This window comes from Stegostoma tigrinum, chromosome 1 (genome assembly GCF_030684315.1).
Source record: "Stegostoma tigrinum isolate sSteTig4 chromosome 1, sSteTig4.hap1, whole genome shotgun sequence".
Taxonomy (NCBI): Eukaryota; Metazoa; Chordata; class Chondrichthyes; order Orectolobiformes; family Stegostomatidae; genus Stegostoma; species Stegostoma tigrinum.
Genome location: NC_081354.1, coordinates 151,318,292 through 151,523,991, shown reverse-complemented (window position 1 = coordinate 151,523,991; position 205,700 = coordinate 151,318,292). Strand labels below are relative to the sequence as shown.

Sequence of the window (205,700 nt, the reverse complement as noted above, 5' to 3'; positions counted from 1 at the left end):
GGCCTTCATATTTCTGCATGGGTATCAGTTCAATGTCCTCATCTTTTAACTCTGGATTACATTTGGCCTTTGCGAAAACAACATTTTGTTAGATAGACCAGTAGATGTTTCAGAAGACAGATCTGTTTCTAAAAAGCGTAGATGATTCCAATGCTAATTAAGTAGTTGAACTCATATCTATTTTTAGGGTGAAGTTTGATTTTTTTAAATCGAAGTGAGTGAGCGTCAATCCACATGAATGTGGCATGATTCGTGACTAGGTTAAACTGTGACCACTGCACAAGTCCCAGGAGACACTGGGAGTATGTTACAACGATTGTGAGACTGCTTACAGTGCTGGATTTGAGCACACAGTTTGGCCACATTTGGGAGTCACTGCTTTATTTATTACTTTACTCTTAGACTACAATCAGGATATAATTGGTTCAAGTGCAAGTCACATGGTGAGAATTAATTTCCCTCATGCTGGCAGTCTGTGAGGATACCTAAACAGGTCCTGCAATGCTATCAGCCATGATGACATGCACACAGCACTCTGCGGTGACTGCCCAGAAGTCTTTGCAGTTCATTTGTGCTGCTCGTTTCACTGTGTTGTGTTGTTTAACTGTTTGAGTACTGAATTTCCTTTTTAGAGTGCACTGATCATTTGAACCATTACATGGATAGAGCTGATTCCTTGGTAAGTTTCTAACATAAAGCTGGACAAGTTCTTAAATTTTCACTGCCTACTGGATGTAAAACAGTTGCTTTGTCAAGTTGCCCCTGTTGTTCGGTCTTGCATTTACCTCACTTGGCTCATTGCTGTTTGTGACTGGCTGTGCTAAAATACCTTACTATGGACAGTGAGAGGACTAGTCGCCTTTGCAGCTCCAGACAGGGCCAGCAGGCAGCCTGTCAGATCTCTGCTAGTGCTCCACTCTGCCCTGAATTCCTGAGGAAATCCTGCACTGCTCCTGACAGTGGCTGGGTTCTGGAGCATCATTCTGGTTTCCATTGTCACCCCTCACTCCCCTCCCTTGTTGAGTTTTAAAACATGCACCAAAGGTGCCCACAGGTACAAAGAAATGTGGCCACCACCCATCAAAAAAGATTAGAAAATGGGCTCAGCCCACCCCCTGTCGAGATTAAGAAAACCAACAGATCATTTAGGCCAACGCACAGGGGCAGCATGACACAGTGGCTCAACGGTTAGCACTGCTACCTCACAGCAGTAGGGACCCGGGTTTGATTCCACCCTCAGGCGACTGTGTAGAGTTTGCCCATTCTCCTTCTGTCCGTGTGGGTTCCCTCTGGGGGCTCTGGTTTTCTCCCACCGTCTAAGGATGTGCGCGTTAGGTGAATTGTGCCATGCTAAATTGCCCAGTGTCCAGGGATGTGCAGGCTGGGTGGATTAGCCATGGCAAATGCAGGGTTATCGGGTGAGATACTCTTTAAAGGGTCGATGATGGCCCAAATGGCCTACTTTCACGCTGTAAGGATTCTATGATCCAAATCACTCAGCTTCAGGACAAAACACTTTCTCATTGATACATGAGAAGGGTGTTTAACAACAGTAATTCTTTAAGAATTGAAGAAATAGAAGTGACGATAGAAGTATGTAAGAGGAAAGCACTTGGCTTAAAGTGTGCAATAGCCATTCCAGCTCTTACCTGGATGCCAGTATTCATCAATTTGTGTGCCATGACATTTCAACATGACAGATTGTGACCAACTCAGCACCTTTGTTCCGAGGTTGTTAATGTAGTTTTCAGTTGAGAAGGCTGATGTTATTGATATTGTGAAGCTATAGTCCTGGACCTTGTGCGTTAAACTCGTACTTAGAGTGAAGAGGTCTTGATGGACTACTTAACGTTTTGCACACTATCCAAGCTAGTCATTGTTTGCTTTGGGAGTAGCAGATGGAGGTAGGGTGGCAAAGAAGATATCGGGGATTTCCAAACTCTTGCTTTATCATCTTGATTTTAAAGACCAATATCTTTCTCTCATCTTTAATTAGAGTTTTACAGTAAGGCTGTACTCTGGGCAGGATTTTAGTTGTGGGGTTAGAAACAAAGTTGGAACAATTTCTCGAATGTGCCCCAAGAGAAACAAAGTGTGTTCTTATTTTCACAGTGTGAAAATGAATTGTGAGGGTTTGATAGCTGAATAATGGTCACAGGGTGGGGCTGCCCATATGTTGCTGCAATTTAAAATGATCAGTGGCTGCTATTTGGGTAGATCTTGGAACATTTGATTTGTACAATGTCTAAGCAGAGCAAAAAACTTCACTGTGCTGAGGCGGGTTCTCAATCATGATAACAACATTCCCTGCTCCAGACTATCCCCAGAGTCAGAAGGTTGAAATGCCCTGCATTACGTGTGCACTTTTGTGGAGAAGGAGAGTCATGTTTTCCCATTTGGGAGAGTCTAGAACTAGAGGGCAAATTCTGAGAATAAGGGTTGTACACTTAAAACAGAGATGAAGGCGAATTTCTTCTCCCAGAGGATAGTGAACTGGAATTCTTTGTGGAAGGCTGTTAATTGTATTCAAGGCTGAGACAAATTTTTACTCAGTAAGGTAATCAAGGATTATAGGGAAAAGGCAAGAAAGTGGACTTAAAGATGATCAGATCAGCCCTGATCTAATTAAAAGTTAGAGCAGACTTTACGGGCTGAAGAGCCTCATTTTGCTTCTAAGACGATCTAAAACACAACCCATGAAATTGCCTGCCTCAGGTTGTTGTTGCGACCCTCAGAAACTGGCCAAGGTGTGAATATGTTGTCATGATCCTATCTTGGAGTTAAATATGGCACTAACATTTGCACCATCTGATGCAGCCTTGGACTGTGGCCAAAGGGAAAGCTGAAGGTCAATTTGTCACAAATGTTAAATCTGTTTCTTTCCAAAGAAGCTGCCTGATCTGCTAGGTGTTTCCAGCACTCTTCAGTTTTGTTTCAGAGTCCAATGCCATCAGACCTCACCTTTGTATCTCTTCTAAGTGCCTCCAGGACTGTCCTACGTAGACCTGTTAAAATGGCATAAGACATGAAGATATGATATGGAAGAGCAGGAAGAGCTGGGATTATAAACTTCCACTCCCTCCACAGGCTCAGTTCTCAAGTTAAATGAATTGTAAAATCTGGACTTGCAGGTTTTATATGAAAGAATATATTCAAGTTTTATTTTTATTGAGAAAGCCAGATAGAGCAGTAAAATCTATAGCGTTAAGAACCACTATCATTACTAGGGTGAAGATGATCACTACCTGAAAACTTGTCACCTTCAACCAACTTATTTAATGTTATCTACTTTAGTCTCTGTTGTCCACATGCATTAACTCTGAATGATCCAAATGCAATGGATCTCCTTTACTGCATTTTGCACTTCTCACATACGCTGAACATCGGGAACCAATCATTCAACACAATAGACCAAATCCTTGCCTTCGAATCCTGTAAACTTCAAACTACCTTTTGTTCTCAGATAATGTCCTCTTCTGCATCTCATTGTTCCCAATTATTGGCTCTTTTGCCATTGACAAACCACTCCCCACATAGTTTCTTCAAACACTGGTGGGTGAGTAATTTGTGCCTTAGTCCTGTTGTCCAATCTCCCTTCCTAAACTCCTTGCCTTTGTTCCTATTTTATTACAGTGACCACACTTCAAAGTGCTTTTGCATTCCTAATGTCATGTATGAACAGAAATCTGTCTCTTTCTTTCACATGCTGCATTACTGAAAAATTTCTAACAACTCAACTCTTTGACTTAACCCTTCAGTCACATCGACAAATATTGTCCTGTATCTCAGAATCTGTTTCCTTATCCTGTGTAAAGTAGCTCAGGTTGCTTTTGACATTAAGGTTGCTATGATGAAATTTTTGTTGAGTTAGATCCAGACTTAATAACTAAGCTTTGAAGAAGGGTCGCAGAACTATAATCGTGAACTCAGCTTTTTTCAGGATCAGTTGGACATTATCATAACAAATTATAAAGTGCTACAGAGAGTGAAAGAGCAAAGAGATTTATTTTTAAGGTGAGACGGGAAAGATTTAAAAGGGATCTAAGGGATAATTTTCTCACGCAGAGGGTGGTGCATGTATGGGATGAGCTGCCAGAGGAAGTGGTGGAGGCTGGTACAATTACAGCATCTAAAAGGCGTCTGGGTGGGTATATGAATAGGAAGGGTTTAGAAGGATATGGGTGAAATGCTGGCAAATGAGACTAGATTTATGTAGTATATTTGATCAGCATGGGCGAGGTGGACCAAAGGGTCTGTTTCCATGCTGTATGTCTCTATGACTGTATAAATGTAATTTTTCTAGATTCTGCCAGACGTTCTGACTTTCTTCAGCAATTTCTGCTTTTGTTTATTGCATAATGACTAAGTAATGCTGAATTTGGCTTTGAGGGCTTGAGGACTATACAGTTGAATATGATGCCCTAATCTTTAACTTCTTTTGAATGACGGAAACTTGGTATGGCAGTTACATTATCCACAAGTCATTGACTAATGAAATATGATGTTGTACTGGTCTTTCTTAATCTTCAATTCAGCTCTGTTTGTATGAAAAAAAAGGATTTAGCCTGAGTCACAAAACATAGAATAACTTTTTGCATATCCTGAAAATTATCAGAGCTATTTACTTTGCATTGCTCTGTTGTATTCCAAGATTCTCCAATCTGCCACATTCCCAGTGGATTTTCAAACAGTAATTAAACTCCAGAGGGAAATTTAGATTTCAGTTCCTGAAATGATCAATTTTCATTCAACAAATAGAAAAACAATTATGCAATACGTATAAATACCAACATGGGAAATCTAATTGCTGTGCTTAGAGTTAATATCTTGTTCAATAGAAGCCTCAGGAAAGACGGCATGTTGCATCTTGCCAAATGATTACACAGGATGCCTGCATTTCCCTATAAAAATTCTGTTCTAATTGATTTGGGGACAGTATTCACTGGCCTAATGTAAACATTATATGGAATAGCAACAATCAAATGACAAAAGTTCTGTTGATTTTCGATGATATAGGATATTGGTTCGGCCATTTTTCGAATACTGTGTTTAATTCTGGTCTCCCTGCTATAGAAAAGATGTTGTGAAACTTGAACAGGCTCAGAAAAGATTTACAAGTATGGTACCAGGATTGGAGTGTTTGAGCTATACGGAGAGGGTGAAGAGGCTGGGGCTATTTTCACTTGTGCTTTGGAGGCTGAAGGATGGCCTCAGTGGCTTATACAATCATGAGGGGCATGGATAGGGGAAATAGCTGATGTTTTTGCCCCAAGGTAGGGGAGTCCAAAACTAGAGGGCATAGATTTAAAGTGAGAGGGGAAAGATTTAAAAGGGACCTAAGTGGCAATTTTTTCATGCAGAGGGTGGTGCATTTATGCCAGAGGAAGTGATGGAGGCTGGTACAATTGTAACATTTAATTGGCATCTGGATGGGTACATGAATAGGAAGGGTTTAGAGGGATATGGGCCAAATGCTGGCAAATGTGACTGGATTAATTTAAGATATCTGGTCAGCATGGATGAGTTGGCTGAAGAGTCTGTATCCATGCTGTACAACTCTATGACTCTATGATGAGTAATTTTCATTTCAACAATGGTATCTTGAGTATGTTGGTTTGGAGGAGAATGGATAAAATTTGGTAGATATTATCATAACAAATTATAATGTGCTACAGAGACTGAAAGAGCAAAGAGATTTGTAATCAGGAACAAACAGGTTCAAGGTAGTAAGAGTGAATGTAGCAGGTGTTGAGAATTGAAGGAAGTTATTTGAAAATGAATAGACAAGCACAGGACAGAAACATAGAAAAGACCATGATCCAATGACCTATATTTGTGAAGAGTGTGCATGATGACCTTGGATAACTTTTTTTAAATGATTAAACATAAGCACATCTGTCACCCTATACCAATGTACTTTATAATGTTTAGCAACCTACTTCATATCCTCAGAGTCATGCTCACTTTATTTCCCCAGCCTGATTTCTTCCTTACTGAATGAGCTTGCATGGTAATAGGCTGCAGCAATTATAAACTGTTAGAGAGAAAAGGATGCAAAGCAGAGGTCTGAGGAATGTAACTTTTCATGATATAATTTTAGCTTATGATAGGAAAATGCTATTGAACGTAAAAATCAATATTGCCAAAGGGGTGCTGGAACAAAATACATTTCACAAAATTATTACATGATTGAATAGTTTATTATTATCTCCGAAGCTTTATCACCAAATCCGTTAATACCACAGTGAATCTGGCAGAAGGGGACATTTACTGGCTGCTGACTTCCACAGAGAATTGGATTTTTTTTTAGATATTCAAACGATGTGGGCATCGTTGGCTAGGCCAGCATTTATTACGCATCCCTATTTCCCCAGAGAGCAGTTAGGAGTCAACCACATGTTTCATTGAGGGCGGAAGGGCCTGTACTGTGCCTGGAGTCACATGTCGCCCAGGCTAGGTAAGGATGGTGGTATCCTTCCCTAAAGGACATTAGTCAACCAGTTGGGTTTTTCTAACAGTTGACAATGGATGCATGGTCACCATTAGACTCCTAATTCTGCATTTTTATTAAATTCAATTTCCACCATCTGCTGCAGTGGGACTCAAACCTGGGTCCCCGGAACAATACCTGGGTTCTCCACATTACCAATCCAGTAATAATACCACTTTATTTACTTGAAAGGGAAACATTTGTGGGTCTTTGGCAGCAGAATGGGGAGGTGGGAGAACTCTCTCAAGGAGTCAGTTCAGCCACAAAGAGCTAAATGTTTCCATTTGTGCTGTAAGATTCAGACACGAGACTTGAACTAAAATATCCTGCTGTAGTTTAAAATAGCTGGCATGGAATCCTGTTGTTGTGCAATGGTTTATGCACAGTGTTGATGAAACAAAGCTTAAAAAAAACTGCAATCATTCAAACTCAAAAAGAATTGTAATACTGGCATAACATTTGCACGTATTTGTGGTGAACAGAAAGTATGAAGTTTTGAAGATTAGCAGTATCTTGATTTGTATTTTGAGCAGACTGCTGTGTTTTCCTCAGTTTGTTATCTGTTTGGAGGCAATGTGAAATTGTGCTCTTTGTTCTGTGTTCCCAGGAACGCTGTCTCCATGTATCTGCCATTTGGGTACCAATGAAGTGCTGCTCAAGTACAGCAATCCATTTTGAGTCTCCAATCTATGTACAGATGTGTCGCAATCATTGTCCAATATGCCCCATGTGAAGAACTGGACAGATTAGGTAATCAATTTTAAAATAGAGGAAGCACTGAAGGTGACAAGAGCACACAATGTCCGTCACCAAGAGTGGCCATAGCACCTTGATTGTCCATGCTGGTTGACATCTTAAAGAAATTGCAGCTAGACTGGTCTACAGCAAGTGGTGAAGGACCAGAGAAAAACATAGCTGAGTGGCATCTCTCATAGTGTCTGCAGGAGTGATGGTCATTGTGGGGAAGATGTTCTGCTTTCATAATTAGGGAAACCACCATTGTGTGGTTCTACCACTGTGTAAGTGGGGCAGACTTTGAACAGGTCTAGCAACTGGGTATCTGTGAGGTAATGTGGGTTCTCAGTAGCATTTTTCAACCACAACATGTAACCTCATGGCCCAGATTTTTTTCCACTGTATTATTGCCGTCAGACCTGGAAATTAACCCTGATTCAATGACAACAACAAAAGACATGCCAGGAGTAGCACTGGACATACCTAAAAATGAGGTACAACACAAGGCTGCTTGCATACCAAACAACAGATGCAACATACAATAGACAGGGCTAAAACATTCCACAACAACGGATCAGATCTAAGTTTTGCAGTCTGGCCACATCCATTTGTGACTGATTACAGACAATTAAACAACTAACTCATGGAGCAGGATCTGCAAATATCCCCATCCTCTATGATGGAGGAGCCCAACACATCAATGCAAAAGGCAAGACTGATGCATTTGAAAAGTTAGTCAGTCAGAAGTTCACTCAGAGGGTGGTGATTGTACGGATTGAGCTGCCAGATGAAGTGATGGAGGCGAGTACATTTACAACATTTTAAAAGGCATCTGGACGAATGTACGAACAAGAGGGTTTAGAGGGATATGGGGCAAATGCTGGCAAATGGGGCTAGTTAAGATTGGGTTGCCTGGAGGGTGGCGTTTTGGACTGGAGGCCTGTGACTATCAGTGTTCCATGGGGATCAGTGCTGGGTCCACTATTATTTGTACTTTATATAAATGATTGGATGATCTGGATAAGAATTTAGGAGGCATAGTTAATAAGTTTATGGAATTCACCAAGCTTGGTAGCATAGCCAACAGTGAAAAAGATTAACAAAGTGTGAGGCTGGATGAACACAGCAGGCCAAGCAGCATCTTAGGAGCACAAAAGCTGACGTTTTGGGCCCAGACCCTTCATCAGAAAAAGAAAAATGCTTTTTCTGATGAAGGGTTTAGGCCTGAAACGTCAGCTTTTGTGCTCCTGAGATGCTGCTTGGCCTACTGTGTTCTTCCAGCCCCACACTTTGTTATCTTGGATTCTCCAGCATCTGCAGTTCCCATTATCTCTGAGTGAAAAAGGTTATCCAAGATTACAAAGGGCTCTTGGTTAATTGGGCCAGTTGGCTGAGAAGTGGCAGATAGAGTTTAATTAGGATAAGGGAGAGGTGTTGCATTTTGGTAAGATGAACAGGAACAGGTCTTGCACAATTAATAGTAGTGCCTTGAGTAGTGTTGGTGAACAGAAAGGCCTAGGGGTCCAGGTACATAGTTCTTTAAAAATTGCACCACAGCTGGGAAGAGTGGTTTAAGAACGTGTTTAGCACACTTGCCTTCATTGGCCAGGCCATTGAGTGTAGAAGTTGGGTTGTTATGTTGAAGTTGTACAGGAGGTTGGTGATGTCACTTTTGGAGTACTGTGTACAGTTCTGGTCACCCCGTTATTCATAGGATGTTACTAAATTGGAGAGGGTTCAGTAAAGATTAACCAGTGTGTTGCCAGGACTCCAGGATTTGAGTTGAGGATGGATAGGCTGGGACATCTTTCACTAGAGTGTAGAAGATTGATGGTGACCTTATAGAGGCTCATAAAAGGGGCACAGATAATGTGAATAGCAAAGGTCTGTTCCTTCAGGTGGGGGACTTCAAAACTAGGGAGCATATTTTTAAGGTGAGAGAAGAAAGATTTAACAGGGACTTGAGAGGCAACTTTTTCTACACGTGGGTTGATTCTTTTGTGGAATGAACCTGCCAGTGGTGGATTCATCTACAGCTGCTTCAGCAATGACCTCCCCTCTATCATAATGTGAAAAGTGGGGACTTTTGCTGAGGCTCACACAATGGTCAGCACCATTTGCAAATCCTCTGATATGGAAGGTGTCCATGCCCGTGTCTTGCTACATATAGACAATCACCAGATCTGGACCGGTAAGTGTCAAGTAATATTCATACTACACAAATGCTAGGCAATGACCATCTCCAACAGGAGAAAATCTAACCATCATTTCTTACTGATCATTTGTACTGGCATCACTAAATCCTCCGCCGTCAACTATTTGTGTGATACCATTGACCAGAAACTTTGGAGCAACCATATAAATTCTGTGGCTATGAAAGCACGGGTCATTAGCTAGAAATCCTGTAGCGTGTAAAGGGGAGGCTTGGTGGCTCAGTGGTTAACTGAGCTGCCTCACAGCACCAGCGACTTGGGTTCAATGCCACCCTCGGGCAACTGTCTGTGGAGTTTGCACATTCTCCCCGTGTCTGTGTGGGTTTCCTCCGGGTGCTCCAGTTTCCTCCCACAGTCCAAAGGTGTGCAGGCTAGGTGGATTGGCCATGCTAAATTGCCTGTAGTGTTCAGGGATGTGTAGACTAGGTGGGTTATAGGTGGATGGGTCTGAGTGGGATGCTTTGAGGGTCAGTATGGACTTGTTGGGCCAAATTGCCTATTTTCACACTGTAGGGATTCTATGAAGTAACTTGCCTCCTGATTCCCCAAAGCATGTCCACTATTTAAAAGACACAATTCAGGAGTGTGATTGGAAAACTCTTCACTTACCTCAATGGATATAACTACAAAAACACTCCAGGAGCTTCATATCATTCAGGACAAAGCAGTCCACTTGATTGCCACGCCATCCACTCCTTGCAGAGTTCACTCCATCTGCAAGATGTACTACATTTATTCATCCACATTCCCACTGCAGTGCCTTCCAAAACCGTGATCTCTAACTTCTAGAAGGACAAAGGCAGCAGATACTTGAGAACACCATCACCTGCATTTTCCCTTGCAAGCCAAAAACTATCTGCCTTAGAAATATATTGCCATTCTTTCATTTGTCACTGATTCAGACTCCTGGAATACCCTGCCGAATACTGTGGGTGGCCCTACATTCAAATATTTGCAGTGATTCAAGAAAGTGCCTTCTCCAGAGCATTTAAGGATGTGCCACATGGCATGAATGAATCAAAAACCGAGATATTGTAACATACATGTTATAGTTGAAATATAGTTTAATCCTTTGTATAGTCCCCTAATGGTACATTTCCTTTTAGAAATAAAAGTGGTACCTTTTATATTCATATCACCGTTGAAAGTTGTGTTTGCTTGAGATTACAAATAGTTTGACATTAAATGGATACTTCAAACATAGCATACAGGCAGTGTAGAGATTTATGTAGTTTTTTGGAAGCAAAATCTACCTGGTTTCAAGGAATGTCTCTTTTTACTGCCCTTTTTATGCACCATGTATAGGTGCACTCTGTCATGTCATGTGTCATGCATGACCGGGGTCAGAATACATTTTGCATATACATTTTAAAGGCAAAACTGTGTTTGTTTTTTTTTACAAGTGCTGATACAGCCAAAAATAGCTACAGATCTAAGTGGCTGTCTGGAGAGAGACAGATCCATGGAATATTGCACCTGGTTACAGAAAGTGAATTTCAAAGAACAACCGAACAAAGAAGTAAAGGCAAGTCAAAAACAGATTGGTGTAGAATCTCTTGTGACTAAAATGAAAATGAGGAGGTGAGGGCCCACTGTTCAACTGCAAGCACCCACTGCAGTTTATGTCCCAAACTGTAGAAATGTTATATGTTTTTTTTCTTTTGAAGAATACAAAAGATTTGGGTAAAAAGTCACTTTTAATTCTACTGGAGGGGTCTAGTGAGACTGAGGTTCTTTCTTGTGTTTCAAAGTTACTGATGTCTACTGGATCCAAATGATGACGTGTTGCGAAGGTCACAGTCAAAGAACTGGTGCCTCGTCACCCCTTCTTGCTTATCAAAGGGGCCTTCTCATGCTGAATGCTAAAGACCAGTTAGCTAGCATGCCAGACAACAGAAGGACTCTCTTCCACCCTGAATGCTGGAATTCAGTCATGGTCGAAATAAATCAGAGCGACAGAATCTCAATCAACCTGCAAAACTAACAGTCTTTGACATTTGATAGTTAAACTGTCACTTTCAAGTTACCACTACAATGACCGCAATGTTCAGCTACCCACTCTGAGGACAACTGTGACACTGATCTGTATTTATTTTTAGAGATAACAAGGTGTAGAGCTGGATGTACACAGCAGGCCAAGCAGCATCAGAGGAGCAGGAAAGCTGACGTTTTAGGTCTGGACCCTTCTGAAGAGCTAATTACTAATTCTTCTCCTGTTTAGTACTAAATGAGCTCTCCTTTTTTTTTGTTAACTCAAGAAAGCCTGGTTAAATTGGCTCCCTCAAAAACATACATGTGTTGGGATTTTGGGAGGAAGGTATCTAGAAGGGTTTGTTTTACTTTAACCTTGTTGCAACCAGGCAAAGGGGCAGGTGAACTAGGAAGCTTGTTCATTCCTCCTCCGCAGTCCTAATGATCTCGGATATCCTGTCTGGAACTGTGACAAATTGAGGAGTATTGTTTGGAGCCTAGTAATAAAAAAAAATTCAGGCTATGCCAAGGTTTAACCTCTGGGTGAAACTAGAATTGCAAAAGATTTTTTTTGCATTAGCACATTAGATGTTACAGAATAGAAATGGCTGCATTCAGTGCCAGCATGTTCTTTGCAAAATTAGAGGAAATTAAGTTTGGTCATTTAAAAGTTCTGTCCCACAATCAATTAGAAGATTTAGCAAGACATTTGGCATTAGAATTTCACCAAAAACTAGAAAACCTATTACTTTAACAAGTGTAGTCACAATGAAATGTATCGAGTAGTAGGAGAGAGATTAAAATTGGAGCTGTGGAAATGAGAATTTTGAGGAAGAAGTAAAGTAACAAGAGGGAAAGAAGTGGAAACAGCAAGGAGAGAAAAGAGGTAATTTCAGGAAAGGGAGTTTGAACTGTGGCAGTTCAATCTGAGAAGGAGGGATCCTAATGTGTCCCATCAAGGCACCTGTGGCTTAGACTAGACAAAGGAAACTACTCCGATAGTTCAATTAATTCCTAAATTTGAAGAGGCTGAGGTAGAAGCTTTCCTTACCTGTTTCGAACAGGTAACACATCAGCCTAGGGACCATTGATCCTTTCCTTTTACTGCAGATTACGACATAATTCACGACTCCTTGTGTACTGAATCAGTCCATATCAACATTTGTGGGGCTGACAAATAGCAAGTAACATTTGCACCCGTGGTAGAAGCAGACACGATATAGCAACGTTTAAAAGACACACCAAACAGCTAGAGAATAGAGGGAAAGTACCATTGGCACAGTGGGCTGAAGGTGTTCCAGTGCTATATTGTTCTATGCTTAAACAAATAGGGTAGGACTTATACAAGTAATGATAGGGTCTTGGATAGTTTTGTAGAACAGGGGCACCTAGGGTTTCAGGTGCATAATTATTTGAAGTTTGTGTCACATATAGACAGGGTGGTTAAAAAGGCATTCAGCCTGCTTGCCTTCATTGCTCAGTCCTTCGAGTATAGGAATTGCGACGTTTTGTTGAGGTTGTACAGGACATTGGTGAGGTCTCTTCTGGAATAGTGTCAGTTCTTGTTGCCCAGTTATAGGAAGGGCATTATTAAGGTGGAGGGGGTTCAGAAGAAATTTACCAGGATGTTGCCGTGTATGGAAGGTTTGAGTTATAAAGAAATGCTGGATCGGCTGCTTTTGACTCTGGAGCATTGAGGTTGAGAGCCAACCTTATGGAAATTTATAGAAAAATGAAAGGTACAGAAGGAATTAGTGGTTATTGTCTTTTTGCCTAGGATGGGGAATTTCAAGACAAGGGGTCACATTTTTAGGGTGAGAGGAGAGAGATTTAAAAAAAAAATGACATGAGGGGTAAATTTTTTAGAGTCTGGTTCACTTGTGGAATGATGAACTTCCAGAGGAAGTGGTCGATGTGGTAGAATTACAACACTTAAAAGACATTTGGATAAGTGCATGTGTAGGAAAGGTTTGAAGGGATATGGGTTAGGAGCAGACAGGTGAGACTAGTTTAGATTGGCATTATGTTCAGCATGGACTGGTTGGACTCTGTTTCTGAGATAATAAAATGTGAGGCTGGATGAACATAGCAGGCCCAGCAGCATCTCAGGAGCACAAAAGCTGACGTATCGGGCCTAGAACCTTCATCAGAGAGGGGGATGGGGTGAGGGCTCTGGAATAAATAGGGAGAGAGGGGGAGGCGGACCGAAGATGGAGAGAAAAGAAGATAGGTGGAGAGGAGAGTATAGGTGGGGAGGTAGGGAGGGGATAGGTCAGTTCAGCGAAGACGGACAGGTCAAGGAGGTGGGATGAGGTTAGTAGGTAGGAGATGGAGGTGCAGCTTGGGGTGGGAGGAAGGGATGGGTGAGAGGAAGAACAGGTTAGGGAGGCAGAGACAGGTTGGACTGGTTTTGGGATGCAGTGGGTGGAGGAGAAAAGCTGGGCTGGCTGTGTGGTGCAGTGGGGGGAGGGGACGAACTGGGCTGGTTTGGGGATGCGGTGGGGGAAGGGGAGATTTTGAAGCTTGTGAAGTCCACATTGATACCATTGGGCTGCAGGGTTCCCAAGCTGAATATGAGTTGCTGTTCCTGCAACCTTCGGGTGGCATCATTGTGGCATTGCAGGAGGCCCATGATGGACATGTCATCTAAAGAATGGGAGGGGGAGTGGAAATGGTTTGCGACTGGGAGGTGCAGTTGTTTATTGCGAACCGAACTTCCTACAGACAAAGGGGGTGGCCATGGGCACCCGCATGGGCCCCAGCTATGCCTGCCTCTTTGTAGGTTACGTGGAACAGTCCCTCTTCCGCACCTACACAGGCCCCAAACCCCACCTCTTCCTCCGTTACACTGATGACTGTATCGGCGCCGCCTCTTGCTCCTAGAGGAGCTCGAACAGTTCAAACACTTCACCAACACCTTCCACCTCAATCTTCAGTTCACCTGGGCCATCTCCAGCACATCCCTCACCTTCCTGGACCTCTCAGTCTCCATCTCAGGCAACCAGCTTGTAACTGATGTCCATTTCAAGCCCGCCGACTCCCACAGCTACCCAGAATACACCTCTTCCCACCCACCCTCCTGCAAAAATTCCATCCCCTATTCCCAATTCCTCCGCCTCCACCACATCTGCTCCCAGGATGAAGCATTCCACTCCCGCACATTCCAGATGTCCAAGTTCTTCAAGGACCGCAACTTTCCCCCCACAGTGGTCGAGAACACCCTTGACCGCATCTCCCGCATTTCCCGCAACACATCCCTCACACCCCGCCCCCGCCACAACCGCTCAAAGACGATTCCCCTCATTCTCACACGCCAACCCACCAACCTCCGGATACAACGCATCATCCTCCGACACTTCCGCCATCTACAATCCGACCCCACCACCCAAGACATTTTTCCATCCCCACCCTTGTCTGCTTTCCGGAGAGACCACTCTCTCCGTGACTCCCTTGTTCACTCCACACTGCCCCCCCAACCCCACCACACCCGGCACCTTCCCCTGCAACCGCAGGAAATGCTACACTTGCTCCCACACCTCCTCCCTTACCCCCATCCCAGGCCCCAAGATGACTTTCCATATTAAGCAGAGGTTCACCTGCACATCTGCAAATGTGGTATATTGTATCCATTGTACCCGGTGTGGCTTCCTCTACATTTGGGGAAACCAAGCGGAGGCTTGGGGACCGCTTTGCAGAACACCTCTGCTCGGTTCGCAATAAACAACTGCACCTCCCAGTCGCGCACCATTTCCACTCCCCCTCCCATTCTTTAGATGACATGTCCATCATGGGCCTCCTGCAGTGCCACAATGATGCCACCCGAAGGTTGCAGGAACAGCAACTCATATTCCGCTTGGGAACCCTGCAGCCCAATGGTATCAATGTAGACTTCACAAGCTTCAAAATCTCCCCTTCCCCCATCGCATCCCAAACCAGCCCAGCTCGTCCCCTCCCCCCCACTGCACCACACAACCAGCCCAGCTCTTCCCCTCCACCCACTGCATCCCAAAACCAGTCCAACCTGTCTCTGCCTCCCTAACCTGTTCTTCCTCTCACCCATCCCTTCCTCTCACCCCAAGCTGCACCTCCATCTCCTACCTACTAACCTCATCCCACCTCCTTGACCTGTCCGTCTTCCCTGAACTGACCTATCCCCTCCCTACCTCCCCACCTATACTCTCCTCTCCACCTATCTTCTTTTCTCTCCATCTTCGGTCCGCCTCCCCCTCTCTCCCTATTTATTCCAGAACCCTCTCCCCATCCCCCTCTCTGATGAAGGGTCTAGGCCCGAAACGTCAGCTTTTGTGCTCCTGAGATGCTGCTGGGCCTGCTGTGTTCAGCCAGCCTCACATTTTATTATCTTGGATTCTCCAGCATCTGCAGTTCCCATTATCACGGACTCTGTTTCTGTACTGTTTGACTCTATGACTATGACTAAGTGCCAGGCAATGACCATCTCCAATAAGAGAGATTCTAAGCATCATCCCTTGACATCTAATGGCATGACCATCACTGAACCCTCCACAATCTACATCCTTAGGGCTATCATTTACCAGAAACTCAACTGGACTAGCCATATGAGTTCAGTGGCTACAAGAGCAGGTTAGAGGCTAGGAATCCTGCAGTCAATACCTTGCCTCCTGACTTCCTAAAACCTGTATGCCATCTACAAAGCACAGAACACAAGTGTAATGGAATACTCCTCACTTACCTCAATGGATATTGTTCCAACAGCCCTGAAGAAGCTTGCCACCATCCAGAACTAAGCAGCTTGCCTAATTGACACCACATCCACAACATTCACTGTGTTCTCCACTAACCTCATAAACAGCTGTATGTGTTGTCAGCTAGATGCATTGCAGATGATCGCCAAATATCCTCCAACAGCACTTTCCAAGCCTTCAAGCATAACATTTGGAAGAATAGAGCAGCAAAGACATGGGAACACCACCACCTCCAATTCCCTTCCAAGCCAGTCACCATCCAAACTTGAAAATAGTTCTCCTTGACTTTAATATCGCTGGGTCAGCCCAGGAATTCCTTAACAACATTCTGTGTCTACCTACACTAAATGGATTGTAGTGGTTCATGAATGGTGCACATCATCACCTTCTCATGGGCAGCCGGGGATGGGCTATGAATGCTGGCCCAGCTAACAATGCCCATATCCCACTGATGTATGGAAAAAAAAGAGCCTTATGCCAACTTTCAGCAAGCAGTTAGTAAATTGTGAGGCCCCAGCCCAAAATGAATGGGACTACCAGTATGTCCTGACGTAATTTGATGTGTTTTTATTTGTCAGAGGTTGTTTCTGTGAGAACCATATCTGCCAAAAAAACCGGTGAGAGACCTGAGCTAATTCTTCATCCAGTGTGCCCATTGAGATCTAGTCAGATCAAGGCTCAAAGTTCATATCCATAACATTTTTTTCCAGGAAGTCATTGGTACATGGGTAATGCTGGAACCAGATCCTAAAGACTACAGTCAGGGTATATATATATGTACCCCATGAATGTCCATTAATGGATGAGATCATCTTCTTCTGTTCACCACCCGGGACTAACCCAATGACTCCACTGGCTTTATTCCATTTAAGTTTACGAGCACCAAGTGTGAGGGCTCTAAGTCAGATAAACATGCCAGGTCCCAAAACTTACAACCAGAAGACTGCATTAGTGCTGCAACCAATGCCAGGTAAAATGCCTGGCTCAAGTCCTGTATGGAGCAACAAAGGAGCTTGAGGAAGTGAATTATTTAAATGAGACTACAGGCTGAGGGGTGAAACAATAAAGGAAGTGTCAAGTCAACATGATAAAGTAATACCACCACAAAGAAAGAGGACAATAATAAGAACAAAATCAGAAATTGCTGGAAAAATAGAGGTCTGGCCGCATTTGTGGAAAGAAATCAGAGTTAACTTTTCAGGTCTAGTTAGCCTTCTTCAGAACCCATAATAGGCAATGGTCTGTCCCATTGCCACAAATCTAGAGGATAAGGAAAGCAGCGGGGAGGAATGGTGGGGGCCGGGGGTGGGGGCAGGGAATGTGGGTAAGGCCCACATTGAATCCCCTACTACCTGTTCATCAATCGAGGAAAAATTAGGAACCTTGGGCATTTTGCTCTTTGTGCAGAGCAACAAGCCAATTTAATGAGGTTGCATTCAGGATTACATGCAGAGACAAGCTAGGCTTCCTAACTCTACATAATGTGGATGTAGGAGGGGCACCACCATATGGCAACATCCCTATTGGCTAGGCCCCAAAAAGCTGATCCAGCTTCAGGAGAAAATTAACTATGTGCTTTAGCATCAACATGTAGAAGCTAGCTGCAGCAACTAGAGCACCCGACTTGTGCATGTGTTCAAGCTGTATGGCTCCACCAGCTTCTGCACTGGTCAGAGAAAATTTACCTAGTACCCTGGTTGGATAGGATAGGTAATATAGCCTGTTTCTCCAAGATAAATATAATTCAGGGATACTGGCAAGTTCCCTTGATTGTCAATGCAAGGAAAGCGTCTACCTTTGTAACTCAACATTGTTTATTACCCGTATCAAGGCATGCCATTCAGATTCCAGAATGTCCCAGCTACCTTTTTTTAAAGGCTGATGAATCAGACAGCAGCAGATTTATCTAACTGTACAGCACAGCTAGGCAACGTCCGAGTGTTGAGTGCCACATGTAAAATATTTAGAGCAACTTGATGCCCTCTTCTGGAAAATAATGAGCTGGCCTAGTGATTAATCTCACAAATGCAAAATCACAAATCGAGGACACGTAATGGCGAAGGTTGAGTACTGCCCAAGGCTGAGAAGTTTGAAGCAATGTGCCGTATAGTTTCCCATTCCCACAACTAAACAGGAAATTGTGTGGATTTCATCCTTTACATTGGTGAGACCAAATGCAGGCTCAGTGACTACTTTCTGGAACACATCTGTTCTGTTCATAACCATGATCCCAACCTTCCATTTGTGAACAATGCTAAAATTTCCATCCTTGGCCCCCTACAGTGTTCCAATAAAGCTTGATGCAGGCTGGAGGCAAAACATTCATTTTCTGCCTACTTTACTGCCCCTAGTCAATACTAAATTCTACAACCTCACAACATCTCTCTGCCTTCCATTTATAGAACAGACAATAATACAGCGTAGGACCTCCAAGCCTGCACTGACACATTGTGCCCTTCCACACTAAAACTGTCTTCACCTACAGGATCTTTAGCCCTCTATTCCTTTCCTATTCATGTATTTGTCAAGACGCTTCTTGAACGTTACTGTTGTGTCTGCTTCCACCACCACCTCTGGCAGCACATTCCAGACAGTCACCATTCTTGATGCGAAAAATGTACCTCACACATATCTTTTAAACATCTCCCCTCTCATCTTGAGCCTGTGTTCCCTAGTCATTGACCCCTCCACCCTGGGATAAAGCCTCATGCTTTCCACTCTATCCATGCCATTCATAATCTTTTAAATTTCTATCATATTGCCCCTTAATCGCGTTCCAATGAAAACAAACCCAGTTTATCCAACATTTCTTCATAGCTAAAAATACTCCAGGCCACGCAACAGCCTGGTAAAACTTTTCTGTACCCTCTCCAAAGTATCCCCATCTCTCTGGTAGTATGGTGACCAGAACTGTAAGCAATATTCCAAGTGTGGCTTAACTAAAGTCTATAAAGCTGCAGCATAATTTGTCTTTTCTTATACTCAGGGCCCCTTCCAATTAAGGCAAGTGTGCCATAAGCCTTTTTTCCTACTTTATCTACCTGTGCTGCCAATTTCAGTGATCTGTGCACCTGCACACTCTGATCACTCTGCATATCAATACTCCTAAAGGTTCTGCCATTCACTATATAATTTCCACCTGTACTTGACCTTCCAAAATGCATCGCCTCACATTTGTCCAGATTAAACTCCATCTGCCGTCATGCTGCCCGTGTCTCCAACTGATCTATATCTTGTACCCTCTGACAATCCTCCTCATTAGCCGTAACTCCACCAATCTTTGTGTTGTATGCAAACTTAGATCAGCTACATTTTCCTCCAAACCCTTTATGTAGACCACAAACAGCGGAGGTCCCAGCACCGATCCGTATGGAATGCCACTAGTCACAAACCTCCAAACAAAAAAGGATCCTTCAGCCACTACCCTCTGTCTCCTATGAATAAACCAATTCTGTATCCATCTTGTCAGCTCGCCCCTGATTCCTTGTGACTTTACTTTTTTGTACCAGTCTGCCATGAAGGACATTGTCAAAGGCTTTACTAAAGTCCATGTAGACCACATCAAGTGCTTTTCCGCATCAATCATCTTCGTCACCTCCACATAATACCGGTTCAAATTAATGAAGCACTTTTTTCTTCTCTAGCAGTGTCTTATTTCTCTAGTTCACTTTGTTGTCAGCAGACTTGACCCATTTTCTCCTTTTCACATCCATCATTTTATAACTATTTTACATCTCTTTCCATCTTTATCACTGTTAGCATTCCTGTTGTCTTTTGCTTTGGGCACCCATGCAATCTGTTATGCTAGTTCCTCCTCTCCACCTGTCAATGATATGGAAGAAAACCCACTATTTTCCAAACCCTTTCAGTTTTGAAGAAATCTCTGATACGATTCAAGATGCCAACTCTGCTTCTCTCTTCACAGATGCTGCCAGTCTTGTTGGGTTTCTTTTTGGCACTTTGTGTTGTTCTTTCAGATTTCCAGTATCTGCAGTATTTTGCTTTCATTTGAGAGTTCTATGGAAATTTTGTCCCAAATGCACATACACTAGCTGCAGCAGCTCAAGCGTACTGCAGAAAAAAAACAAGGAATGACAAAACTGCTTTTCAAAAGCAAACGGCTGTTTTCACAAATAAACCTGTGTTTAAATCTACAAACTTCAACCAAGACTTCCAAGTAATCTTTATCGAACAGCATCAGATAGGGACTGTTCTCCTTTGGGAAGATGAATTCAGAGAGTCTAATTGAGTATTTCTCCAAAACCATAAATAAACATCGAAGATGGTAATGAGCAGTAAAGAAAGAGACCCTCTGTTTATTATTGGGTCTCAAACTGGCTCTCAAACACCTTTTAAATGTTTGAAATGGTGACAGAGAAGACAGTTTTGTACTAACCATGACTCTTTAACTTTTGTAGAAACATTTAATGTCCAGCTTTCCATGTTATTTGCTTGGAATTTATTCCTTCAACAGTACTGCCTGAAAATTTGTGCATGTTACCAGGAAATCAAACGTGATTGCAGACACCCTGAGTAGAATTTAGGAAGATACAGTTAGAACTGGAAAACCGACATTGAGTGAAACTAAGAGAATGAATATGCAAGTGTGTTTTGTTGTTTTCCCTTTGAATAGAAATGACATTGAATTTCATTTTATCCATTATTTCACGCAGTGTCGTGAGCATGAATCAGACTCTCAAAATAGAGCGGATGTTGTAAATTTATAATTGAAAAGTGCACCTTTTACGTGGACTCAGCCAAGGGTGGCAGCAGATGTTATTAGGTGCAGTTTTGGGAAAGAAAGGGACCTATGGAATGTCCCACCTGATGATACAAAGGGTACTTCAAACGTCAACCTTCAAAAAGGGAAGAAGCAAGTTGAAACAGATTGGACTGTGATCCTTTGCAACTAAAAATCTAATGAGACCACTTCCTGTGGATTATGTCCTGACGTGAAGGCACATTGTGTTTTTCTCTTTGAACAGTACGCAAGGAGAGGGGTTAAAAACCAATTTCAGTTCAACAGGAAGGCAATAGATGTTCTTGTGTGTTAGTGGACTGAGGAGATCTGCATGTGCAGTTGCAGGTATAGGGCAGCTGAGTGCTAGACACCAACTAGTTAGCGAGCCAGACAAAAGAAAACAGGACAACAGAATGACTTTCTCTCAATCTGATTGTTGAAATTCAGTTACACTTGAAAGGAATCAGAGCAACGGAATCACCAACTGTTCTGCAAAACTAAGAATTTAAAATTAACTTTAGATCAACTGTTTAATTATCAATGGCAACACTACTGGCAACCTCTATTGCAATGGTTGCAAAGTTAAACTATTTGCTTCTTGTGTGGACAATTCAGCAACTTATGGATCAACAATTGATTGGTATATATTTTTAGCTTTTATTTTTTAGAACTTGCCTGTTATTTCTAAATTGTCTATACCTGTGTTGTGTAACTAATTCTTTTTGTGTTTTGTAATTTTGTAATTGATCCAATTTTAAATTTAACTTTGTTGTGACAAATTGAGGGGGAATGGGTAAATAATGAAGGGGAACCAGTTCATCCTTCCTTACGCAGGAGTTCAGCGAAATGGGGCATCCAGTCTGCAACTATAATAAATTGGGAAGTCTTGCTCAGGATCTGGGCGTTTGATATCCACCAGATGTGTGTCACAGCCCATGGCAACTCTCCCAGAAACTTTTAGCAGCTGACGGCTAAATATCTGCCATCTGTTCAGTGCCATTCTTAAAACAAGATGACTCAGGTTGGCATATTAAGGGTTGCAGGGATACATCCTGTAAGTGCTATATCTTCCTATCCAATCTGTTTACTTTGTTGATGTAAGTGAGTCAGGGTAAATTGAAATGCTTAGAGCTGACCAAATTTGGGAGCCAGAGCAGAAATTTTGTTCCCCCAGCAAGCTGGATGTGCCTTTTTACAGGTGAAAAGAATGAGGTTATTAAAAGGAGCTTTAAAATTTATGGGCTGTGTGAATAAAACTGTATGATTAGAGTAGTAATGACAAAAGTCATTGCACCTGGTTACATTATAAAATGTATTTTTTAACAGCATTGTGTATATAGACTTGTTTACAAAAATGCTGGGATAAAATGTAGTTAACATACTATATTGACCTACTTTGGAGATATTCATGAGCTTGTGTCTGCATCAAAAAGAAATATTGTGGACCTATTATTGGAAAGTTTATAATCCTTTCCTTCTGGCTGTCAGCAGCAAGAGTTAAAGGAAAAAGCCACAGAACAATCAGTTTACTTCATGTTTGAAAAGGAATGCTGTGAGAATAGCCCATGACATGGGAGAAAAAAGCGAAGCACTTACCTGCAGTACCCACATTCTGAAACAAATCTTATAAAGAAAGCAGTAGTTTTGTAATTCGGCATCAATGTTGCAAGATCCTGAGGTTCTTGCATTCAGAATGCCCACGTTGAATTTTGGATTTTTCCCTGGAGGTAGAGAACACAAGCTCCTGAGGTGGTTTGTTCCTTCCAGCTGGAAGCATATTGTCACAGTCAAAAACTGTTAACACACTTGACTATTATAGTCCATCTAAACCTACTGTTTCAGAAGGCTCCCAGTCAGAAGTGGATTGTTCTCAAGATGATCTTTGAGTAACTGTGCATAAGTGTTTTTTTTGTATGCAGTCAGTTTCTAAATTCACTGTGCAGCATGAACAAGGAGAATTAAACAAAGAGTTGAATAAGTACCTGGAGAATGATTTGGTAAAGTAGCATTATGAGTATTGTGTTATCTGATTTTTCCTAGCGACTCAGACTGACTGGATGGATTCCAACCAGGCTTCTTTTCAGTCCTCTGTACTTCTCCACTACAGGGTACTGTTTAATTGTAAAGGAATATGATAGATTTCCATGTGCTTCTGTACTACTAGAAATATAGTGGTTATGACATATTTATAGACTAGACCTCAGTAATTAAATGGAATATTAGATAAGAGTTTGATGGTGCAAGTAATGACTGACTGACATTAATTTGCCTGTGTCTTAATGTGTCAAGATTGCCACATGACATTTTTTTTGTCCCTAATCAAGATAACAACTGACTCAAATGAATCCTTTGGATGGACATTCCTCATTAATTGATATTGTGTAAGCAAATTTGTTTATGATATTTATCCTAATTTACATTGGAAGTCAGCAGAGTAAATAAAAGTTGTACTGTCGGTGCTGCAGGTGGGTAGATACATCAAAACAAAATACCAAACAGATACTTCAGGATGTTGTAAGCCGCAGTAAGGGCTGAGTGTTCAAATTAGCTTCCTCATACCATTTGTTTGCCTGATAGGTACTCTTTGTGCCTTGGCAGGATCTTCTGTGAGGAGAGGACTAGAAACAAAAGTGTAGCTTCAGGCCAGAGTGAGCTACATTTATGGATGTGGATGCTGGAATTTATTTCTTGAGGCTCATTTTGGACAGTAACAGCCAGAAGGTCTTGAAACTTTACAGGAATCAGTTCACAGTGGAGGGAGTAGGAGTTGAAAAGAAAAATTAAAAATAGACTTGCCTGCTCTATTTTCAGTGTGGTCCCAGGATTCCTGGGGCCCCTCAGGTTCATAAGTCCTAGGGCAAAGCTCGGGCATGCTCAATGGGTCAGCACACAGGCTCTGAGTTTACAACCATTGACACAAGTCACATGACCAGGAAATTTGGGGGAAAAAAGGGGAAATGGTGTCTAACTAACTTGTTGGAGTTTTGGAAGAGGTTAATAAAGGGAAAGATGTGGATGTGGTATACATGGACCTCCAGAAGGTATTTGATGCAGTGGCACCAGCAGACTTGTGAAGAAAGTTATAGGTCATTAAATAAAAGGAATAGTAATTAGATTGGATACAGAAAATGGCTGAGGGCTAGGAAGTAAAGAATAATGGATAATAGGTATTTTTGAGGCTAAAAGAAGATTTGTAGTGGCGTTACCCAGTGGTCAAAGTTAGGATCCTTACTTTTCCTATATATGTATAACCTAGGTTCTGGTGCATAGGGAACAATTTCAACATTTGCAGACAACACAAAATTTAGAAGCATTTTAAATTGCGAGGAGGAACATGTGGAATGGTGGCAGATGTAGTTCCGTGTGAGTGAATTATGAGATGATGCATTTTGATACAAAGAAAATAGATCGACAGCATAAAACACAGTGTACTATTCTAATGAGTGTGCAGGAGCAGAGAGACCTAGGTGTTTATGTACATTAGTCATAATGTGAGGCAGAAAATGTAGAGAGTTGTAAATAAGGTATACAATATTGCTAGGCTCCATAAATAGTCGTGATGTGGAGGTGCCGCTGTTGGACTGGACTGGACAAAGTCAGACGTCACACAACACCAGGTTACAGTCCAATAGGTTTATTTGAATTACACAAGCTTTTGGAGTGCAGTCCCTTCATCACTGGATCCAGTGTTTGTGACTTCTGACTTGTATTCTATGCTCCTGTTTATAGACCATCAGCAGGAAGGTTATTATGAACTTAAATAAGTAATCAGTGAGATTCCAGTTGGAGTATTGAGTAGAGTTCTGAGTAGCATACTGTAAAACGAATGCAAATCCATTGGAGAACATGCAGAAGAGTTATGAGAATGACTTCAGGGATGAGACACTAAGGCAGCAGAAAAGATTTACCAAGATGTTACAGCAACTGGAGGGTTTGAGTTATAAGAGAGGCTGGATAGGCTGGGACTTCTTTTCCCTGAAGTGTAGGAGGTTGAGGGGTGACCTTATAAGGATTTGTAAAATCATGAGGGGCATGGATAAGGTGAATAACCAAGGGCTTTTCCCTAGGGTGGGGGAGTTCAAAACTTGAGGGCATAATTTTTAAGGTGTGAGGAGAAAGGTTTAAAAAGTACTTGAGGGGCAACTTTTTCACACAGAGAATTTCCAGAGGAAGTGAGAGATGCGGGTACAGTTACAACATTTAGAGGACATTTGGACCGGTACATGGATAGGAAAGGTTTAAAGGGATATGTGTCAAATGTGGGAAAATGGGGCTAGTTTGGCTTGGGAAGCCTGTTTGACATGGTCAAATTGGACTGAAGGGTCTGTTTCCATGCTGGAAAACTCTCTGACTCCGGAACTGTTTGCCTTGGGGAGGAGAAGACCTGGAGAAGTGTTGTCGGAAGTTTTGGAAACCATAAGGAGTCTGGACGGAGCGCAAGGAGAGGAATTGTTCCTACTTTTAGATGAGCCAAGATCACATGCACGATTTAAAAGTGTTTTGCAAAAGAAGCAAACGCAATGTGAACAAACAAACTTCTCCATATGGTGAATTAGAAACGGGAGAAGTGCGTATGCTGTAAATCAGGGACAAAAACAGAAAAGCTCAGCAGGTCTGGCAGCATCTGTGAAGGGAAAAACATTGTTAACCCTTTGGGTCCAGTTCAGGTTCTGAGGAAGGGTCACCGGACCCAAAATGTTAACTCTGTTCTTTTTCCTTCTCAGATGCTGCCAGACCTGCTGAGCTTTATCAGCAACTTTGTTTTTGTTCTTCGCATGGTGATTAGTTAGAGTTTGAAGTACAATGCCTGGAATTCTGCTGGAGACAAGCTTAGCTGAGGCATTTGATGGCATTCGATGATGATTTAAATAGATCAATATTTAGGGTTATGGCCAAATGACACCAAGTTAATGGTCAGAGAGCTGATGCAGACACAATGGACCGAATGGTTACTCTCTGCACTGTAAGAATTTCTGTGATTCTGAGATAGAAGGCACTGTGTAAACACAAGTATTCTATTTTTTCTTTAACTTGATTGCTTACATTTTCCTTTTTGGAAATGTGGATCGTAGTTTCTTTAGAAGCAACATAAACCATGGTCTGTAATTTCCACGGGATGTCATCTTTTTCCACCAGTCCCTGAAAGGGGAGTCAACAGGCAGCGAACACACAAGAAAGATGCTAGTCGTACAGCCATAACGCACTGTGGGTGGACCCAGCTAGGTAAAAGTGCTACATGTGCCCGGTGGATATCCTGCCCTTGAGAGCTGCTGGTCAACTAAATTGGATGGCAGCTCTAGCAAGGCCTGCAGTAACACAGCACAGCAGTGCTGCTGCTGGGGTTGTAAAGAGGAGCAGAATGAGGAGCAATGTCTGTCCGAACCAGTTATGTCCTGGGCATTTACATCAGGAGGAATCTGAGAGCCTGGGAAGAGAGGTGTTGAGGGCCAGGTATTTGGAAGGCAAACAAGAAGGAACAAATTGTTGGGTGACAACATGATGGAAGTACAGGTGTCCCTGATATGCTTATGGCATTCCTCGAATGATCCATCTTCCCTCCCCGACCTTTATAAAACCAACTTCAAAAATCTCAATATAACAAAGTGTGGAGATAATGGGAACTGCAGATGCTGGAGAATTCCAAGATAATAAAATGTGAGGCTGGATGAACACAGCAGGCCAAGCAGCATCTCAGGAGCACAAAAGCTGACGTTTCGGGCCTGGACCCTTCATCAGAGATTTCGGGTCTAGGCCCGAAACGTCAGCTTTTGCGCTCCTGAAATGCTGCTTGGCCTGCTGTGTTCATCCAGCTCCACACTTTGTTATCTTGGATTCTCCAGCATCTGCAGTTCCCATTATCTCAAAAATCTCAATGCTTACTCATGATGACAGACTTCCCAAGCCACAATACTATTATCCCACTCCATTTACAGGCAGACCGTTGAATTCAAAATTCACATACCTACTATATCATTTGGGGAGCTCAGGATCGGTGCGTAGGTGGTAAGTGTGAACCCCACCCCCCCTGACTGAAAATACCAAGGATTGTGGGGTGGTCCTAAAATCCAGACCCATATGTGTTCTTACTAACTGTGGCAGCTAATACCTTTTGTGTCTTTGGACTGTAGTGGAAACTGAAGTCACCAGCCAAATGGAAGCAGATCACAACAAAAGGAGAATATTTGCTTTAGATTCTTCTTTCCTCAATAATACTTGCTTTAATAAAAAATGCTGTTGCTCTACTCTTGCCCTTGCGTTATACAATCTTTCCTCTGAGAATATTGCATAAGAATAGTTTATTTTTGGAAAGTATGCAGCAGAAGGAAATTGATGCATGTGTCTGTATGTGTTTATTACACAAAGCTAGAACCCAGCCAACGGGCTTTAAACCTCTTTTTCTATGTAGCTACAATTCAGAATTTGTATTTGATAGTTTAATATGATAAGAAAGTGGACTTACGTGTTCTTTGTCTATTTTCCTCCTCCCGAAGGTACCAAGTCTTGCTTGTTTTCAATTCTACAGAAGTGGTTCAACTTGCAGGATCACCACATTCTTCATGTATATGCCAAACCAGTAAGTGTCCATTCTTCATGTAAGAGCCCTAATACTGGCTGTCAGTGGGCAGTTACCCATGGAAGGCAACATAGGCCTAAATTCTTTCTTACCTGGTGATCAAAACATGCCAATCCAGCAGATATCACCATATGGCTCTAACAGCAATAAAGAATGGAAACCAGCTCTTTTTATTCTTGTCCCTCGTCTCCCCTCGCTAAGTTGTAGAGTTCTACAGCACAGGAAAGGGTCCTTTGGCCATTGTGTTTACACTAGTCAAAACAACCACAAAAATATTTTAATTGCATTTTCCAGGATTCGGCCCGTTGTCTTGTATGCCTTGGAAATGCAAGTGCACATTTAAATACTTCCAAGATGTTATGCTGGTTTCCGCCTCTACCACCCATACAGGAAGTGAGTTCTGGATTCCCACCACTGTCTGGGTGAAAAGGTTTTCCTTCTCATCTCCTGTAAACCTTGTGACCTTACCATAAATGCATGCCCTTGGCCATTGATCCCTCCATCATGTGGACACATCTCCCCAGTCAACTGTACCAAGGCCCTCATAATTTTATACATATTCCAGGATGTACTAATTTAGTTAAACTGAGTCAGATATGGTTGGCCTACTGAACATGTAAGCTTTGCATGTTCCATAATGTGGTAACTATTAGGGGCACGTGACTCTTTTTTAGAAGACGCCACTGCCTTGCATTTTAAATATGGAAAAGCTGCAACATGGGGGGCACTTGTGCATAAAACACAAAGCTAGCACACAGGTGCAACAGGTAATCAGGAAGGTTAATGGATTTTGGCCCTTATTTCAAGGGGGTTGGCATTTAAGAATAGGGAAATCTCACTACAACTGTATAAGACGCTGGTGAGACCACATTTTGAGTCTGTGATCAGTTTTGGTACCCTCATTTCATTGCAGGCAGTTCAGAGAATGTTTAGTAGGATGATCCCTGGTATGGAGGGATTGTCTTATGTGCAAAAGCTAAACAGGTTGGGATTCTAGTCACTGGAAGTTAAATGAATAAGTGGTGATCTCATTGAAACATATCAGATTCTTAGGAGGCTTGACAGGGTAAATGCTGAGAAGATATTTCCCCTCATGGGAGAGTTGAGAATCAGAAGACCTAGAGTCAGAATAAAAGGGCACCAATTTAAGACCGAGATGAAGAGGAATTTATCCTCTGTGGTTGAGAGTCTTTGGAACGCCTTGCCACAGGGAGCTCAGGGAAAGAGAAATGGCAGAGTTTTTGTGACTATTGAAGGCTGAGATAGATTCTTGATCAGCAGAGAAATCAAGGGTAATGGGGAAAAGACATGAAAGTGGATAAGAGGAATGTCAGATCAGCCATAATCCTATTGAATGGCAAAGAGTATTGAAATGCTGAATGGCCAACTCCTTTTCCTGTTTCTTATGGTGTAATGGTCTTGTAATTTGGAAATTTGCCTTCAGGTGAAAATCCAGAAATGGTTGTTGTGATCCCAGCTGAGTATTATTGGCCAAGTTAGATCCCAGAATGAAACCTGGCTTAATAGAACATGTTTGTTTGTTTGTTAGTTAGTTAATGTGTTGATTAGTCACTGAAACATATTCATATGAGACTGCAGGTGTTCTTTAACAACACAATGTAAGTTTATTACATGAGAGAACAGAAACATGGCTATATAGATTTAGAAGCTGGTTTAGAGAGATTGTAACATGAAGAACAAAACAGCATTTCAACCTATTTTCCAGTGTTATTAGTTACAGAGACTCAAGTCCAGAGAAATTACACCCCATCTCAATTCTTTAAGTGTCTATTTAACTGACACTTTCAGATTCTTTTACATAAACTTCCAAGATCATTTTATTATCTCTAAGTCTGAGGCATGAATCTTTTATAAGTCTGATGGCTTAAACTTTTTCCAATTCTAACAACCTTAAGATTTCTATCCCAAATTCTCCTGACTTAAAATTTCATAGACTAGAAAAAAGAAAAATCGAGAACTGTTGCAAATAATGGTTACTCTGAACTGAATAGATATGAATTAAAACCCCTATGCTGAAATTGTCCTTATTTTCAGTTGAACTCTGCCAAGAGAGAAACTAAAATTTGTTCCTCAGTTCAACACTTAATTCATCTCAATTAAACCTTGGATTTTTCTAAACTGAAATGAAAATAAAACTGTATCAGAGGTGATAGGAACTGCAGATGCTGGAGAATGCGAGATAACGAAGTGTAGAGCTGGATGAACTTAGCAGGCCAAGCAGCATCTTAGGAGCAGAAAAGCTGACATTTCAGGCCTAGACCCTTCATTAATATGAAACTAATGATTTAATATCACTATGTATCCTAGTTTAAAAGCTAAAAAAGAACTGCAGATGCTATAAATCAGGAACAAAAACAGAAGTTGCTGGAAAAGCTCAGTGGGTCTGGCAACATCTGTGAAGAAAAAAATCCGAGTTACCCTTCCTCAAGACCCATCCTCAGCCATAAACTTCCTAGTCTATTAATACTCCAGGGGTTCACACAAGTCTTTGATGACAGTCACATGTCTTCTTGGAACAGACACATTTCGGTCACTGTTCCAGAATGACATTCTGACCATTTTAAAAAAGAAAATCCCCCATAGCAATAACTTATACTTGTTTGCCTAACCCTTTAAAATAATCCAAATATGATAGCAATATATTTTCCACTTATTTTATCACACTGCAAATTAACTCAGAAAATTTCAATTCTTTTTGGGTCTAAATTAAAATAAATAGTTAAGACATTTATAAATTAATAATTGTCATAAATGGAAGAAACAAAATTGCTAAAGGAAATCGATAGAAAAGATATTAACCTTTTCAACAATGCTGATTTCATTTTCTCTTTGTAGTTCCAGCTGTGATTTTTTTGGTCTTCCTTTAGTTGGTTCTTCACAGTTATTAAAATGGGATAACAGGCCCGTACAAATGAATTCATCAAGATTAGGAGCTTAAGCTTGAGGTTTCAACTGGATGCAGAGCTACTTTGTACCTGAGACAGTTTGTTGTGGTAATGTACAGTGCAGTATGTATAAGATCCACCTTTTTTTTTGCCATTTTCGGTAGGGGAACATTACTACTCAGTAGGGCTGTCTCTTCTGAAACAAACATGTACCCTTGAATTTTGTTTGCCAAAAATTTGAATTTCACACGTTCCTATAAACCAAACCTGTCGATCATATTGGTATAGAGCTGGGTGAACATAGCAGGCTGAGCAGGAAAGCTGACGTTTCGGGCCTAGACCCTTCATCAGAAATTATGATGATTTCTGATGAAGGGTCTAGGCCCGAAATGTCAGCCTTCCTGCTCCTAAGATGCTGCTTGGCCTGCTGTGTTCATCCAGCTCCACACCTTGTTGACTCGGATTCTCCAGCATCTGCAGTTCCTATTATCTCTATAGATCATATTGGATGGGAGAAGTATGATTTATGAAGTTAGTAATGATTGTATTCCACACTATAGCCAGTGGTAAGCACGAAGCATCAATGATCTGGTTGGAATATTGTACAAATGTGTGTTCCAGCAGGATTACATTATTTTAAAATATAGCGTGATCAAATTGTACACTTTCTACTAATTACAGTTCTAGGCACTTGCCATTGTTTTGCAGCAGTCTTAACCAATTTCCCTCTTTAGTGTTTAAAATTCCTGAAAAATTATTTAATGTTAAATGTCAGCAAAGATCTTTTCAACAGTGATCAGAAAAATAACAAGCTCTGATGTTAGAGCCTTTTGGGAATTTTGTTTTTGCAAATTTAGGAAATAACCATACTCGTAACTTCACTGGTTAGACTCCAAATGTTGCAGGCCAAACCTCCACGTTTCTGCTGTCAGGGCCAAACGCTAGAATATATTGTTGGGGCTGTAGCAGAATTCTTCTGTTAAATTTTGTTTTAATACTGATTAGTATACCATCATGCAACATTCATTTTGTTAACTGCGGAGTTCTAAAGGCAGGAATGAGATGGTTAGCAAACTTAATTGTCTTGCAGCTGTTCACATGAAGGATGAATATTGGCTAGGTGGGTCAGGAAATCTCCTGCAAAACTTTGAAGAGTGGAAGCGTGTACACCTTTAACAGGGGCCTTAATGGTTTAACACAGCAGCTGAAAATAAAATGGAGGAAGGTGGGTGGGGAGAAATGGACATCCCATTCAATGTCATCAATTTCCCTGCCAGACATGTTAGGCAATCCCATATAAAGCATGGCGTTTAACTTGGAATATCAGTTCTTTATTTTAAGCTGATTACAATCCATGATGCTGTTCAGCAGTTTTGCCTAATAGTAAATGTCACAAATCCAACTTTATATATTGGGAATGTTTTAAAAAAGGTAGTAGATCTGATGTATGATGTGTGCTCTGTAGATCACCTACCGTTTCTTTGTCTGATTTTAAATGTGACAGTGTTTGACTGAAAGTGAAACTGAAGCAGCTGTCGGTGGTTTGTGGCATTTTCATCCTGCTGTGCTTTCTCATGAGATTCTTTCACCATGCTTCTGTGAATAAATGATTCTGTTTCAAGATGTATCTTCATGAGGGCTGGCAGGCAGGGCTACCGTGGCTGTGGTGTGCAATGTAACCAGGGCTGTGACGTGCATTAATGCTATCATGGCTGAAAGCTATTTAGCTGGCCTCAGATTGCCTGAGTGCAACCTTTCAAATAAAATAAGAGTTATATGCGTGGTATTGCACTGCTGTTTCTTACTGTCTGACACTACAAAGATGTACTGCACAACAGTATCTAATTATTTCCCAAAATATCATCGTTTTCCTTTCAGATGAGTGCCCCTCCCCCAACCAGAACAACTGCTTACATAACAAAGGAGTCAACTTTCTTACTGAACTAGAAAGTATTAAGGCAAATTTATCTTTTGGATGCTTTACTTTCAATTCAAGGAGGGGGTAAGGAGAAATTATGCTTGGTATTTATGGTATTTGTTGGTGTTTAAGGTTAATTTTGCTGACACTTGGAGATTATTTGTTCTGTGCTGTGCGTTAGGTGCATTCATGCATTAACCCTTTGAGAACCACTGTAGTTCAGTACCAGAATTGTATTTTAAACAACAAACTCTCTAATTTTTGATAAGATTGAAAGTGTATTCATTTTTGGGGGGGGTGGCGGTGCAGAAAAGTGGAATTGTACAGGCTAGCAGGAGCTGGGCCCAGTCTCTTTCAACTTACTTTCATTTGTCTCACTGAATCTCAACTCACTGAGTATCCTGTTTAACACTGAGCTGTTCTTCTCACACTGTAGTTTCTTCATCACCAAGACTATTCCTGAAGTGTAAGCAGAGTCCATTTAGCTTTATCCCGTCTACTGCTGAAACCTTTAACTATGCCGGCCAGTAACCTTGACTATGCTGTCCTGGCTGGTCAGCCTGTACGTTTTGTCTTCTGTAGACTTATCCGAAACTCTGTCTGCATCTAAATTCACACAAAGTCCCTCTTCTCCCATCGCCCTGTGCCCTGTCAGTGAACCAGAATGTTGATTTTTAAATCCCCTCACCATTTTTTAAACTCTTTACCACTCTTTCTGCCTCATTGGTTTCTTCCAACCTCACAGCTGATGACTTTTTGACACTCATCTGATTATATCTTCTTTATTATCTCTGATTTTCTTTCCTTCATCATCGACATTTTCAGCTAGCTGGGATTCCTTCCCTAATCCTCTGCACGTCTGTCTACTTGAGGACACTCTGGAAAATCTGCCTGTTGAATCAAACTTTTATATCACATATAACAAAATCTCTTTCAGTGGCTGAGTTTGTCAAAATTGGTCCAATAATGCCCCTGTGAAACACCTTGGGATGTTTTGGTATTCTGAAGAGGCTATATAAATGTAAGTTGTTGTTGTTCATGAAAGCTGCCAGTCCAGAGTAAAGTCCACAATTTCTAAATTTAGAGTGGAGTATATCCAGCTTTGGGACTTGGTTTATTTTGGGACTTTCACGAGGCAGAGCTGTATAAATGGGAGTTTGATTAGTCTCCACTTTCCAGTACTTCCAAGCATGTTCCAGCTCCCTCCTGTGAACCCTGATTGTGGGCCCCTAACAGAATTAAAATGTATGTACACTGCAGTACTTTGAAGACTTGATCTGAGTTGCAGTTCTGCAGGAAGGTGTTATAGGAACCGCAGGCTTCGAACTGAGAATGATCAGGTTCCACCCTCCCATTCTCTAGGAGCCCAGTTTATATGCCCACCGACATCTGAATTTCAGGCTAGCGAGTTTTGAGAAAATTTGTAGCTCAGTTTGAGGTTCTGGATGTAAGTTTGCTCGCTGAGCTGGAAGGTTCGTTTTCAGACGTTTCGTTACCATTCTAGGTAACATTTCAGGCTGTTTTCCAAGAAGGTGTCTCAATCAGCGGTGTCACCAGCAAAAACCTATAGGTGGGAAATTTAGGATTTATTTCAGTGCTTTTTAATCTCACCCTCTTTCCTATATTATCACAAGTTATATTTTCTAGTCAATGTATTCAGAGATGCAGCACTGGTGGGACTTGAATCCAGGTCTCCACACTCAAAGGTGGGGACATTACCACTGTGCCGTAATAGTCCTCAATTATTATTCTGGTCTCCCTTCTATAAGAAGGATGTTGTGAAAGTAGAAAGGGTTCGGAAAAGACTTATGAGGATGTTGCCAGGGTTGGAGGGTCTGAGCTTTCAGGAGAGGCCGAATAGGCTGGGGCTATTTCCCCGAGACCATCAGAGGTTGAGGGGTAACCTTTATAGAGATTTATAGAGTCATGAGGGACACGGATAAGGTAAGCAGGGTCAAGGTCTTTTCCCTCAGGTTCGGGAGTCCAATACTAGAGGGCGTGGATTTAAGGTGAGAAGGGAAAGATGTGAAAGAGACCGAAGAGGCAACTTTTTCACACAGAGTGATGTGTACGTGGAATGAGCTGCCAGAGGAAGTGGTGGTGGCTGGTAGAATTACAACTTTAAAAGGCATCTGTATGGATATATGAATAGGAAGAGTTTAGAAGGATATGGGCCAAATTCAAGCAAATGGGACCAGGATATCCAGATGGCATGGATGAGTTGGACAGAAGTGTCTGTTTCCATGCTGTATATCTCGCTGACTGTATGACACCATTCTGAATGACATAAGTTGACACTAGTTTACATGGATTGCAATGACACATAGACACGCAACATCATGCACTTGATTCACAGTTGCCCTTCTTAATGAGGATGTCGCCGTCAGGTGTGGCTCAGTGTTACCACTCATTAGAAGTTTGGGTTCATTTCCCCAACAGGGACTTGAGCACATCATCAACATTAACAATTTAGCATAATGTTGAAGGAGAGCTGCCCTACAGAGGTGCATTCTTTTGGATGAGATGTTACAGCAAGGTCCTATTTGTTCTTTTAGGTGGATGTAATTGTTTGTTTTATTCACTCATGGTAAATGGTTGCTGCTGGCTCAGCCAAGAATAATTGCCCATCTCTAAATACTGTTCAGGAGTTGGTAAATGAGCTGCTTTTTTGAACTGCCATAGTTCATTTGGTGTGGGTCGACCCACAATGCTGTTAGAGAGGAATTTTCAGGATTTTGACCCAGCAACACTGAAGGAACAGCAATGTATTTCCCAGTCAAGATAGTATGTGGCTTGGAGAGGAACATCTAGCAAGTGGTGTTTCTATGTATCTACTGTCCTTGTTCTTGATGGTAGTGGTTTGGAAGGCACTGTCTGAGGAGCTTTGGTGAATTTCTGCAGTGCATTTTGTAGCTGGTACATCTGCTGACAGACCATCAATCGTGGAGGAAGTGGATGGTTGTGCGTATGATGCCATTCAAAATGTTCTATTCTGTCCTGGATGGTGTCAAGCTTCCCGAGTACTGTTGGAGCTGCATCCATCCAGCCAAGTGGGGGGAGTATTCCATCACATCCTGACTTGAACCTTGTAGATGACGGACAGGCTTTGGGGATTCAAGAAGTGTGTTACTCATTGCAAAATTCCTAGATCATGTACTTGAACAAAAGCAGGGTTGTTCTCCCCAGTATCCTGATCAATATCTATTCCTCAATCAACTCGTGTAACAAGCGATCTCCTCTTTGATTTAACCGTCTTTGTTGTGCAAATTGACAGGTGGAATTCCTATTTTGTGACAGTGATAGGATGCCAGAAGTATTTAGTAGGTTGTAAAGTGCTTCAGGATATTAGGAGTTTGTGAGGAGTGCCTTGTAAATGAAAGTCTGTCTGCCAGTATGAAACAAACCAAACTTCAGTGACACATTACTTAAAGTGTAAACTTGGATACATGTAGGTGTAAGGTAGCTTACATAAGGTGGAGGAAGCTAGGGTCAAGTTCAGCTAGAGAGGATTACATGCAGGCAAGGAAGGAGCTCAAAAATGGTCTGAGGAGAGCCAGGAGGGGGCACGAGAAAGGCTTGGCAGAAGGAATCCGGGAAAACACAAAGGCATTTTACACTTACGTGAGGAATAAGAGAATGGTCAAAGAAAGAGTAGGGCCGATCAGGGATAGCATAGGGAACTTGTGTGTGGAGCCTGAGGAGGTAGGGGAAGCCCTAAATGAGTTTTTTGCTTCTGTCTTTACGAAAGAAACGACCTGTGTAGTGAATGAAACCTTTGAAGAGCAGGTGTGCATGCTGGAATGGATAGAGATAGAGGAAGCTGATGTACTGAAAATTTTGTCAAACATTAAGATTGACAAGTCGCCAGGCCCGGATCAGATTTGTCCTCGGCTGCTTTGGGAAGCGAGAAATGCAATTGCTTCGCCACTTGCGAAGATCTTTGCATCCTCGCTCTCCACTGGAGTCGTACCTGAGGACTGGAGAGAGGCAAATGTAATTCCTCTCTTCAAGAAAGGAAATAGGGAAATCCCCGGCAATTATAGACCGGTAAGTCTCACGTCTGTCGTCTGCAAGGTGTTAGAAAGGATTCTGAGGGATAAGATTTATGACCATCTGGAAGAGCATGGCTTGATCAAATACAGTCAACACGGCTTTGTGAGGGGTAGGTCATGCCTTACAAACCTTATCGAGTTTTTTGAGGATGTGACTAGTAAGGTTGATGAGGGTCAAGCTGTGGATGTGGTGTATATGGACTTCAGTAAGGCATTTGATAAGGTTCCCCATGGAAGGCTCATTCAGAAGGTCAGGAGGAATGGGATACAGGGGAACTTAGCTGCTTGGATACAGAATTGGCTGGCCAACAGAAGACAGCGAGTGGTAGTAGAAGGAAAATATTCTGCCTGGAAGTCAGTGGTGAGTGGGGTTCCACAGGGCTCTGTCCTTGGGCCTCTACTGTTTGTAATTTTTATTAATGACTTGGACGAGGGAATTGAAGGATGGGTCAGCAAGTTTGCAGACGACACAAAGGTCGGAGGTGTCGTTGACAGTGTAGAGGGCTGTTGTAGGCTGCAGCGGGACATTGACAGGATGCAGAGATGGGCTGAGAGGTGGCAGATGGAGTTCAACCTGGATAAATGCGAGGTGATGCATTTTGGAAGGTCGAATTTGAAAACTGAGTACAGGATTAAGGATAGGATTCTTGGCAGCGTGGAGGAACAGAGGGATCTTGGTGTGCAGATACATAGATCCCTTAAAATGGCCACCCAAGTGGACAGGGTTGTTAAGAAAGCATATGGTGTTTTGGCTTTCATTAACAGGGGGATTGAGTTTAAGAGTCGTGAGATCTTGTTGCAGCTCTATAAAACTTTGGTTAGACCGCACTTGGAATACTGCGTCCAGTTCTGGGCGCCCTATTATAGGAAAGATGTGGATGCTTTGGAGAGGGTTCAGAGGAGGTTTACCAGGATGCTGCCTGGACTGGAGGGCTTATCTTATGAAGAGAGGTTGACTGAGCTCGGTCTCTTTTCATTGGAGAAAAGGAGGAGGAGAGGGGACCTAATTGAGGTATACAAGATAATGAGAGGCATAGATAGAGTCGATAGCCAGAGACTATTTCCCAGGGCAGAAATGGCTAGCACGAGGGGTCATAGTTTTAAGCTGGTTGGTGGAAAGTATAGAGGGGATGTCAGAGGCAGGTTCTTTACGCAGAGAGTTGTGAGAGCATGGAATGCGTTGCCAGCAGCAGTTGTGGAAGCAAGGTCATTGGGGTCATTTAAGAGACTGCTGGACATGCATATGGTCACAGAAATTTGAGGGTGCATCCATGAGGATCAATGGTCGGCACAACATTGTGGGCTGAAGGGCCTGTTCTGTGCTGTACTGTTCTATGTTCTATGTTCTATGTTCTATGTAATTTGTGAGTAAAATTGATGTCTAATTAACTACTTTTGCTGCCACTACACCAGTTCCTGTAAGATGTGCCTGTACATTTTCTTTGCTGTCTGGTATGCCCAAATTGTGGATTTTAACAAATAAGGAAAGGGTACCATTATTTGTATTGTTATCAAAACATTTAAATCAAGTTAACATAAAAAAAGTTTAGGATAATAAAATGTGAGGCTGGATGAACACAGCAGGCGAAGCAGCATCTCAGGAGCACAAAAGCTGACGTTTCGGGCCTAGACCCTTCATCAGAGCTCTCTGAAGGGTCTAGGCCTGAAACGTCAGCTTTTGTGCTCCTGAGATGCTGCTTGGCCTGCTGTGTTCATCCAGCCTCACATTTTATTATCCTGGATTCTCCAGCATCTGCAGTTCCCATTATCTCTGATTAAAAAAAGTTTACTTTAGTGGTTTTGTCCCAGTGTTAATGAGACTGATATCTCTTTTAGCTGTAATAAGTTCTGTTCCAGAAATCCAGGTATTGAAGCAGAGATCTGGAGCCAATCATCACACATGTTTATTCAAATTTATTTTGAGACGCACATTACAAATAGATATCTCCTAACCCAAAGGATACAACTTTGGGCCTGTGCCTATTTTTAGGTGCACAAATGAATGTCCAGTTGATACTCATCATCTGTGTACAATTAAATACAACTTCTGTTCAACTATTGGCATTGACCTTACTAATATACTGCTGAAAGGAAAACTGTAATTGACAACTGGCAGCTATACCAACACAAGTTCAATTCCTTGCCCTAATTTTATCTTCCAGTCTTGGCATTAAAATAATATCTTTTAAGCTAGTAAAAGTTTCTGTTGCTCAGGGTGTATGTTATATATAGAGTAGCCAAGGGTAGGTGATGGCCTAGTGGTATTATTGCTGAACTGTTAATCCACAGACCCAGATAATGTTCTGGGGAGGGAGAGAGGCAACCAGCCCAGCTCTTCCCCTCCACCCACTGCATCCCAAAACCAGTCCAACCTGTCTCTGCCTCCCTAACCTGTTCTTCCTCTCACCCATCCCTTCCTCCAACCCCAAGCCGCACCTCCATCTCCTACCTCCTAACCTCATCCCACCTCCTTGACCTGTCCATCTTCCCTGGACTGACCTATCCCCTCCCTACCTCCCCACCTTTACTCTCTCCACCTATCTTCTTTACTCTCCATCTTCGGTCTGCCTCCCCCTCTCTCCCTATTTATTCCAGAACCCTCACCCCATCCCCCTCTCTGATGAAGGGTCTAGGCCCGAAACGTCAGCTTTTGTGCTCCTGAGATGCTGCTTGGCCTGCTGTGTTCATCCAGCCTCACATTTTATTATCTAATGTTCTGGGGACCCAGGTTCCAGTCCCTCTATGGCAGATGGTGGAACTTGAATTCAGTAAATACGTGGAATTAAGAATCTGACTGTGAATCAATGTTGGAAAAGTCCATCTGGTTCATAATGCCCTTTAGGGAAGGAAACTGCCATCCCTACCTGGTCCGGCCTACATGTCACTCCAGACCCACAACAATGTGATTGACTTTGACTCTGGACTGCCCTCTGGGCAGTTAGGAATGAGTAATAAGTGCTGCCTAGCCAGTGACACCCTCATCCTGTTGATGAATAAAGGGGGGAAAGCCCAAACGTTTGAAATGAACATCCAGATACAGTGGTGAAAGTCATTCCTGAATTTAATTAACAATTGAAATGCTGGTGTGGAAACCTTTTGGATCATTCTACATGGATGATTGTTATTTATTTTAGTGACAAATGTATTATTTCCACATGTAGAATAATTGCAAGTCACTGACCCCATGACAGTTTTCATAGTCCTTTATAAATTGTGTTTTGGTTTTGCTCCCTAGATACACAGATTAAGGAAATCTAAATATAATTGTCCCTTCAGCTTTTTGTTTCTATTAATTGTGTCTGTTTGCATTTGAATATTTATATCTCCCTTTCTCTCTTTTGCTGTCTCTCTCTACCTTTCTTTCCGTTAGCCCATCTCTATATCTGTCTTGCTTCACTGTTTGGCCTCTAAACTAGACATAGAGAATTGCAAGGCATCAGGCAGCTGACTCAATACTCAGGATATTATCTACTGGCTGACACTTTGGGTGAAATTTTCTGCTGTTTTGTGTGGTATGGGCAATGGTGAAAGAGGGGAAAAAAGGTGCAGCGATAATGGAAAAATCAAATTCTCAGCATCAAGAAGAAAGGATTCCAAGGTTTCCCTTGGGGTTTAAACTGCATGTTCTGAATCTCACTAATGATTAGTGACTACTTTATTTCCATGCATTTGCATCTCATTACCAGCTAACCTTGCGTCATTGCAATGCAGCACCCAGTCTCCAGCCTTTCCCTGGGAAACTAGATGCACCAATTCCTGAAGCAGAGATCAGAGTTCTTATCTTTTCATATTCATTCATGGGATTTGGATATCGCTGGCTGAGCCAACATTTACTGCCCATGCCTAATTTCCCTGGAGAAGGACATGGTGAGCTTCCTTCAGGAGCCACTGCAGTCTTTTGGTGATAATGGAAACTGCAGATGCTAGAGAATCCAAGATAACAAAGTGTGGAGCTGAATGAACACAGCAGGCCAAGCAGCATCTCAGGAGCACAAAAGCTGACGCTTTGGGCCTAGACCCTTCAACAGAGAGGGGAATGGGGAGAGGGAGCTGGAATAAATAGGGAGAGAGGGGGAGGCGGACTGAAGATGGAGAGAAAACAAGATAGGTAGAGAGGAGAGTATAGGTGAGGAGGTAGGGAGGGGATAAATCAGTCCAGGGAAGATGGACAGGTCAAGGAGGCGGGATGAGGTGGTAGGTAGGAAATGGAGGTACGGCTTGAGGTGGGAGGAAGGGATGGGTGAGAGGAAGAACGGGTTAGGGAAGCAGAGACAGGCTGGGCTGGTTTTGGGATGCAGTGGGAGGAGGGAACGAGCTGGGCTGGTTTTGGGATGCAGTGGGGGGAGGGGAAGAACTGGGCTGGTTTTAGGATGCAGTGGTGGAAAGGGAGATTTTGAAGCTGGTGAAGTCCACATTGATACCATTGAGTGCAGGGTTCCCAAGCAGAATACGAGTTGCTGTTCCTGCAACCTTCGGGTGGCATCATTGTGGCACTGCAGGAGGCCCATGATGGACACGTCGTCTGAGGAATGGGAGGGGGAGTTGAAATGGTTCGCGACTGGGAGGTGCAGTTGTTTGTTGCGAACCGAGCGGAGGTGTTCTGCAAAGCGGTCCCCAAGCCTCCGCTTGGTTTCCCCAATGTAGAGGAAGCCACACTTGGTGCAATGGATACAATATACCACATTGGCAGATGTGCAGGTGAACATCTGCTTGATATGGAAGGTCATCTTGGGGCCTGGGATGGGGGTGAGGGAGGGGGTGTGGGGGCAAGTGTAGCACTTCCTGCGGTTGCAGGGGAAAGTGCCGGGTGTGGTGGTGTTGGAGGGGAGTGTGGAGCGGACAAGGGAGTCTCGGAGAGAGTGGTCTCTCCGGAGAGACGACGCTCTCCGTGACTCCCTTGTCCACTCCACACTCCCCTTCAACCCCGCCACACCCGGCACCTTCCCCTGCAACCGCAGGAAGTGCTACACTTGCCCCCACACCTCCTCCCTCACCGCCACCCCAAGCCCCAAGATGACCTTCCATATCAAGCAGATGTTCACCTGCACATCTGCCAGTGTGGTATATTGTATCCATTGCACCAGGTGTGCCTTCCTCTACATTGGGGAAACCAAGCGGAGGCTTGGGGACCGCTTTGCAGAACACCTCCGCTCGGTTCGCAACAAACAACTGCACCTCCCAGTCGCGAACCATTTCAACTCCCCCTCCCATTCCTCAGACGACGTGCCCATCATGGGCCTCCTGCAGTGCCACAATGATGCCACCCGAAGGTTGCAGGAACAGCAACTCGTATTCTGCTTGGAAACCCTGCAGCCCAATGGTATCAATGTGGACTTCACCAGCTTCAAAATCTCCCTTTCCACCACTGCATCCCAAAACCAGCCCAGTTCTTCCCCTCCCCCCACCGCATCCCAAAACCAGCCCTGCTCGTCCCCTCCTCCCACTGCATCCCAAAACCAGCCCAGCCTGTCTCTGCTTCCCTAACCTGTTCTTCCTCTCACCCATCCCTTCCTCCCACCTCAAGCCGCACCTCCATTTCCTACCTACCACCTCATCCCGCCTCCTTGACCTGTCCATCTTCCCTGGACTGACTTATCCCTTCCCTACCTCCTCAACTTTACTCTCCTCTCTACCTATCTTGTTTTCTCTCCCTCTTCGTCCGCCTCTCGCTCTCTCCCTATTTATTCCAGTTCCCTCTCCCCATCCCCCTCTCTGATGAAGGGTCTAGGCCCGAAGCGTCAGCTTTTGTGCTCCTGAGATGCTGCTTGGCCTGCTGTGCTGATCCAGCTCCACACTTTGTTATCTTGCAGTCTTTTGCTGTAGGGTCACACACATGATGATTTTAGGTAGGGAACATGAGGATTTTGACCCAGCTGCAGTGAGGAAATGGTGATATAGTTCCAAGACAAGATAGCTGGTGGCAGTAACTCACTGCTTGCTTCCCTGGGCCTTTGGATGATTCCATGTTCACCACTACTTAATTTACATTGTCGTCTTCCACCCTTGAGCTCCACCACATCATCATTGCTGCTTTTAGATCACTCACACCATTTCAGCCCTCAGGAGCTCACTTGAATCTAAAGGACACTTCTGAGGGTAGGCAGTGGTGTTGTAGTATTGTCACTAGACTAGTTACACAGACCCCTGGGCTTTAGGGTAAATGGGTTTGAATCTTACCAAACAATCCCTTGCATCTGTCCTGTCTAGTCCTCGTAGCATTTTAGAGGTTTCTAAGATATTGCTCCCATTCTTCTCGTGAATACAATATGAACCAAACTAGCCTCTCTTCCTAAATTAGTCCTGCCATCCCAAGAATCAGTCTGGTAAATCTTTCATAGCTCCTTCCATAGCTAGAGCATCCTTCCTCAGATAAGGAGACGAAAATTGCACACAAAACTGCACCAAGGTCCTGTACATTTGCAGCAAAACAGCCCTGCTGTCATAGGGAGGAAGAGAAAACTGACCATAGCATCCATGTACAGGGAGCCATTCAAGGAAAGCAAGAAATGTAGTTGTAATTGAGGATAGTATAATCAGTGGAATTGACACTGTTTTCCGTGGCCAGGGTCAAGAGTCCTGCAGGCTGTGTTGTGTGCCTCAGTTCAGGATATCTCATCTGTGCTGCAGAGGAACCTGGAGCATGAGGAGAAAAATCTAACTGTCATGGTATACAATATACATAGAAAGAGGGAAGAAGTTCTGCTGAGGGAATGTAAGCAGCTTGGGGCTGAATTAGAAAGCAGAACCAAAATAGTTATGATCTCTGCATTATTACCAGAGCCACAAGCAAATTGGCATAGGGTCAACAAGATCAAGGAGCTAAACATATGCCTCAAGCTTGGTGTTGGAGAAATGGATTTGAGTTCATAGGACATTGGCATCAGTACCATGGATGGAGGGAGCTGTTCCAATGTGACAGGCTCCACTTGGATCTTGCTGGGACTGGAGTCCTGGCGAATTGCATAATTCGAGCTGTGGATAGGACTAAAAACAAAATAGTGCGCGGGTGGGTTCAGTTGCATGGAAAATTATGGAAAAATTAAAGGCTGGGGGAGGACTCGGGAGAGATTATTCATGTTTCGAGAAGTAGTAATAGGCTAACAGTACGGAAATGGTCAGGAATCTAACTTCAGATACGAGGACAACTATGAGAAGTAGGCAGTCAATACAGGGCTGAAAGTATTGTACTTAAAGTTTTTGAGAAGATTTGAGCTTGGGTTGTGGATGGGGTTGTAGACTTGCACACTGAGTCAGTGTGTTTGGTTGCAGACATTTCACCATCCCGTTGGGATGCATCATTGGTGTGCCTCTGGTGAAGCATTGGTGTTCTGTCCCGCTTGCTGTTTATATACCCTTGCTTGGGGGCAGGGGGTTGGCATTACTTCTAGTTCTGTTTTTCAGAGGTTTGTATATAGGGTCTAGTTCAGTGTGTTTGTTGATGGAGTTCTGGTTGGGATACATACAGTGTACAGAACAAGGTAAAAGTGTTTGTAAAATCCAAGGACTGTGGATGCTGGAAATCGGAAATAAAGTCAGAAATCACTGGAAAATCTCAGCAGGTCTGAAACCATCTGTGGAGAGAAAGCAGATCTAATGTTTCGGGTCCAATGACCTTTCTTCAGAACTCAAGAAGGGTCACTAGATCTGAAACATTAACTCTGTTTTCTTGCTACAGATGCTGCCAGATCTGCAGAACTTTTCTCGCAATTTCTGATTTTGTTTGTGAAATGGGCTTTATAGTGTGGGTTGAAACTGGCAGGTATGATGTTGTGGATATTGCAGAGATGTGGCTGCAAGGGGATTAGGACTGGGAGCTAAACTCTGTGGTTAGCACTACTGCCTCACAGGACCAGGGACCTGGGTTTGATTCCACCCTCGGGTGACTGTCTGTATGAAGTTTGCACATTCTCCCTGTGTCTGCATGGTTTCCTCCCACGGTCCAAAGATGTTCAGGCTAGGTGGATTGGCCATGCTGAATTGCCTGTAGTGTTCAGGGATGTGTAGATTAGGTGGGTTATTGGGGGATGGGTCTGGGTGGGATGCTCTGAGGGCGGTGTGGGCTTGTTGGGCTGAAAGGTCAATATCCACACTGTAGGGATTCAATGATCTATAATCCAAGGATACATGTCCGATCAAAAGATGGGCAGGGGGGCTAAGGGTGCCTTGTTGGTAAGAGATGAAGTTTCTTCAGTAGCAAGATGGGATGTAGGGTTGGAAGTGTAGAATCTGGGTGGTTAGAGTTGAGGTAAAAAGACCCTGATGGGAGACCTTCACGTGATAGTTGGATGTGGGAAAGAAAATCATTGAGAAGTTAGAAAAAGCATGTCAAAAACGTACTATTACAATAATCATTGGGGACATCAATGTGGAGTGGGACTGGGAAAATCAGGTTGGTAGTGGATGTCAAAGAAGGGAATTTGTGGAATGTCTACAAGATTAATTTTTGGAGCAGAGATAGAGCCTACAGGGAACAGGCAGCTCTTGACTTGGTGAAGTGTAGTTAGGGAGCTTAAGGTGAAGGAACCCCCTAGGGAGCGGTGACCATAATATGATAGAATTCACCCTACAGTTAGAGTGGGAGAAACTGGAATCAGATGTAATGGTATTATAATTGTATGAAGGCAATTACAAAGATATGAGGGAGGAGCTGGCCAGAGTTGCTTGGAAGGCAAGCTGAACAGGGAAGACAGTGGAGCAGCAATGGCAGGAATTTCTGGAGGTAATTCATGAGGCACATCAGAAATTCATCCCAAGGAAGAAGAAGCATACTAAAGGGGAGATGAGGTAACCACAACTGACAATGGATGTTAGAGACAGCATAAAAGGTTACAAAAAGCATACCATGTAATGAATATCAGTGGAAAGCCAAAAGATTGGGAATTCTTTAAAATAGAAGATAGCAACTTAAGAAGCAACATGGGGTAAATGAAGATGAAATAGGATGGTAAACTAGCTAGTAATATGAAAGGAGATTGCAAGAGTCTTTTTTTAGATATTTAAAAGATAAGAGAGAGGCAACAATGGACGTTGAACTACTGGAAAATGAGATTGGAGAAGTGGTAATGGGGAGAAAAGAAATGGTGAAGGAAATGAATCAATACTTCACATCAGTCTTCACGGTCAGAGACAACAGCAGCATAACAGAACTTCAAGAGAGTAAAGGGGTGAGTATAGTGGGTATCACTAAGGGGGTGGTGCAGTGGAAGCTGAAAGGTCTGAACGTAAATAAATGATCCTGACTGGTTGGACTACACTGTAGGGTTATGTTGAATATAGCTGAGGAGATTGGAGAGGCATTGGTGGTATTTTTCAGGAATCACCGGAGTCAGGGAGGGTCCCAGATGACAGGAAAATGTGTAATGTAACATCCTTGTTTAAAGAGGGAGGGAGGAAGACAGAAGACAGCCAGTTAGTTTGACCTGGGTCATTGGTAAGATTTCAGAGTCCATTATTACAGGTAAGATTGCAGAAGTGTGTGGTAAAATAGGGCAATGTCAGCTCAGCTTCGTCAATGGGAGGTCATGCCTAAGAAGTTTGTTGAAATTCTTTGAGGTAATGAGCAAGTTAGATAAAGGATAGCTAGTGGACATGATCTGTTTGGATTTTAAGAAGGCATTTGACAAAGTGCTACATAATTTGCTGCTATGTAAGATAAGAGTCCATGGTATTAGCGATAAGATACTGACATGGATCGAGAATGGCCCTTTGGCAGAAGCCTGAACAGGGACAAAGGTGCCTCTTTCAGGATGACAACCAGTGACTATTGAAGTTCTGCAAGGATGAGTGTTGGGACCAGAACTGATCATGTTATATACATTAATGACCTGGACGAAGGAACTGAGGGCATTGTTCCTAAGCTTGCGGATGACACAAAGATAGGTGAAGGGACAGGTAATGTTGGGGAAGCAGGAAGGCTGCAGAAGGACTTGGACAGGTTAGAAGAGTGGACAAAGAAGTGGCAGATGCAACACAATGTGGGAAAATGTGTGATGATGCACTTTGGTCAGAAGAATGGAAGTGTAGTCTATTTTCTTAACTGAGAAAGGCTTCGTAAGTCTGAAGACCAAAGAGACTTAGGAGTCCCAGTTCAGAATTCTCTTAAGATTAACATGCTTGTTCAGTTGGCAGTTAAGAAAGGAAAGACAATGTCTGCATTCATTTTGAAAGGGCTAAAATACAAGAGCAGGGATATATTGCTGTGGCTGTATAAAGTTCTGGTCAGACTGCATTTGGAATATTGTGAACAGTTTTGGACCATCGTGACAAAGGATGGCCTTGGAGGAGTTCCAAAGGAGGTTTACAATAATGACCCTGGGGCTGAAGGACTTGTGAGGTTGAGGCTGATGGAGTTGTAACAGCTGAGGATGAATCTTACTGAAACTTATAGAATGCTCAGGAGGCCTGGATGGAGTGGAAGTAGAGATGTTTCCACTAGTAGGAGTGACTAGAAACTGAGGACAGAGCCTCAGAGTGAAGGGACGATCCTTTAGAACTGAGATAAAGAGGTGTTGCTTCAGCCAGAAGGTATTGAATCTGTGGAACTCATTGCTGCAGAGGCCTATGGAGGCCAAGTCATTGAGTGTATTTAAGACAGAGATAGATAGGTTCTTGGTTAGTAAGGGGATCAAAGGTTATGGGGAGAAGGAAGGACAATGGAGTTGGGAAACCTATCAGCCATGATTGAATGGCAGAGTAGACCCAATCGACTGAATGGCCTAATTCTGCTCTTGTATCTTGTGGTCTCATTGTGCTCAAATCCTCTAGCTGTGAACGTAAATTTATCTCCTTCACTGTCTGCTGTACCAGAATGTATTTTCATCCTCAACCTTCTCAGTGACACAGGATGCTATGGCTGTGTTCTCTATAAGATTCAGGAGATGGGGGTGTCCCTTTTCCCTCTGTTGCCTCTACTATGCTTCTTTTTGCATCTACTTGTCCTGTAAGAGAGGGACAAACATCAGTAGTCAGATTGCACTGTATGTTTTGTTGATGTACCTGCCATAACTGAAGGCATGTGGAGGTAACAGTAAGGAGATGTGAAACTCTCAGCATTGACATGTATAAGGGTGAGGTGGAGTCTCTCGACATTGGTCATAAGCCCAAGCTCCAGGGAGTGCTACCGGGTGAGTTTGCTGTCAAGTTCATTGAGTGGTGTCAAAGCTCTATGAAGTGGTGGGCAGGCAATATCAGGTGAAGATACATTTCACTAGCCTTTTTTCTGGTGCTGCGGTAAGAGCCTTAGGCCCTGATATCATTTATGGATTGCCCTGATCTCCTGCTCCCAATACTTTGAGTGTGTCCTTAAGGCTATCCTAGCCCTCTAAAGAACTATGGCTTCTTTGCTTCTGTTCTGTTCCACCAGAACTTTGTCTATCAGCCTGAAGCCCTCTCCTTGCCCTTGTGTTCCACTTACCTTGTTTATAATTTAAGGAATGGTAAGCAACTGCCTCCTATAAGTCTTTATAGCTTCCCTTTGTAAGGACAGACTGCCTTTTAAGAGCAGAAGGATAGCTGTACCACATGTACACACTTCTATAGAGGTAGTCAGCACAACAGGAGATTCTCCACTCTTTGCTGCAAATGGTATATGAGGCACTATGTTTCAAAAACAGAAGTTGCTGGAAAAGCTCAGCAGGTCTTGCAGCATCTGTGAAGAAAAGATCAGAGTTATGTCTTGGGTCCAGGGTGACCCTCCCTCAGAACTCAATATGTTTGTATGCTGCACGGTTTCATCGGAGCTAGTGAGGACCAACCATGACCCTTTTACATTAATAACTGTACACTCTTTAGGATTCTGAAGCAAACACAGCAAGACCTGGACAATATTCACGCTAGGGCTCATAAGTGGCAAGTAACATTTGTGCCATTCAAATGCGAAGCAATAGCCATCTCCAGTCAGAGATAATCTAACCACTGCTCCTTGACGTTCAATGGCATTACTATTACCGAATTCCTCACTATAAGCATTCTGGGGATTAACATTGACGAGAAACTGACTTTCCATATAATCCAGTAGCTAGTAGGAAGATAGGAATACTGTAGCAAATATCTTATCTTCTGACTCCTTGAAGCCTGTCCACCATCTACAAAGCACAAGCTAGGACTGTGATGGATGTGAGTAGCTTCAACAACAGTCATGAAGCTTTACATTATCAAGACGAAGCAACTCAGTTGACTGACACCACTGTCTACAAACATTCATTCCCTCTACCACTGTTGCTCAGTAGCAGCAGTTGGCACCATCTACAAGATGCATGCAGAAGTTCACCAAAGACCTTTAGCCAGCACCTTCAAAACCCATGACCACTACCATCTAGAAGAAGAAGGGTAACAGATACCATTACCAGCAGCACCACTATCTTTACGTTCACCTCCCCCATGCACCATTCTGAATTAAAAATATGTTGTCACTCCTTCAGTATTGATAGGGACAAAGTCTTCGAATTTGCTCCCAAATGACATTCTCGGTCAAGCTAAAGCACATCGACTGCAACGGTTCAAGAAAATAGCTCGCCACCGCCTCCTTACAGACAACTGGGGATGGGCAATAGATGCACGCACAGTCAGTGATGCACATATCCCACCACGGAATAAAAAAATTCAAAGGCTAATGAATCTATCAAAATAGACAAAGAATTGTTCATAATTATTTCAAAAAGTAATTGCAAAGTTCGTAAATACGTTAAAATGAACAAGCTGACATTTCTCGGACAGCTGTATAAACAATCCCTGCTGAGCAGAATCTTGTAGTAGTTTGAAAGACAGCTATTCAAGCCATTAGGCCATTGAGCATGTATGTGTACAAATCCATTTGAACAGAATTGATTAGGGCCTTTTTAACAGCTGAATTACTGAGATAAACCTAAAAGGATTAATGAAATCTCAACAACCTGTTAAAGATTTGAATCAGTCAAACAGGTAGTGGGGCTAAATGTAAAAAAACAGTGACATTTTACACAATCAAGATTTCAAACTGGCTGAAACTTTTAAAATGTGCAACTCAGGAATAGAACTTTACCAAGTGGATAAGCTACTCTAACATGTCTGAAGACTTGCGCTTTCACAATACTCAAGGGAGGCAAAAGCCTAGTGGTATTATCGCTGGACTGTTAATCCAGAGACCCAGATGATCTGTGGACCTGGATTCAAATCCAGGCAGATAGTGGAATTTGAATTCAACAAAATATCTGGGATTAAGAATCTAATGATGACCATGAGTCGATTGTCACAAGGGGAAGAACAGGTTAGGGAGGCGGGGATGAGCTGGGCTGGTTTTGGGATGCAGTGGGGGGAGGGGACGAGCTGGGCTGGTTTTGGGATGCAGTGGGGGAAGGGGAGATTTTGAAGCTGGTGAAGTCCACATTAATACCATTGGGCTGCAGGGTTCCCAAGTGGAATATGAGTTGCTGTTCCTGCAACCTTCGGGTGGCATCATTGTGGCACTGCAGGAGGCCCATGATAGATATGTCGTCTGAGGAATGGGAGGGAGAGTTAAAATAGTTTGCGACTGGGAGGTGCAGTTGTTTATTACGAACCAAGCGGAAGTGTTCTGCAAAGTGGTTCCCAAGCCTCCGCTGTCTTTTAGGGAAGAAAAATGCCATCCTTACCTGGTCTGGTTTGGCCTATATGTGACTGTAGAACCACAGCAATGTGGTTGACTCTGGGCAATTAGGGATGGGCAATAAGTGCTGCCTAGCCCATGACACCCTTATCCCATTAATGAATAAAAAAAACGTTTGTTTCTCTCAATAGCTTGCCAGTTGTCAGAAGTAACAAATTAGCAACCACATTACTGAATGTTAAGTGACCAATAAAAACATTAACTTTGCTCACTGTAGTAAAGGAAGACAACTTGTGATACAGCATTTCATAACAACATGTTAAGTAGGCAACATGTTTTGGACTGACTTTTCATTTGGTTCCATCCAGACCATGATTTATCATCTCTGTGCTGGTGTGATTCATATCAACATCCAAACCTCACCTACCTCTAACAGAATTGTGGAGATTTGGAAGTGCATACTTTCACTGCCCCTTTCCCAATGAAATTTGCTGACAGCAGAAATGGCGCTGGGCATCACAGATCAAGGAGCTGCCTGCAATTTTTCAAGCCCTCCTGATCTTGTCAGAGCAGGAACATTAAAAGTGTAATGTTCAATGAGTTGCTGGCATACAATTCCGGCTGTATACTGATGTTGGTGAACAGCTCACTATTGGGCCCGTAAGTGACATTGTTTTGACCTTAGTCAGTAAGCAAGAGCAGCTTATTTCATTGCTGTAACCCTTTCCTGACCTGTGATCCCCCTATTGTCAGCATAGGTTGTATCCCTTGTCATAAGATATTAAGGGAAAAGAAATACTTGCATTCATATAGTGCTTTTCAAACCCCCAGAATTTATGAACGTGCTTTTAGATCATAATAAATAGTCAATGAAGGAGGCCATACAGCCCTTCAGCCCTGCCCTGACATTTAATAAGGTCACTACAGCTGCATTTTCTGTATTCCTGTAATCCCTTTGTTTGCAAAAATCCAGTGGTTTCTGTCTTGACCAGACTCGACGATCCAAACCCTCTGGGATATAAACAATGAAGTTTTCTTGAATGTGTCCATTGTTGTAATATGGGAAGTGAGACAAGGAGTTGCACAGCAAGCTCCCACAAACAACCGTGAGATAAATTACTGGATCATCTGTTTGAAATGCTGGCTGAGAAATGTAAATTGGGCAGGTTACCAGAGGAATTGTTTGATCTGTTTTAAATAGTACCCAGGCCAGGATAATTTATGTCCCTCTTGCACATGTGGGGCCTCAATTGCTAGTGAACCTAATTAGAACAGCTTTCTATTGCTCCAGGTAAAATTGCCTGGTTCAGCACAAGCCAGGGACAAAACAGGCTCCATCCCTGCCCCTTTAACTTGTCTGTCTCCTCTCCACCTATCTTCTCCTCTGTCCATCTTCGATCTGCCTCCCCCCCTCTCCCTATTTATTTCAGAACCCTCTCCCCATCCCCCTTTTCTGATGAAGGGTCTAGGCCTGAAACGTCAGCTTTTGTGCTCCTGAGATGCTGCTTGGCCTGCTGTGTTCATCCAGCTTCACACTTTGTTATCTTGGATTCTCCAGCATCTGCAGTTCCCATTATCTCTCTCAAAAATGAAGGATATCTTGATGTTTGTTCGTAATTCAGTGCCACAGGTGCATTCACCCACTGTACTTTTAACTTCCTGACCAGTATTTTTGCATAGTGACTCGTAGAGTTGCTGTACACTGTGTAGTTTTCTCTGTACTGAGAATTCTACTTGGAACTGGGGAACCTGTTCAGAAAATATGCCACAGTTTTTCTGTATTGCAGTAGTTCTTCAGTTAAGCATGCTGTTTCATTTGTGAATACTTGTGGAAGTGTTAGTGGCTTTCATGTCGAGGCCGTTCCTTATGTTGGTTTTAAGGTTGTCCTATCAGAACTTTGACTCTTGTTTTGTTTGAATGGAGTCACATATATTTCAGATGCTTGCACATTTCAAGGCACTGTTATTGCATGCTTCCTACTTGATAGCCAGAGTAACATAGTATCTTTGTCTTGAGCGGTCTTCTTTAAGTTTCTCAGTCCAGTTGAGTTCTTTCTGCCACCCTGTTTGTGAGATATGTAAATGCAGCGTAGTGGGGTACGTAGAAACGTAGAAGATAGGTGCAAAAGAAGGCCTTTCAGCCCTTCGAGCCTGCTCTGCCATTCTATGTGATGATGGCTGATGATCCAACTCAATAGCCTAATGTTGCTTTCTCTTCGTAAACTTTGATCCCATTTGCCCCAAGTGCTATATCTAGTGCTGCCTCACAGTGCCAGGGACCTGGGTTTGATTCCACCCTTGGGCAACTGTCTGTCTGGAGTTTGCACATTCTCCCCGTGTCTGCATGCGTTTCCTCTGGGCTCTCTGGTTTCCTCCCACTGGCCAAAGATGTGCAGGCTAGGTGGATTGGCCGTGCTAAATTCCCATTGTGTTCAGGGATGTGTAGATTAAGTGGGTTATAGAGGGATGGGTCTGGGCGGGATGCTCTGAGGGTTAGTGTGGACTTGTTGGGCCGAAGGGCCCATTTCCACACTGTAGGGATTTTATGATCTATGATCTAGTCACCTCTTGAATGCGTTCAATGTTTTGGCATCAACTATTTCCTGTGGTAATTGATTCCACAGACTCACCACTCTTTGGGTGAAGAAATGTCTCCTCATCTCAATCCTAAATGGTCTACCCCAGATCCTCATACCGTGACTCCAAGTTCTGGACATACCCACCATCGGGAACATCCTTCCTGCATTTACCCTGTCTCGTCCTGTCAGAATAATTCTGAGACCCTTCCCCACTCCACCCCCACTCGTCTGAACTCCAGCGAAAACAATCTTAAACTAGTCAATCTCTCCTCATATTTCAGACGCGTCATTTGTCATCTTTTAGTTTTTGTTTCGGGGGTCGCATTTCCCTATAAGACTGTGTGGCGGATGTGAGTTAATACAGATCTTGATGTTATCTTTTAAAAATCTTGCGCTACACATTTTGTGGCTACAAAACAAAGCATAATTACAAATTACTGTACCATCCAGGAAAAGGTATAAAATAACAGGAGGTATAATTATAATATAAATCATACCATAAAAATAAGAGGCATTTATGAATTCACTGTTAATGGTGATAGTGATGTGACAGTGTTGTGCAATATTTAATTTTCTGAAAATTAATGCACTTTAATGTAAATTGGACAAGGGCTTCTGTTGGACTGACAACTGTTTTACTTACTTTAATTAAAGGAATCGGTACTCATTTACAGTCCAGTGCAATCATTCACGGACAAGAAAGATTAAATGAAGATTGTGTTTAAATAAAAACCACTCTTTGCAGGCTTTATGAACACAGGTCCTGTATCCAGATGAATCTAGATATTTCAACCAAGGATTTGAGAGAACCATTGCCAGTGTTTGATCAGTTGATGGGAAGTGCAAACTCAATGTGGCAGGAGGGGACTTACAATTAGGCAGACTCCATGAGGCTGACACCAGTGTCTTGTTCTTTTGCTGGTGTGGCCCATCCACTTCCATTGCATATTGGGGCTGCCTTGTTTTAGCTCGATATTCTGGTTGAGAGAGAAATATTCAACAGTTTGTATCACCAGGCTGTCACGTTTGCAAGACATGAAGGTGCTGTAGAACTGCAAGTTTTTTTTGTTGTTAAAATACTGTGTGTTTGAGTCATTGAACATCAAACAGTTAATTTGCAGTAGCCCAAACTGGGAAGCTGTCTGCAGTGATAACACCCCTCCCCCCTCATTCCCATTCTTCCTTATGCTTTAGCCAAGCTTGTAGTGAAACCTACTTTATTGCTTGCACAGTGCTTTGTGGGCTTCCACTGTCTTGTCAGTGAAACTTTTGTGTAAAATTGTCTGTTTGAAGTGAAAATGTGCTGCATTGATGCAAAAGGTTTATAATAGCTTTTCTACAGTGATTCAAGGTAAATGAGCAATGTTCAAAACCAAAATTAAAAATTATCCCTTGCTCCCATAATTACTGACTGCTCGGAATCTGAACTGCTAAAACAAAGGACTGGGCCTGAAGAAAGAGGACGAGACAATTAGCAGATTACACATTTGTTTCTAAAATGGCTTCTTGCTAAAGGGTGTGGTTAAAAACAGCAGAAAGGACTGGTATTTTCTGATCTGCAACCCCTGTGCTGTGGCACGTCAGATCCCATAAATCCCAATAAAAATCACCGTGACTCTTCCTGGCTAAAAGTAGTAAAGGAGTTTGATTTACTGGTTTAACAGTGAGCATATGGACCTGGCAGCTTTTCAGAGAAAGAAAACAGATTTTGTGGCACCTTCTAATTTTTTTTTCTGTTGTTTAGTAAAATCTAATCCTGTTGGCTGCACTGTCGGTGAATGTTTAGAAATATGAGCAGATAATTTTAGCTCCACAGTTTCTCAGTGATTTTATTTCTGTTAGGACACCGCAGCCATTTCATAGTGCACTATCACAAACCTTTATTACAATTGACTTTCCCAGAGATCACAGCAACATGCTGGCAAAAATAAAGGTAGGGGAACTGTTGAGCTTTATTTAGATATGATTCTGTAGGCGCGGTGTTCCAAAAGGACAGTTTAAAATATTTTTTTGGGTAAAAACATCGCAATAATGTGGCATAAGCAAAGGGAAACACTGGGCAATATGTGCTGCAGTACAGGTTTCCATGGCTGTATGTGGGGTGGCTGGAACCGGCTAGAACTGGTTTGAAGCAGATCAGCTCATGAACAATGCAGCCACTGAGCTACATTGCTTCCTTCTTCATGGCAGCAATACAAGAAGCTTGCAGAAAGGTACCATCTAAAACAGCATGATTGCACCCTAGACATATTATTCTGGTATGTGGATAGTATGCTAAATGCTTTATAGTTGGGTATGTTTGTGGTATCTTTGAAGAAGAAAATTTGTTTCACTGTCTTGAGGTAAAGGATTCAAGCATGAAGAAGGGTTTGTGTGCTCCCTGTTACAAAAAAAATGGTGGATGGGGGTAATCTGTTACTTTCTGAGAGATGAAGTGTATATGGATCAGCAGTGTATATTTAAATCTAAGACCAAATTTTTGTTACTGTGCAAATTAGAGTACTGCTAGCTGGGATTTTTGTGCATAACATTGGGGGCAGGAAAGACACGCTTAGCTGGCTTGCTAGCAGAGAAGATGGAGGTTTTTTTTGGTGCTGCTTTTTGAGTTAAAGTGTTATTTACTTCTTAGTATAGTGGTAAGGAAATCTTTAACTCTGGGGGAAAGAAGCCACAGTCTTGTACTATCACACAGCAGATTACATGACCGGTGTCCTACATTATGCAAGTCACCATGCCAGGAGAATTATGGTCATGAATTTAACCAGTTGAATTTATCACGTATATGTAAAATATTAAAAATATTCCTGATGATTAGCTTGTTTTGGCCTACTGATGTGTGTTTTTTTTGAAAATAGGAGACGTATGTATCTGTTTTTGTAACTTGAGTATCAGCACAAAGCCTTCTGGGGCTACTGATTTGACACCTCCCTTTAAAAGCCTTACAGACGCTGGTCCCTCTAAAGCTTTACAAAGGAGGAAATGTTCTTTGTTTTCATGCAATCCTCCCGAGAAATTTCTCAGCTACGGCCACCAGCTTTGTTTTTCAAATCAGCAAATCTGAGTTGAAAATAATATACAGAACATGCACACATTAAAAGTGGTTGATTCAAGCATTTGTGCTAACAAATTGGATCACTTTTCTGAAATGAAGCATTCAGGCCTGTCGCCCAATATTTTTGCCCCCTTCTTCCTTCCTTTCTGGATTACTGTTTTGAACTTTTGCTGAGGTCCTCCTGACAAGGCTTTTATTGTATTAAAAACATTGTTATTCTCATTTTTTAAAAAAATAGACCTGAGGAGCTATCAAAATTTTGAACGGCTTTTTTTTACCTCATTTCGAAGAATCCTGGAAATCTGAAAATGACGACAGTGTTTGGATATGTCTCAGTGGTGGTGGTGGCCTAGTTCAGGGTAAGTAATAGTGATAGTTAAACAGATTGCTTTGTTCTCTTAAATATTCTCTATCTGCTCTCCCAGTCTCTCCAATGTTTTCAATAATGGAGTTTTTTTCCTTGGAAGGGTGTCAGGATCTCTAGGTGTCAGCACACGCATCAAAATACCACCAACCGAGGTCCCAGAGCCTAGGTCATACTGTAATGTTTTGGAACATTTGGAACCTGTTTTATAAGAAACGAGATAGCACTGCTTAAAAAAAAATTATTTTGCATAACATTGACTGTACAGCACAGTTCCTTGCAGATGAACTCCTGTGTGTGCTTGTTTCACAGGGGATAGAAAATACTGTCATCATGTCACCTACTCAAGGGTCTGCTTTTGGTTACAGACTGACATTGTTCAGAAAGGGATGTCACCTTGCATATTTTCTCAACAAATATCAGTTGTTACATTCTGTAATTGACAGAGCCATGCCACTAGGATTTCTTAAATTTGAAATATGGCTTGAGCAGCCGCAGGAATTGTAGCTGGAGCTGTTGCTGACAATGCTAAGCTGATTTAAGCTCCTGGGCTAGAGAACAATTGGTCACCAGTGATTTGCATCTGGATTCATCCATGCTGCTGTTTCCTCCAAACTTGACAATTCCAATGCTTTTCTGTTTGGCTTCACAGCTTGTATCTGACACTCGCTTGAATTTGTCCTCCAGAACTCTGCTGTCTGTCTCCAAGATTGCCTAAGGCCTGCTCCCAGGTCACCACTGTGCGTGCTGAAATATGATTCTTTTTTTCAACCGTTGATTTTAAAACTCTCAATCTTGTGTTCAAATACTTCTGTGGTCTTGTCCCTTCTACTTCCTACAATCTTGTGGGAACTCTATGTTCCTGAAATCCTCTTGTGCATTCTGTATTTCCATCGAAGGCTTCACCTTTTCAGTTTGAACCAAGATTTGGCAATGGATTCAAGTCTGTTACCTTCAGTTAGAGGCAATGAAAATAGAGATGACGAGAGGAAGGGTTTAAAGGAACATCAAAGACCTCCTACTTGAACAGTATACAATTTTTAATGAAGTTAATATTTTCAGCTATTCCCTCACAAACTCTTTGTACTATGTGTCAAATTGATTAAAGCTAAAAGTGATTTCTCAGTAGTTGTGGTATGTCCCAGGTGTTTTGTGAGTTGGCACATGCTTCAATTTTGTGAACTCAGCTGGAAATAGACAAGGTGTAGAGATAATAAAGTGTGAAGCTGGATGAACACAGCAGGCCAAGCAGCATCTCAGGAGCACAAAAGCTGATGTTTCGGGCCTAGACCCTTCATCAGAGAGGGGGATGGGGAGAGGGTTCTGGAATAAATAGGGAGAGAGGGGGAGGCGGATCGAAGATGGAGACAAGAAAGTTGCAGTGGGAGAGAGATTCCCTGAAGTTGGTCCGGAGGGAGGAGGGTAACTTCTTCAGGTTAGGCATCCCTGGAAGAGGCTTCACACTGAGGTTAAAATTGTATCAGAGATAGTGACGTGGTTGCATTTTATTGATAATTATACCCTGGATCCTTCACAGAGATTGCAACTTGCGTGTTCTCTGAATGTGGGCTCTATTAGTATTTATTGTTCATTCCTTGAGGCTTAAGAGTCAACCACATTGTGTGTGACTAGAGCCATGTGTTCATCACGGCAACTAAAGCATGGCAAATTTTCTTCCCTGAAGAACATTAGTGAACCAAATGTTTTAATAACAATCAGGTAGTTTTTATGGCCATTTTATCTGGTGCAAGTTTAGTTTCACAACTTCTCATGTGTGATTTGAACTTGCGACCTCTGGATTGCAAAGCAAATCCAATGACTGGGGTTTGATTTTAATTTCTGAGTTACATTGCATTGAAGCACATTATCATTGAAGAATAAAGCACAGAAGGAAGCCATACCGATGATTGTATTGGCCCCTTGAAGCGGTTGTCCAAATAGGCCCAGGTTCGAGATGACAGGTCATTGACCTGAAACTTTTGGGCTTGATTCAGCGGAGACAATGAGGGTCTCGCCTACCCCTGAAGAGTTGGCAGGAGACCCTTGCCATCACTTTGAGTGAGGGAAGATTTGGAAATAAAGTGCCAGTTGGGCCTTTTGACCCAATCAGCAGTGCCTTTGTGTGATCAAGGTTTGAGAGCCATACCTGCTCAGAGCTACCAGCCAATCAGATTTCCAGCAAACATATTATTTTGCTTTTGTCATCCCAGTACTTCAGATTCAGTCCATAGCCCTGTATATTGTTAACTTGTCAACTATTTCTCCAATTTCCTTTTTTCCTTTCTAAAGTTACTATTAAATTTGCTTCTACCACCCATTCTGAAGAGTGCATTGTAACAAATCTCCTTGCACCTGCAGCCCACAGCTTCTGCCAGTATCCTAAATCAGTGGGTATTGAATACCCTATCAGTTAAAACAGTTTCAGTTTATCCACTTTATCAAAACCCTTGATTATATTAAATCTCTCATTAAATTTGAGTGCTGAAGAAGGACAGTCCCAATGTCCCTGGTTTCTGCCCACGATCAAATAACGGGTAATATTTAATGACTATTGCAACACATTATTTCAGTTGGGATGGCAAGGTTAAAATTTTGAGGCAGAAACAAAAACAGCAATTGCTGGAAAAACTTAGGAGGTGTGGCAGCCTGAGTGGAGAGAAATCCGAGTTAATGTTTCAGGTCCAGTGACTCTTCTTCAGATGGGTTTTTCTGACAGTTGACAATGGTTTCACAGTCATCATTGGACTCTTAATGCGAGAATTTTTTTGATTAAGTTCAAATTTACTGTCTGCCGTGGTGGGATTTGAACCTGAATCCCTAGAATCTGAGATAACAAGGTGTAGAGCTGGATGAACACAGCAGGCCAAGCAGCATCAGCAGAGCATGCTGGAAAGCTGACGTTTTAGGCCTCAACCCTTCTTCAGAAAGCATCTAGCTCTACTCCTTGTTATCTCAGATTCTCCAGCATTTGCAGTTCCTGCTACCCCAGAATGTTATTTGGGTCTCTGAAACGACTGTCCAGTGATAATACTACAAGGCCCTTGCCCACCCTAGTCATCCCAGATGTCCTCGTTCTTCAAGGACCGCAACTTCCACCCCGCAGTGGTCGAGAATGCCCTCGACCGAGTCTCCCGCATTTCCCGCAACTCATCCCTCACATCCCGCCCCTGCAATAACAGCCAAAAGAGAATCCCCCTCGTCCTTACATACCACCCCACTAACCTCCGGATACAACGCATCATCCTCCGACACTTCCGCCATCTACAATCCGACCCCACCACTAAAGACATTTTTCCATCTCCACCCTTATCTGCCTTCCAGAGAGGCCACTCTCTCCGGGACTCCCTTGTCCACTCCACACTCCCCTCCAATCTCAGCACACCCACCACATCCAGGTTGCGAGAATAGCACCTCATATTCCGCTTGGGAACCCTGCAGCCCAGTGGTATCAATGTGGATTTCACAAGCCTCAAAATCTCCCTCCCCTCACTGCATCCCAAAACCAGCCCAGTTCATCCCTGCCTCCCTAACCTGTTCTTCCTCTCACCTATCCCCTCTTCCCACCTCAAGCTGCACCTCCTATCTACTAACCTCATCCCACCCCCTTTCCCTGTCCGTCCTCCCTGGACTGACCTATCCCCTCCCTACCTCCCCACCTATACTCTCCTCTCCACCTATCTTCACGTCTATCCATCTTCAGTCCACCTCCCCCCCCTCTCTCTCTTTATTTCAGAATCCTCTCCCCAGCCCCCTTTTCTGATGAAGGGTCTAGGCCCGAAACAGCAGCTTTTGTGCTCCTAAGATGCTGCTTGGCCTGCTGTATTCATTCAGCCTCACACTTTGTTATCTAGCCCACCCCAGTGGTGTGATTTTAACCTGAGGATTGGCATGCCTCAGGCAAGAGACAAAGTTGAGAAAGAAGGGTGTTCACGGTGACCTCGGCTGAGTGGAGGATGTGTTATTGGTGTCATTCTGCATCGCAAACCAGCTGTCCAGCCAACTGAGCTGACCGATCCTATTACCTGTCTCTGCTATTCTGGGTGTGTGCTTGCAAGGCTGTTGCTGGATAAACCTGTAATTTCTGCCTGATTTTAATCCTGAAGTGCAAAGGTTGATGTATACTCTTACTCAGACTCCATTTGAAGTGGAAGTTTAAACCAAGTTCCCAAGGAAGAATGTAGAAAGAGACAGTGGGAATATTTTCCAGATTGACCAGCCCTTGGACATCCTTTTTTTAGTGTTACACTGTACAGTCCCTAAATAACCTAATTGCGGCATCCTCACCAATTTAGAACAGGATTAGCAGCATGTCAAAGTGTCTTCATTTTTAGCTTCTCAAAAATGGAATTGATATATCTACTGATTTTGTATTCTTAGATATCTTCAGCAAAGTATGGATTGATTTGCCGATGTTCTTCCATACCCTGTAGAATGGTTAATGCTTTTATTTCACCACATGCCTGACTGGTCTCCTCATTTTGTCCTCTTGTACACTTGAGGTCAATGAAAACTGTGTTGCTCATGACTGAGCTCACACCAAGTCTTATTCCTCTATCATCCCTGCTGTAGCTGAATGACATTGGCTGTGGGTCACTGTCTTGAATTTACAATTCTCATCCTCATCTTCACAACCCTCCATGCCCTTACCTCCTCCTATCTCTTTATCAGCTCCATGTCGCCAGCGCTGCTCTAAATTTGGCCTCTTGAGCATCAACCATTCGTGGCCATCCGTTCGGTTACACAAGCCCTGAGCTCCCTTAACATCTGTTGCTCTGCCTCACTTCCCTCCTTTAAGACTCTCCACACAATCTACCTTAAAATCTCCTTGCATGTTTTATACTGTGCCTGTGATGCACCATATGACCTTTTTTATGTTAAGGATGTTGTATAAACAGGAATGTCTATTTGGCGCATTGATAATCCTCTACCCTTTTGTCCCCACCTCCAGCAGGATGCCACAATCAATCACATCTTTCCTCGTCAGCAACCCACAAAGATCTTTCTCTCTGTGACATCTTCCTATATTCCTCCCTCCCAACAATGGCACCTGCCCATTTGGTTATGGAAGGTGTAATATTTTTGCTTCTTCCCTCCTTTAATGTCCTAAGCCCCAAATGCACCCTCCAGATGAAGCATTTAATTACTTGAGCTTTTTTCAATCTAGTCTACTGTATTCACTGCTTACAATGCCGTCTCCTATACATTGGTGAGATCGCTTTGGGGACCATCTCTGCTCTATCTGTAAGAATAGCTCCAATGTCCCAGTCACTTTCCATTGCAATACACTACCTTGATTTCATACTAGTGTTCCAATGAACTCTAATGCAAGCTCGAGGAATAGGACCTCATTTTCTACTTAGGGCAATTTTGAAGGTTTCTGGACTCAACATTGTGTTCATCACCTTTAGACTGTAAAAATACTGTACTCCATTTTGATTATCTATCCTGCCCAGTGTCGTGTTTGCATGGGTTTGCTGTCAGCAGAGCTGACCAATTAATGCCTACCATTAACATTTCCGTTGCCTTTTGCTCTGGGCACCGTCCCCATCTGTTCCAATGCTCCTTTGTAAACAGCATAAAAGCTATAATTTTCCACCCTCTGCCTTCAAGTCTGAAGACAAATCATATCAGACTCAAGATGTTAACTCCATTTCTCTCACCACAGATACTGTCGGGCTAGCTGACTTATTGCAGCCCTTTCATTTTTTTTTATTTTACGTCGTCAGAAGTATTTTGCTTTTAACTCATTGATGATGTTGCTGGGTTTCTTCTAATTTGAGTAGAATTGTTAGGCCTCTGTCTGTCTGCCAATGCTTTTGTCTCCTCATTACTCTCCAGCCTTTGCACAGGGATCCCCCTGGTAGGCTGGTTGAGAGATTCCCGTAACTAATGGGGGAGTACCGAGCCATCGAGTCTATAATTGAGTTTTCTTTTACATGCATCACTAATAGGTGCAGTGGTGTAATGGCAAATCACTGAACTGGTGAAAGTCGGTGCTTATGTTCTGAAGATGTGAGTTTAGATCCACAGTATCTGGTGGAATTTAAATGAATACACCTGGAATATAAAACTAATCTCTGTAATGATGACCATGAAACTATTACCAATTGTCTGAAAAACCTGTCTCTTTAACAAGTGTCCTTTTAAGGCAGAAAGTCTGCTGTCCTTGCCTATCTGGCCTAATTGTGAATCGTGGCAATGTGGTTGACTTGCAAATAACTCACATAAGGGGCCATTAGTGATGTACAACAAATCTTCACCTTGTTAGTGACACCCATTTCTCACGATAGAACAAGTAAAAAGAAACCATTCTGCCCTTCCATTCAATTATTTGATAGTTGTTAATTACTTTTCCTTTTCAAGCAGCTGTCTGATTTCTTTCTTGAAGTAATTTATTGACTTTTCTTAAACCAGCACATAAGGTGAGGATTTCCAACTTTTACCAATGTGTAGTTGGTGTCTTGAATTCTTTTAAGTAATTTTTAAAATTTGTTTCCTTTTATTTAAAGGTGAAAATACTCTGTGCTCATGTTTCGGATAAAGTTTATGTGTAGTCCTTACTTCTCATTATCAAATAAAAATGTGTGTTTTATTACCCTAGAACTGTCTGCCCCAATTAAATAATTGTAGCAGTGATAATGGGAACTGCAGACGCTGGAGAATCCAAGATAACAAAATGTGGAGCTGGATGAACGCAGCAGGCCAAGAGGCATCTCAGGAGCACAAAAGCTGATGTTTCGGCTCTCTGATGAAGGGTCTAGGCCCAAAATGTCAGCTTTTGTGCTCCTGAGATGCTGCTTGGCCTGCTGTGTTCATCCAGCTCCACACTTTGTTAAATAATTGTAGCAGCATGTTTTTGTGAATTTGAAACAAAATAAGTCATTTATTCTCACTTATCCCAAAGATATTGTAACATTACTGACTCAATCTATCAGACACACAGACACTCATTGATTGCAGGTTTACTTTTGATTTATGGTCTTCAGTAGCAGGCCTGTTATTTCTCGGATTTTTAAGAAGGTTAAAATCGAAATGACAGTCTTGTCAAGCAAACGATTGTCAACAGGTAGTTCTATTTCCAAGATGTGATTTTTCGATAAACCTGAAGTGGAACACATTGGTGGAGTCCTCCTCTGTTAGGATCCCCTGCTTTCAGAGTTTTACTGTTAATTGCCTTGGCATTTTGATAACTTGTAGCAAATATGCCTGACTTTTTGATCACTGAATTCTTGGTTTGATTGTTTGCTTGGGTGGAACTACTTGCAAAACAGCTTGTTGATTTTAAAACCAGGCAGGAAACCTATAAAAACTCACTTGATGAGACACGTTCAAAGTCCTTCACCAAAGAAGGGTGCGGTGTTCATTTTGAATCCACATCCTGTGTTCGTATTTTGACAGCTGGAGGATTTGAATCAGTTGGAGACTTTATTTTTTGATTGATTCACTCAGTCTAATGGTAATATTTGTTCAATTGTTTTAGTAAATGTTATTGATTCACATTCATATGGAATGTTCCATTTATTCTTTCTTGGCACAGGGAAGTATTTTCAACATGACCCATGGGCAGCCATATTTTCCTGCCTGTAGTTTTAGTTTTAAAATATAAAAGGATTGGCCGAAAGTCCGTATTATAAGGGGCATGAGATTCTGTTGTGGGTAGTGGTTTGCAGTTCGCTCAGCCAGTCCAAGTTGCTGTGGCAGTATTCATCTTTATGTATCTGGTTATAGTTTAGAACTATGGATAGTGGTAGAAAATTAATATATACAATATTAATGGAAAGCAAACAAAACCAAAACGAAATGCCATCATTTGAGAAGAATGACAGCATGTTGTTATTTTCTGGCTTTTTTTTGAGCAGGTGTTTGCAATTAGAGTTCCTGATGTCTTTTTTCAAACTTTTCTAATGGCGCTTGCACTGTGCTACTTTCTTCATAAAGCAATAGGATAGCTGACTGCTGCTATTTACCCGTGTCAATTTTGAGATTTTCAATTCTCTAGCATTGTTTTAGAGCTACAACATAGATACTCAGAGATAGTAGGAACTGCAGATGCTGGAGAATCTGAGATAACAAGGTGTAGAGCTGGATGAATACAGCAGGCCAAGCAGCATCAGAGGTGCAGGAAGGCTGACGTTTTGGGCTTAGACCCTTCTTCACAAATGAAGAAGGGTCTAGGCCCGAAACGTCAGCCTTCCTGCTCCTTTGATGCTGCTAGGCCTGCAGTGTTCATCCAGCTCCATAACATAGATACTCACTCTATCTTCATTCGTGCACCTTATCCCATAATGACTTCTTATTGATATAGAATTGTATTAGAATTATTTACGTTATATTAATTGTTGTTAGAACTCTTTGGAGAGTTGGCAAGCAGGATCGCTTTAAGGGAGGAGCAGCGGTTGTAATGTATTTGGATTTTCAGAAGGCTTTTGATAAGTTAGGCTACTTAATAAGATGAGTCCGCTAACAATTGGCGAACAATTAGCAGATAGAAAGTTGAGCTAAGTGGGGTGGGGCGCTTTTTCAGGATAGCAACCTACAACTAGTGGAATGTCAGAGAGAACAGTGCTGGGGCCAAAATTGTTTGCAGTGAGCATTCCCACTAATAACTTAGTTCTTTTGCTTGGACCTATGAGGTTTGCGCACAGAAACAACATTCACAACTAGAAGCTGCGAATCATGTCAGCACATCAGTCACTGTGTGTGGATCCTGAGAGCGGCTCAGAATGAATGTTGCTTACAAAATATTAATGACTTGGATGAGGGAGGTGAATGTTCTACAGCCAAGTTTCCATTTGACACAAAAGCAGGCAGGAAGGCAGGTTCAAAAGATGACAAAAGAGTTTGAGTTAAGCAAATGGATAAAAACTTGGCAAATAAAATACAATATGGGAAAATATGATGTTATGAACTTTGGCAGGAAGAATTGAGGAGCTGAGTATTATTTAAATGGAGAAAGACTACAGACAAATACACCACAGAGGAATTTGGTGGTCATTATGCATCAGTCACATAAAAACTTGCATCCATGTTTCAGTGGGTAATGGGGAAGACAATGTTGGCATTTATTTCAAAGGCAATAGAGTATAAAAATAGGTAGACCTTGTTGAAACTGTAAAAGACACTGGTCAGACCACAGTCTTATACAAGGAAAGGTACACTGGCATCGGAGGCAGTCTAGAAAAAAATGCACCAGGTTGATCCTGAGTGTGGAAGGACTGTCTTATGAAGAGAGTTTAATTAGATTGTTCTTGTACTCATTGGGGTTTGGATGAATGGGAAGAGATGTTTTTGATTTGATTAATTTGATTTATTATGGTCACATACATATGTACAGTGCAAAGTTTTGTTTTGTGTGAAGTACATCAGATCATAACATACAAAGACACAAAGATCATAGGGTGATTGAACAGAGCGAGGAATACAAAGTTACAACTGCAAAGAAGGTGCACAAAAAGCAAGATCAACATGAGATTTGAAATTTGAACCTTTGGAGTCCAATAACTGGGGAAGAAGCTGTTCTTGAACCTGTTGGTAAGCAACGTGTTTAAGCGTTTGTACCTTCTGCCTGAGGGAAGAGATTGGAAGAGATTATGACTGGTGTGGGAAGAATCTTTGTTGGCTGCCTTTCCGCGGTAATGAAAAATGTAGATGGAGTCAATGGATAGAAGGTTGGCTTACATGATGGCCGGGGCTGAGTTCACAACTATACTTGTAAGAATATGTGTGCTGAGGGGCCTGTTCCTTTGTTGTACTGTCCTTTGTTCTTTATTCATGGGGATTGTGACTGAATACATGCAATGAGGTTGTTTCCAATAAAATCTAAAATCCCTTTGAGACAATCTAGGAACAGAGGGCATAATTTGAGGGGCACTAGTTGTTTATTTAAGATAGAGACCAGGAGGATTTTGTTTTCTAAGGACAGTGAATTTGTGGAATTCTTTAGCACAGAGAGCTGTACAGACTGGGTTGTTAAGTATACCCAAGGCTGAGGTAGACAGATTTCTAATCATTAGAGGATCACGGGTTATAGGATAAGGCAGGAAGGTGGAGTTGAGGATTATCAGATTAGCCATGATTGTATTGAATGGGGAAGTGGACCTGATGGGTCGAATGGGCTCCTTCTGCTCCACTTATAACTTGTGGAGTTCTGAATGGTGCTGGATATTGTACAATCCTCAGTAAACATCCCCACTTCTGACCTTATAATGAAGGGACTGAAGTAATTGAAGATGGTTGGGCCTAGGACACTACCCCGAGGAACTCTGGCATTATTGCCCTGAACTGAGATGACGGACCTCCACCAACCACGACCAGCTTCTTTTATGTCTGATATGGCTCTGAACAGTGGAATGTTTTCCTCTGATTCCCAATTACTCCAGTTTTGCTGGGTTCTTCGATGACACGTTTGGTCAAATGCAGCTTTGATGTCAAGGGTGGTCACTTGTGCCACACTTCTGGAATACAGATGTGAAAAAGCATTCCTGTCCTTGTTTCTGAAGAAGGGTCTAGGCCCGAAACATCATCCTTCCTGCTTCTCTGATGCTGCTTGGCCTCTCTGTTCATCTAGCACTGTGTTATCCCTGTCCTTGTTTCTCTGAGTTAAAGTTCTTCTTTCATGCTTTCTTTGATGTCCTTTCTCTGGACGGTCTCACCAGTCCTTTAACATTTGCTGTCATGTAGCAAATTGACCCAGTTGCACGATGAGCATTGCTAGAAAGGAATATTTTCCAAGAAGATTTTCTTTCTCCTTCCAACATCAGTGTGTGTTTATTTGCAAATTTAATTCCCACCAAAAGTACAAGTCTGTCTAAAGCTGATACTTTGGCACAGTCAAATAACTTAAATGCCAGCACAGATTGAGGATATTCCAAATAGAATTTCTGCAGTCTTGCAAATAATCTACTCCATTCCATTTTGTATGCTCCATGGTACTAACTTCACTCTTTCTGAATTTGTCAAAATATAACCACACCTAATAAGCAGTTAGGAAATCACCTTTTTGGTAAATTTTATCTGTGAAAGTTAAATTGTCCAAACCTCCATTCTCATCGCTGATATCATTGATCTCCAATCCTGATTATAAGCTTTGCTTCCTATCCTGGCTTTGTATGGTAAGGCAAGAGTTGAAGCCGATTCTTTGTTTCTTCTTTGGTGCAGAAATAATGCTGGTCTCTCTGGTCACTTAATGCTTCCACTGGTCATAAGGTTTGTATTCAGAAAACAGGGTCATAGAGTCACAGAGATGTATAACATGGAAACAGACTGTTCAGAAAAACTCTTCGATGCTGACCAGATATCCTAAATTAATCTGGCCCCATTCGCCAGTATTTGGTCCATATGCCTGTAAACTTCTTCTATTTATATACCCATCCAGATGCCTTTTAAATGTTGTAATTGGAGGAGGAGACATGAGAAGTCGTTGGCGGACAGGATCAGGGTAAACCCTAAGGCTTTCTATAGGTATTTATGGAATAAAAGAATGACGAAAGTAAGCTTAGGCCCAATCAAGGATAGCAGTGGTAAGTTGTGTGTGGAGTCATATGAGATAGGGGAAGCGCTAAATGAATATTTTTCGACAGTATTCACTCTAGAAAACGACAATGTTGTCGAGGAGAATATTGAGATTCAGGCTACTAGACTAGGTGGGATTGAGGTTCACATGGAAGAGGTATTAGAAAACCTTCAGAGGGTGAAGATAGATAAGTCCCCTGGGCCGGATGGGATTTATCCACGGATCCTCTGGGAAGCCAGGGAGGAGATTGCCGAGCCTTTGGCATTGATCTTTAACTTGTCATTGTCTACAGGAATAGTGCCAGATGACTGGGGGATAGCAAATGTGGTTCCCCTGTTCAAGAAGGGGAGGAGAGACAACCCTGGTAATTATAGACCAGTGAGCCTTCTCTGAGTTGTTGGTAAAGTGTTGGAAAAGGTTATAAGGGATAGGATTTATAATCATCTAGAAAAGAATAAATTGATTAGGGATAGTCAGCACAGTTTTGTGAAGGGAAGGTCGTGCCTCACAAACCTTATTGAGTTCTTTGAGAAGGTGACAAAACAGGTAGATGAGAGTAAACCGGTTGATGTGGTGTATATGGATTTCAGCAAGGCGTTCAATAAGGTTCCCCACAATAGGCTGTTGTACAAAATGCAGAGGAATGGAATTGTGGGAGATATAGCAGTTTGGAACGGAAATTGGCTTGCTGAAAGAAGATAGAGGGTGGTAGTTGATGGGAAATGTTCATCCTGGAGAGCAGTTACTAGTGGTGTACCGCAAGGGTCAGTGTTGGGTCCACTGCTGTTTGTCATTTTTATAAATGACCTGGATGAGGGTGTAGAAGGATGGGTTAGTAAATTTGCAGACGACTCTAAGGTCGGTGGAGTTGTGGACAGTGACGAAGGATGCTGTAGGTTGCAGAGAGACATAGATAAGCTGCAGAGCTGGGCTGAGAGGTGGGAAATGGAGTTTAATGCAGACAAGTGTGAGGTGATGCACTTTGGTAAGAGAAACCAGAAGGCAAAGTACAGGGCTAATGGTAAGATTCTTAGTAGTGTAGATGAGCTGAGAGATCTCGGTGTCCATGTACACAGATCCTTGAAAGTTGCCAGTGATAATGGGAACTGCAGATGCTGAAGAATCCAAGATAATAAAATGTGAGGCCCCTTATGACGTTATAAACTTCTATAAGTGGGTGATCATACACTGATATTGTGGATTTTGATTCAGCTGTCTCTGTCTTTTCTCCAACTTACTGTTTGGTTAGAGTAATGCTTTGATTTTGAATTTTGGACTTGCAAAAAGCTAACCATCCTCTGTTATCACTAATAGCCACCAGAGTTTAAAGTCATTTAGACAGTGTCCTGGTATCTATTTTTCTAATTACCAAATTGTTCCTTAACTAATGTAGCGGCTTTAGACCTATATGGCCTAAGTCTTGTGATGGGCCCTCAAGCTCAGAACTTCTGGCTTAGAGGTAGGGAGGCTTAACCGCAAAACCTCTTCATTTTCTTGTAAAAATTCATAATAAGACCACTTTAATCAATGCAGCCCCATCACCAGGAAAAAAAAGTCACCTCTTTCTTCTTAACTCCATCCTTTGAATTAGTGAAAAAACACTGGCAACTTTTTGATTGTTTTTATATAATTCCTAGAATGTATGTGCAACAGTACACTCTACACAATTGTTCAACTTAATGATTAACACCTTGACAGTCATGGCTCTGGTGGTAATGCTCTTGGCTGTAATTTAACTGTCTACGCATTCTACAAGTGCTTCACATCGCTTATGCAGTTAGATTAAAGAGTTTGCTTGTTTTCCCAAGGAGTTTTGTAGGGTTTTCAATGATTTTCAACCATCACAATAGGTCCTGTGTTCATTAAATGGATACTGGATGAAGTGGTGTGAGCTGACTGGATTTAGGGTGGGATGGTGTGATGATGCCGAGGAATAAGATTGGTGAGGATCGTGGTTTTTAAGCAGTGGCTAACTCTCTCACTCTGTATGTCAGAAATACTACTCCAGAATCACTAGAGCGAGAATTTTTTTTTGAGATAGAGGCAGCCTTTATAAACTGCCTGCGCTAGACTTGGGCCCCCTCCATTTTCAGCAGCAAGTCCACTGTTAGGCCACTAAGGACTTAGATTTCTGCAGGATTCCTCCCACCGGCAATCTCAACACAGAGGTGGGATTGTGAAATTTGTTCTGCCTCCCATTTCCTGCCTCTGTCATGAAAATCAGGCGCCTGGAATCAAAGAGGCTTTCTTTGTTGTACATATAGCTTAGTGCGAGCTTATGCAGCAATTCAGTGAATCGCAAGCTAATAGTTAGGGAGATTGCTTCGGATATTACACATGCTCTTCCCCTAACAAGAGCAGTATTTCCAATTAGCAAACATATCTCGGATGGGATTTTTTCTTTCTTCTTTAACAGTAAGATGACAATTTAGTTATGGTAGAGAAGGCTTCATCAGAGTTTTACCTGTGACTCTTAACATACGTGTGGAAAAATTCTAAATATAAATTTAAGTGCCTTACCAGGTGCGGTTACCAGGAACTTATTTCAGAGCTTTTACAGTGACTTAATTTATCTGCAGAATATAGATTGTTGAAGTATTTAAAATCCTAAGGACAGCTTTGGGTTTGCCTTTCAACACCACATTCTTATTCCCTGTGGTTGTTGTGTGCTCAACAATAAGTTGAGTAGGTTTGTTAGACATTTGTCCAGTTTCAATTTGTCATTGAAGATCCGTGTGCCAGTTGATTAATTGAAAGAAAAAAAAATGTTCAGGGGAAAAAAGGAAAAAAGATTTATAAAAAGCTGATAATCTAAATTGAAAACAAATGCCTACATTTTTGCTCTTGTGTCAGGAGCATTGACTGAAGACATTTCCTGGCTCTGCATACTGGCCCGGATGCAAATGATGTAGAACTTTGAGTTTTCATTCTTTGGGAGCTGGGTTTTCTAAATATCATGCGGGGCGATAACAGAAATAGAACAGAGGCTGTTGGGTATCCCTGCGGTCCCTGTGGAAAGCCTGCCTAGTGCATTTGCACTTTGTCCAAGATTTTAAAGGAAGTTATAAAACAAAAACAGCGCTTATCGTTCACAACACCTGACTCTTCCCCACATTCTCCATGCTTCATTCATGCCAACCACGCAGTCTAGCCTCATCACATGGTGCCTCATTTAACCATGCCAAACTACGCTTCTATGGCCTGCTGTGTTCATCCAGCCTCACATTTTATCATCTACGCTTCTATACCCACTTCTTTGGACCTACACATCGTCCATGCCAATATATGCTGTCCTATGAGGCTTTATGGCCCTTTATTGCCTCTATACTGACTTAATGCCAAACCATATCCCCACCCATCAGCCGTGGCCACAATACCTGCCATAGCAAACCACCCAACATCCCCCATAAGCAGACCTAAAGAACATGCTACAATAAAGTAAAATTATTCAGTTTCTATTGAAGAATTTGTAATTTTACAAATGAAAACACTCCCACTGATTAGAGACCTATTCACTATCTTTAACTTGGTTATATTAAAAAGCAATAGTCCACTTCATAAGAATGCAAAAGCACTTGGACTCTTTTTCAAACTGTGGAAAGATAGGCAGCCAACTGATAATGGGTTAGTGCTGCCTGCCTAGTTTATCACAAGATCCTGCACTGAAATACCCTGGCAACTTTATTTTTTATTTATTCAAGGGATGTGGCATCGCTGGCCAGATCAGCATTTGTTGCCTATCCCTAATGCCCAGAGGGCAGTTAAGTGTCAACAACATTGCTATGGGTCCAAAGTCACATGGTAGTTTCTTTCCTTAAAGGACATTAGTGAGCCAGGTGAGTTTTTCAAACAATCGACAATGGATTCATGGTCATCATTAGACACTTAATTCTGACATTCATTGGATTCAAATTTCACCACCTGCCATAGCAGGATTTGTGTCCCCAGAACATTACCTGGGTCTCTGGATTAATAGTCCAGTGATAATACCACCACGCCATCATGTCTCCTGATATGGCAATTCCATATTGGTCCTGACTTGTTTTTGAGCAACAGATTGGAATCTCTGAATATGACAGACACATTGTGCTCTCAGAAATCCTGGATCATGCATTTAGGTGGCTCTTAAACAGATTCTGGAACTTGCAGGTGCAGGAAAGAAAATGATGCTGACATGGTCAGTGTCACTAGGTCAGACTCCTGGGGTTTCCATCCTAATAGCAGAGTGGGTGTCCCAGACACCAAGGACAGCAGTGGCTCAAGAAAGCAGCCCATCATGACCACCTTCTCTAGGGTAATTCTGGATAGACAATAAATGCTGACCTATTTATCATTGTCTGCATTCCATGAAAGATTAATGAAAAACTCCATAATCCATTTCAAAATACAGTAGATGTCCAAAGAGACTTGGGGATTCAGATGCATAGATCAGAAACAGATACAAAAAATAACTAAGATGACTAATGGAATGCTGGTCTTTATATCTAAGGGACTGCAGTACAAAGAATCAGAAGTCATGCTGTAGTTATACAAAATGCTGATTTAGACCCTACTTGGAGTACTGTGAGCAAATCTGGCCACCACACCATGAGAAGGAGAAATTGACTTCGGAGGGAATATACTATTTGTATACAAGAATGATATCCGAACTTCAGGAATTAAAGTATGAGGAGAGATTATACAAATTAGGCCTGTTTTCTCCAGAATTTAGAAGGTTATGTGGTGTCCTTATCAAAGACTTCAGTATATTAACGGGTAAAGACCAGGTAGATAAAGATAAACCATTTCCACTGGCTGGCGATTCTAGAACTAGGGAACATCATGTGAGAATTAGAGCCAGACCATTCAGGAGAGATGTTCACTTTTACACACAAGGGTGGTAGATGTATGGAAGTCCCTTCCACAAACAGCAGTTAATGCTGGATCAGTTGTTCATTAAATCTGTGATAGATAATTCTTTTGTTAAGCAAAGGTATTAGGAGATGAATAGATCTTTAAAAGCAGATAGAGGCGTTCGGCCATGCATCAGCCATGATGTCATTAAATGGCTGAGCAGGCTCAAATCCTCTCCGTCAATTCATTTTTTACAAACCAGGATTCAAGGTCCTTCAAAACCCTCTACCTCCATCAGTGTACAAAATAGAAGACAAATATAAGCTCTATCAAGAAAGAGAAAAGTGCTCAGAAAAAGGTTACATGCAATTGTGTTGCAGCCTGAGTAAGATTGTTTCAGTAGTATTTAGCTGTTTGTTAGAAATGTTGTGTTTTGGTGTACAAACTGACTCTACAGTGATGAACTTAGAGGGCTACAAAGAAAGGACTGGAGAGTAGGACTAGCTGGGTAGCTCTTTCTGAGCAGCATGGGCACAATGGGTCAGCTGGCCTCCTTCTGTAGTGTAAAATTCCATGATTGCATGAAGTGTTTCTGCGGGATTTTATTACTGAATGTTTAGTGGTTGCAGGTTGCTTTTTAAGTGAATTGATATTTTAAAATCAGGAATCTAATGTAAAAAAGGAGTCATTTGGTCAGATTCTTTAGTGATACAGGATTTTAACCACCCACTGTTTTTATATTACAGACATGCAGGAAATTCAAAATGTTTCATTTTATATCAAGACTTTACACAATTTTGGACTTTTGTCAGTGGTCCTAAGTCTGTCCTTGCAGCTTCTGGACGGACATAAGGTCCATGTCAATATTAAATTTACTGAGATTTTTTCTGTGGATATGTGGTACGTGGTGAAAAAAATGTTTTTCAAGATTGTGGCATCAAATGAAGGTAATGTGACAACTCTTGGCTGTGTTATCTGACAAAACATTGATTATTAACTTGAGATATACAATAGTCCCCTTGTGTTGAATAAGTCCTTAATATACAATAATATTTGTTTTGGTAGGTTGAACAATGCAAAACGTAAAGTCGCTACAGCTTTACCAGAATCATAAAGCTACTGTCTCATTAGAGAGAGTGTTCATTGGTGGTGGTTTAACCCAAGGGTCACCATGTCACAGGTGATGTGGCGGGGTGGTTGTGAAGGAGAATCCTTCATAGTTACCTCAGTTGATGCAGGAATTGAACTCATGCTGTTGGCTGACGCTGCATTACAAACCAGCCATCCAGGCAATTGAGCTAACTGGCCCCCTCAAAAAATGTAATAGTTATGTAAAACTTGTATATAAGTGCGGCCACATATGCCGTATTGCGTACAGTTCTTGTTGCTGCATTATAGGAAGGATGTGGAAGCATTGGAAAGGGTGCAGAGGAGATTTACCAGGATGTTGCTTGGTCTGGAGGGGAGGGCTTATGAGGTGAGGCTGAGGGACTTGAGGCTGTTTTCGTTAGAGAGAAGGTTAAGAGGTGACTTAATAGAGACATACAAGATGATCAGAGGATTAGATAGGGTGGACAGTGACAGCCTTTTTTCCTTGGATGGTGATGACTCGCACGAGGGGACATGGGTTTAAATTGAGGGGTGATAGATATAGGACAGATGTCAGAGGTAGATTCTTTACTCGGAGAGTAGTAAGGGCGTGGAATGCCCTGCCTGCAACAGTGGTGGACTCGCCAACTTTAAGGGCATTTAAATGGTCATAATAAACATATGGATGATAATGGAATAGTGTAGGTTAGATGGGCTTCAGATTGGTTTCACAGGTCGGCGCAACATTGAGGGATGAAGGGCCTATACTGCACTGTAATGTTCCATGTTCTATGTTCTAACCTGCCAATTTATACCTAAGGGTAGGTTTGGTTATATCCTGATGAATTCCCATACATTAATGTAATGTAGTAATTGAGTTTGTTTTAAGGAGACACATGCATATTCAGACAGGCTCTTGATTCATAGAGGGACCAAGAATTACGGGGAGAAGGCAGGAGAACTGGGTTGAGAAACATCTCCTCCATTTGATTGTGGCTGAACACACTAGATGGGCCAAATGATCTAATTCTGCTCCAGTATGGTTATGGTATTACATCTGATCACAGCTTTTGAATAGCTTTCGAAGCTGTTAATGTACAATTAATTACTTTGAATTGTAGTTACTGTGAAGTAGGTAAGTCCAGTAGCAGTTAAGCACATGGCAAAATTTCATGAGCAACAAGAGAGGAAGATGAACAAACTTTTGTTCTTGTGAAACAATTCCTACGCTCATTGCTGTGGTGTAATGCTTATTTTCACTTGGTAAATTGTAAGTAGTGTCTGCATTCTAACTTTACAGTTCCTCTGCTGAAAACTTAGTTGTCATTCTGTGTATTGTACTCGCCCATTTAAATTTGCGGCCTGTATATTTACCTTCCTGTCATTAAACCTGGCGGTGTTTCAAAGCTTATGATGTTAGGAATTGCATGTTTTAAATTTAATATAGCTTGGAGCTCCATTTCCTTTGACATTATTTCTCTCTAGTAATGTTTTCTTTCTGAGGGAATTACATCGGATGTGAAAAAGGAGAATGTTTCTTTTCAGGTGTCTTTCTCTTTTGAAAATGTCTATGGTGGAAGGTGCAATTATATTCCAGATAGTCTGCTAGGTTTGTCAGTTCAATGATATGGAAGGTTTTTTCATTAAATCAATGACTTCTTGTCCTGAGACATTATAGAGATTTTCAGAATGTAGCTTCCTTTGAGAACTTTTGTACGTTTCAGTCTTTTTCAGTTTTTATTTAATGTGCATTTCTTTGTTTAAAAAATCCAGTAACTTTGAATTAATTTGCTGCGCATTTGGAGTATACTTCAAGATTAATGCTTTTAAAATAGAAAACTCCCTGAAGAGATTACTTCAAACACACAATATATGGAACCAAAGATTTTTGTTTATATTGCCAATGAATTGGTTTTACTGTGTAGAATATTGCCATTTTAAAAATTTGTTCATGAGGTGCCCCTGGCTGGGCCAGCATTTATTGCCCATCCCTAATTGCCTCGAGGGCAGTTAAGATACAACCACAGAACTATCGGTCCGGAGTCACGTGTAGGCCAAACCAGGTAAGAATGGCAAATTGCTTTCCTGAAAGAATGTTTGCAGTGGGTCTTTCGCATTGAGTTACATGGACTTCATGAAGGCTAGTGAAACTTCTCGAGCTATGATCCCAAAATCACCTCATAAACTACTGACCATGCCCCTATGGCGCCCCAATAGTAGCTTAAATCCTCCAATTGCTGTAGTAGAAAATATTTGTCACTGCTAGGATACTCTGGGATCCTTGGTGCCAACACCGTCTTTAAAAGGCCATTGTGGTTCATGACATTGCCCTGACATTGTGAATAAGTAGAAACTAGTGCCCTGCTTTGTGGACCAAATGCTAGTGGACAGGTTGTGAAAAAGGGGGCATGATCTCTCCCCAGAGCCGACAGAGGAGATATTCTGCCAGATTGATCATCCAGGTTGCCATCCAGATCAGTCTTCCTATCAACAGTCCCTTTGTCTGCCTCCTCTTCATCTGTCTCTCCCTCCCTCTCTCTTTCATTCTCTCTCTCTCTCTCTCTCTCGCTCACTTTGGGCTCCCTCTTCCCCTATCCTCTGACTCCTTTCTCCGCCCCCCCCCCATTCCCTCATCATCAGCATAAATACTGCCTTTTCCTAGCCGCTATCAATTCCGAAGAGGAGTCACTGGACTCAAGATGTCAACTCTTCTTTCTCTCCACAGATGCTGCCAGGCAGATGCTGTGTTTCTCCAGCAAATTTTGAATTGTTTGTTTCAGATCTCCAGCTCTTTGTTTTAGTTTGGAAATGTTGCATTTGGCTTCCTCATCCTGGTCATTTATAACATATTGTGAATAACTGGGCTCCAAGCACTGATCCTTGTCTCCCCTCATTTGTAATTGTTTGCCATTCAGAAAAAGGCACATTTATTCCTACTCTGTTTCCTGTGTATGAATTAATTTTCAAACATGCCAATGTATTACCCCAAATTCCATGTGTTTTCATTTGCCCACTAATCTCTTATGTGGGAACTTATCAAAAGTCTTCAGAAAATCCAAATACCTACGTACCTCATCCACTGGTTCTCTCTTATCAATTCTACTAGTTACATCCTCAAAAAACTCCAGATTTGTTAAGCATGATTTGTCATTCAAAAATGCTCTTTTGTGAAGACAGTAACAGAGTATGTACTCTGAGATAATGGGAACTGCAGATGCTGGAGAATCCGAGATAACAAAGTGTGGAGCTGGATGAACACAGCAGGCCAAGCAGCAACTTAGGAGCACAGAAGCTGACGTTTTGGGCCTAGACCCTTTGATGAAGGGTCCAGGCCCGAAACATCAGCTTCTGTGTTCCTAAGATGCTGCTTGGCCTGCTGTATTCATTCAGCTCCACACTTTGTTATCAAAGTATGTACTCTATTCTTTTGCTGCTTCTTGCTTGCCTACTATAATTCCCCTGGCTTCTGATTGTAGGGGACTAATGTTTTTGTTTTGACAAATCTATATAAGCATTTATGGTCATTTCGTATTTCCCGTGAAAGTTTATTCTCATACCCTATATTCCCTTTTTAAAGCTGTTTGTTCTCTTTCATTGAGTTTTAAAATGTTTCTTACATTCAGCTTTACTGCTTAATTCTGGCAATTTTATATGCCTGTTCTTTGCTATTCCTTTTTTTTAAGCCATCATTCCTGTATTATTTTTTGCCACACTGGAATGAATAATTAATTTAGTTCATGAATATGTTCTCTAAATTTTAACAATCCATATTCACTGTAAACCCCTTTTAGTAAGATTCCCCAATCCATCCTTGCCAATTGCCACCTCATACCCTCATATTTCTCTTTATTTAAATTCTGGACCATAGATTTAGATTGGACTACTTCACTCTCCATCATAATTAAGTTTTCTGTCATATTATGGTCACCCTTCCGAAAGGGGCCCCACACAGAAGATTGTTAATTAATTCTTTCTCATTGAACAGTGTCCAGTCCAGAATAGCCTTTTCTCCAGCTGCTTCTTCAATATATCGGTTTAAAAAAATTATCATGTGGACATTGTAGGAAATCCTGTTCTGCAATACCATTGTTAGTTTGGTTTACCTGATCTATTTGTAGATTCCAGTTGTCGTCCTTATTGCATGCGCCACTGATTTATTGTTTCATACTTTTTCTTTCTTTTAAATGGGGGATAAATGTTTATTTTTCCCCACTTGGCAGGCAGTGGCTCATGGGGTATTGCAAGGATCAGTGCTTGAATCCCAGCTGTTCATGATATATATAAATGATATGAATAAGGGAACAAAACAGAACATTTCCACATACTTATAACTTCAAAAGATTCCCTTTCCTTAGTGAGCAGTGCTGCCATATGATTATATCTCAAGGATAAGGGATTCTATTATGTTTGATGAGGTCACCATTCAGGAACTAAAATTATGGGATTCTGCAAACTGTGTGTAATGCAATCCAATGTTCCCTCTCAGCTGCATGGCTATACAGCTGCTTTGAGGTCCCATGCATGCTTGTTGCTAGTGTGCTAATCTGCTGCTGCACGTGGATCTTGAAGTTTCGTGCAGCTGGAAAGAAAATGTTTGGAATGTAGCCAACCTTCACCTTCAGCTCTAATGTTGGACATGTACCATTCATAAGTTATGTTCACTTGGTGTTCAAAGTGTGCCTTCAAGGCTTTTTGTTTTTTTGTGCTCTTCAGAGAGATTATGGGCGGAGTACAATTTGTATTGATACACATAAATTATCTAATCTTTTGACTGTTTTCTAGATGGGGTGCAGTGGTATTGTCGGGGTGGAGAAGGTTATAAATATAAGGAGGAGAAAAGCACTGAAAGGTTTTAACCAACCAATGACAATTTTAAATAGATGGCATTGGGGTTAGTAACCATTTGACAGTATCACTGGGGACAATAGTAATGGATGGGCAGAATTCTATGTACAATAGGACCAAGTATTTAGCTTTTCAATACAATATCTTAGATTATCTTAACGCCAGTGGTTTTGGGTTCTGCTTTTATAAACAGAATATTTATCAAGAGCACATTGAATTAATTTTGTTTAGTATTGAACTCTCCAGTTGAAAGTCACTACAGTGGAGAATAACACTATCTGATTAATTTGATAATAGGCCATGTTGTATTTGCCAGTGAGTCTGTCTAAATCCTTTCTAAGCTGCTTTAGTAATAACTGGCAATCACTGGAATTGTACTGGTGCCTTTATATGTTAGTGACGTTATGTAATGAAAATCAGGGCAAATTGTTTGATGCACATTGAAATTGAAATCTGTGGTATACTGGTGAGATCTCTATCAGCAATCTCTGGATTTGGAACTTTGTGAATGATTTTTACGGTATTCTGCTTTCTCGTTGAAATTTGTCATGGGCTGCAGCATTTTTAAGGTGGCATCTCCACTACCTTCTCAAGCACAATTGGGAATGGGCAGTAAATGCTGCCCCAGGTAGTGATGCCATATCCCATGAGTGAATGCAAAACAAAATAGGCCGTTTGTCCTCTGTGTTACTTAAATTAGCACATTTATTTGCAATTATGCATAAATAACTAAGATTATGGACAAGTTATGTTCCAGGCTGGGCTGTTGTTCAGAACTGGAAAAATAACGAATAAGTAAGCTTGTAAACAGAATCAATTACAATTCCCAGAGATAATGGGAACTGCAGATGCTGGAGATTCCAAGATAATAAAATGTGAGGCTGGATGAACACAGCAGGCCAAGCAGCATCTCAGGAGCACAAAAGCTGACGTTTCGGGCCTAGACCCTTCATCAGAGAGGGGGATGGGGGGAGGGAACTGGAATAAATAGGGAGAGAGGGGGAGGCGGACCGAAGATGGAGAGTAAAGAAGATAGGTGGAGAGGGTGTAGGTGGGGAGGTAGGGAGGGCATAGGTCAGTCCAGGGAAGACGGACAGGTCAAGGAGGTGGGATGAGGTTAGTAGGTAGCTGGGGGTGGGGCTTGGGGTGGGAGGAAGGGATGGGTGAGAGGAAGAACCGGTTAGGGAGGCAGAGACAGGTTGGACTGGTTTTGGGATGCAGTGGGTGGGGGGGAAGAGCTGGGCTGGTTGTGTGGTGCAGTGGGGGGAGGGGATGCACTGGGCTGGTTTAGGGATGCAGTAGGGGAAGGGGAGATTTTGAAACTGGTGAAGTCCACATTGATACCATATGGCTGCAGGGTTCCCAGGCGGAATATGAGTTGCTGTTCCTGCAACCTTCGGGTGGCATCATTGTGGCAGTGCAGGAGGCCCATGATGGACATGTCATCAAGAGAATGGGAGGGGGAGTGGAAATGGTTTGCGACTGGGAGGTGCAGTTGTTTGTTGCGAACTGAGCGGAGGTGTTCTGCAAAGCGGTCCCCAAGCCTCCGCTTTGTTTCCCCAATGTAGAGGAAGCCGCACCGGGTACAGTGGATGCAGTATACCACATTGGCAGATGTGCAGGTGAACCTCTGCTTAATGTGGAATGTCATCTTGGGGCCTGGGATGGGGGTGAGGGAGGAGGTGTGGGGACAAGTGTAGCATTTCCTGCAGTTGCAGGGGAAGGTGCCGGGTGTTGTGGGGTTGGAGGGCAGTGTGGAGCGAACAAGGGAGTCACGGAGAGAGTGGTCTCTCCGGAAAGCCCACCCACCCTCCTGCAAAATACCTAGAATACACCTCCTCCCACCCACCCTCCTGCAAAAGGCCCCAGCTATGCCTGCCTCTTTGTAGGTTACGTGGAACAGTCCCTCTTCCGCACCTACACAGGCCCCAAACCCCACCTCTTCCTCCGGTACATTGATGACTGTATCGGCGCCGCCTCTTGCTCTCCAGAGGAGCTCGAACAGTTCATCCACTTCACCAACACCTTCCACCCCAACCTTCAGTTCACCTGGGCCATCTCCAGCACATCCCTCACCTTTCTGGACCTCTCAGTCTCCATCTCAGGCAACCAGCTTGTAACTGATGTCCATTTCAAGCCCACCGACTCCCACAGCTACCTAGAATACACCTCCTCCCACCCACCCTCCTGCAAAAATTCCATCCCCTATTCCCAATTCCTCCGCCTCCGCCGCATCTGCTCCCACGATAAGACATTCCACTCCCGCACATCCCAGATGTCCAAGTTCTTTAAGGACCGCAACTTTCCCCCCACGGTGATTGAGAACGCCCTTGACCGCGTCTCCCGCATTTCCCGCGACACATCCCTCACACCCCGCCCCCGCCACAACCGCCCCAAGAGGATCCCCCTCGTTCTCACACACCACCCTACCAACCTCCGGATACAACGCATTATCCTCCGACACTTCCGCCATTTACAATCCGACCCCACCACCCAAGACATTTTTCCATCCCCTCCCCTGTCTGCTTTCTGGAGAGACCACTCTCTCCGTGACTCCCTTGTTCGCTCCACACTGCCCTCCAACCCCACCACACCCGGCACCTTCCCCTGCAACCGCAGGAAATGCTACACTTGTCCCCACACCTCCTCCCTCACCCCCATCCCAGGCCCCAAGATGACATTCCACATTAAGCAGCGGTTCACCTGCACATCTGCCAATGTGGTATACTGCATCCACTGTACCCGGTGCGGCTTCCTCTACATTGGGGAAACCAAGCGGAGGCTTGGAGACCGCTTTGCAGAACACCTCCGCTCAGTTCGCAACAAACAACTGCACCTCCCAGTCGCAAACCATTTCCACTCCCCCTCCCATTCTCTTGATGACATGTCCATCATGGGCCTCCTGCACTGCCACAATGATGCCACCCGAAGGTTGCAGGAACAGCAACTCATATTCCGCCTGGGAACCCTGCAGCCATATGGTATCAATGTGGACTTCACCAGTTTCAAAATCTCCCCTTCCCCCACTGCATCCCTAAACCAGCCCAGTTCATCCCCTCCCCCCACTGCACCACACAACCAGCCCAGCTCTTCCCCCCCACCCACTGCATCCCAAAACCAGTCCAACCTGTCTCTGCCTCCCTAACCGGTTCTTCCTCTCACCCATCCCTTCCTCCCACCCCCAGCCGCACCCCCAGCTACCTACTAACCTCATCCCACCTCCTTGACCTGTCCGTCTTCCCTGGACTGACCTATCCCCTCCCTACCTCCCCACCTACACCCTCTCCACCTATCTTCTTTGCTCTCCATCTTCGGTCCGCCTCCCCCTCTCTCCCTATTTATTCCAGTTCCCTCCCCCCATCCCCCTCTCTGATGAAGGGTCTAGGCCCGAAACGTCAGCTTTTGTGCTCCTGAGATGCTGCTTGGCCTGCTGTGTTCATCCAGCCTCACATTCCACTATTTGTCAATTGCCTTACAGCCAATTCATGTTAATGAAACATGCATTATAGCAGAAATGCCTGTACTGCTTTTTAGATTTAATTAACACTATGTAGCTCTCATGCACTCAAGTTGGCTACACAGTTTGTAGCTCAATTAATTGACGGTAAAAATCAGAAAACTTCATGTGTAAGTTTTTAATAAATGCAAAAGACTAGTAGGTGTTTTTTTTAAACCCTTGGAGTAAATATTTCAATTAAATAATTTAGCAGTAAGGTTTCATTAGCTTAATAAATGGTTATTTATTTATTCTCATACCCTTGCACAGAATTGGTACAAGATCTAACATGCAGTCTGTATATGAGCATACGCATATGCTCAGTGACTGGATACAGTTAAAGATAGTGTATTGATGCAACTTATAATTAATTCAGTCTCTGAATTATGATTTCTGTCTCCCAATGTGGCGGGCCTTGATTTCTTGAATGAAATTTTTGGTGGAAGTTGGAGTGGGATCTTGCTTAAGACAAATTACAATAGGCTGTGCAGTTTCTTGTAGTTGAATATCCCAGGGGCTGGTTCACAGGTGAACACTGAAACTGGGGCATGTTATGTGTGCTAACTGCATGATGACTTGCACCTAGTTACAAAGTCTGATCCTTACCCTTTGTGATGACTTCTGGTTCTAATAGATTTGCCTGAAAACAGCTCCTGGCTGATCTTTTAAACAGATTTTTTTAAAAATGTGGCTTTACACAAGTTTCAGCTCTTTCCCAAATAAGTTCTTGTGTTCATATTGATTAGATTCCCTACAGTGTGGAAACAGGCCCTTCGGCCCAACAAGTCCACACTGCCCCTTGCAGCATCTCACCCGGGCCCATCTCCCTATAACCCACACACCCCTGAACACTACGGGCTAGCCTGCACATCTTTGGACTGTGGGAGGAAACCGGAGCACCCGGAAGAAACCCTCGCAGACACGGGGAGAATGTGCAAACTCCACACAGACAGTTGCCTGAGGCTGGAATCGAACCCGGGTCCCTGGCGCTGTGAGGCTGCAGTGCTAACCACTGAGCTACCGTGCTGCCCCATATCTTGTGTTTTTGGTTAACATTTCTGAAGACTATCCATTCTGGCTTGGCTAGAAGAGGCCATCATGATACAATATGAATTTGATAGTGGCAGTTTACTTCCATCTGCTGCAATCTGTGTTTGGATCTTCCCTTTGCTTTGCATTGCAAACATGGCAACAGGTAATCCTGAAACTCCATAGTCTTCAGCTGTTAGTCCACCCTCAACAATGAGATATGTGAATTCCGTGGACAGCTGTGAGCTACCCCCATCTATAGACATAACTAACCCAAGCTACAGTCATTTCTAGACTAACCTGTAGCAATATTTGCCAGAAACCTGATAGTTTCTGTAGTCCAAATGCGAAAAATAGCAAGATTTGCAACAACCACTTTAACAAATAAATGTCTAGTTTTTAAAGGTATTGACTGAAAATTTGTAGCATGACATGATTGTACAGGATGTGATGATTCAACAAGCGGGAACTGAATCATCACAGCAAGTACCTGCGCCACTTCTGATCCCCGCATTACTGTAAGTGCGTGTGAAGAAGTATCAACTTTAGGGTTTGAAAAAAACAGAGAAATTGCTTTATTTCTTTACGAGCGACACTCCTATTATACAATATTTGTATCAACTTTGGCAAAGATGTTCCACTACATTAAATGGAAATGGTTCTTACATTAATTTTCCCACTGAAGTTTTTGTCGTCTTTCCCCTGATAAGGGGGAAGTTTTACTGCATGTCTAAATATCTCTAGTGTACTGCTCAGTTGTCAATTCTTTTCTTTTAGAAGTTTGTAACAGTTCAGTCTTAAGATTACAAGAAAGAACTAGGGCTGAATCTTGTGCAATAAGCAGAGGTCTCACATTCCTACAAGGTAGCGAGTAGAATCATGGCCTTGCCTCTCCTTGCTAGTGCCTGACACATCTTGTGCCACTCACGTACTTGACAGAGGGTGGCCGGACTTCCCCTCAGACCAAAGGCCTAGAATAGAAGAACTATCTTCCAAGGGTTGCCGAATGGTGGCCTCTCTATTGAACGGCCACTGGCACAACACCCACCCGAGGCCTAGTTTCAGAGCTGAATCCAAACATACAGATGAATAATAGAGAGGAAGGGATTTTGAGTGTTGTGGGTGGTGGGGGAAGGTGTTGCTGGGGAAGAGACAGTCACAAGGACAGGGAGTGTCACACTAAGCACATTCACCTACCCTTCCTGATGCTTGGTCTCTGGATTTGGTTGAAAGACCCCCATTCCCACCTGGGGAACTTACAAACAAGGAAGGTGATGGCCTAGTGGGATTATCAGGAGGCTGTTAATCCAGAGACCCAGATAATGTTCTGGTGATCATAATCTGAATCCTGTCATAACAGATTGAGGAATTTGAATTCAACTTTTTTAAAAAAAAATTGGAATTAAGAGTCTAATGATGACCATGAAATAATTGTCGATTGTCAGAAAAACACCATCTGGTTTACTAATGACCTTTAAGGTATGAAACTGCTGTCATGAGAGTTTGGATAAAAATCTTCAATTTATCATAACTGTGAAAGTTTCGGCCATCAGAATTGTGCAATGTTGATGCTAATGAACTCTGAAATGAATTGTTAAAACAACAGTCTCAACAATGGCAGTGAAAGAAACTAAAACGTATCAGTTAAATGAAGATTTTAAAAAGCTGATCTGAGGGATATTTCTCTGGGATTGAGTCTCTGTAATGGATGGCATTGAGTAATGGATTGTAATAGGTTGAAACTTTGTTTTAAAATAATATTTCTAACAGTAATACATGGATATAGCTCTGTTTAATTTTTGAATTCCTCCTTTTATGTTCTCAACCTCTGTTCCGCTGTTAAGAGAACATCTACAGACTCCTATGAATATGTCACATTGACCATACCATCCCTCACCTGCGTCACCACCCTGTTCCTCCATCCCTTGATCTAATAAAAGCTCTTTGTATTGACTCCTTTTCTTGTTCTGTGATGGGCTGCTTCAAAGGTATAAGTCTTTAAAACTTCGAAAAACATTTGGCTTACCTTTTCAACTCATCCCACCACAGTGGTCTTTATCGGACATGGTCTTCATTTAATGCATCACATCAGATGCAGATATCTGCTAGACTGTAACACTCTTCTGGGAAGTTCAAAAAGGTGTGGGAGACAGGTTTTAAAACGGTCCGGTCCTCAATGTGTTTAATTGTGGGCCAGTTTTGAGGGCTTTTCCTTACCTTTTGGAGCGATTAGGGAGGTGGAAAAGGCTGGGCTTCCAGCTACGCAGAGTTGTAGCACTCTGGCCCGATCGAGAAAGATTCAACCTCTAAAGCATAAGGAACTTCTGATAAACAGTTTGAAATTGCTGGTTAGGCCTTAGCTAGAATACTGCGTTCAATTCTGAGCACCATCCTTTAGAAAGAAAGAACTGCCTCCGGGTTTTCAAAGGGGTTTTAGTAGAATTGTACCAGGAATGGGGGCTTCATTTATTTGGATAGCTTAGAGAAGTTGACTGTTCTTCCAACTTGAACAAGGATCAAATGTAACAGTCTGAAGTACTTTTATGCACTTTCTCTTACAGTGTAAAAACTCAAAAATGATATAATTAGTGTGTATAATTTTGATGGCAGCACGGTGGCTCAGTGGTAAGCACTGCAGCCTCACAGCGCCAGGGACCCAGGTTCGACTCCAGCCTCGGGCGACTGTCTCTGTGGAGTTTGCACATTCTCCCTGTGGCTATGTGGGTTTCCTCCGGGTGCTCCGGTTTCCTCCCACAGTCCAAAGATGTGCAGGCTAGGTGGATTGGCCATGCTAAATTGCCCGTAGTGTTCAGGGGTGTGTGGGTTATAGTTGGATGGGCCTGGGTGGGATTCTTCAAGGGGCCGTGTGGACTTGATGAGCCGAAGGACCTGTTTCCACACTGTAGGTAATCTAATCTAATCTAATATTATTTGCCAGTGCCTTTGCAGGAATGATTATCTTAATTTTGATCAGTATGATTCACATTGAGTTGTAAAAGCAGTTGTTTGTGACTTTTGGTAGAAAGGTGTCCCTGTGCCAAATGCATAGCAGAATATTCAAATAGCTTAGTGTTGAAAATAAAATTAGCAATGTTATTGACTTGAAATCCCTGAATATTAAATAAACAGTTTTGAAACTTGTGATTAAATGTTGTGTTTTAATGATATGTTTGAGCAGAATGTTAAATCACCAATTAAAGATTTGAATGATAGCATATCGCTCTTTTAAAATGACTTGAGCTACGCAGAATATGTGTCTTTTTTAAAGAAGAAGCAAAAGTGATATCTCCACTAAGAAATTTGTTACGTTTTAGAGCTGGGTAAATTGAAGATACTTGAACACTTAAAAGATTATTATTATTACACCAAGACAATCTCCACACAGTGATACAAGGAAGTACATGGGGACAGCTGTGGGTAGCCTTTTCATCTTGGAAAGTCAAAGTTAAAGATACGTGCACATTTTGATGCAATGTGCACATCAACTGTAATGTGAGACACTGTTGAAATGCGCCACAAGAATCTTCAAGAAAGCTGAAACTGAACCTTCGCAACCAGTCATATAATACAAGATCTGCATTAAAACACACCAAATAGAAAACAAGAATCGTCATCCCCACAATGTTACCTGGGTCTCTGGACTACTGTTCTAGCAATATTACCTCTCGGTAATCACCCCCTCAACTGAAGTTCCTCATTCCCTTGCTATTCTAATAAATCTCTTCAGTACCCTGTCCAGGCCCTTAACATATTTCCTAAAGTGTACTCCCATAAAAAAGACAACAGTTCTTGGGTCAGTTGAAATTTTTAAGATCTTTCGTTGGGTCAGATCTGGATTCGAGCCCCAGATTAACCATGATTTAATTGAATGTTGAAAATAGCTGAAGGAGCTAATGGCTGACATTTGCTTTTGCTTTGTAACCATGCACCTGCTGTGCTCCAAGCAAAATTCATGTTACCAAACTATGATCGCTCAAATACAGGAGTGTGATAGACAAAAAAATGCAAAATTTGACTGTGCGTGTGTGTCGGTTTATTTATAATTTTATCTAATTATATTTATCCTTCAATAAACATCGCTTTACAAAAGGTCCTGTGTGCACCATAGTGTCAGCTAACACTTGGAAACATGGTGGGATTACTTTTCTTCTGGAAGCCCAATGTAATACTCGGGTAACCAGGCACTTAGCTGGATAATGTCGTACCTCTCACTTGATGAAGGCTCATAACGAGTGGAAATTCAGCCCTAAGCGCTCTGAAACAATTAGAGTCACAGCAGCCCCAACAGGAGCAGTGTCCACTGTTGGTTTTAACTTGGGCATGCAGAAGCAATCTCCATACAACACTGAGTATCGGTGGAATGAATAATGGGGAGAGGAACTGACTTACTACCTTTCTGATGCTGAATTGCTTGATCAGGCACTAAATGGCCATGAACAAGGAATTCCCCCTATTGATGTGATAGCATTTATTGCTTAATGCTTCAGTATGATGTGCAGTGGGTCCGTTAGCTCAGTTGGCTGGATGGCTGGTTTGCGATGCGGAGTGATAATAATGGTGCAGTTTCAATTTCCACACCAGCTGAAGTTACTATAAAGGGCTCTCCTTCTCAACCTTGCCTGAGGAAGTGTGGTGACCGTCCATATAAACCAGTCATCTATCATGAATGAGAATGCTGTGGGACTATAACAATTTTATTGTGGTTGGTGAATATCATTAGAAGTGCCATAACTTGGCATGAGGAACCTTGTGGAGGGTGATGGTGTGGAGCTTGTCATGGGGTGCATAACAGGTCAAGCATATGGGGACAAGGGGTGGCATGTTGAGTGCATGGCAGGTGAAATCCAGAGGCCCTACTTTAATTGGGATGAAATCCTATAGTAACAAAGCATCTGACAGCCCATTTGACTGTCTCTGATCTCTTTCCCAGGTTGTCTTGCTTATATCAGCCTGTACCCACCCCTGTACATGAATGTTATGCCTCTGGATCCACTTTGTCCTGAAGTGGGCAAGCTGATCCAGGAATTTTACTGCTATATGTTCAGCAGATATCCAAGCATATGTAAATGCAACTTGTCATTTATATAATTTGTCTGTTTGTACTAAAATGTGTTGTACAATTTTTTTGTACAATTTACAATTGGTTGTATTTCTCATTATATTCCTGTACATCGTCACAGTTAAATAACTCAATGTGTGACATTGTAAATGAGCAGTTCAGACAAACATAGACTCAAGTGGCATGAGGGAATACATAGATCAGGGTGAGCAGCTGTAATTCAGTCATACGTCTAAATCCAGATGTATGTAATTTTAAATCAATCAAATTATGTAAAAATATCACCTCGTTAAAATACGAGCATTTAGAAAGCAGCAAAGCCAAGTTATTTCGAGTTAGGAACTTCACTGCAGCACCTGCTGAGGTTCTGGTAAATGCAGAGTACCATGATGCTGTAAGATTCTGGGGTATACCCGAACTTTAACTGTAAGGCCTATGTCAATTAAAATTGCAGATTGAATATGAGGGATCCATTCCAGACTTTTATTAGTCTTGATTAATTACAAGACCCATTCCACACACAAATATGTTTACAGAATTTATTAAGTCTGACATAACAAATACAAAAAAAACCCCACCATAATAAAAGCAGTGATTTTCTTTTTTCAAAAATTCAATCCACTTTGGGATATCAGTTCATATCACTGGTTGACTGCACTCAGATCTTTGTTCTGGGCTGTTTACTGAAGTTCTCCTTCTGTCTTCAATCTCAGTTCTCATTTACTGAATCACTAAGAACCAGATCTTATTAGCCCTTACCAGCCACCATTCCATGACATGATCACATATAACATAGTCTGTAATTGGCTTATTAAGGTCATAAATAGTTTGGGGGCCAGTATCGGAATAGACCCTAAGACATAGGAGTGGAAGTAAGGCCATTTGGCCCATTGAGTCCACTCCGCCATTTAAATCATGGCTGATGGGCATTTCAGCTCAACTTCCCTGCACTCTCTCCGTAACCCTTGACTCCTTGCGAGATCAAGAATTTATCGATCTCTGCCTTGAAGGCATCTAACGTCCTGGCCTCCACTGCACTTCATGGCAATGAATTCCACAAGCCCACCACTATCTGGCTGAAGAAATGTCTCCTCATTTCAGTTTTAAATTTACCCCCTCTAATTTTAAGGCTGTGCCCACAGGCCCTAGTCTCCCCGCCTAACGGAAACAACTTTCCAGCGTCCACCCTTTCTAAGCCATACATTATCTTGTAAGTTTCTATTAGATCTCCCCTCAACCTTCTAAACTCTAATGAATACAATCCCAGGATCCTTAGCCATTAGCCGTATGTTAAACCTACCATTCCAGGGATCATCCAGGGACACGCTCCAGGGTTAGTATGTCCTTCCTGAAGTGTGGGGCCCAAAATTGGACACAGTATTCTAAATGGGGCCTAACTAGAGCTTTATAAAGTCTTTCCAATCCTCTTGAGCACGCGGGTTTGTGACCGCTGGGGTATGAGTTCAAGTCCCGGGGCAGCCTGTTTCTTGGAAGGCGGCACGGTGGCTCAGTGGTTAGCACTGCAGCTTCACAGCGCCAGGGACCCAGGTTCAATTCCCGCCTCAGGTGACTGTCTGTGTGGAGTTTGCACGTTCTCCCCATGTCTGCGTGGGTTTCGTCCGGGTGCTCCGGTTTCCTCCCACAGTCCAAAGATGTGCAGGTTAGACGGATTGGCCATGCTAAATTGCCCATAGTGTTCAGGGGCATGTGCGGGATGGTTCTGGGTGGGATACTTTAACGGGCGGTGTGGACTTGTTGGGCCGAAGGACCTGTTTCTACACTGTAGGGAATCTAATCTACATTCGCTTTCTTAATCACCGGACTCAACCTGCAAGTTAACCTTTAGAGAATCCTGGACCAACACTCCCAGATCCCTTTGTACTTCTGCTTTCCGAATTTTCTCACCGTTTAGAAAATAGTCCATGCCTGTATTCTTTTTTCCAAAGTGCAAAACCTCACATTTGCTCATGTTGAATTTCATCAGCCATTTCCTGCACCACTCTCCTAAACTGTCTAAATGTTTCAACAGCCTCCCCACCTCCTCAGTACTACCTGCCTGTCCACCTATCTTCGTATCATCGCAAACTTCGCCAGAATGCCCCCAGTCCCTTCATCCAGATCATTAATATATAAAGTGAACAACTGCAGCCCCAACACTGAACCCTGCGGGACACCACTCATCACCGGTTGCCATTCTGAGAAAGAGCCTTTTATCCCAACTCTCTGCCTTCTGTCCGACAGCCAATCCTCAATCCAAGCCAGTAGCTCACCTCAAACACCATGGGCCCTCACCTTACTCAGTAGCCTCCCATGAGGCACCTTATCAAAGGCCTTTTCGAAGTATAAATAGATAACATCCACTTGGTTTCCCTGGTCTAACATACTTGTTACCTCTTCAAAGAATTCTAACAGGTTTGTCAGACATGACCTCCCCTGACTAAATCCATGCTGACTTGTTCTAACCCTGTACTTCCAGGAATTTAGAAATCTCATCCTTAACAATGGATTCTAGAATTTTACCAAGTAGCGAGGTTAGGCTAATTGGCCTATAAATTTCAATCTTTTACCTTGATCCTTTCTTAAACAAGGGGGTTACAACAGCAATTTTCCAATCACGACCAAAGCCTCTGCTATTTCCTCAGCCACCTCCCTCAGAACTCTAGGATGTAGCCCATCGTGGCCAGGAGATTTATCAATTTTTAGACCGTTTAGCATTTCTAGCACTTTCTCTTTTGTAATGCCTACTATACTAAACTCTGCCCCCTAACTCTCCCTAATTGTTGGCATACTACTCATGTCTTCCTCTGTGAAGACTGACGCAAAGTACTTAAGTTCTTCAGCTATTTCCTTATCTCCCATCACTAGCCTTCCAGCATCAATTTGGTGTGGCCCAATGTCTACTTTTGCCTCTCGTTTGTTTCTTATGTATTGAAAGAAACTTTTATTATCACTTATAATATTACTAGCTAGCCTACCTTCATGTTTGATCCTCTCCTTCCTTATTTCTCTCTTTGTTATCCTCTGTTTGTTTTTGTAACCTTCCCAATCTTCTGATTTCCCAGTGCTCTTGGCCACTTTATAGGCTGTCTTTTTTTCTTTGATACATTTTCTGACTTCCTTTGTCAGCCATGGCTGTCTAATCCCACCCCGGCTAATCTTCCTTTTCTTTGGGATGAAGTAGCTGAGTAGTTTCTTTAAATGAAGAGGTGATTTTAGTGGCATCACTTCCCACTGCTTCCTGATACATTCTTTGACACGACAGTTGCTTTATAAAATCATCCCTTTTGTAATACTTGCACATTTTAATTCACCAACTCCATATATCTTTCCAAGGAAAGATAGCACCAGTGATCAATTTGTGTGCCCGCTTGCAGTATGTAATGTCACCCTGAAATGGTATAATCGCATGCTAAATATCCCAGTTCATATTTAAGTAGATCAAAAAACTACAAGATTATACAACTCAAAACAGATCTTAACTTCAACATACATGTGAACTTGCAACACATACATATGCCCATAGATTTGTTGCACACTTTAAATTACAAAACAAAACTGTATTAAAGCATCAGAGATAATGGGAACTGCAGATGCTGGAGAATTCCAAGATAATAAAATGTGAGGCTGGATGAACACAGCAGGCCAAGCAGCATCTCAGGAGCACAAAAGCTGACGTTTCGGGCCTAGACGCTCCATCAGAAATGGGGAGGGGAAGAGGGTTCTGAAATAAATAGGGAGAGAGGGGGAGGCAGATCGAAGATGGATAGAGGAGAAGATAGGTGGCGAGGAGACAGACAAGTTAAAATGCGGGAATGGAGCCAGTAAAGGTGAGTGTAGGTAGGGAGCTAGGGAGGGAATAGGTCAGTCCAGGGAGGACAGACAGGTGAAGGGGGCGGGATGAGGTTAGTAGGTAGGAAATGGGAGTACGGCTTGAGGTTGGAGGAAGGAATAAGTGCGAGGAAGAACAGGTTAGGGAGGCGGGGACAAGTTGGGCTGGTTTTGGGATGCAGTGGAGGGGGGAGATTTTGAAGCTTATGAAATCCACATAGATGCCATTGGGCTGCAGGGTTTCCAAGCAGAATGAGTTGCTGTTCCTGCAACCTTTGGGTGACATTGTTGTGGCACTGCAGGAGGCCCAGGATGGACATGTTGTCTGAGGAATGGGAGGGAAAGTTGACATGTGTATATCCAGCTCCACACCTTGTTATCCTGGATTCTGCAGCATCTGCAGTTCCTATTATCTCTGATACAACTTTTAGCTAAAAGCATTCTCACATTGTTAGCCTAGAGTTGCATTAGTTTGAGCCATAAAACAGCAATAAGCCATAAACTAATGATTTTACTTATAAGCTGATCCATGGGCTTCCTTCCTTAGAGAAACTGTTTTAAAACCAAATATAATCAAACAAAGTATCGTGCAACTCCTCTCTTGCTTAATCAAGTCAAATTGATTTGATTGATTCATTGTCGATACTTGTACCTAAGTACAGTGAAAAGTTTTTTGTTTCGCAAGCAGTGCAGACAGATCATAGCAAACAAGGACATACAAATCATAGTGTGCTTTGATAGACTGAGGCACACAGGAAGTGCCCAAAGCAAGAACACATTACATTTGAAGTTAGTGAGGTCCATTTGGCTGTCTAATAATGGCAGGGATGAAGCTGTTCTTGAACCTGCTGGTGTGTGTTTTCAAGCTTCTGTATCTTCTGCCTGAAGGAGGAGGTTGGAAGTGAGTATTACTAGGGTGAGATGGGTCTTCGATAACCTTTCTGCGGCAACGAGAAGTACAAATGGAATCCATGGTTGGGAGTTTAGCTTCTGTGATAGTCTGCAACTTCGTGCAGTTTCATACAGTCCTGGCCAGAGCAGTTGCTATACCAGGCCGTTATGCACCCAGATAGAATGCTTTCTCTGGTGACTCTATAAAAGTTGGTGAAGGCCCTTGTGGACATGCTGAATTTCCAAAGTCTCCTGAGGAAAAAAAGGTGTTGTTCTCCCTTCTTGACTATTGCGTCAATGTGGGAAGTCCAGGTCGGATTGTTGATTACCATCACTCTTAGGAACTTGACGCTCACAAACCTGTCCACCTCCACTCTGTTGATGTCAATCGGGGTGTGTTGTCCTCTTTTCTCCCTGAAGTCAATGATCAATTATTTGTTTTTGCTGACATTGAGAGAGAAAGAGATTGTTATCATTACACCATGACACCAAGAATCTATCCCCTTCCTGTATTCTGAGTCAATGGTGGTGTTGTCAGCAAACTTGTAGATGGCATTTATACGGAGTTTGGCTACATTATTGTAAATTGAAATACAACTAAATCCGACAGTGCCACTACTGACAGAAGGGGATCATTACAGAGAAACAAAGTTGCATGGATGGTTTCTGTTAACATGGAAAATTTATAATTGGCAAAATTGACAGAACTGTGACAATAGGAAGTTTGATTTTGTAGATGGAATATATGTGCAGATGGAATGCTTTTAATCTCACACTGTGATAGATTCTGATATTTCTGATTATCCAGTTTGCCATTCTAGAAATTGTAATGAGGAACAAATTTAGTTATCTGTCTCCGGGATGAATTTAATAAAAAATCTATTTACTTCTTTTTTGTCAACATGTATTGGGCATTGGTGAGACCACAGTTTCAATACTTTGATGCATTTACTTCCTTCATTAAATAGAGTCCCAAATTGTGAAGAGGTGGAATTGCTTTTTCATTCACCAAGTGTGCAGCACTGCTTTCTTCATGTTACCAACTAGCCTAACTCAGTCATCCCATTGGTCCAAAATGCTACATTCTGTCTCTTAACAGTGAACAAGTCCTGTTTCTCTATTGTCCTACTGTTTCTTGATTGATATTAGCTTCTGTTTAGTCAAGTAAATCTTGCTGTTAAAATTCTCACATTTATTTTGAAATTTCTCAAATGCTTCTCCCCTCTCTATCTCTGTAACCTGCTCCAGCCCCTGATGTTATCGTTCCCCATCTGCTGCTGTTAATGTGCATTTGAACACAGAGTTCTTGGAAGGTTGTTGTAGTATACAGGTAGAGTCCCTATCTTTGGACCTAGAGGTGTGTAGTAATATCTGAACAAAAATATCTGCATTGAGTACTTATCACTGTCTTACTGATACATGGTTAGTGTACATTCATTTGTAATGGAGGCAACTTCATCCAAAGAATCGTGCCTCTTGGTTGTCACACATTTGTTGCAATTTCACTGAGTTAAGCAGGATTCCTGCCTGACAGGTCACACTATCTGTTCCTGCATGGAAAATCCATATTCAGTCTAACCAGAACCTTTACTTGAAACATCTGCAGAGCGCCTGACAAAAATAAAGGGAAATTAAAACAAAAACTGAACAAATTTTTTTTTGCCACGTGGAGGGTGTTAAACTTGGCTTCAATTGGAGATGCTGCGTACATCCAGCTGTACACCTTGTTTGTTTTGAGTGGAACTTTTGAAAGCATCTGTGACACATCCTGGTCTGGGCGTTGACAGACGATTGTCAATGTGAGTTTCTTATGATATTTTATGGTTAATCTGGAAGCATGAATAATGTTTAATTGGAATTGCTCTTCAGCATGTATCATGGAGTTCACTTCACATTTCTAGCAATGTATTGCTCCATTGTGGCTAATATTATCTCTGTCAAATAGTAACATGCTGATAATTGTATTGAATTTTCTCTACTTGTGCAGTTATGTTTTTCAGTCTAAAAGGGAATAAGCATTTCTTGTTTTATTGAGGTTCTGCCAAGAGGATTGTGTTTAATCCAATGTGAATGAGCAGGACCCTGTATTTGTATGCAATTCAATGCTGATAGGTGATGCTTTGTGTCAGCACCATTTGTCCATAATATAATTTGTTTGGCAATAAAAGAAAAGCATCTATGACAAGAAGCATGACCTTAATGTCAATTAAATGACTGTTGCTGAGGATATTTGCCCTTGGACCTGTTGCCTCTTTTCTATTGGAAATAGAAGTACGTGCAAAAGGCCCGTTAGTAATTTCATATAATTTTTTTGTAAGGCATTGTTCTCTGATATACAATTCTTGTTCTACTGACACTGCTGTTATTTCTGAATCATTGAAATTTGCCCTTTTTAATGAAGTTTGATTTTTAAGAAGAAAATCAAAATCCCTTCATACTGTACCTGAAGTTTGAACGTATAGTACATGTTAACTCTTCAATTAGTTTGTGATGGTGTCTCAGTGGTGCTATCTTTCAGGAAAGATGTTCGTCGAAGGTCCTGTCCACTTTATCAGATTGAACTAAAAGATCTCATGGTCCTGTTCAAAACTTGACCCAGTAATCTAGTCAAGATTTATTTCTCGACTATCATCACTGAAGTAGATTACCTGGTTGTTCATTATCATCTTACTGTGCTCACATTGTTAGCTGCATTTCCCAACAACTCAGTGACTTCACTCCAAAAATGGCTCCTTTGGCTGTATAGTGCTTCGGAGAATCCTGACTCTATTAGGGTGTCACAGATGAACATGCTGTTTCTTTCTCTTATTTTATTCTTCAAAAGTTACTAAATTTATGACAGGCTTTGTATCACGTTCTTCATTTAAATTAGCAACCTTTGTTTGAACCTTGAACCAAAATTGTCTCCATGTGCCCAATTCTTCGTGTGAAAAATAAAGGCTTACATTTGGAGTTGCATTTTTGTGATTTATGTTGCCCACAGTCTGGTCAAAATGATATCTTTTCGAACATTGGTTCTAACATGTTTCCTAAATTTTATTTTTCTCTATCGGTACCTAATGTACCTAAGCCATTTCATCATTTAAAGCAAGTGATCAGGGAAAGCAGTCAAATTGTCAGTCTGTAAATGACAAGCAAACTACATTACTGATGTGGAAAGGAGTAAATTTATATGTTTTGTTTTTCTTTCTCTTGCAGATTTGCACACCAATAAACTGACGATCATGGGGGATATGAAAACCCCAGATTTCGATGACCTGCTTGCTGCATTTGACATCCCAGACATGCAGGTCGACCCAAAAGCAGCAATTGAGTCTGTACATGATGAGAATGAAGGACACCTGAAACAGAGCATCCCCGTGGATGAGGATGCCCAGGTTCCCTCGGCCCCCGACGGCGTAGTGAGTGTGATTGTGAAAAATATCCGAACGCTTGACTCTTGTGAGGCTGTGACTGCGACAACAGAAACCTCGACTCTAGACAAAGAAAACCATCATTCTTCAGGCAATGGCTTACACAATGGCTTCCTTAGTGTGACTAACTTGGATGGGTATTCTAAGGAGTCGGACGGCAAGTCAGCCAGGTGTGAAGGCTCCCCAGGCACTGAAGCGAAACTAGATTTGTCACAAACTGAGACCATCGATGGCTCTGGGGCAGGAATCAAAGAGTCTGCATTTAACCAGTTCAGCCCCATTTCCAGTGCAGAAGAGTTTGAGGATGATGACAAAATAGAAGTTGATGATCCTCCGCACGTCAAAGAGGAGAGCCAGCCGGTTTTTCAAGCAAATGTGCATCCGGGTCCCCTTGCCGAGCGAGAAGGTGAGAAGCCGAGGAAGCCAGGAGTGGAGACCGTGGTCAAGCAGGACGCACCCATCCCAGAAGCTGAAGAAAAGGGTAAGGTATTGAAAAGCAGCAGAGAGTGTGAAAGCCCCGGTGTTAATTCAGGGATTCGTGAGACATTTAAAGTCCGAAGTGTGGATGAGAAATTGTCTGATGAGGGTGCTGAAAAGAATTTTAAAAATTCTGCTGAGAAGCAACTTGATAACAGAATCCTCGATGGCAAAAGTGGTGAGAAAACTGCAGTGAATGTTACTTGCCCTTCAAACCTTAGGGCTAAGTCCTCCTCCAAGCTTTCCTCGTGCATTGCGGCAATTGCTGCTTTGAATGCGAAAAAGGCTGCAGCAGATATCAATAAGGAACCCCAGTCTGTCTCAAGAGGGCCTTCTCCAGTTTTAAAAGAACCTCGAGAAAGCCCTAGAGTCACTGAAACGTCTCCACAGGGCCCTCAGAGCCCAATGGAAGTGGTGAAGAAAGTTGCCATCAAACAGCCTGATAGTCCCCGGAGCGTGTCAAGTGAATGTAGCATGAAAGGGTCCCCTTCCTCTCCTGCAAGCTCACCACCCGCAATCCCCAAGGTCCGCATCAAAACCATCAAAACGTCATCTGGTGAAATTACCAGAACGGTGACCAGAATCATGCCAGATGTTGAGCAAGAGCTTGGTAGAAGAGGACCAGAACAGGCAAGTTCCTTGGTTGTCTCGTCACTTTTGTCATCTCCACCTACTGAGTCTGCTGTATCCTCGCCTCCTACGACACCAATGCAATCGGCTCTTGTTACAGCTTCTAATTCGGTAATGTCTCCTGACGTTGCTCAGAAACAGGTTACAATTAAACCTGTTGCCACTGCTTTCCTTCCAGTGTCTGCTGTGAAGACGGCAGGATCGCAGGTGATCAACCTGAAGTTTGCCAATAACACTACAGTCAAAGCCACCGTCATTTCTGCTGCCTCAGTTCAGAGTGCCAGCAGTGCCATCCTGAAAGCTGCTAATGCAATGCAGCAGCAAACAGTGGTGGTCCCAGCATCCAGCCTCGCAAATGCCAAACTTGTGCCAAAGACTGTCCACCTTGCTAATCTTAACCTTTTGCCTCAAACTGCCCAAGCGACTTCTGAACTTCGTCAGGTGCTTTCTAAAACACAGCAGCCCATAAAACAGGCTCTAATCACTGCTGCTTCCACCCAGCCAACTAAAAAAGTATCTCGAGTTCATGTGGTGGCCTATTCCCAGAATGCCGTGGTTGAGACATTTAATAAGGTGCTGAGCAGTGTAAATCCAGTCCCTATCTACACGCCTAACCTTAATCCTCCAACAAATGCTAATATTAGTATACCACTTCGTGGATACAAATGCTTAGAATGTGGTGACTCATTTGCTTTGGAGAAAAGTTTGGCGCAGCATTACGACCGGAGAAGTGTGCGGATTGAAGTCACGTGTAACCACTGTGCAAAGAATTTGGTCTTTTTCAATAAGTGCAGTCTTCTTTCTCATGCTCGTGGGCACAAGGACAAGGGTGTGGTTATGCAGTGTTCTCATCTGATTATGAAACCCATTCCTGCGGACCAGATGATCATCCCTAGTTCCAGTAACAGTGTATCTTCCACTACTATCTCTGCACCAGTCTTGACATCTGCAGGCAGTACTGCCAGCTCCGTAGCGAAAACTGTTGCAAGCATACCCAGTGCGGTGATCTCTGCGCCTGCCAATGCTCCCATTCTCCCAGCAATGCCCCTGGACGAGGATCCATCAAAGCTTTCCCGATATGGCATGAAGTGTTTGGAGTGCAGTGAGACATTTCTGGATGAGATTTTACTTGCCACGCATTTCCAACATGCTGCAGAAGCAGGCGGACAGGTAAAGTTGTGACAAATGAGTTGGTAAATGTTCCATAGCTCCCTATGTTCTGTTATCCTCGTGGCAATGGGCTGTCTGGTTACATGAATATCTCTGGGCGAAGAACAACATTCTTACTGAAAACAGTCTATAGTGGGATACAACAATAACTCACATTGTTATAATACTTCTTAATGTATTAAAAATGCTCCAGGCTACTTCACAGGAGCACAAGCAGACAGGACAGTAACTGAAAATCTGGGTTAAAGAGAAACGTTTTAAGGGACATCTTTAAATGTGATGAGAGAGAGGTGAAGAAACTGACGGAAAGAATCCTGGAGCTTGTGGCTTAAACAGATGAATGCATGGCTGCCAGTGGCAGGGTGAAAGAGGTTTAGTGCAGACGTGACCAGAATTGGAGTAACATAGTGTTACTGGAGCAGTGTGGGGCTCGAGGAGATTACATCGGTAGGGTGGGGCAAGGCATAGAGGGATTTGCAAATAATAAAGAAGAATTTTCATGTTAAGGTGACAGTGGACCAGAAGTCAATGTATTTCAACAAGCGCATGGATAATAAACAAATGAACTTAGTGCGAGTCAGAATGCAGATAGTGAGCAGCAGAGTTTATGAATGTGGAATTTGGGGGACTGGTCAAAAATACATTGCTCTTTTTTGAGTCTGAAGATAATAAGAGTAATAGAAATCTGAGGAGTAATACCTTTAATGAGGAATCGTGAAATCCTGCAAAGGGTTATAAATAGAAATTCATGTAGTCACAAGGACTCCAAATTGTTTTGTATTTGGGGTTTGTGTGAAGTGTTTCAGCACGATTTTATTGTAATTATATTTGCTGGATTTAATCCTTGATGTTTGTTGTGGCACTGTATGTCCCATTTACAGTGATACAAAATACTTCGAGGCGACAAAGACTTTGGACCGAAGATTCTAGAATACTCCTATTGTGTTTCCACTTCTGTAGGATGGTTCAAACTCAGGTTTATTGTCTGCATTGCGTAGTGATTCATACCAGCAAAAATTAAGCAACAATTCTACTTCTGCATGTTTCTTACTGCCTCGTGCATTTGTATGATTTGGATTCAATGACCCTGGAGGTTTGCAAAGGGATGTACTTAAAGTTGTTGCTCCATTATTGAATAAATCCTCAATCAGAACACTAAGATCTGTTGCCAACTGCATCAGGTACATATATGAATGAGCTGCCAGAGGAAGTGGTGGAGGCTGGTACAATTACAGCATTTAAAAGGCGTCTGGATGCGTATATGAATAGGAAGGGTTTAATGGGATGTGAGCCACATGCTGGCAAATGGGACTAGATTTATAAAGGATATCTGGTTGGCACGGACAAGTTGGACCAAAGGTTCTGTTTCCGTGCTGTATATCTCAATGACTCTAGGTATGAGATATACGTGCAGTAATGAAAACAGATGGGTAGCTATTGACTTTGTGAAATTGTGTAAAATAGAAGATAGTGAGTTGGCAATCTGTTTACCTTTCTCCTGGTTTTAATTTCTATTGGCTCAAGGGAATAATTTAAAATAAATAGACCTACTAAAAAGAATTACGAGAAAACTTGTGGATTTTTCATTCTGTTGATTCCTGTTCTTTTTGAGTGCAGATATTTTGGTTTACTGGCATCAGTACTTAATCGCCTGAGAGGAATGACTAATAGTATTATTGAAGTAAATAAATCTGACAGGCAGCCAACTGAGTTCTCAATTTCCAGGTCTTCTAACTATTCAAAAACCTGCAATTGTGTAATCCTAGTATCTTTAAAAGAAAGAATGTACCAAGGCACCCCATCGACAGTCATGAGGAGAACAGTACTGATCCAAAAAGAGAGAGGTATAGAATAGTAATCAGAAACTTGGCCTTGGAAGGTATGTAGTCCTCAGCAGGCATCATTGAAATCACATTACCTTGTGATTTTTGCCATTGCACCTTGTGGATTGAAACCTTACTAAGTTCAAATTGACTGCAGTTCCACAAGACCATAAGACATAAGGGCATAATTAGGCCATTCAGCCTATCAAGTCTGCTTCACCATTTATATTCTTCTCAATCCTATTCCCTTGCTTTCTCCCCATAACACTTGATCCTTTTACCAATCAGAACTTACCTATCTCTGTCTTGAATATGCTCAATGACTTGGTTGTCACAGGCCTCTGCGGTAACGAGTTCCACAGATTAACCATGATCCGGCTGAAGAAATTCTTTCTCCATCTCAGCAATGCCCTCCGGACCTAGTGTCTTCTACATCTCCATGTCCGTTCTTTACAGACCTCTCAGTAGTCTTTAATTTTCAATCAGATTCACTCACTTCTTCAAATCTCCATCAGGTACGGACACAATCCTCAATTGTTCCTTATGTGACAAGCCCTACATCCCCGGGATTATTCTTGGAAACCTTCTCTGGTCCCCCTCTAATGGTAACACTCCCTCTCTTAGACATAGAGCACAAAACTTCTCACAGTACTTCAATTGTAGTCTCACCAGATCCTCCTACAACCTTAGTAGTACATCTCTGCTTCTGCATTCTAACCTCCTCAAAATGAATGCTATCATTATGTTTCCCCTCCTAACTGCCAACTGAACCTGATTGTTACCTTAAGAGAATCCTAAACCAGGATCCTAGGTCCCTTTGTGTTTCAGATTTCCAAAGCCTTTCCCCACATTGACCCCTTTATTCTTCCGACAAAAGTGCATATCATCACACATGCACAGGAAGGATCACTGGACCTGAAACATTAACTCTGAATTTTTTCCACAGATGCTGCCAGACTTGCTGAGCTTTTCCAGCAGTTTTTTTTTGTTTTTGTTCTGATTTCCGGCATTCGTTGGCCTTTATTGCCTAACCTCACACTTTCCCACATTGTATTTTACCTGCCATTTCCTTGCCCACTTTCCCAGCCTGTCCAAGTCCTTCTGTAGCCTCCCACTTCCTTAGCAATAACTGTCACTCCACATATCTTTGTGTCATCTGCAAACTTAACAACAATGCCCTCCGTCTCTTCATCATGATTGTTAATATACAACATGAATAGTTGCGGTCCCAACACTGACCCCTGCAGAACTCCACTAGTCGCCAGCTGCCATCCAGAAAAAGACCCCGTTATCCCAATTCCCTGCCCTCTGCTGCTCAGTTAATCTTCTTTCCATGCTAGGGCCTTGCCCCTAAAACCCTGAGCTCTTATTTAGCAGCCTCCTGTGCAGCACCTGGCCAAAGGCCATCTGGAAATCCAAATAGTTCACATCCACTGGGTCTCCTTTGTCTAACTTGCTTGTTAGGGTCCTCAAAGAATTCTATTAGATTTGTCAGGCATAATCTCCCCTTGGTGAAGCTGTGCTGGCTCAGCCCTATTTTACCATGCAGTTCCAAGTACTCTGCAATTTCATTGTTAATAATGCCCTCTAAAATCTTACCAATGATCGAGGCAAGGCTAACTGGCCTACTCACTTCAGCACTTTTAAATAACCCCTGTGCTCTGGCTATCTTTTTCAAGGCAAGGGATGCACACGTGCTCATACTTTCTCTTTTGGCTGAAGACCTGGGCTTTAAGAACTTCCTTAGGAGAAATGGTTGGAAAGAAAGAGACACTGAGGAAGGGATTGCTGAAAAATGAATGAATGGGTGAAGGCTTTGTCACTGAGAAGAGGAATGTTGTGTTTGGGGCAGAAAGTCATTCAGCACTGGGAAAAATAGATTGTTGTAAGTCCATAAAACAAATTAACAACAAGGATGAGGACAGAAGCTTTTAATATGATAGTAAAATACTGTGGACATGGGAAATTTGAAATGGAGAGAGAAAATCTGACATCATTTTTGGAGAAAGAAATAGCTTTTAATGAGATTTGGCAGCATGTTCTATGAAAGGTTATTGACTTGGAACATTGGGCTGGATTTTTGCTGAGTCATGGAGGGTCTGCAGATCTTTAAATGTGGTTAAGAGAACACGATTCCTGGATTCTCGTGCCCTTAATTTTCGCTTACAGAGGAAGATAGCGTGGACAGTGAACCTGCACTCTGCATTGCTGAACTGGCCAGCTCCTCTGCATGGGAGGAGACATCACCGAACTCTCCACAATGTCCAGGGAGTTGGGCCAGCTTTTCAAGGGTTAATGGCTTATAGCTCCTTAGAGAAGTCATGAACCATCATGTAGATGTGGGAATATGTTTGAAAGATAACTTCAAAAGATTTATTCTGCATGCAAATTCATGCATCTCCCCACCCTGCCCTCACTGTCTCCTCATACCCTCCATGCCAACTCATTCTGCAACATGCACTCCCCAATGTCACCTTATAGCACATCACATGCATGACCGAGAGCCCATGCTTACTCTAGTTTGATAAAATGTGTGCACAGAAGGGGAAAATATGGCTTGAATGACATTGCTTTTCCTTCAATTTATTTTGTCAATGGCTCAATTTTTATTATGTACAATAAATGTTGTCAACTGTTAATAGTTTCTGCCAATGATACTGTAAGCGTTTGGTTAGTTGACACATTTATATGATTGCAGTATGGTGGGTTTTGAAGAAACTTTGGCTGCTTCTGTAACTTTTGTACACATGCCATTGTTACTACAGAGTTTTGTCCTGTCCAGAGTGTATACCGAATGAATGAGCATGGAAGTGCTGTGAGTTGTTGGTGTACAGGGTATGAGGGGATGTTGAGGGTAGGTAGTGGCATGGCTTAGAACAAGTTTGCATGAATTGGGAACAAATTGTTGGGCATGTGAAGGGTGAGCTCTATTCAGCCTAATGTTGAACAAAATGTTTCCTTGAAAAGCTGCAAATAGTTAACTATTAGGCAAGTAAAACCAAGCATTGGACTTTAGGAGCACAGTCTCCACTATGGGAGCAGTCTACACTAAGCCTGAGTGTAATCAGTTTTTACATGAGTTGTGATTTTGGAGATGATAACATTGATCATAAAATCGAAGATATAGGAGCAAAATTGGGCTATCCAGCCTATTGAGTCTGCTCTGCCATTCAATCATGGCTGATACATTCTTTAACCCCATAATCATTGATCCACTGACTAATCAAGAACCTATCTATTTCTGTCTTAAATACGCTCAATGACTTAGCCTCTCCTGTGTTGTGCGGCAATGAGTTCCACAGATTCATCACCCTCTAGCTGAAGAAATTTGTCTTCATCTCAGTTCTAAACGGTTGTCCCTTCACTCTGAGGCTGTGCCCACAGGTCCTATTCTCTCCTAATATTGGAAGTTTCTTGTCTGCATCCACTTTATCCAGACCTCTCAGTATTCTGTGAGTTTCAGCGAGATATCCCTCATCCATCTAAACTTCTAGAGTCCTCATCTGCTTGTCATATGACAAGCCCTTGATCCCTAGGATCATTCTTAGACACCTCCTCTAGACCCTCTCATTGCCACCGCATCCTTCTTTAGGTGTGGGGCCTGAAATTGCTCGTAATACTCCAAGGGCAGTCTGATCAGACCCTGAGGAGTTCATCTCTGACCTTGTTTTCTAACCCTCTAGAACTGAATGTTAACATTGCATTTGCCTTCCTCACTGCCAAATGAAAGTGTTTGTTAACTTTAACAGCATCCTGAGCAGGACTCTTACTTTCCTTTGTGCTTCAGATTTCCAAAACATTTCTCCATTTAGAAAATAGTCTACATTTCTGTTCTTCCGACCAAAGTGCACAACCTCTCACTTTTCCACATTGCTCCATCTGCCATTTCTTTTGCTCACTCTCCTAGCCTGTCCAAGTCATCAGCAAACTTAGCAATTTGGCCCTCAGGCCATTTGTCTGGGTCGTTAATTGTATAACAGTTGCAGTCCCAACACTTAGCCCTGTGAACTCCACTCATCATCAACTGCCATCCTTATGTGGCTGCATTGTCCTGGCTCTCTCCCTTCTACCAGTCGGCCAATCCTCTATCTGCCCAGTACCTTGCCCCTAACACCATGGGCTCTTATTTAGCAGCTTCCTGTGCAGCACCTTGACAAAGGCCTTCTGCAAATCTGAATAGATCATGTCCAGTAGCTCCAGTTGTAATGAGCAAGTCAGACTTCCTCAAAGAGTTCTAACAGGTTTGTTGGGTATGATCTCCCTTTGACAATGCTGTGCTGATGCAGTCCTATTTTATCATGCACTTCTTCCAAGTACTCTGCAATCCTATCCATTATATTAACACTCTAAAATCTTACCAGCAAGATCAGGCTGACTGGCCAATAGTTTCCTGTATTCTTCCTCTCTCCCTTTTTCTTAAACAGATCTGCTACATTAGCCATTTTATGTAAATGTCAGGTGACTTCTCTGTGATGAAGGAGCAGCACTCTAAAACCTTGTGATTTTAAATAAGCATGTTGGACTATAACCTCGTTTTGTGTGACTTCTGACTTTGATTCTCTTCAAGTTCTGTTAAGTTTTAACTGGATGATAATAGTGATTATAACTGCTAAACAAATTTATTAGACAATTGTTAGGTAAGACTAGGGGACACATTTTTAACGTCAGATGAGAGAGTTTCAGAAAAGACATGAGGGGCAAATGTTTTACTTCAAAGATGGTTTGTGTGTGGAATGAACTTTCTGAGGAAGTGGTGGATGTGGGTACAATTACAAACTTTTAAAAGATATTCGAAAAAGTACATGAATAGAAAGGTTTGGAGGGATATGAGCCAGGTGCAGGCAGGTGGGGCTAGTTTAGCCTGGGATTAGCTCGGCATGGATTGGTTGGACCAAAGGCTCAATTCTTGTGTTGTATGACTCTATGATGCTATGACTGTAAGTGAACAACAATGGTGGAACAGTGAAGATTTTACAGTAGTTTCTGAGATGAACTTATCAATCCCCAAATTAGAAGAAATAAATCATTGGCCATGTTGTTTAAAATAAAGATTTAAACGTTATTGTTGTTATCTACAAATGTGCCATTGGTAACTTCAGACTGACAATCTAATTTTATAAGGTAGCCTGAAAATGGCGTAAACATGACAATGACCAAAGCAAATTTAAGTACATATGTTAAGTCCAAACATATTGTCAATTTGAAGTTTTATTAAAACTCACTAAGTTGTATTTGAATAATGACAAGGATTAGTCCCCTTTTGCAGACACTGGACCCAGACCATAAAGTCTATTCTTTTTGTTTGATGTAATGTTGGGCTTTACCTGTGAGAGAATCTGAATCTGAACTCCATACATATGGCAGCAAAGAAAAACGTATACTCAAGACGTCAAAACTGCTAATTTCTGTCAGAATGACAGCCCTGTGACTCAGAACATTATTATCTGAAATAAGCTGATGTTAACTCCCTCAGATCAGACTCTCATTATCTTTCATCTTTCATTTTGCATGGAGTCATCCGCACTGGCTATTTAAACAAAATAATTTTTAACACGTTGAATTAGGCCTAATGAAGTACATATTTTTTAACCTTCCATTATTGCTTTTTGCCACAATTAAGAAGAGATTGAAATGTTTATAGTACCATATGTAATCTTCAACAAATGATTAATTTATAAAGGATATTTATTATACAGTCTCTATAAACATAATAATTATCAATCTGAGCAATTAAAAATTCCAAAATAAATATAAAAGATTTTTACATGTGAATTTAGATTATGTATTACTTTAATACATAACAGAAAAGTAAATTTGTGCATTAAAATAAAAACAAAGAACTTTGGACACTGGAAATTTGACAAAGGCAGAAAGTGCTGGAGAAACTCAGCCGGTCAGGCAGGACCTGTAGAGGAAAGAAACAATTAATGTTTTGAGTCCAGCGACCTTCTGTCAGATCTCAAAATTTGTGCATTGTTAATCTTTGCTTGGTTCAGACAAACGTTTTGAAGAAGGGACTTCATACTAGTCCAATTAAATCAGGTTATTTTAATCCTGTGTTTTTTGCTTACAAGATTACTTTTTGATGTCAGGTAGAGTTTTGAAAGCACAGATTTGAGGAACAAAAACACATGGCTGTGTTGTTCAAAGGAGAGCAAGTTTCTCAGATTATAAAAAGGTGATTTCAAACTGAATCACTTTTAACTGTGGATGACTGTGAAAGAGATACAATGCTCTTTGTTTGATATGCTAAAGCACACAATTAATTTGGTTAAATGAGCCTCTAAAGTGGAAACTGAGGTCCATGGTTTTTCTGCGAAAGTCTTCTTGGTGATCTGCAAAGGTCCAAAATGCATTTTTACTGCTGCAGAATGACATTGTTGAGCCCAAATGACAAAAACAAGACTTTGATCCTATGTGAGGCCATACAACCAGCCCTGCCAATCCTCATGTACAAGTGACAATATTATTGTTTTATAAATAAGATTTATGTTACTGTTACAACACAATTATGAGGTTGGATTTTCAACACTTGGAAGGCTGAAAACTGAGAGGAATGGTTGAACCTGCAGCTTGATTGATTGAATTATTGCCATGTGTACCGAAGTACAGTGAAAAGCTTTGTTTACAAGCAGTGCAGACAGATCGTAGTAAGCAAGGATGTACACATCAAGAAGACTTAAACAGAGGCATACTGGTTACATTGCACAGGGTGTGCACGAGGCGAGATCAATGTTAGCAAGATCAGCATTATTTGAGGCTAGAGAATCTTGTAAGACAAAACCTGTCTAACTTGGAACCATGCATCACCTGTAAAGTTTTAGAGAAAATTAGTAGCTCAGGTTGTGGATAAGGTTGTAGACATGCTCGCTGAGCTGGAGAGTTTGGTTGCAAATATTTCATCACCCCGCTAGGTAATATCGTCAGTGCGCCTCCTGTGAAGCATCAGTGTTTTGTCCTGCCTGTTATTTATATGGCTCAGTTTGCTGGGGTAGTTGGTATTACTTTTGATTTTGTTTCTCAGTGGTTTGTACACAGGGTCTAATTCAATGTGTTTGTTGATGGAGTTCCGTTGGAATACCCGGCCTCCAGGAATTCCCTGGCGTGTCTCTGTTTGGCTGGTGCGATTATGGGTGTATTGTCCCAGTCGAATTTGTGTCCCTCTTTGTCCATGTGTAGTGAGACAAATGACGATTAGTTATGTCTTTTAGTGGCTAGTTGGTGGGCATGTATCTGTATTGCCAATTTTGTGTTATGTAGTGTTTCTCACAGTCCTTGAATGGTATTTTATATATTGCGCTGGTTTTGGGTATAGGGTCATGCGATTCGTCAGTAGCTGTCATAGTGTAGTTGTTGGTTTGTGGCTACTCTGATACCTAGGAGTCTGAGTAGTTTTGTGTGTCATCTCTGAAATGTCATTGATGTATGCCAGGATGATTAGTATTTCTGGCTGTGTTGTGTCTTCTTGTTGTGGTCTGCCTCGGAGGTAATGGCGGATTGTGTTTTTTGAGTATCCATTCCTTTTGAAGACTCCGTATAAGTGTTCCTGTACTGCTTTGTGTAGTTCCAGGTTGCTGCAATGTGTTGTGGCTTGTTTAAATGGTGTCCTGTTTGTGAGCGTTGGGATAGTTGCCAGTGTGATTGAGTATTTCGTCCATATGTGTGGTCTTTCTATATACGCTAGTCTGGAGTTCCCTGTTGTTTTTGCGTTCTACCATTCATCAAGGACGTTTCAGAGGTGACCACAAGACTACTCAGACCCCTAGATATCAGAGTTGCCCACAAACTGACAACTACCCCACGATAGCTACTGACGAATGTAAAGGATCCCATACCCAAAACCAGCAAAACCGGTGTAATATACAAAATATCATGCAAGGACTGTGAGAAACACTACATAGGCCAAACTGCAAGAAAACTGACAATACGAATACACAAACACCAACTAACCACCAAGAGACACAACCAATCGTCACTTGTCTCACTACACACGGACAATGAGGGACAAAAATTTAATTAGGACAACACACCCATAATCGCGTAAGCCATACAGGGACTTCCTGGAGGCTTGGTATTCCAACTGGAGCTCCATCAATAAACACATTGAATTAGACCCTGTGTACAAACCAGTGAGAAACCAAACCGTAAGTAATGCCAACCAATGCAGCAAACCGAGACATATAAATAACAAGTGGGACAAAACGCCGATGCTTCGCTGGAGACGCACTGATGATTGTTACCTAGCAGGATGACAAAACGTTTGCACCCAAACCCAGCAGATCAGCAGAATGTCTACAACCTCACACATGATCTTCTTTGTGCCTCATCAGAAGCAGCAATATTTTTCTCATTAATTCATGATTTCTTTTAGTGGTTGTCAATGAAAGTGAATGGGTAGGATCCACAGGTGGCCTGTTCAGTCTTTTGATATAATTTTATCATTGCATGTAAAGTTTTGAAAATCACTAGTTTGAACCACTTTGTTTTACTGCTGACATTTTTTTTTAACTGATGTGCCTTAAACCTGGCTATCATTCCACTGTTTCTCCTCACTTACTCTTGTCAAAATATTTCAAGATTTTAAATATCTCCAGTAATTCTCCTTTCAGTTGAAAGGCGGACAAGCTCAGCTTCTTGAATGTCTCCCATGACTCAAGTTCCATATCTGTTCTGTACCTTCAGATACCTTTGTAATTTGACTACTTATTAAGAAATCTCACCAGCCATCAAATACCAAATCAGTTATTTAAACTCTATTGCATGTACTAACCAAAATAAGGCTTCTCAGATTAGCAAGTTAAGCCTCACAACTCAACATGGCTATTACCTGATTAAATGTTGGAATCTAGTTGTAATTTGAACCAACAGTATCTGCTGGATGTGTCCAGGGTTCCATACTTGTGCAGTATTGTTCTTCAGAGTTCTGCTCCTGAAGCATCCTGGAATCAAACTTTTACTCAAGTCTCTGTCCTTCAAGTTTGTGCTGTGACACTATGGATGATCCTTTATTCTTTTGTCCACATTATTGGCTGCTGCTCTGGAACCATCACGTCTGCAGCATGCCTTCTTATCGGAAATAGCTACATTGTTCCTTGTTACATTTGCCATTGACTTGTCTATTTGAAGATTTAGCTGTAATTAACTCCTTAAATTCTTCTGCAGGGCACTCAGTTGTCCGTATGGCATAAGACAGCCATTTATCAAGCAGTTGTTAAAACAGTTTTGCTACTATGTGTCTTACTCTTTCTTTTCCCAGACATGGCCAATTATTTTCAATTAAGTTTGTTCTTGACCCTTGTTACTTCTTTCAAGCAATGAACAGTTATTAAAGTTCTGAATTTTACACTGTCACAGTCTCTCTTCTTTGTTCATTATTTTTAATACATTGAAATCGTTTTGAAGGTTTGACACTCAGAATGAATGAACAGATGATTTATAAGACGACAGTCTATCATAATTGTTGAAGCTTTTCATTCTGCGCTTGTTGGCGCAATTCACAGGAATACCAATTCAGGAGGAACACCAGTGTTTGTACTGCGTAAGAGAGTACTGGTTGATTGGCAAGTGACCTCAATGTTTTCCTCTTAAATGATATTTTTGTGAAATGTTCTGATGAGTGCAAGATGAAAAACTTCGTCAAAGTGTCCTTTTTTCAGCAATATTCAAGTTCTATATCACCAAACGACTCCTAAAACGAAGTTCCATAATTGCGCACCTCTGTGAAATATTACTTTTAGTATTATTCTGTCATGATGATAGTACAGAGAATGCTCAGTTTGCAATCAATCTAAACTTAGATCATTTCTTAGTGGTTTATTTATTGATGCAATAGTTTGAAATTATAAATGATGGAAAGAATATGAAGCTATAAAATAACAAAGGGTGACATCTTCAACTTCGGTTTCTGCCAATGAAACTTCACTCCTGGAGGTAGCAAGAACTGCTGATGCTGGAGTCAGAGTTGATACAGTGTGAAGCTGGAGGAACACAGCAGGTCAGGCAGCATCAGAGGAGCAGGAGAGTCAATGTTTCGGGCCTATACCCCTCATCAGGGCTTTACCCTTATTGCTCACTACACCATTATTGCTCATTCCTAATCATTCGTAGTTCTCACAAGAGAATGACAGGTTCTTTCCCACAACCTAATTTTCAGGAGTTTAATATCCTGCCAGTGTTGTCACGAGCTTTATTTAACACACTGGAAGCTGATCACAACCTCAGCTGGGATCTGGCAATGAGGAATGAAATAAAATATTTGGCTTTGTTTTGCACCATGCTGAGTAGTGCACTTAGCTATTGTATGATACGCTTTTTGTAAATGTTTATTTTTGTGATTGGTGCAGCGTTGTCATGGTAGCAGTTGCTACTGCAGCTCCAGTTAGAATTGCTGATTCTTCTCAACTCGAGATACCACATCTGGGTTTTCACCTATTTGATGTACTAAACTGCTGCAGACAGCACTCCAAGAGACATGAGCTCATTAACCAGCCATCCATATTTTTTTCTCAGGATAATTGAACTGCTTTTTAACACTTGAACTTAATGATGATTTAAAAAATGCAGTTTGCCAGTGATAATATTTCATGTCTGGTGACTCTGACTTTTTTCTTCACAGATGCTGCCAGACCTGCTGAGCTTTGCCAGCTAATTCTGTTTTTGTTCCTGATTTACAGCATCTGCAGCTCTTTTGGTTTTTATATAATATTTCATGTGCTGACAGTTGTATCAACTCATGAGCGACCAACTGTCTGAGTGCTCTGGCTGCCTGCCTGTTCCAGAGTGGAGAGGTTTTTCTCACTTGTGGGAAGTGGGCATTACTGGCTGGCGAGCTTTTATTTCCTGCTCATAGTTACCTTTAAGAAGATGGTGCTGATTGAACCACTGCAGCCCTCATGCTGTGGGTTGAACCCCAACTTTATTAGGGAGGGAATTGCACGATTTTGAATCAACGACAATGAGGGAAGAGCGAAACATTTCTGAGTTAGAAAGGTGAATGGCTTAGAGGGGAACTTGAAGATGGTGTTGTCTCCCTTATTCTGCTGCCCTTGTCCTTATAGATAGAAGTAGTATGGGTTTGGAAGGTGCTGTCTGAGGATTTTTGCTGAATTTCTGCAGTGTGTCTTGTAGAGAGTACACGCTGCTGCTACTGAGCGTCAGTGGTAGAGAGAGTGGATGTTTGTGGATGTAGTGCTGATCAACTGGCCGTTTTGTCCTAGACGGTATGAAGCTTCTTGAGTGTTGTTCGAGCTGCACCCATCAGGCAACTGGAGAGTATTCCATCACTCTCCTGATTTCTGCCTTGTAGATGGTGTCCAGGCTTTAAGGAGTCAGGAGGTGAGTTACTTGTTGCACTATTCAAAGCCTCTGATCTACTCTTTAAGCCACTGTGTTTATGTGGTGAGTCCATTTGAGTTTCTGGTCAATCATAACCCCAAGGATGATGATAATTGGAGATTCAGTGATGGCAGCACCACTAAATGTCAAAGGGCAGTGATTAGATTGTCTGTGTTTTATTTGTAAAGGTCATAGCCTGGCATTTTTGTGACATGAATGTTATTTGCCGTTTGTCAGTCCAAGCCTGGATATTGTCCAGGCCTTGTTGCATTTGAACAGGGACTGTTTCAGTATCTGAAGAGTCGTGAACCATGCTGAACATTGTGCAATCATTGGTAAACATCGGGAAGGTCATTGATGAAGCAGCTGAAAGGCACTAGGACACTACTCCGAAGAAATGTCCAGAGCTGAGATGACTGATCTTCAACAACAACGACCATTTTCTCATTTATCATTTTATCATTTCTTGATATCACATGGAGTGAGTCAAATTGGCTGAAGACTGGTATCTGCAATGCTGCGGGACCATTGGAGGAGGCTGAGATGGCTCATGCACTCAGCATTTTTGGCTGACAATTGCTGTGAATCCTTCTTCCTTTACCTTTTGCACTGATGTGCTGGGCTCTTCCATCAGTGGGAATGGGGATATTTGTGGAACTTCCTCCTCCAATGAGTCGCTGAATTGTCCACCACCATTCACGACTGGATATGGCCGGACTGCAGAGCTTAGATCTGATCCATTGGTTGTGGGATTGCTTAGCTCTTTCTATCACTTGCTGCTTATGCTGTTCGGCATGCAAATAATTCTGTTTGATAACTTCAGCAGGCTGAGACTTTGTCATCAGGCATTCTTGGTGCTGCTCCTGGCATGCCCTCTTGCTCTCAACGTACACAGGTGGAGACACATTAAGATTCTGCACTGTTAAATAGAAGCAGTGTAAACAAAAACTTATTTTTGTACAGAACCTTAAGTATAGATTTAAAATTTTAAAAATCCTTTACGAAAGCAATATCAGATAAAATTTGGCAATTGATTCAAAAAGAGGCAGACCTCGAAGAATCGCTAGAGTCATGCAGCACAGAAACAGCCCCTTGGGCCGAACTCATCCATGCCAACCAGGCTTCATAAGCTAAACTAGTCCCATTTGCCTGAGTTTGGCCCAAATCCCTCTAAGCCTTTCCTATCCGTGTATGTGTCTGTAAGCTGCATAATGCAGAGCTTCTTAATGACCTGGATGGTAATACACAGCCCCTGGTAATGTGGTAAACATCGCTTGTGGCGTCAGGTGACAAACTTAAAGGACTGTGCACTAGACCACCTTCACTTTCAAAAAGTCACTTTCTTTGTAGGCATTAGAGTTAGCAAAGCACAAGTCGTGGAGGAATTTAAAAACAAAAAGAATTTTAAGCTTGATTGGGAAACAGTATAAGTCTTAAAGAGCAGGAGTGATAGATGAATGGGACTTGATGCAATTTAGGATATGGGTTTTGGGCTCATTTGAAACACATTGAATAATTAAGGGGCTTGACAGAGGAAATGTTGAGAGGATGTTTCCCCCTAGAGTGAGTCTTGGTTCACAGCATATACCGTCAGGATAAAGAGGTACCAATGTGAGGAGGAGGAATCTCTTCCCCCAGGCTTGTGAGTCTTTGCAAATCATTGTCACAGAGAGCTGTGGGGACAGAGAGCTTGTACATGTTTAAGGCTGGCATAGATAGATTATTCATCAGTAAGGGAATCAAGGATTATGGGGAAAGGGCAGGAAAGTGGTCATAAGTGTCTGACTATCTATGACCTTTGATTGGCAGAACAAATTCAAGGGCTGAATGGCTTACTCCTGTCCTTGTGCTTGAGCTGTGAGCTCTAAGTGGAAGGCTGGATACAGCCTGCCAAATTGGGCCAGTCCACCTGCTGCCTGTCAGGTTGGAAAGTACGTTTGGAATGAAGGGTGATTGGATGGGAGCAGCTGTGACCGTAATATTTTTGTGGGATTATAACCTGCACAGCCAACTCCTTCTGGTTCTACAAAAATAACTTAAAGTTACATTACCCGTGCCTCTCTCAGCTCAATCACCCATCAAACTTTGTTGGGGGGTACCAGGTGTGCACTTCCACTTGTTCTAGTATAGAACTGCAGTTGGTCAATAGGACCTCCTGTCTGAAAAGGCAGATACTTGGTCTGCTCAGTAGCTGTCTTGTGTAAAATTGGCTTGTGTATTAATGAACAACATTAATGGGCCAGTGGAGTCATCTGCACCATTCTGAGCCTGTTACGAGTTTTTTAATGTCGACTTTTCAAGTTCAAATTAACTGATTCTTTGGAACTCCTCTTACATTACACCATTACCTGGAATTTGTACCAGAGAACTTCCCATGTCCAATTATGAGATGCCAGTTGATCCTTTGATAGGTCAGGAAAATCATTTCATGTTTCTTTGCTTCCAGCAGTCAAGAATATCCTATTGTGAGGGGAAAGGAAAACTGGCTTTACAATTTTGTCCAGCTGAGTTTAGCATAACTTTGAAATACATATAGTACGGGGTAGTTCAGGGATGCTGCTGTGTAATCTGAATGTATGATTGGAAGATATTTTTACATGATAGGTTTCCAAAATAGTGAAAGAATTAAGACTGAACCATAAATGTCAAATTCTAACAGTTAACAAATGTCATCTGAATGTTGACACAGCAGGGTGAATGCTGGTTCATGTAAAATTCAGAAAGGGTGTAGATGGATCACAAAATCAACAGTGGGCACAACTATGTTGTCTTGCAGAAATCACTGACTAATTGTAGGTGTAGCTACATTGATACTGATTTAGCTACATGCACTAATTTAGTAAAATTAACCTTACAGCAGACATAAAATCCAATTAAATTTATTTCATGTTTATATCTCCTTAACTAAGATCTACTACTGGTACTCAGTGACCATGGAAGTAAAGCCCCTAAAACTGATTTTTAAAGAAAAACCCTCCATCTATGAGTTTTGCCTGACCATGATACTAACAAATGTGTACAAAAACTAAAGTACCCATGCAGTGTGTTGCAATTCTGAACCAAACAATGGTACCTGCTACACATTTTACAAGTTAGAAATTCAGTTAATCACATCTACATTAATTTCACGTGATTAATTTGGCAATGGCTGAAGAATTGGACACCAGAATACAATAGCTTTGGGATAAATGAAATAATCTTATTGGCCTTGATGGTGAATTGATGATTGTTTCATATTTTGCTCCTTAAGTGCAGTGTGGTTTACTGATTGTACTTTTTATTGTGTTTTGTTACACAAGTGCCATGATTGAAATGGAATCAGAATGAAATAATAATCAACAAATAGGAAGAAGTGCAGGGAGAGAAGAGGAAACAGAGGGAATTGATAAGAGCAGAAACGAAAGGTATTGTGATTGGGTAACAGAAAAATGGCTTGGATCATTACATACAAAAGTTTCCAGTTACCCGAACGTGTCAAATTCACAACAAAAACAGAAATTGCTCAACAGGTTCGGTAACATCTGTGGTGAGAAATTAGAGTTAAAGTTTCAGGTCAAGTGACCCTTCCTCAGAATGAGCAAATTGATGTTTTATGCCCAATTATTTAATATAGTTTAACTTACAGTTGTATTCTGCAATTGGTCAGGAGGAACATCAGATGTATAGAATCCCTATAATGTGGAATCAGACCATTCAGCCCATTGAGTCCACACTGACCCTCTCATGAGCTTCCCACCGAGACCCATCCTATCCTGTAAACCATGACCAATCCACCTAACCTGCACATCTTTGGACTGTGGGAGGATACTAGTGAGCCTAGAGGAAATCCACGCAGGCATGGGAGAATGTGCATACTCCACACAGACGGTCGCCCGAGGTAGAATCAAGCCCGGTTCCCTGGTGCTGTGAGGCAGCAGAGCTAACCACCGAGCCACTGTGACGCCCATATAGTTAATGTACAAGTCGTGTATTAAATTATGTTTACTGTATTCAATAAAGTTTAACTGCAAAAATAAATAATATAATCCGGAAACTTCACATGATACAACAATTGATCATTCAGATTACCCGAGCAAATGCTCCCATTCATTACATGTGTCTGACAAACAAGATTATTCGATAAAGAAAGGAGGTTGCATTCCACAGTTTGTAGTAGAAAATTCCCAAAGTATTGGACTAACTTTAAATCAGAGATCTCAAGTGGAGCATCATAATAATGAATCATAGAACCTTGCTGATGAGCAAACATCCTTTCTTAACCCCAGACAATAGAGCATTCATTCAGCAGAAGGAATTATCGTCCTACCAGCACTATGTAAAGGGATTAGCAGCTATTTGCAGAGTAGCTGCTGATTTGATTTTTACTAACTCATTCTGCCTGGACTGTCTGGAATAGCCTGACATGTTGGCAAATACTCAACAAAATGCATGCCAAGATTTATGGTGGTCTGCTGCATGCTGTAAAACTTAACTGTAATGGGATCACAGCCCCTGCCAACAGTTATCTGATGAGGAGCTACTGTGGAGGAGAAAAAGTAAGGAGTAGGTAACCAACAGGCAACCCTTTCTGTCTGCTGTACCTGTGGCAGGTTCATCTGACTTCCCCATCAGTGAATGTCCTTCTCTATTCAATAACAGTCCCATACGTGACCTTCCCACTGTTACCTTCGATATTGTCTTGTTGCTTGACAGCAAGGCTCTATGATTCATTGCTGCAATGCTCCACCTGAGACTTTAATTTAAAACCAACTCAATACTTTGGGATAATAAAGTGTGAAGCTGGATGAACACAGCAGGCCAAGCAGCATCTCAGGACCACAAAAGCTGATGTTTTGGGCCTAGACCCTTCTTCAGAGAGAGGGATGGGTTGAGGGTTCTGGAATAAATAGGGAGAGAGGGGGAGGCGGACCGAAGATGGAGAGAAAAGAAGATACAAAAGAGTTGCAGTGGGAGAGAGATTACCTGAGGTTGGTCCGGAGGGAGGAGGGTAACTTCTTCAGGTTAGGCATCCCTGGAAGAGGCTTCGCTGTGAGGTTAAAATTGTATCGGAGATCTGCAGTTCCCATTATCCCAATACTTTGGGATTTTTCTAACACATGAACTGTTGACTACTATCTCCTTTCTTTTTGGAGTATTCATGACGGTGTTGAAATGTGAGAGAGCAGAAATCAAACATTCCAAAACAAATTTATTGATGAATTCACTCAATATTACATTCCAGTCAACTCAGCATCCTTGTGTGTGCTTTCGTTGTCTGTCTTCTATGGACCATTACCAGGTTTCATGTTTCTACGTGATGCTACCTGAGCTCCTGGTGTAAGGCTGCTGCCTTTCACTGGGGCATTATTACAGATGGCCTTACAACATGGTTGCGAACAGCTTGGAGTCTAGAAAGACCAGCTGGTATCAAATTGTGCTATATTGTATGAGCATCAGCAGTTTGGACTAGCTGACCAGAAACAGCAACAGTACGATTAGATCACATGGGATTCAGGGGAACTATGGGGAGTCTAGCTAACTGTTTTCAGCCACATTGTAAGATCATTGCAGACCACCACAAACTGGCTTGAAGGAAGGAAACAGAGGGTGGTGGTAGAAGGCTGCATTTAGGATTGGAGGCCTGTGACCAATGGTGGGCCTTTAGGATTAGTGCTGGGCCAACTGCCTTTCGTCATTTATGTAATTGGTTTGGATGTGAATACAGGAGTGATCAGTAAGTTTGCAGATAACGGCGAAATAGGTGGTGTGGTTATCAGTGAAGAAGATTATCTCCCTACACTTAGATTATTGTGTGCAGTTTTAGCCTCCTTTTTTGAGGAAGGATGCCCTTGCTTTCAAGGGAGTGCAGCAAAGGTTTACCAGGCTGATTCCCGGGATGGTGGGTCTGACGTATGAGGAGCGATTGACTAGGTTGGGATTGTTTTCCCTAAAGTTCAGTCAAATGAGGGGGGTGTCTCATAGAGACTTATAAAATTCTAACAGGACTGGACAGGGTAGATGCAGGATGTTTCCAATGGTAGGTGTGTCCAGAACCAGGGGTCACAGTCTGAGGATTCGGGGTGACGAGACGTTTTTTCACCCACGGAGTGAATTCATTACCACAGGAACTAGTTGATGCCAAAACATTGAATGTATTCATGAGCAACTAGATAATAGCATTTAGAATGAATGGGATCAAAGTTTATGGAGAGAAAGCAGAATTAGGCTATTGAGTTGGATGATCAGCCAGTGTGAAGAATGGCGGCAGGCTTGAAGGGCCTAATAGCCGCCTTGTGCTCTTGTTTTCCATGTTTCTGTTTTTCTACGTTGACTGGATGACCAGTACGTCGAGGAATGGCAGGTGGAGTTTAACTGAGATAAGTGTGAGGTATTGCGTTTTGGTAGGGCAAACCAGGACAGGACTTATACAGTCAATGGTAGGGCCCTGCGGAATGTTACGGAACAAAGAGACCGAGGAGTGCAGGTACACATTTCCTCGAAAGTGGAATAGTCGGTAGACAAAGTGGTGAAGAAGGCATTTGTCATGCTTGCCTTCTTTGGTTGGAATTTTTGACTGTCAGAGTTGGAACGTCATGTTGCAACTGTACGGGACATTGATGAGGCCACTTTTAGAATACTGCATGCATTTCTGGTTGCCCTCTATAGGAAGGATGTTGATTAAATTTGAGAAGGTTCAGAAAATATTTACAAGGATGTTGCCAGGATTGGAGCGTTTGAGTGATGTGGAAAGGCTGAATCGGCTAGGGCTTTTTTCCCTGGAGCATTGTAGGCTAATGGGTGACCTTTTCGAAGTTTATAAAATCATGAGGGGCATGAGTAGGGTGTAGAGCCAAGGTCTTTTTCCTAGCTTGGGGGAGCCCAATACTAGAGGCCATAGGTTTTAAGGTGAGCAGAGGGTAGTGCATGTATGGAACCAGCTGCCAGTGGAAGTGGTAGAGGCAGGTACAATTACATTTGAAAGGCATGTGGATGGGTACATGAATAGGAAGGGTTTAGAGAGACATGGGCCAAATACTGGCAAATGGGACCAGGTCAGATGGGGTTGTCTGTTCAGTGTTGAAGAGTTGGGCTGAAGGGCTTGCTTCCTTTCTGCATCAGCTGGTAACTGGCAAATAGCTGTGCTGGAAGGACCAATGCTGTCATTGGAGTCAAGACTTTAAGGTCATGCTTCATAGTTCCACCAGCACTCCTAGGAGGTGATGCTGGAATGCAGATTACTGGAACCTCTGAATACTGATATCTGCAGCCAAGTTCAGACATTTGTGGCAACAAGCTCAGTTTCCATGATTACAATTGGAATGTCCACTGCAGCACTCAGACACTGGATGGCTTCTGATCACGTCAGAATGGAAACTGTGCATCACAAATGGCCCTGTAGGTTTTCCTAGCTGGCGCTGACTGCCAGTCTCATGTGCTTGGCCTCCATGCTCCTTCCACAAGGTCCTATTGCCAATCAGTTCTGAATCCCTTCATGTTCTTTGATACTTCTGTTGGATTTCTGTTAGGCCTTCCAATATACCAAGCACTTTAGTCTTTATATCCATCCACCTTCTTCTTGCAGCCATCCCATTAAAATCCTCATGTGGATCTGCTGCAGGGGAAAGTAAGAGAAACAAAAACAGAATTTGCTGGAAAAGCTCAGCAGTTCTGGCAGCATCTGTGAAGAAAAAATCAGAGTTAACATTTTGGGTCTGGTGACCCTTCCTCAGAACCGGACCTGAAATGTTAATTCTGACTTTTTTCTTCACAGATGCTTCCTGACCTGCTGAGCTTTTCCAGCACTTTGTTTTTGTTCCTGATTTACGGCATCTGTAGCCGTTTGAAAATGAAGAGATACTTTGCTCTCCAATGAACGGGCACCTGCCTGCAACTGATTTGTGCTCAGTGTATTACCCTGTATAGATGCTGTCCCTGTGGTGTCTTGTAAAGTATGCAATGTCACACTCGCAGCTGTCAGCTCAGAGACTGAGAGTGAGTGATGATTTTTCTTTATTATCACTGTATTCTTGCTCTTCCACTAATGCCTATAAGGAGAAAGGTATAAGAGTAGATTGTAGCATGTAGATGAGAGGTGCTTGCTTTTATGATCGGAATCTAGTCGGGGGAGATTGTGGGAGGATGGGTAAGAAGAAATGAACTTAGTGACAGCCTCAATGATTTTGGGGCCCACCACTGACCATGGCCTCTGTGATGGTTGTCCTAGTGCTGGCAATTACTGTTTTCTTATTTTGTGGTGAGAACGTGCAGCTAGGCCTGTCTTGATCCTTCCAACTCTAGTTTTGCAACACCTTGTCCTGCAAGGGAGGGAAAAGCATTTCAGTGAATATAGTCCCACCTGCTTGGATGATGTGACTACTGAGATTGAATAACTAGCAGTGTGTGTAGTCTATGAGAACCATGTATTGGTGCTAAATGAATGAGGGTAATAAATGTGAGACATGAGTTGTGACTGATAGATTGTTGGTGGTGGGGGTCTGGTGAATTGAGCAGTGTATAAGGTTAATAGTTTACTTGCTAGGATATGGCGTTTCAACATGGACTCACCAACCTTGACTACTCGTGACATCACTGAACATCTTGTAGCACTGGGGTTTGACTGATAGCAGCTGGCTGATCCCAAAGTCTTCGCAGTGTCTATCTACATGGTTTACTGGCCCCCTATGTACACAGAACATCTATTCTCTACCTCCTGCATGAAGCTTCTATTCCACTTTGAGATAACCTGGGAGCCCACTTCATCTCCTGATGCTCCACCACTTTCACTCTTGCAGATCAGGCACTCTTCCTCAGCCATTTTCAATACCTATTATAGTCAGAATCCCTCTCCCCAAAACTTCAGGTTCATATTCACTGGTATTAGCCTTTGCTCACTCCTGGCCTTGATTGACTGCACTAAATAGCATACTGAGCATGAGACTACACATGGCAATCACTTGATGGAGCAGGCAGTCCAAAATCTGGGTTCTACCTTCATCAGAACCAACAAGTATAGGTTTGCGACTTATCACAATTCACGCACCTGTAATCTGAAATGGCATCACTTCTCACTCCTGCACAGTAGAATGCTCAAAAGTTCTACTAGTACTCTCCTCATATTCCTCATCTAACAAGGAGTTGCTTTCCACATGTAGGATGATGACACTCAGCTTTGCTTGATACCTCCATTGCTTCTTGTCAGAATGAGTCTCTGTTTCCTTGAGTAAAATATTAGAAAGACCAAACCATCATCTTCAACTCTTGCCACAAGGTCTACAATTGATACGTATTCTATTCCATTTGTCAACTAGCATCTCTGGGTAAACTAGGCTGTTTTCGACCTCCATGGTTTATTCATCCTAAGTTGAGATTCATATCCAGCTTCTCTACCACCATAAATGCTGACTAGCTATACATCTAACACTGCCACCTCTGTCCCATCCAGCTACTAAAATTTTTTCTCATGCCCTTAACCCTCACTCAGTTAATCTGAAGCTCTCTTGGTTGGCATCCCATTACCTTGCTGCTCCACTCATCCAAAACTTTTGTTGTTCATATCTCAAGTCACATCAAGTTCTGCTCAGGCACAACTACTGCTTTTCCTGACCCACTTTTCCATCCTCATATCCCCACACAGTCTAAAACCTCATGTTTAAAATTCTTAATTGTGTACTGAAATCCCTTAACTGTCTTGCCTGTTTTATTTCGACAATCCATCCAAACTTTGCAACATTCTCCTTTAAAACTCTCTTCTTGTTCTAACCTTACACATTCCTCTTGCTTTTGTTCCATTCCTGGAAGCTGTGGCATCCAGCATCTTTGTCCTATTCTCTGGTATTTCCACCCTTAATTTCTTTGCCCCTGCTCTTTTAAGCTCCCTTTCCTACCCCACCTTAAAACCTATTCCTTGATCAAGAATTTGACCACCCACCCCAATATCTCCTCCTCGAGCTTTGCATCTAATTAGTCTGAGATGCTTTTCTTTAAGGGTAATATATAGGTGCAAGCTGTTGTTCAGGTAGTTTAAGATGATCTGTCGTGTGGTGGACATCTTGTATTATTAATTACAAATGTTTGTGTGTTATCTACAATATAGACGTGTCATATATGCCAGATGTTACTTCCCAACAAGTGCAGTTTCTCATCGCACTTAAGAATACATCAGCACAAGTCTCCATACACATGTCCGGAATGTGGAGCGATATGCAGGTCCTCGCACTTTCAGACTCATGTCACCAGGAATTGCCTGCACTACACCCGTAAAGTGGGATACCGGTTAGTTGTATGTTTGTGTTACTCTATCAGTTTATTATTGTGATTCTAAAATATTGACCTGCCTTGGGTTGAAATTCACTTGGCTTTCCTTCCTTTCGTTCTCTCCCACTCAATTGGGATCCAGTCCATCAATCTGACACTCCTGTTTGGTTGTGCACTCTCTAATATTAGAAAGCCAGCTAGAACATCTAATCCACACAAAATACACTGTGGCTTTGAATTTGTATTTGAAACACATAGGATGACGTTTGGATTTGAACATTCCTTCCTTTTTGATTATGACTGGGAAGCTCAAACAAATACTTCCTAAATTTTCTGAGGATACAAAGATAGGAAGGACTGAAAGCCCTGAAGAGTACATAGACAGACTGCAAATACATGTAGATTAGTTGTGATTGGGGAAAAATTGTGGTAGAGTAGTGTATAACGTGGGAAAATTTGAACTTGTCCATTTTGCAGGATGGATGGAAAAGCAGAATACAGTTTAAATTGAAAGGGAGGTTGCAGAACCCGGAGGTAGAGGAGGATACTGGTGTCCTGTTACATGATTTAGAAATGATTACCATACAGATACAATAAGTGATTAGAAAGCCAAATGGAATGTTGGCCTTTGTTGCAAGGGAGTGGAATATAAAAGTTGGGATGAGTTGTATGGGACATTGGTCAGCCCACAACTCGTGTACTGTACAAAGTTTTAGTCCCCTTATTTAAGAAGGGGCAAAATTGCATCTGATGCAGATCAGAGCACTTGACTGATAACCTCACCCTTATTCGAGGTATATTCTGAGGAAAAGTTAAGTTGGGCCTGAATTCGCTGTCATTTAGAGGAATGAGAGGTGACCTTCCTGAGACAGATAGGGGCTCGAGCGGGCTTGACAGGATGGATGCCAAAAAGATATTTTCACTTATAAGAGACGCTAGAATTAGAGGATATTGTTTAAACGTAAGGGTTTCCTATTGAAGAATTTAAATAAAGAGAATTTCATTTTCTTAAAATATCATGAGTCAGTTGAATTCTGTTGCCTTGAGATCAGAAGGGACAGTGTTATTGAATAATCTGAGGGCAGAGGAAAATAAAATCTTGAATGGTAAAGGCCTCGTAGGTTATCAGGATTAGCTGGGAAAATGTATTGAGACCACAATCAGATTAGTTATGATCTTATCTAATGGCTGAGCAGGCTTGAGGGACAAAATGCCCAACTTTTGCTCTTAAATTATGTGTTTGTACATAGGAGAAAACAGGATAGCGGATGGTCAGCACAGGTAGTGATCACAATCCAAAAGAGAAACAGCTTGGGCTCATACCTCTAGCAACAAAAGTAAGTGCATGGGAAAATTAAATGCTGAACTGTTTATGTACAAGGTATTAATGTTCAGCTTGTTATAAAGATATTCTGTGTATTTCATTAGTGATTGTTTTCTTCTTGCAGTTGTATACATTGTGGTGTTGTCTATGCTGACCTAGCTGCCCTGAAATCTCATATCCAAGGTACCCACTGTGAGATCTTCTACAAATGTCCTATCTGCCCCATGGCTTTCAAGTCGGCACCAAGTACTCATTCACATGCCTACACACAGCACCCAGGCATCAAAATAGGAGAAGCTAAGTAAGTTCTGTAAGCATGCTTGCTATGAGATTATTTTCAAAAGTATATATTTTTAACTGAGAAAGCACTTCAATATAAAATGTTATTGCTGGTGTAAGGGTCCTTTGTGAGCAGAGCTGAAGTAATCTCAAAGTAGATTTCAGTGGGGCTGTGCTTTAGGACAATTTGAGACGAACTAAATCAGCAATTTTGCTCTGAACATCAAGAGCTTGGTTAAAGGCTTCTTGGCACTTGCCTCCTTGAGGGAATGTAACAGTGGAACAGACTAAAATTAGTATCCTTAGCAGTCAGAGAGAAGCTAAAACACTGGGTAGAATCTTATGCTGCCAAATGTGATGGCGCTAGAGGTGAATAGGATGTTTCATCAGGGCAGGTGATGGTGTACTGAAGCCCTGCTGCTTTCCCACCTCTGCCAATGTAATGTTCTGCCTATGCAGGCTTCTAGTTGACCTTCTCATGCTACTGATTATGATGCTCAAGGGGCCAGTAAAGGATCACTCAAGGGCCTCAACCCATCACCTCTAGGATTATCCAGCTTGCAGAGGCAAAACCTGTGCCGGCTGCTTGGCAGCTGGAGTAGCAGGGAGCTGGGGTCATGAATCTCAATTTAGGGCATGAACATTGAGAAGGTGTTTGCCAGCTGAGGGTCATAACCTGCCTTAGCTTCCAGACCCACCATCCACTGCCAACCATACACATCACTGCATCCTGTGTGGGTATCACTTCTGGTCTCTGGCTGGCTCTAGCATGTGGAACTTCTGTTCCAGGGAAGTTGAATTGAAAGCCGGGCCCACCGGAATCCTTGGAACTAGCTGACTAGATCTTCCTTCGAAGGAAGCAGCCCCCAAGGCTCTCACCATCTTGTCAACTGGAAGACAATAGCTATGCCACCAATGGGAGATTCCAGCTATGATAGCACAGACTGGAATTTTCTGCCCTGAAACAGGAGCAGGGAAGTGGTAAAGTTGCCAGCTGTACCAACTGGACTTGGGAAAAGGACCGTGTATTCTGGGCAGACAGGTGTTAACGGGGGAGGCAGAGGCATGATGACAGTGCCGCTGGGCTAGTAATCCAGAGACCCAGGTAAACATTTTGGGAACCGAGTTTGATTTCCACCATAGAAAATCATAAAATGTGAATTGAACAAAAATCTAAGATTGAAAAGAAAGCTCAATGGTGACTATGTAACCGTTATCGCTTTTCATAAAATCCACCCGGCTGAATAATGTCCCACTGGGAAAGAAATCTGCCATTTTTACCTTACCTGGCTATATGTGACTTCAGACCCAGGGCAACAATATTTGCTCTTGTCTCATGTCTGGGTAATTAGGGATGGGAAAGAAATGTTGGTCCAGGCTGTGATGCCAACATCCCACAAATGAATATAAAAAGTACTGGTGCTGGGCCCATTGCCCTACAAAGTGTTTGGAGGTAGCTGTTGGGTCTGCTGATGTGATGGTGGGCTGTGATCTAAGACATTGTCGAAGCTTCTAAGAAAACACAAAAAGAAATTCCAGCCATCATCCTACACACACTACCCATGCCCCATCCGTCCCAACCCGTACCACCTCTTGGCCTCTCATATCTCCACTTCAAGTTGTAACCCAATATCCAGCTTCAATACTACCTCATAACCTCAATGCTAACATCATGGGCTGAAGGGCCTGTTCTGTGCTGTACTGTTCTATGTTCTATGTTCTAACATATGCCCCATCTCACATACATACCTTTACAGCCCCTGAGCCAATTTAGTACCAATTCATGCCATCACATGCCCTCTGCCCATCACCCTTTGGCCTTTTATTCTTCATGACAATACATTTCAATCGCCATCTTGCGCAATGTCTCAGAACCCATGCTGTGCTCTTTAAGTTTTGATGAATTCAGAAAGTCAGTCTATTAATAAAAACTCTTTCACTGCATTTAACTTCCTTTGAACTTAATTTCTCATGAAACAACTATTTGTATTCATAACCATACATTAAGGCTTTGTAAGCACTCAGTGCTGTCAACCAAACCGAACTGACAGGCACCTCACTGTGATAATGACAGGTTGTAAAATCAGTCATGCAGCACAAATCCTATAAGGTAAGTCCTCAGGCTTTGTTAACTGACAGAGTGAAATACTAAGCACTACTGTTTTTACGACTGCAGACAGTTTTCTTTTTAAATTTTAAAGATCAGAAAATTGAAAATCTTTGACAGTTCAAATTAATTTTAGTACATTTATATCTACTTTTAACAATCTCATACGACACTTCCCTCTTCCTAAGGGCACATTTCTCCTCCAAATGTGTCCCCAGGTCTATCCACATTCTAACTGTAATTCTCAAAAAGTTACAGTTAAAGTTAGCAGCTTTAGACCTCTTAGTAAGTTTAAAGTACACAAGTGGGATATTCTTACTCTATCCTTTCAAGAATCAGATCTGACTGAAGTAAGCTGTAATTTTATACCCACTTCTGTCAACCACACATCCTCAAAATGTGACTCAACTTTACCCCAGCAAACTCAAAAATGGTGGGATCTGTGTTCAAGGTCGGGACTTCACTCAATGCATCATGAATCTGTGGAATTCGCTTTCCCAGAATTTGGTGGACATCAGGACACTGAATAAACTTAAGGAAGAGGTTATAGATTTTTACTTAGTAACGGGTTGAAGTGTTATGGGAATGGGCAGAAAATTTCTGTTGAAGCTGAGAAACACATAAACGGAGTGGGTCTTTTAGCTCCTCGAGCCTGTTCCAGCATTCAGTAAGATCGTGGCTGATCTGTGGCTCAACACCAGATACCTGCCTTTGACCCATTATCTCTTAATACCTTTGATTAACACAACTTTATTCTATCTCAGATTTAAAATTAACAGCCAATCCTGGCATTCACTGTCATTTGTGGAAAAGAGCTCCAAACATCTACTACCCTTTGCACATAGAAAGGGTGCCTCATTTTCTCCTGAATGGTCTGGCCCTAATACTTAGACTATGATCTTGGTAGATCTAGAATCCCCAACTAGTATAAATAATTTATCATTGTCTACTGTCTTTTCCTTTTAATGCCTGGAAGTCTGCAATCAGATCACTCCTTAACCTTCGAAATATGAGAGAAAACAGACCTGATTTGTATAATCTCTCCTCATAACTTAACCCTGGAAGCCCAGGCATCATTCTTGTAAATCTACTTTGTACTCCCTTTAAGACTAATATATCCTTCCTAAGGTATGGTGCCCAGATCTGCTCACAGTACTCCAACTGGGGTTTCGCCATGGTTTTGGACAACTGAAACATAATGAAGCATAACCTTGCACTCTGGTCCTCTAGATGTCAAGGCTAGCATTGCAATAATCATCTTGTTATACTTTGCATCTATATGGCAATGTAATGGCCTAGTGGTATTATTGCTGAGCTGCTAATCCAGAGGCCCAGGTAATATTTTTGGACCCGGATTCGAATCCTGCCATGGCAGAAATTGGAATTTGAATACGATAATAAACTGGAATTAAGGGTCTAATGATGTCCATGAAGCAATTGCCAGAAAAATTCATCTGGTTTGCTGATGTCCTTTAGTGAAGGAAGTTTCTACCCTTCCTGCTCTGGACTACAGGTGACTCAAGATCCGTAGCATTGTGGTTGACTTAACTAACTTCCAGGATAGGCAATAAATGCTGGGCTGGCCAGCAATGCCCTCATCCCTTGAATGAATACAAAAAAGCAAGTTTCTTTGGGCATCCACTGTAATTAACTTCATACCATGTAGAAGTACCTTGACCTGTCCTTTTTGTTCTAAAATAGATAACCTCACCCTTGCTTATGTTGAACTCCATCTGCCAGTTTTGTCTATTCACTTAGTCTATCAATATCCCTTTGTAATTTCATGCTATCATCTATATTGTCTACAAGGCTGCATAACTTTGTGTCACCGGTAGATTTGAATGGATGACCTGCTGAGCTTTTCCAGCAACTTTGTTTTTGATCCTTGGACATTCTGCTGTCTACTACCTTAGCCACTGCTTTAAAAATTCATCAGGGTTTGTCAGACATGACCTATTTGTCATAAATCCATGTGCTTCCTGATTAACAGAAAGTTTGTAGTGTTCAGTTACCCTACAGTTCATTGTAGACTCTAGCAGTTTCCCCACCATTCATGGGATCAGCCATAAAATGCAGAAAACAAAGTGATGATATACACATTTCCTTAACTTCCATGTACATGTTAGGTTCTTGGTGAACTTGAGTATGACATTTTTTCTGTACTCCAATGCCACATTCTCTAAGCCACAAATGAGATAGACAGCCTACTGTTAAGCTCTTGCTGTCTGTAAAGCAGTTATAAGTAAGTGTCGAAAATAGTGGATTACAAATGTCCCCCGGCTGTCAACCTTGAGTGAAGCATCTCTTCTCAGTCTCTAATCTAAGGCTTGAACTGATATTCCCTCTTGTAGAATATTTGTTAATTTAAAATAAATATTTTATGTGAATATCATGAATGACAATCTGCTGTCTTTTAACCAGTAGCATTATTCTTCCAAGAATTTTTAGAACTGGAAGCCAAAATAGAAATGATACCTGCTAGATTCCCTGAAAAGAGATTGATTTGGGTATATGTTGATTTTATGTGCTAAAGTGAATTATGTGCCAGCAAATTCAAATGGAAGTAAAAATTGGGAGGGGTGTAAAATAGTTTGCCAGACTGCTATCACCGTATGCATCAGTAATTTGGATTTGATGGAATAAAGCAATGCTTGTGTTTTCAAGCACTGAAAGCCAAAGATATTTTCTTCTAAATTGGGTCAATGCATTTTTCATCCAGGTGGTCTATGTGTGACTTTCCATTCTCCAAGCTGGTGAGAATAATGGTGAGTGTGATGACTTAATTGTATGAGGGTCTAGAGTCAGATTCTCACCATCAAGATAAACATTTGCAATAAATCCTCCTTCCTTAGATGATGAAGTGATTTTCTAGCCATCAGTTGGCAGAAGATCCATCTGTATTCCTTTGCATCTTATTAATTGCATAGATTGCAAAATTAACTTCACCTTCACAATCAAGGTACTCGACTGCACAAACCTAGTGAGCACCTGTTGACTTGGCTGTTGTGCTTCCAGTTCAAGTAAGTTTATAGCTTTAGCTGCATTCAGTGGAAACCTTCCTCATGATCCTTGTCTCTCACTTTTGTTGTAACCACTACGACACAAGTAGGTTTTCCCATGGCGGCAAGGCAGAATATGTCCCTGGACCATTGCTGATTTGAACAGTAGGAATGTACCAGCTTCATCTTCATAGTTGACACCTTCATGATCAGGGTCCAGCAGCAGTTTTAGTGTCAGAGGTGGCGCAGGCCACTGAAGGGAAGCGGCAGCATGTGGCAGAGGGGTCACTTCTGCAGAGAAGCAAGGCAGAAGCACATGGTTGTAGAAAACAGCAAAGTGTTGATGTGAAAACAGGGTATGTGTTGCTGAAGGGCACATCAGCATCATAGATGCAGCATGTATCAGCTGCATTCACAGCAAACCCAGTACATTAGAATGTGGGAAAGACAAAGCGGAGGCGTGTTTACTGGTTAATGGAATGAGTGAGTACTCAACTAGCCAGCGAGTACCACCACAGGCTATTCAGAGAATGGATTATAAATAGCCTGTTGAGCTAACCACGGTGAGTCAAGCAGTTAGCCCAAACTAAATCCAGGGATTAGCTCTCTTTCAGTCTGGGGATTGGGCCACAGTCAGTCCTGAAAGACAAGCTAATCAGTTCTTGCTCATTGGTCAGTCAGAACCATCATTCAAATACAATCCAGATGAGGTGAATTGCTATCAGTTGGGAATGTCCTGCAAAGTTTGTTTGGAGATGGGCTGCAGTTAGCAGGAGGCTAGATCAGACACAAACCAGAGGTAATCTGAGGTTTATCCTTGGCATTGTTGATACTGTATGCAGGTCAGTTCTGGGGATTGGCTTGGATGCCTTTGCTAATGGAGAGAATATTTATCGTCATGGAGGCAATTGAATATGGTAGAATGGAATCTGGTACTATAGGGTAGGAGACAGGCCTGTCCCAAAGTGAAGCGTGTCACTCACTGTCACTCTTTAAAGGAGGAGCGGTGGTGGTTGCAGGACCAGAAAAAGAAGTAAAAGGACAATATTATTTTATTTTTATAAAGAAACAGAATTAAAATGGAGTGGGGGCATGGGATGGTCTCTGGAGAAACAGGGATAGCAATACAGTAATGGTCGTGAAGAGAGGTGGAGGGGAGGGTGCAGTTATAGGTAAAAGGGAGCGTGCTAGTCTCTGTGGCAACAACAGTTCTAAAACTCACTACTATGATCAAAAATAACCAACTGCATTATAAGCTTTCAATATTGACAAAACAGCACCAACACCCAGAAGAGGAAATAACCGTTCTCCGGACATTTTCTTAATCAATCTGGTCAGAAATGCTATAATGCATCACAGGAGCAGATGGCATTTGAACCTGGCTTTCTTGGTCTAGGGGTAGGGACACTAACACTGCACCATAAGAGGATCCCTTCCTGCTTTCCTAGAAAGGCAACACAGTTAATAGATGAAACGTGCAGTTACTTAAAGAGCTACTCCTGTAATTAGGAATTAGAGAAGTAAATATTAACACACTGCCTTCAGTTCCCACTTAGTCAGCATGTCAACATGTGGTAGCCTCCCTTCCTTCTGGGCTGGAAAGTCCAGGGTCAAGTCCCAGCTGCCATGGAAGTGTGTCATTGCATTCCCAATAGGTTGATTAAATACAAAACTACCTCATGGGGGCGACTCGGTGTTTAGCACTGCTGCCTCATAGTGCCAGTGACCCGGGTTCAATTCCAGCCACGGGCAACTGTCTGTGCGGCATTTGCCCATCCTCTCCCTGGCTACGTGGGTTTCCTCCCACAGTCCAAAGATTGCAGGTTAGTTGGATTGGCTGTTGGAAATACAGGATTACATCTATAGAACTTGGGGGATGAGTCTGGGTGTGACACTCTTCAGACAGTCAGTGTGGACTTGTTGGGCCAAATGGCCTGTCTTCACAGTGTTGGGATTCTATGATTTACCTACCATCTAAAGGGTATTGTGGCACATTGGTAGTGCCCCTCCTGTGGGCCAGAAAATCCAGGTTCAAGCTTCACCTCCGAATGTGATGGTCTCAGTAGTCCAAACTGGTTGATAGTTATTTTTTTCTCTCTATGCCCTTCTATAGAATTTTGATCTGTTGTTTCAAAGTATTGAGTGAGAGTGGGCCGATTAGCATCTTGTGATTTCAGGTCGCTCAGAGTCATGGAGTAATGTTCAGTTGCATAAAAGCTAATGGTTTCCGTGGAGGAACATTCAGCATGATGTCACAGAGACTGCAAAATACCCATAGCAGATGTCCTAACCTTGTACATAAAATGGAGGCTGCTAGGAGAGGGCTGCAATGGTAAGTTTTGAGTTGAGTTGGCTCCTGGAAGCAGCATCATGTCATGGTCACATGGGCATTTTCTTGGTCCACCTTCCATTAGGTCAGGATTACTAATGTCCTTTGGAAGGGGTAGAGGGGTATGACTAGGATGTAATCTTGCTGGAATAGATGTCTCCAAACTCCAGAGTGGTATGTGGCAATGAACTCTCCTCTCAGGGATCAGAGCATTGCAGAACCACATGGAGTGAATGCCAGTTGAACAAATGTGAGACTAACATGAGGTCAGGGCATACCTGAAGTTTCACGTAGCAACAATGTCAAGGGAAAGCAACCCTTTACAAAGACTTTTGCTTTTCACTTAATGTTCTCACAGATCTCCCGAAAGTGAAAGGACCATGCACAGATCAACCCATTAATGGATCTTGCGATCCTAATTCTGTGAAGGAGCCACGACAGAAGACCACAGCAGCAGTTGTTGGACAGTTGCCGACTGAGATGAAATAAGATAAAAGCCATCATATCAAAGGCGAGCTTTTGCTCAAAATGCATCTAGGTGCAGCTACCTGCCGATGAGCGACAGCCAGTATTGCAGATGGGTCAGGATATCCCGAGCCACTGTGCCACAGCTGTCAGATATGGAACCTGTGGTAATAAAGACTGGTTGGCAATCCCATTTCAGTAAATGTAAAATTTCCTTTTCCTATGGATTGTTCCAGAGAGTTACAAGGGCCCTCTGTGGTATTTTGCAGTCTTCAACTCAGAAATGCATCCAAATGGCACTGTTGCTTTCTTTGCTTGGGCCTTGCTTTGGCACAGGAGGTAGGCAGCAATGTTATAAAGATTCTCGGTCATTGCTGCTTTCCCGCAGGCTCAGGATGCAATTGATTGTAACCAGATAGTAGTCAGAGTGCCTATTACCAACTAGCAGTCAGTGTCAACTGAATTGGACTCTATTTCCTTAATATTCAAATCATTTGTAACCAGAATGGCTTGACAATGAAGTCTGCACAAGATTTCCAGAGAGCTGCCAAGACTCTCACACCCTGACTGGTGCCCGATACTTTCAAACGCCTTCACCTCATTCAAGGATGGTTGCTGGGTGACAAGCAATACCCCCTCCATACTTGGTTGATGATACCTCTAGGAAATCCTCTCATTACGTCGTGGGGAGATTCAAACAATGCTGTCCATTCTTCAACCAGGTCTGTTTTGAAACCGATCATAGGCTTTATAAAATGAGGTGTGTTATATCCCAAACAGGGTGTCCTGCATCATAGCGGTGTGTTGCACTCTCCACAATCTCAGTTGCAAAAGAATGGATGCGTTGGCTGAGGAGAGATGCAAGAAATACAGGGAAATTCTGAGGAAGAAGATAATCTTCGTGAGCCCGAGCAGGTCCTTGGTCTCCAGCAGCCCTGTGGAGACTTTGGGTGTTTTATCTCTCCACTGGCTCTGGGTTTGTTTCAGTGATGCGCTCCTCAGATTGTGTCCCTGAGTCTGCTGTTACTAATGTAACCACCAAGGTGACGGTCTCTGTGTTGGCAGAGGATCCGGTGAATGTCTTTTCTGTTGGCCTCTGAGTGTTCACAGACTTCCTTCTCAGAGCTGTTGCTGGAACAGAGTGGTTGAGGCTCTGGCTTCGTGAACTGGGCCTGGTGCTGGGAGATGCGGCAACAGAAGAGCAAAATGTTAGGTATGGAAGATGCAGAATAGCTTAAGCAGATCAATGCATTTGCCATCCGTGCATATCTGAGAAGATCAGAGCACAATGTTGCTTAATGGGTTGTAGGCCTATTCCTGTTACTCTGGTGCCACAATAATGGTTCTGGTCCCTACTAACCATCTATCTTGCCCCTTCTTCAGAAGGAATGAGAATCTTGATATCTGGCTGTTCACCTGCAATCAGATAACGAGAAGGACTGAGTGTGGTGGAAAGGGTACATAACCGTACAAGTTGGTGAGCATTAAGTAATTGATTGAGAAGCACAGTAGGCAGAAAGGGTACATATATGTTGAAATGCATGACTTGGCTGTGAGTCCTTGTGTGTCTATGTGCATGTGATGCTGAGGCTGGCAGGCTATGTGCCCTCCGTGATGCCTAAGCCGTGGCAGAATTAAGGGCCTGTCAGTGTGAGCGAGTAAGGAGATGATGGTGCCACTTGCACCTTCCGGCTGAACGTACGTTTTCCTCTGGCCCTGCTTACCATTTCAGTTTGAGGACCACTGGCACAGATCTGGGTCGTTATCTGGACCCAGGCCAAGTGGGTCTAATAGGATGGCCTCCTGGGCAAGCTCCTGGGAAGAGGGTGTCTCTCCTATCAATGAATCCGTCCAGCAGCAGTTGGCAGACAGTGTCACTAAATCTGGATGCCTGGTTCGTAGGCATTTCGTAGCTATAGGGGATGATCACCATATGCTTCTGGGCACTTCCAGGCTTGCAGTGTCTGATGTGATGTCCAGCTACTGTTAATTATCGTGCCAGAACTTTGGGCCCTATAAAACCCCATTAGAGTGAAGAACTGTCTTCTTGCTTGCTATATGCATTTGCAAGTTACTCACACATCTCTCTTGCGTAGATAATGAGGTAAAAAGCACACAGTTACATGACAAAACTCTTGCTGACATTGGTGGATATGACTCCCATCTGAAAAGCTCATCTTTAATTCCAAAATAGGAAAGCTTAGTGGGTCTTAGTGTGGTTAGATTGGCAGTGATCATTTTTGCCCTCCTCCAACTTGCAGTGAATCTGTTCGATTGTAAGATGTAAAGCCAGCATGACAAAATAAGTACCTATTTAGTGGAAGGTTGCCGGAGACATTTAGTTAATGTAACATCAAATGTGAAATAAAGAGAACTCTAGAATAAAACAATTACAGCCGTTTGTATTCTTGACATTTTAAGGCTGTTGTCAGCTCATGATTTTGTTTGATGTGAATGTTTATGAATGAAGAGCTTTGGAAAAGTGTTGATATAAATTTTTCCCCTTTGTTTCATTTGGGATCAGTGGTGCATGATATTGAAAATAGTTTCTCACCAGAGGGGCCAAAGCTTTAGAGTCAAGGCTTGTTTTATGGTTTAGTAATTGAGATCCAGGGTTTCCAGCATGTTTACTTCACAACAGAATTTCATCTTTCAGTCAAACAATTATGTTACAATGATCAAGAGCTGTACAAATCAATTTTGAATAGATAGCTTTCCTTAAAAAATTCCAATAGGAAAGGAGGAACCTTCATTTATATAGTTGGTGACGATCTCAGAATGTTTAAAGCATTAAGTGTTTCACAGCCTAAACAGTGTTTATGAAGTGTAGTCACTTGTAATTTAGGCAGCTAGTTGTAGTTTATCGACGACTGGCAGGTTTACTGTATTGGCTGATTTGTAGACAAGGTACATTGGTCCCAATTTACCTTGCTTAACCAACTTCATTTATGTAATCCACTGTATAAACTGACAAACTTCATTAGACATTCACTCAATAGCACCCATTTCTTCTTTTGTGTGTTGGTAACATTGAAATTGAAATTGAAAACCAAACAACTGAGCTGGACTACAACATTGAGACTAAAGTCTGCACTCAACTCCTGTCAGAAATCCAGTGATCTCAGACCGGATTACATAATCCATAAAAGAGGTGGAAAGATTTGTATCTTTAGTTTCCCAAGAAAAGACAAAATTTAGATATAAACTTTATAGATGGGAATGATAAAGTGTGATTAATTAACAGCGCTGTTCATTGACGTGTTTCTGCCTGCTCTGAAATCAAGAGATTTTAAACCATTTTCTTCCCAATGTGCAGTCTCATTTCATAATTACTTTTGGAGATATTGCAGCCAGAACAATGCCATAATTAAATTTAATAATATGATGGAACAGATGAGGCTGTAAAATATTGTTCCCAGTCAGTAATTAGTTAAAATATCTAAGCTTTCTTTCACAGAAATAGATGCAAAATAGTTGCTAGTCTTAAAAGTATTGGAAAATGCATGCTAATTTTCCCTCTTGTTTTTAGAATAATCTACAAGTGCTCCATGTGTGACACAGTGTTTACTCAGCAAACCTTGCTGTGCAGCCATTTTGATCAACATGTTGCTAAGCAGAAAGTATCAGTCTTCAAGTGCCCAGATTGTGCATTGCTATATGCACAGAAACAGCTCATGGTGGAGCACATTAAGGTATGTTCCTCCCATTTGAGTCATATTTACTTTTGTAAAAAAGTGAATTATTTTGTTAGACTAATTCTTAGAATGTTGCTAAGACCCCTGCCTATTTACTTTGCAATTCCGAATCTTGGGAACTAACGAAGGCTTGAAAGTTCCTTTTGGATGGCTCAGTCTCAGTCCAGCTGCTTCAACAGCATATTTTAAAGTGGCGATCAAAGGTAAAAAGAACTGTATTTCTAAATCTCACTGCCACAGGATGTCCCAGCAAGCTTTACAGCAGATGAATTACTTGTGAAATGCAGTCACTGTGATTAGGCAAAGAAACATGACAGTCAATTCCTGCACGGTGTGATCTGTCTGAAATGTGACACCACTAACCAAATAATCTGTTTTAGTGATAATGGGAACTGCAGATGCTGGAGAATCCAAGATAATAAAGTGTGAAGCTGGATGAACACAGCAGGCCAAGCAGCATCTCAGGAGCACAAAAGCTGATGTTTCGGGCCTAGACCCTTCATCAGAGAGGTGGATGGGCTGAGGGTTCTGGAATAAATAGGGAGAGAGGGGAAATAGGGAGACAGTCCAGCCTGTCTCTGCCTCCCTAACCTGTTCTTCCTCTCACCCATCCCTTCCTCCCACCCCAAGCCACACCTCCATCTCCTACCTACTAACCTCATCCCACCTCCTTGACCTGTCCGTCTTCCCTGGACTGACCTATCCCCTCCCCACCTCTCCACCTATCTTCTTTTCTCTCCATCTTCGGTCCGCCTCCCCCTCTCTCCCTATTTATTCCAGAACCCTCACCCCATCCCCCTCTCTGATGAAGGGTCTAGGCCCGAAACGTCAGCTTTTGTGCACCTGAGATGCTGCTTGGCCTGCTGTGTTCATCCAGCTTCACACTTTATAATCTGTTTTAGTAATGGCTGAGGGCTAAATATTGGCCAGGGCACTGGCAGAGCCCCATTATTCTTCAATAATCATGTGTTGGAGTCATTTGCACCACCTGGGAGGGCAAATGTAGCCTGGTTTAACATCTCATCCAAAACAGGGCAACTTTGACACATGTAGTTCTCAAGTGCCACCCTGGACGATGTGCTCAAGTTTCTGAATGGGACTGAAAACGATGGTTTTACAGCTCGGGGATGAGAATCCTGCCACTGGGTGAAGACTGACACTCTGCGGGTAGTATATGTCTCTGCCAGCCGGGCTGTTTGCAGCCAGAAGGAGGTCATGTGACAAAGCACAGAGGGATTGCTCATCAAGTTTGTGTTTACCTACAAGAGCTTTTACATCATGATACACTGGGCCTGCCCAACCTTCAGCATATTGAAGCCTTAACTTGCCATGAATTAGCAGGTTAAGAGTCTGTTTCCACTGCACTGCAATAATTTGTGTGTCTGGGGAAGGCACTTGAAGGAAGCCATCACCATTTGGTGTGAATAGGTGAGAAGAAAGGCGTATTCTACCATTGGGGAATTCCCTGTGTCCAACCATTGGTGATACCACTCTGGGCATCCAAACCTTGACTGCTTTCCACACATCTCCTTCTCCTCCCTAGCGCCCTTGATCTTCCTTCTGATTAAGATTGTTGACTTACCTCTTAACCTGATCACTATGCACATTCTCTTTAGGGGTGCCTGTAGTCTCAGCTGTGGCTACGACAGATCTCTGGTGATGCTGGCTCATCAGATTTGCTTGACTTCCTCTTCCTGAGGGATGAAAGTTTCATAATTACCTTGTCAATTTTACCACCAGCATACAGTTGCTCCGCAGACTTTTCAAGTGAGATGGTTCCCACTTTTCAATCTGGGCTGGAGGCTGGGTGTAAGCAATATGCTACACTACCCCCGCACCACCTCACCTGTAAAATGTCATTCTCTTTCAAATTGTCACACTTAATCAACATGCTCAACATTTACTCGCATTCGTTAATTGTATTTGTGTTTTGATCCACTGGTTTGGATCACTGGGCTTCACTTTAAAACAGGTCCATCCTTTTTATGTGTGGTTATGGTCACACAATATGAATGTTAAAATATTTCAACTTTAAATAACTATTTCTCCAAGGTTTTGTCCCAGCAAATTAAATACAATAACAACAACCTCAAATTCTAATTTTTTTTCATTGTAGACTGTGCATGGCATACTCAAGAGTATTGAGGGTCCTCCCAACCTGGGACCTCAACAACCATTGGTCACAAAACCAGTAACTACATCAGCAGGACAGAACAAAACTGATGGGAATGCTGTAAATGGCACTGATCGGCTTGGGAAGAAAACTTCAGTGGTTGTGAGGAAATCTGGGAGCCGCTCAAAAGCAAATAACCCTGGTTGGATGTGTCAAGACTGTGAGGAATGGTTTCCTGAACGAGAGGACTACATTTCTCATATGAAAAAAGACCATGGAAAGGTATGAATTGACTGGCATGAGAGGGAATCATGCATTAATTTCTGGGAACCATGGAATTCAGTTTGTAAGGAGAAACAATTGATCCAAATAATCTTTTTAACACATGAAATTGATTTTTTTTAAAACAGGAACTGTTGATATATGGTTGTTGAAATATTTTTTCCTGTTTCTGAAATTTGTAACACTCACTGTACTTGTTCCTGTTTTTTCTATGGGCTGTTTGTCGTAACCATTTTTAAATACATGCCATAATAGAGAATTATTATTATTCAGTACAGACTATAACATACACAAATTTATTATATTTCAGAATTACAGTGCAGTGTAATTCTGAGTTCCAACCAAATATATGTGCAGTTAAAGATGCCACATTGTAAATCATGACATCAATCTATTGATCATGGTTCATAATTACAGTGAATAGCAGCATCACTTTAGAAATATCACATAGAAAAATAATCTGAGTTATGGTTTAATTCTGAGCAGTTAACCTTTGTCAGCAGCAACCACAACTGTAACTAGATTATCTGTGATCAGGAAAGAATTACATCAATGGCCTCCAGATTAATTAGGATTGTTTAAATAATTCTGTGCAAAGGTGCATGACCTTTTGCTGCAGGATTGTTAAGAAGGACCAAACATTGTACAACATGCAGGGGACAGTGCAGAAAAATGTAGAGGTCTAGCGTAGGGAGACTGAGGGAAGGATCATGAAGGATTATTCTGGGAAGAATTATCAAAAGGATCATGAACTAGCAAGATGAGGCAAACTGGGTAAATATTTCTTCAGTGTAGTGGCATAGTAATTTAGCTTTTCAGCTGAAAAGTCTGCCCCAATAGATGGTGTAAGAGAAGTAGGAAAGGTAGACCTGGGAAGTTATAGGAAATTGATGGTAAATGAAGGAGACACTGGTTCAAACTTGTTAGAAGTAAATTTAGGACTCACTTCAGGAAAATGTTTCACTCAGAGCTTGTCTGGTGTTAATACGGAAGTAGTGGTGTCAAAACTGAGTCAGTAACTTTGATAATACCGGTGATGTGACTGTCTTCAATTTGGAAGGAATTTGCCAGCCGCCATCTGAAGTACCTTACGTGATTCAGGCAATTTTTGTGTCAAAGGAACAAGACTGCTATTTTAGGTTGAAACTACCGGACCCTATACCCCACTCAGCCAATTTCTGTTCCCCTGTTAAAATTGGAACTCAACTGAGCAGCCATGTTGGTAATGTTTGTGGCCCAGAACACCATGAAATTAAAAACAAAGCATTGGAGATACTTGGAATGTCTTGCAGCATGTGTGGAGAGAGAAGCAGTGTTAATGAATGTTTTCAGTGACTTTTCTTTAGAACTGAAGGGAGCTGAGAACTGATGGTTTTTATACTGTTGACAAATGAGGAAGAGGAGTTAGTGCAACAAACGGTGAGGGTGCCCTGAGTAAAAGACAAAGGGAGTTTTAATGGTAGCAAAAAAGATTTTAAGATGCAAATACAATGATGGATGTGAGTAGCAGAAAATAGGTCAGCCCTGTTTACAGCAAATCCGTGCAAACAGGACATGATGACGGGGATATGGGATGTAATGAAAATTGAAAGTGATGTTTATGCTCTAATGTTGCTAAATTCAAGGTTGAGCTCTGAACTGTGGAAAGTGACGTGCTGTTGCTCTCATGAGTGTTGAAGTTTGCTGGAATATTTCAGTCAGAACCTCATCTTTCAGTTGATTGCCTTTTCAGTAAACAATCTTGCTCCATTTCCATCTTGGGCCTGCTTCAGTATGCCACCAAAGCTCAATGTAAGCTTCAGGAATGGCACCTCATTTTCTGCTTAGACCTTGGGCCTGTACCCCAGCTGCACAGCCTTCAGGACTCACTGACTTCAACAACTTCGGAGCTGAGACACTGTCCTCCTAGCTGATTGCAACAGCCCCCCACACCAGGTTTGCTCTCAGCATAACTGACCAATTTACATAACTAATAATAACACCTATTTTTCATACCAGCATTCCTTTACTACGGTTAGCCCTCCCTTTGTCTTTTGCCCCCGTCGCACATGGTGCCCTTCGCATTTTCTCATCCTCCTGTTTTGTAATGGCATAACATCTATCATTTCCCAGTCCCCTTCACTTCCATTGTAGAGTCATTGCACTCAACGCTTGTTCTTTTCTCTACAGATGTTTCCTGGCCAATTTGTTTTCCTTCAAGTGGGAAGCACAGCAGAGGTGGGATTGGGGGCAGGGAAGAGATACAGGTCCAAGGGGAGCCATTCTGGCTGTGACAGCACCCCCACTCCCCTCAGTGACAGCACCCCCTCAGAAAGAAGAAAGAAGGGTTGGCATGGTGGCTTGGTGGCTTAGTGGTTAGCACTGCTGCCTCACAGCGCCAAGGTCCTGGGTTCAGTTCCGCTCTTGGGTGATTATGTGGAGTTTGCACATTCTCCCCATGTCTGCATGGGTTTCCCCCGTGTGCCCCGGTTTCCTCCCACAGTACAAAGATGTGCGAGTTAGGTAGATTGGCCATGCTAAATTGCTCATAGTGTCTAAGGATGTGTAGGTTGGATAGATTAGCTGTGGAAAATACAGGCCCACAGGGATAGGATGGAGGTGGGTCTGGGTGGGATACTGTTCAGAGGGTAGGTGTTGATGAGCTGAATGGCCTGCTTTTACACTATATGATTCTGTGGCCTGCTAAATTTTTCCCTGCACTTCCTATTCTTAGTTCAGACCTCCAGCATCCACAGTATTTGGCTTTTATGTATCATTAATTACCTGTTTTATTAAAACAGTGTCATGGGATTTTCTAGCCATGTAAACTAGCAGACAGTGTCCTAATTTGATATCTCACTCGTGAGACGGAATACTTTATCATCCAGCATTTAAATCTCAAACTAGATTTTGTCTGGAAAAGGGTTGAAATGATAACCTTCTGAGTCATAACAGGGAGGACTGCCAAATGAGTCAAGCTGATAACTGGAAACATTCAGAAGAACATTGACCGCATTAGCATTGAATAAAATAAAAGCATGTTATTATTGATTTAATAGTTTATTAAATAGAGCCACAAATAAGTTGCAATGGAGTGTACCACAGATCTCTCAGAATGTTTTAACCTTTCCAAAAGATGGAGTATTGTAGATCGATCATACCACTGCGCATTAATTTTTATTTTAGACATTTTGTATCCTTTGTATTGGAATTTGGAAATTCAGAATGCAAAGCCCAGAAGAATTGAAAAATATTTTGTCATCATTCTGGCAATAGTAAGTTGTTCTACAACTGAATAAAAGATATTTAACTTTAAGTTGTAGGCCTGTGCTTCCTCTTTCCTAATTTCTATTTCTAATGTTTCCTGAACCTTAGTGACGTTTTTCCTTAATTTAACTCTCTCTGCCATGTTTACTCTGGTTCCCTTCATGTGTAAGAAATTAGTGAAGCTAGCACAGGAAAATCAGAATCTTGCAGAGTAAGACAAAGCACAACTTGGATACCATCCTTCCTCAGAATTTGTGCCGTTAATAGGTGAATAGAAAAAGAACATCAATTATTAGAAGTCCAAAATAAAGTATAAGACACCGGTAGTAAACAATAGGTCAAAGATATCTTGAGAGAGAAAAGAAGATGTTGATGTTTGAAGCTTTTTGTAACTGGTGATAGCTGTCCACTAATAAAGTGTGATGTGAAGCAATATAAACACCTCTAGAAGCCAGGGCCAGACAAAGCAAAATCTGTGAGTGAAAGGATAAGTTCATGTTCAAAACAGGATATTCTGTATCAGACTGAAAATGTTGACTTTTCTATTCTCTCCACAAGTGTTGTGTTTTCTGCATTTTTCTGTTCTTTCATATTTCCGGCATCTACAGGAGTTTGCTAATTGTTCACCAGTATTTGTTGCTATTGTCATTGCACAATAGCAGCAGTGTTTGCAAATTCAAATGACATTACTGGCTCCCACAGGACAGCTATGTTGGTATGATTGTAAATGATATTACTATGAGGCTGTGCCCTTGGTTCCTATTCTCTTCTGTTGGTTGGAAACATCATTTTCGCTTTCACTTTATCCAGTCCTCTGGGTATTCTGAGAGTTTCAATGAAACCCCTGTTCGTCCTTCTGAACTTCATCAAGAACAGACCTAGAGTCCTCAACTGCTACTCATATGACCAGCACTACTTAATTCTTGAAAACATCCTTTGGACCCCTCCAAAGCCAGCACATTCTTCCTTGGATACGGGGACACAAAACTGCTGACAATAATCCAAATGCAGTCTGATCAGAGCCTTAAACGGCCTCAATAGTACATCTCTGCTCTTCTTGAAATGAGTGCCAACATTGCATTTTCCTTCCTGACTGCTGACTGAAACTGCATGTTAACTTTAAAAGAATCCTGAGCTAGGACTTCCAAGTCTCTTTGCCCTTTTAAAGCCTTTCCCCATTTAGAAAATAGTTTGTGTTTTTATTCTTCCTACCAAAGTGCATAACCTCATACTTTGCCACATTGTATTCCATCTGCCACTGTTTCGCTCACTCTCCTAGCCTGCCCAAATCCTTCTAAAGCCTCCCCATTTTCTCAATCCTCAACACTACCTGCCCCTCCACCTATCTTTGTGTCATCTACAAACTTAGTAACAATACCATTAGTGCCTTCATTCAGATCATTAATGTATAATGTGAATATTTGTGGTAACAACACTGACCACTACAGAACTCTACTAGTCACTGGCAGTCATCCTGAAAAAGATCCCTTTTTCTCTACTCTCTGCCTTGTGGCAGTCAGCCAATCCTCTACCCATGCCATTTAATGGGCTTCCAAGGTCCTCCATGAGGTTAAAATGATGTGTGACATTAAATTGATTTTAAATTGATTAAATTCCTAACACGTTCTCAGCAGGAACAGGTGTACACTTTGTGCACTGTAATCCCAAAAGTGGGCATTTGTGCACCAATACATCCATATTTGTGCACTAAAGATGGCAATGGCCGAGTGATATTAGAGCTGGATCGTCAGTCCAGAGGACCAAGAACAACATAGAACAGTGCAGCACAGTACAGGCTCTTAACAAAGCTAATGGCTAACGCTTTCTTAAGGATCTGGGTTAGTAAGCCATTGTCGTTGCTGCTGGTGTTAGAACTCCAGACAGCAAAAGAATTCCACTCGGCCTGAATTGAGTAAGAGACCTCACAGGCCAGTATCCAGGAAAGCGCACACCATGGAAAGGGGTGGAGGTTAGATAGACCTTATGATTAGGGTTGAAGTTTGGCACAACAGCACGGGCTGAAGGGCCTATTTAGGAATAACACAGTGTGGAGCTGGAGGAACTTAGCAGGCCAAGCAGCATCAGAGGAGCAGGAAAGTTGACATTTCGGGTCTGGAGCCTTTGTTGTCTCTGACTCCAGCATCTACAGTTTTTACTACATCTGAGTGAGTTATAACCCTACTGTGAAGCCTCTTCCAAGGATGCTGACCTTGAAGAAGTTGTTCTCTCCCACCGCCCACCCCCCCCCCCCCCCCCCCCCCCCCCCCGACCTCCCCTCCCCCCGGAAAGACCTCAGCCATTTCTGAAGAAGAATCCCGACCCGAAACGTCAACTTTCCTGCTCGTCTGACGCTGCCTGGCCTGCTGTGTTCCTCCAACTCCATATTGTGTTAGTTCTGACTCCAACGTCTACAATTCTTACAATCTCAGAGTATATTTAGGCTTGTGATTAATTGCACAAAGATTTCAAGGCTTCAGCTTGTTTGCAGTTCCGTTGAAATGTGCTAGGTTTAGCAGAAACCATCACCAAAGCAGATTCTTATTGTTGAATTTTGATCTGAGCTAAGTTTGCTGTTTCTGCATTTTGAGCATACGCAGACTGGATGTGACACTTTGATCTGTTTGTTGATATCATGACATTACTATGGAGGAAATAGAAGAGTATGGCTGATGATTTCATGATGTTATCATCAATACATGCAGCTACCACAGAGTACAATACAGTTTGCTGAGCCTGGGAGGCTGGTGTCAGTTGGGAACCTTCGCTTTAAGAAAGCAAATTTTCTCAGCAGGCAATCTAATGGAGACAGGTTTTTGGTTCTTGCTACAGCAGCTCAAATCAATAAGTGGTTATAACTTTACATAACTCCAGCTTTGTATTTTATGAAGTTAATACTTTTTTGATAAGAATTATTAATATTGCATTCCCTGAAGAATTACACAGTTAAGTACTCCACAGTGTGTCTTGGGGATGATTGACAAATCACTTTGAGCCAAACTGTTTTATGTATTTTAATCTTTCCTTCCATTTATTAGAATGATCAGATCCTTGTTTTTCACAAAAGTAGGTTCTGTTAAGTTTGTCTTAACGTTAACTTTGTCTTCTTTCAAGTCAATTGAATATGGTCTGCAATGTCTGGATCTCTAAGGACAATATGGATAGTTAATGAAGGTGTTTTTGTTTAGGATACTTAGAATTATTCGTGGGGATTTCTATCAGATGGTCCCCTCGCTCCAATACCAACACCCCTTAATAGTTAAACAGCTTCTCCCTTCCCATCACCAGTATATTTTTAAACCATTAAACTCAACACATTAGAAGAAAATTAAAACAGCATGCAGTATTCTGAGGGTTGACAATTCCAAGTTGACAAGGTGCCCTGTAAATTAGGAGACTAAATGACTTAGAATGCTGCGTGGTTTGTTGGAGTTGCAGAATTGTGAAGGAGAAACTATCTCAACACGCTTGCACCTTTGATTACAAAATGGATGACATTTTGTCTGCTTCCAGTGGTAGCCCTTCAAGGTTTCAAAGAAATTTGTTTGAGATGTTCAAAATATTGACAGGCCAGGGTAGAGTGAATAGGGAGAAACAGTTTCAGTTTATGGAGGAGTTGAGCACCTCCAATCGGCGTCAGTGAAGTCCCTCATCCATGGATGCTTTGCATCCTCTAATGTATTTTCATCCTTCCTGCCGTTTAGTACCTGCATTTAAACACACTGATTCAATTGAAGTCAAAGTGTTTTTACATAGACCTATCAAACTTAGTTGCCTTTATACTTTGTCTCCATTTAGAAAGCCCATGATCACATATGCTTTATTAACTACTTTCCAAACCTGTACTGCAATCTTCAATAACTTGTGCATACACGGCCCAGTTCCATCTGCTGCTCCATCCCTGTTTGAATTATATGTTTTATTTTGTACCACCTATCCTTATTCTTCCTCCAAAATGTAACACTTCACACTTAGGATTTAAATAAGTGCTCACCAGATACTCCACAATCTGCTGCTTCCCTGGTGCTGACCTTATTCTACAGGGCAGTTAAATTTAAATTTGTTGTAAACTTTGAAGGACTTTGCGGTTAGTATTCCTCACTCAGTTTTAACCTTATCCTCTAGATCTGATTGATTAATTGAACACAGATTGTAATCATATATTGTAATGTTCAATTAGCTTTAGTTTTAATATTCATTCATTGATCTCATCTTCCCCATTGATTAATTTAAATTAGAAGTTTCAGTATATTCATTACATGTGACCCAATTCTACAATTTTCCTTATGCTCAGACCCAGTCTCTCCAGAGAGATGGCTTCCATTCACCAGTCATCCTTGCCCCTGCTTTTACACTGATCTCCTGCCAGCTGCCACTCATAGGGAGGAGACAACAGACTAGTGGCTCGGTGATTAATTCAAAAACTCAGCTAATGTTCTGAGGACATGGGTTTGAATACCGCCATGGCCCTTGGTGGAATTTGAATTCAATAAAAAAAATCTGAAGTTAAGAGTCTACTGATGACAATGAAATCATTGCCAATTGTTGGAAAAATCCGTCTAGCTCACTAATGTCCTGAAAAGGAAATCTGCCATCCTTGCCTCGTCTGGCCTACATGTGACTGCAGACTCATTGCAATGTGGCTGACTCTCAGTTGCTCTATGAGTTGGCCTAGCAGGCCATTCAGTTGTACCAAGTCTCAAAGAAATGAAACTAGACGGATTACCTGGCATCAACCTAGGCAGTGGAAAAGACAATGGCAGGAACAGCCTTTTGTACCCTGCAAAGTCCTTCTCACTAACGCCTGGGGGCTAGTGCCAAAATTGGGAGCGCTGTCTCACAGACCAGTCAAGCAACAGCCTGACATAGCCACAGCCATGGAATCATACCTTACAGACAATGTCCCAGGCACTACCATTAACCTGTCACGCTGCAGGACAGACTCAGCAGAGGTGGCAGCACAGTGGTACACAGGTGGGACGGACTTGTTCTTGGTGTTCTCAACATTGACTTCAGACCCCATGAAGTATCTTGGTCTCAGGGGGAGGCAATGGCCCAGTAGTATTGTCGCCGGACTGTTAATCCAGAGACCCAGATAATTTTCTGGGGACCCATGGCCGATGGTGGAATTTGAATGTGATAAAAATCTGAAGTTAAGAGTCTTAATGATGACCATGAATCCATTGACGATTGTTGGAAATACCCATCTGGTTCACTAATGTCCTTTACGGAAGAAACTGCTATCCTTACCTGGTCAGGCCAGCCTGTGACTCCAGATCCGCACCTATGTGGTCGACTCTTAACTGCCCTCTGGACAATTAGGAATGGGCAATAAATGCTGGCCAATTTGGTGAAATCTTCATCCAGTGAATTAAAAAAGGTTAAACCTGGGCAAAGAAGCCTCCTACTGATCACCACACACTGCCCTCCTGCAGCTGATAAATCGGTACTCCTCTGTGTTGAACGACACTTAAAGGAATCAGTGAGGGTGAGGACAGTTCAATATAAGTAAAAAAATTCAGTGGAGGGAGAGGGATCCGATAGCCACTATGTTTAGTGCAATAGAAGAGGCAAGCACAGGGGACAATAGAGGAGACATAGGAGGGGTTTGGATAACCGCAAATTTTTATCAAAGGGTAGGATGGGAAGCCAGCCAGTGGTGACTTAGATTGGCCAAATCTAGAGGTAATAAATAATGGTTTCAGCAACAGATGAGGGAGGCAAAGCTGCAAATGGAATTAGGCAGTTTTACTGATGGTACGAGTTTATGGTCAGAAACTTACCTTAGCATAAAACGTGGCAGTGTTTGTTAACAGGCTGGCTCAGTATCAGACTTGATGAAACCTGGAATCATGCTGAAATTTATTTCATAATTTAGGTTTGATCTTACAGATATGCAATTGTTTCCTTGTATCATTTTTTCCCCTATATTCTATTATGGGATATGGGCATCATTTGAAAAGCTACCATTTATTGCCCATCTCTCATTATTCTTGAACTGAGTAGCTCGCTAGGCTATTTTGAAGGGCAGTTAGAAGTCAACCACATTTCCATGTACCAGGAATCACGTCATCCAAACCAGTTCAAATTGAAAAATCAGTGGAGGGAGAGGGGTCCGATAGCCACAATGTTTAGTGCAACAGAGGAGGCAAGCACAGGGGACGATAGAGGAGACATAGGAGGTTTAGATAATCGCAAATTTTTATCAAAGGGTAGGATGGGAGACCAGCCAGTGGTCTCTTCCTGAAAGGGTATTTGTGAACTAAATGAGTTTGATAATAGCCATGATCCAGGTTATTGAGACTAGCTTTACATTACAGATTGATTAATTAAAGACAAATTCCACCAGCTACCATGGTTGGATTAGAACCTGTGTCCTCAGAGTATTATCCTGAGTTTCTAGATTCTTTGGTGTGACATTACTACTCTGCAAATATTTCTCAGTGACACCATTTGGGCTTACTATCATATTACTGATTCTTTTCATTTCTGGGTGATTTAAATCTTCAAAATTGTATTTAGAGGAGAGGGCTGAGGAGGGGGAAGGGAAGGGGGCTTCGCGCCCCAAGGTCTGATCACTAAATTGAATGTCATTATCCTTGCATTTTATAGGACAGGGTGCTGCATTAGAGCCTAGTAGCCAGGCTCCATATCTCTATTGGTCTCACTGTGCTCGGGTCAGTGGTGGGGTTACTGTGCTAAAGTTGAGGGCCCAGGCCAGCAGCAGCACGATGACCGGTGCTTTCTGTCATTGCCCTGTGGTCTTTCTCAGAGGGTTCCAGTGGAATGCCACTGTTGACAATGTAACAATTCAGTGCAGTGGAGGAAAGTTCTTGTTTCTGACAAAGTCAGAGTCTGACTTAAACTATGGTGAAAACTGTGAATAGGCCTGAAGGGATAGAAGTTAAAGATTTTTAAGATATCCTCAGGGCAACCACTATTGGCCAGCGTGTGGTGGTAACTGGACAAAAGGACTGAAATAAGATAAGATTGTGCTCCTGGTGCCAGCATTTACCTTCAGCAGACAGAAAGTGGTGACTAACTGATCCCATCAGGAAGCACAGTTTAATTTTGCACCAAGCCTATAAATGACCTTTGTCAGTATTTCATTGTACCTATCTTTTACATATTCTCTTACGCAGTTCACATTTGCAACTATTACGTGAAGTGCTTCTGGCCCTTGAGATAGTGGTACAGACTCTCCAGAGTCGGCGATTATTTTTGGCAATTTTTTTCCTAATATTGTTGAATATTGCTTTAATCTCCAGTTGTATTCTTGATCATCTTCAGATTTAGCATGCCATAATTGTACAAAAGTGCATTTGTTTCCCACAAACCAAATTGTAGTTGTTTATTGTTTTTATCAGATTTTTTTCCTTTTTTCTTCTGAAAAACTGAAATTGAAAACTAAGTGCAGTCTGCCAGCTGCCTTGCAATGAAATTATATATTTCCTTGTAGCTCTTCAACATCTGACTTTTTTGAAGAGTGTATCATGTTTGGTTCCGATTTCTGGTAATGTTGGAGAAACTCAGCAAATCCGGTACCATGTGTGGCAGAGAAATAAGAATTAATGTTCCATGTCTGGTTTGACTTTATCCAGGACAGAATTTCAATTCTGTGTGTTTGCACCTGAATGGACTGGTTTGCTAGCCTATGTGACAGGACAATTAAAAGTAAATCATTTTTCTGTGGTTTGGAGTCACATGTAGGCCGGATCCCATTTCCAAAAATAGACATTATTGAGCCAGATGGGATTTTGCAGTAATCAATGAGAGTTTCATGACACCACTATTAAGATGAGCTTTAAATAGCTGCTATAGTGGGATTTGAACCTAAATTCCCAGGACATTAGTTTGGGCCTCTGGATTACTGCTCCCCTCATACGACCACTATGCCACGGTTATGTCTGTTATGCTGTGGCAGTACAGCCTTGATCAGCTGAATCTTACTCCTGCCCCTCTATTCTCAATGTTCTGTACTTTTGAAGATATAATTCTCCTTACCTACAGCCTTAGCAAATTGCTGCATGATCCCAGATAATGAAGGCAGTAGCCTGGTTGACGTCCAATGTTTACCAGGACACCTTTAAGCAGACAGTATTTGATAACAAAAACAAAGTTGCAGGAAAAGCTCAGCAGATCTGGCAACATCTGTGAAGTATAAAACAGAGTTAATGTTTCGGGTCTGGTGACCCTTCCTCAGAACATACAGCATCCACAGTTCTTTTGGTTTTTATTTACTATTTGATAACATTCTGATGCAAGATTCCTGGCCAATATGTCTCCTTCCTTACCTACCAGCATTGAAGAGACTAATTCTAGTAGCACACTGCTCCTCTCGTTCATATTTGCTACATGAATGCAAAGTATAAATTAACCTGGAATCTTTCCACTTTGTATGGCACTTGATCTCCTTGCCTTCCCGTTATCTGATAACTCTGGAATTTTCATCATAGAATCCCTACAAAGCGGAAACAAGCCCTTTGGCCCAACAAGTCCACACCGACCCTCAGCATCCCACTCAGACCCGTACCCATAGAACCCATCTAATCTACACATCCTGAACACTAAGGGCAATTTATCATGGCCAGTCCACCTAGCCTGCACATCTTTGAACTGTGGCAGGAAACTGGAGCATCCAGATGAAACCCACACAGATGCAGGGAGAATGTGCAACCTCCACACAGACAGTCGCCTGAGGGTGGAATCGAACTCGGGTCCCTGGTGCTGTGAGGCAGCAGTGCTAACCACTGAGCTATTGTGCTGCCCATGCTGCTGAGACATCTCAGTTTAGTTGAGGAATTTGATGAAGCAAGCCAAAATGGTGGTTCTGCCAACATCAGTGTTTCAACTAAATAAGTATTCAATTAAAGAGAGCTGGTAACAGATCTGCCTTGCTCATTGACTTTTCAGCAATGAATAATTTATGGTGCTGTTTGGTTTCCAAGTACCAACATATCAATATGTAGGTGGATCTATTAGTCTGCCACCTTATCTTTCTGCATTTGGAGCAGATCATTAACCTGATTAATAATGAACAATGTGAATTTGCTGTTCCAGGCCAGTAATGTTAGTTTTTATTTGCTGCGAGCACTAAGTTCGTCACTTCTTTGGTTATATCATATTTGTCTCAAATAAATGAGATATTCATCTGGCAGGATGTGGGCAGCTGCTTTTGTCTGTAACTGGAAACTAGTGTTGGTGCTGAGTATTCAGACTGAGATGGTTCTTTGCAGGCAGTGCAATTTTTGGGACAGATTGGAGCAGGTTTGATGATGTGGTGTGAAGAATACAATGGGGTGTATATCACCAAAAATTAGCCAAGTGTCAATTTTTGGGAGTTTCATGGAGGATTTCCATCCAGCAAGTTCTCATGCAATTTTCTGTGCTCACCTCAATGTGTAGCATCACATTTATATCGTGCCACATGTATGATATCTTGTATTCACCACCAGCGGAAATGCTCGCCGCTGCTGTGCCCTTCCAGAGTTTCCGTCATGGGCTCCAGATTTAAAGGCCAGCTATCATCATGTCAAATGCTGCCAGCCATGAATAGCTTTTGACCGTATATGTAGTGGGAGGGAGGCGAAAAATAATTGCTTCAAGAGGCACATGAGCATAAATAGAAGCAACTTGGGATGGGTGACAAATGCTGGTACACCTAGTAATGCCCATATTACATGAATGGAATCAATTTTAAACTATAATGTTTGTGAATGCGTTGCCATTTTGTGTTATTACTTGTCTGATCAACTGTCACTGTTACTGCAGCTATGAAAATCAAGCTGCAGAAACCACCTGTTCTTATTGCCTTACCAGATCAGAACCCCATTTAATCAAGTTACTTTTTGCCTAATGCCCAGCATTGTAGACGGTCTTGTCATTTTTCACAGCAGAATATCTTGTCATTCTTCAGTGTGGGAGCCTTCAAACAGTTGAGAACATTAAATTTTATTGAACAACTGCTAAAGCAAAGAAAATAACCAATATAAATGCTGCAAATGTTGCAATTCTGACAATAAAATGGTGCTTCTTGTTTATGAACAGAAACAAATTTCAGTCAATAAATGATGACTTCACTCCACTGACACCTGTTCAAGTCGGATGTCAATCAATTCCTAGCTGGCTTGCGCCCAGCATTTTACCGCTCTATCATGGGGAAGGTGATGTTCCTCCTATTCAGTGTCCTCAGTGTTTGGTCATCTCTTCAAAGAATTCAGTAAGGTTTGTGAGGCATGATCTACCCCTCACAAATCCATGCTGACTATCACGAATCAAACTGTGCCTTTCCAAGGGATCGTAAATCCTATCTCTCAGAGCTCTTTCCAGTAATTTGCCCACTACTGACGTAAGACTAACTGGCCTGTAATTTCTGGTGTAATCCCTGTTCCCTTTTTTGAACAAGGGAATGACGTTTGCCTGTTTCCAATCTTCCAGCACTATACCTGTGGACAGTGAGGACAAAAAAATCATCGCCAAAGGTCCTGTGATCTCTTCCCTCGCTTCCCATTGAATCCTTGGATAAATCCCATTGGGCCTGGGAGACTTATCTATCTTCAAATTCCTCAAAATTCCTAGTACATCATTTTTACTAACATCAACCTCCTCTAGCCTGCCTGCCTGTTTCACAACGTCCTCTCCTACAACGAGGTCCCTCTCAGTTGTGAATACCGAAGATAAGTATTCATTAATGACCTCTCCTATCTCTTTAGGCACTGTGCACAAATTCCCTTCAGAATTGTTGATCAGCCGTACCTTTTTCTCTGGTCATTCTCTTGTTCTGCACGTACGTATAGAAAGCTTTGGAGTTTTCCTTGATCCTATCTGCCAAGGTTTTCTCCTGCCCCCTTATAGCTCTCCTAAGCCCTTTCTTCAGCTCCTTCCTGGATAACTTGTATCCCTCTAGAGCTTTTTCCGTTCCTTGTTTCCTAAACCTTACGTAAGAATCCTTCTTCCTCTTAACCAGTCGTTCGACCTCTCTCGAGAACCATTGCTCCCTCACTTGACTGCATCTTCTCTGCCTGCTAGAGACAAACATATCGAGCGCATGCAGTATGCATTCCTTAAACAATTTCCACATTTCTGTGGTGCTCTTCCCTGACAGCATCTGTTCCCAATTTATGGTACCCATTTCTTGCCTAACTGAATTGTAATTACCCTTCCCCCAATTGTAAACTTTACCCTGCTGTATGTACCTATCCTTATCCATGACTATCGTGAAAGAAACAGAGTTGTGATCACTATCGCCAAAATGCTGTCCTACCAACAGGTCTAGCACTTGGCCCGGTTCATTGCCAAGCACCAAATCCAAAGTGACCTCTCCTCGTGTTGGTCTATCTATGTACTGTGTCAGGAATCTTTCCTGAACGCATTGGACAAAATCCGCTCCACCTAAACTATTACAACTAAAAAGCCTCCAATCAATTTTTGGAAAGTTGAGGTCACCCATGACTACAACCCTGTGATTTCTGCACCTTTCCACTATCTGCCTCCCAATCTGCTCCTCCACTTCTCTGCAACTATTGGGGAGTCTGTATAAAAAAAAAACAACAAAGTGACTGTTCCTTTCTTGTTCCTCAACACCAACTGCCTCTGTAGACATATTATTCTCGAACTGCCTTTCTTGCCCTGACTAGCAATGTTACTCCCCCACCTCTTTTTCCACCCTCCCTATTTCTTTTAAAGCATCTAAATCCCGGAATTTCCAACAACCATTCCTCCCCCTGAGTTACCTAAGTTTCTGTAATGGCCACAGCATCGTAGTTCCATGTACCGACCCATGCTCTAAGTTCATCCGCTTTATTTCTGATACTTCTAGCTTTGAAGTACGCACATCTCAAACCATCTTGGTGTCTGCAATTACGCTCCATCGACCTCATTTCTTTATTAACAATCTCACTGCCTGTTGTGTCTGTTGGAAGGCCGAATACCTCATCCTCTGAATTACAAATCCAGTTCCCCACCCCCTACCAATCTAGTTTAAACCATCTCGTACAGCTCAAGCAAACCTCCCTCCCAGGATATTTGTGCCCTTCTGGTTCAGTTGCAAACTGTCCTTACTGTACAGGTCCCACCTTTCCTAGAATGTGCTCCAATTATCCACATAAAAGGCGCTGTATACTCTGTCCACCTTGCTTATAATGACGACCACTTTTTATTTCATTATATGTTTGCAATTTGGATGAGAGCAGAAGGAAACACAGGTCACGCTTCACAAAGTGACTTGAGACTCAGTGTGTTAATCTAAGTGATCCTACCCCCAGTGCCCAAGATCTGTGTTCCTTTCTGCCTTGCACTCTTTATTAACGCCATAAGTTCTGAGCTGCCAAATATTCCAACGTTTTTATTTAAGTCTCAACTCTCAACATTACTCCCCTGAGCCTAGTCTATCTACAGTTTAACCACGTCAAACACTGTGAAGCATTGCCCCTGGTTAAAGTCAGGTTGGTGGTGACTATCAGTGACCCCCGTACCAAATCCTGAAATAAGCCATATCCCCAAAGCTTTATTGTCTCTTACCAATGTATGTTGAGTTGTCTCTCAGCACAGTTATTGTTCCACAACATCCCAGGTCGCTGTTTCCAATCTTCACAACTGATTTGCCCACCACAGCACTGATCTCTAATAATCCACCTTGACTTTTGATAAATATATACCCAGGACTGACCAAGGCCCAAACCTCTGAGCAACTTAGAATGACAACCTTGATGGAAAAGTAATTAGGCCCCAATTGATATCTATGCTGCTCCCTGACCTATTTTCTCTCATTCCTGGGTGGGTTGCACTGCGTCTGCAGGGCCATCTGTGGCTTACCCCTGGAAGACAATAATATGGAATTCCTGACCCTGACTTCCCCTATCTTATTTCACTGCTAAATTCTTGAGTGGCAAAAAGGACATCTTTTCTCAACATGGGGAATCTCCTATTCTGTTCTTACATGTTTTCCCACATAATTTGCTGTTGGTCATACCGTTCAGTGGGTAGAAAGTTTCCACCTCATGTATTTGTTATAAAAAAGAGCATTGCATTTTTATTCTTTAAACTGTACATCTCACACTATCCTACCGAGAAAGTAGTTTGCTGTCAGATTTCTGCTAATGCCATTCTGCAGTTGGTCACTAGCATTGCAATTGTGTGTAGCAATGTTGGGTGATCTGGGATCTGTTCCCACATCCCAACCTTCTTTGCTCTTCCTTCACAAACATCATCTCTTTTCGCAGCTGAAACAAGAAATTTAACCTGTGAATTTCCAGGCACTGCAGGCAGGAATTTGATAGTATAGTACTGCTAGACCTCTGAGATTTCTTGAGGGCTGACACAGCCATGAGCCCAGAAAAGGCTTTGTTCAGTGAGGAACACAGCACAGTCCATGGCTTGTATGATGCTTGTTTTGGTGAATCAAGCAAAATCCATGAACAGCACTACTTGAATGAACTTCTACCCTAGTATGTGTATGTGGTTTTGTTGCAGTCATATTAACGTCACTGGCACACTTTTCAATACTTTATTAATTTTGTTCCATCAGTAAGCAAGTTTATGAATCGGTAAAAGTAGGATTGCAGGTGCAGCAGGTAGTTAAAAAAGCAAATCGAATTTTGTCTTCCGTTGCTAGAGGGATGAAGTCTAAAAACAGCGAGGCTATGCTGCAGCTGTATAGGGTCCTGGTGAGGCCATACCTGGAGTACTGTGCACAGTTTTATTTCTCCTTCCTTGAAAAGAGATATACTAGCAGCAAAGCGGGTGCAGAGGAGATTCACTTGGTTGATTCCAGAGTTGAGAGGGTTGGATTATGAGGAGAGACTGAGTAGGCTGGGATTATACTCATTGGAATTCAGAAGAATGGGGGGAGACCTTATAGAAACATATATGATTATGAAGGGAATAGACACGGTGGAGACAGGGAAGTTGTTTCCACTAGCAGATGACTCTAGGACTGGACGGCATCGCCTCAAAATAAAGGGAAGCAGCTGTAGGACTGAGGTCAGGCAGAACTTCTTCACCCAAAGGGTTGTGAATCTGTGGAATTCTCTGCCTAGTGAAGCGGTTGAAGATACCTCGCTGAATGTTTTTAAGGCAAGGCTAGTTAAATTTTTGAACAGTAAAGGAATTAAGGTAATGGTGAGCGGGCGGGTAAGTGGAGCTGAGTCTCAAAAAGATCAGCCATGATCTTATTAAATGGCAGGGCAGGCTTGAGGGGCCAGATGGCCTACTCCTGCTCCTAGTTCTTATGTTCTTAAGTATAACTCTGATATAAAACCTGGAACATATTAATTATTCTGTATTCAAGTTTAAAATGCTGATGTTGAACTCTCGTACATCGAGGGATTTATTTTCTGCATTGTTTTACCAAAACTCTTAAAGGAGAAAGAATATCTTTGAAACAACTACTAAACGGCTCCCTCAAGGCCTGGTTTTAACAAAGTAAAATATGTATATAGTATTTTTATATAAAACAATCAATATAACATTTAAAAATCCTGAGCTTTACTTCATCTTGGTGATTACAAATTAGTTAATTACGTAGTAAGGTGTGTGTAAATGTTTATGTAAATAGTTTAAAACTGTTGAAACATATTTCTTTTTTGAATAATGCAACATGGAAAGCTTGTATTTTGGTTTGGCAAAGCTAATGGGAAATTCTAGAATGTATGTTGTTGGATGAAGGCCTTGTTTTGAGAAGCCATTCAATAGATCTGCAAGTGCCAGTAACCAAGACCTTAGAGCACATTGTGTCAGTCAGGAAATTGCATGCAGCTAAAACATAATTTAATGAAGGTGAAGAAACAGTGTTTTGGGAAGGTTAAAGGTGTTAAAAATATTAACACCTAGTATTTGGAGTTTGAAAACAACAGATGTTTTCTGTCATGGAAAACAAAGTACCGTGGATATAAAAACTGAAAGTACTGGAGAAACTCAACAGGTCTGGCAGCATTTGTGAAAGAAGAAGCAGAAATAAAGTTTCAAGTCCGATATAACTTCTTCTGACTTCTTTGAAAGAAGAGTTGTATCAGGCTAAAGCCTTAGTTTCACTCACTGTAGAGGCTGCAGTGTTTGTTCAGCATTTTTTTGTTTTTATTTCTGATGCATCCTTCACTGCAGTGAATATACAAGGCGTAAAGTTACTAGACAGTTACTAGAGGTTTGTTTAAATACATGGAATTCTGATTATTGTTCTTTCTCAATCACCATTGCAACCTTAAAGTACATGTTTATTCTGTTGAATAGTTGCTCTTTCTTTGATAAGAAAATGCATTGTTCAAAAGATTAGTTTGGTTCTTGCTAGTTTCAAGGTGAAGATCAGTAGTGATGATATGATGTTTCCTTTTGATTACAGCAAATGAAGAAGCACCCATGCCGTCAATGTGAGAAATCCTTCAGCTCTTCGCATAGTCTCTGCCGGCACAATCGCATCAAGCATAAAGGCATCAGAAAAGTATACACATGCTGGTAAGTACGGTTGTTAAGTGGAACCCTTTTGCAGTGAACAGATGGTGCCTATCATGGAGGTGAAGAAATCCAAGAGTTTATCAGCTCACTCAGTTGAGGGTAGAGGAAGCAGGAGAGAATAGCTAATGCCGATCTCAGATAGAAGAGAAAAAGGCTAAAAATAGAAAATGCTAGAGAATGTCAGCAGGTCTGGCAAAATCTGTGGAGAGTGAAAGATAGAGATAGAGTTTGAGTTGTATATGACTTCTACAGAACGTGCAAAAAAGAAAAAAAAAGGAGCGCTTGGTTTAGTTTTACTCTCTGTAATGACCCCAGAGTAGTTGACTGCTATTTAGAGCAGAGAAAATCCAGTAGAAATGTTGCAGTATTTATTTGTGTGTGGTGAATTCCAGTTTACGTTTCATATGTTTGATGGCGCACAGATGGGTTTGCAGTAGGGAAATTGTATGAGATTGGAAACTGGAATGTTTGTTGAAGTTGAGGAGAAGTGATGAAAGAGGAGCCGTAGGTTAAGTATTACAGAGTTCAAGAATGCAATTTTAATGATTTTCCACCAGAGATGGATCCAGCAGAAAGTAGATCAGGGGGAATGTGAGTGGTGATGAACAAAAGGAAATAATGGGGAGGGGTTTTTTTGACTGAAATCCCATGAGTGCCGATTTGAAGTGGAAAGATACAAGTAATATTTGTAAGGAGGGTGAGAGTCTATTGCTGTATACTCCTTTTTCCCATTCCTTCTCCTTTCCCATCCCACCTTGTTTCAGCCTTTCTCTGACTTTTTAACCCTTTACTTCTTTCCAATTTTTATCTGCCTTTATGTCTGTAACTGTGACAGGTGCGATGCAAAGTAGTAGACATTGGACAAGCATCTTGAGGTGGAATTAGCAGCAGTGGGAAGTTGGCCATTAGACAGAAGTAGCCATCTGGAACTCACGAGGATGTGCAGTTAAAGTTAACTTGTGTATCAAGTATTTGAGAAGTACTGGTGCTGTTGACATATATTTGGATAGGGTCAGAAAGTTGTCTGGCCACTGGTAACCTGTAGAGTACTGCACTGCAACCTTTAAGAACCTGGCTGGGTCAGTGCTAAATTATCTTTTTCCTGCTTAAAATTCCAGTGAGAAGCCATAGATATGCACAGAGTGCAATCTATTAAAATGTTTAAACCCTGGTTTCCTGGGGCGTTTGTAGCAATTTCAGAGAAAAGAAGGCAGGACAACTTCAGTTAACAGAAGTGCAGAAGATTGACATTCTATTCTCCTTTCAGCTGGGTCTTGCAATAAAATGGATATCAGATGGAAAGGAAACCAGCTCTGAGCAGGAGCTGCCTGTCATTGCTCTGCAATCGACTGATGTAAAAAAATCAATCTCGAAAGTCTTAGAAAACCTGTTGTTTCTAATAGTGAAAAGAATAAAAAGTCTGGGAATCAGATAAGTGAGTCACTTTTAGCCTAAAAATCCTAGAATAGTAAAGTTTAGCGTGGAATATGGACATCTCCTACTGTGGGTTTGAACTTGATTGACAGTATTTTATTGAAAAATGTCTCAGTATACATTGTGTACATATTTTTCAGTCAGTTTCTGGAACCAAGAATTATGTTGCCCATGTAAGTAATTAAATCATTTGAGGGCATTGAAAAGCCTCATTATAAAGATCTGTGCAAAGGACTACATTCTATGAAAGATTATATTTTTCTTTCATGGACGGAGACAGTTTTATTACTTGAAGTAGTGTGCTACTCATATCAGAAGTATATTGATTGCTTTTAGCTTGATCTTAACAGCAACTCAGTGATTTTTTTTTCCCCTTTTTCTTCAATGGGTTGAGGACATTACTGGCCTACTGCTCTTGAACCCAGTGTCTCACAGAGTTAATTGTATTGCCATGTGTGTGAGTTCACGAATAGGCCAGACCCTGCAAGAATAGCAATTTCAAAAGGACATTAGTGAACCAGATAGATTTTTGCAATCAATGATTGTTTCATGGGCACCACTACTGAGGCTAGCTGTCACCTCCAGATTTTGTTAAATTAATTTTGATCTCCACTAGCCTCAATGGTGAGCTTCAAACACATTGCCCCTGAACACTTTCCAGGGACTCTGGAACACTGTTCTCGTTAAATTAACCCGACACCACCATCCCTTTCTTTTGCATTAGACAGAAGAATTTGATGGCTTCTCATGATAATGAAATGATAATTGCCCTTTGTCATAGCATACGTAAATGTTGGTTTCCATTCATATGACCAACAGTCCAATTCATTAAGATGCCTATTTGGTGTCAATATGAAGCAAGCATTTGGGCTAGAGCCCAACTGCTAGTAAGAACATGAGCATTGTGTATAATTCAATGTAAAATGCTTCCCCTAATATTGCATGCCCACATTTTGTGTTGTCCCTTTGTTTCTTTTTTGGCTTACTGTTTTGATTTATTGGTCATGGAGAACTCAAGTAATTGATTTCAATTATCCATAAATAATAAATACACTGTTGTATAGACACTTTAAGAGTCAACTGATAGGGATTTTGATGAATTATTTATCTGCAATGACTCCTATCATTTTTAGTTATTGTAACAATTTCAGACAATACCAAATGTTCTTAGCACATTCTTTTGATATAATTATAGTACAGTTTGAGAATGAAAATGATCCAGTGCATTTTGCACATCTGTAATGAATGGCTATATATTTCGAATGATACGAAGTTTTTGAGTAAAATGAGATTGGAGGGAAGATTACGTGAAGCAGCAGGAAGGATAGCAAATGGATATGGGAAAGAAAAGAGAAAATCAGGAAAGCAATCAAATAGTGCAATCTAATAATGCGGAAAGTATTGCAAGGAAATTATTATTGATGGGGTATAATGCAGTAGCTTTAACAGAGATGTGTTTTAGCTTGAGGCAGGGCTGAGAGTTAAAGGTTCCTCATTATAAAATATTTAAGAAGAATGAAATGATTAAATGGAAGGACACTTGGCAATACTAAGAAGCTTTTTCATCATAACACTAGAACAGTTGGGAATTGTGCAAATGTTGAGTCTGTTTGGTTGAAGCTAAGGAATAAAAAGGCTATTATTATTGGATCAGAGATAGTAAGAACTGTCGATGCTGGATTCAGAGATAACACCGTGTGGAACTGGAGGAACACAGCAGGCCAGGCAACATCAGAGGAGTGGGAAAGTTGATGTTTCAGGTCAGGACCCTACTTCAGCCTTTTTTCCGAAGAAGAATCCCAACACGAAACTTCAACTTTCCTGCTCCTCTGATGTTGCCTGGCCTCCTGTGTTCCTCCAGCTCCACATAGTGTTATCATTATTATTCTATTGAAGCTTATGTCAGACCACGAGTAGGAATGAAAGTTCTTGTTCAAATTTTGTGACTATAAAAAGTGAAAAGCATCGTTAAATTTCTCAGTCATTGTGAATGTTCAACATGGACATCTAGAGTTTCAAAACATTGATGAAAGTCAGAGGTATGGGACAACAAAGGAAAATTGCTTACAGGTAGATAATCAACCATCATCTATAATGTTGGAGCAGGTTCGAGGAGTTTAGTGACGTATTTCAGCTCCTATGTTTATAAATTGGATCTGGTACTTTTGCATTTACAGAAGACAGAGTGTGGTTTGTGATGAGCAATTATCCTTTTCTTAGAGATGATCTCTCCAGGCCATCTTGGAATTAGAGATGGATGTTGGGACCTTTGCACTTCTTGATATACATATATTCTTGACCTTCCCATTGAGTTTAAAAAAAATGGTTTGGCTGTTCACAGATAATAGGGTGGTTTACACGTTAGAGAAAATTCAAAAACACATCAGTTCACCACAAGGTGATCAAGCAATGTAAACAAGAATGAAGCAGTGCAAAGAGCTACTGCCCGATTCTGTAGCAATCAGTATGGAGATATACACTAGAGCCACATCCTTTATCAAAGGTTTGGAATGGGAATCACTATGTCAAAGCAGGTAGAACAGTTGACTGACTGTCTTCTGTAAAATGTAGAATGGTGAAAATTGACAGAAACCAATACCTGATGCCCTCCAGCAATGACGAAACATAAGGTAACCATCCACAGATGCTACAAGGATGGTTTGTCTCCAAGACAAATGTGAATAATCTTTCTTTTGAAAGACAATTGCACAGTGGAACAAGCTGGAAAAAGAATTACTAATGTACTCATCATTTGAAATCTTCAAGATCTAGATTTAGGTCACTTCCATTTATATCTTTTTCATTATTGGAACTACCATATCAACGGGTCATGGCTGGTTTAGATCGTGCTAACCATATAAATGTTGGCAGAACACAAACGTTAGCCTGTGATGTCAGCATAACCTAAACGGAAGAAGGAGACAGAAGGGGAGACAAATCTAACCCTGACCCTGTTAATGAATTAAAAATAAACACAAAAATATGGAGGAGTAACAAAACCATAAAAATGGCCAGTCTTCATTCATACAGAGACAAATTGGGGTAGGAGAAAAACAAGTGACAGTAACTGGAAATGTTTCTGCATCGTATCATGCAGGGTTTTCTGGGTTAATGTGGTACTTCTTCAACAATGAAGAACCCTGTTATTGTTGTAATATTTTCACAAATGACCATTTCTGGTACTTTGTGGTAGTTGCTATCTCTACCAGAATATAGTACTGTTTAAGGAAGTTCTTTGCTGTCAATCCTTCTTTATCTTTGCTTCATCTTAGGCATGTCTAATGTTTTGTGCTCAACACAGCCTGGAGAACAAGAATTCTTTTGTATGGTGGCAATAAATAAATTTGGCCAGGCATAATTACTAGGACTTTGGGGAACTATATATACTAACTATGTAGAATAGGAGCAGAAGTAGGCTGTTTAGCCCCTCAAGCCTACTCTACTTTTCATTAGGATCATGGCTTATCCACTGCTTCTCCTGAAGCCTAAAGAACCCCCTTGTCTTCAACCACAAACAATTTAATATGTGTATTACCCCCTTCAGACCCATGAACTTAAATGATAATAGTTCTTGGATGTTAAATATAAATAGTTAAATAATGTAATGGTCAGGGTATCTAGGGACCATAAAGTACATACATTTGATATGGAAATCTGGAAAGGAGACTTTCTGGCCTTTAAATCCAAACATAATATATATTGAAATGAGGAAGATTCTCCACTCTGCCCATAACTTAACCTGAAAAAGAACATATTTAAGTCCATTAAAAGTGTATTCACATTACAAACTTTGCCACGTCAGTTAAGTTCAGAAATCAGACTAGAGTCAAAATGTTAAGTCTGTTTTTTTCTCTCTGTAGATAATCAAAAATTTACTGTAAAAGAAAAACAGTGCATATCCTTTCTATTGAGAATATTGTAAAATTTGTGAAGGCCTGACCCTTTAGAACTGAAATGAGGGATAATTTCTTTAGCCAGAGGGTGGTTAATGTGGGGAGCTGATTGCTGCAGAAGGCAGTGGGCGCCTCATCATTAAGTGCCTTTAAGACAGAGATTGATAGGTTCTTGATTAGTAAGGAGATCAAGGGTTACAGGGAGAAGGTTAGAGAATGGAGATGAGAAATATATCAGCCATGTTGGAATGGTGAAGCAGACTTGATGGGCTGAATGACCTAAGTCTGCTCCAAATGTTATGATTTTATGGACATGATTTCAGATTATATCACTGAGGCTCAGTATGTAAATGAAAAATAGGAGGGTGGCCAGGGATAGATCCTTGGGAGATACTGGAGTAATAATGTAGGAATGGGAAGAGAAGCCATTGCAGGGAAATGCTGGGAAATGACTCAGTTAGAATGGGATGAAGTGAGCACAAAGCACAGTCCCATTCAGCTGGATGGCAGCCGAGCCACTTTGGATGAGTATGATGCAGCCAAACATGTCAAAGGCTGCAGACAAACAAGGAACTCTTCTCCTGACCATTGTCCCCTCTCCATATTTATCAATTAACAACAATATCACAGAAATTTGCAATGTGAGAAGGCTTTGCATCTCATTGGTCATTTGTTGGAACATCCCAAGCCCTGCATCTTTGCCTACTTAAAGTAATTATCAACTTTTCCTTTAATCCGTAAGTCAGTTACTAGAAACAGCAGAAAAAAATAGATTTTCCCTGCTTGTTCTTTGCTTCATAATTTTATAAACCTCTACAAATTCACCTCTATGCCTTCTGCTCCAGTGCACAATGCCTCAGTACTCATATTCTTTAGATACTACTGAATAGCCAGCTCTATAAAGCAAGCCTTCAGAATGAGTGTGCCTGTATAATTGCACAAGATTGGTTGAGTTGTCTTTCAAATCAGTTCTGTTTGAGAATAAAATCATTACATACAGGTAATTTAGTTTCGCACAACATTCCAGCCATGATCCATTTCCCACTTTATGAAGTTTGTTATTTATCAGAAGTCTGCATTTTGACATTTGGCGCTGTCAGTGAGAGGATGAACTATCAATACCTGACAGTAGAGGAATGTGCACTGCTCATTACCCGATTCTCAGTGCTTATTACAAGGCTGACCATTTCAAAGCTGTGGAACACTGGCTGTCAGTTTTTCATACTATATTCTATATGTATATTTTGGATATATCTTGTTTATCATGCTTCTACGTAATGAATAAATGAAAGATGGTGTTAAATTCAATCTTTTGAGTTCATGTGAGATTTGGACCGCATTTCTCCTGTAGTATCCTAAGCCCTGAGCACATTTGTGGTTATGCAACTGTTTAACTATGAATTTATCTTTGCCTATTCTTTCCTCAATGTTGTTGTCACTTTCAACCCAAATGGCAGATCAGAAATGAAAACACAAAATGCTGGAAATATTCAGCAGGTCACACAGTATCTGTGTAGAGATGAGCAAGGTTAATGTGATGCCTGTTCAGCAGAACAGCCAGGTAGAATTGTCAGAATCAGAACGGGTTGGATAGACATTGCCGCGAAGTATGGCTGTGTATCGAGTAGGACTGGCATAGGGTGAACTGTCTTTTATTTGTCTTTTTCAATCCATCTCAAGAAACAGCAAAAATATACTTTGTGCATCTCCCCAGACAATACATTGAAGGGCGAGCGGAGATTAGTCTGAAGTGATTTTGAATTGGGTGGTTATTTATTTTTGGTTTTAATGCACCCCAATGAGCAATGCAGTGCCAATATAAATTATCTTGAATGTTAGCTTGGATTTTGAGGTGACAATAATGCAAGACTAACGTTCATTCTCCTTACTCGACTGAAACTACAATCTGCAAAAATTGCTGTCCCAGATGATACCTGAGCTTTCGCGAGGAGAAATTTGGAATTTTCTAGAGTCCTGCAAAAGTAAGGGAACAGGAAATCAACTTGCATAAAATTAATATATTATTAAGCTCTGGAAGAAGCTTGCTAAGAAACGTTTCTGATGAAGAATGTGATTGCTAAATTTTCTTTGAGTGAACCCAAACAATCTTCATATCAATGCCCATTTGTCTGATTCATTATGGAGACATTTGACAGTATGGAAGACTGAATTTTCATTGGTCAACTAGTGCTGAGCTCAGCACTATATCTGTTTCTGTATTGGCATTGCCAAGGCTTTCTGATCAACTGCCTGCTGTGATTTCACTTATTTGATTTGATTTATTTTTGTCACATGTACTGAGCTACAGTGAAAAGTCTGGTTTTGCATGCTATCCAGACAAATCATATCTGACATAAGCACATCAGGGTAATAAAACAGAATGAAGAATCCAGTGTCACAACTACAGAGAAGGTGCAGAGGAAGGTCACCTGTAAAGATCAGAGATCTGTTTATTCTGAAATGCATAGATAGGGTTCACAATCAGTATCTTTTTGCCAGAGTTGAAGTGTCCAATACAAGGGGGCAGGCGTTTAAGTTGAGAGGAGGAAAGTTCAAAAGAGGTGTGAGGGGTGAGTTTTTTGCACAGAGAGTTGTAGGAGTCTGGAATGCACTGCCAGTGTGGCAGTGGAGGCAATTACAATTTGAGCGTGTAAGGGACTTTTAGATAAGCACTTGACTATGCAAGCAATAGAAGAATATGGACCAAGGGTAGGCAGAAGGGAATAGTTTAATTTGGCGGCATGTTTGACACAACATCATGGATCGAGGAGCCCGTTCCTGTGCTGTACTGTTCTCTGCTCTACAAGTCTGATAACAGTGGGGAAGAAGCTGTTCTTAAATCTGTTGATACGTATTTTCAAACTTTTGCATCTTCTCCCCAAAGAAAGAGGGAGGGCTTTTTGATTATATTGGCTGCTTTCCCGAGGCAGTGGGAAGGGGGTATAGACAGAATCAATGGAAGGATGGCTGGTTATGCTGATGGACTAGGCTGCATTCATGACACTCTGTAATGTCAACAAGACAGAATCCTCCATTGTGGTTAATGCCTGCTCTTTGCCTCTGGCACTGGCTAGGGCAGCTCCTCCTTTCTAAAGCTGACCTCCTTACTCAATGCAACCATTTACATTTAAAAACGGCATTAGTGATGGAGCTGAGGTATCCAGGTCAGGATGCAGAATTGCTGGGCTTAACTTTACAACATTTTTTGAACGGGTCTTCATGCCCACAGTTCTCCAGTCCTCTGGCACTTCCTGTGAGTCTGGCAAAGACTAAAAGATGATGGCCCTTGGCAGTGCAGTTCCCACTTTCACTTGCTTCAATTTTTTCAGATGCGTATCATCGAGTCCAACTGCCTAGGAAACGTTAGGTACTTATAGCCTATCCACCACTCCCTCCACCCCTTATCAATTTTGAATCCATTAATGACAAGGGTGCTTCCTCTGTAAGCAGGGGTAGCATTTACCACTTTGGTAGAGACAGATGCAATATATACATTTATCATATAAGATATACCTCTTGCCTCCATGTGTAAGCCTCCTTTTAGTCTCTAAACAGCCCTACACCTCCTCTTGACAACCTTTTACTATTGATGTGCCTGGTGAAGAATTTAGGATTCAGCTTTAAGTGGGCCTCTAGTCCCTTCTCATCATTCCTCTTGCTTCTTTTTCACCTCCCCTCTAAACCTTACATAATCCTCTTGGTTTTCGATTGTATTTTCTACCTGACACAGGTTTCAAATTTCGTGTTTCTTTTCTGGCACCGAGCTGTCACTAAATTTTAGCAACAGTATAATTGTCCTGAAGAATCTCATTAAAGTCAGCATGTTTCCATCAACAGAACACTGATGGCATCGAACATTTTAGACCTCTGCCGCCATAAAAAGCAATCACACTAATTAGATTTGATGACTCAATCATCACGATAAACGTTGTTCACCTCTGGGGTGAAGAAATAGCAGGACTGTTGACACAGACCCACTAAACAAATTTGGTGATCGAACAAGCCTAGTGGATGCTATCTGTCTCCAAATAAGAACAATTTTGTGCTGGAGAAATGAAAGCTATTTTCAGTATGTTTTCTGGGTTGCTGGAGAAGATGCATTTCTATTTCTGTCAGATTACATGAGGGATGAAAAGTTTCTGCCAAAACCCCAACTTTTGCTTAATGCAATTTTGCCTTTTTCACCTTTTTCCAAACTCCGTTGCCCCACCTGCTGCCTCCCAACACAGTCAAAATTGGGCAGAGAGAGAGCATCAACCTGGAAAGTCTCCAATAGCGACAAGGCTGGGAGCATGGCCTGAAGAAACCTCACATAAGCCTAGATGTGGCTGCCATCAGTTACCTCAGGTGAAGGGCACATCCTGTTGCTGACCATTCTTGGAGCCAAACCTGGAGAAGGATGAGAGGGGCAGCTTTGCCCAAATTTCTGCAAGATTTGGCAAGTTGGGAAAGGAGGGCCTGTTGGAAATAGGGTCTGTTGAGTAAGTGAGGTGGGGCCTGGCAGATTACGGACAGCACCTATTGAGAAGACAAGTGGGGAAGAGGATTCCTGACTGACTGGGGAGCCACTCTTAGAGAGACATGCTGCTTATTGAGTGAAACTGCTGAGTGAGTGAGTTGAGGCAGGGAGATGAGAGCAAAGAACGTGAGAATTAGCCACTTGATTCTGCTTCACCCCAGTTTTCACTCGCGTTGGGTTGGTGTTTTCATTGTTGACATGGATCATAAAGCAGGCGGAAAATGGTGACAAATTGAGGAGAGTGTTCCACAATCCATCAAAGTTGAAAGAGTTGATGGACTTTTGTGAGACTATACACTGAAGGTTACTTTACAGTTTTGTTACTACTGGCACCCTGGATCAATTTTCAATTTCAAGAGTTTGCACAAGGCGCTCATTACAATGTCACATAACAATTTCATGAAGGAAGTTGTAGCTCATACAATAAAAGGGACATTAGCAATGTGGACACAAAACTGGTTGAGTGCTAAGAAGCAAAAAAAAATTGATTTTATTTTCAGGCTGAAGGTAGCTTTGTCATTGAGTTTTCAGGGCTAGCAATTGGGACCCTTGCTCATCCTGATGTGAGTGAGTGATCTAGATTTTGCTGCACATGGAACAATTTCAAAGTTTGCATGTAATGGGAAATTTGGAAGCATTGTAAGGAGGACAGCATACTCTGTCAAAAGGACATAAATAAGTTGCTGGAGTGGGTGATAGATGGCAAGTGAAGTCCAACGCACAGAAGTAAATGGTGCATTTTGATAGGAAGAACATGGACAGAAAGTATAAAATAAGGAATACAATTGTAAAAAAGGTCCAAAGCAGAAGGTGTATATGTGCCCAGATATTGAAGGTTGCAGGACAGATAGAGATTGATGTTTAATTTTTATAAAATACTAGTTAGAACTCAGCTGGAATTTGTGTACCTTTCGAAGCACCACACTATGGGAACGATGTGAACACATTGGAAAGAGTGCAGAAGGATTTACAAGAATTGATCCAAGGATAAGGAACTCCACCTATGAGGATAGGTTGGAGACACTGGGACTTTTCTCTTTCACAGGAAGAAGGCTAAAAGAAAATTTGATACCAGTTTTCAAAACCATGTTGGGTGCTCTGTAGAACAGATAAGAAGAAACCATTCCCACTGGTAAAAGGATCAAGAGACTACAGACTTAGTGATTTGCAAAACAAGGAAATGTATGGGAAGCAGGTCAATTTTAGACATTCAAAAGGGCTTTGGGGAATTATTTAAATAAAATAATAGGGAAAAAAGTTCAAGAGAATACCATTGGGTTGTGGTACTCTGTTGGAGAGCCCATACAGAAATGATGAGCCAAATGACCTCCGCCTGCACTGATACACTACTTTGATTCTGCAGTCTTATATATTGCACGTAAACCTATCCAGACATGGCTGTCACTGGTCAGTCCAATATTTGTTGACCATCTCTTTGTGTGTTTGAGAATGTGACAGTAAATTAAAATTGATCACCGTAGAAAACGATGGGCAAAGCATAGCCATAGTCCTTTGCTTCACTACAAATGTACACAATCTTGCAAAGTTAGTTTGGTTTGCTGTATAGACTTTATCCTGTATTACATTCAATAATGCTGAAATGTGGATCATGTTTTTGGGATTTAATACAAATGCATTAGTCTAGAGTGTTGACAGTAATAGAAGAGTAAAAAAAGGGAAAAGTAATGCACCTATTTATTTGCAGTCTGCTCATTTGAAGTGGTTTAGAAGTTTCTTCTTTTCATTACTGAATGATAAAAAGTGTTAAAATGAATAATTTCTCGTCACAAAAGTATACTGTCCTTTTTGTCTTCAGTCACTTTCATTCCTGCTGTTTTGATCATTGACATAGCATAAAAAGCCTTATGTTATTGATTGCCATGGTGCCAGTTCACAAAGACTTGTTGACCCATCCAGCTCCAAACTGAAGAACCATCTCTGATAATTGCAATCACTTTCACATGAGAGGAATTGTGTTACTGAGAAGAAAACCTTGAATTTAATAAGACCTCCCTTCACATGTATACCTCACAGTCAGGCTTGCATACTTGCACTTAAAATTACACTGATTCAAATCAAATATCTTTCACCTAATGCACATAATACAACTATGCTTAAAGCTTATCAAGCAATCCACATGAAGTATACTGAGCAAAATCGCAAGATCATCTTTGCAGTAGCAAAAGGAAATTTTGCAGAGGAAATGAGCACTTGCTTTAATGTATGAATGTATTTCTGAAAGATCTGGTTACTTATGAATGATTCTTTCATTTGCTGAACATGACATAGAAACATCTCCCATTGCTCCATTAAAGAATGGGCTATTCCTGTCTGATTAAACTATTTTGGTTGTGAAATAATATAAAAAAGCCCTTCCTGGTTTCCATTAGTTTTTCACTGTCCATCGGTAAATCAAATTGAGCAAAAGACTCCCAAGTGAATTATATCCAAACCAGATCTCTCTGGCAATAATCTGTAAGTTCTTCAGTCTGACCTTTTGCTGTTACAGTTTTCGTTTGGGAGGATGTTCATTCCGGAAAATTTCCAAATGATCATATAGGACCTTTGCAATTCAACAAAGCAACTTATATTTATATAATGCCTTTAATAAAGGAATAGGATAATTAATAAGAGCATTATCGATTTCAAACAAAATTCAACACCAAGCCACAGAAAGGGATATCTGTAGAAATGATCAAAAAACTTGGTCAAAGAAGTAAGTTTTAAGCAGTTTCTGACAGGAGGCGTGAGAGCTAAAAGGAGAGAATTGCTGAGCTTGGGGTCAGGGCAGATGAACGGATGACTGACAATTGTGTAGTGATGCAAAATATGCCAGAATGGGAGGAACTCGGTGGATACTTGTAGATCTGGAGGAGGTTGTAGAGATAGGTGCGATGGTAAGGAGAAGTTTGAAAACAAGGACGAGGATTTTAAAATTGAAGTTTTAATAACCCACTACAGGTTGGCAAATTCTTTCATTTTCTTTTATTCTTTCATTGTCACCGGCAAGGACAGCATTTGTTGCCCATCCAAATTTATCTTGAGAAAGTAGTGTTGGGCTGCTTTTTAAACCACTGCAATTCATCTGCTGTAGGTAAAATCTCAGTGCTGTTGGAAATGGAGTACTCCGAGTTGACCCAGTGACAACGAAGTAATAGTGACAGAAGTCTGGGACCAAATAGTATATAGGCTAGAGAGGGACTTCTTCTTATGAGTAAGCAGCAATACATCTGGTGGCATTTTTTATATATTTTCTGCTTTAAAGTTATTAGGGATCAGTACGTATCATTTGGCCCATTGCAGACATGCCAAATTAAAATCTGCTGCTTTCCTTTGGGTTCATGTTGTAGCTGAGCAATTTGCTTTGCCAATGCGGTGTTGCTGTCCTGGAGGCATCCTATCTCCTCAGTTATGGACAATTTTTAACTAAGAAAAAGTTACAAATGTTAGGATTCTTCGGTAGGCGAATTCACCACAGCATACCACAGCATCACAGAAGTGGTTTGTGCAAGTGTGTGAAAGTATGCACTTACTGATCTCTGATGGCTTTGTCCTGCTGGATTGGCAGGACACACCCAGAAATAATAATGGAGTGATAAGTGAATACACTTGGTGTAGGTTTAAGGAGAGCTTCTTGAGAATCATTTGTATTGCACTTATCAAGGCAACTGGGATTTATGTTGCATAGTGACAGAAGTGGCCAATTCATTTGATTTGATCAAGGAGTAGTTGCCGGCTGTGAAAGTAGGAGATCCGTTTAATCTGAATAGTGTACTCAGGCAGAGGGATCCATAATTTAACATCTCATCTGAAAGATAGCATCCAAATAATACGACACTGATCTTTACTCTAGATCATGTCTTCATGTCCATTTACCTTCTAACTCAGTTGGATACTGCCACTAGCCCATGGAAATATACTAAGGGCTAGGAAATGACAGAATTGGTACCTTAATGATATTATCCAGGCACTTGGCAAGTAGAAGGTGATGAGAGAATTGGAAAGGAGGGCACAAAGTGGCAGTGTGAATTTGGGATGAATGGGGAATGCTGTAATGTGAGTTGTGAAATTGTAAAAGAGGGAGCTATTCATTAGCCTCAATTTTCAAAACTAGAAATTTTCCTGAGGCTCTCATACTTAACCCATCAGACTGGGGAATGGATACTGGTAAGTATAGATAATGTTGAAAAAGATGAATTTGCAGTAATTCTTTTCATAAGGTGCAGTCCTGGAGTAATGTAAAGTTTTGCAGGAAGTAATAGGGAGGCAGTCTTTTGAAATGATTAAGCAGAACTGGATTGGTCAACAGAGCTGGTTGTGAGCTCACTGTACACAAACCTGTCACCTTTGAACATGAGACCATGCAAGTGGAAAGAATGGAGGTGAAAAATTAAAAAGGATCAAGGGCTTGAAAGTAGGGGCAGGACAATTAATAGCAGATGATTGGATAAACAATATCAGGATGCATATCAAGTTAGAGGAAATCATGAGTTAAGAGATATAAGTTATGCTGATGAGGAAAAGGTAGTGAGTATTTAAATGAACTGAAATTGGTTGGAAGGGGAGATGGGATGTGATGTTGTTTGGCTGGGAAAGATTAATACAGAAATGACCTTAGAAGTCGTGAGACCATACAAGGTAGAAAAGGTCAGTGGAGTAATGTAGATGGTAGAATTTTTGAGTGATCTCAATCTCATCTCTTAAAAATCCTTCCATTCCCCCCTTCGTTAGGAAAACATCAAAATGTTTCTTGAAAGACCTGATCTAAACTTTTTTTATAACTAATTCTACTATTTTATTACCCTTTAGATGAAAAAGTGTCTGCTTCCAACTTTAAGGATTTTTAAGTTGTGTTCCTGTTTTTTGTATTTTTCATATGGCAAACAATTTGTCTTTATAAATTTCGCTAAACCTGTTCATACTCTTCAATATTTTGTTACATTGTCTTGAAGTCTACTCCTCACCAAAGGAAGCAAGGCAAATTCCTTGATAGCTGAATTGCATTATTTCTATCTGGTCCTACTTGAGAACTGCTAATTCTGATCAAAAAATCAAATTTGACTCACTACACTAAGTCTCCATTGGTTAGTGAGGACAATTTGTTTGTTATCTGTATAGAGATTGAACACTCCAGCAATGAGGCATTGGTTAAGTTCTTGCACTATACATTTTGTTTATGTTTCCTCGCCTCTTTTGTTTTCAGGAACTGCCCAGACTCAAAACGTACATTTACCAAAAGGTTTATGCTGGAGAAACACATTCGACTCATGCATGGTATTAAAAATCCTGATATGACGCAGATGACGGAGCCAACGACCATAATGGAATCCCTAAAGAAAGAAGAGAACAAGGTGCGTAATAATGTATTGGGACTCATAATTTGCTTATGGTAACTTTATGTGCAGTGTTTGCAATGTATCCTTGCCTGTAACAGTCACTAAAAAGTCATGAACCCTGAAAGGGTGAGATTATGTTATGAATTTTGATTTGTCTGGTCTCCAAACCTGGCTTCTTACTTGAAGTTCCATAATTTTGAGGCAAGAAAAACTTTAGAAATACAGGCTTCAATCTTCAGGAACAATTTCCCTCCTGTTTGTCATGTGTCATTCAGATTCCTGCAACAAAAGTAAAATTCTGTGGTTGGCATGGGGGACATCTGAAATTTTAACAAAATGCCTCAAGTACTCAGCAAATCAGGCAACGTCTGTGGAGAGGAACAGAGTGAACACAAGCTCATGGTGGAGGGACAGGTGGCGATTAATTGAGCACTCAATTTGGCATAGTTGGCACATGATGAGCAGCTCACCATTGAGATACCCACTGTGTAATATGCCTGGGCAGTCTCCCTTCCTGGCACCTTCTGTCACCATATTACCAGATCTTGAACCACCTAGTTCAGAGCTAATAATATTCTGGCCCTGACTTTCAGACATTAGGACTTGGGTGCGTAGGACTGAGCCTGTGTTTGCAAGGGCACTGCAGGATATTTCAGTACTTGCAGGTTATGGAACAACAGTTGAAGGCAGCTTGAAGAAACATGGACTTCAGTCCTCAACAGATGAAACCAACTTTCAGGTTTAGTTGCAGAACTAAAGAGCCATTAATTGGTGTTACAAAACTGCCTGGAAGGTCATTATTTCGCCCACTGATTTCCTGACAAGTCTGGGACATTCTGTTGGGAATGACAATGAATGGCTTTCTGTGGCCTGCACAAGCTTCAGCTTGTATTGCTGAATGTTTATATCTATACAACAATGGCTTAGGCAAAGAGGAAAGCCTTTAGAAATTTGCAGTTCCTGTACTCCATCTAAAAGCAAAATTGATTGCAGAGACAACAAAATGTGAGGCTGGATGAACACAGCAGGCCAAGCAGCATCTCAGGAGCACAAAAGCTGACATTTCAGGCCTAGACCCTTCATCAGAGAGGGGAATGGGGTGAGGGTTCTGGAATAAATAGGGAGAGAGGGGGAGGTGGACCGAAGATGGAGAGAAAAGAAGATAGGTGGAGAGAGTATAGGTGGGGAGGTAGGGAAGGGATAGGTCAGTCCAGGGAAGATGGACAGGTCAAGGAGGTGGGATGAGGTTAGTAGGTAGGAGATGGGGGTGCGGCTTGGGGTGGGAGGAAGGGATGGGTGAGAGGAAGAACAGGTTAGGGAGGCGGAGACAGGTTGGACTGGTTTTGGGATGCAGTGGGTGGAGGGGAAGAGCTGGGCTGGTTGTGTGGTGCAGTGGGGGGAGGGGATGAACTGGGCTGGTTTAGGGATGCGGTGGGGGAAGGGGAGATTTTGAAGCTGGTGAAGTCCACATTGATACATTAGGCTGCAGGGTTCCCAAGCGGAATATGAGTTGCTGTTCCTGCAACCTTCGGGTGGCATCATTGTGGCACTGCAGGAGGCCCATGATGGACATGTCATCTAAAGAATGGGAGGGGGAGTGGAAATGGTTTGCGACTAGGAGGTGCAGTTGTTTGTTGCGAACCGAGCGGAGGTGTTCTGCAAAGCGGTCCCCAAGCCTCCGCTTGGTTTCCCCAATGTAGAGGAAGCCGCACCGGGTACAGTGGATGCAGTATACCACATTGGCAGATGTGCAGGTGAACCTCTGCTTAATGTGGAATGTCATCTTGGGGCCTGGGATAGGGGTGAGGGAGGAGGTGTGAGTGCAAGTGTAGCATTTCCTGTGGTTGCAGGGGAAGGTGCCGGGTGTGGTGGGGTTGGAGGGCAGTGTGGAGCGAACAAGGGAGTCACGGAGAGAGTGGTCTCTCCGGAAAGCAGACAAGGGTGGGGATGGAAAAATGTCTTGGGTGGTGGGGTCGGATTGTAGTTGGCCGAAGTGTTGGAGGATGATGCGTTGTAAGCAGAGAGATTGGTTTACTTCTATACTTTATGATTTATTAAAACTATAATGTCAAATGTTACACTGTCGAACTGATTCTGCTCTGCTAGCACAGATACTGAAGCCTGCAGGAACTGCCTGTACCATGCTCTACCAGAAAGGAAGGAGAGAGAAACTACCATGAATTACAAGCCAGTTTATGTAACATCAGTTGGTGTGAAAATGCTAGAATCTATCATTAAGGAAGCTTTAACAGTGCCTTGTAAAAACATAGAACAGTTTGGTTAGAAAAAGACAGAAGTGTTAAATAGTGGAGCAGGTTTGACTGGCCACGTGAAATATTTCTGCATCTATTTCTTGTACTCTTTGCCTTACTCTCACACTGTCTAACTTGCACTTCTCAAGACAATCTTAAGAAATTCTCAAAGATCAATCATGCAACAAACAGGTGGTCAAAAGAACAATTCTGTATCATATGCATGGACACATTCTCATCAAAGAGAGAAATGTCACCTAGCCTGCCGTGTACTTCACTGAAGAATAAGGAAAGCAATGGCCTGGTGGTATTGTCATTGACTATTAATACAGCAACTCAGCTAATGTTCTGGGGATCTGGGTTTGAATTCAATAATTAAAACAAAATTAAGAATGTACTAATGACCAGGAATCCATCACTGATTGTTGGAAAACCCATCTGGCTCACATTTCCTCAGAAGGAAATCTGCCATCCTCACCTGGTCTGATCTACATGTAATTCCAGACCCAGAGCAATGTGATTGACTCTCAACTGCCCTCTGAAAAGGCCTAGCAAGTCACTCAGTTCAAGTATAGTTAAGGACAGGCAATAACTGCCGACCAGCCAGTGATACTCATGTTCCACGAATGAATAAAAAAAACTTGATACAAACACTGGGTGAATGGAGTTAACAAGTATTCCATTTTCCAGCAACTGAGCATAATGCGGTATTCCTCCTTGCAATGGAAAACTCTGAAAAAAATTAAGAGGCAGCAAAAAATGTGTGCTAGTTGCAAACATTGCATACATGTTTTGCAATTCTGAGACCATTATTTACATAAGTAATAGCATGGACTGCTTTCAAATTCAGTTTAGCGAGTAGTTAGTTGTCACTAGAAGTATGTTGTCACTATTTAATGTTAATCAAATCCCCTGGTTGAGAAATAGTCTTCATATAATCACAGAATTGTTGCATATCAAAAGGAAGCTGTTTACTGCATCTTGTCTGTGTCGTCACTGAGTGATTGATTCAACTTGTGCCATTCCCCTGCTTTCTCTTCAACTCTGCTCATTATTTCTTTCCAAATAATAAGCCAATTTCCTCATAATTGAACCTGCCTCCATCACACAGTCAGGAAGTGCATTCCAGATATTAACCATTCACTGTTTGAAAACATTTACTTTCAAGTTCCACTCCTTCTTTTTGCCAGTTACTTTAAATTTGTGTCCTATTGTTCTCCATCCTTCCAGTAATGGGAGCAATTTCTTCCTATCTGCTTTGTCCAGACCCTTCATGTTCTTGAATACAGCCATCAAATTTCGTCTCAACCTTCTTTTCTCCAAGGAAAGTGGTCCTACCTTCTCCAATCAATCTGCTAGATTGGGTCACCATCATTGCCCATATCAATGTTTTGAATTTGTATTGAGAGATGGCAAATGCGGTTGGGGTCTGACAAGATAATGGTTAGAAATACAATGCCATTGAAATTTCCTTTGGATTCATCAAATGTACTTTACTTGAAGTCTTGTTTCCTGCAGATGCCGCTACCACCGAAGCGGAAGTTGGAGGATGCAATAGTGGAGCTTAGACCTCCCCCCAGAGGAGCCATTACCCAGCCTTTGAAGAAGCTGAAAATCAATGTCATCAAACTTAACAAATGTGCTGTATGTGGCTTCACCACAGAGAATGTAACTCAGTTCCAAGAGCACCTACCCCAGCACAAGACTGATGGCTCTACCTTCCAGTGCAGGGAATGTGGCCTCTGTTATACCTCTCTCCAGTCTCTGACCAGACATTTGTTCATTGTCCACAAGATGAAGAATGCCCAGCAAGTTGCCAGGCAGAATGGGGCCAGGGAGGAGAACGCAGCAGACAGCAAAATGAGCCTGGAAGATAATCAGGCTGAGTTGATGCTCACGGACAAAAAGTGCAAAGTTTGCTTCAAAACATTTGAAACTGAAGCAGCCTTGAACACACACATGCGGACTCACGGCATGGCTTTCATAAAATCCAAACGCCTGTGCACATCAGAGAAATGAGGAGCAACTCTCTTGAAGTAACAGTTAGTTAACAAACAGTAGAGGTGACTTCATGCAGAAGGGACTGTTTTGATTGGGACAAACTCCCCCTTGTTGCAGTTTTTATTGGAATGTCATACAAACCCCTGTAACACCTCACCTGTACAGACTGTATATGTTGTCCAGCATCACTTCTAAGCTCTAATTTGATTAAACGAAAAACTCAACACCTTTGAAGGAGCACACTTTTTTTTGTACAGTTATGATACATAATTACTTCATGTTTATGCTGCATAACAGAGTTCTGTCATCACAAACCTTGCTCATTTTTGGTCACCATTTCATGAATTTGTCTTCAGCATTGCAAAACTAATGATATTCATTGCATTTATTTAAAGAAAAACAAAGGGGAATTGAATTTCAATTAACCAGATTTTGTTAAAATGTTGTTTACTTATCTTAAGCTGCTTGATCTGAATATTGTCTTTTTAAATTAGAAGTTTGTTTTTGATGGACCAAATTAAACAGGGATGTATTGTATCATCACTGTACTTTGATAAATTGATTTGTTGTTCAAATATTCAGTCCGTTGAAGGAAAACAAAAGGCTTCAGGAAAATAACCCAAGGAGGAATGTTTAGTGTTGGTGTCCAAGTCTGAAAGCCATGAATGTTTGTGGGCAACTTGATATTTGTTTTTTAAAATGCTGACGAGTGTTAGTTTTCTTGCAGTTAACAATGAAGGTCTTTTGAGAGTAATTAGCAATGTGGCTAGTAAGTGTGTATGCTTGTGTGTATTTACACGAGTGCGTGCTCATGTGCCTGTCCAAGTGTGATTGTTCATGAGCATGTTTGTGTGTGCGTGTTTGTGCACCAATGACTAGGTGCCTGTCATGTTTGTGTGTGCATGTTTGTGCACCAATGACTAGGTGCCTGTCATGTTTGTGTGCGCGTGTTTGTGCACCAATGACTAGGTGCCTGTCCATGTGTGATTGTTCATGTGCATGTTTGTGTGTGCATGTTTGTGCACCAATGACTAGGTGCCTGTCATGCAGAAATTGGGCACTTGTGAACTGGACTGCCACACTGGTTCGGATTCTACTTATTAAAAGTAATAAAATTTGAGTGCAGTCATGCAAATTTTGTAGAGCGGCTTTATGCTTCCTGACAAATTGGCCTAAGGTCATTGGTTATCCCTGGTGGCCTATAATTTTATTTCATACCAGTTCAATCACCTCATCAAGTCATGGGTGGGTTTACACAGGCATTACAAACTAAACAGGTCCAGCACCGATCACCTTGGCTTCAGCCATCCAGAAGAAAGTTTTATCTTGGAATTCTGATACCGTGGATACATTGCAACTGTCAAGCATGTCCAAACAATAATCCATTGGCAACATCAAACTGGAGGTTTTAAAAATCTGTTTGTTACTGCTTGATTGTCGGAGAACTGTATGGACGAGCCTGAAAATCACCGTACCAGACTGTACTGCCAGTCCAATGGGTAAGAAAACAGACACTAAAGAAAATACTGATGTAAGTATTTTGTATGTGGCTTGCAAAATTCCATATGAAGCACCCGGGTGCCCCTTAAATGCAAATATAATCTTAGACACATTTGGTTTAGGCTATCGTAATGTACTAAATTGCTTTAATGTCTCCTACAGTATAATGGTGTCACCCAGTGGCGAAAGTTCAGAAATACAGCTAATAATATTCAAATTGATGAAGAAATAAGCAATAATGAAAGCTTCTAAAAATTGCACAACTAAAGGCTAAGAAAAACAAAGAGAAAATTGGCTGACCGATAATACTGAAGTTAAGACTGGTGTTTTCAGTGTACACTTGAATCTTGTAAGAGTAAGCTTTAAAAGCTGGTGAAAATACTTCTGCTATCTTTACTTGGTAAACTTTAACATTTTACGTGGCACGGTGAAGCTGCTTTTTTTTAAAAACAAGTTCCACTTTAAGAATCAAACAGGACAGACAACAGGAAACCAAACGAGGCTGATGATAATTTTTTCTTTAGTATTAATGATTTTGATTTATTTTGCACAGTTTGGCATTTTCCTGTAATTATAGAAAAATATTTTGACAGTATCTGCTGATTTAATTAGATTTTTATGAAATCTGACGAGATTGTTTTCCTGCAGTAAACACTTTTTGATTTAATTACTACAGGATGATATAACTCTTCCCAATTCTAAGTGAGTTTGATGGTCATCTCTAGTCCTATGATAGTAATATGGTTCCACCCTTTGTCTGGTAAAGAGCTTCTTTTTCTCTCCAAGATTTTCTGAGGTTATTGTGAACTATCTGTTCTGTGAGGGTAGAGTAGAGAAAGACACAGTAATGATTTCATGCTACACCATAACTATCTGTAGCAGAGCCAGGAAATGATTAAAGAGTATTGTTGTATTGCCAAATTGCCTTATAGAATGCAATTACGTGTTTTTAAATGAAAGAGAATACACCGATACACATCATGCTGGGCACAAATACTGTTTTTCTCCTGGGTTTGATAGGGTATTAGAAGGACTGGGGTATAGTGTATGCGTAAATTGTCTTCACCTCTGGCGAATCTGGGTTCGGAACCTGAATTGATGGATTATCCATTTGCTTTATCACCTTTAACAGTCCAATGTGAAATAATTTCAATCTAGTGGTCTTTTATGTGGCACTTACAGTCATTAAATTAGCAGTTTTAGTCAGAAGTCTGGAATTACTAATTAATCACAAAATGCTGATAAATGGAAATAGCACATTGATATTTTAGGAGAGACTACTCAAAGTTGGGATAATAGCACACAGTTGTCGAAAATAAAGGAAGTGTCACTGAGTTTAAAACAAAACCAAATAAGTATTGGCAAAAACTAAAGTAATAATAGAGATTGTGATGTAATAGTTTGAACCATCCAGAAGAAAAATTAAATTTGATAAATTCAATATTTTTAAGTATAAGATCTAGAGATTTCTCATCTACAGTGCAAACCTCTCCAAACAGAATTAACACACCAAGATTGTCAAAGCAGATTAGTCAGGAAAGCATTGATCATGTCCTTTTCATTTCATGTGTTGCTCAACATTCCAATTTACCTGAATTTTTAGTATTTTATTTTTAAGAAACTGCAGCTGCCAGACTCCTTGTTGTTTGGCTATCCTGTACATTTGGTTATTCTGGTTCTCTGTAGTTTAACTTTCATTTTGTCATGATAACTTGTAAAAATACTGAACCCTTTCTATTAGAACTAAAAGTAAACCAGATTTGCTGGTACACAGACATTATAAATGGAGTGCTGCAAAGACGATGTTCGGAATGGATCACATGAAACCTGTTTAGAAAAAAAATCAAGAATAATTATTAAATTGGATTTTATCATGTTGGATTTGGTGTACAATAGGTGAATGTTATATTTTTGTATTTTGATTGTTATAAATTGTAGAATTCAAATGTTTTACTGCAATATACAGATATTCAGCCTGGAATGTATTCTCCAATGTATTTTTGTTAAAATAAAGAAGTACTGTGCCAGGGAAGTGATTATGTGCAGGATTGATTATTCTATCTTATCATTCCCAGTACAGCACGGATAAAAATCCGATTTCCATTATTTGTTGTTACTGTTGATTGTTCTTCCAGATCTTTTTCAGCTTTAGTGAACAGATGACTGCTCTGGGCCTCACATAATAGCAATGAGCTCTACTTTGCAATTGATGTGAATTTTGTTTTAATTGATTGACTCCCTAATTATGTATTGGGCCCTTCAAATGTACTTGATTATCCTTAAGAGAGTTGTATTTTTAAATATCAGCCAAACAGGAGGGTCATTTCCATTAAATGTTTGCAGCTAACTTGGCAAGAAACTCAAGCAGGCCAGAGTGACAATAGACAATGCCATGGCATCGGTTATATTATCACTGGGTTCTCTGAGGAGGTTAAATCTGGATAGATTCAGCATTTTATCAGCAGGTAACATAAACGACATTTTCAACAAGGCTGCAATGAGCAGAAAGTATTACACAGGATAAAAAGGACTCTTCTGTTTCACTGTTGTAAATTGCTCCTCATTCAAGTTTAAGCTTCTCATCATCATATTTTTTGAGGCTTTTATATCTTGTCTGTTTAGTCCAATAAAAATTTTGTACTTTTTTATTTTTTTTTGTTGATGTAGACTTTAATGGCATGAAAAAAAAATGTAGCCATTGTCTTGTTATGTTCCTAGGGCATGTCTTGCTGCTGTCATTGATAGTAAAATTTGTCAGTTGTAATCTTACCAGAGTTTAAACATTTAATAAATGTTTAAAGTATTTAAAGAGATGATGTGTGGAAAAAGGTTTTTGTTCTCTTGCAGTGGTGAAATTTTGTGACTTGAATTTTTGTTTAAATCGATTAAATTTTACAGCATTGTGAGGGACACTGGATTTAATTTTAATAATGAAAGCTTTGTTATCATCTTTCTTGTACCTTCATAATTGTGGGAATGACACCCATTCACTGAATGCAACCAGTGGAAGTAACACAAAACTGATAAGATGCAAGTAGTAAGTTGACAATTTTGTAAAATTGGAAATTTGGCACAGTGGGGTGGTCAAATGCTTTTTGCATCTTATCCCAGTCAGGTTCATTAAAGCTTAAGGCAGAAGTTGCTTAAAAGTTTTATCTGATATTTTTGCTGCTTAGAACCAACTATTATATAAAAATAGAAAAGAAAATTTACAGCAAAGTAAAAAGCAGGCGTAAATAAATAAGTTAAAAATGGAAAGATCAAATGGATACCACAGAGGTCATGTGATCTGGTGAGTCTATACAAAAGGTATTCTGTGAATTTAGGTTCTAAAATCTTTCCCAATAGCTGCTTACTCAATTCCATTTTGAAATACTCATCTTAATTTCAGCTAGTGTATTCCAGGTCACAAACACTTGTTGCATAAAAAATAAGTTTCTCAATGCGCAAAAGACTCCCCCAAAGAGGGTAGCCCCCAGGGGGCGTAGGAGCAGAAGAAGACCATTCACTATTCTCTGCAAGTAGACATTAGAACATAGAACATAGAACAGTACAGCACAGAACAGGCCCTTCAGCCCACAATGTTGTGCCGACCATTGATCCTCATGTATGCACCCTCAAATTTCTGTGACCATATACATGTCCAGCAGTCTCTTAAATGACCCCAATGACCTTGCTTCCACAACTGCTGCTGGCAACGCATTCCATGCTCTCACAACTCTCTGTGTAAAGAACCTGCCTCTGACATCCCCTCTATACTTTCCACCAACCAGCTTAAAACTATGACCCCTCGTGCTAGCCATTTCTGCCCTGGGAAATAGTCTCTGGCTATCAACTCTATCTATGCCTCTCATTATCTTGTATACCTCTTACTAATCTTTATCTTAACTGGTAGATCCTCTATTCTTAGATTATACCTTCTTGTATTCTCCCACAAGTGGAAACAATCTCTCTGTAGCATCTACCCTCTCAAGACTCCTAAGAATCTTAGATAATAAAATGTGAGGCTGGATGAACACAGCAGGCCCAGCAGCATCTCAGGAGCTTGTGTGTTTTAAATTTTGTGTGTTTTAACAAGATTGCCTCACATTCTTCTACACACTAATGAGTATAGGCCCAATCTACTCACCTCTCTTCATAAAACAGTCCCTCCACACCTGGTATCAGCCTGGTGAACCTTCTCTGGACTGCCTGCAATGCTGGTATATCTTGGATAAAAGGCCTAAAACTGTTTAATGCTCTCCCATCTTCCTGCCATGTTATATAGTTCTTTAAGAAAGGTGCATTCTGGCGTGGACAGCTTAGATATTTTCTCATCAACATGTTCAGAGAGTTATCAAGGATAATTGACCTTTAACGATCTCAGCTGATTCTTAATTATTTAATTACTTATGGTGAGTGGATTGCCAATTTGGACTATTATATGTAAATAGAAAATTTCAGATTGATAGAAATTATTAAAAAAGGTCTCACTTCATATGATGGGGAAGAATTCAGGTGTCGGTGGTGCCGTGTATAGTAGGCTAGCTTCACACCATATTTTACATGTCCACCCACGGAAAGGACTCTTGGTGAAGATGTGTAATATCCAATCCATGACAAATGCACGTGCCTCCGTTCTTGTACTCCCTTCAGCTGGAGTAGGAGAAAGGTTGGAAGTGTTGCCCTGAGCCAGTTGAGACCTTGCTGTGAGTAAAATGGAGGCAAGGCAACTTTGAGACAGTAAAAACTGCAGATGCTGATGTTGGAGATAACACAGAGTGCAGCTGAAGGAACACAGTAGGCCAGGCAGCATGAGAGGAGCAGGAAGAGTGATGTTTCGGGTCTGGACCCTTCTTCAGAAATGGAAGAGGCGTCCCAACACAAAACGTCAACTTTCCTGCTCCTCAGATGCTGCCTGGCCTACTGTGTTCCTCCAGCTCCACTCTGTATTATCTCTTAACTTTCTTTTTTGAGGGCAGAGTCCTCACTGCTGTTTCAACCAGCAGAGAGTGGGAAAGGTGAAAAACACGGTACCCCATAAAGTCCCAAAGTCTCAGTTAGTGTGCTTCCACTGTGCATGAAACCTATTTTCAAATCTCTTCAGCACAATTAAAAACTTAAACCTAAAATATGAAATGCAGCCTTGCAAACTGCCAGAATCTTTATCTTGCATGAATAAAGAAATCGCGAACTCAAAGTGCGGCTTTTACAGCCTGATGTCAAAGAGATATAAAGTAAACCCAATAATTGTTTATTGTGACTGTTCAGCATGAAACAGCTTAAATTTTCTTTCCAGAGATGGCTAGATTAGGGAAACATAATTTGAATGCGCCGTCTGAATATTACCCTCTCAAATACAAATTGAAGTGCAAATGGCATTTAAAGATTACAAAAGGTCAGGTCAGTAGTGACAGACTGTTGGCAAGACAGCAACAAGGGGTCTCAAATTGGAGATAATCACAAAAACCTTCCCTTCATCATAAGGTCAGAAATGGGGATGTTTGCTGATGAATTCACAATGTGCAGCACCATTCACGACTCCTCATTTACTAGGCAATCCTTGTCCAAATGCAACAAAAGCGGTACAATATCCAGATTTGAGCTGGTAAATAGCAAGTAACCACGCCACACAAGTGCTAGGCAATGACTATGTCCAACAAGAGAAAATCTAACCATCCACCCCTTGCCATTCATTTGCATTGCCATCACTGAATCCCCCACTTTCAATGTCCTGAGGGATACCATCAACCAGAAACTGAATTAGGCTAGCCATCTCAATATTGTGACTGGAGGGGCAGGTTGGAAGAAAGGAATCCTGCAGTGAATAACAAACTTCCTGACTCAAAGTCTGCCTCCACCTATAGGACACAAGTCAGTGATGGAAAATGCTCCATCTGCACAGATGAGTACAGCTTCAACAACACTAAAGGGACTTAGACCATAAGATATAGAAGCAGAAGTGGCCATTCAGCCCATAAAGTCTCTCCTGACACTCTGGGATGATGGCGGCTCTGATAACTCTCAACTCTGCTTTCCAACTTTCCCACTCCGCCGCAAATCCTTGATTCCCTTACTGATTAAAAATCTGCCTATCTCTGACTAAAATACACTTAATGACTCAGCCTCTGAGAATTCCACAGATTCACTATACTCTGAGAGAATAAATTCCTTCTCGGCTCTACCATAAATGTGTGGCCCCTTATTTTGAAATTATGCCTTCTGTACCCACACTGTCCCACAAGAGGAAACAAACTGTCTGCATCTGTCCTGTGGGGTCCCCAAAGAATCTTGTATGTTTCACAAGCTTGCCTCTCACTGTCCTAAATTCCAATGAATACAGGCCCAAATTATTGAGCTTCTCCTCATAAGACAGTACCTCCGTACTTCAGATCATCTTAATGAACCTTCTCTGGACTGTCTCCAATGCCAGTATATCTTTCCTTAGACAAGAGGTCATAACTGTTCGCAGTGCTGCAGGTGTGGAGTAACAAGTGCCTTGGATTGCTTTAGCAGACCTCCCATTTGTATACTCTACTCCCTTTAACATAAAGGCCAACATTCCATTCCCCTTCCCTAATGCCTTGGATGCTAGCATTTTGTGATTTATGTGCTTCCAGTCCTGCTGTTCTGTTGCTTTCTGCTATCTTTTTCAATTTAAGTAGTATTCAGCTCCTCTACTCTGCCTGCCAAAGTACATAGCCACACACTTCTCCACATTATATTCCATCAGCCAAGTCTTTTCCCAGTTGCTTTATCCTATTGATACCAATCTGCAGACTCTGTGTCATGCTCACTATTTGCTTTCCTACCTGTGTTTTGTGTCACCTCCGAACCTGGCTGTACTACATTCACTTTCCTCATCAAGTCATGAACATATTGTATATAATTATAGCCCCAGCACGGACCTCTGTGGCACTCCACTAGTTCCAGGTTGTCATGCTGAAAGTAGCCTCCTTATCCCAGCTCTCTGTCTTCTATTAGTTAACCAATCCTCTATCCAGGCCAATATACCACCTTTATCACCATGGGCTCTTCTTATGCTAAAAACCTAACGTACAGTACCTTATGAAACTCTTTTACATCCACAGGATTGACACCAATACTCCCTCTTCAGAGAGTTGGTGTGGACACGTTGGGCCACATAGCCTATTCCCACATTGTAGGAATTTTAAGAAATTGGATAGTGGGAGGAAGGTGAGGAGATCTGATTCTATCCGGAGAATTTGAACTTTACCCTTTGAAAGAAGGTAGGGGAAACATATGTAGGTGTTGTATTAGATGGAAGAGAGAGAATTAATGGAATGAATGCAATTTGAGTTTAAACCTTGATAGAAGGACACGGAACCAAGTGCCTCAAACGTTAGAATGATTTCAAGAAGTTCTTCTCATGAGTATTAAAATGTTGGAAGGTCTAGATTGTTGAACTGAAAGGGGCTAAAGATGATGCCCCTCAGATCTGTATAAGCTCAGTAGTTAATTAAAATATTGAAACTTACATGCATAATTTATACTTAAAATAGTTATTTCTTGTTAATCTGCAGTTATTGTCCAAATGAGGACGCAAGGAAGATAGAATATTATTGGACTTCTGAAATAATTGCATGATACTTTTACAGTATAAGATCCTGGTTGCTAAGACTCCTCGACCAACACAAATGCCAGCAAGCAGAACAATGCAGCAGGAGTGTGCTGAGCCCATAACCCAGAGGTCAATGGACCAGAACCATCTTGTGTAATTCATTAAAAGTGCATGTCATTAACCACAAGGATCTGTTCTGGGTCCTCTTCTATCTGTGATTTTTGTAAATGATTTGGACAAAGGAGTGGAAGGGTGGATTAGCAAGTTTGTGGACGATACGAAGGTGGGTCACTTTGTGGACAGTGTGGAGGGCTGTTCTAGGTTACAAAGGGGCATTGTTAGAATGCAGAGCAGGGCTGAAAAGTGGCAGATGGAGTGTAACCCTGAGAAGCGTGAGGTGATTCATTTTGGAAGAACAAATTTGAAAGCAGAATACAGGGTTAATGGAAAGATTCTTGGCAATGTGGAGGAGCAGAGGGATCTTGGGGTTCATGTCCACAGTTCCCTGAAAGCTGCCAACCAGATGGATAGAGTTGTTAAGAAGGCATATGGTGTGTTAGCTTTTATTAATAGAGGGATTGAGTTCAAGAGCCATGAAGTTATGCTCCCGCTATACAAAAGCCTGGTTCGGCCATATCTGGAGTATTGTGTCCAGTTTTGGTCACCTCATAACAGGAAAGATGTGGAAGCGTTAGAAAAGATGCAGCAGAGGAGATTTACCAGGATGTTGCCCGGAAAGGAGAGAAGGTCTTTCAAGGAAAGGTTGAGAGAGCTAGGGCTTTTCTCTTTAGAATGATGATGGATGAGAGGTGACTTGATAGAGGTGTACAAAATGATCAGAGGTATAGATAGAGTTGACAGCCAGAGACTTTTTCCTACAGTGAAGGGAGCTTTTACGAGGTGACATAGTTTTAAAGTGAAAGGAGGTAGATATCGGGCAGATGCCAGAGGTAGGTCCTTTATTCAGAGAGTGGGTGGGGGTGTGGAATGCATTGCCAGAGACGGTAGTGGAGTTGGCCTCATTAGGGGCATTTAAGCAGCTATTAGATAGGTATATGGATGATAGTATAAGATAGTGGTGGAGGTTAGAAATACCTTAGGTTTTAGGTAAAACTTCGGCACAACATGGTGGGCCGAAGGGCCTGTACTGTGCTGTAATGTTCTATGTTCTATGTAGCATTACAAATGAGTAAACTATGACCGATTTACAGACCCTCTTCGGCACCATGCTTTCTGGGTCACTTCTGGTATTTCCAATTGCTAAATATTATAATAAGTAAATCATATCTGACATAAATTGGTGCTCTTAAAATAGGAAAAATTACCTCCAGGGTCTACAGTTGAGTTAAAGAGGCTCAAAACTTGAGAGCAGCTATCAGGTTTGAGCAACAATCTGTTCCAATGTTCTTTTTAGCAATAATTGTGTTTTAATGGCTTATTCTAAACTACTTTCTAAATTGAAGGCTAGTGTTACAGGAATTGGCAGAAGACAAGACAAAACATGCAAAAATAGCTATGACTCAATTTTTGACTTTTTAAAATCTGTTTTGAAGAAGTTTATTGTTTTCCTTTGAACACTGTGTGTCGTCAAAAGAATTGACTTAGTGAAGCCTAAAGGTTAACAATTTAACAAACAGTGTTCACAACATAAACAAAGATGAGAGCTGTCATGAGCAGTTCAATCATGGCATAATTATGTTCAGTATATAGAAAGTGAAGGGGAACGGTAGCAATCAAGGATAAAAACTCTTGACAGAAATGAAAGTTGCAACAGAATAAGACAAATAATCCAGATAAATTGGCAAGTAGGACAGTGAACTAACAGTCAGGAAGTTCAACGCACAATACATGAAGTACAAACTGAAGCTCCTTGTATATGTGCAGATGTTTAAATAAGTCTTAAAATAAAATAAAATTCTAGGACTAATGGTTGAAGCAGAGTACAAGCAAAAAGTAGAAAAATCAAATCAAATCTGAAAATAGGCTAAGGGATATTAATGAGCCATGGAGTCATTTATAGTAGAGAAGTAAACATTCAGTCCCATTGAGTCCATACCATTCCCCCAGAGCCATGTAGCCCATTCCACTTGATCCCCATAGCCCTGCAAGTTTATTTCCTAAAAGTCCCCACTCAATTTCATTTCTGTTCCCACCAACATCATGGATCACAATTTCCAGGTCACTTTTCACTGACCCCATGCATCTCCTGTCCACAACTTCAAAGTTGAAAAAATAACACCTAGACTAAACCTGTCCTGTTGAGGAAAGTTCAGGAGAAAATAACAGCAGTTTTGACTGCGATTCTTTACAGATCCTTGAAGGTGGAATTTGTACCAGAAGACTGCAAGGATGTCAATGAAGCACCTCTGTTTTCAAAGGAAGTAAGAAATTAATCAAATAATAATAGGCCTTTTAATCTAAAGCCTCCTTATTTAGTAAGAATGAAAGCATTCAGAGAAGGTTTACTGAGATAACAAGGTATAGAGCTGGGTGAACACAGCAGGCCAAGCAGCATTGGTCTGCTGTGCTCATCCAGCTCTGCACCTTGTTGTCTCAGATTCTCCAGCATCTGCAGTTCCTACTATATCAGAGAAGGTTCACTGGTCTAATACCTGCCAAGAGCAGATTGTGTTATGAGGAGTGGTTGGCCGTGCTAGGAGGCTACCTGCCAGAGTTTAAAAGTCTGTGGTGAAATTTGATATTATACCAAGATCCTGAGAGATATTGACAGGGCAGATGTGAAAAGGATGATTCCTTTTAGAGTAGAATAGAATATCTTTTATTGTCACATGTGCACCAGTACAGTGCAGGAGTCAGTGAAAAATGTTTATGTGGTTGCCTCTAATGGCGCCAACTTAGATACAAGTGCCTAAATACAAATTTTGGCTACAAAGAGAAATAAATAATATAAAAGGAAAAATAGTAGCATTAGTTAGTGTCTCAAGAATATTTAGAAATAAGATAGTTAGAACATAGTTAAAGGATTGACATTAAAGAGATTCAAATAATAATTGCTTAGCACATGGCCTGACCACCTGCACCAAGTCCCAGCCCAACAACTGTCCTGCTCTGCTCCAAGCCTCCAATCTACTCTGCACCAGCACTCAGCTGCACCAAGGTAAGTTGCACTGCTCCCAGACTCACTTTCCCTTGCTCTCCTCCAGGTCTCACTCCCCACCCATTGCACCAGGGCTCACTTCCTGTCATGCTGCTCTGGGTCTCATTCCCCATGCACTGCTCCAGGTCTCATTCACCACCTATTGCACCAGGGCTCACTTCCCGTCGTGCTGCTCTGGGTCTCATTCCCCACCCACTGCACCAGGACTCACTTCCCCTCGCACTGCTCCAGGTCTCATTCCCCATGCACTGCACCAAGGCTCACTTCCCCTCGTACTGCTCCATGTGTCTAGAATTGCTGGTTGTCATTACAAAATAAATATTGTTTATTTAAGATAGAGGTTGCTTCTCACAGAGGGCCATGAGCCTTTTGAAGTCACTTCCTCCAAAAGGGATGGAAGCAGAACCACTGAATAAATTTAAAACAGAAGTTGATAGAGTTTTGACAAAGTCATGTCACTGAGTGTTACCAGATCATAGGGCTGCTCTATGATTGGAGAAAGTTAACTGGTGGTGCTTTATTCTGAGCATCACCATGTCTTAGGTGAGGGGAAATGTTCAGAAGGAGAATCTTTCATGGTAACCTCAGCTGGTGCACACAGTTCGTGTCACTCTGCATTGTAAACTTGCTGTCCAGCCAACTGAGCTAACCAACTCAGCTAACCTCTTGAGAAGCAAGGAGACGAATGGTTATCAGAGGTTGTCGAGAATGTGGAGTAGTCACATCACCATATTTTTACTGAATGGTGAATCAGGCTCGAGGGCTTACTTCGGCTGCAAATTCAGATTTTTTTGTGTAAGGATAGTCATAGGTAAGATTCTAGAAACCATAATATGGTAGCCATTCCAATTTACTCTTGCATGACCACCCACATGCTGCACTGTAAATGAGACGTTAACCTACACTGCTTCTCAGACTAAATAATGTCTTGATTTTAAAATTCTCATTCGTGAATTCAAATTTTGAGTAAGTTCACTCCTCCTTAACTCTGTAATCTTTTATCCTGACCTTCCAGGTTCTCTGGGCTTATTTCATTCTGACATTTTGACCATCCCCTGTTAATTCCATTGCTTCTTGTTATTGTGCCTTCAGCTTCTAATCCTCTAAGTTCTGGACTCTCCTTCCTAGACTTTTCTGTCTCTCTACCTTATGTTCCACCTTTAATTTGTTCCTTAGAATGTACTTAACCTACTGTTATTCATTTTGATAAGAAGAATGTGGAAAGACAATATAAATAAAAGGTATTGTCTTAAGGGGCATTCAGGAACATAGTGGCTTAGGTGTACACGCACACTAGTCATTAAAATTGGTAGGACTGATTAAGAAAGTGGTTACTAATGCATACAGTTTGGAGAATTTAGAAATAATCACATAGAGAACAAAAACCAAAAATGTTATGTTGCAGAGATAATGGGATCTGCAGATGCTGGAGAATCCACGATAACAAAGTGTAAAGCTGGATGAACACAGCAGGCCAAGCAGCATCTCAGGAGCACAAAAGCTGACGTTTCGGGCCTAGACTCCTGCATCTGTTTAAACACTGGTTTAGCTTCACCTAGAATATTGCATCCAGTTCTCGGCACTGGATGCTCGGAAGGATGCGAAGCCATTGGGGCAAGTGTGAAAAAGTTTGACAAAAATAGTTCGGGGGAAGATGAACTTCAGTAATGTTGGTAAATTGGAGAAGAGAAGATTGAGATGTGATTTGATAGAATTATTCAAAATCATGAGATATCTGAACAGGGTAAATGGATAAATGGATCACATTGGTGAAAAGATCAAGAAGTAGAGTGCACAGAATTAAGGTAACTGGCAAAAGAAGCAATAGCATCAGGAGGAAAGACATTTTCTATTTGAATCAGAAATGCAATGCATGAGTGTATGGTTAGTTCAATTGAGGTTTTCCAGTAGGAATTAGATTGCTATCTGAAAAATTTATGGGTTTATAGGAACAAGGCAGTGGAGGGAAATTTGGTGAATTGCTTTTGCAGGGAGCTGGCACAGACACAATATGCAAAAGGGCCTTCTTTTGTGCTGTAACTATTCTACAATTATGTGGCTTTGAGTCAAGTTTTGCTTTATAAATCTTATAAGTCTTTTAAATCACTGTGGGACATCTTATTACGTTTAAGGATGCAAAATGAATACACGTCACTGTCATAAAATTGGATAAACATAAAGCTCAAAGAGATTCCTTTGGGCCAGTAATGGAATTCATTGACAAAGTTAATGCCATTGGATCAATTAAGTAACAATTGATCAGTCAGGTTAAAGTCATTATTGCATAAGTGTGTGGAAGCCACAATACAATAACGTGTATTGATTTTCAAAAAGCATTTCATATGGTGTCACAGAGGAGACCTGGTTATAAAATTAAAGTGCATGGTATTAAAGGGACTGTCATAGTATGGATAGAATATTGATTAAAGGACAGAAACTGAGAGTGGTAATTACTGAAATTTTTTCAGATCAGAGGAATGTAAATAGAGTTTCTCTTTCAGAATTTCTGTTACAGTATTGCTATTTTAGCTATCCATACATATTTAATCTGTTTGTTTTGGGAATTAAGACATATAAGGAGCTATGAAGAGAAATGTAAGAGACTTCAAGAAGATGTAAATATATTATAGATTGAATAATAAGATATTTAAAAATAATCTGAAAGTTTTTAACTCCCTCCCCAATTCACTTTTTACATATGGACCCACTAACAGAGGTCTGTCACAATTTTTTTCTATTATTTTAAATCTAAGCCTAACTTCCACAGTCAACTTCTTTCAAAACCATGGAAGCCTGCAGTGGGCATTAATTATTGATCAATTCCAACGTAAGGCCGAGTCCATTTCAAGGATGGTATTAGTTTCCATGCAACTGGTATGGTCCTGCTAGGTTTTAGTGAGTGCAGAACTACACTCCTTCTGGTAACTAGTTAAAATTGTATCAAGGTTCTTTGTATACATTGGACCACAACACATGTAGATTAATGAGTCTGCTACCCCCAGATTCATAGAGTCATACAGCAGGGAACAGACCCTTTGGTCCAACTCATCCATGCCAACCAAGTTTCCCAAACAAAACTAGTCCCATTTGTCTGTGTTTGGCCTATACCCCTCTAAGTCTTTCCAATTTGTGTATCTGACCAAATGTCTTTTCTTCTTCTGGTAGTTCATTCTGCATACAAACCACCCTCTGTGTGAAAATGTTGCCCCTCAGGTTCATTTTGAATCTTTCTCCTCTCACCTTAAAATTATGCCTTCTAGTTTCGAACACCTTGGGAAAATACCTTTGCAATTCACTTTCTGTATGCCCCTCACCTCCATAAGATCACCCCTTAACTTCCTATGCTCCAGTGAAAATAGCCTCAGGCTATCCAGCCTCTCCTAATAGCTCCAAGATAATAAAATGTGAGGCTGGATGAACACAGCAGGCCAAGCAGCATCTCAGGAGCACAAAAGCTGACGTTTCGGGCCTAGACCCTTCATCAGAGAGGGGGATGGGGGGAGGGAACTGGAATAAATAGGGAGAGAGGGGGAGGCGGACCGAAGATGGAGAGTAAAGAAGATAGGTGGAGAGAGTGTACCAGAGAGTTGCAATGGGAGAGAGATTCCCTGAGGTTGGTCCGGAGGGAGGAGGGTAACTTCTTCAGGTTAGGCATCCCTGGAAGAGGCTTCGCAGTGAGGTTAAAATAGTATCAGAGATAATGGGAACTGCAGATGCTGGAGAATTCCAAGATAATAAAATGTGAGGCTGGATGAACACAGCAGGCCAAGCAGCATCTCAGGAGCACAAAAGCTGACGTTTCGGGCCTAGACCCTTCATCAGAGAGGGGGATGGGGGGAGGGAACTGGAATAAATAGGGAGAGAGGGGGAGGCGGACCGAAGATGGAGAGTAAAGAAGATAGATGGAGAGAGTGTACCAGAGAGTTGCAATGGGAGAGAGATTCCCTGAGGTTGGTCCGGAGGGAGGAGGGTAACTTCTTCAGGTTAGGCATCCCTAGCCTAACCTGAAGAAGTTACCCTCCTCCCTCCGGACCAACCTCAGGGAATCTCTCTCCCATTGCAACTCTCTGGTACACTCTCTCCATCTATCTTCTTTACTCTCCATCTTCGGTCCGCCTCCCCCTCTCTCCCTATTTATTCCAGTTCCCTCCCCCCATCCCCCTCTCTGATGAAGGGTCTAGGCCCGAAACGTCAGCTTTTGTGCTCCTGAGATGCTGCTTGGCCTGCTGTGTTCATCCAGCCTCACATTTTATTATCTTGGAATTCTCCAGCATCTGCAGTTCCCATTATCTCTGATACTATTTTAACCTCACTGCGAAGCCTCTTCCAGGGATGCCTAACCTGAAGAAGTTACCCTCCTCCCTCCGGACCAACCTCAGGGAATCTCTCTCCCATTGCAACTCTCTGGTACACTCTCTCCACCTATCTTCTTTACTCTCCATCTTCGGTCCACCTCCCCCTCTCTCCCTATTTATTCCAGTTCCCTCCCCCCATCCCCCTCTCTGATGAAGGGTCTAGGCCCGAAACGTCAGCTTTTGTGCTCCTGAGATGCTGCTTGGCCTGCTGTGTTCATCCAGCCTCACATTTTATTATCTTGGAATTCTCCAGCATCTGCAGTTCCCATTATCTCTCTCCTAATAGCTCAACCTTTTCAGTCCTGATAACAATACTGTTAAATCTTTTCTGCACCCTCTCCAATTTAATAATATCCTTCCTATAGCTGGGCAATCAGAACAGCACACAATACTGCAAAAGTGGTCTCACCAATGTCCTGTACAATCTCGACCTGATTGCCTAACCCCTAAACTCAAAGGGCTGAGATTAAAATTTCCCATGGTTATTGCTGTCCCTTTATCACAAGTGACCAATGTTTCTCCTTGTATTCTTTTTCCTACATTATAGTTACTGTTCAGAGGGCTGGCAAACCACTCTCATTAGTCACTTCTTTCTCTTACTTCTTCTCATTTTCACGCAAACCAAGTCTACAACTTAATCTCCTACACCAACATCATCTCTTAATTATTGCACCATTACCATCTCTAATTTCACATGCTGCCCCTCTGCTATTCATCTAGCTTCATATTCTTTTTGAATATTAAATACCACTCAATGCTCAGAATCCAGGCTTTGTCATCCTGCAGCCATGCCTCTGTAATCAAATCATAGTTATTTTCTTTAACGTGCAAAATATCAGTTTCATTTACTTTGTTGCAAATGCTACCTATGTGCAGACACAGAGTTTTGTTTCCATGTTAAGCTTGCCATTTCACCTTGATTGCTCGTATTTTCTTAGTCTTTTTTTTCTCTCCGTCTCTTCCATCCATTCTCTGACCTTTATTTTCCACATCAGTATTTTGCCATCAGATCTTTACTGCATCCCTTGGTTTGTTATAATCACACAAGTCTGATCCTTCACTCACCCCTCCAATTATATCACCCTCAAACCTGTTGATTTATTCCTCCCTGTTTCCCTAGATATGCAACTTATAAGCACATTAGTCCCAACATGGTTTCAGGTGTCCTCAGTCCCGGTGGCACAGACCACACTTTCCCCAGTGCTGGTGCAATCACCCCATGAACCAGAAGCCACTTTTCTCACATCAGTGCTTTCTGTTCTCAAATCTTTGCCATCCTATATGCTAATTTGTAAATGGTTCGGAGAGTAACCTAATGATTACCACGCCTTTGAGGTTTTGCTATTTAATTTAGTTTCTAACTTCTCAATCTTCTTCATTTTGCTGTTTCTTCAAAGATTCCCATGTTAGCCTGCTTCAGACTGCCAACGGGGTCTCAAGGACCTGGTCCCGATAAGATGTTGAGGCGTTGTTTGAGACACAAAATCAAAGAAGCCTCATCTGTATTCATGCCTGTTTCAACTGTTAAAGGGGCCCAAGGTTAAGCAGATCTTAATTGAACTCACATGTTCTGGCACTGTCACTACTTATCAGAACAGGACAACCATCCAGGAGCCAGGAAAATACTGGTCACAATGGCATCTGTTGAGAACTGTGCATGAAAAGTGCAAGAAATGTCTGGAATTCGCTGCTATGAATAGAAAGGATTAAAATTGGGGCTGACTGCTCAAACAAGGATGTGCAGCTTTTCACTCTTTAGACAACTCCATAAGCATGCCTTGGAGTTTATTGCCTTTAGTTTGAGCAGCAGCTTTTTATGAGGAACTTTATTGAAGTAATTTTGGAAACGCAAGCACACTATATTATTGAGCTTTCACTGTCAACAAAAGGCAAGGGTCTTCAAACAAAATCTTCCCTCATAAATTTATCCTGGTGAGCATTTATTAGATATTCCAACTTTTTTACTGATAATCTATTCCAATTTATTGCTTTTGTTTAGGCACCTTGTGTTTGTTACATTTGCTTTCTCAAAATATTAGATTCCTTCATACGACATTTCAAACAACCTTTGAAGAGGATTTGAATAGGGATTCACAGAGCTTTAAAGCTTTTACCTTTGTTTTGTTGTGAACACTCTTAAAATCCAAATTTCACAGTTGATGCCATGTTTCAGAGTGAAGTGCAAAATTTGCTTCTTAATGTAATTATGAAGCAGTTGTACAATTACATTGCACATTTGTAATTTTTACATTTGACCAGGTTACAGTGTTAGACTACTGAGTCTATATGGCATCCAAATTGATTAGCATCCCTCCTCCACACCACTCTCCCCATTTTTTACATGCTAATGGTTGGATAAATCTTCAACATGATAGCAGGAAGTATAACTCATTTTAAGCCAGAAGTGTAGTTGACCAGGATCTGCACTCAGAAGTGGCGGGGGATGGGGGGTGTGGTGTGGGGAGTAAGATCTGTTGCCAATTCAAATAGGGGACGTGAGAGGAGTTTGAGTTCCCCATTGCCTTAAGTTGAGAAGGCACTGTGCCAACTATTTTGAGGAATACCAGCTTTACACACGGACTAATTGATGTTCTTTAAAGATTCAATTTGTTAAAAACGCTTAATTGTGGGTGCAGCAGGAATTTTGATGGAGTGAATATAGAAAACCTATTTGCTCTCTTTGGGAAGTGAATGGCCAGACATCATTGATGATGAGAGGAGGTGAAATTACTTAGTGCAATGGAACATGGAATGCTTTATCACAGGAAAGGTTGAAACAGGAATTGTTACATCTTTAGGAAAATGTGAATAAATACTTGAAACACAGGAAGATTGAGGAAATGGAGCGAGTGAGGCAGTCAGATTAGTTTTCATTTACCTTAGCAAAGAGTTGGCTGAATCAGACTGGATTATAAACATCAATTTGTCCAGCTAATCACAGATTTGAAATGCTTTATAATTTTCCATTCATTTTCTAAATTGATCACCTGTAGGCTTGTGTAGCCTTGATTTCTCTCTTATTACAGTTCTGACTGTCTTATTGAGCTCCTTATGAGACATTACCAATATCCTTGTTTTCCATAGAATGCCTTTAACAGGATACCACTTGTTTTGTACTGAGGTGCTGATAAATGATATTACTCAGTCAGCATTTTTCAAATCAACCCTCAAGTCTTTATAGTTGACTGTTTAAAATAATAAGTGGAATGCTTACTGAAATAACCCCAGTTAGTGATTATATCCTTCCTGACATTTATTTAACTCCTCAATTATGTACAACATGTATTAATTACTTGCAGGGAAAAGTGAATGTATTACAGCCAAGCTTAAGGATTACACAGAAGTAGCGATGCAAACAGTTTTAAGTGAGTAGGCAAAACTTAGCAGATTGAACATAATATGGGAAAATGTGAGACAATGCAGTCTGGCAGGAAGAACAACGGAGTCGAATATTATTTAAATGGAGGAATAACGCAGAAAGCACAGAGAGTTTTGGAGTACTTGTGCATTAATCACCGGTAGCTAGCATCCAAATTCAGCAGATAATAGGGAAGGCAAGTGACATGTTGACGTTTATTTCAAGAGAAATGGAATGTAAAAGTAGGGAAGTCATACTAGAACTATATAATGCACTGGTCAGACCACAACTGGATAACTGATCAGTTCTGGTACCCCTCATCTAAGGAAAGATATGCTGGCATTGGAGGCAGTCCAAGGAAGTCCAGACTGATTCCAGATGTGGAAGGATTATTTTATGAGGAGATGTCGAGTAGCTTGAGTTTGTATTCACTGGAATTTAAAAGAATAAGACACAACCTTTTTGAAATATACAAGATTCTTTAAGGACCTGACAGACTGGATGCATAGAAGTTGTTTCCCATTGTGGAAGAGTCTAGGAGCAGAGAGTACAATCTCAAAGTAAAGGATCACCAATAAGGACAAAGATGAGGAAGAATCTTTTTGCCTCAGAGGATACAGAATCATTGGAATTCTTTACCACAGAGGGCTGTAGAATCTGGGTCATGGTGGCTCAGTGGTTAGGACTGCTGCCTCACAGAGCCAGGGACCTGTATTCAATTCTATCCTCAGTTGACTCTCTGTGTGGAGTTGGCACATTCTGCTAGTATCTGTATGAGTTTCTTCTGGTCACTCCAGTTGCTCCCACAATCCAAGATGTGTCGGTTAGATGGATTGGCCATGCTAAGTTTCCCATAGTGTCCAGGGTTGTGCAGGTTAGGTGGATTAGCCATGGGGAATGCAGGATTAAAGGGATAGGTAGGGAGAGTGTTTGAGTCTGGATGGGATGGTTTTTGGACAGTTGGTGTGGGCTTGATGGGTTGATTGACCTGCTTCCACACTGTAGGGATTCTATGATCAATGATTAAATAAATTCATGGCTGAAATAGATACATTTTTAATCAATAAGGGAATCAAAGGTTATTGGGAAAGCTCAGGAAAGTAGAGTTGAGGACTATCAGATCAACCAAGATCTCATTAATATTGATGGGTTGAATGACCTACTGCAGCTCCTATGTCTTATGGTTTTACAGTCTTAGAGTGTTATAGATTCCCGTATATGAGTATCCATCTCTTGACAGGGTGTCCTTTGTCCGTTAAAATCCATTCACAAAGTTTAATTAGCCTGAATGATGCATTGTAGCAGCCTGGAGGGGAAAAGAATGAAGGAGTTAAGGAAAGCAAATCTTTATATGGATTGCTTTCTTCAATTTTTGCACTTCTGGAAGTCCAGATTCAGTGTCTCTCTATCTGTGATTCTTTTTCTTAGGCTCAATCATCAAAGTTCCACAAGAGTTAATACAGCCTTCAATATGTTTGTGTTCTCAAAAATGGAAGTGAGATAGAAATGAAGGCTTTAGTAGTAAGGCCAAAAGGGTGTTTGTGGATGTGACTGGGGCAATCTAAATGAGGAATTACAGCAGTTGAGGTTAATAGAGGAAACAGAAGGAGAGGGAACAAAGCATAGTATGGAGTAGAGAGATAATGGGAACTGCAGATGCTGGAGATTCCAAGATAATAAAATGTGAGGCTGGATGAACACAGCAGGCCAAGCAGCATCTCAGGAGCACAAAAGCTGACGTTTCGGGCCTAGACCCAGAGCTCTCTGATGAAGAGTTGTGAGAGCATGGAATGCGTTGCCAGCAGCAGTTGTGGAAGCAAGGTCATTGGGGTCATTTAAGAGACTGCTGGACATGCATATGGTCACAGAAATTTGAGGGTGCATCCATGAGGATCAATGGTCGGCACAACATTGTGGGCTGAAGGGCCTGTTCTGTGCTGTACTGTTCTATGTTCTATGTTCTATAGTATGGAGTAGGTTGAAGTCATCGAGTGTGAGCACTTGTTCAGTGCAAACCTGCAGGAGATGCTGAAGGGAGTACACTTCCGTGAGGAAGTAAAGATAGAGTTTGGTATGTTGCATTCAATGAGAATTTTGAATTAGGGGTGAAAATTATTGAGCTCCTTGGAAAAAAGGCACCAGAAAAATATGTGAAGAAGTTAGTTGGCTATGAGAGATTCATGACTGCCATGGGGACTTTGTCAATACAAATGTCTAACTTGATGAGGAAATTCTGATGAGAAGTAAAAAACAGCCATCTGGGAATCCTGTTTCTACCAACAGCAGAATACCAGGTCATGAACAACAACTATGGGTAGGAAAAGCTGAGAACACAGAAAGCCTGCTCAGTGCTGAGATGTTCCTATTTGTTCATCCTTTTCCTTGCTGGACCTCTGCTGGCCATTTATTGTCTTTTGCTGTTTAATATCTTTAATGTTGTTTTCTAGGGATGATCTTTTACATCCTGGATCAATACCTGCTTTTCCTTTAATCAGGGTCACATATCAGTAGATCCAGAACTTTCTTTCTATGCTTGCAGTTTTTATTTGTTCCCTCCCTCTCCTTTTTTTGATAAACTATTACTCTTCACTTTTCAACTGTGAATATAGAACCTTTCTAAAATATTGTGCTCTCTCTCTTCCTTTCTTAGAAGTCGGCTGATTTTTACGTGATGTCACTATAGTGTATTTTTAAACACGCTTTTTTAACAATAGTTTACCATAAAATGTGTCATTCCTTATATGGTTAAATGACCACAGACCCAAACTTTAGACATTCTAAATTAACCCAAAGCCGGAGAAATTGAGCCTGACAGAAAATTGGACAAACTAAATTAAAAAGCAACCAGCTGTATTTTGCTCAATGGAAGTCACAGTGAAAGAGGTCACAAAAGTTCATGGGGAACCAGTTCTAACCAGTCCGGGGATTATGTATTGGAGAAGTATTGATCAAACTTTCTGGTACCGTGACTTCCACCCAAAGCCTGTTGATGTGCACTTTATACCTCCCCATCATGGCAATAGTGAATGGCGTGGCGCAACACCATTGGTAGCTTTGAGGCTCATTCATGACCCCATTGGCTAGAAGCCACAGAACATTCAGGAAGATTCGGGGCAAGCAGGATAAAATCATATATCTCGAAGCCACTCCCTCAGTGAAGACTTGCAGCAAGACCTGTGACTGTGTGATAACCCAAGAAGATCAAGGAGAAAATCCACCCTGACCTGTGAGGAAGAGAGCCAGCTCAACATCAAAGAGGAAGGAAGTTCCTCAAACATGTGGATCGCTGCAGGTAAAATCCTTTCTCAGACAGATAGGGCTAGATACAAGTAAATATTTTGGGAATTTGAGAAATGTTTATGTGGTGTTTTTAGGAAAGAAAATAGTGTTAATAAAATTGAATTAAACTGCAAACTGAATTCTATGTCCCTGTGTCTGCCTCACGATCAGAGCAATTGGGTAAAGCGTTTTTAGTGTATAAATTGGTTCAAGTGTCCAAAGCATGGACTACACCTATTATAAAATATCTGCTGATTTATGTTATAAAGTGAATACAGCTACTGCTAGGAAAGGTCTAAAATATGGAAATCATTTCAACTTCTCTGTTGTTTGAATGTTTGTCAGTACTGAATGTACTTTTCCTGCAATATCTAATAATCTGTTATAATCATCACTTTCTTCCATGCAGTGGCCTCCCAAGAGCCCAAAAGCTTTTAGCTATGGAAGGAGGAGTGAATCGCAATTTCAAAAGGTAAAGTCACAACACACATGATGTACTTTAACTGGAACAACTGGTCTCAGCCTTGCAGCTGCAGAATCATTCCTGCCTGGGAGTATCTTGTTTATAAGAAATGTTGAAAATATACAACAAGCATCTTCTTATAAACATCCTAGGCCCAACCTTCTTTAGCTGCTTTATCAATGATCTACCCCCCCCATCATAAGGTTAGAAGTGAGGATGTTCTCTGATATTTGCACAACGTTCAACACCACATTTCATTCCTCACATAAAGAAAAATCCATGTCTAAAAGCAGAAAGATGTCGACAATATCTAGGCTGGGTTAGAAAAATGGCAAGTAACTTGAAGGGCACACAAATGTCAGGCTGTGACCACCTTCAATAAGAGACAACCTAACGACCACACTCAATGTCAGTACCAACATAGAATCCCCATTATTAACACCTTGGGGTTACAATTGACCAGAAACTGACCTAGTCTACCCTTATGTGTAGGGTGGCTAAAAAGAACAGGTCAGAAGCTAGGAAACCTGTGCTGAGTACCTGAGTACCTGACTGCTCACTCCTTAAAACTTGTCCAAGGCACAAGTCAGAATTATGATTGAATACACTGCACTTACCTGGATGAGTACAGCTCCAGTAATACTCAAGAAACTTGTCATTACCGAGTACAAAGCAGCCCTCTTGTTAGGCACCATATCTATAAAAGTCCAGTCCTTCTAACACTGATGTTCAATAGCAACAGCATTTACTACCTACAAGGTACATGGTAGAAATTCACCAAAGATCCTTAGACAGCAATGCCAATCTGACTAATTCCATCCAGAAGGACAAAGGCAGCAGATAGAAGGGAACAGCACCACCTTCAGAAACCCCTCCAAGCCACTCACTATCCTGACTTGGAAATATATTGCTGTCCCTTCAGTAAATTGGATAAAAATCCTACAAATTCCTCCGAAATGGCTCTGTGAGTCTACTTAGGGCAAATGAGCTGATAGGGTTCAAAAAGGCAGCTCATCACCACCTTCTAAAAGGCAACTAGCAACTGGCCTAGCTGGTGATGCCATCATCCCATGAGTGAATTAAAAAAAAACCTCCACCATGTTGAGATGGATTCAAGGCTCTAAGTCCAGATCTCATTGAACTACATATTTTGAACACAGGCAGTTAAGACACCCACAAATGTTTGTTACCAATTTCATCCCTCAAAGTGTAGGTATTCATCAGAATCAGGAACTTGTAGAAAAATGATCTCCTAGCAGAACTGAACAAGTGTGATGGAAGATACATATGAGTGAAAGCAAAGATTTAGAACTGCCTATTTTTGCACAGACAATAATTTAAAAGGTTGAATTGGAAGCAAATAGCTATTTTTCCCTGAAAAAAAAACCTGGAATGAAGCCAGAACTGCCTAATATATAAACATTTATGGGGAGGCAATGGCTTCATGGTATTACTACTGGACTGTTAATCCAGAGACCCAGATAATGTTCTGGGGACCCAGGTTTGTAATCCCACCACAGCAGATGGTGAAATTTGAATCCAATAAATATCTGGAATCAAGAGTCTAATGATGACCATGAGCCCATTGTCAGTTGTTGGAAAAAACCATCTGGTTCACTAATGTCCTTTAGGGAAGAAAACTGCCATCTTTACTTGGTCTGGCCTACATCCAACTCCAGACCCACAGCAATGTGGTTGATTCTCAGCTGCCCTCTGGACAACTAGGGATGGGCAATTAACACTGCCTAGCCAGTGACGCCCTCATCCCATTAATGAATAAAACAAAAATTCATCTCAATTGGACAATGGATAGCTATGAAATATTTGTTTTCAAACTGTACATGTTTGATTAGTGACTGACTTAAAGGAATCTGAATTAAGCTAAAAGAAGACAACACATTTTTCACCATTCTCATGATTCATCAGAGCCACCTTGTCGCCAGTGTGAGTGTCTTTAAGTTAATTTACAATACTTGTGTGCATCTCAAACAGCATTGAAGAATGTACCATCCAAGATGAAGCTGCCTACTCAATTGGTACCCATCCAACGCATTGAATATTTAGACTCCACAGCAGCTGCACAGCAGCAACTTATACCAATTATAAGATGCACTGGAACAACTTGTCAAAGTTGTTTTTGCATTCTCTCCCCTGCATCCTCCACCCCCTAGAAAAGTGTGGGCAATAGCTGCCTGGGAACAGTACCACCGTTGCCTTTCTTTCACTGTTGTTGAGTCAAAAACCCTGGTACTTCCTTCCTAACAGCACATAACTTACTCCACATGAACTGTTGTGGTCCAAGGCTCATCCTCACCTTCACCACACCAGTTGAAGATGGAAAATAAATGTTGGCTCAGCCTTACACATAAGTAGTCCAAGAATGAATAAAAGAAGAACCATTTGCCCATCAAGTCTTCCAAAAGCATACTAAATGTTTTAATAATGACATGTCAAGTAAATTGACTGCCATTCTAACTTAGACATGAATAATCACCATTTGAATTGGTGTAGATCAGCAATACTAAATTTCATAGATTATATTGTTATATGCATGCAGTCATGGACATAAGGTATCTGATACAGTCATGCAAGGAGGTCAGGATGAGATTCTTGCCTCTCGCGGACAGTATGTCAAAGAAATATGTTGATCATCATCTCAAAACTAAATTGGAAGGAGCTGAAACTGTTTGGCAAACTCTTCTACTGCCCACAAGTTGTAAATTATTTGTGGGAAAAACTTGATGGTTCATACTCTTATCACTCCAACCAAAGAATGTTACAAGTTCTATCAAAACATATGAGCTCAAATTGCTATCTTTTCTTAACAGTGCTTTCTTGTCACAGTATTGAGTCACAGCACTAAAGTCTGTACTGAATTCTGTGATTCACTTCCCGTAACATTTCTATTTTAGGTTTGAATTGTCACAAGATCACTTTGAGTGTAACTCAGAATGCGCTTATAAACAAAAGGGAAAGAATGACTTAGGTATAATTTAATTCCAATATTAGCCACACAAATATTCAAATTAAGAGCAGGAGTACACCACCAGGTCCATTAAACCTGCACTGTAACGTACTGCAAAGTGCTTGACAATAATTGGCAAATTATTGTAATCATCAGTAAAGTGATGGGAGGTGTCATCAATAGTGCTATCAAGCAGCACCTCTTTATCAATAACCTGCTCAGTGATGCTCAGATAACAAGGTGTAGAGCTGGATGAACACAGCAGGCCAAGTAACATCATAGCAGCAGGAAAGCTGATGTTTCAGGCCGAGACCCTTCTTCATAGTTACAACAATATAATCTATGTTCCTCCTACCTCTGAAACAATTTTAACCTCACTGTGAAGCCTCTTCTAAGGATGCCTTCCCTGAAGAAGTTACCCTCCTCCCTCCGGCACTCAGATTCTCAAGCATCTGCAGCTCCTATTATCAGTGATGCCCAGTTTGAGTTCTGCCGAGGCCGCTTGGCTCCTGACCTTATTCCAACCTTGGTTCAAACATATACATAAACAGCTGGATCCTAGAAGTGAGGTGAGAGTGACTGCCTTGTCATCAAGGCTGTATTTGACTGTGTGTTATCAAGGAGCCCTAGTAAATGGAGTTAATGGAAATCGGGCAAAAGCTGTCTGCTTGTTGGAGTCATACCTGGCACATAGAAAGATGGTTGTGGTTGTTGGAGATCAGTCATCTCAGCTCCAGGACATCTCTGCAGGAGTTCCTCAGGGGCAGCATCTGAGGTCCAACAATTTTCAGCTGCTTCATCACTAAACTCCCCCTATCATTAGGCCAGAAGTGGGGATGTTTGCTGATGACTGCACAACGTTCAGCACCATTCCGGACTTTTTAGATACTGAAACAGTTCATGTTTAAATGCAAAAAAATCTGGATAATATCCAGACTTGGACTGACAAGTGGCAAGTGCACTGATGTCAGGCAATGACCACCCCCGATCAGAGACAATTGTACCGCCACTACTTTACATTTACTGAATCCCTCTAAGATCAGCATCCTGGGGGCCACCATTGATTAGGCACTCAAGTGGTCTTGCCATGTAAATTCAGTGACTACAAGAGCAGGTTAGAGGCTAGGAATACTGCATTAAGTAACTCACCACTTGACTTCTTAAGGCCTGTCTGCTATCCACAAGGGACAAGTTCAGAACCTGTCCACAAGTTGTAAATTATTTGAACAAAGGCTTAACCCCATCCAGGATAAATGAGCCCATTTGGTTGGCTCCTCATTCACGAGCATCCACTCCCTCTACCACCAATGCTCAGCAGCAGCAGTGTGTACCACTTACAAGATACATTACAGAAATTCACCAAAAACCCCTTGTCAGCATCTTCAAAACTCACGACATCTTGTAAGCTGGATAACAAGGAAAGCAGATACATGGAAACACCAACAAGTTTCCTTCCAACCTGCTCCATCTTGACTTGGAAACGTATTGCCATTCCTTCAATGTTGCTGGGTCAAAATCGTGGGACTCCCTCCTAAAAGGCACTGCGGGTTTATCTACAGCATATTGTGTGCAGACATTCAGGAATGCAGCTCACCACCAACTTCTGAAATGTAAATAGGGTCAGCGATAAATGTTTGCCCAGCCAGTGATGCCTATATCATAGATCATAGATCATAGAATTCCTATTCCACTAGTGCATAAAAAACGGTGGAATCCTATATGTATATAGAAGTATCATGAGGTAAGAAGAACTCAGGCTAGGTGTATAGTTTGTGGTCCATTAAACCTGCTCCTGCCAGAGCCCTAAAATATGCCACATGCCTCCAAATCTCAGATGACCAGAGAATAACTACCAATATCATCCTAAGTAAAAGAGAAACATGATTCACAACCTGCTTGCAGTCAGCGTCAAGTACTTTAAAGGAGCAATGGATTACTAGTCCAGCAACAGTACCACTGTGTCATCAGTGCCTATAAAGGTATAATTTCAACTATCCAATGATTATAGCATCTAGATGCTTAGTTTAGTTTTTATTGTACGTCTAAAGAAGTCTTCCATTCACTGCAGCTGCTTGTCGTTTGAAAATTTGGTACCTTGAGAGATCTCATCCACATTGTTGTTCCCGAAGTGGGCTTCAAGTGACGAAGGGATTATTTGTTTTCCTCCTGATCTTTGCAACTGTGCACCGGACATTTGAGTACTGGGCAATGATATGGCAAACATCAGCGATGATATCAGGATTCATTAAAGGTAAGGGTTTATTGGAATCTTTCTGAAAGAGCAAAAGAGTCATTGGGAACCTGCTCAGACTTACAGTGTCTCGCTTGCATGTATCTCATTGTACCTTGGCTCAGACCCCCTTGCTTTGGTAACCTGACTTCTCCACAAACTCATGGTGAAGGAGCTATTGTGATCAGCAATGTCCTAATTTTCAATGCCTTCCCCTCTCTGCAGGACTAGGTTGCACAATCTTCTTCATTTTAGGTAGTCCTTTGAGACTGAGGATGGCTTTCTTCCACTTTGAAGTTGTAGGTCCTGAGGAGACTAAGCAGTTCACTGCTGGATCTTCACACATCACCTCAGGAAGAGGCGGGTGGCCAATTTAGAGATAATAGGAACTGCAGATGCTGGAGAATCCAAGATAACAAAGTTTGGAGCTGGATGAACACAGCAGGCCAAGCAGCATCTCAGGAGCACAAAAGCTGACGTTTTGGGCCTACACCCTTCATCAGAGAAGCTCTCTGATGAAGGGTCTAGGCCCGAAACATCAGCTTTTGTGCTCCTGAGATGCTGCTTGGCCTGCTGTGTTCATCCAGCTCCAAACTTTGTTATCTTGGGTGGCTGATTTACTTGGGTTTCCACATGCTCCTTCTGTTGTTTGTCCTTGACCTCCATCTAGGTATGTTAGAGATATTCAAGGTGGTTGGCACCCATGTAGATGCTTCTTCACCAGTCTTGGTGGTCTAAGGGAAGGAATTCCCACAAGTAAGTGAGGATGTTGCATTTAACATGGAGGCTTTGAGGATGCCCTTAATATATTATCCTCTGTCTTCCCAGTAGCTGTTGAAGTAGCTCAGATTGTAAAGTGTCATGACATCGTGATAACAAGCCAGCCTCACTAACAGTGCATTCGCAACACATTGAAATTCAAATATTCAATAACCTTCAAAATTGCTCACTTGTTTGAAATCAGACTTTACAAAAAACTGATCTTGGACACCAAGTATATAAACCAAAATTTGCAATGACTAATTCTGTAACTTCAGGAAAAGGCAGATGAACTGCAAGGCAATCTAATTAACACCTAAAATCTTAAACCCAGCCTTCTTAGATGACCAAATCTGGCTGGTACACCAATAGATAGACAGACAGAGTTAAGGGATAAATTAGTAAAAAGTAAAAGCGTTATAATCTGCTCTTTTGATAACCATTTCAACAAGAATACTAGGCCTTCATGAAATCTGATGCATTGGATTACAGGCACATAGGATTGTATCTTGCTTAAATTCCTAAGTCACTGGTCAATGCAAACAGCTTCTACAAACCTCCAGAGACCTTTTCTGATTTCTTTCAGACATTTTTTCTCTCATGAATTGCAGCCAGTCGATAACTAGAGAATAATGGGAAAGAGAGAGCAAAGCTAATATCATAATTTTATACATTTCAATCAGATCTCCTCTCATCTTTCTGAATTCTAGTGAATATAGGTCCAGTCGAATCAATATCTCCTGACAGTCTTGCCACCCCCAGCATCAGCCGTTATTAAATAATACAACACAATACAATACTGCTCCATCAGAACGTGGGAGTCATGATAATGACAAATGGCCCCACCAATGA

At 41.6% G+C, this 205,700-nt stretch overlaps 1 protein-coding gene across 9 annotated transcripts; it reads left to right on the top strand.

The window, feature by feature from the left end:
* Positions 1-553: 553 nt before the first annotated feature.
* znf532 (zinc finger protein 532) lies at positions 554-178,792 on the top strand. 9 transcript variants are annotated; one of them, XM_048533999.2, is made up of 10 exons: positions 554-679; positions 27,366-27,448; positions 95,661-98,152; positions 121,382-121,560; positions 122,991-123,167; positions 134,575-134,737; positions 136,857-137,135; positions 155,713-155,825; positions 170,875-171,022; positions 174,763-178,792. In XM_048533999.2, the coding sequence occupies exons 3-10, from the start codon at positions 95,687-95,689 to the stop codon at positions 175,276-175,278; spliced, it is 4,041 nt and encodes a 1,346-aa protein (XP_048389956.2). In that variant the 5' UTR covers positions 554-679; positions 27,366-27,448; positions 95,661-95,686; the 3' UTR covers positions 175,279-178,792. The 9 variants fall into 9 exon arrangements, with proteins under 9 accessions (XP_048389956.2, XP_048389963.2, XP_048389940.2 ...); XM_048534034.2 differs by lacking the exons at positions 554-679; positions 27,366-27,448 and adding exons at positions 54,640-54,722; positions 55,807-55,875 and having other exon boundaries at positions 174,778-178,792; XM_048533973.2 differs by lacking the exons at positions 554-679; positions 27,366-27,448 and adding exons at positions 54,640-54,722; positions 55,807-55,875.
* Positions 178,793-205,700: the final 26,908 nt, after the last annotated feature.

What these genes read in the sequence shown, in the direction of transcription:
- znf532 (XM_048534006.2), top strand. Translation starts at nt 95,687, where the DNA reads ATGGGGGATATGAAAACCCCAGATTTCGATGACCTGCTTGCTGCATTT. An exon ending in TGAAAAAAGACCATGGAAAG is followed by an intron (nt 137,136 to 155,712) that starts GTATGAATTGAC and finishes TTTTGATTACAG; the next exon opens with CAAATGAAGAAGCACCCATG. An exon ending in AGAAAAGTATACACATGCTG is followed by an intron (nt 155,826 to 170,874) that starts GTAAGTACGGTT and finishes TTTTGTTTTCAG; the next exon opens with GAACTGCCCAGACTCAAAAC.